The sequence below is a fragment of the Rousettus aegyptiacus genome, unplaced genomic scaffold (assembly GCF_014176215.1).
Source record: "Rousettus aegyptiacus isolate mRouAeg1 unplaced genomic scaffold, mRouAeg1.p scaffold_m13_p_2, whole genome shotgun sequence".
In the NCBI taxonomy this organism is placed as follows: Eukaryota; Metazoa; Chordata; class Mammalia; order Chiroptera; family Pteropodidae; genus Rousettus; species Rousettus aegyptiacus.
Window position 1 is genome coordinate 64173575 of NW_023416295.1, and position 216475 is coordinate 64390049.

General features: G+C 38.5%; 1 protein-coding gene and 1 pseudogene across 5 annotated transcripts; both read right to left on the reverse strand.

The window, feature by feature from the left end:
• Positions 1–57187: 57187 nt before the first annotated feature.
• Positions 57188–207701, reverse strand: LYPD6B (LY6/PLAUR domain containing 6B). 5 transcript variants are annotated; one of them, XM_016151131.2, is made up of 8 exons: positions 195319–195366; positions 190752–190904; positions 138472–138636; positions 109415–109491; positions 67570–67721; positions 64576–64674; positions 59516–59646; positions 57188–57929 (listed from the first exon to the last, which is right to left on the reverse strand). In XM_016151131.2, exons 5-8 carry the CDS (start codon positions 67715–67717, stop codon positions 57765–57767), a joined length of 543 nt encoding a protein of 180 aa, XP_016006617.2. In that variant the 5' UTR covers positions 67718–67721; positions 109415–109491; positions 138472–138636; positions 190752–190904; positions 195319–195366; the 3' UTR covers positions 57188–57764. The 5 variants fall into 5 exon arrangements, with proteins under 5 accessions (XP_016006617.2, XP_036092973.1, XP_016006616.2 ...); XM_036237080.1 differs by lacking the exons at positions 190752–190904; positions 195319–195366 and adding an exon at positions 207621–207701; XM_016151130.2 differs by lacking the exons at positions 190752–190904; positions 195319–195366 and adding an exon at positions 143875–143954.
• On the reverse strand, positions 85190–85308 carry LOC118614291 (annotated as a pseudogene).
• Positions 207702–216475: the final 8774 nt, after the last annotated feature.

Here is a 216475-nt window from a genome sequence, read left to right on the forward strand (position 1 = left end):
CTGCCATTGTTTCCTATTCTTTGGAAGCTATGTATATAAAACCTCACTAAAGTGGACAGTGGAGGCTACCATTATCAAAAACTTACTACTAGTCAGGTACTGGGTTAAGAACTGATACATACTGTCTCAGTTAATCTTTCAGCCTGTGAGGTAAGTACTATCTTTGCCTCCATTCTACATTTGAAGAAAATGGTAGCTCATAGTGTTTAAGTTACTTTTGAAATATGATACAGCCACCTACCGGTGGAGTCAGAATTTGACCTTAATTCTAGGCCATGTTAGCAGGTGTATTTTTATAAGGCAGCCTTAAGTGGAATGGTATATGTTAAGGGGTGAGCTTCACTTCTTGCTGGGGAAAAGGCACTAGACGAAGCAATTCAGTAGGACTGGATGGGACAGGTGCTGTCCCACGTATGGCATCACCGAAGGCTGAGTCCTGCCGAGTCCTTATCCCACTAGGGCTGGTGAGCAAGACCATACTCTTGTGGGTGGGATAGGCTTTCCCTACATGGAGAAGACATTCCTACTGTCAACTTTCAAGGAAATACATTGATTTTGGAATAGGAAATAAGGTTTGGAGAGGTGGGCCTTAGACCAGGGGAACTAGAATGTGCATCCTTTCCCTGGGCCTTGGCTCTGATCGCTGCACACACTTGGGGAACTTGAAGTGGCCTCGGCCTCTACATTCAAGCTGGGAGCCAACTGGTGACACCCAGGCCTATGGGCTGTGAGTATAGTCGATCTAAACACCGTTGTTAAGTTATGCTCTGCTGGCAGCTATGGTGTCCAGATTAAGAAAAAAGGTCTTCTCTCAGGTTTGAGAAGGAATGACAAAAAGAAGAGCAGCTCCGTACTTCACAAGGCCAAGTGTTTGATGCAGTGACCTGAGGGAAACAGACTCCTGGGCTTTAAAAAAGTATTAGAAGCTGTGGTGAGGCAGCATGACAAGGGACAAAGTATGCTAAGAACTTCTTTGAGGGACCCATTTCTGAGCACTGGTGAGAACACTCTGCAGGACCTGATCTAACTGGGAACATTTTAGCTTCTTATTCTCACCTTCTGGTTGACAAGAATCCAACCACTCTCATTCATAATGTATTACTTAATATATGTGAAATTATATTTTTAGTTATAAGCTAGTGAGACCTTTTCTCGTTTAAGGTGATATTCCTTATATGTCACCTTACATAAATGACATAACTGGCATTTTGTATCCGTATTTTAGGCAGAAATATTTCAGATGATATGACAGAAACGCAACTCAAACTAGCTTATGCAGAAAAGAAAACTTATTGGCCCATATACCTGAAAAGTGGTGGCTATAGGAGTCCAGAGCTCAACCATGTTTTAAGGACTCCATGCAGCCCTCTCTCTCCTGGCTTTGCTTTTCTCTGTGCTGGCTTCATTTTTAGGTACTCTCCTCCATTTTGTGGCAAAGATAGTCCTTGCCTGTCTTAAATTTCACTCACCTTACAGCTAGCAATCCCAAAGAAAATAAAAGAAAGGGACACTTTCCTGAAAAGTCTCACAAAAGTTTTAGAGAGAACTAATATTGGCTTGGCTTAGGTCACATGGCCACACCTGAACCAATCAAGTTCAGTTGAAAGGACTGGGGTATTTTATGTTTATTTTATTTATTTATTTTTTTACTCAGCAAGCGTTTATTTATTGTGCACTGTCGAGGTGACCACAACTTAATATCAGCCAAATTGGGGATCCCCTCTATTTTTTCTAGTTTCTCATTTAGTTCTGAGTGTTATAGTAGACTAGATGTCTACCTAGCTCTGAAAGCCATTTACTCAAATTAGAGTCTTCTGAGGCCTCCTTTGGCTTATTTGGAACTCAGCCATCAGTCCTCAGATGTTACTAATAAGATGTCATTCATTCTCGGTATAATGGTCCTTTAAAGCTGACTTCTGCTTTCCTTATTCCTCCTCCACCATCACTGAGAGCAGAGAGATCCTTCTGCAGCTCTTGGGGCCCAAGAAAATTCTGTGAACTTGTCTGAGATTCCATTATTACTAGATACCTACATAACTTACAATCATTTCCTCTTTATCTTCTTACCCTTTTTTCTTGATGTCTACTTTAGAAGAAATGCACAGATTCCTTTTGCTCTAATCCCACAAAATTACTAAGGATTTTTACTAAAAAGCTATCTTAGAATGTTGTTTGCATTCAACGAAAGGACTAGGGTATTTTAGCTAGCCAGGGCTGGATAACAGAGGAGGCGAGACCATGTTATCTGACAGTTTTACCAAATACGGGAAAGACAGCTAGCTCCTGAAAGAAAATGATGCTGAAACAATGAAAAGCAACTTATCACCCTTTCAGTGAAGAGCTCGTAATCAGTTGATAATTTAACCAAAGGCCTTTACCAGTAGAAAATGGAAATTATCTACAGATATGCAGACATAAGGGGGTACAGAGAAATGACTAGAAAGAAGGAAAAATCTTAGGGGTAAAGAAGAAAAAGGATGACAAAAAAGAAAAAAGTGGGGGATAAAAATATGTTGATTCCAAAGTAACCAAAGAGCCAAGCGCATAGTTGAAAATGTACCACAGGTAAGGTAGGTACCAATGGTTTCTGAAAGGTACAGAAATGATTCCCAAGTCTGAGGCCCTGGAAGACGTCACCCCTTCAGCACGAAGGGAGAAATGAAGTCTTTTCACAGAATGAAATTCGAGATAAAAAAGAGAAAAAGTATACATTGGAATATCACAAATTTACATTTTTCTTCTATTATTTTCTAAAAATTCAATTTTTATGCAATATATCCATATTTTAAAATATTCATAGGCTTTCTGGGAAAGGGCTATAGGTCAACAGTGGCCACTACCCCAAAAAGCAGGCTACCAGTGGAATGTATAAATTATCAAACTGATATAGTGATTTTGCCCAGGTGGCCAAAGACATAAGAAAAAAAAGTTGTATGTTGGTGATGATCTTGAGACACAGTCTGGTGAAATCTTACTAAAAGGTTTCAATTAGGCCTAAAACTGCTATCTCACCAGTCAATCTCTGGAACAACAGCCTAGCTGTGGAATCCTGTTACAGATAAAGATCTGGAATTGAGGTAGATTTTGTAGACCAGAAACTATCCGGTAGCAAGCATGTAAGTGTCTTCACCTCAGAAACTCTTAAAAATAAAAATAAAAATAAAAATAAAAATAAAAAGAATAAAATAAGAGGGACATACAGAGAACAAGAGAACAAGAAAAAGATTTTAGAGTATATTGCAATTGATACCTTATTTTGATAAAGAAACCTGAAGAATTTAATATAGCAACATGTATTGAATTCTTTAAGGCACACAGTAGCCATAGGACTCTGTTGGCATATAATCACATAACAGATAGGTGTTTACCATGGCTTTAGCTGAAAGACCAACAGAAAGATGTATATTATTTTCAATATTTCCATTCATCATCTTTTCTCCTCAATCCCCCAGTCCTTCATATATAGTCATTTTCTATAGCATCTACAGTGCTGGATTCTTCCTGGTCAGCAACTCTTTCAGCTGACACAACATCTAGCAATGTGAAAGAGTATAAAAATATATATATATCTAGAATAGGTGAGGAGCATCCATGGAGCTAGGTGTAAAATGGAAAAGAAAACAAGGAGAGTACAGGTACCTCTCTCTCTCTCTCCATCTTTCTCGGCTAGCCCCTCAGGGAACTAATAAGTTCCATAAGAAATCATCCAAACAACTATTTTATTGAAACTTAAACACCAGCTGTCATCACTGTTATATCATTTTCTAGGCGCCACTCATCTTTCAACATTAAGAGCTAGGACATTATATCATTTGGTTCTAAAAACAAAATACTAATAAATACCACACCTTGCAGATTCATTTTAATCAACCCTGTCTTGAAATAGCTGTTTACTAATTTTGCATAATATAATTAAATACCCAAACACTATATTTAAGAAACATTAAAAGTATCATTTATCCTGATGGGAGTTGGGAAATTCCAAATTTAGAAAGTCTCCAATCCCTGGTGTTGTGATATAAGATTCTCCATGAGGATGGCAAATTGGAATAGGAATTAGAAAGTACAGTTCTTCTTCTATTAAATATTATGTTACATGAAGAATACAAAAGCCAGGGGCTCAGGGAGGCTTAGAATCTGGTTGAACACTTCCTCCCTTAGTGAATCCAGTCCACAAAAACTGAATTTGGTATTAGTTTTCAGAAGTTCCTCGGATCAGGCTTTGCAGAAAAAGGAACGGGGAGGGGAATAAAGCAAATTAATCAGTTCTTTCATTTTCCAGACTACCTGTTCCTTCTTTGTTATTTGATATCTCTTCACCCCTCCATCATCAGGTAGGAAACCCTGGGGTCATCCTTGATCTTTCTCTCTTCCCTAATGCATACCTATCTTGAGATACCTATCCATTGCACATGACCTCAATCCTAGTGAGGCCCATGCCATGTCATGCCTTATCTAGCCTATAGCAAGGGTCTGATCTTCTCTTCGATATCATTTTACTTTAAGTCTTTGCTATGTATCAAGTCTATACTATCTAATTAGCTTCTAAAATGTTGTATTTCACTCTCAAAGCCCACCAACTACCTCAAACTGTTGTTGGAATCAAACTTTCAGTCCTATTCTTAATACATTTCAAATGCTCCTCTGCTCAAATACTCTGTCTCAGTCAAACTGATCTACTTCTTCTTCCCTAATAGCGTAGGTAATTAACCTAGCACATAGTGTTTGGTACATATAAGAGAGAATAAAAAATATTAGCTCAGACTTTGGGGAATATACTTGTGGGAGACAGTAAGAATGGGAAAAAAAAGCTATTACACCCCTAGACTTTGGCTATGTCATTCCTCCTACTTAATGCCTTCCCTCCTCTTTGCCACTTGTCAAAATCTGATCTTTCTTTTAGTAGGTCAAGTTCCACCTCTTCCATAAAGACTTTTCAATCCAGCCCATTATGGTTATTCTCTCTAAACTTGTGTAGCACTTTCCTGTCAAAAGCAATATATGGTTTCCTTCTGAGGGAGAGGAAGCTGGGGTATTTATCCACCAACTGATGCTCTAGGCATTTTGGCCTGTCCCGTGCATGGATCAAGAATGTTTTCAGCCAGGAAAAAAGCCTCATACAGAAAGCAACAGATCCTGCAGTAGCAAACTTCAGGGTTTTATGTAAGTACCCAGGAACATGGGAGGGAACATTCGTTCATGGTGTCAGGTGCAGGAAAGCTTCCCCAGTGAATCTCTTGTGTGTCAGAAACACTCCTCCCTGCCCCATGTTGCAGCAGTTCCCCTCTGCCCTCAATATGTCAGTGTCAGTGAGTAACTCTAGTAACTCCTTTCGCTACCTGCTAGACTGCTGGCATGCAGAGCCCTGAATAACCAGGCGGCAGTGAATTTATATGATGTTCTGTGGAATATCAGCCCTGAGGCAGCTGCCCCATCCCAGGTGAATGGAAACTACAGTTGAACCTTAAACAATGCAGGGGTTAGGGGTGATGACACCCTCGTCGTCAAAAATCTGCATGTAACTTTTGATTCCTCAAACATGTAGTTGTCTGACGGTATTTGTGGGGCATTGGTTCCAGGACATGCTGCAGATAACAAAATGTGCAGATACGGAAGTCCCCTGTATAAAATGGCATTGGTTGATGCATAGTCAGCCCTTCACATCCATGAACTCCAGGCTGCAGAGTGAAGACAGTACAGGTCTTTATTGAAACAAAAATCCATGTATAAGTGGACCCACAAAGTTCAAACTCATGTTGTTCAGGGGTCAACCGTACCTTTGATTCCTACTTCTTAAAGTGGCCTGAAATGTTTATGTGCTAGTAAACGGTCACATACCAACTGTAGGAGGCTAAGCTATTATGTTCTAGTAATGATACTACGTTCAGCACAGTTGCTGTCATTGAGGCTACTATTTGATTAAGTTTATAGTGTTCCTCCATAATTTGTCATGATCTACCTGGAGTTTTCAAGGACCGTTTGGTTTCTTAAATGCAGAAACCAGCATGGGAAACATCAGAACAACTTGGGTTTATGCTCTGTCTGAAGCTTACCTACAAAAATTTTAAAATCTTAATGGAGATAGTAAGAATGAAAAACAAAGCTTCTTTCATCAGGGTAAAATTGGAGACTTAGATCCAATCTGCAGCATTCTATTGTTTTGCTCTGGAAAAACCACCAGAATTGACCACTGATTCATGCAAATCGTAGGTACCATTACTACAAATAAGGATTTTGAGATTCTCTGGCTGTATGTTGCTAAACTGTTAAAAAAAAAAAAAAAAGTTACCTATGTTAGAAGCAAAGAACACTGAAGAGATGTGGGGCTGGGACCTAAATGTGTGAAGTGAGAATGGGGCAAGCCTAGATCCTAATCGCTCAGGAAGAGTAAGGGTGGTCACCTCTGGACCAGGCCAGGTAAAGCTTGACCTTGAATGTTGATGTCCTACACACGGTGTTACGACTGAATAACTCAGACTTTGGGGAATATACTTGTGGGTTCTGATATCATTTTTCTGGTGGAGATAAAAAGCCAGGGTTAGGGCTTTCCCTGGTGGGGCTTGTCATTTCCACTCTCAGTCATCCTGGGAAGAGTCAGCAACTAGGACAAGATAAAGACTAAAGAGACAGGCTTTCAAGGAACTAATACTTTGAGAAGGAGATAAACATATAAGCGAGTGATTATTATAATAAATAATTATAAGCCAAACAGGAAAACTGAATTATCATTATTTTTATCACAAGTTTAGCCGCCCAAACAGGTTTAGCCTAAAATCCTATGAACCAGTTCCACAGAAGGGAAACACACAACCCATATCAAGGACTCACACAACTAGAAAGCAGCAATTTTATCCTGAAAAATAATGTTTAAAGTGATAGAAATTATGCCAAGAAGAAATGGGCTAAGGTCTAGGATAAAGAAATGAGCAAAAGAGATCAAAACGGGAACAGTGGTTATATTAGGTTTACTCCTCAAAGAAAATCCTTGCTGGAAAAGACCAACTCTCATTGACAGTCACGTATTTATATCAATGCTGCTGGAGGCTTTCTGAGGTGTTAAATAAGTACCCAGGTATTCTGTTTGTTTCTAGGGTATTCTGGTGGTTTCTGCATTTAATATACCAATGAAGTTCTTGTAAACTCCAGGTAAATAATGGCAAATTATGAAGGACCACCATAAACCTAATCAAATAGTAACCTCAATGACGGCAGCTATACTGGATACAGTGTCTTTGCTCAATAATACCAGGCACTTGTTGGGAGGGACAAGTCTATGCCTGGTGCTTCCTAGTCATAATCCTCTCTTCCTGCTCCTGAGATGCAGTGGGGGCCCCCACAAGACATTGGATTTCTATAGCCCAGTCATCAGAATGGGAAATTTTCTCTCCACACATTTTAGTAAACTTTATTTTGCAACATTATTAGATTTGCTTTATCCTATGTCCATTGATTTCTAAGGTGAATATCCCTACTATAGCTAGTTAGACAGTGACACAATCACCCCCATCTATAGAGTATATGCTCTTAAGCCCAAAGGACGCTTATTATTCTACCACCACTGGACAGATCCTAATCGCCACCAAGTCTTTTGTAATAAAAACTAAGTATATTAGTCCCATCTTAATATCACATAAAAAGATGCTAAACATTACACCTGGGGATTTGCTACCTTCTTTTCACAAATGTGCCCCCTCTCTCCCTTTGTTCACAGTGCTGCCAAATGTTATCCTTTAGTCTGAAGCTAATGGATAATACCTCCACTTTGTCTACCCTCAGCAGCTGTGGCTATCATCTAAATGAATATATGAATTAAATTAAGGTGTAATGAGTGTCTATATTAAAAGTGAGAAGTGATGGCTCTGAGGATAAGTTCCTATTTCCTTTGAAGTTCAGAATCTGTGTGAGGCATAGATTAAAACCATCTAGTACATCGCTCATCTACCAACTGTGAACTAGAAAGATAGATAACTTATAAGAGTACTTTCCTTTGGTTCTGGGATTTATTTTTGTACTACCTTGTACACGTATGGATGAAATTCTGAGAATTCATAAAACTTTATTTAAACACACACACACACACACACACACACACACACACACACACACACACACACAATGCAAAGCTCTGACTCTGCCAGGAAGGTGTTCAGTTGCCTCTTGGCAGTCCATTCCAGGCTGAGGAGGCCATCAGTAGCCAGAGGCCCCCAGAAAACAGAAGGCATGCTCTGGAGGGATTCTGGAGAGACTGCGATGAAAGGACTCTTCAGACAGAGGCGTGGGTATGACTAAGGAAACTTGTAGGCAAAGTTGAAAATCCCAAGGATAGCACCAGGGAAAGTCATTAACACCCTGAGAACTGACAGGAGGAGGGAGGGAATATGTCATTGAAGCCTGGATGAGCTGAAAGTATCAACCAGAGTCCAGTGTGGGGGAGCAATTGTCATGGAGGGATGCAGCCACTGACAGACCTGCAGGGCAAAGCAGACAGAGAGGGGAAGAAATACTCTAAATCTCTCTTCCTGCTCTTTGATCTCTTTAATTGCCTCACATTGGCCCAATCCAACCAGAAGTCAGAGGTCAATGAAGCTTAGATGATGTAGCCTGTGCAGTCAGGATAGAGGAAGGTGGAGAATTGATTTGGGGAAGGGTAAAAGTGAATGACCAGCACAAGCTCCATCTAGACCAAAACCAAATGCCAACATCTATTGAATTGCCTTTTCTTGGGTTAAGATAGTATTTCCTAAAATATATTTCAGATGGGAGCTGTATGTATATGGGAGTTGGGAAGTCTGTGCATAACTTCATTTGGGAAGCATAGGATTAACACATTTAAACAGGCTTCACGACTCCAGGAATTTTCAAAGCTGCAATATGCTACATTTCACTTTTTTCAATAATTATTGAGAACGCTGTTGAGCCAGGCACTGAGCTGGATGTTGGGGATACAATGATGACTAGGATGGACAACTACACTTGTGGTACTTACAATCACATGAAGGGTAAATAGTAAACAAACAAACAAACAAAACTAATTACAAAGTGTTTATTACAACATTCTCAAATGAGGATAAAACATGCAGCATATCCCAAATGAAAATTATTTAGCTTCAGAAATTTTTGTTTCTTGAAATTTTTTACAGAGTGAAGGACTCTCTTTGAGAAACACTACTTTAAGGTGTTTTTGTTACATAATTTGGCCTGAAATGTCCATAATTAAATACTGAATACCTAGTTTTCGATAACAGCTTTTCATTCTGTCGGTCATCCACAGTCAGAGAGTAAATCTGATATTTGTGGAAAATGGGTAATCAGAAGGTAACATGAAAAAGAGGAGCAATATCTTAATTGTCAAAGTCATTTAAATCAACTCAGCATTTTTCTTGCACTATAGATTTTTTCTCTTGGAATCTACCCTGTTAGGCAAGGTGATATTGTTAGTGAAATGGGCACGGGGTGGATGTTTGCGAGGAAAATAAACCCACCAGGTTTTAAGGCAAAGTCTACAGCAGCTTGACAAAGATAAGACAAAAAGCATAAAGTAACTTTCAGGAAAACTTTGTTCATAATACACATTTACCTGCATTTCTGTTAGAGAAAAAGGTTTTGGTAAGAAAATGTGTAGGCAGTCGTCATAGATGCTGTTTGGTGTCCCACCTCGATGCCCTTTCCTGGGCTGCTGCACCCACCAGGGCTGCTGTGAGTGTGGCCTGCTAAGGGCTCACAGCTGCCCCTCTCATGCCTCCCTTAGCCCCACCACCAAGAGGCAGTAGTTTATGCCAGAGACGTGAGCTCCAAGGCTCAACTTTACCATAGGCCACATCCTGGTTGATTTTCTCCCGCTTCATTCCCACCCTAATAAATTTTTTCCAAAAAGTACTTCCATAGCTGTGATCCTGTCTTCACTGAGCTTCACAGCAAACTGGGAACCATAAGAGATTTTTTAAAAATCACACCACAAGTTGATAACAGAGCAGGAAAGACATCCTTTGCTTCTTTACTCCTCTGTGCACTGGTCTTCCCATTGTGTACCTCGTTGAGATCTAGCTATATTAGCTAATTTAATAATTTCCCATTTTGATTCATTTTCAAAAAGAATATATATACATAGAGAGAGAAAAGCTTACTATATGATTTAACTCTGTTATCCACATCTATTTAGATGATTAGTCGTCATTATCCTATTGGGACCATTGATCCAAATTAGGTATCAATATCTGTGAAGATCATTAAAAATATAAGCTTGCAAGACAAGTGCTCTAGTGACCTCTTTAAAGAGTTAAGAAAGATTGTAATCCTGAAAGAGCTCTTTCCACATATTAACTGTTGTTAGAATAACATTTACATTGCACATTATGGTTGATAATACACTGTCATCAAAATTTCATTTATCTTCACAGTAACCTCGTGACCTGAGTAAAGTATTGGTGTCCCTGTTTTCTAAATGAAGAAACTGAAATTGAGGGATTTTAAGGGCCTTCCTAAATGTCTAATAGTTGCATTGTGAAGATTTGACAAAGAGTTGTGGGTTTTTTTATTAGCAAATTTGGAGCCTTTCTATTCTATTGGCTGTTTCATCCGCTTTATCACGTTTTGTCATTTCTTAAATTATTGGAGAGCATAATATCAGTTTATGGGAGGTTAGTCATCATCAAATTCCATGGTGTTATTTATATTTTAGACCACAAGATCTTGTAGAAATTCTACAAGGTAACTGAACAGGCTGCATAATTGAACATTTACCCGATTTCTATGAAGTGGAGAGGTCAAGATTTTTCTCTCCACTTCTTATAAATTTGACTTGTGGTTCTGTACAATTAATGTCCATTGATTTCTCAGAAAACTGTTCACTCACTACATAGAGGGTTTGGTTTTTAGAAAAACCAAACTGTACATCATTATTGATTATGTATTGCCTTTCCTTAAGAGCTGCTGAAAATGTGAATACTCTTCTAAATGGGTACTCAGACATAACACTTTAATTCATTTCCCAAACCCAGCAGTCTCCTAGCCAACTACAGCATAGTTTACTTTACTAATCAATGTTTTTTCAACCAAAAAAAAAATTGTCAAACAAGAAATATTGCCCCAAGCATTAGCTTTTATACTTGGAGAAAATACATGGTTTCAGATTAGTGGGAAAGAATAGAAACCATCTCTTTTCTGTGGCTTAGGAGACTATACCCTCCATTTACCTTATCTCCTTGAGTTTATGCAGTTAAAAGTGGCAACAGGAATACCGATGAGCCAAAGAGGGAACACAGAGCTATTGAGGGGCTCAGGCATATCTTGGAAATTATCATTCCAAATGCCTTCTGCACTTATTTCTAACTCTGGGCATGCATGAAAGAGCCAAGCAAAGTCATATAATTGCTGTACTCTATGGGTTCCAGAGGGAAATTAGCGATCACAATTATTTACTTAAATACAAATGGGAAACTCCAGAAACCTCGGAGTCACAAAGAAACAGCTCTGGACTTGGGTTAAAATTTCCAAATTAATGGGAAAGAGCAAGCAGTAAGGCCATCGGGGTACATTAAGTAGTCTCACCATAATTAAAGACTCACTTGTAGCCAAATGACATTTTCCATGACTCTGAGAAAGGAGCGGATTTATCCAGTCTAGCAAATCTAAAGATCAGGTTCCAGGTTCCTGACACACAGTTCTATGCCTTTAAGGATACAGGCTTCCTTTGGTATTGTTGATGAAACTAATCGTCATAGGTAGTCATTTTAATTACTTTTTAATATCCAATAGTCATGCTATCAGAAGGTTTGAATATCATCCCATGCCTGGCATGGTGCTTCAAGTATCACAGAGAAGGTATCTGTGTACAGTTAGTTCTAATGAGCAGAGAGAGCTTAACTCTACAAGCTGCAAACAAACATGCCTTGCAAGTCAATCAAGTCACTCAGAGTTGGAGATCTGTTAGATTCTGGGAAGGTACAACTCTCTTTGGAAAGTTATTATAATAACAAGATGAAGAAAGTTTTGGAACGGAGCAAGAAACAAACGTGGATCCCAGTCAACAAAGGAATGATTTAACCCGATGGATGGGCTAAGATCATGACTCTTGTCTAACTATTTCATTATTGCTGGTTTGGGTCACTGTGTTGGCTAAGACTTTCCCCAGAGTTGTGTCTTCACACAAGGAAATAGATGGCTCTGCTCACTGGCCTCCATGAAACTAGACTTAGGCTACTAGTCCTCAAATATGGAAACACCAGAGAGCTTATCTTCATGAAAAGTGTAAAAATAAGTAAAGCAGAGAACTGAAGTGATATGGAGGAAAAGTTTTAAAAATATTTTAAGACATCTAATGAAATTAGCTGGCAGAAATGAAGTGTGTTTTTGTTTTTTGTTTTTTTAAGACTTTTTATTTTTTTCACTTTACCTGTATAATTGCTTCTGAGTCTATCTGCCAGGTCTTGGTGGTGACAAATTGGATATCCAGACCCCTCCTCAGTGTCCAGAGGGTTCTCATTACAACCCAAGGTTGATATAGCTGGCAGTAGCTCATTTGACCATGACCAAGGGCACACATTCCCTCAGCCATTCTGGCTTAGAAGAAACAATAGCAGCACCACAGAGCCGTAAGAACAAGAGATTTTATTTTCACTGCATCTTTCCACATGACATTTAAAAGGCATAACTGCACTAAGAAGTTGGACAATGGGAAAACTGAGGAAGAGCTGAAGAATTATTGGCCCCAAATCAGAGAACTAATAGAGTGAACTGTTCCAGGTGCAGTGGCACATTCTTGTCAGCAGAAGTGTTTGGGACTAGTCACCCACAAAGATGCTCACTGTTCAATTAAACTGATTCTTAGCAAACACCTGAAAATAGCAATGAATGTGAATCTCTCTCTGACTTACCAGTGCCTCATTTATCATGGATTTCTACTTCATACTTTTTATTTATACATTATCCAATTGATTACAAATACTGAGAGAATTAGGAATATCTGAAAGATTTGAATTTTTAAAGTTTCTTATTCCCAAGCATTGTTAAATCTATCATCCCAGTATAACTCAATCAGACTAATCAATAAGACTAGGATCCAAATACTCATATTATTGGTACACCAGAAAGACCTATTTTTTCTGCTATAACAAAATATTTTGTATTTTATTAATATTTTGTATTGCATTATTTTTTAAAAAACTAGAAATATTTAAAATCTAAGTGGATTGTTGAACATGCTAGCCTTTTCGCTGCTGAGGAGAAAGATGACGTTAACCAATCATTTTGGTTGGTTAAGCCTTTCATTCACCAGACAGCGCATGACATACATTTCTGATACATTGCCTCAAGCTCAAGCTCTGTGACCACCTCCCTAAGAAGATAAGATCAGAAGCCTCTAACTCCTTTCCAAATCTTCTGTGGCTCTTTATATCAAAGCTTTAAAGAGTATACAAATTAAGCTACATGCATAGGAACACTTTTAAGAAAAGAAATTGAGGTTCTACGCTAATATTATTCCAGCACTCTTATTCTAAAGAAACCCATCATATCCTTTAATAGGTTAAAAAGAAAAAGAAAAAAGGAAACTACTTATTTCAGCAAAGTAAAGTTGGGTCATTTGTATTTGTCTTCATGAATTCAATGACTGATAGGCAGATATTTTTTCCCCCAAATGAATGTTCTTTTTGTTTTCTGAAATGAATTCATCTGTTCTAAATGTACTGCTTTATTTTCAATTATACAAAGACCTGAGAGCATTAATTATCCCAGCAGCAAGTCAAACTAAAACACCAGTTACAGGCATTTAAACTGTGACCCTAAGTAGTAGTTGCCCTTCATGATTCATTTTATTTTTTTCCCTCTAGAGGTCTCATCTTTCAACCCTTCTCAGACAACCTATAATTCTGCTCCTTTGCCCTCTCTAAAATTGCCTGAGTGCTGTCTGCCTTCAAGGGAGATTTACTGCTCTAATGGCAGAAGTAGTGAAGGTCAGCCGAAAACTTGGGGTCTATCTGCCTGGGGACAGGGGATTCCTAAATAATTTCAACAGTCCCCGAAAATAATGATTGGTTTCAGTAACCTGATGACAGGCAAAACTACCACTCCATTACAGCAAGGAAGTTTGTTTCTTCACTGGGAAATATTTATTTGCTGAATTTCTGTGTATAATAACAACTGTGGGGCAGAGTGAACATGACTGGTATGTAACACTATAACAAGCCAGTAAAAACGGTAACAATTGAGGCATTTGTGGGGTGTCTTTACTGTTTAAGTGTACCTTGTGTTTGGTTCTCATTCCACATCTTTCACTTGCTTTCCTCAGGGCCATGCAATGCAGACACCTATATTTTGTTGTTCATTGTGAAACCTCTTCAGACCCAGCTTCCTAATTTATCTTAAAAGATTTATGAGATGATTCCGGCTAAGTTCTTTTGAGGGTTTGATCTCAAAGTAGGTTAATATCCATAAACTTTGTGAGCTAGAAATTGAGTTTTATTGTTAAAGTCATTCTCCATGACCTGAGCTGGTTTACCTGTGGCCATTCAGTACTTGCTACTTGCCTGTGAGTCAGCCCATCAAACATCAGATGGAAGTGAGGTGTGGGGTAAAGGTACCAGAGGTTGAGGTTGTGTGCCTGTAACTCAGTGCTCTTCCAATGGCATTACTAAGGTAGATGTTGACAGGCATTCATTTAATAGTTACAAAGTTCATATATGATTAACTTCTTAGTATTTTCAAGAGCATTCCTCCTACTAATTGAACATTTAAATTCTGAAAATAAAACTTATCAAAGATATGAGACTATATTTGTGGACTGTATTTGTCTACAAAGTGGTCCTCTTAATTAATTTTCAATCTCAAGTGGATAAAAAGTAGGAAGAAAAATATACCAATAGAATAGTGCAAAGCTTTGGAATATCAAAGAGTTGCATTTCTAAGACTTGGCTTACTTTTTTTTTGTAGTTGGCATCATGAAGAGGATTATTCAAATAATAGGCAGCTGGAATTTCTTCACATTAGTACCATCTCCTTTCAGGTTTCAATTTCTGGAATTAGGATCATTCATAAAACACCAATGAGTAACCCGAATGCATGGCTGATGCATATTCAAGAGACATGATCTCCACCCTCAGGGATCACATAATTAAACTATCAAAAATCATTCTCTTCCATTCTTTGGCCCACATTTGCCATTTTCAGAGTGATAATGGCTTCTTCCCTTGATCTGCAGAAAGTCAGAGATTCTCATCTTAGTCTTAAAATGTCTTCAAAGAAGTGATTCCTCTTCCTCTTAAATTTCTTTCTCATCTTCACCATTCCTTATATGTGCTGCTCCTTTCATTTTTCACGAACTATTCACAGTCTTTTAGTATTGTTCCTTCCTTTTTCATAAGCTGGGTTTATGAACGAGTTAAATAATACAATGTGTGTGTGCATGTGTGTGTGTGTGTGTGTGTGTGTGTGTGTGTATTTGGCTTGTGTTTCTCCTCGTTTTAATGTAAAACTCTTTCCATTTTAAAAACTAATAATTTTATATCATTGTGCTGGTATGTCTACACCCATAATACACACAGAAGAAAAGTTATTGGTTTTCTAAATACCAGGCCATTACCTCACTAATTGATATTCTTTTTGGAGCTACTTATGCAAGCTTGAAGGACATAATTTAGCCTGGCTTCTTTAAATAAGTTTCTGTCTCATTTTTCTTCCTTTATTCAAACTTGCTTTGTCCCTTTTTCATTTTTCAGTTTCATTATTAATCACTTGTTCTTGTTTTTTCCAAATTTAGATTAAATTTCTTAATAAAATCTTCCAAATACTAAATCAGCATTTCCTATGCAGCAAAAGAGACAATCATTCACATTGTGCCAAAGAGTTGCCATCTATCCACAATAACATCTGCTTCCAAAAACAAAGTCAGATGTATTACTTTTGTTGATTTTTTTATATTTTAGTCTTTGGCTTCCTCAGAAGTGCTGAATTTATTGCCCCATTACTATGATCTGGTCCCATGTTCAGCTTTATGTTATTGACCCTTCCATCTATTCACTGATTCAATTACTTAGCTTCAAAAACAGAAATAAATCTGCCCAAACTTGAGATGAAATTATAATGTACTCCTTTGGTCCACTTCCTTGATTAGTTTCTCACTTTTCTTTAGGAGTAGGGGATGACTTTACACACCATCTCTTTGTCCTTGCTTGTCTACTAGAGTCAACACCCTCGAGCAATTTCATAGGAGTCAGGTAGCACTGGTTATACATACGTTTTTCCATCCCGCAATAAGCTCTGCACTAGTTCCCTAAAGTTTAATAAAGACACTCTGTCTAGTTCTTGGGTAAAGTAAGCAAATGAGCCTTTCTTGAAGTTTTTCAAGGACAGGAACTAACAATTCCTGAGTGTCTTCCATACAGTCATCATTAATACCATGTTAGCTAAGTGTTACAAACAGCCTCATGAATCACATAGTGTTATCCCTATTTTGCAATAAAAAATAGACTGCCTCACAGGTGAAGTGAGTTTGCTCAAATTACATAGCTGCTAAATAGCAAAGATGGAATTAGTGCCCAAGTTGGCTGGACTTTCAAAATAGTTATCTTGTCTACAATCCAGTTCATCATTCTGTCTCTAAACAAATCCTACCCTTTCAAGAAATAGAAGACCAAGACCTACCATCCCCTCTCTCTCCAAGTCAGAATAATAATAAAATTCACATTTTTGTTAATGGTTCACCATATATTTATTATTCACAGGCAGGTGTGGGCAAGCAAGTCATTCCATAAGTGTTCATGATAAAAAGGCTTTAAAAAATCATTTTCTATCTTTAATTCCTAAAGTTCATTTAGACCTCTATCCAAACTATCCTAACAATTTAGTATTACCACTAACTTACTCCCAAATCTAGTCAAAATTGATTAGCTTGTTTTTGAACATTGTTGACCCTGAGTATACATAGCATTTTTGTGTCTACACAACAGCCATCAACCATCAGAAAGCAAAAAAACATTTTAAAAATTTGGATGAATGGCTTATCTAACGTTAAAGAATTGAATATGTATTTGAGAACATCTGGATTTTCAAATCCACATCTTTATTTTCCCCCAGCTGTTTAGCATTGTGAAGATAAGTGCTGTCTGTCACCATCTCTCATTTGTTTTTCCTTCAAAGAATTTCTTGGGTTTGCCTCTTTCTGTTCATTATCATAAATGTGGTCTACGGCTTTTCATTCTTTTGTTCCTCTAAAATCTTCCTAAATGCAGTCTCTCTGCCTCCAATTCATCTGACATACCATAACAGCCAGGCTAATCTTTTTAAAGCTTTGCTTTTATCCTTTTACCTCCTTGCACAAGCATTTCTAATGGTTCCGCCTATTTCGTCAAATATGAAATTCTTCAGTGTAACTGCAGAGGCTCTCTTAGGCCAAGCCCTGCCCTGCACCTGTACTTTCTCACTATTCCCCAACACAAAACCATCCTCTGATCAGACCAGTGATTTCTCCAGACACTACATGAGCCTGTACTGCATATCTTTAGTCCCACTTTTGTGGCATGGCTGTGCAGTAGCCTTAATCTGGAGCCTTCTCTAGATCCTACTCATGTTCCTAACTAAATGTGTGTGTGAAGAAATGACCTTCTGACAGACAGCCAAAAACTAAGTACCAAACAGACACAAGGTGGCTGGATGAATGTCCAAGAAAGGTGGTGGGAACTGTGCTGCCACAGAAACTGCATTTCAGCAACAAACCTAGGAGGTAAGAGGAGTGGAAAGAAAAGGGAAGGAAGGGCAAAACTGATGGGAGAAGGTTTAAATCAATGTTATAGATACTGAAATAAGGGTGAGAGAGAAACTGGTCAGATTCTGAAAGTATTTTCAAAGTAGATGCGCACTTTAAAAGTATATGGCGTAGGAGAGAGTATCCACAATAACTCACAGATTTGGGGCCTGAATGATTAGAAGAATGGAATTGTGATAAACTTAGATGGAGACAGTTACACATAGAACAGGTTTGAAGGGGAAGAAGGAGCTCAGTTTGGGACTCCATTGAGCTCAACATGTCTATTATACATGAGGCAATGTTGAATAAGGAATTTGAATATCTGAATCTGGTGTTCTGGAGAAAGACCCAGAAACAGCCACTCACATTAACAATTTTTACAAAGGCACTGAGACAATTCAATAGGGAAATTAAAATCTTTTCAATAAATGCCGATGGAAGTGGATATCTATGTGGAAAAAAGTAAACCTGAATCCTTAACTATTACCATATCTATACATTAATCTGAGATGGATCATACATCTAATTGTAAAAAATAAAACTAAAAGCTTTTAAAGAAACATGTGAGAATATCTGCACTACCTTGAAGTACACAACTATTTCTTAGGCTAGACACACACATACAAAAACACTAATTGTTGGGGGGAGGGATTGATAATTTAAATTACATCCAAATTTTAAAGTTGTTCTCTGAAAATAAGCATTAAGAAAATTTAAAACAAGTTTCAGAATGGGAGAAAATATTTGCAAATATCAGGTAAATGACATGTGACCAGGACATATAAAGATCTTCTATAAATCAATCATGAAATTGACAAACCCAATTTTTAAAATAAGCAAAAGTCTTGAATGGTCACTTCATAAAAGAAGACATAAAGATAACCAATAAATACCTGAAAGTGTGTTCAACAGTATCACTCATGAGGAAAATGCAATTATAACACCCACAAGATATAATCCATTAGAATGGCTAAAATTGAATTAAATTTGATAATGCCAAATATTGGGAAAGATGTGCAATAACCTGAATTCGCATACATTCTTGTTCAGGCATTAAGATAGCACAACCGCTACGGGAAATTAGGAAGGCAGTTTATTAAGTTACACATGCATCTGCCCTTTGACCTAGAAATTCCACTCGCAGATATTTACTCAAGAAAAGTGAAAACATATGTCCATAAAAACACATGTATAAAAACATTCATAGCAGCTTGATTAACAATAGCCCAAATCTAGAAACCACCCAAATGTGCACCGACATGTGAATGAATGAAACAATGGTGGTATAGTCATACAATGAGATAGTACTCAGCATTAAACAAATTGGCTCACTCAACCATGTGGATGCATATCACAAATATTTTACTCACCGAGATATGCCAGACTGCCCTCCAAAATGCATGCCGAAATATGATTCCATTTACATGAATTATAAAAATAGGCAAAACTGAACTCTGCTGTGAGAAAATCAGAAGAGTGCTTGCCTCTCTAGTGAAGTAGGGTTCACTGAATATGACATGGGAGAATTCTCTGAGGTGACAGAACTGTTCTATTAATTGATTTGGGTGTTGGTTACATGGGTACATATTTGTCAAAATTCATCAAACTCTTCACTTACGATCTATATGTTTTATGAAATGAAGACTAGTCTTCAATTTTAAATTAGAACTGTAAAACTAGCTATGGTTGGCCACTTCTTCTTCCACATAAATCGATAGCTCACTGTCCTCTCAGCACTATCACAAGATTCTCCTCAGAGCAATCGAAAAGAACGCAAGCTGAGCATGACGCTCTCAAGTCCTAGCAGGTGTTGCTACTTGCTCTTAGACCCTGCATTGATGGGGAAAAAGAAGGGAAGAATTTCTAAAAAAAAAAAAAAAAAGGTAGAATTTGTTGTTATGGACAGGTCAAAGCTGACCTACAACTGTCCCAGTTGTAGCCAAGGTTAATATAACCTGATTTAGGTAGTTATGCATTTTGTGGAGTAATCTTTACAACATTTGCATGTTCCCACAAGCAATTTTCCAAAGAGAAAAATCCATGCCAAATAATTGATTCAATTATTTTGAGAGCTGATTTAAATTTTAATTCCAGTTTATGTCTTCTATATTTTGTGCAGATCATAAGTAGGGATGGAAATCTGTTACATAGCATGCAGTTGACAGAGCAGGATCTGAGTTTTCTCCATACTTCACTGTGACCCAGTTCAGTCCAAGAAATTGGCTCTGAGTCTATGAATATGTGAATATTCATTTTTTATAACCTGAGTTCTTTATGAATATCACTTAGTGAAAATCTCAGAGGTTTTTAACTTATGCTAAGTATTCCCAAATAAATTTGAATGAAGTTTTAAGAATACTTTGTAATGTTTTTTATTTCTAAACTTTTAGTCTGACTAATCATGGTCATTTCTTGATGTGCTCATGCTCCCTTTAAGAGCCTTGAGGTTGCTTCTTGTAATTTGCTAAGAACTAGGAAACTAGAAAACCAGTCCAGAATTGAATAAATAAGTGTAAGTTAAGTGCATATCAAACAATAATTAAAACTGGTATAATACTGATGCAAAATGTATTGATGAAACACTACAGAATTGCAGAAGGAATTGTATATATCAATTTATTAGATATTAGACTCACATAAATGGAAAAGGGATGGATTTTCCCTAAATGAGTGGGTTAAAAGACCAAAAATTGGGGAAAAATAAGAAAGTCTACCTATTTATACAAAACACCAAAAGTAACTCCAATTTTATTAAATTTTAAAAGTACATTAAAACAATAGAAGAAATATAACTGAATATTAGTATATTATTGGGATGGGGTGTGCAAGAAAAAAATAATAAAGAAAAGGATTGATTGACTTTACTACATAAAACTATAACAATTTTACCTGTAAAGAAAGAATAAAATTATACAGCAATGAATAGAAAAATAGCTGTACATTTATGACAGCTCAAGAATTGATAGGCTTAGTATGTAAAGAGTTCCTGCAAAGCAATTTACAATCACACAAATGAAAAATGGACAAAGAACATGCAAAAGCAATTCGTAAAGAAAATGTGTCTGCCAAGAATAAAGTATTAGAGAGACTCTCCTAAATAAAGAGATACATGGATTATAGGTTTTATGACTGCTATTTGGGTCATTTTACTGGTTCTTGGTTAAATTTGCCAGTTAAATGCAAATGAGTAGAGAAGGCTTTTCACTGATGAGGCCACGTTTTCAGTGGGCTTCCATTAGGCCAAAACTACACTTACAAGACAAATTGTCTGGGCTAAGAACGCAGACTATGAACATGGGAGATAAAAGCTCTTTGGCTTTTCTAGCCTGAATCATGGCTTTGTCTTCACTTACATAGTTGTCCTAAGTTTCTGAGCTAAGCAGCCATAGACACCAAACGTTGTCTTCCACCTCTCTGGTGCAGGGATCACATGCATGGAGGGAGGTCAGTGGAGTGGTAAAGAGGATGACCTGGACTACTCTAGAGTTATGGCTACCGCATTTGGAATCCTGGCTCACAGTTTACAACTTGAGTTCTTAACCTCTCTGAGCCTTACTTCCCCAGATAAGGATAACAATAGTATCTATCTTATAAAGTTACTATGAATATTTAATGAATATACCTGTAAAGTACTTAGCATAGTAACCGACACTTAGGAACTATTGGTAATTGTTATCTATTATCTTCATTATGAACCAAAAAAAACCCTTAATTATCTTCCTTCTGAATAAAAATGTGCTCAGACAGCAAAGAATGATTCAGTTTTCCTTTACGCGGTCATTCACAGAGTCATTAGAAAAAGTACAGTACTTGACATTAGGAGATCTGATCCTAGTCTCAACTCTGCTCTGACATGAGAAGTCCTGTGACATGCTGGGCCTCGTTTTCCTTGTCTGTTAAATAAACTAACTGCTATACTTTTTCTAACATTCTATACTAAAGAAATATAAAATAGCAAATAAATCAGGGTCTTTAAATGTAGTTGCATGTATAGTAAGTAATAATGAGGGCCTTTGAGCTAATATGTGATAGTTTTTAAGACCTAAAGGAAAGTATATATTAATTTGCTGAGCAGCTAGAACTATATAAATCCACCATAGCACTGAATATGTCACGTCAATCAGAAACTCCAAGTGTCAGTTAAGCCGCTTTGATTAATTATTAAAAATTATTTAACAAAAAATGTTTATTTAGTTTATTACAAAGTATGGAGAGATCACTAGTGATGAAAAGTTTGCAAACCACTAGCCTGTGTGCTTAGTATCAATAAAGATATTCTAACCACTAATGGTTTTATTGGACAGCCAAAGTTGATGTTAATTTACTCTACAGAGCATGTAACAAGAGTAATAATAAAGATGTCCAATTGTTTTGGACATTTACAGTAAGCCAAGAACTGTCTAAATCTTTTTATGTGGATTATTTTCTTTAATCCTCACGACTTGTTTATTTCCATTTTACAATTAAGAAAACTGAAACTTAAGAATGAGACCTATTGTTATCTCCAGAATTACAGTGTTTCAAAAATAAAAAATCTATACGAAACAATTAGAAAACACTTGAAATTAAACCCCTCCCTTTTTCAGGCAAAGCACTGACAATGTGGAAGAGATACACATAGCTTCTTCCACTGAAGTCCAAATATTTAGGAGGTCGCAGAAGTCGGTGAAATACATAGGTAACATATGCTGGCATTTAAGAAAAATTAAGCGAATTACCCACTTAAGAATTATCACTGGAACATTTTTAGTTTACTCTTGATGTCTCCTTGCTTCTCAGCACCCTTGAGGCATTTAAATTTGTATAATTAGTGCGAACACTAAAAACATGAAATTTAGTATTAATCCAAGCAAAATGTAATTAAGGAAGTAAATCTATAACAGAAAAAAAAATCATGTAATGTTTTGCAATGTCAAGAGAATGGCTTTTGGATTATCTGCTATTAGGAAGCATTTCATTTATATTCTCTTCTACTCATTCATTTATTCCCTCCATAATTATCGGGAACCTGCTCGATACACAGGAATTAGGCCCTGAATGAGCCAGAGCATGGAAAACTGATGATGCTGAATTGATGTTGAACATCTGTTAGCACCATTAACCTAGGGTCTCCTTCCAGAGGTGTCCTCTGATCTTTAAGTACGGCTGCAAAAAGTGAAGAAAAAAAAAGAGAGAGAGAAAAGTCAACATGGGTCACACTAAGGGCTTTGTCCTTTGAACAGAGAGTTCAAGGTGGATTTACAGATAAATCTTTCACAACCGGATGCCAAATGTACATCTGAGTCTCACCCGTCATGGGTATTGTCCTAATCTTCCCCCAAATACAGAAGTCACTTTGAAAGTGCCTCAAACGAACTCTAAATTACCAAGATTACTTGCTGTTTCTTTGAAAATGACTTTCATGTGAAAATGCTTCAGACATAAAAGTTAATCACTCCCAATCATTACTTGCATCTAGTAGGAGAGTAAAGAGGAAATGAAATTCTTCATTCTTTTCTACAAAATGAATTAGAACCTCATTCAATCTTCTCCACATTACATGTAGTAATGGAGTACAACCCAATGTCTCTCTCTCCCTCTTTTTCAAAAAGAAACAGGTAAAACACATACTGCTCTAAAACTTTTAAATGTAGAGAGGATTTCCAGGGAGAGTTATATTTCTTCTAGAGCTATATTGTGAAGGTCTGGAAATATAAGTTCCTGGGAGGTTAGGTCTCTAGCAAAGGAGATACGCCTTATTGTACATATTCAACAGAATCATTGAAGGCTTCATATTTTATTGTCAGCAAATCCATTATGTTCATTTCTGATGAAGATGCCCAATCCCCAGATTCTCCCTCTATTCCACACTTTTTCACAGGCCGGCCTGAGAGTAAAATGGAAGCGCTGTGTTTTACTAACTCCGGGGTGCTCAGCTTGAGCTCCATGCATAAAACATGACTATGATCATTAAAATGTAATAAAAACTAGCACTTTGAAAACTTAACCTAAACAAGCTTGTGCTCTGATCTTGAGGGCAGACCTCAGCTGTTCTCTCGGCGGGGCTTCCTCTGCAGAAAGCCAAGGCCTTGCAGAAACCACTGAAACCTGCTAACCTGAGACATGTGCAGCTAAGTACACAGTCAGAGCCATTTCCACCGTAGAGATCTCCTGATGACTCTCAGTGCTTTGTCATTTTCAGGCTGCCAGAGTTTTCCTACCCTCACTCTCCTCCCAGAAAGTATAATGCAATCGACAGGAGTCAAGCTTGGGTTGTACAGAGGTTAAATTTGTGGTTGAGAGTCCCTCAGCATGTCTCTCCAGAAATCTCCTTGCAGGAGGACAGAACAAGGTGTCTTTTCAATCAGCTCATTCTATAAAGAAAGGTGGGGCTAATGTTCACAAATGAGGGTAATGGGATTGAGAGAGAAGGCCTTCAAGTAAATAGCATGGAAATGGCCACACCTGCTGTCAATTGTGTTCTTGGAATTTCTTTGTTCTGGTGCAAATGTAACACACACAATAGTGGGTGGGAAATAGCCCTGAACTGCTAGTCCCACCAGGATCCCCCATAAAGGGTGTTTAACACCATAGAGAACGGGCTATGGTATGGTCTGTGTTTCCATGCTGGGGTGAAAAAGCCAATTTCAGCTCACACCCAATATAGAAGTCACTTTTTCTCTTCAAGAGAATGTAATTCAAGATTTCTCTCTTATTACCACAGCATAAATAGAAAATAGAACTGCCTGGCCAGAGTTAATGATGTCATATTGGAGAAAAAGGAAGTAGTAAAAAAAAATTTAAATCTAGTAATATGTAACTAATGACAGATTTTTTTTTTTGCAGTTAATTTAATATTTAAAGTGAATATTTAAAGTAAAAAGAATAACTTCCTTGGGGAAAGAAAAGGACTAAATGTCTAAATCTAAGATCCCAACCATCTTAATGCTAGGTGGTATCACTATATCAAAATGGGTTTTGAATCTACTGAGATGCTGATTGCTATAAGTTTTTACTCATAATACACAGCTAGCAGCAGAGGGAAAAGGGTGACTGGTCAAAATAAAAGCACACATATCAAGGAATGTCTAAATTTGGTCAAGGTTTTGAAGCATAGAGCCAACATATGCTCTAACTATTTATATTCGCTTTTCTTAGATCTGGAACTCTGCTGAGTAAACTTCTGTTTGAGACATTTGATCAATAGCTTGAATTCTTTAAAGAGAACAAATCATCAGATAAAGGTGGCATCAGGGTGCTGTTTAGATGTAACACTGTCCACATTCCATCCTCACTTGAAGTATTTGTCTTAACCTCAGGTCTCTAGTAGGCAGAATGTCCCCAAGGAGCCTATCAGTCTAACACCAAAGTTAAGCTAATATCTGGGAATTATCTGTAGTGTCGGCTGAATTGTGCTCCTTCACTTAGGCCAGAGTCAGGAATGGCTGCCTTCAGGCCACATCTATTCCTTCTTCTAGTTTCCTCCTGCCCACGGAACAACAAGATTTTAATTACAACAGCTGAAACCTAGAGAGTAATCCTTCTTTGCTGAGTGCGGCGATAATCCCAATAAAATAAGGTGATATTCAAAATGTTTGCCAACCAGTCCGCCTGGAACCCTGGAGCAGGGATCTGAGGATTGTTGGTTGTTGGATGGTGGAGTTCAGCGTGCCTCCTGAAGAAGGGGCTGAGGCCTCAGGGAGCGAGTGGAGGGGTGGGGGAGGGGTGCCTCAGAGCTGAGATCATTTGCTAAATCAATAGTTTAATTGCTGCTACCACTGTACCAGTTCATCCTGGCTGGATGTAAGAAGTGGCTCACAGATTCCAGGTTAGAGGGACTAGAGTTTTCGTGGAAATTGAAGATGTGGAGAATCAAAGTTTTAAGTGCCTAGTTTAACACACCTAACAGCTGACCTCAGCTAAAGCTCCCTTCAAAATTCCTCTGCTTTTAACTCCCTTTCTTCTTTCTCTTAACTATCTCTCATTTTTCTATCATTTACCTTCTACTTAATGCCTCGACTCTCTCATTACTTCTTCCCCTTTCTCTTAAAATTACCTTTCTCTCTCCCCTTGCTCTTTCTTTGCCTTGCTGTTTTCCCTTTCCCCTTTCTCCACTCCCCCTCTTATCACTTCTGTCCACCCCCTATAATGTCCTAGGAGCATAATGTTGATTTTTTAGATGTTTTTCTGTAAGTCATTACAGCTCATTCTAAGGGCTATATATAAGGAAATATACATATAAAGACTTGAAGTGAAAAATAAACCTCGTTTTCATCGAATGCAGAAGAAGAAACTCATTTCAAAATGACTAACATTGAAATCCTCCACCTGCCTTCCTCAGATGCACTGTCAGAAGGCACCCTGTTCTTGACCTTCTCAAACCAACAAGCCAAGCTTGTTTCCATGAATTACCTGACTTAATTGTTCAGTCAAGGTCATGAGGTTGGCTTTGGGCTCCTCACTTGTCCCTTGTCTTTCATCTGCACTATCTTCCCTAGTCCCAGATTTTCACAGCATTGGACAAACCTTAAGATAAGTCATATCCTGTGCAACCGATAATGTCCTAATCCATGAAGTTTAGTCAGCAGATTTCAAGGGGCACTGCCAAGTTCACCAAATGACATGTATAAAAGTAGCTGAAATCCTCTGAACAAAGCAGAAGGAGATTGTTAGTATTCCATACAGCACAGTTGCCCCAAGTACACCTTGCCTTCCTGGGAATATTTGTCTTAGATTTATTCCCTGCCCTTCCCCGACTCTACTCTCTTTTCCAGGACCCAAGTTAGTAGCTTCTGCCTGGATTCAGCCTTTGGAAGACACTGGCTGGAGGAAGGAAGAAGCCAGTGTGTTTCTTCCCTTTTCTTTTTGCTTTGGACTATTTCCCCCCTACTTTTCTGCTTCACACAGGACTCTGGGTTGACAATCTGTTTCCTGGTTGGTTTTCAGTCTCTTCCATCTGCTGTGAAACCAATTCCCTGAATCACATTCCCTCTGTTTTAAATGCTCACAATGGTTTTCATTTTTCTAGCTGGAACTTAACTAATACATCTCCTTAAGAACAGCCATTTTTCTAAAAGACAACACTGCTCCTGCTTGTCCCCTCTCCTAAATCCCCGCTCCACACCCATACACACATTTTGGCCACCATCTATACAAATCTACGCTTTTCTTTTTACCATTCTAGTTAAATTGCTGTCACTGCCAAGAACTGCTGATCTAATTTTCCTCTACTAGAAGAAATACAAGAGCTAAAGACTAGTAAGTGGAGATTCAGATCACCGAAGGATCAGAGAGATATCTCCCCAGCACCTAACATCTGTTGCTAGTCCCAGCTATGTCATCATAAACTGAGCAGTCAAAAAATAAACATGTCCCTGGAGTTCTCCAGATAGATGCCATGGAATCAGAAAACTTTATGTGATGGCAGGTGAGATTTTTACCTGAATGCATGTATGTTTTCATTTTTCTTGGGAGGTGGTCTGTTTGATTTCTCAAAGGGAACACAAGCCAAATTGGTTAAGAGAAGGTGACTACATCAAAACTGGAAACTTTTGTGCATCAAAGGACACAATCAATATAGTGAAAAAGGCAACCCATGGAATGGGAGAAAATGTTTGAAAATCATATATCTGATAAAGGGTTAATATCTAGAATATATTTTTAAAAACTCCTATAACTCAATAACAATAATAACAACAAATAAATAACCCAATTAAAAATGGGCAAAGGCCTTGAGTAGACATTTCTCCAAAGGAGATATACAAAGGCCAACACACATACGAAAAGATGCTCAATGTCACTAATGATTGGGGAAAAGCAATCAAATCACAATGAAATACCACTTCACCCCTATTAGGATGACTGCTATTAAGAAAAAAGAAACAAAAAACAAATATTGGTAAGAATGTAGAGAAATTGAAACACTTGTGCACTGTTAGTGGGAATACAAAATTATACAGCTGCTATAGAAAAGTACATGGTGGTTTCTCAAGATATTGAATATAGAATTACTATAGGATCCAACAATTCCACTTCTGGGTATATAGCCCAAAAAACTGAAAGCAGGGTTTCAGAGAGATATTTGTACACCCATGTTCATAGCAGCATTATTCACAATAGCCAAATGTTCATCAATATATGAATATATAAGAAAAATGTGGTATACATATATAATAGAATACTATTCAGCCTTAAAAGGCAAGGAAATTCTGACACATGTTACAATGGATGAACTTTGAGGATACTATTTTAAGTAAAATAATCAAAAAAGACAAACACTGTGTGATACCACTTATATGAGGTACCTAGAGTAGCAAATTTATATAGACAGAAAATACAATGGTAGTTGCCACAGGCTGGAGGAGGGGAGAATGAGGGGTTACTGTTTAATGTGTATTGAGTTTCATTTTTGCAAATGAAAGAGTTCTGGAGATTAATTGAATGACAATGGGAATATACTTAACACTGCTGAACTGTATACTTAAAAATTGTTAAGATGGTAAATGCTATGTTGTGTGTACTTTATCACAATTAAAAATCTAAAAAACAATTTTAAAAAAAAGTGAAACATATCATACCCTCAAGAACCTATTTTACAGCCCAAAAAGATGGATTAAGAAAAATTGGATTCAGGTCACATTACATCTTTATTTTCTCTACAATTTTAGTAATTCATTGCTTTGGGATTTTGTTTACTTAGTTTAGAGGAGTGTAACTGACTAGAATTTTTTAGGTGGAGATGGCTTTGGAGATGTGGTTTAGAAACATTGATTTGGTTTTAGATTTTAGTGGACATCACATGGCAAGTGGGCTTATTACTGTGTGGCAAAGGCTAGTAGCTCTGCTCTCTTATGAAAGGAAAACAATGTGGTATCATGAGAGGACCATTAAATCTGGAGTCAAGGAAAGGGGTGTGAATCTTTCTTAAGGCAAGTCAAACAACTTCTCTGGGCCTTACAGTCTTCATTTATAAAATGGGGCAGATAATACCTATTCCCTATTTCCTTGTGTTGCTACGAATCTCAAATAAGAAAATACATGCAAACGTACTTTATAAACTATAAACTGTGATCCAAAAGGTATTTAGTGTATCTCTTACTTAAGATCCTTGGTTTACGTTTTCCTTTAATTTACTTAAATCATTTTTCCAAGTCAATCGGTTATCTATTAACTTAAGCAACTTAGCACAACAAAGGCTAAAATAAACAATACCAACCTTGTGCAAATTATCTTCCAATCATTATTAATGAGCAGGCGCACAACTCTATATTGGAAGTAGCTGTTGCATACCACTTTACTTCCCCCCTCCCTTAACATCATATACTGCATATGCCATGTAAAATATTCCGTTATTACAAACCATTAACATGCTGTAGTGTGTGGCCTCATTCCTGAATAGGCCCTAGTCTTAAAATATTGACAAATAAACAGAAACCTTTAGAGATGAACCTATGTGCTACATATGGCCTTGCACAAAAGTCCCAGGCTATAATCTGATGGAATTGGGCAAAGAGACAGCCTCAACCTTCTTGACTGAGAGAATTCTGAGGCAATATCCTAAGGAAGACAGAAATGATGAATGTGGTAAATGACAGTCCTACAGGAGAGATCTAAATGCTGCCAAGCTATTAACTAAGAAACAAAACTAAATTAAGCATGAGCAAAAGACCAAAACAATAGAGCAGGGAACCAAGAGCAGGGAGAGAGTATATGTACAAAGTATTTCACGATTTCAGTAGCAGTCTGTGAAACTTGGGTTTGAGTTCTGATTCTGCCACCAAATGGTACCACTTACTTATCATTGAAAAGGATACTTAACCTCTACAAGTCTCCATTGTCCCCCTCTATAAGAGGAGATAATAATAGTATCTAAATCATAGGGTTGCTTAGAAAGTAGAATGAAATAATACATGTAAAGCACTTAGCATGTGTTCAAAAATCAGAATTGAATTTGATAACATGTTTCAACATCTTAAATTCAATGTTGAGGCAAAGTGAGCTCTTTGCAGTGTTCAAGACACACTAAATCTTGTGGAAGTCAGACATCCCCAACTAGGAAGTGCCAACTCAATCTCTTTTTAAGAATGTTAACTGTTTTCTTAAAAACAACACTTCAGTTGTATTCAATCAGTAACATACCTCCTACTCTAAACCCTGCTGCCTCCTGGGTGCAGTAAAAAGTATGTACTATTTCCGAAAGTCTGATCATCTAGCATTAATAAAGCAGCGTAGCAGCCAACCCTACCTCAAGTCTCAGATATTTGAAATTCATTCTTCATTAGATTATAATATCTATCGTCAAAGGAATATATTGAAGTTCATTTCTAGACATAACAAATTCCAGGCAAATGGAAAATATTTCCAAAGCTGCTAATGAGAAATAGGTTTATCCAAGTATAAAAGCAAATCTTATGGTCTGAGGAAAGCAAGTAGCATGAAAGCATCAAGAGATGCACAAAGTTACTAAATTCTAAGACACTGAAACAGCTTAACAAGTCACAATACCAAACAGCTTCAAAACAGTATTCTCTTCTTGGTGTTGAACCAGGAGCAGCAGTTGGCACCTTGTTTCATTTGGCAGAAAAGTTACTGTTTCCATCACATAGGTATAACCTATGGCCCAGCAATTCTATTCCTATATACATGCTCAACAGTCATTTATATGTGTAACAAAAACATGTACAAGATAACGATAGCAGTTTCATTCATAGCAACCACAAAGTGGATTCAATTCAAATGCCCATAATTTGAATAAATAAATTACAGTGTGTATTCATATAAGAGAATAAAATTCAGCAATGAAAATGCATAAACTACCACAGCATGCAACGGTGTGAATGAATCTCACAAACATACTTTTAAGTCGAGAAGCCAGACAGAAAAGAATATATACCATATGATTGTTTTTATTAAAATCTCAAAAACAGACAAGCCTAATCAATGATATTGGAGGTTATGAGAGTGGTCTCCTTTCCATGGTGGGGAAGAGCATATTGATTGGGAAAGTGCCTACTGGGGCTTCTGGGATGCTATTTAGGTTCTATATCTTGACCTAGTGAGTGTGTTAACTTTGCACTGAATCGTTGAATGGTCACTTTGATTTGTGCATTTTCTATATGCATATTGTACTTCAATGAAAAATATATTACAATATTTTTACCAAATTGACTAATATTAAAAAAAATGGAGAAATTGCCTTACTGGATCAGACTGGACAATTCAAACTAACTTTCTTATAATAAAAACAAGAGATGTGGGTTAGAGTTGCTAACTACAGTGTAATCATTAAGTTAAACTCCCTTCTATATAGATAACCTATTCTGAAGCGCTAATCTAGTAATCCATTATTACCTTCTTAAAGTTACATTATTTTTATTTATTTGACTTAATAATTTCTATATATTCATTATTGCTATGAAAAATATTTTCTTCTATGTATTAAATGATCTCTTTTAAGCCTCAATGGGTATCCCGCCCATCCTAGTGGACCAAAATTTCATCAATAAATCCACATTTATAGTTCATAATTTTTCACTGTGTTTGGTAGATTCCTTCCACATTCATATTTCCAGATTGAACAACTCTAAGGGTTTAGTCTCTGTTGATAAACCTCAGATTTGAAGTTTCTTTTTATACATGTCCATCTGGCTGCTGGAGTAATTCAGTTGTTCTCTTTGGACCTGGCCTGCATTCATTATGTCTTTCTTAAGGTTTCAATGTATAGTAGGAGAAGTAGGTGAGTTCTGCATTGCCTGAGCATCCCTCTCTCTGATGCCCAGCTTCTTGGGCCTTTTGGGCAGCTTTGAAAAAAGATAACTGCCAGCCTGGCTAGCCTGGATCAAAGCTGCTAGGTCACCTTTAATATGTTATTGAGAAATGCATTATTTTATTTACCACATTGAAATAGGTCTATCTACCTCAATTTTGGAACGCTCACAGAATCTTCTATTAGCTTTCTAAAATAAATGGTACTAGAGATTCCTAGAGTTTCTTGATTCTCTTTGCAAAGTTGACAACATCAAAGTGTATTCCTGTCTTCAAAACAATTATAAAACACATAAAAATTCATGTGTCTAGTATCAACTCCTATGTGACCCTACATTTATCCTTGCTGATTGGGAGAACTACATATATAATTCTTAGTTTATGTTTCCTGGCATTAGTCTGGTTTCTCATCCTTGATAACATATTTTCAAATGTCTATAATAATATATTTTAAAAAAGATTTTGACATGAAACCTAGTCTCTGACCTTTTGAAAATCCAATACATACATCCAATAGTTGATACTCAAAAAGTGATAACAATAACTTAATTGGGAGCTTACTATCTACTGTGGCCCATGCTAAGTGATTACTTGCTTTTATTTCTTTTAATTCTTTCAAATATCCTGTGAGGTAAGTCCTATTGCCACTCCAAGTTTCATAGCTGGCTGAGGTCACGGACCTCTCCAATGGCAGAGCCTCGATGTGAATTCAGGTGCGCTTGATGCTGTCCAAACTCTTTAACACATTACTACATGCCTTCAGCTTATTTAACTTCCTTCGATAATAGATCTAGATACATCGTGTTGTGTGAAATAGTATGAATCTTAATTATCCCACTAAAATTAAACACCAAAATATATTTTAAAGCTAAATTTATTTTTGGATTGGAAGCTCTCTTAAAGTATCTGCCACCATGAGCACTGGTAATCAAGGTTTGAATATAAGTTTTAACAACTTAACCTAATTCCCGTTTGCCCTGAGAATACTCGTTGGCAGTGCTTGAGGCTGCAGGGTCTACCTCCAGAGTTTGCCATCAAATATCTCACTTTTATTATAGTTTTCGCATCACTCTAGCATATTAATAGTCTTTGGAAATAAATGACATTATTCTATTTATAGCATTCTGTTTTTAGTAGTGTTAATTCCATTTACAAAATATAGTACTTCTTGATCACTGAAAATGTCATCTCCTAGAAAATGTAGCATTCCTATGCATGATGTTAATATTGTTCTCAAACAGTTGTCAGCCAAAGATTCATTTGATGAATCTAATTTATGTATACATTGCTTTTCATTAGGACTAGAGACAAGTTCTGTTTAGAAATAACTCCAAGAATAGTTTTTATATTTTATTTTCCCAATGAAAACCAGTCAGATTTGTTTCAGCCTCAAAGAGCGTGTTTATGTAAAATTAAATTAACACTAAATAGAAAATGGGTTAAAGAGTCATTGGGAAAAATACTTGGCTCAAAAGTCTAGTACAAAGAAAAGACCAGAAAAGAGTTTCCCTTTTGGTCTGACTTCACTGCTGCAGGCTAACATTACTCTGGAGGCACTGCTAGTAAACAAATATGTAGACAGGAGTATTAGGTATTTTTAATTATGTTTGCCACTTAATTTTTTTCCAATTATCCACTATACTCAAGTAAGACGGTAACAAGATTAGTGTGCCAGGCACATTTTTAATGTTGGTAGTATGAATTGTACTTTAATTTTAAAGGGCTATGATAAATGCCCAGATACCACTTTGTAGTCATCTCAAGAAAGCAGTCCTTAAATTTTCAGGGAAAAAGTTGTAAAATTAATAAACAGAAACCTCCTTTAAAATGGAATTGGGAGGCCAAAAGAAAAAACTCTCGCACACTTGTCACTCAATACACGCTACAACCCCAATAGGAAGAGACATACTTGCATCTCTAACAGGAAATGACATAACTTTACTACCTCAGTAGGAGAGAGAAAAGATTGCTCCTTGCCCAGTAACAGCTCAGCCAATGAGAAGTCACTATACTTTGAACTTTCAGTCCCTTCCAATAGACTCGTTTTTTACAACAGCCCCTCCCAAGTCCATGAAAAAGTGGTCCTCTCCTTTGTTTCTCTGTACCTACATGTGGTTCCTCTTGGACCACATGTCCAGGATTGCAATTCTCCTTTGTCCATTTTGCTGGAGAAATATCTGGCTGTCTATTTGTTTAAGCTCAACAAAGTTAAGGGCCAAGGAGTCACTGAGAACAATATGCTAATGAATATAAATACATATAAACAGAGTCCACTAAATTGGAAGCTTTAAACTTAACAAGTAAATAAGTTAGGGTCACTATTAAAGTGTGCCTCTAAAAGCACTCTTTTAAAACAGGCTCAAATGAGGACAGGGATATTTTAAACAGCTGAGTTTGAAATGAGCTGCAAGAAGTCTGATAGTGAAGTGAACTGGCATGAATTTCATCTTAGAAGAAATATTTCCATCCTCAACATCATTACCTCTATGACTGAATCAAGAAGAATACTTGGAAATTAACTCTATCTCTATTGAAAAATGGAGATGAGCCAATGTACACAGGCCAAGAAAAGTCTCGTAAGCTGAGTTTGTTGATACAAAAGCTGTGAGGTCATGTAATACTCTGTGCAAACCTCAGTCACCTTTGGGAATTGGGCAACGAAGAACGAGGGCTAATGGGACCTGAAAGATATTTATTCATTGCAAGTATAAGCCAGTTTCGCCAAGGTTGAACTATCTCCTTGGAAGCGATAAAATACTCAGCAGGAAGAAGCTTCTCCAAGAAGAAAAAGAAAATAATAACCCTAGATTTTCCCACTGAGTCTGCCTTATCTGTACTAACCGCAGTAGCAAAAAGAAGAGAGAAGGAAGGAAGGCACAAAGGAAGAAAGGAGGAAGAGAGGAAAGGAAGGGGCAAAGGAATGACAGCTCTTCTTTCTTTGTCCAAAGGGCAGTACAATATTTATGGTGAGGCTGAGAGTGCGGGACCTAAAATACTCCTATCACCGTCACATTTTATCCTTTCAGCCCGCTATATTTTTCTTCATAGTGCTTATTAATAGTGGAAATTAGCATGTGTCATTTACCTTTTTGCTGGTTGTCATATATTTTCTCCACTGCAACGTAAGCTCCAGGCAAGCAGGGGCATCACCTTACTGCAGCTGTACCTCCAGCTCCTGGAATGATGCTAGAACAGTAGGCACTCAAAATATATTTGTGAAATAACAAATGAGTAAATTGATTGATTAGATAATTGACTAGCTGGGGTATCAGAATATTTCACTTCTTCAAAATATTATTATCTGGGCTTCCTTTTCCCTGTCAAGCATAGAGGTGAGCGATGCTGACATCATTCCCTGAAGCCTAAGCCCAATTTAGGACCACTGTTTTAGTTTTACTAAACGTAACTCAGAAATCTTACCCAAAATGTTTCAAAATCCCTTCCATGGCAAGACCTTATCTTTGTTTCTCCTTTCCTCTGTACTCTTCTTCGCGAGTAACAGACTGTTCACCTAAATATCTTAAGTAAGAAAAACAAACCTTCACTTTCACTATCAAATCCAGAGACATGGCAGGTCCAGAGTCAGTTGGTTCTGGATCTGAATCTCTGATTCTCTCTTGGTTCTTATCCTCATAGGCATAAAATGGCTGCCTCAGCTCCAAGCATCATGCCCTCGCTTTACATTGCCAGAGACAAAAAGAAGGTAGAGCAGTAATTTATTTCATATTCACAGGAGAACTACTGATGTTGATGGTAGTTCAACATCATTTGAACTACAATTTCTTTTTAAAATGCGAAAGAGAGCACTATGAATAATTTTACCAGGACAATATACATAAACCAGCACTATCTCTGGAAGACTGAAATATATGCCGGCTCTACTTATTAGAGATGAAAATCTTCCCATAAGCCCTGGAGGTTTAGAAGGGGCTCCCCTCCCCGAGCATGTTGCCACTCACGCAGGCTTCTGTTAGCAAGAAAGAAGGTGGGTTAGCTGCTGAGTAAGCAACACACTGCATCTGCCATAATCGCAGCCCTCAATCCGGTCTGTGACAATAACTGAATTTCCTCTGCAGGTCTTAGAAATAGAGTAGGGGGCCTGCTTTTCTGAGAACAGAACTGCAGCAAGAGGTCGAGCTGTGATGATGGTAACCATCCTTCTTCAAAACTTAAATCCTCACAAATCCCATTATTAGACACAAAATTCTCCACTGTTCCATTGAGTTAATATTCTCAAAGTGCATTGAGCAGGGCCCTATACTTGACACAAGCCTAAAATTGGTTTTTCAATGAGTGGGCATTCCTTAGCCCAAAGCAAAATCATCTACATTCAGGCGATGATGCTCATACTGGGAGATGTATTTCAACCTGAGTGTCAGGCTGAATGGCATTTATATTCTCAAAGTTGAGAATTACAGAATAAATACCTTGAGACTTTATTCTAGTTTCACTCTTCAAGTCGTAAGAATGAAGTATTGCCTCTTGTTTAATCTCTAACCATCCATTCCATTTTTCAAATCATTTGATGCACCTTTAAACCAAGTGCCTCAAAGTCCTGAGGTTATTCAGAAAGCTGGCAAGAAGTCAAACATATGCAATTAAAATCTTTGTTATCCTTTTTTGACACATCTGAAAACATAAAATCTCCATTCTGTTCCAAGACTTTGTTTTTTATAGTGGGAACACATATGTTACATGCCTTAAAACTAAATATTGGGGGCACTGACCTAGTTCAAGTTCAGTATGTTCACAACCAAAGGAGAAATATTCGCTTTAAGATTTCAACTTCTCTTTATGTTTTTACAGTGTGATAGTTAAGTTCCAAAAAACACTTTTAAGCTCTAATTGTATTTCCAGTATTAAATCCTCATTTCTATCTGAAATAACTGACAATGAAGAGGAGAGATGAAGGGAAATTTTTATATTCACTTGAGTCTGATGGCTCACTTAAACTGCTGGGGCCAATGGTCTTGTGGAGACTAATGTAGGAAGCGTGTGCTTACACGTGCAGATATTGGGGGATGACGCTGGGCACTCAGAAGGAATTAGACCTAATCCACCCACCTCCAAGAGCATCATTTATGAAATGCCTGAGGACAGGAAATTAACCTATCTGTCAACTATTGGCTCTCTCAGCTTGTGAAATATTGAAAATCCCTAATTAAGTAGAAGGTAATAGAAATCAGACAAGTTTCTTGGCTTTTTGCATAACTATAATCTCATTATTCTAACGTCATGACTTCTACTCTGTTTTTAGTGTATGTGAGAGAAGCACCTACTTTTCCATGAATATATTACATGCCCAAGCAATAGAGAGACCTTACTGCATTTTAGATTTTGACTCTCGTGACTATTTACCAAAGAGGATTGGTGCTCTCATAAATGTCCTTCCCAAATCATAGTGTATGTCCTCTAATCAATCTAACCTATTTTAACCAAATCTTTAGTATTTCATTATTATTTTGATCTACATCGCATTGTTCAAAAACAACAAAAAATGAACTCGAACATTAAACAACATTCTATTCCTTGTGTAATGAGGCAGCACTGATTTTATAATGGTCCCTTTTATGGCTGACTTTTTTCATGCAACAACAAAGAAATGATGTCATAGGGAAAGATATTAATTAGGAGAATGTTTTCCAAGAACGGTGATTTTCTGGACTTAAATCATTGTCATTGTGGGGCAGAGGAAGCAGCTTTGTACCTGTCAGATAAAAAGATTTTCATTTTGGCACGTTATAAAGTAACTTTGTTACAGTCTCTAGCTAAGGGCTCAGATTGAAACTTAATGTCACCACGTAAAGTTCACTTTCCACCTTGGAAAACTGCTGATTTCTATGTCTGCTGTTCCCCATGCAAAGATCACATATCAAACATGTTATCCCAGGAAATACAAAAGAGTAAATAGCAGTCTTAAGATCCTGTCCAAGCATATTAGAGGATTGACAAACAGTCAAACATACTTCTAGGTAAAGTCTTTTTTCAATCATGATCTCCAAAAGCCATAGGAACATGTTCTGCATGTGTGCATTTAACATGCCCTATTTATCTAGCCTAAAATGACATATAAGCAGGTCCTTGACGTCTTTTTGTTCAATGTTGTTTCATTGTAACTTTGATGAGAAAAACATTTTTCAACCGGAGGCACTATCTGTGTGGAGTTTACATGTTCTCTCCATCTTTGTATGGGTTTTCTCTGGGTACACTGGTTTCCTCTCACATCCCACAGCTGTGCGCATGTGGTAACTGGTGTGTCTAAACTGCCTCAGTCTAAGTGAGTGTGAGTGCAGGTAAGTGTACTCTGCGATGGAAGGGTGTCATGCCCAGGGTGGGTCCTTCCTTGTGCCCCGGGCAGCCAGGACAGGCTCTGGCCGCCCATGCCCCTGGACTGGAATAAGTAAATTGGAAAATTATTATCTTACTTGTTTTCATTAATCTTTCTTAAATGTATATACAGCTCACATTTATTTCAATGTTAAATATTAAACGCGTTTGAGGTCTTAGAAGTTTGGTGATGTTTTAGTTTGTCATAAGAACTTAACCTCTTGTTTATGTCAATTAACCTTTGGTAAAATTGATTTTGTCATACAGTGCCTCACTTAAAGTCACAGTTTTCAAGAACCTACCTACGATGTTAAATGAGGACTTACTGTATTGCTTGGCAAATGGGCATATTATTTTAGTCTGAGGACAAATTACAACAGACCATGGAGGGTTTGCTGTAAGCTTGCCCAGCAGTAGTTAATCTAATAGGGTTCTCCATAAAGGCATGCCTGACTCAGCAGGGCACTAGGGCAGGAAGTGATTAGAAGATAAAACAACTCCAATAACAGGATTTTTGTTCCCTAGCTGCCTCCACACTCTTATAATGAAAACTAAAATCCGTAAGTTCAGTAGTTCTCCGTACATAAGTTTGCTCTGTCCTTTTCTGGATATAAATTGAGTCTCTCCTATAATGCTAAAGGCTAAACATAGATTGGGGTGCCTCAAGGTAGTGATGCCAAAATTTAAGATCTTCACAGGTAAGTCACCCTTGAAACTCAGAGGTATCAAAATAAAACCTCTCTGCTGCTATGTGACTCTTTCATTCTAGAATTTGAGTTCCCCTTTCATCTCTGTATTACATAGTGACATAAAAAGATGTTAGATTTTTAAAAAATTCAATAAAAAATATGATACATAGGAATAAGACTGTAAGACAAGAGTAGTTATTCTTGGTTGTAAAACTCTGGGTGATATTTATATTTCTGTTTTTCAAATATTCCTAGAATTCTTCAATGAGTATGTTATTTGCATAAAGAAAAATAAATGCATAGAAAATGAATAGTCATAAGAATTATATTGTTGAAATGCTCTCTTCCTAAAATAAAGCTCCTGGAGTTTTCTAAATGCAAATTTTATGTAGTTCCTTTCAGTATGTTTATTTTCTATTTGACTTCTAATTTGAATTTCACTTCTTTAGAATCTTCCGACTTATTTTAGATTGGAAAGGGCTGTCTCCTTAGTTCTCTTTAACAGAACTTTCAGACATTAGTTGAATACAGATAGATTACATATACTGTACTATAACATATAAATATCTTCCAAGCATCTATGTGTTGTTCATTTATAGAGAAATGTCTCACACGTAGGAAATTATTTATCTATGCATGTGTAGCTGTAACTATGAGGGCTTAAGTGGAGAAATAATACAGGACCTATTCTCTTACCTGAAAGAAAGTTTTATTTATTCATTATCTGTTCAAATGTTCCAAAAACTAATCAGCTGAAGCTCCAAAGTCCTAAACAATAAAGTATAGAAGAACTGTTCAAGATCTAGGAGATTCTGAGTGCAGGGTCTATCAACTTTCTGCCTCTTCCAAAACATAATCTTAATAGTGTTCCAGTAGAACACTTGATTTTGAGGAAGGCTGCATTGCAATGAGCCTGACAGGTCAGTTATCTACAAAACGTACTTGTGGGTAAGGCATTTAACCATGCCTTCCAATGCACTCCAAGATCTCCTTTTAAATACAATTTCCACCTCGAATTGAAATTATTCACATTCACGTCTATCACTCCAGATGGACATGAGGCCTCCATGAGGGCAGAACACTTGCTTCTCTTTCCCACTCAGTCTCTCTCAGAGCACTTAGTACACAGCTGATATTTATTAAACATGTATTCCATGACTCACTTAACAGTGTATTGGTCATTTTTCCTTTTGGATGAACAAGCCCTAACAAGAAAATACTTTTAAGAAGGCTTTGTGGTAGGCACAGGTTAGCCAAAGATGACACTCAAAATCTCCCTTTGCCCAAATATGTTTCCCCTCCCTTCTTTCATAGGTGTTGATCATAATCAACAGCATGCACCCCAAAGTCTGAATCAGCATCTGCTTCCAGAGAATCCAACCCAGGACTGCCTGGAAATAAAATATAAAACAAATCGGGCTTCCAGGTAAAACACCGTAATGGCCTCTGTGCAAATGTCACTCCTCAGAAACATTTTTGCTGACCCACTATCCCTAAAATAGTTACCCTCCATCAACACATCCTCTCACTGCTCTTCATTTCTTTTATGTTGCTTTAGTTTTCTTCTTAGAAATATCTCTTCCTGGATTGTTTGCTTGTTTACTCTCTCCCTGTACTAGAAGATAAATTCCATAAAGCAAAGACTTTGACTTGTTCATTGCTGTATGCCCAGCACCTGAGAGCACTGCCTGGAATATAGTAGGCATTTAATAAATATTTATTGAATGAATAAACCATTACTAGATTTATAATTTTAGAAACGTAAAGGGAAAACCTAGAAACCGGGTTCTATATATTGAAATTTTAATAGGAGTTTCTTTCTACGGGTTAAATTTTTAAAAAATCATTGAATGTACCAAATAGTCTCAGCAGTTAATTGGATTCAATGGTTATAACTATAAGCCTTTGTGCAGTCATGGAAATAATTACTAATTCATAAATCCTGAACAAATAAAAATCTGAGGCAGACCTAAGAGGATCATCATCCGCCTCTGCCTTTTGTTGTAAGTTGGTTTGGTATCCGTGCAAACTTTTTTTTGTGTTTTGTTTTGTCTTTAGAGAAAACTCCAAGGGTATTTGTTTCAGAAAGATCTCATTCTCTCATAGGCTAGAGAGTGAGATCATAATGGAGAGGAAAATCAATGGCCAGGAAGAGAAGGGTAGAAAATTAATCTATTTGGGCTCAGTCTATTCATTAATTCACTTTAAAATTAAGTATGTATTTAAAAGTATGTATTGAATGGCTCCTATTAACTAAGCATAATGCTAGACTCCTTACCTCCTATGGAGTATATGTTAGTGGGGGAGAGAAATATTAGACAGCTAAACCAAATAATTATAGCTTGGGAAAGCCCCTTTTAAGGAAAAAAATAGAGAGTGCTATTTATGAGTGCTATCTATCTAGGAGTAAACAGGATAGGGGGGATTAGTGTTAAGATAGGATGATCAGCTTCCCTCAGGAGAAGTCAGCTAGGCTGAAACCTGAAGGATAGGAAGGAACCACCCATGCAGTGATCTGGTAGAAGGCAGATTCCAGGCAGAGGAAAAAGAATGAGAAAAGATCGTCAAGCAAGAATGAACTTGGTTGTTTGAGCAGGGCTGGGACTTGGGTGAGGTACCCACCTCACTGTGGTTGCAAAATTCAAGGCGAGTGGCAAAAAACCTCAGTAATCAAGATAATATTTTCAAAATCAAATTTAATGCAAAAAAATCCATGGTGAACAAAATATCAATATTTTCAATAAGGATAGATTCAGTATTACTGAGTTTTTCTTTTGCCTTAGCTCCAATGCAGCTGGTACTGATCCTAACTTTAATTTTTTATGTTGTGAGCCATTCACCTCACACTAGTCCCAACCCTGGGAGTGAGAACAGAAGCAAGGCAGGGAGGCTGGAGTGCAGTAAGTGAGAAGAGAAGGGTAGGAGAGGGAATCAGAGACTGAATCATTCAGGCCACTGTAGAAGTATTGACTTTATTCCTGGAGCCATGGGAGTCATTGAGATGATTTGAGCAATGGTACTTCAAGTTTCTGTTGGCATTTTAGAAAGATCATTCACACTATGGGTGCAAGAGCAGAAGCAGGATGACTAGGGAGGAACTTAAATAGGGATTACCCTAGATATGTGCGGTAAAAATATATTTTGGAGTTAAAAACAAAGCTTAGTGATGTAATAGATTGGAAATGGTGAAGGAAACAGAGAAAATCACAATGACTTCTCATTTCTGGTGTGAGCTGGGGTGGATGGTGGTGTGACTTACTGAGATAGAAAAGCCTGAAGGAGTGGATTGGAACAAAGGGTGTAAATCAAGAATTTTATTTTGGTTTGTTCATGTTTGAAATGCCATTGAGCCATATACTTTATCATGCCGACAGCTGGAAAAATGAGTTTAGATTTTAGAAGAGAGATCCGAAGTAGAGTTAGAGATTTGAGATATAGCAACATAGAGATGATTTTCAAAGCTTTGCAAATAGATCAAACCATCGAGGAGAAACTTTAGAACAGTGATTTTCAACTTTAACTGCTCATTAGAGTTAATGTTGTATCAGTTCACATTTCACTTCTGACACATCACACCTTTTCTTCATATTTCCTACTTCGCACTTCCGATTTCACACACAAATGTATAACTTTATAATGGTATAATTCTATTTCCCGCCCCCTTATCTTTTATGCCACTTCTACATTAATCATAAACTCTACCTTAAAATGTTATTATTTTTGCTTTGAAAGGTCGACTGTCTTTTTTAAAAAAATTAGAAGGGAAAAATCATATTCTTTAATATTTATACATTTATCATTTTCTGTGCTTCTCATTTCTTTCTGTAGATCCAAGTTTTTATATGTTTCATCCCTCTTCAACCTGAAGCATTTAGCTTTTCTTATGGTACAATTTTGCTGGCTACTTATTCTCTCAGCTTTCATTGATCTGAAATTGTGTTTTTTTTCACTCAGAATTTAAAAAAAATGTATCCACTAGATACAGAATACAGAGTAGAACACTTTTTTTTTTCTCACTTTCAGCACTTTCTTGATGCCATTTCATTGTCTTTTGGTCTCCAGTGCTTTAGATTGAGAGGGCAACCGTCACTAACCTCATTGTTGTCCTCTGTGACACTTTTCTCTGGCTGCTTTCATCTTTGGACTTCAGCAGTTAGACCATGTTGTACCTAAGTGTGATTTTCTTTGTATTGTCTGCTTAGAGATCACTGGGTTTCATGAATATATAAAATGATGTTTTTCATCCAAAAAATTTCTTCAAATTTTTTTCTACCACGTAGTATCTCATTTCTTGGACTCCAATTATACCTATATTAGACCACTTGATATGTTCTTTTGGCCCCCAAGGCTGTGTGCATTTTTATTCAATCTTTTTTCTCTGTGTTCTCCAGATTAAATACTTTTCATTGGTCTGTCTTCACTTCTAATGACTCTCTATTCTGCCATCTTCAATTTGTTATTAAGTCCACCTAGTGATTTTTGATTTCAGTTATTGCAATCTTTCTTTCTAGATCTTCAAAAATTATATAATATAGGAGAGATGAAAGGTGCAGAAGGGAAATAAGATCTAGTAAAAAAAAAAAAAGAAGAGTCACTTTTAGCAATTCCATAGTGAAAAGGAGGAAGAAGAGAAGACAGGTGTAGATGAAGATCAACTTTTAGATTCTATAATAAGGAGATTTCAGAACTCTGTTCAACAGCTTCTGATTTCTCAGTGAAATATGAAGTATGTTGTCAACACAAAAGTAAAGGAGAGGCTTAAGGAGATATAAGATGGTAATGAATTGTCATCTTCAAAAGTAGGAAAGTTTCTTTACTAGGGAAATAAGCAAGGTATACTGTTTTCCTGATTTTCTCATAATGTTGGGCTACATGGATGGAGATAATTGGAAGTTTTGCAGACAGGTGTGACAGAAGTAGATAGTAGCAAAAGGGCATGAATGCACTTGATATCCACTGTAGGGATAAACTAAAAGATGCATAGAGAGCAAAGTGGAGACATAAAAGAACTGACTACTTGGGAGAAGTGTTGAGATCACTGAAGTGAAGGTCATGATGAGTTTGAAGACCTGTGGCAGTGAGGGTGGAGGCACCAGTAAACCTTGTGTAAGTTGAGAGCGATCAAAGGATAGAATGTTCAAAATTGAGACTATAAATGTGATGCAGTTTCGAATGAAGAAACATTTAGGCTGTGAATATGAGAGGAGTTTGTTGTTGAGGAGGTCAAGGAACTGAGATACTAGGATGTCAGATGGATAATGGAGCTTGGGAAGGTGAGAAAGCTATGAGCCCAAAAGTAAACTGGGTAAGAGGAAGGACTTTGGAGGGAGGAGAGAAATTAGATGTACCACAAAGTACATAGAAAAGACTCCTTGTGATAATGGATACTTGGGAAAGTGAGTGGGATTTTTGGAAGGAACTGAAATAAACAATAATAAAACATGATGAAACAAGTTTTGAAGGCCTTTTAGAGGGTGAGAGCTTACTTCTAGAGTTATGCACCTGAATATATAGCTCTTTCTAGCTTGAAAGCATTCTAGCTGCAAAATGATTTTTGAAAACTAATAACAATTCTTCTGAAGGTCCCTGACATAAGCTTGTATGGGCTGATGATAAACCCTGCCCCAATGGCAATACGAAACCTGTCAAAAGATTTTTTTTAAACTCATGTCATATATCTAGCTTTGAAGGTCCCCAAATATCCCTAAATAAGGTCAACATAATAACTTCAATAAATGTACAGATAAAGATATTTTTCAATTTAAAGGAGAAAATCGTCTTAGAACTATTTTTATCAATCAGCATGCATCTGAGTTTGTTCAGGAACAAAGCAGCAGCATGTGCCCAGAGGCTTTTGCAATGGGATTATCACACTCAAATGGGATTTACAAATATAGTTTACAGAAACTTTCTGTACTCTTGATATTTTGGACTAAATGAAGTAATATTGAAGAGGCACATACCTATTAGAACTTGAACTCAACATGTCCAGCATAGCTCCTTAAGCAAACAGCCCAGCCTCCTTCATGTTTGCAAGCTAAACGAGCAAACTACAGTGTAGTTTTAAAGAAAAATCTCTTCATTACACAAAGGTAGCACACTAAAACAATCACCTCATATATATTCATTCAAAAAGAACTTCTGAACTTGAAGCCAGTCACATTTATAATATGGCAGGTGTCCCTTCCATGTACTCTTTTTGACAATTTGTATTTTGATATCTGCATTCTTTTTATTCTTCCCCACTGCTCTTAGGGTAGGACCTGCTGTCACAAAGACCAATAAAACCTTGTTTTGCCCTCCGTGTCTGTCATATAGCAAATATGCAAATGAATTTGTTGAGTGAATGGATTTAGGCAGGTAAAGAAGATAATTAATGTAATCTGGTAAGGAAATTAAAGCTGTAACTTCTTGAATATAGAATAACAGTTCATCTTCTCCACCTGTTTCCCACGAAAAGTAAGAGTTAAAATAATGAAGAAAAATAATCGGACTCACTCTTAAAACTATGTTTTGAATAGCATTGCCCTGAAAAGAAGAGTCTTAATGCTTCCCGGACAAAGAAAATGAAAAGGATTTACAGGCTCACCAAAATGTGCTAAGGAGTTGACTAGATCATAAGGTTGTAAAAGTTCTTGAAGCATTTGTAGAAACATGAAGGTATTCAATAGTTTGTCTCTATCTTAGTCAGTTTGGACTGTTATAACAAAATATCAAATACTGGGTGGCTTATAAAAAATAGAAATGTATTTCTTATGGTTCTGGAGGCTGGAGGTTGGAGAGCAGGGTGCCACAGTGGCCAAGAACTGGTGATGACCCTCTTATGGGTTGCAGATTGCCAACTTATTGTATCTCACATGGCAGAACAAGAGTAAGTTTTCTGAGGTCCTTTTTACAAGGGCACTAATCTCATTTACAAGGATTCCACTCGCATGACCTCATTATTTCCCAAGGCCACATCTCCTATTTTCATCACGTTGGAGGTTGGGATTTTAACATATGAATAGCAGAGGGGGGCACCATCATTCAGTCCACTTCAGCCTCTAATGACACTAAACCGAGCATAGCAAGTTTGGCATATTGTAGAGAATAACTCTAGGGTGACTAATAAAACAGGGGCATCACAGTTGGTGCACCATTAGGAGTTTCTGGTACAATCCTTTCTTCATGGCTGCTATTTGGTATGGTCATATGAATGAACAGCTTTTCCAGTTACTTCAATAGAAAACAAAATAGAATAAATGGTATCTCAGTTCAAAGAGGAGAAATTTGGCATATAGGTATATACTTTAAAAAGAAAAAATGCGAATTGGAAATATATTTGATATATATAAATCACGGTAGCAAAAATCTTAAAGGACAACATGCAGATTTTGCCTCCAGAAATATTCAGCTAGGCTGAGCAATTTCATGTATGTCTCGGGTACATCCATTTGCCCTAAATGGTGATGTGGGCATCATGGTACCCAAAAGAATCTCTGTTTAGCAGGCCAGCTAAAAGTAACTACTCTCTCTCTCTTGAATATCCATTGCAAGTATTGTCCAGACATTTATCTCCCAACCGTTTGGCCAGAAAGAACAAATACCATTTATTGATTATAATGCTGGTTCACCGCAAGGACCAACGTTAATGATTTATTCCTTTTAACTAATATGATGTATTTATATTAATTGTTAGGGTCCAGGAGCAAATAATAAGGAATTTGAATTTTCAGACACCTAGTTGAATTTCTCCTTGACCTTGGCATTTAAACATGTAATTCATCAATCTGTGAATTCTTAACTGCCATTTGGAGACATTAGCTTGTTGGACTTCACCTTTTTAATGCAAACCTGTTAGGGTTAATCAATGGGTATTAAATTCTAATTCCCCACATCAATTTCTAGAGCCCCTTTCTCTGCACTGAGCAAAATAAAACCCACACGTAGACTATTGAAATGCCTTGAGATTTGAATATTGAGTGAGGCTATGTTTCTGAAATTCTGATCTTGGAGTACTTTTCTGAAAAATCTCTTATACACTGATGGTCCAAATCTCTTGACCTTCAGGGAGCAGGAGAGACAATCTTCTAGCCAGCCTTTGGCCTAATTCAGTTGCATTCCAGAGCTGACATTATTTATGGAAACATAAGCAGTTGGTTGGATGAATGCCCAGGGGCCTTGGCATTGTAGGTACTTAAATAAATCAAATGATCCAGAAAACTGGAATTATGTGAGACCTCCACTTGAACTGCCACCTCTCCCATAACCACTGGCAAATTCAAAGGGCAAGGAGGACCCTCATCCGTAACAAGGGGGAGGAGGGCCCACAGAACAAGGGAGAGAACCATCCGGGCATGCTCAGTGTTTAGTGACACAGAGACCTTGCAATGTCATGGTGGGGGTAGAAAGAGACCATGTCCCCCAAAATGAGAAATGCTGCTGAGATAGTTCCTGATGCAAATTTGGCTTCTAGAATCCAGGCTGATCCTCAGGACTTTGCCCTGAAGCTTTACTGAAGCATAAGCCATAGCTTCAGGCACAGGCAAGAATTTACATTTTCAATCAGGTTTTTGTTTTCATTATTTCTATCATTTTACTAAACACCTTTATCCCTACGGCTTGCTTTTAAAAAATCTGGTTATCTTTCAATGTCAGATATTTCTCAGAAATTTTCCACAGGAAAGCAAAATCTTACCTGAGCATAAGAAAGGCAACTCTACCACCTAAGAATTCAGAATAAAGATAAAAAGGCCTAATTGAATATTGACCAAAGAAAGCTATCTTGTTTATTTCTTACTTTAATATTCTTTCTGAAAGCACACCTTATCAGTCTCACCTCTGTTCTATTAGGCCTACCAGCAAGATCAGCAGGAAATTGGAAATGCTACATTAAGATATTTAGATTATAAATTTCTAAAAGTAGAACCACATCTGTGTCCTGGTTTAGTATGGAGACTTGGAGAGACTGATGAATGTTATATTACTTATCACAACAGCAAACATGCAATGAGTTGCAGCTTGAACACATTCAAGATGGACTTCACCTCTGTGAGATTTAATTAAATGCTCCACATATAAATAATCTCACACGTTCTAATTCCCTGTTCCAGTTAGAGTAATCCTGGACTTGCAGCCTCTTGCTCTACTGCATGATAAGGTGTTGATTTGAAAACTAAACGCAACTAATAAAAGCGTCAGGCCCAAAGCAAAAATAAAGCATTCGGGGCTGTCACCTCTGTCACTTTCTTTGTGTCTCTGTGGATTTTATCCTTTTATGAACATAGCCCTCACTGCCCAGAACATTGGTATATAGAATGTTTCCCACACTACTTATCTTCAAAATTTTAAGCCACTGAAAATGTGATAGCTGGAAAGTTATGGTATTATTGATTCAAATTCAAATGCTGATGGAATAAATTTGACATGAGGGAAGGTTGGGATGCAGAAGTGAGAAGAGAGACCAAGAGAAAAAGATGTCTCTATATTGTCACCATAACCTTAAAAAGACCTTCAAAGGTGAGTCTTCACATATCATTTGGGGTCCTGACCAATCATAGCACCTAGTCCACCCATCACCACTTAGAAGGGAGAATGCCAGGTTTGGGGAGTATCAGGTCCTATGCTTCCTCATCTGTGAGCCGTACTCCCCATCCCCACATTGGACCACAGTCCCCTTGACCAGCGGTAACTAAACTCTAAGCTGAACAGGGGCCTATGTGGGAGCCTGGTGTGGAAATGTCCTTCAAAGCAAAAAAGTGCTGAGCAACTCAGATTGTACAGTAGGAGTAAATGCAGGGAAATCATGAAGCAGAAAAGGAACAAGGGCTCGCACGGCCAGCGTCACGAAGGATTCTGACATGAGTAAGCAGAAGCTACACAACAGAGTGGACAGGGAGCCAGTTCTCAGGAAGAGGGATAAAATGAGAAGACACCAAAAAGAGGTGTAACTAAGAAGTCGCTTTAAAGATATTGCAGTAGAGAGAAGATCCAAACTTTTTTGCTTTCTAAGGGTCTCGAGTCTCAGTGGGCCGTAGTTTCAGTCTCAGAGAGAACTGACCAAGTAAGTTTGTGTTCTTCCCAGCGACCTGCTTCCTGTACTGACTTGCAGCTGAGAGACCCGCTATGTTTCTCCATATATGAAAACTAAGACGTAGATAAGCTAGGCTAATGCTTTTCTAGTGGGCATAAGTCTCCTTATGTGACAAGCATCAAGGGCAGTGTAGGAACACACGAGATGAATTTACTTTTAACTGTCAAGTGCAAGAGAATTGTTAGCATCAGCCTTTTGAGATGTAGGCAAAAAAAGGATAATTAAACCCAGCCTTCTCGAATAAGCATGGTTGCAAAGGTTACAAAACACTTCAATATTGCCAAACCTGGTGAAATCAATTTCCATTTTGTTGCAGTATGTGTCATGCAGAGATTGCTGAAGCCAACAAAATGTAAAGCATTAATAATTGGTATTAATAGCTTGTATAAATTAGTTTGCTTATTTGCCTAAGAAAAAAAAAAAACAACAAAAAAAACCCCCAGCTGAACAATGTATTAATGGAAGCCCTGCACATTTCACAGCATAAAGCTTACACTTCCTTGGTTTCAAAAACGAGGCATTTGAAGTTTGAAGAAATCTGACCAGTTAATGAAAACAAAATGAGACTCCTTCTGTTAGTCAATAAAACGAAGCAGAAGAGGCATCTTAATGACTTCGAAGCTACAGAAAATAGAAAGGGTAGTACATAAAATATAACAGATTGTCAAAATGAAATAGAGATAATATAAGCTCTTATTTGTTCGCAGCACTTGCTAACTGCGATACTTATTAAATGAGTCATTACTTGATTCTTCCTCAATGCCTAGGAAGTAGATGGGGAATAAATAATAGGCACAAATGGGACATCAAGTACTGGTGAGGTTAAAGATTTAGTGAAAAGTGTATTAGGATTCATTTCAGCAGGTACTTATTGTTGAGTGAAGCTATGGTTTGCCTGCCACTGGCTCTGTTGGTAAGAATCAACCTTGGGTGTGGTGGGAGATGATGGGGACAGGGACTTGAGGACCCTTTGTGCTATTTTGGGGAGTTGTTTTTTTTGTTTTTGTTTATAGTTTTGGTTTTATAATCATATCTCTTTTGTCACATGCCCAGGACATAATCAGTTCGTCAAGGGCTAAATTGTACACTTTGAGGACTGTAAGGCTGTAGGCTTATTTCTCTATTCTTCCTCCCTTCTTGACTATTTATTTTTATTAAAGATTCTACCAGAGGTTGGTCTCTAATTGCTACCTACAATAGATAACTACTTCAAAATTTGGCTACAATTTCAGTCTTGGAAACGTAAAAATCAAGAGTTTAGTTACATGAATCAAAACAGGAGGTGAGAAGAACGAGAATCTCAAACAGGATAATATATTAGATTGCAAAGCCGTTTCCTACTTCTATCTTATAAATATTTCACCTTCAGATCTACTAGCCTTACAACATCATCCATGCATCTTCCATCCACGGACTAAAAGCCACAGAAGTGGCTTTTACTTCCACCACAGGAGTAAAAGCCGTCCTCATACAATAATCCGGTGCTAAGTGTGTTTAGGATGTTAGGGCATATGTCATTCAAACTCTGGCTGCTTCTAAAGCTAAACTGTCAGAACAGAGCTGCCATGGCTGAAGCTCCCTAAAGGTAATCTATTAGACCAGGTTCGACCCCTCGATTTAAGGTAGTACTGCCGAACCCAGCAGAGATTCAAGGAGAGCAAGCACTGTGAAGCCCCTTCACACATGTGGGTTTCTACTTGTCTGTGCAAATCTCAGATTACACATGCCCTCCAGGGACTGCAGGCTTCTCTGAGTAAAATAATTAAATAGTTATTAGGATTCTGCATGCACGTCCTGAGAACTAACTGCACCCCACATACCTTGGTACTGTCCTTGCATTGTTAGCACAAACACTTATTCACATCTGACAAGGGACTTCAAACCCCTTCAGGTAATTACATTTCCAGAGCATTTGATACTGAAATGGGGAAGATTTGGCTTTGCCTCTTGCCTTGCTCAAAAGTAGAGAAGATCTAGCATTCTTGCTTCTTTTTAATCATCAAGTTTTGCCTCAAACTGCTTAACTGTTTTTACCCTAACCATAAACTCTAAGCTTTTACCATGTTCCTTTGTCTGCAATATGTGCTTCATTATCTTATTTAATCATGGATTATCTTTCTACTTAATTAAACTCACTTTTCACTGTGAAACACTGCATTAAAAAGAAAAATACAGATATCATGTAGAATTATTTCACTAATCTATTATATCAGTCAAATAATTGCTCCCTGCCCCTAGGCAGTTAAAGATGAGACTTTGTTGAAACTATAATCAAAAATCTTCTGCTTGTCTTTCTTCAAATTCCAGAATTTTTAAGCCCTGGTAAGTATAAAAGAGAGATCCTGAATATTGCCAAGAAAATATCTTCCAAAATCAATGTTAGACATTTAAATTTCTGATTAGCAACAAGAAAAGATCCACCAAAAGAAATGTGGGTTGACCTAAGATAGGTAAAATATTATGTTGTTCTTTTATTTTTCAACTTAGTTATATCTTCATTTTCCTTTTTGAATGAACTATCATTGAGGGACTTCCCTCGAGAATCTTTCCACATCTCTGGCAAAAAGACACTTTCAGTGCATTAATGAATTCTGACCTAAATTTATTAGTTAAAATGAAGATAAATACTTAATAGTCAGGGGCCATCTCTGACTCTAGATTGAATTTATGATAAATGTAAAAATATTTAGAAGTAACAAGTGACTGACAACTTCAGGTAATTCTTCAGAGGGCATATCGAAAGAGAGAAAACATGTTGAGAAAACACAGCTTTCCTCATTGTTTCATAGTTGAATCCTAAGGAGTGATGAGCCTTTCAGACCTAAAGGAAAATGCCATGACTGGGATTAAAATCAGTTCAGGACACTGAATATGTCAACAAATATACGAACAACAACGAAAAGCATTTGAAGCTGTCCTCTTCTAAGGCAGTTGCTCATTTTTCTGCCTCTGTTTACCTAAGAATAATGAAAACAGGTCTGTACAAGACAGAGCTCAAGATTTTGGAGAACTGTGCATTTCTGAAGGGTTTAAGGTTCACGTACTCGTGTACATTCATCAAGTACCCAGGGTATACTACTTATTTCTGGGGTCAGTATCTTCCCCATGCCTGTGTTCTGTAGCTTTTCCCTTCATATTTCTCCACATTTGCAAAGTGGTGTTGGCTAAACACATTGTGTTCTGTGGAACCCAGATGCTTAACGCGCTCTCATGGAACAGTTAGAGAACTACTGCATACTCTCTCCACTCCTTGTGGGTTTACAATGCACACTAAACAAAAGAAAGTGTGGTAGAAATTGCAGAAGGCAGGGGAGCTTTTCTGACTGAGTCTGCTTCTAGCTAGCTGTGAGGTTAGAACAAGTTTGTACAGCTCCAGAGGGTTTGGCTTGCTTCTCTCGAACACGATAGCATTTTCCCAGCTACCTTAACAACTGCCTCCCAATACAGCCTCAAAATGTGGGAAACTGGAGCAGACATTTCTGGCTGCCCACCCAGATTCATTTCTTCCTTCATCCTTTTTTTAATTGCTATTTTGTTCAGATGTCTAACTGCTACCACGCTCCGCAATTGCCTCTGGGGACACTGAGGTCCCTTTATCTGTACTAAGCCGAGGGCAACCATATCTCGCTTGTGGTTCTCTGGGAGCTTGCATAGAGATCTTCATCTCTTCTTGGTGAGTGTCCAGTGGTACCTTCCATTCATTCTCCTGAACACTGAGTGGGCAGTATAGAACAGCTGTGGCCATCTCTTTACCAGAGGGCACAGAGGATTTGATTGCCGAAAGAATAGTGGAAAATGGAGCTAAAACCACTGGATTAAGTCCACCCTGGAACATGCTCTCCCTCAGGGCTTCCAGTTATGTGAACCAATAAATTTATATACAAACCAATTTGGTGCTGCCATTTGTAGTTGAAGTCACCTTGATGGATACTGTACCAAATTAAAGGTGCCCTCTCTGGGGACACTCAACAACCTTATCAGAATCTATCTCCAGAACTGTTTGCCCCAGGTTTCTTATCCTCCTTCGAAGAATATTTGCATTGAATCTCGTTTTTAGTCTCTGCTCAGCCCCTTGGATGGGCTCACCTTGCTCTTTGCTTTGCTCCTTACTGCCTCACTCAACCATGACCCTCAGATAGTCCAGCTGATGAACATCCTGCTTACCTGGAAGAGCACCCAGGTTTCCCGAAGATCCCACATGTTACAGGCCTCTCGGGACCATTCCCAACACTGCAGCTCTGACAAGCGACAGTGTCTTTCAGGTACTCCAAGCCCCTTCACTGTGACCAATTTTCGAAGACTAAAAGAATGCACACGTGGAGGTTCAGGAATTGTGTGATACGCTCAGCTTAAACATCCACAGCCTTATGCTGAGACCTTGTTATAGTTTCTGAAATGATGCCCTGTGACTGTCAGTATCAGAATTACTGGTATTGTGCTCAAATGTTAAAAATGTAGATTCCCAGACCTGCTACAGAATACCTGAGATCGAATGAAAGCTGTACTTTTCACAGCCTCAAGCATGAGTTATCTCAAACTCTGGATTACTCCGGAGACAGCTCAGCTTCCAGCCTCTGCATCTGATAAAACAGAGGCCAAGACCATGAGGGAGGGGGACTGGGAAGAAGACAGAATTATGAGGGCCAAGTGAAAAGTGGACAGTGTGATAAAAAGATGTTGGACTGTTTCAGGTGCTCGGAAGTGGAACTATGCCCACAGGCAGACTCAAATTACGACAGCCATTTGTTTTCCAGTTTCTACAACTTTCACCTTTGTGCATCCTCTACTAACCTTTGTCTTCTGGAATAATTTGTTCCCAGACATATCCAGCATCACAGTGGAACCATCCACAAATCACAGTGTCATTGGCAAAGAACTAGGTGAAAAATAAAATATCCAAGATCTAAAAGTCAGGGCAAAGTTTTATAAGATGGCAATCTACTGTTACGAGAAAATTTTGCATAAGAGCTAGCAATTTCATGAATATATATTCCACACCTGATTCCATACCTCACCTCCCAAGTCCTGCCAGTTCACATTGCTCAGTTCACGCTTTACAGGGTTTTATAAATCCTTTGCCAGTGAAAAAGAGAAACCTACCAATCTCCTTCCCTCTTCTCATGAAATATATTTTACACGGTGACTGACACAACAGAATGCAGATTGTATGGAAAATGATGCCTATAATTTCTGACTGCTAACTTCACTCAGAGTTGGATTTAGAGAGTTTAGACAGCCAGGAAAAAAAAAAAAATGTTAGGTACCATTTTTTTCTTTTTCAGAAAATGACTGATGAATGAGAATTTAAAGTTTATTTTAGAATGCAGATCTATTCAACATGGACTTTTGACAGGCCATCCTCTCAGACCCTCCTATTCACAGCTAATCTCTTTGTCTCTTTTATAACAACAAATCTACACATTCCCCTCCTCTCCTGCCCCCACTACCCTAGTTCTCATTGGACATTGTGGCGACAAAGTATCTTTCATTTTCTTGCTTGCTAGGAGCAAATTAAATTAGTCTGTGATCTGGGATACTTGGCCATTCCAGGTCTCTATGCAATGGATGAAAAATATCCATGTAATGGACTCTAATGGGATTTGTTTTTGTATTCTAGTTTTTAAATTAGAGACACTAGAGTCCACTTATTATGCATAGGACATTCATGATAGAACTCAAAGGTCAAGTGTTGAAGTCTGGGACTTCTGATCACCAATATTACCCCCCATCTTATGATCTCTATTTAGTGGCTCCCAAAGTGGCTATGTAACTGAACCAATTGAGGAATTTATTAAAAATACAGATTTTCTGATGCAACTCAAACATAATGAATCTGACTTTCTAGAGTCTGATTTCTTCTTCTTCATTTTTTTTTTTTTTTACACGCTCCCTGAGTGAGTCTCCTGCAGACACCAGGGACTCATTTACTGAAGACATTTGGGAAGCACTTCTCTGGTCCAGTGGTTCTTGAGCTTATGTGAGCATCAGAAGCACCTGGAGGCCTTATTAAAACACAGATTGCACCCACAGAGTTTCTAATTCAATATGTCTAAAATGAAGAATTTGCATTTCTAACAAGTTTCTAAGCGATATTGATGCTGTTGGTCTGGGGACTACACTTTTGAGAACCACTGGCTCTAACCAGGTTACTTGTGTGCATGTTTGTTATTCATTAACATTTCTATTATACAAGGACTAGGCTTCAGAGGGAGGAATAATCCTCTCACTTCAAGGGTAACACACCTGGCTGAGCATCACAATCACCTGAGAGCTTTTTAAATTTTTTAATTTAACATTCAGTTACTGGGGTTAGGCTTGTACTTCATCCCAGATCTACTGAATCAACAGCTCCAGGATGCCCTGGGAATTTTATTGTTCTGAAGAACCCAGATTTATTACAAGGATTTGAAAATATTTTCTTAGATGAGCCAGACTTCATGAAGAACTTATGCTCAAATATTATTTGTTGTTTCTCTGAAATTCAGATTTATTGGGGCATCCCATATTTTATTTGGAAATCTGGCACCCATATTCACTAGGCTGTCTTTGCCAGAAGTTTTCTTTCCCCTGTTTGCTCCTTTGTTTCCTCTTTTGCTCAACATAGCCCAATTTCAAATGCTTAAGGGAGTGATAGTAAAGAGTGAAATGCATGTAAACATGACGTGTGGGGTAAAGAGAAAATTGTGTTTCCTCAGGAAAGAAAACATACACATATGTATACACACACAGGAAAATTCATTAATCTAGACTCCAGAAACAAAACCAGAAAAACTGTCTGCTAATGGGTTTTTTTTAAATCAATTTGTCAATTACACAGTAAAAAAAAAAAACAAAAAAAACAAACAAACAAACAAAAAAAAAACCAACAACCCTGAGGAATAAAAAGACACCAAAGATGCTATTAAAACGTTTCAAGTGAAACCATATGCAATTAATTTCAAACAGCATAGTTATGGAAACTCAAATACTTCAAGGTGCTGAGTGAAGGTAAGATAAATCTACATCAGCCTTCAAAACTGAGGCTTCCAGGGTGAGTCTATGGTTCAACCAGAAACAGGGACATAATGATGTCTGCCCTTTCCCTGTTTTATTGGAAACTATAGAGCCTTAAATTAAAATGCTCCCAGTGTGTTAAAGACGAAAAGAAAAAAACACATAGCTCAGCACCTGACATCAGCACATAACTACTAAGAGACTGAACGGAATAAGTGGAACAAATAAAACAGAGGAGAAAAATTCACTGATGCAGAAGACAAAGAAACAAGGGAAGAGATCTGGCAAACCATCGTACAAGCTGAGCAACCACCCTTAGCACCTTGGTCCCTGCAAAGCAAGCATCTTTCTCCTGATGCAATTTTACTATTTCCTAGGTTAGGGGTCAGCACTTTTACTGTAAAGGACAAGATAGTAAATCTTTTAGGTGTTGTAAGCCATGTGCTCTCTGTTGTATCTACTTACCCTTGCTGATATGGCTTGAAAGCAGCCATAGACAATATGTAAACAAATAGACATGGCTGTTTTCCAAAAACTTTATTCACAAAAATAGGTAGTTGCTATTGACTGAATATTTATGCCCCCCCCTTCGAATTCATATGTTGAAGTATAAATTCCTAATGTGATGATATTTGGATGTGGGGCCTTTGGGAGGTAATTAGGTCATGAAGGTAGAGCCCTCACTAATGAGATTTGTGTCCTTATAAGAGAACGAAGGGAAGGGAGCTCTCTCTCTCTCTCTCTGCTCCACCCTGTGAAGATACAAACAGAAGGTGTTCTGCAAACCATGATGAGAGCCCTCACCAGACACCAATCTGCCAGCATCTTGATCTTGAACTTCCCAACACACAGAATGCTGAGGATTAAAGGTTTTAGTTTAAGCCACTCAATCAATAGTATATCTGTTACAGCAGTCTAGCAGGCTAAGAACAGTTGGGACACATTTGGCCCCTGAGTCATAATTTGCTAACCCCCATCACAGGTGACTGTGGCAAGCATAGATAGCATCATTAATGGATTCTATGGAGTACTCAGTGTCTGGTGGATGCTCAATTAAAAAAAAAAAAAAGACTCCATTAACTCATCACTATATATACAAGGATAGAGTGTTTAAAGATCACTTCAAAGTGTAAAGGCAGAAAATTAGGATTCTAGAAACAGAAAAAAGTGGCTCATTAGAAATTCTGAGACTGCTATGAAAGGGATAAAGAAGGAGATAAGGAAACCAAATGTTTTAGGATGTTTTTAAAGAAGTTCTCTTGGTGGCCCTGACATTCAGAGAGAAGTTGACTGTATGGGGGAGAGAAACACTCTTGCCAATTTCTTTGACTTTAATCTGCTACTGTGGAGGGTACATCATATGATAAGGTGTTATATTCCTTGATCAGGGAGGTTTCCTGACTGTCTCAATTCCCTAATTTTTGAACTTAGCACCCTCAGTGTCCTTCCCTCAAAAGGAAAAAAAAAAAAAAAAAACTAAGTCACTTTAGCATAAAACTTTATACTTTAAGCCAGAGAAATGTCACTCATGTAGCATGAAAACATAACTTCAGTGATCTCCTTTATGACACTGGTAAATGTGTTCCATCTGAAGTCACATGTCAGGCAAAAACACACAAGCATGCATTTTATATTATATAATTTAAAAATTTTATTTCCCCCCACAAGTAGCAAATGGGTTTCATATTAGTTCAAATGGAAGTTTTCCTCCTATAGTTACCTTTGTCATTGACTATACGGTTGTCAGGGAAATTACTTTCTCGTCAGGGTGAAGAGTTAGATTTCATAGAGATGCTCTGAGCTAGTCACAGAAATGAGAGGGTCTGACTCAGCAGCCTCTGAAAGAGCCAATGAGATTGACAAGTCCTTTCAGCTAAAGGCCCGGTTAGGCATGGACAATACAGGCTACTACAACCTGCCTGTTGTAGATGCTGGCAGGATCCTCCCTGTAGAAGTGACAAAATGCAGCCTTTTTGATCAGGAAGCCTGGAAGCCAGATAATATCCTCAGTCCCGGCCAAATCCCCTTCATCAAACACATGGCCACATGCAGGAGCATTTTAGCTAAAAAACAATTGCCTCTTCCTTTGGGGTCCAATGTGCACTCTTTGCAAGATTGGTCTTCTTTCAAAAGTTCACTGCTTACACAGTTTTTAGCTGGTGCTTCAGAGGGTGTGTCTCTGCCTCTCGTAGGAATGATGGCATCATATCAACGAAAGCATGAAGACCCAGGCAAGCACTGGCAGGTACAGCATGGGGGCAGCGCTGCCAGATGTTCTCTGAGCGTGCATTATGGCGAAGACTGCGTTGGTGTGGTTGGTGGGTAATTCTACATTGCAGATCATTCCTTCACAGCAAGACCTACACTCCTGTCACAGAATGAAGAGGAGAGGGGAAATAGCAAGTGAATAATAGGAAGAAGAGGGAAGAGTGAAACAGAGAAAATAAAGGTTTCTTGAGCTCTATGAGGACATACAGAATTAGAGATGGTTATCTAGTCTATGAGTCACTCAGACCCTTGGGTACCCTCCCCCACACTGACCTGAAAGTCAGTACTATCTGGAGAGTCTTTTCATTTTAACTATGATTTATCTCTATTAATCCAAGCACAAGCAAGGAAAAGAAGAAAGGAAACTGAATATGACTGTTTGATTGAGTCAACAAATCTTCTAAAGACTTCTAAGGAAAAACACTGAAACAAAAATGAAAACTAGGAACATGTTGGATTGGTCATTGATTTTCTTTCTCAGTACTGCTAGTTGGGGGATAATAATGACTCTCTATTGTCTATACTAACACCCGATTCCTGTCATTACGGCAGCAATGGCTTGCTCATATGGCTGATGAGAAACACTTGCTCCTTCACAGCACAAGATATTTTCAGGGGAAACCATCTCCTATCATAATTTCTGGTACAATGGCTCAACTTGATAATCCTAGCCATTCATAGAGGCTTCCAGGATGACCTGGTAAGATAAAGGCAGTGATTCTTAAGGTTTTTTATCAGCGGTTCTCGACCCAGACTGCACATCAGAATCTCTTTGGGGAACTTAAAAAAATCCTATGCCCAAGAGCCCAACCTTAAGTTGTTCCAGTTGGTCAGGGATGCCCTCTGCCACCACACACACAGTTTATAAAAACTCCCTAGGAGATTCTCTTGTGTAGCGGGAGCTAAAAGCCATGATGTCAGAACACTTTTCCGTACATCTAGGCTAAATCAGATTCTAAAACCTCATGAAATTAACAGATTCAAGGAATTTTTTTCTCAAACATTTCAGGATTCCAGGCATATAAGAGTAAAATGCTCATTTAGAATGACAGAATGAGAAAATTAAAAAGATCCATTGATCTAAAATATATCCATAGGTCATCATATTAAACCTTGGTTAGTCTTTCAGACCCTTACTTCCTCATCCAAGCTCAGGTAGTGGGTGAGACAGGGTTTTCTTAGTAAAAGGTGCCACCATTTTTCTCTTTCCACCTTCCAGCTCCACTGTGCAGTGTTCTTGGTGATTTCTGGCCACAAACAAAATAGGTGAGCCGGGCTCTGTAGTATTTGACATTATTTGACATTCTCTCATAGATGGTTTGCTCTTGGGCTTCCAGAGGTGACTTCAGACAATTTGCCCAAAGTCCAAGGTCTAGGATCTAGCTCTGGAGTCTGGGAACTATCATTTGTTTTTAGCAACATTTTGTTGAAGAATGGAAAGTCTTCAACTTTTCTTTGGTCTTCATTGCGTCACTGTAAAGGAGTTTTTCCTCCAAGTATAAATATGTTCAACTTATTATTTATCCTTCTTGCCTCTCCATGATGTATAACTAACCATCACCAGCAAGAAATCTTAGGATAGTAACTTTACACACACACACGCACACACACACATGCACGTGTTCGCTCGCGCTCTCTCTCTCTCTCTCTCTCTCTCTCTCTCTCTCTCTCTCTCTCTCTCCTTACTGTATGTTCAGAATCTCGGCTGTGGTGGCAGCCAACAAAATGACATTCACTTCTAGAGGCACACTTTTTGGTGATTGATGTACTTCTTCCATGACTGGTAAAGTGATGAACTGTCAAACAGTACTGTGTATCTAGGTAGGAAGACAAAAAAAAAAAAAAAAAGGCAACTTCATTTTTTTTACATTGCAAAAGAAAAGCTCTCAATGATTACTTCAGAAATAACTAAAATTCAGGATGATCCTTAGGATTCTAGGCAACAAATATGGCAGAGAACGCTAGAGTTTCTAGGTGGTATTTTTAAAAAAGGCATTAGCTTCTGAAGCACATGTGTATTTTGAAAAGGAATATAACTGGACAACTACCTTTAGGTGTCAGTTAAAGCAGAGGAAAAAATTGGACAAGGTTTTTATCAAAACCATAGGTTTGCCCCTTTCATGTGAAAATGTCAGTATCTCTGTCTCTGTCTCATCTCTCTCCCTCTGAAGTATGTATTCTATAACCATAAACAAAATGAAAATTGTTAATGTAAAATGCAACGGGTCAGGACATTTCTTGTTGCATTATTCAACATGTGTTTCTTATATATTAATAGGCTATGTGGTGAACTGGAATGAAAAGCAGGTGCTTCAAAGTACACACCGAGAGCACCTTCCTCACTCATCCAGCTCACGCTCTAATCCTCCCAGTGTGTTTGACTTTTCCTTGAAGTATTTCTATTTTTCTCATCTTCTTTAATTAACTCTTTCTCTGTCCGTTCCCTCCGCCCTCTGTATAGCTAGCTCATTTCTACATGGTGTTATCCTTACAGCTTTAACAACTCACATTTTATTACTTAGGACTCTTTAAAGAAAGTATTTTCATTCAATGCCTAGAAACTTCCACTTTGGTTCTATATCTGTATTATAGTTATCTCGGGCTGAGTTTATTGAGAAGGAGCTACAGCAGCTGTGTCATGGGATGGGAAAAAAAAATTCAACTAAAGCTGAGAATACTGGACTTATAAAATTGCCTTTGTCACAAGTAAGCCAGCCACATTATATCCTTTACGGACATTTTAAATTTGTTTTTACTGTTATTTTAAAACGTGTATTGTGGTAACATTGGTTAATAACGCTGCATAAATTTCAGGTGTACGGCATTATAATTTGATGTCTGAATACTCTACTGGGTGCTCACCATCAAAAGTCTAGTTCCCTCCATTACCATATATTTGACCCCCTTTACCAATTCAACCTCCCCCCTCCTCCTTCTCCTCTGGTAACCACCAGTCTGTTGTATCTATGACTTTATCTTTGTTTTGTTTTGTTAGTTCATTTGTTAATTTTTGGTTTTTTTCTATCCCATATATGAATGGAATCACATAGTTTTTGTCTTTTTCCATCTGCTTTATTTCACTTAGCATAATACCCTCAAGAGCCATCCATGTTGTCACAAATAGCAATATTTCATCTTTTTTACAGCTGAGTAGTATTCATGCACGTGTGCATGTGTGTGTGTACCACATCATCTTTTCCTTTCATCTGTCAGTGGAAATTTAGGTTGTTTTCATATCTTGGCTACTAGAAATATGCTGTAATTAATACAGGAGGACATATATCTTCACAAATTAGTGTTTTCATATTCAGATAAATATCCAGAAGAGGAATTGATGGATCATACAGCAGTTCTATTCCTAATTTCTTAAGAAACCTCTATACTGTTTTCTCTAGTGGCTGCACCAATGTACAATCCCACCAACAGTGTACAAAGGTTTCCTTTTCTCCACATCCTCACCAACACTTGTTATGCCTTGTCTTTTTGATAATTACCATTTTGACAGGTGTGAAGTGATATTGTGGTTTTGATTTGTATTTTCCCCCTAAAATGACCATCTTTTTCATATGTCTGTTGACCATCTGCAAGTCTTCCTCAGAAAAATGTCTATTCAGATCCTCTGACCATTTTTTGATTGGTTCGTTTTATTGTTGTTGAGTTCCTTATATATTTTGGATATGAACCCCTTATCAGAAGTGTCATTTGCAAATACCTTCTCCCACTTGGTTTGTTGGCTTTTTGTTTTGTTGATGGTTTCTTTTGTTGTGTAAAAGCTTTTAAAGTTTGATGTAGTCCTATTTATTTATTTTTGCTTTTGTTTTCTTTACCTTTGGAATCAAATTCACAAAAACACCAATGAGACCAATGTCCAGAAGCTTAGTGTCTATGTTTTCTTCCACGTATTTTGTTTCAGGTCATGTATTCAAGTCTTTAATCCATTTTAATTTTTATATGTGATGTAAGATAGGGTTCAGTTTCATTCTTTTGCATATGGTTGTCCAGTTCTCCCAACACCATTTACCGAAGACACTTTCCTTTCTATATTGTATATCCTTGGCTCCTCTGTTATAAATTAGTTGCCTATATATGTGTGATTTACTTCTGGGCTCTCAATCTTGTTCCACTGCTCTGTGTGTCTGTTTTTCTATCAATACCATATCATTTTGATTGGTATAATGTCATAGTATAGTTTGGGGAGTTGATACCTCCGGCTTTGTCTTTCTCAGGAATGCTTTGACTGTTCAAAGTCTTTTGTGGTTTCATATAAATCTGAGGATTCTTTTCTTCTATTTCTGTGAAAATGTCATTAGGATTTAATAGGGATTGCACTGAATATATAGATTGCTTTAGGTTGAATTTCTTTTTAGTAAAATGATGATAATAAATGCCCTGGCATTTTAATAGGGTTGTTGTAGGCTTTAACTAACAATAGTTAACACATATTGATTGAGTGGGTACCACCAGCCATGTAACCATCTAACATGTATTTGCTCATTCAATCCTTATTGCATGCCTTAAGACAAGTCATATTAATATTCCCACGTTACAGAAAAAGAAACTGAGGTCACATAAGTAGAAAGTGGTAGAAGGTAGAATTCTAACCTAGGCTGTTTTCCAGAGTTTGTGTTCTTGATCAGAACACTATTCTGCCTCTCAGTATATTTAATATTAAACTAGATGGTATTGCAACATGCTCTACAAGAGCAACTGATGTCTGGATTCAGAAGAAAAACATTAAACATTTGGAAAGGCATTTCAATTTATACTCTGAACAAAGAAGAATTGAAAACTGTTGGCTGCATGTGTTCATATATAATATCACACATGCTAAAGCAGTCCTAGAAAGTCAGAATAAAAGCCAGGGTAAATAAAATAAGAAATGTCATTCTTGTCATATCCTGTTACACAGAGAACCTCTTTTAGCACCACCAATAGGCTACAGAAGTAAAGCTAAAGATGAAAAGGAAACCTGAGATGACAAAGAACAAATAACTGCAGGTCTGTTGGCCCCAAGAAATGGTTGACTATCACTTCCCTAAATGATGACAAACTGAAAATTAAGAAATTATACCTTGAGTAAGAATTCCAGATGGTTAGTATCTTGGGGGCTTGACTGGTGTATAGTCAAGAATGTACTGTCGTGCGTGTTGGAATGTAGGGTCATTCCATGTCAATCTCTTTAAGAGTTAGGTTTGCAAGGCGGACGTGGAAGAGCTGATTTTCCTCACCCTCCTATCGCTGATGTTTTCTTGGTGGTGAAAAGCTACAGCCTCTTCTCTCTTTTGTTCCCACATTTCAACAGATGAAATTCTAAAACCCAGAAATACACGTGCACGTTCCCACTAAAAATGGCTTCGATTAATGAATGACAAATTGGAGCGTTATGCAAGACTGAGCAGGAACAGTGTTTTGCTACAATCCAAAAGAATAGCATGGCCCATGGAGATAAAGTGCAAGAGAATGGACATCAATGCCCAAATTTACTACTATTCTAACCCTTACTGTCCAGTTTTCTGGGGAATTTAAAGCAAATATTTAAAGAATGATACCCACTCTCTCAAATAAGTTAGTAAAAAGAGGCATCAGTTAACCTTAAAAACTGTGAAAAAAACTAAGATAAATTTCTGTGGAAATGTGGAAACAAATCTCAAAATGTATACACTCACATGCCCTCACAAAATTTAAGGTTGATTACTCTACAGAAATATAAAAGAACACCAAGAAAATTATCTTGGTAATTAATTATCCTTGAAAAGAAATAATGAAAAATACTGTCTGAGTAGATGTCAAAACCATTTGTGCTAATTTATGGCATGAGATTCACAGCCTGTAAAGATCTCCAGTGTGGACTATTTACTGGCTACACACATTGCCTTTATCTCAAATATGTAAGGTTCCTTCATCTTGTACTCCCTAGTTTAAAACACCCTTACTGTCTTCCCATCATAGTTACAATAAAATTCAAACTCCTTACTAGAAAAAGAAGATCCTGTGTGTCCTGGTCCTTACCTCTATGATATTCTTTTTCCCTCTCCCAACAAGCCTCACCCGCCAGCCTTCTCCCTGTTCACTCATGTAGCTTTTGCATTTACTGCCTCTTCTTGGCATGCTGTTTCTAGAGCTCTCTACCTAGATGGCTTATTTTGGTCATTCAGATCTTATTTCAAATGTATATTCGCCAGAGAAGATTTCCCTGACTACCTAATCAAAGGAATCCATTCATACTGTCAACAAATACGTACCGAATGCCTAATATGGGCCAGGCACTGGATGAAACACTGGAGATATATCAGTGAACTAAACCATCTAAAAATATACCCAAATATTTGTCAATGAATGAATGAGTTTCCCAAGAATCAATGTCTCTCGAGAGTACAGAATTCTTCCTTTGCTTTAGTCAGTAAGTACTTTTCTAGAGATATCATCGAGCATTTCTGAAATTCTTAGAATGCCTTAATCAACATTGTGATCTATTTCTTCTCCCTAGTATACACCATTTAGGAAACTTTTCTTAAAGGCACACGCAATTACAAATTGAGGCTATGCCATCAGTTTCCGAGTACTCTCAGAGAAGTCTGATGTCTGAATATTCTCTTAAAAGAAATCTCTGATTAATACAGAACATGATCAGCCTGTTGGTTTGCTAATCCCATTAAGTAAGATGCCTCTGCTAAGGGCCAGTCAAGAGACATGAGGTATAAATGAGGTGTGATCCCGAAGGAGTCTTCGAAACTCAACACACTTACTTTGTGGACACCATTTGTCTTCTGCCCATCTATTGCAGTTATAATTATCCCCTGCATTTTCACAGGTAAAACACTTGAAGCTGTTTGGAAATGGTGTGGCTTTAAAGAAAAATGCACAGTGAAATAGGTTAAAAAAGACAAAAATTTTAAACATCAAATATGGCACAAAATTAGCAATGTTTATTAGGTCAAATAAAATTTACAAGTCATCATCCTTAGAATTCCTGTTTCTAAGGAGCTGAACTTAACTACTAGACTTTGGAGGTATTTTCTTTATTCCTTTCTCTTTAAATACTTCATCTGTGAATATCTATCTACTCTAGAGCAATGAAATAAATATCTCAAGCCACTTTGAAATATCTGTGGTATTATTATAATTTATAACTTGGGAATAAGTGGGGGTTGAGGGGATAGGTAAGGGTAGTGGCATCATTGGAACCAATAATTTGATATGGTATCACCCCCCAAAAGAGCTGGAGTCAGATTAACCTGAACTTGAATTCTGCCCTTCCCACTAATTAGTGGTGTCATTTCGAACATCAAAGAAATACTGGTATGTATAGCAATAGTAACCACGAGGAGCCTCATGACTTGCAGAGGCATGGCAAAGGTTAAATAGGAGGTTACAATAAAAACATCTGATAGAGTCCCTGGCACATCAAATCAGGCTGGTTTCCATCCCTATGCACTTATATTATGGCTATATTTAACCTCGAGCAAGTAATCTTATTTGATGTATGTCAATTAGACCTCAACCAGGAATGTAACATTAATATAAGGGTGATGGTAATTCTCAGGCCCTTACACTCAGGACAGTGTTATGGAAAAAGAGGAATTAGGAGCTGCTGGCAGTTTGGACTGAGAGCAACTAATATGTTTTTTTTTTGTCCTTATGCTTTGTTTCCTACCTTATATCTTGTTTTAATTCTAAAAAAAAGTAAAAAATACAATAGATTTTATATTTTTCTAAAGGCCAGAGTATAAAGCCCTGTATAAAGCTTTCAATTCTTCCATTTTTGGAGAATGAAGCAGGCAAAGATCAAGGTGAACTCCAAACCTTCGTGGTAACCTGACCACAAATTGTGACAACAATTTGAAAGCATTCAATATTTCAGATACAAGGAAGGATACATATTAATGCATAAAAAGAGAACAAAATATCAAAAGATCAGAGGACATAAAACTAAGTATTGCAAATACAGTTCAGTTTTGCCTAAGTGAATTAGGCAGATAAATAAATAAATAAATAAATAAGGGAAAAATCCATTTTTACCTATTAAATCAGTACAGTTTAGAAAATAATAATACTCAATGCTGGTAGGTAAATAGTTAAAGTATAAATTGACACAACCCTTTTGATTTAATAATCTAATTTCAAGACTATTGTCAGGTCATTAGCCAATTGAAGAGGAAAATGAATTTAAAAAGATTTTCAGTGAAGCATTAATGTTTAGCTTGCTTGTGATTGTGTATGTGCATGTGTGTATTATATAAAGTATGGGGAATTGGTTAAATATGCTATCAACTAGAAATATGATTTTTTAAAATTTGAATGTAAAGGGCATTAAAATACTTTCAAAGACATGAAAAAGTATTTAAAATATAATGGGAGAAAAATAGCTGCAAATCTAAATTTGTGTAATCTCATTATGTCGCATATTTAAATACCCATATATAGGTAAAACAGTGGAAGGAAATATCCCAAAATGTAAAAAAGAGCTCACTCTGAATCCTGGGATTATGAAAAAATTTAATTTTCTTCTATACATTTCCTATATCTTTGGAGCTTTCTACAATAAACAAATATTAGTTTTTTCTATTTAAAAAAAGTGTTTTTCTCATCATAAAATTGTATTAGGCTTAAAAAGTTCAAAATTTGTCAATAATTTAGATTTTATGAAAAGTATATCAGTGCCATGTCATTTAGCTATCCGTATACAATTCTTACCAATTAAGAAATGTATAATAAATGACAGTTCAAGGCATGTATGTGTGGTCTACATACATATACATATGTGTGTATAGTATACATATGTACACAAACTGATGACTGAATATCCCAAATAGTAAAGCAAGTACAGTGAAGAACAATGGTGACACAGACCTCATTTAGGAGCAGTAGAAAGACAACAGTTCCCAGACCTGGCTGTGTACCAGTAGGATCAGGAGAGCTTTTTTACAAAGTGAGGGCAGAAAGAAAAAAAGAATCTGTATATCACCCTCCTGACTACTGAATCTCTAGAAAATGGACCTGGGAATATGTAGCTTTAAAGGCTTTTATTATGATTCTCATACTGTTCCACATGTGAGAACCACAGGCATTCACATTTCTATTGAACAGGTTTTACCTATAACAACCTCTCTCTAATAAAGTATATCAAAGGAGCTTTACTTGTCTGAAGAGAGATCAAGGAGAGGAGGTGCTAAATGCATACAAGCATATATACACACATATATGCATGTGTATGTATATACACACATACATATATGCATAATCCCATAGGTAATATATTCTATTTGCTTATTTTTAAATTATTAATGGAAGGCTGAGTTTTATAAAGCCTTTTCTAACTGTGCATAATATTAATGAAAATCCAAGTAGTAGTTCCTTCCAAATTTCACATGTAATAATCTGTTTTCAAAATTGTTAACGGCCATTTGAAAGAATGCATCATTGATGCAGAAACGTACTACAGCCAATATTCTTCTCCAATGAAGGGATGAACAAAGAACAGTGTATTTCCTCTGCTAAGCCATTCTTAGGGACAGTGTTCAAAGATTATTTTAAATAAGAACACTTTTGAGACTTTAACAGAAAGTCAAGCCATTTTTTAAAAAATGAAGAAAATTTCAGAAGTAGTGTAGACTTTCTGATTTATTCTAGGTATAAATCAAATGTGCAAGAAAAGACAGAGTTACTAAAGGCAAAAACAGGGACTTCAAATGGATACCCCCACCCCACAGTCATAAACTATAAGGACAACCTCTACTTACGGTCGAGAAGAGGCCTCACATTATAGAAGTTGATATTCTTGGCAAATGCCCGGTTTTCTGAGAAGATAAAGATCTGGACCACGGTTACAGCTAGAGCATGACAGAGGGGCAGCATTCTGACCTTCGGCATGGGAAAGTCCAAACTCATTTACCTACGATGAAAAGAGAGACTGGTCGAGTTTATTTGCATTGCACAAGTCAATAGGTATACATTTTGCTTCCACTTGGAAAGCTTGATTATTCAAATATATCCAACCGTCTACTAGTTCTGTAGGGCCAGTACCTGTGAATAAACTACATTCTTTTTGATCAGATGAAAGTTAAGCAATTACTGCCTTCTACCGGTCAGGCCTCTGCACCAGCCAGCTAAGTTTGAACAGGATACCAGTGGCCTTTCAGATCCCAGAACGAGCAGCCAGTAGTAGCCTGGCTGCACCCCATTCCATAGCTGCCTCAAGCTAGTGACTTTTCTTTGTGCTGAATCACCTGATCTCTTTGACAACCATGGTTCAGAGGTATGTTCAACTGAAGTTACTGAACCACCTATCTGTCCATTTCCTGAGTAAACACTTATGTTCGATACCTTTTGCAACTCTTTCAAAACCCGGAGGAAACAATAAAAGTTGGAGCAGTAGGAAGGACTGTGAGTTTGAGAAATAAAGTTTCCACGGGATCCCAGAGTACATAGACACTGAGAAGAGAAACAAGAGTCACTGTGAAATGCCATCTCTGCCTATTTCTGTCACATTAGGTGCACAGAGAAGTTGTCAGAATATTCTAGAGGAAACAGAATAAAAGTTGCTTGAAAAGCTGAAAACCATATAATGTTAGTCCTGGCCCACAAATATTGCTCACTGTTTTCACAGACTTAAAGTATGTGGGGCTAAAACTCAATGAAACAACAGACATGCACAAAGCCCTGAGGAAAAGAAATCTTAAGCCCCACAGTTTCTACCCTCTAGAAGCAGACCTGGTAGTAAGAAAATCTTGAAGAAAGATGCTGAGATGCTAGAATCCCACCACCAACAGATTCTCTTTGATGAGGGGGAGGCATGGACAACAGAAATCTATGTAACTTGGAGTTTAAAGACTTTGGTACAGGTGCTGGATCTGCTATTTATTAGCTGCCTGACTTTGGACAAGCTCTTTAAACTCTATTAACCTCAACTTCCTCATCTGTAAAATGGCTTAATAATACCCACCCTGCCCAAACATTTGGGTAATTGTGGGCATCAAATGCAGGCTCAGGTAGAATAATACTGGCTTGGACATTGCAAGAGCATTTGTAGTACAAGTTCTGTAAAAATGTTGGAATCTTTAAGAGTTCAACAATATTGACTGAACTCATTTTCTTCTTGTTGAATCAACTAGCCTCAGTGGGTTTAGAGAGTTTGTCAAAGGAAAAAGTTTGACCTCCACATATATGAGCATAACCCTTCACAGGGCAAGAATGCGTGAGTTCTTGGGTTTTACTCCCCCTTTCTTGTGTTGTGAGGATGTCGGTTTTGCACGTGTGGCTAATAATGCCTACCTGTGGAGATGGAACTGAATATTAGATGAAATGTAGCCATGACATCATCTCATGGCTATAGATGGCTTTTGTCACTGACAGAACTGTGTCCCTCAGGAAGTATTCAGTGTAAAAAAAAAACCCTGGTATAACACACAAAAAAGAAAACTCCAGACCACTATCTCATGAACACAGACACAAAGATTCTAAATGAGATATTAGCGAACTGAATACAACAACATATTAAAAAGATTATACACTATGATCAAGTGGGCTTCATCCCAGGGGCTCAAGGATGGTTCAACATATGCAAATAGATTAATGTGATACACCACATAAACAAATTAAAAAATAAAAATCATATGATCATATTAATAGATGTAGAATAAGCCTTTGACAAGATACAGTACCCATTTATTATCAAAACACTTAACAAAGTCGGTATAGAAGGAAAATACCTTAATATAATAAAGGCCATATATGACAAACCCTCAGCCAACATTATACTGAATGGTGAAAAACTAAAAACCTTTCCTCTAAGATCAGAGACAAGGCATGGCTGTCCACTATCGCCACTGTTATTCAATGTAACATTGGAGGTCCTAGTGAGTGCTATCAGACAAGAGAAAGATATAAAAGGCATCTAAATAGGAAGCGAAGAAGTCACACTGTCACCATTTGCAGATGACGTGGTTCTCTATATAGAAAACCCTAATGACTCCACAAGAACACTACTAGAAACAATAAGCTAATAAATTTCTGGATACAAAATCAACGTTCAAAAATCAATAGCATTCCTATACTCTAATAATGAAGCATCAGAAAGAGTAATGGAAAAAATAATTCCTTTTGCAATCGCAGCAAAGAGAATAAAATGCCTAGGAATAAATTTAATAAAATAAGTGAAGAACTTATATAATGAAAACTATAAGACCCTATTAAAGAAATCAAAGAAGATACAAAAAAAAGGAAAGATATTCCGTGTTCTTGGATTGGAAGAATGAACATAGTTAAAATGACCTTATTATCTAAAGCATTATATAAATTTAATGCAATCCCCACCAAAATCCCACTGGCATATTTTAAAGAAATTGAACAAAAATCATCAGATTTGTATGAAAGCAAAAAAGACCCTGAATTGCCAAAGCCATCCTGAGAAAAAAGAATGAGGCTGGAGGCATCACTCTGCCTGACTTCAAATTATACTACAAAGTGACAGTGATCAAAACGGCATGGTATTGGCAGCAAAACAGACACATGGACCAGTGGAACAGAATTGAGAGTCTAGAAGCAAACTCATAATTATATGGGCAAATAGTTTTTGACAAAAAAGCCAAAAGCATACAGTGGAGAAAGGAAAGCCTCTTCAATAAATAGTGCTGGGAAAACTGAAAGGCCACCTGCAAAAGAATGAAACTAGACTGTTATCTATCACTACACACCAAAATTAACTCAAAATGGATTAAGGACTTAAATATAAGACCTGAAACAATAAAATGCATAGAAGAAAACACAGGAACAAAAATCCAGTACCTTGGACTTAAAGAGGATTTTATGAATTTGGTCTCAAAGACAAGGGAAGTAAAATCTAAAATAAATGAAGGGGCTTCATCAAAATAAAAAGCTTCTGCTCAGCAAAAGAAATAGTCAACAAGGTAAAGAGAGAACCATCCGAATGGGAAAATATATTTGCAAGCAAAGCCTCCGATAAGGGCCTAATAGCCAAAATATACAAATAACTCACATGACTCAATAACAACAAACAAAAGATCCAATCGAAAAATAGGCAGAGGACCTGAATAGACACTTCTCCCTAGAGGACATACAAATGGTCAACAAATATATGAAAAGATGCTGAACATCGCTAGCTATTAGGGAAATGCAAATTAAAACCACAATGAGATACCATCTGATATCTGTTAGAATAGCTATAATCAACAGGACAAGTAATAACAAATATTGGAGAGGATGCGGAGAAAAAGTAACCCTCATGTAATGCTGGTAGGACTGCACATTAGTACAGTCACTATGGAAAACAAAACAGAGGTTCCTCAAAAAACTAGGAATTAATCTACCGTATATGATCCAGCAATCTCTCTACTGTGTATTTACCCCAAACACTTGAAAACCCATATCCGAAAAGATATTTGCACACCGATGTTCATAGCAGCATTATTCACAGTGGCCAGGAATAGAAGCGCCCAAAGTGTCCTATGATAGATGATTGGCTAAAGAAGCTGTGGTACACATATACAATGGAATGTTATGCAGCCATAGAAAGAAATGAAATACTGTCATTTGCAACAACATGGAAGGACCTCGAGGTAATCATGCTAAGTGAAATAAGCCAGACAGAAAAAAATTTGAAATCACATAATATCACTGATATGTGAGATATAAACCTAAAAGCAACAAATGAGCAGGACAAACAAACAGACTCATGGACATGGACTATAGACTAGTGGTTACCAGAGGGGATGGGGGAGGGAGGATGTAGACGGGATAAAGGGGGTCAAATATGTGGTGACGGAAAGAAATCTAACTATTGGAGGTGAACACACAGTGTAAATATATATATACCTTACTGTTAAAGTGTACAGCTGAAACTTATTGAATTTTGTTAACCACTTTCACCATTAAAAAGTAAATAAATAAATTAAAAAAAAAAACCTGGTAAGTTTTACAAAATGATAGTGCTAAACTTTACACACTGCATTTCAAATCAGTACGGACTCAGACCTAGTATATTTAAATATATATATAATTCTGCCTTGGTTCATTTTAGAAACCAAAACTGACCTTTCACAGTTATCAGATTTCTAAATCCTGTTCTTATGCTCTTTCTGAAGAAATAGACATTTAGCCAACTGCATTATACCTTACAGGCAAGTGGTTATACTGATAGAAATTCTACTTCTCATATTCCTTTTCCTGAGTTGGATTGTCCCAAATTCATTCTGAACCTGTGGCTAAGTAATGGGTACCTTTTCTTCACACCATTGAACACCACGAATTGAGGGAGGGGGACTAATTCCTCCTTCACAGACCTTAAAATGGCTGTGTTCCAAGACCAATTCAAAGCATTCGTAAAACATGGAGATGATGCCTAAGAGCACGGATTGCATACTGTTTACATTCAAGTCCCTTTTGCAGCACAAAGCAACTATGGGACTTTGGATAAATCGTTTAAGCTTTCGAAACCTCAGCTTTCCCATCCGTAGAACAGGCATAAGGACAGTATGTACCTCAGTGCAGAAGTGAGGCCTGAATGACACCATGTGCACAAAGCACTCGGCTGGGTGCTGGGCACGTGGTTAAAAGCTATATTTATAGAGAACTTTCTATTGGGTAGTAAAGAGCACTGGCTCAGATACCTGCTTCCAAGCCTACTATCTGTGTAGCCTCAGGCAAGTTCCTTAACCTCCCTGTACCATAATTTCTGAATCTATAAAGCGGAAATAATAATAATAATAATAATAATACCTCATAGAGTTGTAGGAATTAAATTAGTTAATATATGTAAAGCCTATGAACTATCCAATTAGCTGTGTGCTAAGCATTTGCTGTTCCTTACTAAGTAAGCGTTTACTAGTAATGAACAAATACCCAAACTGCTTGGAATCACAAGTCAGAGCCCGTGGTTCTCCTCATATAATCTGAATGTGAGACAAAAGCCCATTCATTCATTCATTCATTTATTCAACATGATGTTATTGACACCTCGTGTATAACTGACATTTTCATCACTGGATTGCCAATAAGGTCTTTGCTCTTATACAGTATGTATTTTAGAGGGAAAAGACAGAAATAAATATGGAAGAAAATAATTTCACAGTCATAAATTCTATGAATGAAACACAATAAGGAGATATGTTAGTGAACAAAATAAGCTATTTTACATACTTGGTGGGCCCAGTACATCTCTGCATAGGTGACATTTGAACAGGCGAATTAAATGATGAAAAGAAACTGTCCAAGCAAAGAATTAAGGGTAAAGAAACCAAGGTTCTAAGATGGGAAGAAGTGTGCCTTTTTGGGGGGAGGGGAGAGCAATTTGGAAGGCAGCCAGAGTGACTGGAGCGTGCAGAGGTGGGAGATATTTAAAGTCAGAGAGTGGTGGGGCCAGGCCACACAGGCACTTATGAGCCATGGCAAGGATTTCAGATCTGGAGATGTCAAGAAATTGATTAATTTTAGATTATCTAGTTCTCAAAAATACCAAGAATGCTTTGTCTCTGTAGACTAATTAGTCCCAAACTTCTGGCCTTATTTCTAGCTCCTGGAATAAAGAAAGACAAAAAATACTGAATATAGAAGAATATAGGATTGAAATACACCACAAAATTTTCTGTGAATGCATAAGTGGAGGATAGACGACTTGAAAACAAACTGAATAATGAACAAACCCAAGGATTAAATTTGTTTTTGGTTCCTCTATTCCTCAAACCAGCACTGGAAGGAATAGAGTATCATTACCACTGTACAACTGAGCAAAGTAAAATTCAGGGACAATAAGTGCAAAGGTCCTAGCACACTGCCTGAAACATAGCAGGCCCTCAAAACATTTCTACTTAGCTCATTCTGGCCTACTAGACTTGAAAACTAGTTAACGGTAAATCAAAAGACTATTGCTTCTGTAGGGAATAAGTATATTTTCATTTCCATTTCTAACTAAAATGGCATAACTTTAGTCTATGAAAATTCTCCAGAACTGCAAAGGTTTTACCAGTCAAATGAAAAAAGCATTAAATAAAAATGTCTCATATTTTCCAGAGCATGCTTTATAGTCTGTTACCATATCCTGCTTTCCCCAAGTACCTATATCTATCGCTATCTATTTTTCAGTGTGTAGGCTTGTGTTAACATGACTGTGTTATTTTCACAACCAAAAGACATTAGGGTCATGAAAAAGCAAATGACTAACTCTAGTATCTGAAAGTTGTTTTACATTTAGAATCATTTCACGAAGACTCTGAACTGAAAATTATCTGCTGAGACTGCTGAGTAGGCTCTCACTGCGGTCTTTGCTGCACAGCAAGGTTACAATACAGCTTTCATTTTGCTCTAGAAGGAAAAAAATCTTTAATACAAGTTAAACTAAAGCATTCTGGTACTTTCTCCTGGATCAACATAGAGCAGAGTTCTTCATGTGGGGGAGAGGCAGCCTGTGAGCTTCTTAAGGTTATTTGCAAAATTTTGTGGTCATACCTATTTTCCCCCTGGGTTGAGTATCTCAAAGGAATCTGAGCCCTACATATTAGTTAAGAACAGTTGCTTACTGGTTCATAATACAAACGTCATGATTCAACTTCCTGTAACTTAGATGTTTTCCTATTTTAAGACTAAATATCAAGTCCTCATATTCAAAGGTATCTCAAAACATTTCTTCCCTGACAGAGCTCATTACTGTCATTCACCTTTCTCAGAAAGTAGGCCTGGTCTACAGTGCCTGGCCTTCCCTTTATTTTGAGACCTCGCTTTAGAAAGTATATTCATTCTTGTTCCAGAATGTGGTGTGCTTCTTTGACACGAAGGGAAAGGGATTTCTGCAAGGCACATTTGTAGGGGTACGACAAGAATGGGCAACTCTCAAGCACTCCAGGTAATGGTAGTAGCCAATTTTGTAAATTTAGCAAACCCCACCTGAGACCTTGGCCCACTACTGCCCTGAATAAAAGACCTGTGTGGCACTTGGTCCAGAAGCATGGCTATTTCCCAGGTTTGAGCCACGATAATCATCTCATCCTATGTGTGGCACTTTACATTTCCATGGAAAATATTGATGGGGGCCTCGGGAAGTGGCACATCCTTGATGTCATTAATTCTTTTGGGGCACGAAAATGACCTGCGTTATTTTTATATCCCCTAGGCCCACACACAGTGTATGGTAGATAATAAATACTTTTTGGAATACGAACAACATCATTAGCTATGTCTTATAAGGAATGCCTTTCTTAGCAAGTGAGACAAAGGCTATGTACAGTAAGGAGCCAGCAGGGTGTCCAGTGATGATAAAGAAATGGACTCAAAAGGAGATGTGAGAAAGAAGAAACCAAACAAAGGTGGTAAATACTGGCAATTCTTGCACATTGCTAAAAATAAATCAGCAAGCACAAGGCCAACTTCGACTGCCAATAAAACAAATGAAATAGGTAATTTAAAGGAAGCAGCTCTGCTAAGTCTAATACGCCTATCAACACTCGCATTCGCACCTTCCTGCGAGCATCACTTATCCCACACTAAGGCACTTTAATGACAAACTTTAATAGGTCTGGTTTCCCTTGTAAAAAGAATAGAAGGCAAAGAGGAAATTCAAACTAAGTACTGAGATTTTACTCAGAAAATTTTAAGAGATGAAAATATTCCTCTCTAAAGGAGAGATCTGCCAAAAAATTTTACTTTCTGCGCCAAGGGTAGTACTACTTGCTGCTGGCTGTTTGGAGAGGTTGGCCAGGGGCATATTCTGGTTCCCATTAAGTTCAGGAAGACTGTTCTAGCTCCTTTACTTGCAGAGGTACTGAGATCTCAGTTGCTAATCTTGCCTGGGAAATGAGGGCCCATCTCCTAAAGCTTCAGCTGCCACCTGAAGGGTCTCACAGATTCTCTATTTCTGGTACATGAAAAATCATTTTTCCTCTATAAGTTCAAGTATAAATTTCTTTAAAATATTTAATCTAGCATTTATATGGCCTGAAGCAAAATACAAGACAGTTTAGTTTATGCTCAATCTATCATTTTCATCTGAAAATACAAAATTTCCAGAGTATCATGTATTTTACTTTTGAATAGAAAATTCAGTAGGGAAAACAGAATCACAATACAATCTCTCATTAGAGATTGTCCAAATCTTGCAAGGAGCATAATTATAAGTCATGCATTTATAGCAGGCACCATGCTAAGCACTTTGTAAACAATAGTGTATAAGAGAAACACAGTCCCTTGTGCTCTCATACATTATTGGAGCCAAGTCAATGTGAGCCACTGGTGACATGTGACGGCCAAGAGTTAATATAATCATCTTTGAGGAGAGGAAGAACAAAAGTCTTTAGATTCAGGAAGACTTAGAATAAAATTCTGGTTCTATGTTTACTAATCAGGTGATCACATAGTTAAGAAGTATGTCCCCATTTGCCAATAACAAAATGAGGCTTAAAGCCATATAATTAAATTTTCTAGGTTGTTGTGTGGATTGAGTGCAATTAAATATTTAAAGTACTTTTTACTTTGATGGTGTTCAAGAGATGTTAGTTGCCTCCTTCCTTTATCCTTCCCTCCCTCCTGCTTCCTCAGACAGCATTAGCAGGAGAATAGAGATTAGATCAAGTAATATAATTGTCCAACTCCATTCCTTACTAGTTGGACTAAATCTCATAAACAGTGTTGAGTTCTACACACTCATTTCTTAAAAGGATTCAGAAATTCTATTGCGACCAAGTGGAAAGTTGGAATGGATGACTATCAAGGTTCCTTCCACTTTTAATATTTTATGATTTTTATGGAAGGATAGCAATGAAGAATTCTAGTTATGCCATAAAAGTCATACATTTAATATAGTATCCTCATATTTCATATTCCTGCCATACTGTTTTAAAGAATACAAACTTTAAAAAAGCACAGGACCAAAACCTCACAGAAATGAGTATCTCATTTCTAAACATAAAGCTGTTCATTTTGCAGTGCTAAAGACAGAAGTTTTTTCTACTTCTGTCTGATAAAAGATATGTGCCTAAAACAGTGCTAATATTAAAATAATTTCATTATGCAAATTGATTTGAAATCTAATCATAAATAATATAGGGCCCATAAGTGTGTAATTTGAGTGGAAAAATAGTCTAATCAATTTTAAAGACATCTTTTTAAATGTGATTCAATTTTTAAGAAGCTAAAAGACACTTTGAAAGTAATAGCTTTTCAGCTGCATTTTTGTCAAATATATGACTTTTCATCTTTTTGAGAAGGCTTCCATGATACCAAAGGAGTAACATAGTAAGAACTCCATGTGAACAAAATTTAAAAGCTTAGATGTTTAAGAATTGGGAATTGTACTCCTTTTAAAAAGAATCAAGATTGGCTTGTCAAGTTTCATTGAACTATTTGGATAAATGGTAGGAACCTGATAAAAATGCTGATTAATTAAATTTGAGGGTATCCTTCAGACAAGTGGAATAATTTCTACCTAGTTTGTATCCATAAATGATTTTTAGGAGGCTTATGCCAAGTAACATATGCATTAAGGCTCTCAAAACATGGAGTAAAAGCCACATTAAATGAAAGAATAAAATTTCTAATCCCTTCTGTGAATGGTGTTCCTATGCTATGTGCTACCCTTTGCTCAGTACTTCCTAGCAGCCAAGGGAGACACATATAGGACACATATTATTATTTACTAAAAGGAAACTTCTTGACACTTGATTCTCAAATTAATGGGCCCAATGCCTTATCATACAGAGAGCACCAAAAACGGCATTTAGATTAATGCCTGAAATTTGTTTTGAAGAGTTCCAGACGCACCTTTCATTTGGTCATTTCTTTAAAAAAAAAAAGCGCAGAGCATAATTTTAAAAGGTAATTAAAAGGAGATATTCCTGCTGTCAGGTAGGCAAATGAGATATTATTTTCTTTTCCATGGGAGATGGGTGTTTTAAATTTGAGAGAAAGAAACAATAACTGGACAGACGTTCTGCAGGAGAGCTGCCGGCACACAGGTGCAGTGTGCTGTTAGCGAGTGATTCCAGGGGCAGAACCGCATGGATATAGACCAAGTAGCATCAGAGGCTGGCCATGGAAGACATTGTTTTTATGTTCCATATCCTTGCCTGCGTTATCAAACTCATTTCTTTTAATAATCAATCAAAGCTCTCATAATAGAAATCTAGGCTGAGTCTGACAGCTGGCTAAGGACCTGTTATTCGACATTTGTTGAGCGGAGGAGTGTATGTATCACCCCAGGATGCATTCTCTAGCACACTGCACACAGAACTCAACTGAGAAAATATAGCTTTCAGAGTTACAAGATGTGTAGGTGATGGCTAGCACTTCTGACCTCATCTGGTCTCAGCTGACAGAGAAATGACTGTAAAAACAAAGTGTATACACAGATGTGTTTCTCATGTGAATCTCTCTGTATGTGCTCCAATATGAGAGAATGTTTGTACCAAAGCAGAAGTCTTATGCAATAAGTTCATTTGGATATATGTGTGTATATGTGTATGTGTACATATATGCACACCCACAGACATATATGTGCACATCTGCATATATACACATCTATATTTTAATGAATAAATTACTTAAATGCTATGCGCCAAAGTTATGTCACTAGAACTCTGTTTAGGAGACTGTGTTACTAATCACATCAGCTGCTTTTAGCACCCACATGGTTATCTTTCTATGGGGAGGGGTTTAGATGGCAGAATTGTTCTTATGCATTTGTCCTGTCATCTTCCTGTCATCTTAGGATTTTGTGTCACTGACCATTGTTTATAGAGTCTTTACTAGCTCAACTTTATTCTTGATTCTGAACCAAAAAAATACATTACATAAGTAAAAAACAAATTTGTGGGTATCATTCTGAAAGAGAAGGGCATTTTAAAGCCAACATCAAACTGCATGCTATGGCAAAAGAATATCATACTGACTTTTGCATTGTCACAAAATCCAGAACAGATTACTCAAAGAACTCTCTGGAAGCTGACAAACTTATAAAAGCAATCCTAAAAAAAAAGAAAAATCTCTGCATTCGGCACATACAACAAAGTTACAGTGTGCCACTTGCTCTATAAATGTCACTATTACTACTTGGAGCAGAAGGAAATATACATAAAGATATATATGTGCATCATTTCATATTCCCAGAGGAAACTGTAAAATTATATGCATTAAGTTGTTAATTGCAACATAAGAAATGACACTTAAGCAATGGTTCATGATTCTACGAAGTTAAAGTCAAGTGTAAACGCTGCCTGGTGTAATGGGGGAGGAATATCTTTAGGAGGCTCCCAGGCCTGGGTGTGAATTCTGACTGTCACTTGTTGTGTCTACTACCTCTGCTCGATCCCTCTATTACTCTGAGACTCAGTTTCCCTATCAGCAAAATAGAGATATTAAATATCTATTTTGCAAAGAGTCATTGTGGAAATAAAGGGAAAACGAATACTAAGTCCCTACCCACTGCTGTTTTTATTGTCAAATTATCAAATCAATTAGAAAGTTAAATATAGAGATTTATGATTCATCTATGGATTACATATCTACAAACATCATTAAGATCATGCAATATCTGACTAGATTTAAGATTGAAATTCAATATACATACTTTTTATTTTTAAAATTTTTATTTTCAATTACAGTTGGCATTCAATATTTCTTTATATTAGTTTCAGGTGTACAGCATAGTGGTTAGACATTTATATAATTTACAAAATGATCCCCCTCACCCCCCTCCGCAATTAACCTAGTACCCATCTGGAACTATACATAGTTATTACAATATTATTGACTATATTCCTTATGCTATACTTCACATCCCCATGATTATTTTGTAACTATCAATTTGCACTTCTAAATCCTTTAACCTTTTTCAGCCAGTCCCCCAAACACTCTCCCATCTGGCAATCACCAGTTTGTTCTCTATGAGTCTGTTTTTATTTTGTTTGTTCATTTATTTCGTTCCTTAGATTCCACATATAAGTGAAATCATGTGGTATTTGCCTTTGTCTGACTTATCTCACTTAGCATGATACACTCTAGGTCCATCCATGTTGCTGCAAACGGTAAGATTTCATTTTTTATGGCTGAGTAATATTCCACTGTATGTATGTATGTGTATATGTATGTATGTGTATGCATGTATATGTGTGTGTGTGTGTCTTCTTTATCCAACTGTCTCTTGATGGGCACTTAGGTTACTTCCCTATCTTGTCTATTGTAAATAGTGCTGCAGTGAACATAGGGTTGCATATATCTTTTTGAATTAGTGTTTGGTTTTCTTTGGGTAAATACCCAGAAGTACAATTGCTGGGTCATAAGGTAGTTCGATTTTCAATTTTTTGAGGAACCTCTAAACTGTTTTCCATAGTGGCTGCACTGATTTAATATACATATTTTCAGCTCTCAAAGTCTATGATTATCTGAGTATACATGAGAGAAAGATATAAAACTCCTCCGAAGATCAATTTTAGGTAAACTATTTTAGAATATATGTGGGAACAAAATTTAGTCCTCAGCAAAGCATTCTCATTTACTTGCTTCCTGATAAATCTACATTCTGTGCCTATAATCATAAATATTATGCAGTAGTCCTTATAAAGTTTGCCTTAAAAACAACAGGCTCTGTGCTCTCACATGTGTCATTATCTTGTATTTTCCACTCTTCTTTGAAGGGGCCCAGCTCCAATATTTCTCATATATTAAATCTTTTGGTATCTACTCCAGCCCATGGGCTGGTCTCTACCGTGAAAAAAACTTGGGGGTTGTTTGGGGACCTAAGACTGTCCTTACTTGCTTAGCACTGGTTTGGGCTCAGCAAGTTCAAGCTCTTGGTTAGGGGTGAGCTAAAAGTCTCTAAAGGTCTCACACACTTGCAGGCATTACCAATAAAATATTTAGGAAAAAAAAAGTTTTTCAGCTTTTCTACCAACAGAATTTCCACTTCCATTTTGATTGTTCATTTAGGCTTTAGGTTAACTGTATGGAGATTGTGAGAACTCGGTTTTCAGAAGCCTGCCTGATGATGGCCTAATGCATTCACATGTTCTTCAACACATGCTACATTGAGTTTTAATATACTACAACCACATGATCTTCCCAAACTATCCTAGTGAGGCAAGTGGGAAGTGTGCCCTCTTGTACTTTCACCTTTTGACCCTCAAGTTTCACCCCATCGTCCTTCTACACCCTGCTCTGTGCCCTCGGAAGCTGGGCTCTGAAGACCACTGACACGGCTCCCTTTTCCCCTGGCTTCTGGTTTGGGTTGGCAATTGGCAGGAACTGGCAGATCTGAGGGTGGGTAGAGAGTGAGACCATGGTACTTATTCTCTGACTCAGTCCCTGACAGGTTGCCATCACATCTCTCAGCTCCTGAAAGGTGGCTGACTCCATAGCTACTGTCTCCTGGGTTCTGGTTATCATTTTTTCCCCTTGTCCTTTAGGCCTACAGGACAGAAATGGCTCTTTTCTGCTGCTAACTGGGGGTCCGGTACTCTCCCTTATTGGTTCCCTAAGCCTCGCCCACACCATTTTAAACAGCTCCTTACTAATTCTCACAAATAATACCAGTCTGAAGATGCTATCTGGTTCCTGCCAGGACACTGACTGAGCCTTGAATCCAGTCTCAGAAAGAGCTACCATGAAAAGAGCAACTCTGGACTCAAGTGTCACAGCTTGTTGTTACAGCAGGCCATTGTAGGAAGAGCTGGAGTGAATAAGCAGTACCTCTTTACTAGAAAAGAGTAAGAGCAAGTGTCACTTTTAGGTTCGTAGGAAACCAATGATTGGATCTATGCTACAAACTAATCAGGGTAAGAATGAAGGCTTTAGAAAGAAAATAAGAATATTAACCAGAAGATAAATTTAGCTAAAGAATATTTTATAATCAAATGCAAACATCACAAGGCCACCACAATTCAGCTTGTTCTGCTCCTACTGTCATTAAAGAACATCATTAAGTAGAGATAGGCAAGATTCTTGAACTTCTATAAAAGTGCTGAGAACAAAAGAACATATATTGTTAGGAACACAGCACTGAAGCCCACTGAAGCTTTCGTGTAGTCAAGACTGTACCTCCTTATTGCATTATAGTATCTATAAATATCTGCACATAGACATAAGTTTATTTTAATGTAATAAATTTACCGAAAACTGAATATTAACCATTAATATGAATATCATTAATATGGAATCCCATAATGCAATGGTGCTTTGCCCTATAATCTCCTTCCTAAAATCTTGTATTCCAAGAAACCACACTAGATTTTTACATGACATTTCTGAACTACCTTCTAGTTATTCTCTAGGTACCTCTCATCTTCTGCAGTGCTGGACCTTCCTATCGGGATACTGTTCTTAGTAGCCTCATTTACCCAGAGAAGTCCTTTACTTCACGTTGTAAGTTTACTTTGGCCCATCTCTGTTAATCAATTTTCTTTCCTCCTCCTTTCCTTACAAATCCCTGCTACTGTCACTCAAGGACACCTGAAAAAGAAAAGTTCAGCTTGAAATGTACCTTGAGATCTCATCCATATTCTGTACCAATTTCCAGACCATAAAATTTTTTATTGGCAGAGAAAGTGTTCTGTAATAATGCCTAAAATAGTCCCCTTTACCTTGTACTTAACATAAAGCACACCTTGAATGTACTTTTTAAAACACTGGCATGTGACAGAAGTCAAAGAGGCCAAAAGAGAAATTCTTCTCTTTCCTATTCCCTTTTTGTTAATGGACTGAACGATTCTCTTTACTGAAAGCACTTGAGAGAGAGAAGATTAGCCTAGGAATTTGGTGAAGGTGGCTCTGGAAAGTAAGGAGACTAAGGAAGCACCAATGACTCTACTTATTAGTCAGAATATGCCAAAATATGGAGTCCACCATAACTGATGCTCAGCTCACATCATCGAGGGCAAAGATAAATTCTGGTCCATGGAGTCACAATTCTGGGCTGTTTTCCACTGTGGATAATAATGACTTCAGCAGTTAGGAGGATCTGTACTCCAGGGCTTATTCCTGCTTGTTAACTCCCTGTTACCTTCTGCACAGCACAGACACTTGGTAAGTAATCATTGAATAAATGTTTAATTAAGGTTGACTTCACCCATTCATTCAATTCATAAAGTCCATTCCCTGGCTTGGAGACAGATCAATTTCCATTCACTCTTTGGTGTCTGGGTTTGGGCAGCAGGTGGTTACCCCAGCTTATGGCTTTGCAGCCTCATAGTAGCAGACTCACACTATACCACATGACTCATCTTCAAAGAACTTTCCCATCTGAAATTAATAAATCTTCCCCAGATCCCTGTGAGGTAAGTATGGTGTGCTCATCTGCAGGTTACAAGGAGGAAATTGGAAATGAGGAGGTTACAGGCTGTGCCAGAGGTTATTAAGGGTGTTTGTCAGGGAATGAGGTCATAATGCAGTAACCCAGGTTCAGCCTCTCCACCTACACTGGAGTCCAGGCCGTTCCCCATGCTCCCACCACCTTATCATTCTCTGGGCTTCTGTGAAGGGGTAGACAGAGTCCAGCAAATATGTGCATCTCAAAGAAAAAAAATTATTATGATTTGCCCCTGCTAAGCACCTTAATATGTCTTCCCCACAATAACCCATATTAGAAGTTGTCTCTCCCCGATTTTTTCCAGTAAAGATATCTTGTTAGATAGATTTACTACTGTCTCCTGGGAAAGAAGCTGAGAGTAATACATCTTCATCCATCTTTCTGGGAAATGCATAGTAAGTTTCACTCTCACATCTTCAGAGGCATAAGCCAGTGCATAGGTGGCCTTGGAGTTCAAGGTTACTGCCTGTCCAGGCCTGCAGACTGCCCAAAGTGGAATAACACACAGACTACTCAACACATTTCACAAACTTCACCTCATATCTCTGATGGATCCCCATGGCATGCATACAGCAAATATTTTAACCTTCTGACTTTGTCAAACAGAACCAGGATTGGCTATTTCCAAGGGAAAAGCAAGCTTCACCCACCACGACCATATCCTTTTTCTTTTTCTGGTTCCTACTCTAACCTCCTAGATAAGACCTGCCCCAGGTTCCAGGGTTCTATGTTATTACCACTTACTTTCCTATAGTGTGTTATTACTATTACTTCCCTTCGGGACTTGATTCACTTTCACACTTACAACTAACTTCCATTCCTGGTCAATTTCTAATTCACTAGGCCTACCTCTGACCTGGGGTGGCTGGATTGTAAACTCTAATTTTCTACCATTTCCATATCATATGAGTTCAATTAGATGATTTTACTATTTCATTTGGGGAATAACTAATCCTGAAAGACATTAAAATATTTCCTAATGCTCCAATAATTAAAACAATATAATATTAGCATGAGTAGACAGAAAAATGGAACAGAATAGAAAGTCCAGAAATAGACTCAAATATACATGGTAATTTGTTATATGGTAAAGGTGGCTTCTCAAACCAGTAAGGTAAGAATACACTTTCAGAATTTGGGTTGGTACAACTAGTTGGCCAGGAAAAAAACAAGGTTGGATACATACCTCATACTGTTCATACAACAAAGCCAAAAGTCCCAGAAAAGAAAATATGAACTTAGAATAGTATTCATCTTAAGAAATTATTGGTATAACAATGATATAGAGGCTCTGTTCTAAAAAATCCTTACATGTTATTGATATATATTGATGTACTTAAAAAATACTATGATGTCTTGGGTTTGCTTCAAATAGTCTCAGAATGGTTGGGAAAATAGGTAAAACAAGACTGGCAAAAATTCCTAATTATTGATGATGGATGATGGGTATTTGGGGTTTCTCATACTATTTTCTCTAGTTTGTGTATTCTTAAAATTTTCCATAATAAAATGTGTTTTTTAAAAAAGTACCAAGAGAAAATATGAGTGTTTTTCTTGGAGTTGGGAAAGGCCTTTCTAACTATGATTCAAAACCCAGAAAGTATAAAATTAATGTTTGATAAATTCAATAACTTTAAATGACAATAATTTCTGTATGATCAAAAAAAAAGCCATAAGCAAAGTTAAAAACAAATAATCTGGGGAAAACATTTTCAATTTACGGCACAGAACAATGAATAATCTCACTAATATGGAAAGAGTTACTAGAAATCAAGAAAATTAATCACAACCCAACAGAAAAATTAGCAAAAAACATTAATAGACATTTCATAGAAAATTAAATAAAATAGCCTTTAAACATCATGAGAAAAGTGAGCATCTTTTGAAATAGGAGAAATGCAAATTAAAAATGTACTTTATAAATTCCAGATTTTGATTGGTCTGTAGGTTAAAATATTTTCTATTATTATTATTATTTTTTTTTTTAGGCGAGGCAACCATTGGTTGACCTCACAGATTGCAATGACCTTGTCAGCGTACAATCCTTTATTGTTTATTTTTTACACCTATAGTACCTGGTCTTCCTAGGTGGTCTCCCATCCAAGTAGTAACCAGGCCCAATCTTGTTTAGCTTCTCAGATCAGACGGGATCGGGCTTGTTCAGGGTGGCATGGCCACAGACTAAAATGTTTTCTAACACTCTCTTTTGAGGAGACATGTGAAATCAGTCATTTTTATATATTGTTAATGTGAATGTGACCCCTAAGGAGCAATTTGGTAATATTATTAAAATATTAATGCATTTACCTTTGACTCTCTACAGAGAGCTTGGACACATGCACAATGATATATTGCCATGATAGTCACTGCAGCGCTTTTTATAAGAGCAAATGATTAGAAGTTCAAATGTCCATCAAAAAACATATGCATGTATATAAATATATCAACATATATCCACGTATATACATATACATAATGGAATATGATAGAGCCATTAAAAATGAGGATGTTCCCTATATGCTGCTGTGAAAAAGTTCATATATATATATATATATGAATGTCATAGGTCTTTTTTGTGTGTTAGAGAGGGAATGAAATTAAAAATACTATAAGTATTTACTTATATATGCATAAATACACAATATACAGGGAACTAATGAAAATGATGACCTAGAGGTAGAGGGGCAGGCACAAAAAATACAGCATGAAAGGACAGAGGGGGAAGGAGGCTTCTCAGAATATACCTCATTTCATTGTTTTGATTTTTGACACACATGAATGCATAACGTTCAAAAATTAAAACAAAGCATTCAATTGTTTCTATAGTTTATTGTTAATTGACTTACTATATAGTTAAAACTCAATAGTTCCCTCTACTAGATCAAGGGCTTAGACAATCCAAAGAGCAGATGATACAAAATAGCATTTTTATTTCTCTTTGTAATGCATCATTTTGTGGTAGGAATGAGGATACGAGACAATTCACTGTCCTAATTATGTTTTGCAAATCCAACTGGTAAAGTTCCTTGAGATATTAGTAAGCACACAGTTACAGCCATCTGAAACAACAGCAGATTCAGAATGTAGGTAAGGTAGGTAAACAGCCAGGAAGCACTGCCTTCTTGCAGAGTAGAAGCATCATATTCATCAAGTATATTATAATCATTGACCATTAGCAACACATCTCTCTTACACCATAGACCAACAGATGCTAAGTTTTTCATCCACAAGGTCCATTTCTATCTTGCTCCCACTTGAGACCCAGACTCCATGTTTAGAAGGATTTATCTAAACTGTATGTAGAGGATAATTACCTATTTTTATGATTAAAAATGTATAGTTGCCATGAAGTGTCTGATCCACATGAAATAACTTACATTATTATTATAACATTATTATTACATTACATTATTATACATTATTATTATTACATTAATTATTACATTAACATGATCTATACAATTTTGACCAATGCAAAAAAAAGTTTTTATATACTCATTAGCCACAGTTTTATTAACCCTAAATAAACAGTTTCTGTTAGGCTCTTTGAAATATGAGAAGTAGCTCAACATCTCCTGTGCCTCCACTTGAGGTTCTGAGATCCCAGATTTCAGTTTTTTAAGTTGACAAGGGGCAGTGGCCTGGGAAGCCTCTCCCTTAGCCCTTAGCATGAAGGCTTCATCTGTAAGAAGGGGCTACAACCCCTAGGAAATGATGCAATGGTTACTTGTGCACATATAGTGAGGGGGAAAATTCTGCTAGTTACCTGAGCAAACAAGCTAAATATTTTGCCATCCTGGACTATTTCTCAGCATTTCAGTTTCCTTACATGTAGAACTACTGAGTTAAAAGTTAGGGCCAATAATGAGCAACTTACTTAACCTCCTTGTAACTCAGTTCCCTCATTGCAGAAAAAAGATAAAAAAAAATAATAATAACTTCAAGTGAGTGAGTTAAAATGTCTCAAATATTTAGAATAATGTCACAAAGAGTACAAGCTCAAGAAATATTAGCTACCTGCATGTAACACCTCAGAGGTATGTTTAAAACTCCTGTTGGAGCCAGCCTTCCAGGCCTACCTCCTGAGAAGTTACGGAATACATCCTGTCACCATTTTCCTTAGACTAACTGTGGTACAAATGGAAATTATTTATTTTCATAACTTTGACTTCACTAGTGTAGAATGATTTACATAATCCTGTAGGAAGCGAGGAGGTCCCCAAACTTCATTCCTTTCCTCAGCAAATTTGTACATCTTCCTCCAAAGGCAGTGTTTTGTTCCATGTCTGAGAAATGACTTCAGCCTAGGGTTAGGCAGAGAACATCAACCCCTTTCCTCCTCTATGCCAGGACTTGAAACACTGGGGAACAGAGGAAGACACTGCACATAGCCGAGGATGCAACCGAGCAGCCCATGGTTTGATAAGATGGTTTAGAAGAGACCCTGGGCAGGGCCTATTTACAAATAAGAGAACAAACAAGGGATGCAGTGAAATTCCAGGAGCTAGAACATCTGAGTCTCTATTTTTCATCATAAGGGGAATATTAAACTGGCATGATCTGGATGTAAATGGGAGAAAACAATGTTTTATAATCAGTAGTTTAAATGTGTGCTAGTCTCTCTTCTACAACGTGTCTTCTTAACACTATGCAAAGAGGAGAGCAAAGGAAATGAGAATACTGCACCCAGGAGGAGACCATCTAGAACATTACAAAAATATCCTCCAAATTATTTGATCTTAGAGAAGCAAATGGAATCAAACTCTGTGTCCTTAATGGGAAATAAGAGGACAAACATTTTCCTGGCTAATTATTTGAAAAATACACCTTTGCCGCACTCAAAATTTTCATCCAGTATTTCTTCCCTTATATTTCCCTCATTTAAAATGTACATTTAAAATTCATTTCAAAAAATTACCCAATTTATATATTCTAAATGGTCTAAACACATTTATTCAGTTTCCAATCAATATTTATAGAGTACCTATGTGCCAGGCATCTCTTTGCTCACAGCCATAGCCTCAGTCTCTAAAAAAAAAAATGTTCTTTCTCTTTCCAATGATTTGCTACTGATTTCCTCCACATGCCCTGATGCACAATAACCTCCTTTTTAAGCTAACATTTTATTGAGGGCTTATTGGTGTTAGGCACCTGGTATCATTAATTCATTTAATTCTCACGACATGCCTATGAGATGGGTACTATTATTATCCCCATTTTACAGATAAAGAATTGAAGTTTAAAGAGAGGATAAGTAATTTATCCAAGGCTACAAGGTTAGTAAATAATACATAGAATTTAAATTCACTCAATTCCAAACTCCTTCATCTTAATCTTATACAATAGTGCCTTCAAAACTTCCTAAATATAGTTTGCTATAATGGACATATTTTCTTTATAATAGTCTCTTCTTCATTTTCTTTGTTTGATTTGTCATGATTCTCATCTGCTTCTGTAGGATGCCTTTCTAGCATTTAGAAAATGATCATTTAAAAGCATTTATGTCAAGTCATGGGACCATGGCAGAGCAGGCTAAGAAATGACAACTATTTGTACATAAATATTTAAATATATGCACTACACTCATTTTAGTGCCTTATTCAAATTCTGGGCTAACACAAAAAGGTTTCCGGAACTTACCAGCTGCTTCCTTTTGTGATCTCAATGATTCTCACCCAAATAAGACTCAAAGGACCCATGTTCCAAATCAGCTTCTTTATATTTACACCTGGTGACAGATATCATTTGCCTTCTTTTCTGCCAACAGCAAACTAATCAGTGAAGAGCATCCATCTGAATTCTGTCTGTCCGTCTGTCTGTCTGTCTCTGTATCCATCTGAATTCTCTCTCGCTCTCATTGCTGCCTTTCCTTTCACCAAACTTCGCATTTTTTTTTTCTCTAAAAGCCCTCACTGAACCAAAACTATAGTTCAGTGAAATGAGTATGATTAAACAAATTATGAACTGGCTCAGGGAGTAAGTCTAATTGCTCTAATCAAGGATATTTTCCAGCTCTGCTGGTGGGAGGGCAGGCTGGCCTAAAACACTCCTCCCTTGTCCCAGGACAGTGTGTCAGCAGATTGTAATCACTGCTGCTATGTTTCCAGGTTCAAGTCTGAGACTTTGGACCCTTATGATTCTCCTCGAAGATTTCTTTAACTGGTCCACTGAAAAAACCTTGTCTGTAATCCCTGAGTGCCCCAGGAGCCTGTGCTACCATTCAGACCAAGACATCAGATTATTCAATGGAAAGAGGAACATGTGTGCAAAGGGAGGATCTGTCTCCATCTCTCTCCCAAGCTCCCTGAAGGCAGGAGTAGTCTTTCATCTCTGGCAATGGGCTTGGCACAGAGCAGGGGCCCAAGTGTTTGCTGAATACCATAGAATGAAGAAAGGAAGTACCAACGTAAAGTCACGTTTTCTTTTAACCAGCACTTTATGGGACAATGGATTTAATAATAAGAAAAAAATACTTGTATAGGAGATGGGCATATCTCATACTATGCTTAAATGAGAACACTCAAAAGACATATCCAGTGCTAGCACATATTTTACAGCAAAGTTTATCTGATTTCTCACCATTAACTTAAAACAGTTAAAGGTTGCAAGTCTGTATGAGAAAGCGAGAGAGATAGAAGTTGAAATACAGAAGTGTCAAAGTGACATTGAATCAAGAGTTTCCACCAGGAAAACACAGTAGCAGCAGCAATAATCAATATTCTAACAAGCTTGATTTGATTACAAAATCCTTCAAGGAAAATTCCAGAACCTTGGGAATTTAATGCCTTAATGTGGCCTACTAGGTGGTTGTGTATTAAAACTGCCACCTCTGCTTAGGCTTTAGTTAACTATCTATATTCTTTGGCAATTGTAGCTCGTGAAGGTGAGTTGGGAGAGCTGTCACAAGAATCCATTTGGGTCTGGGTTCACCGGACCCTGCAGGGACATGTCCAAGAAAACTTGGCAACACCCTGCAGCTACGGCATGGCCACACGATGCAGTCCATGTATTTGGCTTGCTTTTGTGTGGGTAATTATGCTGAGCTTTGCATTACAAGTGTCACGTTTTGGCATCATCAATCTAACTTTATCTTTGGGGTTTTTCTTAGCTGAGAAAATACTAAATAAACTTTTTAAATGAAATATACATATGTATTTTATTCATTTAATAAGCATCCTTGAACACTTACTATGCATTATATGAAAAACTGGAAAGAAAAACTTAAGACATGATCCATGCCCGAAAGTGATTTGAATAGAGCAATGAAGGCAGTCCAAGTATAATGGCAAGTGCATGGCACTTGCTATAGGGACAATGGGCTATGGAATGTTACTAATTCTGCTACATTTACTTTTCTAAAAATGCTAGTGATTCCTGTGGCTGGTAGTTGTAGGGAAACAGTATTGACCACTGAAACCATGCAGGGAGGGTCCCAGAAATAAGCAAATCTGCAAAGAACAAATCTACAAACCTTTAGTTTGGCCAAGTAGAGGAAATGCCTCAGGAAAAAAAAGTGTTTGTTTTTTTTTTTTCTTTAAAAAAAAAAGGAAGCATGCTGGCTGAGACTTTCCAGAATAAATTAGCAGGTGCAGACAATTTGATTTAGATTTGCAGCACTGATTAGCTCTCATGTTGATGCTTTGTTTCCATATCCTAAACTAGGACCTGAGCATGCTGGTACTTGGAGAATTTTCAGCAAACTCCATAGCTCCCAAGTCCCCAATTTTTGGTTCAGAACTTTCACCTTTCCAACAAAGTTCAGTTGTTATTACCGAAGCATAAGATACAGTAGAAGTATGAAGCTTCAAGGAGTGGAGGCGACCAGTTTTACTGATCACCAGCTTAACCATTGCAAATTAAATCTCCAGTGTAGTAAGACGTACTCAACATGACCTTGCCCGCCTCATGAGAGTTTATTGCAACATACCTTTCTTTCCTGAAGGTGTTCTAGTTATCAAAAAAAAAAAAAAAAAAAAAAAGTTATATTTCCCTGTGATTGAAAATGAAATAATGTTCACATACATGAAGAAGCATTTGCCATTCACGTACTGAAGTGCTAAGAGCATTCACTCTTACAATGGACATAACTTAATACAAGAACCTATTTTCTATGACTAGGAAAAAGTTGAATGCAAAGTCATGTGGACTGTTAAAATATGTAATCTACTGAAGCCAGTAAAGGGCTCTTTTGCTATTTTGAACTGAAGTAGCTACCTCGGTGAATTCCAGTATAGCTCTGATTGTCTGGGTGGCATCCTCACCCACTGGGACTTTCTTCCTGTTCATGGAATCACCCGCAGGGTTTTTAAAGGCTGTGCTGACAGAGAACTGACTGCCAAACTCATCACAACTGGTCCTAGATCTGAGTTTCACTTTGGGTTAATTTCCAAGAGTATCTCACTCAACTTATTTTCCCTGCTTCCAAGGTCTTCCACGTCCATTGAAAATTTCGATCTTGCTTCAGGAGGATGGGAGAATTTCGAGTATCCTCCTTAATTAAATGACTTCTACTTCCAACACACTAAAAATAGTAGGTTATTGGGAAATACCAGAGATCAAAATTCTGTTAAACAAATCCATGTGAAGTAGCTACTATGGTCAGCACTGTGATAACAACAGTGGAGTTCTACTGAAGTTATATTTTAAATATAAGAAGAATCTCTGATCTAAAGATCTGGTGAGACTACATATAATGCATGAGATGACCACAGTGAGTACCGGGCAGAGTACAATTAATCATTAAAATGAGTGCTATAGTTTGTAATACATGATAATAACTCATAATGATATCTTACTATCTAAGAACAAAACCTGAAAAATGAAGAATGCTTAAATTAAATAAAGTACGTACAATACTTCTTTTGATTCTTATAACCACACAGGCAAGGGAGATATTGTATTATTAATCCCACTTTACAGATAAGGAAACTGTGACCCAAAGAAGTAAAAGGGCTTGGCCAAGGACACCTTGAAAATAAGTAGAATTCCAAGATAGTAGTCCTAGAATTGTCTCCCCATCCTTTAATTTTGCTGCCACATCATGCTGCCTCCTGGCTAAGTACCAGGGAAGGGAGAAGCAGGAGTGTGGAAGAACTTGAAGGGTGAGCTATAAAGGAGGTAAGGTCTTCATGAGGAAAGGAAAATAGAGACATGGGCGAAGAGCATGATCACGGGCTTGGAAGCAGCACATTGAGAGATAATGACTTACTGAAATGGAATGAATATTAGAAGGTAGTGGGAAATGGAATTTAATAAAAAAAAATTAAATAATCAAGGAACTTTCTGAAAGTCGGAGTCCAGAGTTGAGTTTTGGTCTTTCAAACAATAAGACTATTTTTTGAAGGATACTGACATGATCAATGCAGAGATTAAGAAAATTTATATGGTGTTCATGTAGTAGAGGGGTTAGAAGGGTGAGAAGTGGGGGACAAAGAGTCTGGGTTTCTGAAATCCAGGAGGGGATAGTGGAGGGTCTGGAATAACTCTGAGATATTAAGGTGGTTATGCTTTACATAACTTTACATATCACTCACATTCATTTGCCCATCACTGAACAGCAGCAAAACTGAAAATACTCTGGTTACAAGGAACGGGGTGTATAAGAGATTGGTGCTCACAAATTTATTATGAATTAAGCCATTTTAGGTTGGTTGACTTAAAATTTGTGAGATATGCTATCTCCAGAATTCGAGATTGACAAAGGTAATGTTACCTTCATTTTTAGGCCTTGGTTTAGGATAACTTCTGCCTCAGGCAGTCTGTTACCAGGCTGAGGCAGGAAGTGGCCCCACAGGCCTGTTGGAGTTTGAACAGATGAAGAAGATTTGAGTAGGGTCAGAGTCCTTTATCCACACTTAAATGGGAATAGATCTAATTTTGTAAAATTGTTTTTATTGAGGTAATTTACAAAATTTCACTTGGGTAAAGGGTTCCATAGTTTAAAACATATGAAAAGCCACTGATCTTGTCCAATCCCAGGCAAAGACAAATGAGGAAGCAAGAGAGACAGAGGTGTAGTGCCTGGTTCAAGGTCACGGGGGGGGGGGGGGGGGTGAGGCCACTTGAGATACATTTTCAATTGCTTTAAATTGGGAACTGGAAAAGGTTTTGCACAGCAAAAATAATCAACAAAATGAAAAGGCAACCTATGGAATGGGAGAAAATATCTGCAAATCAATATCTAATAAGTTAATATCCAAAGTATATAAGGAACTCATACGACTCAATAGCAAAGGACTTAAATAAACATTTTCCCAAAGAAGACATACAGATGGCCAACAGGTACACAAAAAAGTCCTCTATGTCACGAATCATCAGGAAAATTCAAATCAAAACCACAATGAGTTATCACTACAAACTTTCAGAATGATTGTCATCAAAAACACAAAAGATGTATGGTAGTGAGGATATGGAGAAAAAGGAACCCTTTTAAACTGTTGGTGGGAATGTAAATTGGTGCAACCACTATGTAATAATGTAGTATAGAGGTTCCTCAAAAAAAAAAAAAAAATAATAATAATAGAATTCCCATATGATCCAGCAGCTTTACTTCTGGGTATAAATTTTAAGGAAATGAAATCATTATCCCCCATGTTCATTGTAGCATCATTCACAATAGCCAAGATATGGAAATGACCTAAGTGTCCATGAATGGATGAATGAATTTTTAAAATGTGGTATATAATTTCTTGATAGATACATGTAGAATATTATTCAGCCATAAAAAAAAAAACCAGAAACCTTGCCATTTGTGACACAGACAGATCTTGAGGATATTATGCTAAGTGAAATAACCCAGACAGAGAAAGGCAAATATAGGATGATCTCGCTTATATATGGAATCTAAAAAAGTCAAAATCATAGAACCAGAAAGTAGCATGGCGGTTGCCAGGGATTGGGGAGTAGGGAGAATGAATGATGTGATGCTGGTTAAAGGACACAAATTTTCGGTTGTAAGTTCTGAGGATCTGATGTACAGCATGGTAACTATAGTCAAAAATACTGTATTACAGACTTGAAATTTGCTTAAAAACAAACAAACAGATTTTAAGAGTTCTCATCGTAAGAAAAAGGTAAGTACGTGAGGTGATAGAGATGTTAATTAACTTGATCGTGGTAATCATTTTACAATATATACATACATCAAATCATTACATTGTACACATTCATACGATTTTGTCAACTTTTAAATCAATTTTACCTCGATAAAGTTGGGGGGAGTGAAATCTGGGCCAATGTGATCTAAAAAACAAAAATCATTTAATGTCCTTTGAAGCCCCCAGGCCAGGATTCCCTCTAGGCCCTTTATTGTGCCTGAGGCAGAGCCGGTCCTGGTGCCCTAAGCAGATCAGCACAGGCGGCAGCACAGGCGGCAGGGACGGGCTGGGGATCCAGGCCCCACACACACGCAGCCTGGCTGGGCCTCAGAGCAGCAGGAGCAGTACACGCCCAGGCAGCCAAGTTTCAGTGTTAAGCCACCTGCCAACAAATGAAACTTACAGTGCTTCTAATAAGAAAAAGACCTAGTTAATACTTTTCTCTAACTTGCTCATATTTTGACACATTTCTTTTTTTCCCTCACTTTAGTCTCATTTTGGAGACTAAGGCCAAAAGAAAACCAAAAACAAAAAACCACCAACTCACCACCACAACAAAACAAACAAACAAACAAAAAACATCGTAAGAAAAGGATGTATGTGGTGCCTTGAGGAAGATAAAGAAGTGCTGCAGCTTTGGAATTCTTACTGTTACCAAAGAATTATGATCCAGAAGCAGAGAATCATTAAATCTGCTGTTTTCACTTATATAACAGCATATAACATTGTTCCTGCTCCTGCATTGCCTGCTGAATCTTAGTGGGGGAAAGTTTAGTGGGGGAAAGCCCAGTAGAGCACCTAGTAAATCTATCTTTTTGTATTCCAATCATAAAAAAAGTATTCCCTTCACTTTTTCACACAGGGCCTACCATCACCTTAACCGTGTTTATCGAACAAAGTGTCTTTCTCGAAGCTAGAGCATTTTTCTTCTTTGACAGCAAAACTGATTAAATCTTCCTAGAGAAAAGTTAGGCAGACCAGAATCCACCTTCCTGCTAGTTACAAAGGGACAGACTTTCCAATTCTAATATTTCCTTTCTATTTCTTATGGTTAAGAAAAACAAACAAACAAAAGTGATAGAATTTTGTAGAAAACTTCTACTGAAGATAACAGCTATTTCCATTTTAACTGAGGTTGAGAGATTTCTTACCAGTTTTGGGAATTATCCAATTTAACTATAAAAACTCCTAAACTAAGTATGCTACTGGTTATAAATTTAGGAAAACTGGAGTGAATACAGACGATATAAAAACAAACAGTACAAGATGAGCTTTCCCTGCAGGACTGCATGTGACCATTTCAAGATGGAGAATTCTAAGAAGATTGTGACTTTACTTATGGTGACATTAGTGGCAAGAGACCTTTCCATAAGAGGCTATAAGTTATGAATTATCAACAGCTCTCTGTGAACTGATTAACTCCTCCATCTTCGGAATGTCCAGTTTAAAAAATAACAAACCAGAATGACCTTTCCAGCATTCACCAACACTGCAGACAGTAATATATCCCAGTTAGAAATCTGGGAGAAAAAATTATGTCTGTGGCATATGTGCTGATCCGAGCAATAGAGCCTTTTTTCCCCCTCTAAATCACCCCTGTCAGAAATATAAAAATCTCCTTATAGTAAGTTATGCAGCTTTCTGTGCTTCGTGAGCAATTCACCAATAGGAAAGCTCTAGATTTTACAAATAGTTATTGGCACTGTCAGCTAGCTGCTCAGAGTTACTGAGATTGGTTTGAGAGGTAAAATATCTCGTGTTGCCTTTGAAAGTCATCTGTGTAATTGCAGCACTCTCTAATCCCCATTGAAGACCCATAATTATACCAGGAAAAATTGAGGTTCTCTGGTCCCTGGCCTGGTAACTAGATGCACAAACTGCCCCTTCGATTCTTCAGGAACAGCAGCCCTTAAGCATCACTGTGGGAAAGAAAAGCAGGCCTCCCAGCATGCACTGCCCTCTAGACCGCCACTAGTCAGTGATTCTGAAATCACTGGGTGTAGCTGGAACTTTCTTTCCTACCCCCAAACATGGATATTTACAAAGGGGCTAATGAAGAAAGAACAAGTAATCTCCTGACCACTGTAGTAGCCAGACAAGAATAAAATCCAATAGATGTGCACTTTTATCCTTGAGCTGGATAAGAAAAGTAATTTCCATCCCACCAAGCTCTAAAGGGCTGCCTTTCATTTCACTGGGGGAGGTGTAAAGTGTGCTTTGTGCAGACTGGCCTCGCCTTTGATGGATTTATTGACAAGACCTACTGGCTAGCTTAAGTGCAGGGATACACTATTTGTTAAGAAAGAAAATAATGTATACCACCAGGTTGGGAATTCTCACTGTTACCAAAGAATTATGACCCAGAAGCAGAGAACCATGAAATCCACTGGTTTCACTTGTATAACAGCATATAATGTCGGTACCTGCTCCTGCATTGCCCGATGAATCAGGACCTCATAAAACAGAGGTTTGGCTTAGAAGACCATGGCTGCAATGCATTAGTATCAGGAGGAAAGTATTAAAGGCATTTCTCAAGTTTAAAGGAAAATAAAATTTCAAAAGCAAGGGAAGTTAGCTGCCAGTGTCTCACTGAAGTTGCTGAAAATTCAGAGTTCTTTAAATATGACAGACTCTGCTCAAATTTTACTCACTTTAGTTGTCTGTCATGTACTAAAAGGACAGGGCATACCAGTAGCACTGTTTAGTCTCCTTTGGGAGGGGCAGGAGAGGGTAAAATGGTAGAAAACTGACTCTGAATTAATTTTGCACTGACTTCTAGATCCCAATGATGACAAGATGCTGTCTTTATAATATTTTACAATTTCAATACAGCTCTGACATTATTTGATGGCAATAAAGGAAAGAACAATGAACCATTGTCTGTCTACATGTTGCATTCCACATAAAAAGGCTGTGCTGCAAGAAGCCTGATTGCTTCTCAGCCTGAGTAGTTAAAGCTCCAGCTCCCAGTGGAACACAGGTTATTCTCAAAGTTTAGTGTATCCTGGATCTAACTGGAGTCAGGAAAACCTTGTTCAGATCCTGAACTTAAGCTCTGATCATCCCTGTTAGAAACTGGTTAACCTAAGTTGCTTAACTTCTTAGAGTCTCGGTTTCCTCATCAATAAATCAGAACAGGAAAATTTAAAGATCAAGGCTGTAGTAAGAAGTGAATGAAAAGAAACAGTGAGGATTAAATGAATTAAGTATAAACTATGTTCCATAACCCCTAGCTTACAGGAAGCACTCGATAAACGTTAGCTCCCTTCCAGTTTTTTCAATTATGGCAAAGAAACTTATGGAGGAAGGAGACAGGGCCATGTAGTATAAAAAGCTGACACTGAGCTTTCTTGTTCAGGGGAGCAGGAGGTGGGGGAAGATTTAGCTAAATCGCTATCAGCCCTATGAACAGGCTCTCTGTACAGCTTGCTGAAGCTGCTCATTGCAGGAAATGAACAATGAAGTGCCCAGCAGGTATGAGGTTTGTTCACAGAGCATCAGCTATTTCCCCGACTCCCTTGCAAAGCCTCCTACTGATGACTCCCCAAAAGTCCACCCTCTAAACCAAAAAGCAATGCATGAGCTCTTTTGTCACCCTTGGTCATTACATCCACTTTCTAAATAAAAAGCAATATTACTGCCCCCCCCCCCAAAGAAACAAGGTGAAGGGAAATAAGGGATAGGAGGAAATGGCCAGATGGAAGAACAGCGAAGTTACCAATTATAACAAACCTCTCTTTCCTGCCAGAACACTAAAAACAGAATCCTGGCCAGCTTTGTGTTACTCTCTTAGCCAACTGGCTACACATTAGATGGAAAGAGAGGTCCAACAGTGGAAAAATAAAGTTTTTCCACCAAATGAGTGGTTGGAAATGCATTTGAAGAAATCTGCCGTTGTGGTGTTCCAGATTTATACTGTCCATGTGACACGGATCAAATTGACTCGGCTCACATGCTTGGAGGCCGTTTCTCTGGCTACTGATGCTGCCAGTTCCACCTGCAATCTAAAAATCCGGGCTGTACATCTGGTTCCTCATCTCTCCACATGTAATAACTGAAACATCATTTTTCATGCTCTAGAAAATGCAAACACAGCTGAACTGATCTACTTCGAATATTCCCAAACAATTCAACTAAGGATGAAAGCAGATGACACATTTCAAAGTAAGAATGCTTGGACATCTTAGGGCATGGGGATAGTGGGCATGTGCATGGGGACAGTCTCTTTTTAGTAGAGTTGCTATTGGTTGAAAGCATAGGTGCTACCCTAATTTTAAAGTCTGTCAGATATCCATCCTATGTGGATGCATGTGACATCTTTCAGGGTCATAGTGCCACTGCCTTCTTTCTGTAGAATCTATGTGGTAGCTGTCATGCTAGGATATAGGTGGTTAACAGACAGGTCCTGCTAACTGCTGATAGCTACCTGATTAGCCTGAATGCCCCCACCAAAGCCAAAATGTAGACATAGTTTGGCAGCCTGTGAGTCAATGGTTAAGGTGAGAGCAAAAATGTCAGTAGTTGGCCCTCTAGTAACACGGGTTTGAAAGGCATGGATCCACTTATACACAAATTTTTTTCAAGGAATACTGTTAATATATTTTATCTTCCTTATGATTTTAAAAATGTTTTCTCTAGCTTGCTTTATTGTAAAATACAATATATAATACAGATAATATGCAAAATATGTGTTGATTGACATTTATGTTATTGCTAAGATTTATGGTCAAAATAGGCTATTACCAAGTTGTTTGGAGGAAATCCAAAGTTATACACAGAGTCTCAACTGCACAGGGAGTCACCATCCCCAACCCTTGCTTTGTTTGAGGGTCAACTGTGGTTAACATGACCAAGTGCAAGCCACAGGTCTGCTGTTTAAAGAAGCTAATGCACAACAGAGCCTCATCTTTAGATTATAACATCCGGATCAAACAAAACTCTTCATAAATCTGATCACTGTTGAAATTTAACATTCACTTATAATTAGGAAGCATACAGAACCATCTCTCAAGGATAGTGAGAGGTTTAAAAACTTGTCCTTAATTATAATATTTATGAGACCTCTACTTATTTTCCCAGAGAAATGAAAACCTGTGGAAAAAGGGAGAAAACTGAGAGTTAAACTTTGAGTGATAACTTTTCAAATAGTTGGAGAGGAGAAAGTTACTTTAGAAGAGACTTCACAAAAGTTGCAGAGTGATCCATGTGGGGTCATTCTGAAATGCCTAACCAGAGAATGGGCTGACTGAGAGTGATAGAATTAGTTAAGTAGAGGATGGGTGAGCAACCACCAATGCGGATGTGTCAAATGAATTTCTACACTTGGAGACCAGGATCCTTGAAGGAAAGGACCCCAAAGCCCCTTTCAATTCTATGCTCTTCATTGGAGTTGATGGTGGAGGGACCAGAGGGGCAGGAAGTAGACATCTCAAATCATTCAGTTGCACCACTGAACTTGACACAGTTGCATGTTGCATCAATTCAGACTTGAAGTCGTCTATCTCGTAAGAGTTTTGCCCTGACAAAGCCATACATGTGGTGAGGAGCTTTTGTGGCTCATGATGACATGTCTGAATTAATGTCATGCTGTTGACACCTCAATATAAGCAGGCATATTGAAAATGAAGCAATTATAAGCAAAAAGAGCAAGAAGTAGAGGGGAAATGAGCCTGTGAGCTATAAAGCAAGGAGGTTGGGGCAAAGACATACAAGTCAGAATGGAGAGGGGTAATCACAACGCTGTGGGTTCTCACACAGGCCATTGGTTTTTAGTGCAGATCCCGGGAAAGGAAACTATGGAGCAAATTTCAATACAGAGTACAGCACAACCACTTCTTCTTCACCCTCAGTGGCTCTGATGTTCTCATAGCTCTAAATAGTGGAAACAGCATTGAAAAAATATTTTTATTTAAAACCTTTCCCTATGATTGGTGTTACTGCAAACATGTGGCCTTTCTTGAATCCCCTTTTCCCTTTCCCACTGCCCCGCCCCCACCATCACCACAACAAAAATAGGCTGGGATACAGGACAAAAAAAAATCAGACTAAAAACAAAAAAAAACTTTACATAAGGAATGAGAAAAACAGAATTCCTATCTTTGAGTTATAAACACTGAAAGGTAAGGGGAATTTTATAGACCCAGAAAGTGATGAAATGAAGAGAAAGACATTGAGTCTACCCAAAAGGTGATAAAATATTTTATTTGTTTTGGGTTGTGAAAAAGAAAATAAATCATTAAAATGACTGTCAGAATGCCTCAAGGATAAGGGCATTGAGTAGGACCTGGCTATAAATGTTGTAGACAGTAATAAAAGAGTTGGTTTTGTTTCCTTAGCATTTGTCTGGGCTGAGCCTTCCTATTTCAACACAGGAATCATGGGCAATGGTAAAGTCAGCCATCCACAGGGCACACAGTATTACCTGCCCAGGCAGTCCCCGTCCAGCCCACCAGAGCAGTTCTCCCGTTGATACCCAGGTTTCCATCTAGCACGGGCCCTCCAGGACGAGCCATCGAAGTGCCCGGGCTTCAGGATCAGAACTTGTTTTATTTCATGGTTACTGGTTATTCATACATACCTGCCTAAAAAATAGATTTTATGTGTGTGTGTTTTTGTTCTTATTTTTCTTAGTCCTCTGAATTCAAGATGAAGAAAGCCAGTTTCCTGCCCCAAGGAGCTCAGTCTACAGTCTAAAGGGCCTTGGATTAATGCTGATGTTGTTTAATGATGTATTTCAAGTACCTGAAGACAGAGAAAGGTGATAGAGTAGCTGTTATAAAAGCAACTGTTTATTCTATTTAAACCCAGGAAGGATTAGTTAAGAATTTGTAAAAGAGGTAGGATTTTCAACTAACCCACAAACTTGCATCCAACATTTTGCTTTGAATATTTTCTTTTTATTTTCTACATGTCATAGTCTCCCATGAAGATGTGATGGCTCAACTAAATCTTAAAAGACAGCTCCCATACAAATCTAAGTTTCTCTAAAACTGAAAAAAATAAAAACATAAAGAATATGGAAATAAATTGAGCTTCGGGATGAACTAGAACTAAACACACGTGCCAGTCAACACTGATTTCTACCGCTACTCATACATTCAAATTTGATCCAGGACAATTCGGTCTCATATTTGTCATCCAAATCACATGCAATAAGACCCAAGAATCCTACCGAGGACAGTGACATGATAGAGGACAAGTAGTATTTGTAATTGAAAGCAACTCTAGCTGCCTTTCTATAGTAACCACCTATGACCAGTATATGTTTTAAGTGTCAAGGCTCTTTCTGCACCATCACAAGAACAGGGCATTAAAGGGGCTTTACAAAGGTCCCCACTGAAAACACATGGCTGAAAATCTGGACCTATGAAATCTCTTTCCAGGATGAGCCATGGCTCCGTGTCCAAGACATGTTTATATAATTCACTTTACTAAACAGGAACCTTGGCCCTAGAGTCCATTGCCTATTCAGTTGAAACCCATATGAGCTAGCCTGGATGACTCAGGAGAAACGGTAATGACAGGATGAGTAATTATTCTCTTGAAGTCACTAGTTAGGATAAAAGCAGTTGTTCATTACCTGACAGGACAGGTTCCTCAGGTGGGCCAAGAACAAAACAAATAAATCAATGTCACTTTCTCCCCTAAGATCTTAAAACTCTATATTTAAAATCTTCATTTCGGCTCACAATTCAAGGAAAGTTAAAGACACAACTATCCATTCAGCCTCTGGTGATAACAGGGATCGACGAGATAAAGGAGAAGTGGCTGAAAGGGGACATTTGTTAATTTAGTGGAGAGAAATCCTATAGGAACATTGCCTGGTTCTCCGCTCTTGGCCTCTGCCTAGGTTATTTTAGAAATTCTATAAAACTAATACAATGACTTATTCTAAAAGGGTAAGCACACACGTCAACAACTGAAAGTTAAAGACTATGGCAGTTCATTTTAAAGACTTGAAAATTGAAAATCTTTCTCTTTCAGAGTCATAACCAGTCTCTCTCTTTCAGAATCATGTGAATGCATTAGGGATTCTCATTCCCTAATTAATATGAATCTCCCACTATTTTACATCATTCTAATTTAAACTTTTGGGGGAAATATATTAAAATAATGTTTCCCTGCAACTAGCAGACAAATAAGTTCTGGAGATCTAGAGCAGTATAATGAATATAGATGACACTACTGTATTATCATCATCAAATTTGTTGAGAGACTAGATCTTTATTCCCACCACAAAAAAGAAATGATAATTATATAATGTGATAGAGGTGCTAACTATCTCTAAAATGACAATCAAATTACAATACATAAATGTATCAAATCAACACATTGCATACCTCAAATTTATGCAATGGTACATGTCAAATATATATTTCAATAAAAAAATTAAAAATACTATTTAATTACAAATGCAGTGCTACTAAAAATATAGAAAACAAACTGATTTAATATATAGCAAAGAACCATCCTATATTGTTGCCTCATATTACAGTTCTGTTAGATGACAGCTAAATGGGTTTACACCATGTACGATTTTGGCAATAATCTGATTGAACAGATTGCTGAGGCTCCAAAGTAAACATGAGTAAAAATTCTTGCCGCACACCTGATCAAAGTATGCCTAAAATTTAAAAAGAGAAGATAGACCCCTATGATCAGTGTGTATGCTGCAGGTGATAGTACTGTCCAAGCACATTTATTCGTTGTTCATCTGGTGGTGTCGCAGTGCGTGGCTGACACAGATCTAACATCCTAGAGTAACCACCTTTGCCCTTTTTATCCTAACACAGACCCACGTTTAGAGAACAGGGCGGAAACACAGCTAATAAGTAGACGGGACCCAATGTGCATAGGTTAAATGTGGAAAGTGATCGTTGTGAGAACAGTTGAATTGCGCATGGGCTTGTTGTGTTTTGACACAGAAGTTTTCATCTCTATTTTAGGAAGACTTCCTAAAGATGAGATTTCAAGAGCCATCTAAGGTTAAATTTGAAATGCTGTGCTTTAGTTGGATTGCTTAAAACAACCTTTCAAGGAAGAGCCACTGAGGATTATAAGAAAGTTACAAAATTACCCATTGCTGGGGGATTAAAAACTGATGGCTGCATGTGCAGATGTGTAAATACGCATTCTAATCATTTAATATGCCTTCTCCAGCTCAACCAACAGCCAGCCTAGAGCAGAATTCTCTCTTTTTTTTTTTTTTAACTCCCTTTCTGTGTTTATTGTTAAGCAATCATCTTCAATGCTAGAAAAAATAAAGGAGGAGCTTACATAAACTTTTGGGTATTGTCTTCCTACAACACTGGTCATAAAACCAGCAAGAAAGGGAAACAGTGAAACCCAACAACCATAGAGTGAGTCAGAACTGCAGCAAAATTCAAGGAAATAACCATTTTTGAACCATCTTCTATGAGGATAATGTAAACAAACATCCTCTTCAGGAGTCATGAGGGCCATTGCGTGTGCTCAAGGATGGCCTGTTGACCAGACCCATCACAGGAAGCAATTACATTTATTACCAGGCAAGAACAGCCCCAAGTCCTCAGAAACAAAAGCAGCTTCCTGCCTGTGTTCTCTTCTTTCATTCTTTTGCAAAGGCAGGTTGAGTTATTCCATAAAGCACTATTTAGAGAATCTCTGCTATAAAGATCTCCCCGTCAGGTTTTCACGTCTATGCTAGGGAATAAATTGTAGCAGCTGGTTTGAATAAGAAGAAAAGAAAGCAAGCATCCAAAAAGAAAAAGTACTTAATGCAGGTAGGACAAGATTATAAACTCTTCAAGATTAGCCGAAGGAAAACAGTTTCCACTAGTTTGAGGAAAGCATCTCTAGGAATTCTTGCTTGATCATCAAGAAATCTGGCCTTCTGGAGAAGTTCCTGGTGTGGGAGGGTGAGAAGTGATGGAATGGCAGGGGCAGCCAGCAGCACGGGTCTCTCTAACCGCATGTTCTGCCCTTGCTGGTAGGGCCCATGCCCTTCCAGATTGACACCACAACTAGCCAACTAACATCCTCCTGACATCCTCGACCTCCTACATTTAAACTTTCAGCTCTTCCTAACTGGAGACCACATTAGGGTGAACATGCAGGTTCTTATGGATGCAGAAGTTGTGGCAAAACCTCTCAGCAGAGAGAACTTTGCTAAGAGTCAGGAAGATATTCTTTCCATTAACTTAAGAGGCATTTGAGGTTAATGCACAAACTGTGGAGTCAGTCTGCCTGGGTAAAATCCCAACTCTGGCACTTAGTACCATTATGGCATTGGGGGAAGTTACTTAACCACTCTGTGCCTTGGTTTTCTCATCTATAAAATGGGGATAAAATATTACCTGCTCGTCAGATTTTGTAATAACCAAATGCATTCAGATATGTAAAGGACTTAAAACAGTGTTGGCATATAGTCAGAACAATATTAATATTTGCTATTACTTTTACTATCTTTATTAGAATACTCCTGGGTATGTTATGGAAGACCTCTGTTTTCCAGACTTCTCTCAGATGAGCTGACAACACCATTCCTATGCCAGGATGGTTTAAAGGCAAAATAAAATAATTTTAAAATAAAGTAATTTCAAATTGCTTTCATATCAAAGTTTAGAGCCTATGATAAAATTTCAATGGCCATGAATTCTCTGCAGCAATTCCATTAACGGATGGAGTCTATTTTCAAACCCCCCCTACCCCACCCCATGTGCTAGCCGTATGACTTTTTTGACCAATGGACTGTGCGGCTTCCACTCTTACACTCTTGCTGGACAGCTCTGTCTTGTCAAAAAGGCTGGGCTAGCCTATTAGAGGATGAGACCACATAATAGAGATGAGTTATCTCTGCTGAGGTCCTTTAGATCAACCACCTTCCAGGCTGAGTACTATAGAATGAGTGACCCCAGGCGAGACTAGCAGAGTCCAGTCCAATTGCTGATCCACAGATTCAGGAGCAAATAACATGGTTGCTGTTTTAAGCCACTAAGTTTGGGGTGGTTTATTATTATGCAATAGATAACTCATATAGAGCCCTAAACAAATGAGGCTATTGTCAATAGCATTTCAAACACACACACACACATGAAACCAGGCCACCTGTCTCTTTGCCAGCAGGTTTACCACTCACCTCATGGTGCTTCCAAGCTCTCATCTCACCCACCTAGTGGCCACCCAGTGAGGCCACCACAGTCAGCATGTTAACTTTGGAAAAGCTAAGACCAATTAATGATCAAATCTAGAGAGGTCAAGGCAAGCTTTCTATGCCAAAATAGGTACCAAATTAGGTCTTTGCAGAGGGCGTTAGTGTGGGAACTCAGGATTTTATTCCTTTCAGTCTGTGATAGACTATATATGGGCCAGAAATGGCACAATTTCGCCTCCTTGGAAGTAGCTTCATATCATGGTCTTGGAAGAATGAACACATAATGAAGCAGATAGACACCTTCAAGACATGAGCAAATCGATTCAAGGTCAGCATCACCAGGTGAGAATCAGAGGAGCCAGTCAGAACAAACCATGTAATCTCTAAGGTCCCGATATGTGGCTCCAAGAATGCAGAAAATCCCAAACACTTTCATTTTTTCTGCTGGTCGCAGCAAGAGAATGATTACATCGAAAGCTTTGATTTTGCTGTGACCGAAGCAAAACCCCATACTACACACAATACAAAGGGAAAAAATACCAAGTTCCACAGATCAGTGTTCTTTCATCTGTAATATGCTGGAAGAATTGGTAAACAATTGGGAGAATTGATAGGAAAATCACTCTGAAATATATTATGAAAGATTTTGGAGGCCTAAGTCCTTGTCTGTGGTGGCCACGTCTAAATGAAACAATCTTATTAATTTGATAAGTTGGATCAGCTAAAGGTTCTTACAGAAGCCAGTAGCATTTCCCATGCATATATTTGTTCATTTCTTATTTATTGAGCACATACATTGAACTGTCTATTCTGTGGGTAAGCATGGGGAGAAAGTTGGTGGGGTGCACAGAGTGGAGATGACAAAAGTTATACAAAAGTAGTTGACACATTTCACCTTCTAAGAGTTTACAGGTCTGGTCATCTTGAAAGACAATATTTTCTGCTTGAAGCAACCCAGAGTAACCCAACTGAGCCCTGCCAAAGTTGTTGCATCAATTGGAACTGATAAGGTTATAAATCAAGAAAGTTCAGAAAACTCCTGGAATTACAGAGCTGACTAGATCTAAGTGGTCCACAGATTAAGATACTAAAATTAAGCAATTTATCCAAAGACTTGCAGCTAGTTTCAGTGCAGAGCCAAATTTGGGTCTCCTTGGCTCCAAGCCAGCAGAACTGCCAAACCCCACTCAAGATACAAGGTGTTTACAATGAAAGAGGGCAGAGAGACTCTACAATTCCAATCTGTCAGCCGACAGAAATTAGCTATTCAATACGGTGAGCAGAAGCTCTGCACTTGTCACATGGGAGCAACTCAAGGATACACCCTCTGTGGACTAAACTTAAGAGCCCTCTAACCATATACAGCAGCCATTAAAACTGGCTTATGACAACAAAGGAACAAGAAAGTACTTGTTAAATTTAAAATTCAAAACATAGATACATGGTAACTATGTGAACAAACTATACACAAGGGAACAGGCAATCGCAAAACATACTTGTGTGTTCGTGACTGTAGGGTTGGCATGTTTTAAAACTAAGTGATTTTCAGTCTTCATTATTTTCTCTATATTCTCTATAAGCCAAACATGCTTTCATGATCTTGAACTACTTATATATTTTTTAATGTTCTGAGTACATCAGTGCAGAAAAGACGAAATGTCAATGGTAGGTGATCAGAGGGCAAATGGCATGTGAGCAGGGTCAAGTGTGAAAGTCAAGTGGAATGCCAGCCATCAATGCCTGCATGTGGGTTGAAACTGCAGCACGGTCAAATCCTGGTCCGTGCTGCTCAGTCAGTTATAACCCCATTCTGCGACTTTTTAGCTTGGCCATCTAATTATAGGCAACTTACCCAATCTCTTTAAACCTCAGTTTTCTCAACTGTAAAAGGTGGATATTAATAGGACCTTCCTCATTAATAAGAGAGAATAATGCAAATAAAATGCTTAGTCTAGTGCCTGGCAGAAAATAGGAGCCAATACATGTTAGCTGTCACGATGGTAGCGACAGAGATGGTAAGTACTAGTTATTATTTTTCATTACCATTGTTATCATTATTATGATTATCATTATTATGACGATGATGTTCCTAATGCTATGGTTAAAACTATAACTAAAAAGGCATTAAGTTTCCTTGCTCTGGAAGATCACCTACTGTTCTCTATGTGTCTCATTGCTGGACTATTGCTTCTCTAATGTCCATATTCTTAGAGTTTATTAATAGCAGACTCTTAAGTTGAAGTAACAGCTTGCACACCACCCAATATCATCTGAGGGAGAACAGTGATGATAATAGACAGATTCCAACCTGTTTTCTTGGGCCTAATTAGGATAATATGATATCATCCTTTAAAAAAGGTAAAGTTTTGCAATGACATAAATGGACCTAGAGGTTATTATGCTGAGTGAAATAAGTCAGAGGGAGAAAGATAAATACCATATGATTTCACTTATACGTGGAATCTAAGGAACAAAAAGAACAAACGAATCAAAAGTAGACTCACGAATATAGTGGACAATTTGGTAATGGACATAGAGGAGAGAGGATAAGGGGCTGGGAGAATGGGGTAAAGCATGGCATAGGGAAGGCAGTTAGCATTCATATATTGGCTAGGTGAAAAACCAGAGAAGAGAAGAGCAATTAGGGGGATTGTTTTATGAATCATATAAATGTCTAACCAATATACTGTATACTTGAAACCAATTAAAATAAATAAATTTTTTAAAAAATTAATTATATTAGATCCCACTGTTTAAAAAGTACTTATGAGAACACTGTGATGAAATGTTAATGATGGAAATGTATCTCTGAAATTTTTGTGTGTGTGTGTTAAATCACTGATGAGTCATTGTCTCTACTTTTGCTTAATTTCAAGATTAAATTCAGAGTTGTTAATAACTTAGATGTTACAATAGTAAATTAAATAACAGGATCCACAATTATGTACACATCTGGCCACAATGGTATCAAAACAAATATACCTAGAAAAATATCTGGAACAAACATACAGCATGTCAATTAAAAAAAAATGGTAAAGCATCTCAGTAGATAGTCTACAGAATTCTGCTTTGTACTTGAAAGATATAATTACCATTAATAAACATAAGGCTAATAATTCAATCTGCTCTTTGGACAAGAAACAGGAAGGTAAACATGGCCCTGGTCCCATCACCTCACAATCTCAGATGACTTCTTTTGGAGGCTGCCTCCCTTACCTGTCAGTTTCAAGGTGGGAGGTTTGTTTGCAAGGAAGAGGGCCTCAGGGCTGGAAGCTGAGAGCCCTTGCCAGGGAGATTACTCAGCAGACCAAGCTCAGGTCCCTGAAGCCTCAAAAAGACATTCGTGGCTTTGGCAGCCTGAACTCAGAAAACCAGACCTCAGATTCAGTTTTTTCCCTGGGAAAATGAAAAGGGGCCTAACAACTGAACCTAGTCATTGTGGGTATTAAGTACCACATCTAAACAAAAATAGCAAAATGAAGTAAAAAGCAGTCATTGGTAAAACACAACTTTAAAGAGGCCCAAACCGATGCTGTTGCCTTTTCTCTGTTAGAGTAACACTCTCATCCTATTTTGGATCAGGAAATATTTTCAAATCTTTAACACTTAAATGTCCTATCATTACAAATGTCAATAATCCATCACCTCCACTCACTAAGTCAAATTAGCGACGTATTTCAGTTGACATACGCACTTTTGAGCTTTGTTTCCCATTCCCCACATATCCCACCCCCATGACCGGACAGTTACTCCAGAAGGTTCTCTTTTAATTGGCTAAATTAGTGTATTATGTGGGAAGCAGAGAAGCATTCGATCCACTGATTACCCTCTGGGCATGGGGACTCCCTCCTGAATGCAATGGACACATAACTGAGGGAGGAGCCAGGCTTCGAAATGCCAGGACTGCGCTGAGCAGCAAAGGGTTAGGATGGGATAGAAAACCTAGCATACCACCAAGAAGATGGACTAAAGATAGAGTCGCAAGATGTTAGAGAGTGATGACCTAACCCAGAGCTTCCAAATGGAAAGCTGAGGGCTGTGTGTAATTGCTTGATTCTTACCTTGAGAAAGAGAGAGTGCAGTTGTCAGGCTTCTCTCTCCAACAGCAAAGAGGTCTGCATCCAAAGTAACTGCCGGCCTACCAAAGATAAAAAGATAAGGTAAGAGCCACTGGTGACGATGAGTTGCATTTGTGAACAACTGGAGTGTTTCCTCAGAAAAGGCAGGTAGGTGTCTGAATGTTTGAAGACGTTTCAGGATAGAACGGCAGCAATATAACCAATTGAACAATATTAAATGCCTGAAATCCCTGGACTCAAGTCAGGTAGGGCTGTTAAGGTTACAGAGAGAGTGAGCTAATGTTTTATTAACATACACCTGGGCCCCGTCTAATTGGGAATGGTAATAATTGGTGAAATCATACATACCTCATCATGTTTGTCCACAAAAATGGCTGTTTACCAAGGCACTGGAAGAACTTTGTATAACACTGACATGTATCAGGGTATATTGGCAGGTCAGTGCATTCACACATTCAGCACATCCACACACAATGTAGACTCTATACCATTTAACCAACCCTGCTTTGGAAGACAGCCCTACCAGCTGACGAAATAATGACAACATGAGACTTGAACCTAGATGAGGATGTGGGAGGGAACTGGAAACTTTTTCCATGTGGACTCAAGCCACTAAAAAAGATAAAAACACTTATGCCCAATTTTTCAAAATTCTATTATATATTTTATCCCTATCTGTGATGGTTAATTTTATGAGTTTAATCAACTTGGCTGAGCATGATACCCAGTTGTTTGATTAAGCATATCTAGATATTGCTGTAAAGATATTGTTTAAATGTGATTAACACTTACATTGTAGAGTTCAAGTAAAGCAGATTACCCTCCATAATGTGGGTGGGCCTCATCCGATCAGTTGAGGCCATAAGAGAAAAGACTGGGGTTCCCCCCAGGTCTCTGGCCTGGTGGCCTGCCGTGACTATACCAGCCTCCATATTCATGTGAGTAAATTCCTTAAATATTCCCTCTCTCTCTTTCAGTACACACACACACACACACACACACACACACACCCCTTATTGGTCAGGATTCTCTGGAGAACTCTGACTAATACACCATCTAATGTCAAAAAAGGATGAGTTGACTTTTAAAATATGTATATTATGTAAAGAATACAACAGAAGAGGCTACAATAGCATGAGGAAAAGTTAGTCCACAGAAATGTATGTTGTAAAGTGTTAAGCTATCACTTGATGTGGTTCATAAACTGGGTTTTGAGCATTCTAGTGGCCAAAGCAAAGAAGAAAACAGACACAAGACAACTGCATTGACTCTAAGGTAATATAAAATGTGTATACCTCTCAAGAGTGTTAGCTTTTTCTTGTCGTTGAGAAATTGCTCTCAAGGTGTTAACCTTCCTTTCCTTGGGTAAATTCTTAAAGTATCTTTATAATCTGCATTGTGGGGGTCAGGAGGGAAAGTAATAATTAATAGTGTCTCTAAGTGTATGCAGTAGGGATCGCCCATAACACTTCCTACTGCTTCGCTCAATGTGAGATGAGAGGCCGAAGCACAACTCACTGAAGTGATTTAGCAAGGCAGAATGGTGCCCAAACATACAGTGGTCAGATCATCTGGCTTGAGCTGGGGATGCAAATTAGAATTCCTGGAAGAATTGATGGACTCCATATCCTTTGAGATATTTCCCAGAAATGTTATTACTTCTCCCAGCAGAAAGCTAAGTGGGTATTGGGCTTGTAACTGTCTGAGGCAGTGGGCTTGGGCAACAGCCTAGAGTAGAGATTTTCTCTACTGCCGATTAGGGGCAGATTGACTGAAAAATGCCCTCAGAAGATTTATAAGCTCGGGTAATATATATCTAAGAAATATAAGGTTTAACTTCATATTTTTGCATTTGTAAAAGTCTTATATACCATTCTGCATTGGAATCCATTTTTTAAATGGTAAAATATCCATAACATAAAATTTACCATTTAACATGTTAAGCGTAAGTTAAGTACATTCACAATGTTGTGTAACTATCACCACTATTTCCAGAACTTTTTCATCACCTCAAACAGAATCTCTGCACCTAATACCCAGTAAGCCGTCTTTCCCGCCCCTGGTAACCACTATACTACTTTGTCTCTATGACTCTGTCAACTCAAGATACCTCCTATAAATGGAGCCATGTAAAACCCTCTTGTATCTGTATTTTACTTAGCATAATGTATCAGAATTCCATTCCTTTCTTTGCCTGAATAATATTCCATTGCAAGTACATAATAAACACATTTTGTTTATTCTGGAATCATTTTTATATAATTAATTTGACAAGTAATTATCAAATATTTACAATGTGAAAGTTTAATTTTTAAAATGTTAACTTTATTCTAAGAACAGTGTATAAGAGGCAGAAGAGATGCTCCACAAGGAACCAATTAATTGTATAAATCCTTGTTTTAGAATAAGTAGCAGCGGCAAGAAAACAAGTCTATTAAATAGTTTTTCTCCCCTAAGGGTTAGGTAAATCTCCCCCACAATCTTAATTAATGTTCTTCATGTGTAAAGCCAAAGTGAGATTAGAATATCCACACTAAGTGGCCAGTGTACACTGGAACTCTGCATATGATAGTGCCTAAAGCTTATAATGTGTCATTCTTGACCTACAACCCAGTGATAATGGGCTTCTATCAAAACAGCGGATGTCAAGAAGTCAGAAACATGGGTCTTACGACAAACACAGCAACTCCCTATGCAGACATCTGAATAGCTGAAAGACAAAACCAAGAAGCTGCACTCCACTCTGGTTTTCATCTTCAGTGTATAAAAGAGCAGGTGGCACAAAGGGGAGATGCCACTGCACACCTGAAGTCACAAGCAGGGCCCAGTATGAGTCATCAAAATATGTCCCCAGGAAGCTATCTAAAAACAATCATTTTTGCTGCAAAGGAATTGCAAGCAAATTCAAGAGCCATAGAGGATTCAGGCCACTTTGTTCAGCATAAACTTCTCAGCTAGGAGGATCTACTGTCACTCAAGATTGTCGGCACACAGCTGAGTTGAAGTTCATTCACTACTTCAGTGTTCAATTAGCTGGGAACATGTCATTTAAACAACAAAATCTGTTATAGGAAATTATAGAGAATTTAGCTGTGCTTCCCTCCTACGTTTATTGAAGCCTGGCTTCAAGAGCAAGAGTATATTTTTTAGATTAAAAACAAAACAAATACTGTTAAAATTGTTCTTTTTAGTGTATAGGTAAAGAATCTATCACTTCTAAAAAGGGGACAATGTTATGGGTTGTAGAACCTGGACCCCAACAGGCTGAAACTAGGATGCTAATACAAAGGATTTCAAATTAGCCTACTCAGGAAACCCCCCCAATAAGAAGGCACTCAGTTCTCTGTCCCAAGCAATTACTCAGCCCCTCTTCTCAGGGCATCGGTCATACACTCTGGAAGTGGATAAAAAGCACAACTTAAGTACTCAAATTTTATCTGTGACAATCATTACGACCCTCCAAGTTGTGTTACATTCATTCAAGCATTTCTGATGCACACACACCCTCAAAAATATTTCCCACGGCCTGGATCCACTCTCAAAATAAGAACCCCAACAAGGCAATCGGGATTCATCAGTAGTTATAAAATTAAACCTGATCTTGGTAGAATGCCAGTTCCCTTCTCTTGTGGGCTGAATTGTGTCCTCCTCATTTCAAAATTCATGTGTTGAAGTCCTAACCCCCGGTGCCCCAGAGTGTGACTATATTTAGAAATAAAGTCTTTAAAGAAGTGATTCAATTAAAATGAGGTCCTTAGGGTGGGCTCTAATCCAATATGACTGCTGACCCTCTAAAAGAAAATTTGGACATAGACATGTACAGAAAGAACATTGTCTGAAGACACAGGGAGAAAACAGCCGTCTGCATGCCAAGCAGGGACAACTCAGAAGAAATGAAGACACTTGAGCTTTAGCTATGAAGAACACCAAAACCCTGCCAACATCTTGAGCTCAGGCTCCCAGCCTTCAGAACTGTGAGAAGAGACATTTCTGTTGTTTAAGCCACCCATTCTGTGGTACTTGTTAAGGCAGCCCTAAACAGCTAATATTCTCCCCTTTTCCTTTGTCCTTTGCATACCCAATTTCCCAGGAAGGAGTCTATAAAGGTTGCAGGGAGACTGTCTGCTATCCTTCTCCAAGGGCCTTGCTGCCATTCATTTCCTTATCCCCAACCAGGGCAATCTCTAAATCCAGAGAAAGTGACAGGTGGGGATACCTCACAAACACCCTGAAGACCTTTACTCCAAAACAGGGAACCACCACCCCAAGTCCCCTGCCCTCCATGTTATAGGAGCTTTCTCTGCCTTTCCCAAATGCTCTGTGCTAACTAGAAGTTACCCTGCAAGCAGCATCTTTGGGATTCTGTTCCCAGAAACTGTGTTCTCATTCTTCATGCCTCAATGCCCAGGGCTGGCTCAGATGCCTTAACCAACCTCAGTTCCTAATCTTCCTAAAAAGAAAAGGAAGAGTTGTGAGCCAAAGTGTCCCACACATTGCAGAAGAGTCTGGAACAAGAGATTACTGGGGACAAAAGGATTCCTGGTTGTTCTAAGACTTGAGTCACAAGTCATTACTTTCTGCTTCACTGGAAAAGTTTGCACTTTTTGTATGAGAGCTGTAATGAGAGCTGACTGACGTTAGTACTGAGAGACACAAACACCATGGTTTAATTTCCACACTTTCCGTAGACAATGTTTGGCCTATAGCACAGGTGGGCCTTAGGTCTGGCTCCAGAGGCTATGACTTAAAGGGGACCATGCTGGATTCAGAGGGAGACTATAACAAGATGGAGTGTTGGAGGTAAGTCACAAATGACAGTGGGAGCACAAGGGGTCACCTAGCCTGTCCTAGTGTCCCAGCTCCATTAGTCTCTTCAGTCTTGCTCAGGCCACCTCCCCAAAGCCAACACAAGCTTGGCACAGCTTTGCCTAGAAGTACCTAGAAACAAATGTGAAATCTCCTATTATGAGAAGTAATGCCCCCATGCAGTCTTGAAGCCAGCAAACAAGGCCCCTGGGTGCTCTCTAACCTGCGGTGATGGGCTGGGGGTTCCTGTCCAGGGCATATTCCAGCAGCAGGGGACAGCTAACACTCAAGCTAATAGCCACGCCTGCCAGGTCCCAGCCCATGGAATAAAAGAGAGAGCAGACTGATGTAATTAGCCAGGCAAATGGGAACTTGTCAAACCATTTAGATAACACTGTACTTGAATTTATTCAGTTCCCATTACCGAGGGTAATTGTACTTCCACCCCCTGCTGATTCTGGAGACTGCACAGAATTTTCCTAGCAAGCAAGTTAAAAAAAGAAAAAGAAAAACAAAAAGGATAATTTCTCAGCCTACAAATTCCAGGGCTCTGCTGTTAAATCAGCACACATCATACATCATGTCAAGGGGTAATCTGACTTTAGGAATCAAGAGACACACCCTGTTGAGAGCCTTTATCACAGAATCTGAAACTCAGTGATGGATTATGAAAAAATTGAAGTATCTAATTAATAAAAAAATTAAAATAAGATTCCTTATCCAATTCAAACTTCTTTATACCACTTAACAATTGATTACATATTACCCTTGCTAATTTGTTTCAAGTATCCGAGTTGCAAGCATCTCAAGATTCCATGTGGAATCTTATTCTTACCTCCCTTTAGGTGCCTAGCATAGTGTCGGACACAACATAGAAACTCAGTGAAGGCTCAATTACTGATTGCTTCTCGCTTTTGAAATAGTTTTACCTGTAGGGAAGCAAATCCACTCTATCTGCTTCATTTAACCAACACAACTCCCTCCTCACTCTCAGCCCCATCCCCTCAGCAAGCTAACACCCACAATGGGTCCTTAAAATGAATGGCCATTGTGGGTGAGTCCAGTGAATCATGCAAAACAACGTTACAGATGTAGTTTCAAGGCTGGCAAATTCTCGCCCTCTGTTTTAAAATCTGAGCATATCTGTACATTTCCTAAAACTGCCATAACAAACTACCACATATTTAGTGGCTTAAAATAACAGAAGCTCATTCTCTCACAGTTCTGAAGGCCAGACATCCAAAATCAAGGGTCAGCACGGGTGATGCCTTCTGGAGGCTCTGAGGAAGAATCTATTCCATGTCACCGCCTTGTTTCTGGTGGCTGCTGGCAATTCTTGGCATTCTTTGGCTTGTAGCTACACAACTCCAATCTCTGCCTTTGTCTTTACATGCCCTTCCCCCATGTCTCTGCGTCAAATTGCCCTCTCCTTTTTCGTATAAGGACACTAGTCATCAGATCTAGGGGCCACCCTAAATCCAAGAGGCGCTCATCCTGAGATCCTTAATTTAACATCTGCAAAGACTCTATTTCCAAATCAGGTCACATTCACAGGTACTGAGGGTTAGGACTTACATATACCTAGGTTAGGGCATACTATTTCATTACAATATCCAACACCAGAACACATCATCTTTACCACAAAAACACCTTCTCTTCCCAATGCTCTCATTCATATTAACAGACTCATTTCCTAGTCAGGACCCAGGCTCAACTCTTTAACTTAACATCAAGGGCTCTCGCTCCCTTGCTTTCCAATTCCAATCAGCTCCATAATCCACAGTAATGAAGTACAGGTGGATCAGTTCTACCACACAAAAACTGCTCATGCCAGTCCCCTCTCTTCCATGCATGCTGCCTGACGCCCTAGCCCCATGGATCATCTGTCTTGGACCAAGTCATGACTTCTTTCTACCTGCTCTCCCAATATCCTTTACTGACCATACTACCTGTTGCTGCCTTCAACAGAGCCCAATCGTGTCATAAGCCTGTCCACAAACTTTCCAGTCATTTTATAGTGTAGTGTTTGGGTCCACAGACCTCTCTCCCAGCCTTATTTTCCACTGCTTCCCTCCATTTGGTGCAGGAGTTAGTCAAAATAAATTACTGACTGTTCTTAAATAGCTTCTCACATGCCTCCAAGACTTTGAGATCCCTCTGTCTCGGATTTATTCATTAATTCAACAAGTTTATATCTTGACTATGTCTCCTTGTCACTATCTCACAAAGAACAGCTCAGCTCAAAAGACAACTCATTTGTAAGTCTTTGTCCAGTTTCATCAACCACATTGAATTCCTTCCTCTTTTAAAATTTAACAGCCTGCCAGATAGGTAAAGGCATTCTTTTTCTCTCCTCTCCATAAAGACTTGAGCACTTGTTGTCAACCTTATGACAGAAGTCTGCTTTACTCATGTACCTGTCCTCATAATCTAGCACAGTGCCTTGCATATAACATATACTCTAAAATAGCTGATTCAATAAAAGATACGGCAAGTAAATGAAGAATACAGTCCTTGCCTGCACACAGCTTACATTTGGGGTCAGGGAAGATAAAATAAGCACAGAGGTGAATAACGATGACCCATACCATAATACTCTAAGTATCTCAAGAGAAATGTAAGTGGAATTTTGTGGGAAGCACAGAAAAGGAAGTTTTGAAAAGGGAGAAAGTTTCCTAGCGGAGATACAACTTTAGATCTTGAGAGATAAACAATATTTTAATGAGTAAAAGGTGAGGAGTCAGGAAAGAGAATTAAATACAGAGGAAACAGCATCTGCAAAAGACACAGAGCCAAGTGAAAGCAAATAGCATTTTCCATGTTTCACAAAGAACAGAGTTTTCTAGCCCACTGACTGAGTGAATAGCAAGTAATTGAAGGCAAGGCTAAAACGGTAGGTCAGAATCGCAAATGCTATGCCAAGGAATTCGAAAATGACTCTGTAGGAGATGGGAGTCATGGAAGGCTTTCAAACAGGTGTGAAGTAGTCGCATCTGCATTTTCAGATGATCCCTTCTATGGTATCACAGAACCTAAACCTGGATATGAATCAGAATCTGGAGTCAAACTTGCTAAACGTGGAGAGAAAAGTACAAGTAACAGAACAACAATTCTCCATTCATAATAAAATCATGTTGATGTTCTACCATTTTGGCTTCAGATTTTTTTAAGAGATATAAACCATACCTGTCCTTGACTTCTCCTTTGTTCTCTTCCCCAGAAATAAACACTTCCCTTTGATGAGTAACCTTCCAATTTATGTTTATATAGAAAAAGGAACATATAGGTATATGTATAGATCCATAACTATGTAGCATTACTTTTTTGTGTTAAAATTATATAAATGATACACTTAGTAAATGTTGTTCTAAATTTGCTTTACGGACTGTGAAGCATCTTTAAAAACTCAGATTCCTATATCCACCCAGATTTAATTAATCACAATCAGTGTGTGTAGGTGTCTAGAAATCTGCGTTTTGAAAAAATCCTAGTTCATTTTGATATCACTAGATAGGCATTTGGGAGTCACAGGTGTAGAAGATGGACTGGAAAGAAGAAAAATAGAGGTAGGAAGAGTAGCAGGAAGAACTTTTTTTTAATGATAAGCAAGAGGCGATGCAGTCCTAGCGAGGGCAGTGGTAATGGAAATAGAAGATGGGCAACAGATTCTGTCCAAGGACAAAAGCAATAGGGCTTTGTAACTACTTAGATTCTGGAGTGAGAAAAAGTAATAGCTAAGAGATGGCCCTAAAGATGTTAACTTGAGTGAATTGGAGGACAGTGACACCATTAACAAAAATAGTAAACACAAGAGGAAGAACAGGCCCTGAGAGATAAAACTGATTTGGTTTTAGGTGTGTAAATTTGCAGTTTCATCAGGACCTTTGTGTAAGTAGCTCCAACAGGCATTTATACAGGCTGGACTAGATCAAGGGAGAAGGTCACGCACGGTTCATGATGCAGATACAGGATTCCATACGTAAAGGGAACAGCCGCGTACATGGAAATGGGTGTTGGTTTCAGAAGAGATTGAAGAGCGCTACGGCCGTTCCTTGGGGGTTGGATATATGCAGATGAAGGGCAAGTTCAGGAGACTGAGGAGTGGCCAGAAGTAGAAGGGCTTCTGGGATCACAAAGCCACCAAAAGGATCGAGGGTCGGGAGTCTGCAGTGACTCACCAGTAAGAATGAAGAGGAGGACTGAGAGGGATTGTTAAACTGGAGATTTGGTGACCCTTCTAAGAGAACCAGCAATTGTGGGGGAGAAGTTAAAGCGTGACAGGGGTTAAAAATACCAGAAGCAGCAACACTAAGCTACTCTTTAGTGTTAAAACTTAAAGTCCAAAAGAATAATTGAAGAATAATTATTTTAGGGTTTAGAACATAAGATTTGAATATGGAGAATGTAAGAAAGGAACCGGCAGTAGAGAGACTGGGAAAAGATGAGAAAAGAAAAATAAATGAATTAAGGTCCTGAAGAAATAAGAGAAAATTGGATTAGGAAATAGGAAGATATCCTGTTAAAAATGGCAGACCAATAATACAGTTCTCTGTCCTTCCCGTCCCAAATCCCCACTAAAAAGACTGTTACAACTATAAAATAGCTAAAACTATAACATTTTTCTTTACTATGATGAAGAGAACTAGCAGGAGATAACTACAGAAGAGAGGTTTTGAAAAATAGAAAGCAGGAAAAATGGTAACTTAGCTTATGATACTCTTTGCCCTACCCAGCAGCTTGCAGAGTTGGATCCCAAAAAGAAAGAAGCAAGGTAACCAGTTCTGTAGCAGCCCTGAGGGGCTGAGCACCTGAAGGCACCAGGCAGCAAGAGGTCAGGGGTGGATCTTGACAACAAAGAGATTATTTAAAAGCAAATAGAGCAATTTAGACTCAGAGCCTCTCCCTACCCCTGCATAGCAAAGCATCTAACTCTGCAAAAGACTAGGGCCTTCATTCTTTGGAAAAATTTAACAAGAGGATTCTCTGGATTCAGAGGCCTCCAGCACTGGGGTAAATTGTTAAATTTAATACAGGCAGACTAGCAATAATCTGCACACTGAACTGCCCTATCCCTAACAGCAGCACCCAGCTATGGAACCACATACCTTTTCCATCCTCTATCCTCCTTCACACCCACCTCACTCCTCCCTCCCCTGGGAAAGTAAGCAATTCTCTAGAAAAACTAGGTGTCCCAGAGAAACACCCATCAGGCGAGCCCCACCTATTTACACTGAATCTGCAGTCTAGTACACCAAGGGTCAGGCATTTGAAGAAAGCTTCCCACATAAAAAAAGTGGAGCCAAACCAAACAGATAAAGAACTAAAGGAGGCAATAAGATGAAGATTTCGTGGCAATCTAGGGGCTACTATGGCCCAGAGAGATAATTTGCCTAGCATGGTTTAATTTTAAAAATTACATTAAAATCTGTGTTTTTAACTTGTCTTGAAAAAAAATAAAAAGATCTGGCAATTCCAGACTCATATAGTAATCATGTCTGGAGCAGGAGCAGGAGCAGGAAAGAGATGAGCCAAGAGTGTGTGAGGAGATGGTTCAGAGTTTTTACTGAATCCACACAACGGCTCATGACCCAAAAAGGGGTTAAGAGCCTCGAAACAGCCCCTCTTCCTGTCCCAACATCTTATCATCCTCTAAGTGTTTTGCCCTCTGCTCCTCCCACATCTGTAATTTGGCCAAGATCCGCAATTTACTCCCGTAATCTCTTTTCAGTCACTCCCTCCAGCCTTTAATCACCTTTATGACTCTTCTAAATCCTCCAATTTGTCCAAATCTAACTGTGAAGTCTTGCATTTCTCTGTCCTGGGAAGATTAACACGCTTTAGAATTACAAAGCAAGAGTGCACGTGAAAGCTTTTAGAAGGAATAGCCATGATTTGATGTGTTAAATCAACTTCTCATACTCAGCTGCCCAGTTCAGAAAGGAAAAATGCAGAGCACCCAGGGAATGTGTGGAACTGAAATCTTGCAAATGGTATTCCCTATTATTTCTTGTGCATGGATCAGTGGGTCAAGGAAGGTCTGCTCTTGGAACCATCTCGAAATATCCTGAAGAAAAAAGAAGCAAAACTATTCATAGCTCTGAACGCATGACTACTACCATCTCTGCCTTGATTAGAAAAAAATAAACACACACACACACACACACACACACACGCACACACACGCACGCACACACATGCAAACACCCTGGTTCTATGCATAAATTTATAATCAGCCAAGCCTGCTCTCCCCAATCCAAAGGCTTCTTGCAGTCATGCTAAATCATCAAACAATTTGCCCTGACTGGAGGTAATCACAATACATAAATAAATTCCTGCCAAATGAGAATAAATTTAAACTCCTCTCAAAGGTTTTCAAGAGACAGGAAAGCCAGCCCTTCAGAGATACTTTCTGGGTTAATGAGCTAGGTTATTCCATTTATCAAACAAGCCAATGGTAACTTAGTAGTTGGACTGATACAAGTTCTTTCTTGAACTGCTTCACTGTGGGGTTTTTCCTTTGTGATGTATTTCATTTTAAACATGCCGTTTTTGGTCATACAACTACCTCCAAAGCTCTTGAAAGCAAAGTAAGGATTGCTACTTTAGACAGAGTAAGGCTCAAAGAAAATTTGAGTCAGTGGTCACCAGAAACACTGAGAACTTGTGATTGGTATCCTCCGGTGTAGCGACAGACCCTGGCCTAGGACTGTGTGGGAGAAGCCCTTCATCTGACGGTCTCCCAGCATTGCCATTTGTGGGATGGGACCTCAGAAGGAGGCTTGTAGTCTAGATTCAGTTCTAGAACTTTCCATGTGGGCACCCTGAGTTTCTTGCCCTACCTGACAAATTTGCTAGGAAATCTTAAGAGCTAATAGTCTAGAAAAAGATCTGCAGCATTTGAAAAATGTCCTGAGGGCCAGCAGGGGAGGGTCTCCCATGATTACCAGCCCCAAAGCCTTAATGCTTATTGTAGCTACTTCAGGCATTTTCCTGGAGTTGCTTTTCCTTCACATACACTTGTTGTTATTAATATTCGGGGTTTCCCAGGAATGGTTCCTACAAGCATAGTTCTGGCATGACAGTCTGAAGCTGAGAGCGTCTTCAATATTTGGGAGTCCTCTTACCTAGGCCTTCTAAACTACCTCTAACAATATTATAACACTTCTGTTCCACCTCAAAGAAAGGTGAAACTCCTTCAACAGTCTAGCATGGCCTGGCCCCATTTCCCCATCTCCCCTCCCACAAACTCTATCTGTTCAGGTCACATTGGCCTTTTTCCTGGCATTCATACTTGTCATACCTACCACAGAGGCTTTGGACACGGTGTCCCCAAGCAGAAAGCCCTCCCGTCCCTTTCTCTTGCGCTTACCTCTTCACTGTCCTTTCTATCTCAGTTCATGGAGCCACTTTGCCTCTAAAGCCTTTTCTAACCTGTCTCACTAGTTTAACACCAACTAATAAAGACCCTCAGAGAAGTCTACTTTTCGTTCTCCTAGGAGTGCTGAACATAGTTGCAACTATATGTTTGCTAGTATGATTATGTAATTAATATGTATCTCCCATACTGGGTTTTAAGCTCTGTGAGAAAAAAGACCATGTCTGTATTTGTTCAAACACACTATCACCTTTGGCACAGACCAGAGCGGTGGTCCCCAACTTTTCTGGTACCAGGGACTGGTACTCCTATGAGAATCTAATGCCTGATGATCTGAGTTGGAGCTGAGGTGGTGATGCCAGCGCTGGGGAGAGGCTGCAAATACTGATGAAGCTTTGCTCGCTTGCTCGCCGCTCACCTCTTGCTGTGAGGTCTGGTCCCTAACAGGTCACAGACTGGTACCAGTACACGACCTGGGGGTTGGAGATCCCCGGACTAGAGGCTTAATAAATATCTGGTGGATGTGTAGATAAAAAAAAATGAACACCCAATCTCAGGAGGAACATGTTCTTCCTCACTCTGCTCTCTCTCATTTTCACCTACGGTCACATGTCTCCTCCGACAAGCAGGTCCTCTGTCTGAAGCATGGGGCCAAGCTTCCTGAGCAGTTCCTCAGGGCTGGAAGATGTCAGCTTGAAATGAGGTAGAGTTTGGCACCTCATGATATATAGTTTTCCCAAGGTAAAAAGGATATGGGAGTGAGGTCAGTAGATAAATCCAGCCTCCTTTCCTTTCTCCTAGAAACTGTTCCAAGATGTGGCCCCTCCTTGGCTCCTGGAGAAGTACTGAGCCAAGTGAATAAGCTGCTGAGACAGATGTGATTCCTCACAGCTTGAGAAAGGCATCGGCCAGGACAGCAATGCAGAATATCTTCCCTTGTCCCACTTCTCTTCCTCGCCCTCACTGTCCTGGGCTTGCACCTTCCAAATAGATTACTGGCACCTTAACCCTTCTCTCAGACCCCACTGTCTTGAGCATCCAGGTTGACATCTTGTGCTATCACCTGAAGCAAGAAACTGCACCTACAGCCCAAACAGTATTTTGAGGAGCTTCTCACTAAATGTCAAATGAGTAAATGAACCTATCGGAATATCTTGGCCTGGACTAACAGAAGGGAATTCATAATCCTTCTACTTAATTCTGCGTTGTTCAGACTCCACCACCAGCAATACTAATTTTAGTTTTTGAGATACCCACTTTAAAACTGTGTTTCTCAAAAGTCCTGAATGATGGACCTCTTAAAGAATCCCTGAACCCTCCCAGAAAAATGTGTGTCAGTTTGCTCTTAGTTCAGGGGTTCTCAGAACTCTGAAGCCCTATCCATTGATTTTCCATTAAGAAACCTGACTTTAGAGAAACAGTGACAAAGAGGAACACAATCAATGGACAGTGACAAGTAGAGCAATGGGTGCCATGTTTTATAAGGAACAGGTGTATTTGAAGATATATCAAGTGGGAAAGGAGCTAGATGTTTGTTCACCCCCTCCTGGGGGTGATTTCTCTGATCTCCCTGGGCAGATTTAACTGTCTCTCCTTTGTGTCCCTCCTGTGTTCCCCATGAGTAGGCTGCTACTTCAACCCATAAAATATCTTTATCTAAAGGGTCAGAAAGGGCCCCCAATATGGCTTGAAATGCCACAAAAAAAAAAGCATTGGTGGGAGACCCCACACCCATCCCTCCTTGCTTTGTAAAAATCCTTCTCAGCTCATGAGCCGTATAAAAACAGGTGGTTGTCTGGATTTGAACCAGAAGCCATCGTTTGCCATCCCTTGCACTGGATTGCAACAACTGATTAGTCCATTTCCCTCACTATAGTGTGAGCTCAAGTCCCAGTTCTAACACAGAGCTGGGTACACAGTCAAAGCTGTGCATAAATGAATATGCATAAATGAATCCTGCTCATCTTCCAGGACTGCACTCAGGTGACATCTTTAAAAAGACTTCCCCCATTCTGAACTGATCTCAACTCATCTTGTGATGGCCACTGACTACCCTTAAGTATCAAATTATGCCATGTGTTGTGGTTGTCCACCAGCCAAGGAGACCTACAATGAGAAACTTAGTCAGTAAATCTAGAGAATTCATTTCTTGCCAATTTTCTGGTTGGTTTTTCACTTTCTCAGAACCATTCAGCATAGATTTTCATAAGCTACCCTTTTAAAAGTCCTATCAAGAGTAGGGATGGCTCCAAGAAATCCGTTAAATATTCTCATGCAGCTGTTCATATCTTAATATTTAATTAGTTATAATTGCAATTGAAAAAAAAACAATTAAACTCTGTGGGTGTTATTTACTGCATCTTGTGATAATTCTTCCTTTATGCTCCTCCGAAGACAGACAATTGAATGGAGGTATCTGGGTTTAGAAACTACTGAGATTGAAGCAAGTTTTTGTCACCCACAGTTGATTTCCCTTGCTGTCCTTTTAGGGTAAAAACGGGGTGACTTAAGAAAACATCATTTGCAACTTCAGAAGATGTATTTCTAAAATTATTAAATGATATAGCCAAAACTTGATAGTATAGATGTGGTTTTCTTTCATGTTCTCAGCACAGGAAAAGCAAGAGAACAGCCATTTCCCATTGAATGTTCTTGCCCAGATCATAAACTCCTTGGCATTTATATTTCTCAAAGTCAGTTGGAATAAAAATTTACATACCAGTAGCCAAGAAATTGGCATAGGGAAAAAAAAGGAATTAAAGTGTGTTAATCTTCTTGTCTCATACAGGAAAGAGCTATCAATTGCTGGAAAATAAGTGCATTTATGATTTTTTTTAAAAAAGGGTAGCCCATAAATGTAATATGGTATCCTAGGTAGGATCCTGAGACACATAAAAAACAATAGGCAAAAACTAAGAAAATCTGAATAAATACAGAGTTCAGTTAACGGCAATATATCACTGGCTAATTGTGACATATGTTGCATATTGATGTAAGATGTTAATACTGGAAACTGAGTACAGGGTGTATAGGAATCCTCTATACTATCTCTGCAACTTTTTCTAAACATCTAGAATTAAAGTAAAAAGTTTATTAATTTTTAAAAATAGGGGTAGTTCCTAAAGAATTTTAAGATATGTAGCTTATAATCAGGTGGAGAAGAAGGTAAATTTTTTAAAATTTTAGTTCAAAAGAATGCAGGAAATCAGAAGAGTGCCTGTAGGGAGCAGGGACTGGTAATTGCAGTACATAACAAGCATAAAATTGGCAAAAATGAGAGTTGAGTTTTAAGGATGCAGTAACTCTTGTTTCCCTAATTAAATATTGGGCTGCCACCCTCCAATTCCCTTCACTCCTAACTTTTTTTACTCTCTCAGGCAGCTTATCAGTGATCTGTGATTCAATCAACCAATTAAAGAACTATTAACTGAGCCTAATAGAAAGACCCTCAGTAAATATTATGGGACCACATTCCCAGAAAATGCAAAGACCTTTCTCACTATGCCTCCCCAGATGTCACATAGGACCTGCAGACTGCAGGTGCTTAATAAACATTTGTGGAGATCATCTGGGCAAAGCCCTGGCCAGGCAGTGAGCACACCTGGGGAGCTCTTAGCAAAGACCAACGCTCAGAGCCACGTCAATGGAGATTCTAATTTAATTCATTTTGGGTAGGAGCCAAAAAATCAGTATTTAAAAAAAATAAAAATAAAAAAGCTTCCCAGGAGGTTTTAACATATAGCAGAGTTGAGAATATAGGATGAGTCTATAAAAGGAACTGGAGCAGACCAAGACTTGTTATTAGGGAATCAATTAACTATTACAGTACAGGTGTGGGAAATTTCAAATCATTACTATTTTCTCTCCAGCAACTACTAATTCACTCTGCTTATCTCCAGCTAGAATGTGTATAGTCTGCTTTTAAGAGTTAAGAATGTAAGGAGAGGACAGTGAAGTTTTATAATCACCATGATCTATTACATGGTAAATAAGAAATGCTCCTTATGAGTTTAGAGAATATTTTAGGCCTCAGAGTAGGATGTATTCTGAGGACAAAGAAATTTTAAAAATCTGTGGACTTTCCCTCTCAATAATTTATAGAACTAGACAGAATATCAGCAAAAATATAGAAGAATATAAAAGAACAATAACATCAATCAATAAAGTCTAACAGGCATTTATAGAACGCTCCACCTCAAAACAGCAGAATACAAATTCTTTTTGATTGCTCATGAAGCAAAGACCAAGAGAGCCCATACCATGGGCTATAAAACAAACCTCTACAAATTTATAAGAATTTGTATCAGCCAGAGTACATTCTCCAACCACAACAAATCAAACTAGAAATCAGTAACATAAAGATAACAGAAAGTTTTCCAAACATTTGGAAACTAAACGATACATTTCTAAATAATCTATGGGTCAAAGACAAAGTTTTACAGAAAATCTTAAAATATGTTTAACTAAAGGAAAATGAAAGTACAATATATCATATATGTAGAGCACGGATACAGCAGTGCTGAGTGAAATTTATAGCACTAAATGCAAACATTAGAAAGGAAGAAAAGTCTCAAATCAATAATCTAAGCTCCTACCTCAAGATTTTAGAAAAAGATGAATGTAAATCGAAAGCAAGCAAAAGGAATAAGATAATAAAGCTAAGAGCAGACACACAGAAACCCACGGGAGAACATCACGTGACCACAAAGGCAGGGATTGGAGTGATGCAGCTCCAAACTAAGTAAGGCCGAAGCTTGCCAGCAAACCCCCAGAAGCTCAGACGCAAGATAGGATTCCCCTACAGATTGCAGAGAAAGCTTTGTCCTGCCAACACCTCGATTTTAGACTCTAGAACAGTGAGGCTATAAATTTCTATCATCTTGAGTCACCCGGTTGATCATACTTTATTATGGCAGTACTAGAAAACAAACTCAGCTTTCAATTAGGGAGAGGGGGAAAAGAAGAAAAAGAAAAAACTGATTAATCCAGCAGAAGGAAGAAATTTTTTTAAATAGAAAAAAAGTTTTACTTAACAAATATAAAATTACAAAATGACATGGTGGAAATAAATTCAAATATAGCAGTAATTCAAAAACTATAGACATATTAAACTCAGTTATTAAAATAAAAAATGTTGAATGGGTTTACAATTCTGATTTTAGTTACATAGTTTCCAAATAAAATTTCTAGACTAGAATAAAGTGATAATATATATAAAAATATAAATATAAATATAAATATAAATATATATATATATAGAGAGAGAGAGAGAGAGAGAGAGAGAGAGAGATGGAATAAAGAAAATGAAAAAGATAAACCAAAAACCACTTGAAAAAAGAAAAAACTGGTGTGGCAATATTAATATCAGAGAAAAAAGAACCATCCATGCTTACAATGCACCAAGAGAAATAACTAGAATATTTCTAAACAACACAGTCTACAAAATGTCAAATGAAAGCTGACAATGATAAGGACAAACGGAAAAACCGACGGAGTGACAGATGTTCTCTTCTGAAAGAAGTGGTCTGAGAAAATACGCAGATACAAACCAGTAGGACTACAGATAATGTGAACAACCTGACCAGCAAGACTAATCTAAAAATATGTGTGACACCCTACTCCCAACACACAGAATTCATATATATTTTTTTAAGCACACAGGAGCCTTTATAAAATTATCGATATACTAGGTTTCAAGAAGTCTCAACGAGTTTCAAAAAATCACAGTCATACAAACAGCATTCCTCAACCAAAATACAATATTGTTTATCTCTGAATCCAACTTCACTCTAAGGGAAATTCAAATAAAACAATGACAAACAGAATTTTTTCACTTATCCTGCAAATATCTTTGTTGTGCAAACAAAAGTCACACAAAATACTGGTTAAGATGTGAGAAAACAGGGACTCTCAGGCATAGTGGGGGTGTAAATTGATATAATTTAGTAATATCTATCAAAAATTTAAAATACATATTTCCACTTTGTCCGCCAATGAAAAATTCATTGCTAGGAACTTTCCCTATAGATACATGTATGAATGTGTAAAATAAGGGTACAAGAATGTTACAGCGAAAGATTCAAAAATCTTAATGTTTACCAAGGTAAGAATGACTAAAATGTGGCCTTCTCAGATAACTGAGTATTAACAAGAATGAGGCAACATTATATTTACTGATATGGAAGAGCATGAAGATCTGCAAGATATATCGCTTCTCGGCCTTTTGGCTAAGATCAAATGAAGATCTGCAAGATATAAAACAATGTGCATAGTCACAATATTTATTTTTTTTATTGAAGAGAAGTATGTACATCCAGAAACATACATACCCAAGAATTCACTAACAGTAGTTACATCTGGGAAGAAGAACTGGGAGATGAGGAAGATTTGCTTTCAGTAAATATCTTTTTGTAATATATTTGTATTTTTACCATGTTCATGTATTACTATTCAAATAATAGGCAACAAGCCTCTATAATAAAAAAAAAATCATTTTATTTGTTCATTTAAAATGCAGTATCTAAATAAAATAAAATCTCTAGTGATAATAAGCCTAACAAACTGCAGAAATTCCAAATTCCGTTGCACATTCCCTTTAAATTCCTTTATTGATGAACCGTCAGGGCTAACATGTCTGTGCAATTAAACCAGCAAACATGCTCAACAAGATTTTCAAGAGGTTCATTACCTGACTGGTGCATGTAATGGTGATCAGTCAAAAACCGCAGGCAGAACAAAAACCAAAGGATGACTGCTTCCTTTCATGGCAAATCAACTTGATGAATTTTGGTTACTTCTCTGATCCCTCTCCCCTCTCTATTCCCAAAGGACACACTAAGCACATTCTAGTCCCGCCTCAGGGCCTTTGCGTGTGCTCTTATCGTTTCCTAGAATGCTCCTACCTCCACCACCCCAGTATCCTTCCTGTACGTCCCCCATGACATGGCTTCTTCCCTGGATTCACTTGGACATCTGCGTAAATGTCACTTATTCAGAAAGGCCTCCCCTGATCAGCTTATCTAAAACACTATTACCCTCCCAGTGTCTCTCTATCTCCTTACCCTGGTTTATTATTTTTCTATCACTTGCCACTACCTGGCATGATTTTTCTTGCTTATTTGTTTGCTTCTCACATTAGAAGGTAAGCCCCACCAGTACCTAGTAGCTCACAGCAGGCACTAAATAATGTCACATAAATAAAATTTACAAATGGGACATCTAGAGCATAGTTCTCTTTATTTCTTGTCCAAACCCTTCCTAACATAAGTTTATTTTTGTGAATGGAGAAAAGCTCTCTTTGGAGAAAGCAGACTCAAGAATGGAGAAAAAATTTGCACACCATGATGCTGGATTTCTTGAAATACACCAGGCTAACATGTTATATATGCAGAATCAGCATTTAATTTCTTGGTCAGCCAATCTAAAAGTTAAGGAAAACCTTATTTTCATACAGTATGAAGAATAAAAACCCAGTGCGTACACAAGTGCTCTAAAAGCAAGATGAGCTTACAGGAGCTAATTGAATCTATGTGTATGGTAGAGACTTTGGCCCTCAAGGCCCAGCAGGTGTAATTGGATCTACTTAAGTCCCTGTGGGTCAAGAATTCAGCTGCCCATCCCTTGGAGAGACACTCCTGATCCCTAACAAATGAAGCTTTCCATCAGAATCCTCCCACTTACCTTCTTGGGGACTTACTTATGAGAAAATGCTGCTAACGTACATCAGAGAAATCACAGGGGTAGAGAGAAGTCCCTCCACCAGGCCGACCCCAGACAGTTCTGCTCTGAAGGCACCCTGGCTTGGCTTCTTTAAGGGAGCCCTACATCCTGTTAAGCTCTGAGTCACAAGCTCGCCCATCACCCTAGCTCTGACTCAAAAAGAGAAGACGATGTTAGTTAGCTCTATGGCACTGAGCCAAATGCTACACTGTCTTCACCCCGCCCCCTGACCTCCAGGAGCCCCATAATCCACTTAATATAAAACAACCTGTCTGATTCCTGCCACATCCACATGGTTCCCTGAGGGCAGGTTATGTACTTGTGTGGATTAGCACATAGCCTCGTATCAGCCCAATAAACAGCTTCTGAAATCCAATTCTGGTAAAGAAAATAACCACTCACTATTAAAATATTAATGTATATTTGTGCACACATGGTACATATATGAGCCTATTCCACTCCCACCCATTAGCTTTTTCAGTATCTAGTCTGAAAGTTCTTCTTGTAGTCTAACCTAATTCCTCCTGCAATCAATATGACGTATTTCGCCTCCTTCCACTGGAAAAGGAGAAAAATTCATAAATACTGTCCATCTTACATATCTTCAAATACTTACGAGCCCCTCTCTACCTTCTCTTCTCCAGAATAAGTGAGCCCTCTTCTGTAAGTCCTCTGCAATCATCAAATTTATTTCATTATCGCTTTGATCTTTAAAAACTTCAAGTTCAAATCAGAGATGAAAATATCTAAATTGCTGTACGTTCTGCTCCTCTAATATTTAAACCTGCACAGTTATTATACCTCTTTGCTTCTTGTATTTTAAGCAGAGGAGACAATGAGAAAACAATTGCTTGTTCGAGCATCTGTCGCTGCTGATCCTGGGTTACCTCTGTAGAGCATGCATACAGCATTTACCTAAGATTATTAAGTGCTCCAATGACATTATTACAAGAGGGGGCAGGAACAGTGTCAACCTAATGAGGCAGCAGATTACATCTGATGGTTTTCATCTGAAAATCAGGGCAGGCCAGGCTGTCTGGTAATCAAGGCACCCAAGGCCCTTCACCCTGGGACAACAGAAGCCTTTGTCTATACCTGAGAGGAAAATGAGCTGCCTCCTTTCTAGTGCAAATAAGTTAAGTGGTGACGGGTAATGTTCCATGGGAAAGGCTGGGCTCTCCTTTTCTGGGGCAAGCATCCAAAGCGAGCAAGGGGTTCATGGAGGCCAGAAACCATTCCTTCTCGAGTTGGAACTCCAGCTACTTTGCTGGAAGGCTGACACAGTGTCCTGGAGCTCAGAATCACCATGCTTTTCAGTGCTTCACATTTGATAGGGGCTCCATGTATGTTTACTGAATAAGTGAATGAATGAGCTAAGATTTACACTTGGTTCTGAACTTCTTGGTAACCAAACCAAAAAGAGGAATATACTGGTTTACACGATGTTCATGTGTGAATAAGAAAGAACACTACTTCAGAAGATATAGTACTGCTTCTAATATTGTTTTAGAGAATGTTTAACACCTGCTTCTGTGAGTTTTTAAAATCCTCTGCTAAAAACCCACACAAAAGGCCATCAATAGGCAGTGCTCTTTATGATATGGACTAGGTGGAAAGATCTGTAGATTTTCTTATCCACGCCTGTTTATGGGGCAAAGATCAAGGTCAGTCGCTTCTTCTCTGCATCCTTAGCAGCCAACATGAACACACTATGCAGTCTCATTCATTCACACTGGTTGCTGGGCCTGGAACAAGAGACCATGGAATCTCATTGTAGATCATTCCCACAGCAGTTAAATGTGGTTTAGAAACACATCCAAGGTTTCAAAGCAAATAGTCAGATTCTACTTGCTAATGATGCACAATTCTAGACATATTTTCCTCTCTAGGCACATAGTTACCCATGGCAAGAGAAAGAAGTGCAGAGAGTAGCAAAGAGAATACAATATGGGTTTTAAAAAAAACTAATTTCTTTAAATAATATTATACATACTCTCTTAACCCAGCTAAGAAGCCATGCTATATTGTCCTAGCTTCTAAGCAGAATAACTAGAAACTAAAGAAAGCAATAAATTTTACAAATTTTGTAATTTAATGATACTTTAAAAGTACAAAAAGTCTGTTAACTCCTATGTCAGCCAGGTTGATACGAAAAAGATAATCTTCCCTGCTACTAGAGGCACTGTCATTGATATATGTGCCAAAGTACCCACAGAAAAGTTGCATAAAAATCTAAAATATGTATTCCTTTGACCCAGCAATTCCACTTCCAGGAATCTGTTATAATTAAATAATAGAACGTTCTTTTATAAAGTTCAAAGATATATGTATAAGATCTTACCTGTATCATTACCTGTATTATTTACGAAAGAAAAAAGTAGAAACAATCTAAACTGTCAATTAATAGAAAGTTGATTAAGTAAAGCATGGCATACTTAAAGAACTATAATGATTATTTCACTCCTGCACGTACAAATATTTATTGTCTGTTATGATGAGCTTGGTTTTAGCTGCTTGAGTTACATCATACAAATTATATAAAAATTCCCTGGTCTTGTTCAGTTTATATTCTATATATAACACTTCTAAATAAATTATTAATAGGAAAATCCCAAAATGGTTACATATTTTTGAAATATAAACATACATCTATGTGTAAGACATATTTTTGTATATACAGATAATGCTAGATGTGCTCTTAAAGCTCCAGAGGACCCCTTACGTGCAAATGAGAAGTCACTGAAATTCTTTTAAAATAAAAAAAAAAAAACAACCTTGAGCTTTGGAACATACTTACTGGCTTTGAAATATACACTCACTGCATGATCTCAACAATTTACTTAACTTCGCTAACCCAGTTTCCCTTTTATCACTCACAGAATTACCTTAAGAGTTCACAGGAAAAGAAAAATATCTAAATCTCTTTACAAGATGCCTAGAAGTAGCAGATGCTCAATAAATGTTTCCTTCCCTTTCTCCTTAGACTGCCCTGGAATTCAAATGCAACCACGCAATGCCTTTCTCTACTAATTGATCAATCAACTTAAAACAAAATACATCCTTTAGATACATTTCAATAATAATTATTGTTGCTGGATCAAAGAATTTTTAATTGTCCTCTTTCAGCTCTTACATAGACAGCAAAAATCAATCTTCTTTCTTTCAGTAACTACATCTTTGTACTTCTTAGCACTGTTCCCTCTTCATAGAAGAAGCTAGTTTAAAAATATTTTTAATTAAGCAGATATCCATTAGCTTATTCTCACCTGTATTCTTATATCCACGTTTGTTTCCACAAATAATTCTTTTCTCATAAAGCCTTCACATGCTGAAATGCTGAAGTCCTAAATTGACGGCAGCGTCCTCACAAGTTGTTTTCTATCAGATGTTTTCCCTTAATTCACACACTTTACTTAATGCCTCCGCCTAAGAGCATAGTAAAGTCTTTCAGCAGAATGTCTACTAGATAGTTGCAATCATGAAAATAAAATCCAGTGGCAGAAAATAAGCTGCCGCATGGACCCGTGCCATCTGGAAAAGCGATGTTCTAACAGCAAATCTGCTAAGCTAACGAGAACCCAGGTTCTCCAGGTGCTGGCGTTGCCTCCAGCTACAAGGCGCTACCAAACGCTACATTAGTTCTTTCATTTAAGCCAGGGCAAGAAGAGCTTATTAAGTAGTGGAAACATTTCTTAAAACTCAGTCTTTATATCATGTTTCATCAGATACTTTAAAAAACTTAGCACCAAGGGAAAAAAACTGGATCTTCTAAAGTAATGCTCTGTTTAATCTTATATTCATATGAGAACTGTGTAATATATATATTTGCTTTGGTTTCCAAGAACTTCAGAACCAGATATAAACCTTAATAACTCATCCATTCATCTATTCCATAGACATACATGGAGCCTCTATTATATGTCAGGCACTATGAAAAGTGCTGGTGATTCTGAGCTCAAGGACAGAGTCGGCATTCCAAAAAGCCATGGACAATACTGAATTAACAAGGGGTCATTACTATGACTAAGGTTTGCACAAGATATTCTGAGAGCTCAGAAGAAGGATATCTCACTCAGCCTGGGTGAGGGGAAGGAAAGGTGATGGGAGATGGCAGGGAGAACCAAGGATTCCTCTAAAAATGCTATGATAGCAGCTCTGGATACTGGTAAATTAGCTCACATTTGATTTCTGATGTTTGTGATTCTTTCTGTAAATATGTTTCAGACTTTCATAGAAATAGATAGAAAAAAATACATGCATATGTATTCATATATGTGCACATTTAAATACACACAAAAGTAACTAATCAATATACTTTTAGCCCAAAGGAATCCTCAAAATTTACAAAATATAGGGACCCTGTGAAAATCAGACATAACTAGAACTAAACTGCTTTGAAGAGATGATTTTTGCCATGAATACTTTCTGCGATTCCAAAATAACTTTGGTTTAAAAACATTAAGGTATCCTGTTATTAATTTAGCATATTTTTAATCTTTTTCTGCTTCACTACTGTTTATTCCAGCATGCCAGTCTGAGGATCTTGATCCAGTAGCTCTGGACTGGTAGGTAGTGATTAACCACACAGATCAACTACATGGTTTCTTGATGGATCCTGGCTTACTTCCAGACTTGGCTAATGCAAAGCCAGTGCACTCCTTTGCCTCCTCCTATACCAATTTTACCCTCCACCACATCATACATTGTGAGAGAATGGGGTTGCTGGCACCATTTCAAGTTATATCATTGATTCCAATCTATCCCCAAGCAAACCTGCTTTTACTTCAGAAGAACACTCTCCAGTGATCTGAACTGCAGGGGCAGTAAAACAATTCTACATTTATGGAGCATTTTCAACCCCAAAGGAATAGTTTTCTATGCCCACAAATACCTTAAAAGCAATAAGAGTTCAGTGGATTAGTCTTTTCTGTGGCTTTCTAAAAAATCAGAATTCTATGCAGTAGAAATATGATGAATTTGATGTTTAATAATGACAACTACTGTAATAAAGGACATTATATGAATAATTCTCATTTAATAGTAACTCCTTCATAAACTTATGATAAAAATAATAATATACAGATTATAAGTCAGAATCATCAAGGAAAGTAAGTTTTTGTGCCTGCAGGGAAGAGCTGTGAGGAGAGGGGGACTCCATTCTCATGGTTCCCTCTGCTCAGATCATTCTCTAGCTGAAATCCACATGGCTTTCTCCCTCCCTCCCTCCCTTTCTTCAGCTCTCTGCTCAATGCCCCTTTGTCAGAAAGGCCTTTCCTGACCACGCTTCCTTAAAACAGCACCCCCAGAATTCCCTAGTCCCCTTCCCTCCTTGCTTGCTTCCCTTTGGTTCTGTCCATCTGTCTGTCTGCTTGGCTACCTACCTATTGTTGCATAGCACTTATCGCCACAGAAACATTTTTGTTTTCCCTCTTCCCTCAATATAACATATGCCCTAGCGATCAGGGGCTGTGGTTTGTTCGTTGCTATATTTCCAACATCTGCACTAAGTAGGCATTCAATAAGTATTTGTGTGTGTATATATATATATATATATATATATATATATATGTATATATATATAAATATATATATATATATTATTTTACCCTTTTAACTCATTCATATTCTGAAATCCATGCGTCTCGATACTGAAACCAAGGCACAGTGAAGGCGGAATGGACATTTGCCCAGCCTCCACTTCTCCCTTATCCTCACAAAATGCAGTACCCTACAAAAAGCTGAAGATGATCGGAACAAATGCCCCCAGAAGTTTTGTTCCTGCTGCAGCAGTACATCTAGAACTATACAGTGTAGACCAACAACTGAATACATTTTGACGTAGTGGTTCTGACATTCTTGAAATCTGCCTGCTCTGTGTGGTTCCAAAAAAAATGTTCCCTGATTGCTTATCGAAGGGTGGAAAAATCAAGCAGAATGTCTAGTTATGACTTTGAAATGAAATAGATTTATATTGGTTATATGGACTCACTTTCCAGCATCTAAAGTTAAAAGTGGGGGCGGAGGGGACAGGTGGAGGCACTAAAACCAGTGATTCTCGATGATACTGGGCATTCATAAACCTCAATAAATTAACTACACAGCCCCAGTTTACCAAGGTTACTTTGCATTCAATATCTCTCTATCTAAAAACATTCACCTTCCTGAATACGAGTCTGTAAAACCCTTTAGATCTTATTAAGTTTAGCTAAAGAGGAAGCAACCCAGATATGCAAAGATATGACTGGCCATGAGTCACTTAAATCATAAGAGATCTAGAACCCAGTAAAACGAGAACCATAAACTATAATTAAATAAGGAGTAAAGTGTCTGATCCATAAATGCTCTTGCTTCTGTGACTACAAGGGGGCGTATCTTAGAGAAAAACCTTTAAGAATGAGTAAATAAATAAAGGTACCAGGCCACAGAAGCTAAGGGGCTTTGAGCAAACCATAATTCTAAGTCTCAGAATACTGTCTTGATGTTGGCAACCAAAGTGTTCTACTAAACTGCCTGCCAAGGAACAATGAGACAGAGTCCTAGCAAATCTTTCAACAAGCTACCAAAAGTGGAAGGCTAATTGAATGAGGCAGGGCCAAGGACACTTAACAGACTGCACATCTGTAAGATGGATATAAGTTGTCCTCATCTTTAGCAGTAACTCTCCTCACTAAGTAGCTCTAAAAGAGTTTTGAAGCCTTTCTCCTTCTGTCAATAAGTTAATTTCTATGCACAGAAAACACGAGGCTGTCAAAAATGTGGAGCTTTGTCCAGCATCCGCTGGAGCTGCCATGGATGGAGAGACTTGAGCTGCATCTGACCCCTTCCCTAGAGAAAGAACACATGGAATCATGTTCTACTGGTTATTAACCTAAGGACCTAGTCTAAGGCCCTTTCCCCTTCCCCAAATGGAAATCAAATCATGATACATGGAAAGTAAGTCCATTTCCACACCAACCTTTGAGTGTTCTATACCAGGCAGCCTGGGCTCCATCTAGAATGCTTCAGTCTGATGCGCACAGGGATTCTGGCTTAGCCAGGGAAAAGATAAGTGTTCAAGACCACAAAAAGGTTGAACTTCATTCTAGGCATTACTCTTCTTTTGAAGTAATGAGTCAACCTCTTGTCTGCTCTGTTTTATTTTATTCTATGCAACACAGCTCTGGCTTGCCTAGGATTCCATTTCTAGAAAAGGCAGCCTAACAGTATGGAAAGGACACATGATACACAGCTTTGCTCAGCCACTTACTGCATGGCTTTAGGCACATCGCTTCCCTTCTCTTGGTCTTGCTTTCCTCATCTATAAACCACAAAGATGAGCCTAAAATGTTATCTGTCTACACTAAAAGCCTCTGGTTCTGTGGATTTTCCTGAAATGTATCTCTCTTTGAAAGAAGTATTTCCATCATCAATTCTTTCTGGCCTCTTATTTGTTTTTAGTTCTTATTTATCCCCAGATCCTCTGTCAGAGAATTTTCTGTGTGACTCTTCAAATCACTTTAGAGATTAACTTAAGGCTCAGAAATTTCCTTCTCTCCCTTGACAACTCTCACATCCTTTTCATCATCGAACAGGGAGGAGAGAAGTGGCACAGACTGGCTTCACAGGTCCACATTCGTCCCTTCTTTGGGGGCCGCAGATGGACCCTTTCTAACTGTCAGCTTATAAATTATCATGCAGGAGACTTGCAGCCCTTGAAGGAATTAGTGGCTTATATCACCCTCCCAAAATGCTTCTCATTTTCTTTTCTCCCTTTCCTTTATCTTTCTCATACTTTCTTGTTTTGCCTTTTCCCCCACCTCTTTTTGCATCTCTTCTAAGTTGGTCCTGTCAGCACACACAGGGGGTTATTTAAACCCATTGGTAACCCATAGGAAAATAAAATAAAATAAGAAATTGCTGCTTATCTCCAGTGAACAGAACCCACAAGATTAAGACTGAGAGCTATTTCAAGCACATTCATGTTGACAGCATTAAGAAAGCTGTAACATAAAAAAAGTATACGAGATGAAATGAATTCACAATCGCAAATTAAGATCAATAACTTTATGTTGAAACAGTCTAAGACACAGCTGTGCGTCAAAAGTTTTTCATAAAAAGTCAATATGATTAGGGGAAGATATGGAAACCACAGTATTTAACCGATGTGCAAGCAGCATAATCCCTGAGATTAAGGAAACTTCAGATCACAACTATTTAATACATTTTTGCTAAGCATGAGTAGCCCGTGCGGTGAGGATTTGTAATTCAATCAAAATATCTTCTCTGCATCCACTTGTGAACATAATACACTCCACATCCATGTGATTAACAAAAGCAGCCTCATCCAGGAGGGTTGCCAACAGTACACAGAAGTGTGGCATATCTAAACAAATGAACGTGGAAAGGTATCATTATGACTGAGGTAGTAGACATTCAGGATAAAAGGCTTTGAAAGTAAGTAGGATGTTTTAGGCAGGGGACAAGTCTTAAAGAGATCCTTAGGCTCAATAGCCTTTCCCAGGCACACACCAGATACAAGAAAGACCAAGACTTCACACAGTGTCCTCTTGTCCCCAGGTAAAAAGATCTGGCAGGCAGAGGTAGATGGGGGCGAGGGGGAATACAAATTTTCAGTGGCATCAGGAATAGGGTCAATGCTCCTCTCCCCAGTCATGACAATCACTTAATCCTGCCCTGCTATAACTCAGTGGTACTAGGCCCACCTTCCTCTTTCAGAGGTAAAAGCTCTGATGTTTGAGCAAGCACCTTGAACTTTCCCTCCAGGTGTAAAACACAATTTGCCAGGTACCTAAGATGGATGGCTAACTTTTGTCCCTCCTTGATTAATCACTCCATGGATGTGTGCCTAAATAAAGACTCATTATGAAATGGCTGCAGGACACAAGCCAAACCACTCTGGCGACCAAATTAAAATGGTTAATTTTCCCCCCTTCTCCTCCCCTTCAAAAGGCATTTAAAGTTTTTTTCCTAAAACAATACAAATGCAGTACATCTGGAAATGTGCCATTTTCATAGCAGGGGCTGGAGGACAGATCAACAGAGTGGCACAAACTATGTCCTTAGCAAGAGCTCCATGGGTGGAACACAAGCTCCTGGCTGTGTCTTGGATAAATCTAAAGCAGAGGAAGGCAAGGCTTACCGTAAAATGTGGAGGGAGAAGAGCTGCTGTACAGAGTCCTGGCCCAACAGGCCTCTCAAGGGCACACAGGGAAGAGGAGAATGCAGTCACTAGAGCACAGGCCTGCAGTAGTACCCAGGATCCTGGACCAAAGGTCGAGGTCTGGGATGGAGCAGAAGCAGAAATCTGGAAAGCAAGTAGAAACAGAAAGCCACTTTTTCACAAAAGGAAAAACAGTAGCAGGAAGGACCAGGACCATAGTAAGAAAAAAAATGAGACAATGTTGGTGTTGAGCCCTTCGTGTGGGCACCTGTCTGTCTGCCTCTTTCTTTCTCATTCCCAGATACCTTAGCCCCATTAGCAGGTCCTGAGCTGACATCCATTCAGCAGCCATTATTTATAGAGCTCCTGCCTTGCATTAGGTATTGAGTTAGAAATGAAGGAGGCAGAGATGAATTCTATAGAGTCTCTGCTCTGAAGATACAAAGCCCCATCAGGAAAGCTGGATAAAGTCCACTATGAGTCACGTCTATTTCATCATGAGCACCACCAGCTGTGGAGACTGCCCACATCACAGAAAATGCTTTGTGGCTCTAAAAAGTACTTAGCACTCCCCGCCCTTTTCTTCAAAAGGTAACTTCCCCTACCCAGCGCATATACTCACTATTACACAACTGGAGCTGCATTTCCTTGACTGAAAGATTATCTCCAGTTAAAAAACAGAAGGATGAAGTCCATGAAGCTCATTAGTAATTTATAGCTCTATATGAAGGAGTTAACAACATCCTTCCCAAAGAGAAGATTTTCATACAGAGAGCTAGAAGACTGGTTCCTTAAGAGCAGTACAGAGTAGGAAGTATATGCAGAAGGCAGCCCCGGCCTGGCATTTGCCCTAATTATTTAGGCCACAATGCCAAGAAACATCCCGCCTGCTTGCTATATTTTGTATATTTTCAAACTTGGAAATCATTCATGCTCTAAGTAACCTCACATGCTATAACTCTTAGATATTTTTTCTTCTTTTATTAGGGTCTTGGAGGAGATAGCCCTTTCATGAACCTTCCTAAACATACAGATTTTGATTCTTGTCTTTCATTCCCAATCAGATAACCAGTACAGGACCTTCTTGTGTTTGAAGGACATCCCCTATATGCTGAGTTTTGGGAAGCATGCAATGGACCCCAAAACCTCACATGTCCTTTGCTAGCACATTTCAACCAATCAAGAATTATTCATCATTTTTCATCAGGTAAGAGTTGAGATTCCCCAGGTGAGTTCTTCCTTCCTCTCATCTGTGAAGTTAAAGCAGATGGTGTACAATCAAGGGGATGAGAACACTAGGCAAGATTAAAAATAGAGCAGTCTCTCAAGAGAGAATAAAAGGCAAGGTGATATGTTCTTCACTGGCATACCCTTAAGCACCTGAGCCATGAACATAATCATCTACGGCACATCCTGTTGCTATTTTGTTGATACAAATGGCTCTATAATTGCCCTAAGAAATTCTGGCTTGTTTTGAAAGGTTATTTTTGAAAAGAGAAAATTTAAGAAATGTTCCACATTCAAAGACACTCTTCCCTGTATTCATTGGGAGCTTTTAGTACCTTGCACATTGCTTTCAATAGTCTCTACTATTGATGAGGCGACAACACTAAACACGCCTTGATTAACACCAAAAAAAAAAACAAACAAAAAAACAGTTCTATCTCCACTTTCCATCCTTGTAAGACCCTCTCTCTCGTACTTCCAGCAGCTGCTCATAAGGAATGGGAAAGGAGATGCAGTACGAATGATTAGAACCAAGACAAGGAATTCATTTTCAGAAAATACCCCTGATTTGGATTTCTAACCTGAACCACTACTTACTCTACTAATTAAGATTGGCCTATCAGGAGATTTCAAATGCTATCCGAATGGACATCCCCAAATGCCATCTGGAAAAACATAATTTGAATCCAGAAAAATTTATCACATAGTAGGTGATAAAAAGAAAAATAAGACACAAATCTGATTTTCCAGAAACAAATGATGGCAATATTACATCCAAGTGGAAAGAGCCACTTGAATACGAGTTATGGTTTTTTTAAGTAAAGAAATCGCTTAACTGACATATGTTAGCTGAAAATATATCTGATTAACTTCATTCACCATGGGGAATAATGGTATCATGACCCTAGTCCCCCTGGACTACACTGAGATTCACCACTTCACCTCCCACCATAGGCCTGCCCCTCCCCAGTTGTAATCCAGGCCAGAAGGAGTCGGGGGAGACCACAGATTCCTGGGTAGGTTCCATGATCCCTGGAGACCAAGTGGCTTCCATAAGGGAGGATGAGCTCTGAGCAAAGCAAAATCCTGGAGGAGGAAGGCACCATTCTGGCAGCCTAACTTTCAGCTGCATCTAGAAAGTAGTCTACTTATCCTAACTCACAGGTCAGGCATAGCTTTGTTTGTGGAGGGCTTTGCTGAGGCTGGCATTGTTTGACTTCAGTAAAAAGACTTGGAGATTAGTGATTTGTAAAGTCACTGCATGAACTGGTAAATAAAGGTGTGTCTGAGTTCCTGGGTTTTGCCAATTGAGAGGTCTGGGGTGGAGAAGAAGGATGTAAAAGGCTTGTGTTTGACTGGGGAAGCCCAATTTCCTCCTGGAATTTTTCTGTTAGAGGAAACCTCACCTCACCAACCTGAATCAACTTTCTTCTTAGGAAAGTAAAAATCACAGCCAAGACTTTCCTTCTTCAAAGATTTTGTTTCAACGTGGTTACTGAGTCTGGGTCTTCTTGATTATTGGGGTTGGCCACCAGGAAAATTACCCAAAGAAGCTTCCTGTGAATACTGATTCTCATAACTTGGGCAGTGGGGTAGGTATGGGGAGAAGGAGGTAGGAAGAGAGCTGAGGAGGAGCTGCACTGTAAACGGAAGGCTAACCTGTGGAATGCAGGCTCCTTTACACATAATCCTAAAGCAAACAGCAGAAAGGTCAGTTGGCAAGGGAGAAACTGTAAGACACATTTCAAAGCCAGTGACAAATTATTTATGAGCGGTCTATTATTTGGATTCTCTATCCCTGTGAAGAACTCAATTAGAAGAATTAGTGAGCAGCAACAATAGTTAATAACTGCACTGTTCCCGCAACTTCAGAAGCATTAGAAGTGGTTCTACTCTTGAGAGTTGCTAAGGACAAAAGGTGTTGCCTAGATGATAATAATGGGTTACTGTGGCATGCACACCTGTTCACTGTATCATATGATCCCTCAGCTACATAACATGTTTTATAACTCCTGCCTAAAGAATAGACCCATGCGTTTAATACCAAACACATCATTACTTGGCTTTCCCACATGCATGTAGTTGCCTTGAGTGTTGATATAAATTATCTGCTATATGCACAGGAAAGACAATACCCAATGGATAAACTGTCACTGATGATTACAAGGTAGCTTTTCCCAGTTCCAGAGAGGACTATCTATTGATATGCCCCCAGAAGTTGCATTCAAAAGCCACATTATTAGAGGGGCAGCGCAGTGAAGAATTAAAAATAAGACACATTTTTAATTATTTTCATCCAATGAAATGAATACTTCAGAAAATCAGTCAGCAAATATGGAAGAGATTTCATGATGATACTTGGTTAATGATACTTGGTTATGGCAGAAATAGGAAGCACCACACTTGGATTTCATAGGAAAGAGTCCCAAACTAGAAAAGCAAGGAGCAAAGGAGCTATTACCACGAGTATTTCTAAATATGTGCTACTAAATCATCCAAAAACCTCAAGAAGATTCATAGTCTTTTTAGAGCTAAAAAATGTTTTTAAACATTCCTCCCTTTCTCCTTTCTTCCCTCTTCCCTCCCTAATCAGTTCACAGAGGCCAAGATTACCGGCCTAGTGTTCTTAACTCCACACAATAACAGTTCAACTCGAATTATAGAAACTTCTTTAAAGAAATGTTCCCTCAGTATTAACTTTATTGTTTTTAGTGTGTTTCTTAGAAAACCAACATAAAACCAGGTACAAAATCCTTAGATGTAGAGCCCTTAATTTACACAAACCACAGCATATGTAGAAATAAATACAACTCAAACTATAAAACCAATAGCATTCAAATCAATAACATTAATATAACATGCTGGATGATGTTCTGCTAAAACCATGTTGTTGCCCAAATGAGGATGTATGTGGTACCAGACACTATTTTCCGTGGTCTGGGTCCTTTTGAGCTCAGCAAGCATTTACTTCCACATTCTGTGTGATGACGGGAATCTCTCACTACTTTCTCTACTGGAACTACTGTGAATCCTGTCTTCATGAGCCTGCTTTGTGGGCATTTAGTCTTTAAATATAAATAGCGTTTGGCATCAAATTAATCTTACCCTGATTTTTCTTAAGCACCCTCCACATTTAAACTGGTTCTCCCTGACACTCCCTTGAACACAAATCTAAATGCAGGTACAGACACTAAAACCATGTTACAGTGCTTGGTTATAAGACAGTTACCCAACAGTCTTCTAACCGAATATGTCCAGATTAAATTTTTATTGCCATTCAGTGAAAGCAACAAAATATCCTATAGAAGACTCACAAACCCCCGAAGTCCACAAATGCTCAGAGGCCCTCAGCCCCCAATGTGATAAAATGTCCTATGGAATGCTGTCTGTGACCAGGTTCTTACAGATAAACTGCCCTTTGTGTGTCCTGAAAACTAGAAACATACTTGGATCAAAACCTTGAGAGGTGAGTTCAGGAACTGGAGGGGATGTAGAACAACTAGTATTAGCAGTAAAATCAGAGCTGACGGAAGATAACTGCGAAGACTGCCCAGAAGCAAATGCGGAGCCCAGCAGACATGCGACTTGTTCTGTCAGTGCTGAGTGCTCTTCCTGAGTCCCCTGCTCTCTCTCTGTGATCTGCTTTCCCGTTTTTCATAATAAAGAATACTTAATTTCGGAGGCCTTTCTCAGAGACTACAGTCCAGAGAAAGATGAACTATGATCCAAACTTGAGATTATACAAAATAGGCCTGTACTGCCCTTGAAACAAACTTACCATCATGGTGCTAGTCTTTTTGTCATTTTGAAGACAACCTAGATGTCCACGAGTAAGGGAATAATTATGACACATCAACTTGATGGACTATGATGCCTCCATGAAATATTAGTAAGATTTTGTAGCAGCAAAAAATATTTATAATAATAAAGGTAAATAAAATGGATATTTGAACAGATGTTTTAAACATATAGTTGAACATATATTAGAATTTTAATTATGTAAAAATAAATACACCGGCACCTAAACGTTAGATAAAATGTTTCAAAAGTAAAAACTAAGTTGAAGGACTCAAATTCTAAGTATATGTCTTTCCTCAAATATGTTTTAAAATAAAACAAAAGAAATAAAACAAAGGGTGTAATATGTCCTCCTACCTGCCATTCAACAAGCTTCTCTCAGCAGGACATTAAGCTTCAGGCTCCATTTTCTTCCTCTGCAGTAGAATGGTACTGACCTACTTATAAAAATGTAAAGTAAGTGAAATCTAACAAGACTGTAATTTTTTTTTTTTTTTTTTTTTTTTTGCTTTTATACGCCTCCTTCACTGTATATACTGACTGAATATGCAGACTCTAGCTGGGACAATGTAAAACGAAAGCACTTTCTTAGACGAATTTTGTGATGCAGTGTTTGTGCGCTCTTACAGAGACTGAGCACTTTCATTAGAAGTGGTGAGATGAACATTGTCATTTGGGAGCCTTCACTGGAGATTTTAAAATGTTTCTTGCTCCTCCTTAAAGAGATTCTGCCCTGCAGAGGGATAAGAGATTGATGGCCATGACCTTCTGCACATTCTTCTAACTCCTAAAATGAAATCAAGGCTCTTGCTGCTGGTGTCTGTGGGCCGGGTGCCAAGGCGCTGTAATGAGGATTACATATCATCCCCCACCCTCAAGACCATCATCTCCGCTCACCGTTAATGTGCTAATGCCACCAACAATCATGTCAAAAGAGAAAGAATCCAAGAGAAAAAAGCCTTCTCCATCCCTAAGGCTTATTTTCTGTAAACAGGAGTTGTCAAAAAGACAATGTCTTCGTACCGAAGACAAATATGACACTGTATCAACATTATGACAAAATGCTTTTCTAGACATAAAGCTCTTTATGCTTTAATTTTAAACCGATGATTTGCTATCTTCCTAAATTATACATTTTAGCAGAGTTTCCTAATCTAAAACATGTACTGGTCTAGAATATATATTAACTTGAAATATCGCCATCCCTATTTCATAGTCGAATGGATGATCATTTTCTTTAATTACACATTAACTTCAATATATTACCTGGATAAGCACTTTATGTTTTAACAGGGGAAGGATTAATGGGCAGGTGTTCTGCTATAATCTGACTAAAGAAGAAATAGAGGGATTATCATGATTCATTCATTACTTCTCTGAGCTGAATAATATTAATAACACTGCCACCTTACATTCATAAAGCACTTTTCGTTTTCAAAGTGCTTTTGTATCTGGGATTATATTTCCTGGATCTTTTACCTTTGACAGAGCCTTCCAGATGACTCGGAACTCTATAGTTTTCAACTTTATGATGCCCAAGTATTTTATGTGCATATGTTTTATATCAATAGGATATGGTCAGAGGTAGCAGAATAACCATGGTCTTTGGAGATTGACCTGGATTCAAGTTTCAGCTCAACCATTTACTGCAAGACCTTGGATGAATCTCTATGACCATGCTGCCATATTTAAAATGGGGATAATATCACCTTCCATCAATGGCTATAGAAGGACTAAATAAGACGTAACTTATGAAAAGGGTCTGTTACATATCTGGCACATAGCAGAAGCTCAATAAATAAAAGTTACTGTTATTATTAGCAGCTATTTTACTCTTAGACATTTTCTTGCCCCTGATTTATTTTCTTCAAAATATTTGGATTCAGAGAGGTAGAGAGAAACAGAAAATCAAAAATTACAACAACGGCCCCAGAAAAAGTACCAGTGGTACAACATCAATGCAATCCCAGACATTTCCTGTTCTTAAGGCCAAAATTCATCCATCTCTTTCTTACTTGAGTAGCGTATAAGGGTAACAGTGCTTTGGATAAACTCCAGTACCCATCAGTAGGTATTCCTGTATTCTAAGTTGAAAAATATATATCAAACCCCAAAAATGTCTCAAACAAATAATGCTCTTGGTTACTATGGTAGCCAGCCTCCACGATAGCCCCTGGTGATCTCATTTCCTGGTAGTCACACCCTTGGTAGTGCCCTCCCCCACCCCAACACAAACACTGAAGCAGGGCTAGTCCATAACATAATCAACAGAATTAGGTGGAAATGTGTGACTTCTGAGGCTGTCATAAAACACACTGGAGTTTCTGCCTTGGTTTCTGGGATCACTTGCTCTGGGGAAAGCCAAGCATCATGTCATGAGGACACTCAAGCAGTCCCATGAAGAGGCCCATAAAAAGAGGGACCAACTTGCCAGCACCACCTTAGTCATAAATCCTCCGGCCCCACACAAGCCTTCAGATGACCATAGCCCTGACCAACATCTGACTACAACCCTGATCCACAATCATCTAGCCAAGCCACTTCTGAATTCCCGTCCCAAAGAAAGCATGAGACATTATAAACGATTACTAATGCTTTAAGCAAAAAATTTTGGAATGCTTTGTTATATATCAATAGATTTTTATTACAGTGACAAAGGTAATTTGGCAAGAATGTAGATTGGAATGACATGACCTTTCACCTTACAGCTACATAACCCAAAGGAGATATCCAAACAATAAAGCTGAAGAACATGTCTCTGCTCTACAGAGCAAAATGGCTTTAATATAGAGATCACTTTCATATTTTAAGCATCATCACATCACACATTAACTGATCCCCCAAATCCTCCACTAATTCCAAAAGCCTTTAAAAAATGACATACTTGATTATATAAGAATGTAAAACATCTATATGGAAAAACTATAAAGTAAAAATCTAATCATAAATGAGGAAAACTGTCAGCAATGTAGAACAGTGTTAATATTCTCTATATAAAAAAAGTATAAATTAAAAAGAAATCATTCAATAGTAAAACAAAAAGCAGATATGACTGAGAGATTCAAATTAAAGAGGTGCAAATAAAGACAGCTCTAGGCGCTCTAGCATTTGGGTATCAGAAAGAAGAGGTTTCAGCAAAGGAGATCAAGGAGTGGCCACTAGGACAGAAGGAAAACTAGAAGATTCTGATGTCCAGGAAACCAAACATCAAAAGAGGGTTTCAAGAAAGAAGGAATGATAAAATGTGCCATACCCTGCTTGAGAGGTCAAGTAAGATGAGAACTGAAAGTTGACTACTAGGTTTTGCCACATGGAATCACTGGTAACAGCCACATCATCCAATTGCTCTTCCTACTGTCAATAAATGTTTGTTGAGTACCTATAATATGCCAAATACAGTACTTCTTCACCTTTGCTCCTTTTATGTTTTAACTGCCAGCACGTCATGACTGCCAACACAGTTTGTTCTTTCAGTTCACATCTACAAGGACATTATAGATCCTTGAGAGTAGAAGGATGGGAAGAAAGTCAAAATAATCAGATCCAAATCCATTGGGTGTCAGAAAACGGCATACCAGCAAATAAGTGGTAAATATTAGGAGGGATTTGGAAGACTATTAATCACAGCAATAATTTTATGACTTCTTTACACCTAGAACAGTCTGAGCAGGCTAGGTTATGCTGCCAAAACAAACAACCCCCGAATCTCAGTGATCTGACACAGTAAAGTCTATTTCTTGCTAACTTAAAGCCCATGTCGGTTCCAAGCACCTCTCCTCAATAACTGTCTTCCATGTTTTAGCATTCCAGACAACGTTAAATGTGGAAACACATTTTCACAATCACCACAGGAGGGGAAGAGAGCCCTAAAGGGCTGCAACACCAGCAATTAAATAATCTGGCCCAGAAGTGACTCATATTCGACCACACCCATTGGGCAAAGTCACATGACCTGTCTAATTGCAAGGGGAGCCGAGAAGAGAAATTTACCCATAAAGATGAACTAGATATTGCTGAACACCATAAGTCCCTACCACAATCAGGTTCTATTTTTCTCATAGGATCTGACACCTGCCTAATCATCTGTTTGACCATAAAAACATCCCAATGAGGTAAGTAGAGAAGTTATCAGAATCTCCATTCACAAATATGAAAATTGAAGCAACTTATCTAATTAGTGGTAATATCCAATTTAAATCATTATAGTAAGAATTGCCTCCCAGGTCTATGAGCTTTTTTTTTTTTTTCCCCATAGTCCATGCTGTCATTAACTTGGAAAAAATCATTAGGATCACTACTATTTGTGGTCATTATGGTATAAAATACACCAGAGTAGAATACTGCATGATTCTCCACGTATTTCACACAAAAGAAAGCCCTTTGAAAAAGATAGGATCAGCCCCTTCAGACATATTCCTGATAATGATGCTAAAAATGAAAGCCAAAAGGGCTTCAAATGGAAAGATTGAGTTTTCCTCCCTGTATGTTACTAAGGATCAGCTCTAGAATAACATGTGTGAACCCCCTTCATGCTAAAGATGAGCTTGAAGTTTCAAAACTCCCCACAGTTCTGTAAGCTGCTGACAGTACAGCTTTAATGAAAACCAGCCTGTATGACTTCTGTATTAACCCTTAAGGTACAATTTCCTTCCCTCAGATATGTGGGGTCTTGAAATGGTTTTAGGACATCAGGGAAGAGCTGTATTAAGGTTTTTATTTATCAGGAGTTACTTACTTTAGCAGTGCAAAACACTAACATTTTTCAAAAAGAAATATATACCCAAACCCTGGATTCCTAGATCAAAATGAAGTATCACCTGGCATTGAGATAAAAGCATTACTTACAGTGATAAGACTTTTCTCCAAAGACTGTGTATTCAGAAAGTTAAAAGAGCAATTAGCTATAAGCTCTTATTTTTTTCTTTCAATCTTTAAATTCCATATAGTACCCCTTAATTTAGAAGTTGGTATGTGAGCAAATTACTAAGTAAAAGCCTCAAATGGTATCAGGTCAACCTCTTGAAGTTTTTAACTATTCTGTCCACAGCTTTACTTCCTTTTGCTTTACTAGGCTTTCAGAAAGAAAAAGAAAAGAATGAAATTTTCAATGTTGAGATCAATGGTACATATCCACATCTGACAGGAGCCAACCAGCTAATATTCTACCTTGGAAGTGGACAAGGATTTTTCAGTCCAAAACTCTATAACTTCTCAACACCTTATGTAGTAATGGCACTTTATACAATGATGATACTTGGTCTCCTGAAAAAGTAACCATGCAGTTTACTCCAAGAAGCCCCTTCAAAACTCACTTTTTGTCCCAGTCAGAAAAAGCCCTACCCAGAGAGTATGGAAAAGTATGTGTGATAATGGAAAGAGCATGAGGATATATGGATTTTATTCCCAGACCAATCAATTATCAGCTATTCCCATATCTATTACAAAAACAAAAACAAAAACAAAAACAAAAAACTAGAAGATATGGTGAGTCTCGAACGGAATGATACACATGAAAGCACTTTACGTTTGAATAGAGAGAGCCTTATGGTTTGTAACATATTTTACTTAATATTGCTCCCCCTGGCCTATATTAAGAATCCATACTTACAATGCCCAACTTGCAAGGACAGAAAATGTCACTGTAGAGTCTATCTTCCCATCCAGAATGTTATTTATCTTTCTCAACTTCATCACAGAATTTAAATGTGGTAGCTGACGTTGATACTCTTTTAATGTCATTGGCCCATGAGGCTAAATCCTATTCTCCACCCTAATATAGAAATCTTTGAACGAAATTATCCAAGGGTGTTACTAAATCCTGTGAAAACTTTGAAGGGCTCTCTACATTCCTTAAGTAGGGGGATCACATAAAATATCCTCTAAAATTGGGACGCTTCTGAAAGTGAAAAGGAACTCTTTAAATAATAATGCCAGGATAACAGTTAAACTGGAACTGTCCTTACAAGTCACTCTCTTTGTGTAAAGAAGAAGTAGACCTCAAGTTAGCCAAGAGATTTAAGCCTTGAAGGCTATCTATAAATGAAATCACATTTTTATTAACCTATTTTTCTGATGCACTAAGTTTTCTCCAGTTGATTTTTCAGGTGGTGGATACCACCTGAGCTTTCAGTTCCTCTACCACCACCCTTTCCTATACACCCTCCTTTTGTTCAATAAATGAGTCAGTGGTCTAGACAGGAAAAAACAGATCACTTGATGTTTCTATTTAAAAGAAACCTGTCTATTTGTTTGTTTTAAAAACACAGAAACTATACTGCATGGAAAATTGCCTAGAACCAAATGCTAACATTTCGGAAACTGTTGTTCCAGTCTGTTTCAACGTTCCTAACTTTTAATTACACTAGTAATGTATGAACACATATGAATATTTTGTCCCTTTAAAACATTGGAAAATATGAAAAATTAGAAGGAATAATAATAATAATGGCTCAAAACCTATTAATTTCCAGGTACTTTACATATATTATTCCATTTAAGTTTCATACAGACCCTTGGTAGTATTTTCACATGCATATTACGAATAAGGAAAGTTAGGCTAAGGGACATTAAATGATTTGTATGGGAGCCATATTTCAGGCCTAAGTACTTACAGATTCCAAAGTTCATTCAATTTATACCACACAATATTATTTTTAATACTTTATGTATTTTCTTATCTTTTCTCTGCGTAGTTTTGTTTAACCTAATCATATTACATATATCATATTCTATCTTTATATGTGTTTTCACATATTCATATAAACCTTGTAAGGATTACTTCTCAAGATGAGCAATGCAAACTCAATGGGAAAAATAAATCTTCCTCAATCTCCTCTATATCCAAGTCCACTTAATCTCTTTCAGAGGTAACCCTTTCTTTGTGTCTCCTTGACGACATCTAAGCATGTCAGGTGTATGTATCTGCTTACACTCTTCTCCCATGTTCGCCTTTACAACACAATTTGAAACCATCCATGCTCATTGTCATCACTTCTTCCTCTATATCCTATCTTAAGCTCACTCGGATCAGACTTTCTTTCCTACCACTTCAGCAAGACTGCATTTGTCAAGGTCACCAATGTCCTCCACATTGCTAAATCCCAAAGTCAATTCCAAGACCTCATTTTCCTCAACTTTAAAGAGCAACTCAAATTGTATATTGCACCTTCTTTCCTGAAACACTTTCTTCTCTTAGCTCCTAGGATAGCACTCTCTGAATATCATCCTACCTCTTTGGCCATTTCTTGGTCTCCTTTGATGGCTCTTCCTCATCTGCCTGACCTCTAACTGTTGGGCAATCCCAAACCTCAGCCTTCTTTCATTCTCAATCTATGCTTACTCCCTTGGGTGATCTAATCCAGATCTAGCTTTAAATGCTTCTATATGTTGATGACTCTTGGCCCAACGGCCTCGTTTGTCCAACTGCCTCCTTGACAGCTTCTAGGGATGCTAACTCGACAGGTCAAAACTTAACTCTGGATTCTCCTCCCCCAGACTTCTCCATCCCAGTAAATAGAAACTATTTTTCTTGTTGTTGGGGGAGGGAGCAGAAACTAACAAAAAAATAAAACCTTCTTAATTTCATTCTCCCTACTCCCTCCCTTTCATTATTATAAATGAAAAAAAAATTTGATAAATTTTATCTCATTAAAATTAAAGCTTCAGTTCTTTGAAAGACACTGTTAGAATACAAAATTAAACCACAGACTAGGAGACAATATTTGCAAAGTATATGTATGATAAAGGACCTGCACCCAGAATATATAAGAATGCTCAAAAATGAATGAGAAAACAGTCTGATTTTTTAAATGGGTAGACACCTCATCAAAGAAGATATACAAATAGTAAATAGCATATACAAGATGTTCAACATCATTACTCAGGAAGTACTAATTTAAACTGCAATGAGATAAAATAACTTACATACCAAGTATTGGTAAGGATGTGGAGGAAATGAAATTCCCATACACTGCTAGTGGCGACATGAAATGGTACAACTTTTTGGAAAACAGTGTGATGGTTTATTAGTTAAACACACAACTACCATATGATCCAGCCATTGCACTCCTAGGTGTTTAACCAAGAGAAGAGAAAATATACATCCATACTATACAAAGATTAGTATACAAATGTAGCTTTATTATTAATAGCCCAGAGCTGCAAATAACCCAAATGCCCATCAATAGGTGAATGGAAACACAGATTGTGGCATAAACACATAGTGGAATGTTATTCAGCATTAAAATGGAAATGAACTAATGGTACACACAACAGTAAACAATCTCAAAATAATTATGCTGAATGAAAAAAAAAATCCAGACAAAACGAGTATGTACCGTTCTCTTAACATAAAACTCTAGAAAGTGCAAAGTAATCTACAGTGACAGAAGGCATTTCCCTGCCTGGGGCAGGGGGTTCACAGAGAGGGGTGGGAGGTAGAGATTACCCAGAGGTGATGAATGTGTTCATTATCTTGATTATGGTGATAGTTTCACAGATATATAACACATCAAACTTAACAAATTATACACTTTAAATATGTGGTTTATTTTAGGTCAATTATATATCAAAAAAAAGCTATTTAAAAATAATAAGATGAGCTTGCCTATTTGACGTTGCCCTTTGCCAACCTAAATTTTGGCCTCATTGCAAAAATTTTCTTGAAGGAACATTTAGGAACAGACTGACATTGTTAAGCTTAATGCTCTGTGAAATAGTCTTAATTGTTTCAAAAGTCTGTGGCAGCAATTTCTGAGATTATATCGAAGGACACTTTTTTCTTTATGTAAACATAAACTAATGTTGCCACTGGGTACCAAACAACCCTTTTACAGCAGTAATCTCAATGATGTTCATAACAACAGCTAAATGTGTGATTTCACCTGAAGAGATCTGAGAACGATGCCCTTAGTTCTCTGTGCTATACTGGTTATTTTACATGGTGGCTTCTGCAGAGAATTCTCCTACGAAGAAGACAGCAGATTTGAATCATTGGTGAATTAGGAGATGTGGAGTGTGTGTGTGTGTGTGTGTGTGTGTGTGTACACACATGTGTAAGAAAGAGTAAGAGATAAAGCATGAAGGAGACACAGAGGGACATGAAGGGAAACCCTGAATCAAGTATGTATTAATAGATGTGTTCTCCTTCTGGAACTTTCTGGCATTAATCCAGACATTTCTCACCTACAGAAAAATGTGGGGTCAATTGCTTGACTTCTAAATAGCTCCAATCTCTCTTACATCTTCTAGTCCCACCCTCAGGAATTCAGAGTACATAATTTCTCAGCTTTTGTTTACGGAACAAGTACACACAAACATAGAGACACATGCGCATACTTGCACATTCGAACCCAAATCCCTCCAACAACAGTGCAACTGTTTCCTTTTGTTCTCTTCTTAGCAGAAGTTATCAAAGACCTATATTACTGTAAAGGCATCTCCTCCTCAAATAATTCCATAATTCCATCTCACATTTGGTCCTTTTATACTAAATCAGTGTTTCTGGAATGTAGTCCAAGTGACATGTTGGATTTGACTGAAATGATGAAGAAATGAATTCATCTATTTTATATATTTTGTTATATTTTAAATGTTAATTCACATCTTCGAACAGAAAACCAGTATCCCTTGGCAAAGACAGAAGATAATTCTAAACATAAATATACTGAACATGAAATATGTCAGTAAATGCCTACAAGCGTTTCCTGCAGAAGCCTCTGGTCTAAGTTAAGCTTTCTTTGGGGCTTGTATGGCTAAAAGGCATCTTTAGTACTTGCTGACATCTCTTTTAAACAAGCTGATACTTTCTTCTTGACTAATGAGTAGGACAGAAAGAAGAGAGTTGAAAGGGAATAACTTCTTACATGTGTTGTTATAGGTGCCCAGAAATCATCTCTTGCCATGTGAGTCCCTGCCCTCCGGGGTCTCTGTGAGCCTGTCTCCTCAGCCATCAGGCTAAGATAGATTCTAAGTCCACATAAAAGACTTACCTGCTCTGGGGACATGGGAGAAGCCTTAGGACCCTACTAGCCCACAAATTTACCTTTGTGAAAATTAGAAAGAGGCGCCCCTTATGGGCAAATTAGCAGGGTTATGTAAGTGTGTGGCTTGGTGAGAGGAGGGTGTCTGTGTGAGCATTTGAAAAAGGCCTCCCTTTCTCCAGGCCAATGTAGCCTTCTGCCAGACAGAGCACAGGTTGGATTTTGGCCCCACTCAACCCTTTGGCTTGATGCCCTTATGCAACAAGCAGTAGGCACAACTGTACTTGATGGTTTGCCAAGCATTACCCAAGCCTCACCACACGTACTAGTTACTGCTAAATTCGTAATTCAATGGCTGACTTTCTAGGGCTATCTGCTGTGTCTCTCCGCCCAATCCCGGTTCCTTTTAACTTCTAGCCTTTGGGATGTGCAGTGGCTCACGAGTGCTTCCATGGGGACACATACTAGAGAAAAGGGAAGCACTAGCAGTTCCTTTGAATGGTCCAGATTTCCCCTGGTTTTGGTTCATCACTGCTAGCCCTGTCGCTGTCACGGCTACATTAGAGGCAGGGTCTGGCAGAGAAGCAGCCCTTTGCGGAGATGGCTAGTTTCCTGTCAGTCTTGCTGATACTGAATAGCTGAGTGATTAGCCAGGTTTGGAGGTACGCCTCTTTTGCCAAACGCATACACCGATGAACATCAAGTCAAGGTAACCCGCTGAAAGCAGCAGAACTGACAGCAAGAGGGCCTATGGTTTAAGTAACTGAGTTCTGTCTGAAGACACGGCTCTGTCCTGCACAATCAGAACTCTGACAAGGGGTGGTTCAAGCAACAAGTGTGTCAATGAAAAGTGCCACAAACGGCTGGGCGGCAGCAGAGGCCTCAGTTAGTATTAGCACAGATAAGACACAAATTTTTATTTATTTTGCTTTTGGTACTCCAAATTCCACGTAACTCACAGCCTGCATGGTAATTTTGAAAGGAGGATTCTAAAATGTTAGTAAGTTCAAATATACATTCATTCTACACAAAACCACCATTTTAAAAGTCAAGAGAAATAAGACAGATTTGGTTCATAAATCTGTGGGAAAGAGTATCGAGGAGGAACTAAACTTGTCCGAGAAGATATGTTGGCCAGTTAGCTCTCTTTGAAGGTAAGCAAGCCTCTACAAGGTCCTCTAGTCCAGCCCAAGGACCCACTGCCCATGGGTTACAGGGCAGGGGTCCCAGAGGAAGACCCACAGAGCTTCTTTTGAATACAGATTTCTCAAGAAAGAAGCACAGAAAATAATCCATCCAAACTAGAAGTGGCAAGTTGGCATCAGCCCACATGTCAACGCCAACTGATTAGCAACGATTGCTCGAAACACTGAGCTGGAAAGCATTCTGGGGTCATATTTGGACCAAAAGGAAAAGGGACTATAACTTTATAATGGCTTTAAGATAAAGTATAATACAGTTTAAACTATTACATACTCTGCCACACTCTCTTCCTCCCAGCAGGCCATGGCAGACATCAATCATCAGTCTTTTCCTAACAGAAAATAATAAGTTGGTATAAATGAGTATCTTTAGAACAGTTTTAGAGAAACTGACCATAATGAGGAAAAACTGTTCATTCTGAACAAGAGCACTGAAACAAGGGAGAAACCACTCCTGCTGACACCAGGCCTATGCAGCCTGCATGAATCTAGAAAATAAGTTCTGACTAAAGCCCATGGCTACCCATTTATTAAATATCATGCTGTTGTCCCAACAGACTTAAAGTGGTCTGACCCTAAGGCTGGGCTATCAGGGGTAGTCTCATCCCAAGGGCTAGCTCTCCTTTCAGTCTTTAGGGAAATACAGTTTTAAAAGTTCCTTGGTTTAAGACTTGCATTCCTGAAGATCAGCCACCATAAAAGGAAGCACTCAATCCTGGACTAGGCATCACCCCTACCACACACACAGCTTTGGAGAACTCTGGAAGCCTGAGACTGGCCTAGCTACATCCTGGTTACCAGGAATCACTTCATTGTTCAGAGCTATGGAATTCAACACTCTTCAAATTCTACTCAGTTCCAATGTTGGGGGCTGAGGAGGATCTTGGAACATGGATTGCCTCCTGCTGGCACTCATATGATCCCTCCATGAGAGAGTCATCAGGCAACTCAGAGACCCATTCTGCTCTCTGAAGAAGTAGATATAAGAAAAGTGCTTCTGTCCCTCTGATGAGCTTTACCTGCCCTCCCTAGTCCAGTGGACCACAATAGCATAGCTTTTTTTTTTTTTTTTTACAGATTTCCCTAAAGCATAGGCAGTACACCTTCAAAATCTCAGCTTGTAACCAGTTATACATGCGGGACATTAATAGTTGTTGAACATCAGGAAACATTTACTTAAGCGATTGTTTTGGCAGCTGGTCAGAAATTCAGGAGGCGTTCTCAGCCACTGATCATTGCTGTGACAGTTCAATGCATAAAGGTATTTGGGAGCCATGTAAAAGTGCAGGATATGGCAGTGCCTCAAAGTCCTGTTATCTAACAGTTGTCTTAAACTTTCCGCTATTAAAGCAATATGGTAAAAAGGATGCATAGATAGATAGATAGATAGATAGATAGATAGATAGATAGATAGATAGAATCTCAAAATTCCAATGTACTCATATAGTAGATAAGCTTAACTTAAGCAATGCAAGAAATCAAACTCATTTTTAAGTCTCCTCGGTCCTGTCCTCTAAACTGGGTTGCCAGTTTAGCAAACAAAAACACAGGATGCTCAGTGCAATCACACAGGGAGAACAGATTTTCACCACAAGGATCCAAATCAGTTTGAACACAGAGAAGTTAAAGTAGCCCAAGAAAACTTAAGTCTCAGGACTTCACAATGAAACTCATAATGTACCCACATTTGTACCCATTCACAAAGGAAATAATTTGGAGAGAGCACTGGGGCTGGGTCTCTGAACTCCTAGGACTTTTTTCCACCACTCTATGATAACTCCTTCAATAAGCAAACAAAAGGCAACATTATAACAAAGAAGTAATCATTTACAATTTTTATTTGCAAGAACTTTAAAAGATACTGCCTCAAAGTAATAAAAATGCAGTATTTGACTAAATGACTTTTAAAAATTATACTCCCTTCTATTACCTCATTATATAAACTTGTGTCTGTGCATTAAAAGTCATGTAGGGTACATGATGGAATGACCAAATAGCCTAAGAAAACTGCTGATGTTTAGATTCAAGCACATTTGTATTTCTCACTGATGGATCAACAGCCATTGCGTTTTTCCAAAGTCAGTAAAACAACCTAATTTATTTAAGAGGCATGTTTTATTGCCTACTTTAACTTGCATAAATCTCTAACGATAGCAAATCTAAAAACTCTGCCTTCTTCCTTTTTACAATTATTCCCAGTTACATCGACACTATCTTCTGGAAAAAGGTACAAGGAACCCAGAACAGATGGACACATCACAACCCTGGGAATGACAGGTTCAATCACTGCCCAGCTGAGATTGTTAGAGTCTGGCACTCCCCAGCGGAGGTGATGCAAACTGGGTTGTCAGTTTAGCAAACAAAAACACAGGATGCTCAGTTCAATCTGCATTTCAGATAAACAACAAATAAGGTTTTATTCATCGTTTAACTGAAATGCAAGTGTGACTGGGTGTCCTACATTTCATCTCGCAACCCCACCTCCCTCCACAGTGAGTTCCTGTGTATGGTGTACACAAAAGGAGACTGTTTTTCCTAACATCCTGTTGGGACTACAACTTTTGCAGATATAAAGTTGAAGAAAAGTGCCCTACATCTACACCATGTTCTCGAAGTCTTCATACTTTTAAGGACTTCCGAAGTGGCTTTCCCTTGCTCTTCTAGTAGAAGAGGCTCCCTTTTGGCAGGGAGGCGGTGGGGAGCAGAAGGAGAATGGTGCATGGAGCACCGGAGCAGTATGCCTACAAGCCTTTCAGGCTCTACTTCCTTAGTAATGCATAGCTTCCATGCGCTTTATATGTGAGGATAATTATTATTATGTGTTGCTATTTTTGAGCACTTGTTTACTAATTGCCAGAAACTGAAATTGGCAAGTATGTTTGGCTGGCTCCCACTGAGAATGAAGATTTAGCTCTACAGTTTGAGGTCTGGCTCAAAAATATCCCTATGAAAATAACTGGAGTTGTAAAGTTTCTACTCACACTTAGAAATACAATAATTCTTTGCTTTGGACCACAAAGAAAAAACAACTGATCTTTTTGTCTTCAGTTCTAAACATTCAGTTCACTCCCTTTTCTCTCATTGGAACCTTACCTACCTCAACTAATGAATCCCTCAGCTAGCAGTAACTTTCCATCTTTTCTCACCTGCAGAAAGTAACTTCAGGAAAATAAACAACTTAAGAAGAAAAAAATCAACCACTCAAGAGATGGCTGAGAGGTTTAATTATTGCCTGGAAAGCAACACTCTTTCACAGCATCTTTAAGACTAATTTTCATAATTACTCACTGATTGAAACTGGGACTTGCAACAGGGTAAACTCATTTCCATATTAATATTAAGTAATGATTAACACAGCTCAGGACCCAAGTTCAGGATCTGAAAGCGTGGACTAAGCAGAAATAAAGAAATTTAACTTATAGTAGTAAATTTGCTACTTGTCTCTCAAATGATTTTCCAGTCATTAACCAGCATACAATAAACTTACATTTGCTCCATGATAACTCACCAAGAGGGAATTCAGGCAGTTACCAAGGGGCTCTAACAAACACAAGCCCTCTGCAGACTACTGACTCCCTGCCTTCCATTTTTCTCTCCCTGTCCTCCCTCCTCTGCTTGTGTTTATTTTTGCATATTCTTTCTCCCTCTTCCTCCCTCCCCCCTTCTCTCTCCACCTGTCTTTCTCTCTCTGATTCTCTCTCCTTCTGACACCCTCTATCCATCACTTTGTCACCCTCTCATTGTCACACTGGCCCTCTCTCCCTTTCACTTCCTTGACATCAAAGAGCAATAATTAACCAGATTAGCTAAAAGTAAATAATTTTTATTGTTCAACCCAAGTGCATACAAATCACTAAGCACCACTATGCTTAACCAAACTCCCATTGTATGTGTGTGTGGAGGGGGAGGGGGTGTGCTAGACATACATACTAATTTTCACTTTGAGAATTTTCACTTCAACTGGGAGTATCATATCACAAGGGACGGCGTACCCGCCTTTTAAAAAGAGAAATGTCCTTTCAACTTTTGTTTTTATCTTACTACATCAACTATGGTGTCCATGCTATAATCTTTTAAAATAAAAATTCTTAAACATTAAAAGTCATACAAGCCAGAATAGTGACATAAGATGTTAATAATTTTTTATTGTTTTGATAGCTATTTTTGGAGTTACTACTTGATACATGCCCATCCTCCTTAAAAACCCTTTAATAAGAAACTAAGCGATACCAAGCAAACCAAGCAGCAATATGGTGGTTTGAAGTCCCTCATCATGACTAACAAGTTAGCTGTTATCTATTGATAAGGATCAAACATAAAAACAGGGATTGCAAATGATGCTTATATTCTTATTGTCTACAAATGTTGTTTTGTTTTAAATAATTAATTTAAAGTAAAATCTAATTTTCTCATTCTTATTTACAAAAAAAGAATCCATCTAAGAATGAATACTCTCAAGAATTCCAGCCTTACAAGAAATGCATAATTATTCTCCTGCCCTAATAAGGCACCATATCCAAAACTTAACCCCCAAGTGGTTAACCTCAGGGTAACAGTGTTTTAAACATTCACTTCCACCTGCAGGGTTCAGTAGCATTTTCCAGACAATCCTTTGAATATTTGGTTCAGAAAATCTAATTATGATCTTCACGTGCAAAATACATGTCCAAGATTATATCACGTCCCTGAAATTCTGGAAGTGAAGGCTTTATTCAACTTTCTTTATGGGAGCCAAAGTCCAATCATTTCTATGTCAAAAGTTCATTCACATTTATTTAGTGAAATTGCATACTGATATTCAAATCATTGCTTGAATATTTAAAAAGGGGAAAAAAGATTTTTACTCTCTGTACTATTTATTATGTCTATTCGTCCACACACAGGAACCCAAAATAATTAAATCAGTACCAAAAATCAAGTAGATAATTATTTTCTTATTTGCAAGAAGAAATCTTCTCATTCATTATACATGTTTATTTTACCCATTTATTGCTCCACCATTTATATCAACTCCACAACACCAAAGTAATATTCCATTACAATATATCAGAAACAAAAAAGTCAAGAAAACACTTGTTCTAATGTTATTAGAAAGACAAAGGTGATGTAGAAGAGTCTCAAAGTGATTGAGAAGAATCACAGATGAAAGAGAAAAGGCAAAAGTAGTAGAGCTGGAAGTGTGAGGAAATAAAGTGACTAACATAAATCATGAAAAAACAAATTATTCACTGCCAAGAGCTGAAGAAGGAAAACAAAAGGCATAATTCCTATTATATGCAAGAAATGTTAAAGAAAATAATTGGGGAAAGAGAAGATTACAAATTGTAAAATTCATGGGATGAAGAAAATGTGATGTTAGAACACACATGTGGAAAGAGAGAACAAAGACATCCAGTCCTGTCTAGATAATGAACAGTGAACCATGTACACCTCAAAATGTCAGATCCAAGGGAAAATTCCTGAACTCGATCTTTAAAGAGCCATGAGCACTTAAAGAGTTGACATCATCAGGAACCACCAGGGACTGTCCTAGAATAACAGACAATAGACTACTCTTACTTCCTTTCAAATACTGTTCTCAGTCTTATTGATAGAAATGTTGATAGGGCATCATGACAGTCTATGCTGAGATCCCATTAGATCAGTGACCCAGGCCTCAGCATCAACAGACCTTATACCACATTGTTATGTTCATCAGGCCTCCTACCTGTTTGGGTTGGTTGCATCTGGACTAACCTGTTATATGTGGACCAATACCAACGACATCAAACATCTGCTGGAATCTTAGAGGTCAACTTCTATGACTATGCCTCATATCTCTGATTTCTTTGATCTCCGCTAAAATGTAAATTCCTACCTAGGCATTCCCAAACTCTCTTCCCCATCCTTGCTCTCTCCTTGTCAGACAGCTCCCTCTGCTTCCTGACCATCAAAGCCTTCCACTGTACCTTCTGGCAACTTTGTTTCCTTCAGCTCTTCTCAATACTATTTCCACCTTCTGACTTAAATTGAAATGAGGCTCTAAGAGATAGTGCTTCTTTCCCTGACAACAACTTTCTCCTACCAATCCTGGACTATGAGGAGGATTCACTTGGCTATAAGTGACAGAACCCCAAGAAAGCAATGGCTTTAGATGATAACACATTATAGTCCCTCACACATAAGAAATACCTAGAGGTGAACTTCACAAAGTCAGGAAAAACCAAGGTTATTTCTTATCTTACTACACCATCACCCTCAGCAGTATCTTTTGCCTCATAGTATAAGAAGGCTGTCATTTGTCATTTCACTAGAGAGTGCATGCAGACTGTAGTTAGACAGGGGAGAGAAGCCTTTTTCCTAAGGAAGCTTAGTGTCAGTTTTAAGCAACACTTCCACTTATACGCTATTGGTCAGACCTTGGTCATATGGCTATACTTCACTGCAAGGTAGGCTGGGAAATGTAGTCTTACTCTCCATGTCCATGAGTTTAGATAAAAATCTTGATTACATTGTCAAGAAAGAACAAATATGGAGGTCAACTCACAATCTCTACTTCAGATATGAATTTCTGATTCCACGGTCACTTCCAGAACTGTATGCCTGTCCTGGTTTATAGAGATTGTCTAGCCATTTCCATATTCTCAGTAACACCTGTCTCATGGCCTTCATGACATCTCAAGTTCTACTGTCATGTAAGATAACTTTTATGTGGATGCAGATTGCCTACTCAGCACCCTACTATTATTTGACTTCCTCAGTGCCAACACTTTTTACCTTCTCTCCAACTCTACTAGACCCTCTCTTATCCACATATTAGATCCTGTGGTTATCTTGGACATCTAAAAGCTCAACCCCTCACCAACCCCAACTTCCTATCCTTCCAGCTTTCTTATTTTTCTACTTTGTCATACATTAAGACTGCTAGTCCCTTAAGAGTTGCATTTTCCCCAGTCTGTCAGGCTTTCTCTAGCTCTCTCATTCAATCTCTCTCTCTCACCCCCTCACCACCTTCTTCCCTCCGAATCGTACTTCCCTTCTCTCCCTTAACCAATCTGGACACCACAGTTGCTCATATAAACTATAAGCCTACCTTCCCGGAAAACCTCTACACTAAACCAATCGTTTCTAAACCAGTGATACTCAAAATTGGCTTGAAATTGTCCTTTTATACCATTTTCTCCTCTACTAGATTACAGCCTGTCTTATCTATATTTTAATTGCAGAAGTGGCACAGTATGTGATCCACAGGGGTCACGAAGTAAATGGTAATTGGTTTATGGGTAGAATGACGGACAGATAAATAATTTGATGACAATAAGAACATATACTGGACTGCAGTAAACAGGTAGATTTGTAGATTTGTAGCTACTTAAAGAAACAAAGAATGCCAATTATGATGAATATAAGCCCAAGAGAAGCACATGAAAGGCACAGATCAAAACTGTATCCTTGAACTTGTTCTGCTCAATGTCAATGAGGACATAGTTGGCATGATTATTAAAAACACCAAAGACTTGAAACCAAAAGAGTAAAATAAATGTAGTATGCCAGAAACAAGATCCAAAAGCTCTTGACAGGCTAAGAATGATGGGTCAAATCAATCTATTTATTATACACACACACACGTTATATATCTGTTGTTTAAATAAGGACTAATGTAAGTCCTTCATTTCATTTAGGTCCTTTATTTACATCCAAAACCCCAACTTCACAGATACAGAGATAATAATAGAACAGACAAAACTGTAAAAATAAATATATACATAAGGCTTTAGTCTATTTCATAGCTCAGTTTGAATAAAGAGCTTTCCCAAAGCTAATGCTGCTTCATTCTACCTTATAGACATAAGGCATCAAGAACTGAGTCCCAATTTATTGTGTGTAATCTCACTTCAAGCTTTGTATTAATGCAAGGCACCCAGATATTTTCAGATTAATTTGCACCAACCAGAACAAATTCAACGAAAAGTAACCTCACAAAACTCATGGGAAAGGTCTGCATCTTAGTATCATGTATCTGCTCCCAGGCTTAGCACACTGATGTTGCCCAATGCTATAGTATTACAGCCTATAGTATTTCAAAATAATCAATGCTGTTATCTAATAAGCACTTAGTAAAAATCAGTTAAATAATTAAATGAATAAAGACAAATTCTTAATGTTTTTGTATCAAGTTTTGTAGATTCAAGAGCCCTTCATTTGCTTTATGTAACCAATGTCATTAGGTCCTCTAACTGTGTTATCTCCTCTAATGGTTTGAGATTAGTTTTTTAGCAAATAGGGTATTCTCTCAAAATAACTAAAAGGTTTTTATAGTATGTCCATTTATGTCTTATACATAGAATTTTGTTAAAGTCTGGTTTAATATGAACAATCCTGATTGAAGAAGCTAAGAGTACTGACAATATCAATAAAGATCACTTCCACGCCTAACTTTCTGTGAATACCTCTGATCTCTGGCTTGAGCCAAAAGAAAACAGTCTAAAATTGAAATGAATCATCCAGAAAGACTGATTTATTAGTATTACTTAAGTACATGTTGATTTCATTTTTCTACGTAAGTCATTCTAATCCACTCACTAGTCAATTGAAAATCATATCTGAACCATTCTAAGAAGATAAGTGCATTTCCTAAAAAGCCTATATAATTACATGTGAGTCTGTGTTATGTTAATGCCTTAGGCTGGATTTATGCTCTTCGATAGGTGAACTCATATCTCTGAAATATAAAGTCTTTTTTTCGGGATATCACCTGTTATCATTAATTTAACATCTTGCGATGACACAAAATCCTCATCACACTGGAACGATGGGAATGCATGCAGAGAGAACCACCAAATTCCCTGATCCCTCTAATACACAAATCGATACAAAGTCACAGATTTGGAGTTCCCACAAATAGGTCATCTCCATTTCCATCACACACTATTAGGTGTACATAATATAGGAAGAAAGTGAGGTAGGATATGAGCACGAAGGGCCAAGATTTTCTACCACAGCTAGAAAAATAAACATGGTTGTTTGGCTGCAGCAACAGTGTTCTAAACACTCACATATCCAGCCTCTGCACAATTAAGCAACTTTGATTTTTAAAATGGATTTATTCTTTTATCGCTTTTTTCTGAAACACTTAAATATCTTGAAATACATATTTTAAAAGTCTCACAAGCTGCAGGATGAGCAAGATTGCACATTAACAATTAAAACAAAAACAAAACGGGAGTTGTTAATAGACAGCAGGAGTCAGTAATTTACTTCTCTATCTATTCAAAATGATGCTTTCCTTAAATTTTCTAGCATATTCATTGAAGCATAATATACCTAAACTACAAATACATACAGTATGGATGATCATCGAGGAAAAAATTAACATCAGATTTAAGTATTTTAACTATTTTATAGAATGATTTGTTCATATTAAGTATAAAAAAATGGAAGACAACATTGCTGGATCAAAGAGCTTAGCTATGAGTTAGACTAAAGGACTGGCAAATGTGTGGCATTCACGTCACCAATATCTCCTCTAGAACCTATACAGATACATTTAATCCTAGCAGTTCTCATGCTATCCAGACACAACCTCACCATCCCAGCCCAGCTTGACAATCAGCCCCCTTCAATCTGAAATTAAATGTATTAACCAACTCCGAGGTCAATTCATCGTGGATTTATATACAACTGAGGGTGAGCTAATTACCTAGAATACTCTCTATCCACGTTCCTTATGCTACATGCCAAATAACTATCTCAATATTAAAAAATAATAATAATAATAACATTCATAGAATCTTGAACATACACACGAATGCACTTATAATATGCCAGGCACTATCCTACATGCTTTACATATATCTTTTGATCCTCATTATGTTAGGTACTGTTACCACCCACTATAAGGGGAGGAAACTGAGCCTTTGGGAGGTTAAACAGCTTCTCTAAAGATAACCAGAAAGTAAGTGACAGGTCTCCATTCAGTTCTTATTCCTAAAACAGTGCTCTTAGCCAGCATGCTGTACTATGTTCCCTTTTCTTCTCGAAGATTCAAATTGTCTATTTGATACAACTACTAATTTTAACAGGAGAATTTCACACTCTTTGTCCTAGGGTCTTGGCCCTAACAAAGTGGAAATCCCCTAGACTCCTGACTCAATGGTACATGATCCTAATGCTAAATGTTGAATGTTTCTTTTAAATTTTATTAATATTATTGTGCATTCTACCCCAATTGAAATACTGCTAAGAATTCCTCCACCCAGCAGATAAACTTTTAAGAGAGATGTCGATGTGGTAGAGCTGTACACAGCATCATATTCTTAGGCTGTTAACAGTGAGATGCGGACTACCACTGAGATGTAGGAGGGAAGACTAGGAATCTCAGATTTGCTCCTCAACATCCAAAATTTCCAAGTAATTAATGGTCCAAAAAAGAAACTGCCAAACCAAAAAGACAACAAGCTCACATAATTAAATTTTGAAACTCAAAGATCAAATTTAGACAAAAGAACATTTATTAGTTCATATTTTACTCCCTTGCCAAGATAACCATACTCTTGGATGTTATCGTGTAGCCTACACTGAACATAGACCACAAGTAATTAGAAAAATGTCTCAAATAACCTTGGTCCTATGTGTTTCAAAGAAAACCTCTGAAAGATGTATGATTAGTCTGTCTTAGAAGGTTCTAGAAGCTACCCACCATCCCAGAGAAGCATGAACCCAGGAGACACTGGATACCCACAAAAATACAACAGTTCCAAAGACAGAGTGTGGGAGATATGACAGCAAGATGATAGCAACCCTGTTCTAATGAAGGCCAAATGTGGAGTGGATGTCAGAGGGACCAGAAATCAAAGCATTAAGTTAATTACCTACAAACAGTGATTTATAAGATGTGAGATGACTGTCACCACCTCATGGTGGTGCAGAATTCTAGTCCCAACAATAGTTCAGTAGTTCCCAAATTCTCCTTGCCTAAGAACCTCCTGATACACATGTTTAAAATTAACATTCTTGAGTCCTATTTCCAAAGATACTGATCCAGTAGATATGGCGTAATGTTCATGGGTGAGTATTTTAAAAATCACCATATGTGATTCTGATGCAGGTGGTACTAGATTGAGAGGCTACAGAATTTCCTTTGGGCATTACATCCCAATTCTGACAGCTGCCACCAAAAAACTGAGTACCTCTGCGTGGGTGAGCAAGACCCTGGCAAGGCTCTCTGTGGGTATGAAGGATTACACAACAAATCCACGAACTGTTTGTCAGAGAAACATAACTACCAAAGAAAAGTATATATCATAACTGATTTATTTTTTTATATACCCAAAAATCAAATATGAAAAAAAAAGAAAGCATAACTTAAGTATCTTTTCTGACTAAACTCAATTATTATAGATGATGCCTTAACTGTGCTCTTGTCCTTGTTTCTGGTATTTTTTGTCAGGAGATGGGAGAAGGGTAAATCACACACTGGAGCAGCATTCAGGAAGCTTGCTTTTAAGAGACTAAGTTACAAATATATTAATGATTTTTAATATTAAAATCAAATACTAGGATATATTTCCATACCCCCTTTACAGGATATAAAATTCATATACATATTTGTGTGCTGAAGTCCAAATCCCCAATACCTCAGAATGTGACTGTATTTGGAAATAGGGTCTCTAAAGAGGTAATGAAATTAAAATGAAGTCAGTATGGTAAACCTTAATCCAGTATGACTGCTGTCCTTATATGAAGAGGAAATTTGGACACAGGAAAGATGATGTGAAAACAGGGAGAAAGTGGCTTCTCTAAGCCAAGGACAGAGGCCTCAGATAAAAACAACCCTGATATCACCTTAATCATAGACTTCTAGCCTCCAAAACAGTGAGAAAATAAATTTCTGTCATTTAATCTACCCAGTCTGTGGTACTTTGTTATGATGGCCTTGGCAAACTAATGCATGTCCCCATATAAAAAGCAAAGCAATCCTATTTCATCCAATGCCTTCCTAAGACAGTGTGCCTTGTCCTAGTTCTGAAAGGTCAGCCTTATTCCAGGATAAGACTGATAAAAACGAAGGAGAGAACAAAGCACCAGATTTTCAACTTATCACCTTGTGATACCATGAAGCTCATGGAACCACTACCGCTCCATCCTGTGGCTCTCTTTCCCCTCCTGGGTCCAGGAGCTGAGTGGGGACTGGGGACTGGGGATGGGAGGGCTGTGAAGGATGAAGTCCAATATTCGTAAATCTAAAACCTACTGGCTTTCTCCCTGCCTTTCTCATCAAGGAGAGAACGGATGGCTCCTTAGTATTTTCTAGATGTAGCCTCTTTCGGTTTTTTATTATTATTAAATGTATGCAAATATGGGTAGGCTATTTTACATTGGGGGAGTATTTATCCATATGGGGGTAGCCAGTGTATTCTGCAAACATTTTATTTTGGAAGGGAGAAAAAAAATGGGCTACCTTCCACTCTGGTCAAAATACTTCACATAAGGTGTATCCATGCATCAGAAAGAATTCAAAAATCTCCATTTTGCAATTCCAATATAATACCTGGTTCAGGCAAGGATCAAAGAAGCCAAAAACCTGGTTGAATAGTTGTCAGGAAACAGGATATGTGTACTTTGCCAAAAATCACCCCACAAATTCTTAGTAACTGTAACGGACAACTGTACTTTTACAGTGGGAAGATCTGGCAGTCATCAGCTCTGCATCAGTAAGACTGAGACAGCAGGATACTATGCAATATGAAATTCACAGCATAGTCTATGAAGTAAGCTGAACAAAAATGTTTGCTATGGTTTGAATGTTTGTGTCCCCTCAAAATTCATATATGGAAATCCTAACCCCCAAGGTATTAGGCATTAGGAGGTGAGGCCTTCGGGTGGTGACTAGGTCATGAGAGTGGAGCCCGCATGAAGGGGACCAGTGACTTTATAAGAGACTCTGCACAGCTCCCTAGCCCCTTCTGTATTTGAAGCTACAAGGAGAAGTCTGCAGCCCAGAAAGGGTGCTCATCCAACCGTGCTGGCACCCTGATCTCTGACTTCCAGCCTCCAGAACTGTGAGAAATAAGTTTCTGTTGTTTATAAGCCACTTAGTCTATGGTACTTTGTTACAGCAGCCTGAACAGACCAAGATAATGTTCAACCTGAAACCACTCACACTTCTAAACCTAACTCCCGGTTTACAGGAAACACACATGGAGGAGAAAAAGTAAATGACTCATGAGAAAATCATCAAGAAACCGATAGTATGAGACATTTTCCAAGACAACTAGCCCAGGCTCTACAAAATGATAAAGAAGGAGGTTTGGAGGATAAGTTAAAAGAAACTAAGGAGATGTAACCAAATGTGATGCATGAATCCTGATTAGACTTTAATGATAAAGTCTAATGTTAATTTTTGATTAAGCAGGAAAATTGGAAAATACTGGATATTAGCTGATAAAATAATTATTGTTAATTTTCTTATGTGCAATATTATAGTAATGAAGGAACAATGTCATTCTTAGCAGATGCACTCTAAAGTATTTAGAGGTGAAAGCTCTGATGTCTGAAACTTATGAGAAAGAGAGAGAAGAGCAAATACAGCAAAATGCTGTTTGCTGGTGCAGTGTACATGAAGCTCTTTCCTTTTGTAATCACTGCTCCACAGTTGTGCCCTACTGTGCCACTTTATTCCCATTCAACAGTACTTTGTCCAGCACCTCCAGGCTCTAACCTGGAGAGAGGGGTTTCTGCACTGGCTTTGTTACCAGCAGCAGGAGTATCTGTTCCGAGTGTTAGTGGTGGGTTTCCTTTACAGAGGCATACCCCAGGAGCACCCAGGCAAGCAGAGAAAGCTGTTCCATCCCCTGAATTCCTTATTTCCTATAGGCAATGAGGTAGAAAGGGAGGCCTGAATTATGGCTGTGCCCAGTCCTGTTCAGCTGACAAAGTTCTTCAGCTACCTAACTAAGTGGTAATTATTAACCATGCACTGGAGTCCAGCCGTCTGGACCCTCTGCTGGCACAAGGAAAATCCCAAATAATTTCACATAATAACAGTGACAACCCCAGTTCTTGAGTACTTACTATGTGTCAGACACCACTCTAAGTGCCTTACATGTATCGTAATTTATGGATTGTCAGATGCAGTCAATCTTTATCACATTAAGAACTACGCTCAAGTACTGACTGAAACACTCATTGTAGGTAAAGACTAAAAAAGTAATTTGTAATATTATTCACATTCAGAAGGCTAAGTCATCATTGCTTTAAAAAATGGGAATTGGTACTGGGGGCGGGAAGAGGTTCACTGTTTCTCTCCCAAAAACCATTAATGCAAAACTTCAAATTTTTGCATGTCTAGGCATCTATAACCATTTATCATAAGAAAGAATGTATCGCAATCAAAATCACAGCTTGCTGCCAGCAGTCTACTATGGCAATCAAGGCAAGGGAAACAAAGATATATTACCTTGTCCAGTTGTCCTTCCTGTGCCATGTCAATCAGCCACTGCTGTTGCTCACAGCTCTTTCCACACATTAGGGTTAGAAGAGACAAAAGACTAAAGCAGTTTCCCTCCTCAAAGTTCCTGCAGACAGTTATCAAGGGGGCAAATTAAGCTTCAAATATCCCATGGGGATAGAATAAAAGAGAAAAAGGACCTTCGAGCATCCAGGAAGTTAGGCAGGCATTAGAATCTTAGAGACCAACAGCCAAATTACATGAACATGTACAAAAAAGAAGTGTGGCAAACCATTTTGCAAGTGACTCCAGTTTTTCACTACACAGTAATTATATCAAAGAGAATAATTTTGATTAGTAAAATAGGAAGGCTACATTGGAATACCATACAGTAATTAGAATTGAAGGGGAGCAGAATATGCCACACCAAAATATGACTGTAAGAGTTAGGACATACCATCCCAAAATATGCCACTTAGGCACACTGATTATTTTGAGCTGTAGGCATTTGAAAAACAGCAAATGCAGGGATTCTTCTGCTTAAAGACAGAGCCTCCAAAAGGAACGCAAATGTCATAAATCCCCACCCTGCGAGTTTTGCCAACCAGGGAAGACTAACTTGTCACAAGATAGGAGACTAGAAGTCAATACCACACTCAGACAAACTTTGTCACCAACTATCATATTTCCTATCTATTCTTGAAGGGTCCATCCAGATTTCCTAAAAATCATTTACTCTCCCCCAAGAGGCCTGCATCCCTTCTCCCCTTTCCCTGTTAAGATGGCTTTTAAGCCTGAATTCTAAGCTACCTTGGGTAGTTTTTCCTTGGATATGTCCCATGTATATATGAGGTATGTATGTTAATAAACTTCTGTTTGTTTTTTATTGTTAATCTGTTCATCGATTTTAAACGTCTTAGCCAAGAACTCAGAAAGCTAGGGGGAAAATTATTTCTCCTCCTGCAGAATGAGTGGACATCACTACAGGCAAGAACATGGATGCGATCTCATATAATGTTGACCAAAAGAAGCCAGACACTAAAACATACATGCTATGACTACATAAAATTTATTTAGTCATGAATAATTTATTTAAAATTTTTTAATTAAAAAAGTTTTAAATATATTTAAAAATATGTATATAAAATTCAAACCAAGCAAAAATAATTAATTCTCTTAGAATTCAGAATAATAGTTACTTTTGCAGAGAGAGGCAGGAACTAGGAAGAGGCGCGATGGGCGGGACCGCCTCTGGGTGCCCATAAGCTTCTGTTTCTTGACGTGGGTGCTGGTTATACAGCTATATTCCATGTGTGAAGATTCACTGAACTGTATTCTTCCACAGGCACTTCTTCATATGTATGTTACGCTTCTATACAAAGTTTCATTTAAAAGATGAAGATAATTTAACTCCTACACCAAGAGATCTCTGACTTCTGCTTTTGAAACCACCTCGGAAATATGAAATCAGCCATTTAAGGAAAGTAAGAGCTGGAGGCAATTAGGAGCCAACATCTAAGTCTATATGTAAAGGGAAATTAGACACAGTCCCTGCAATAGCGTACAAATAACTGCAGGCCTTAGCAAGAATTACAGGGAGGAAGTAATTACAAAGGCCTTTGATGTCCTATTATATCTTCTACCTGGGATCTCAAAGAGGCCAGTAAAAAACTGAAGCCCAGTAGTGCTCTGACAGGGGCACTGCAGTGTTTCTTCATCTGTTCACAGAATCGGGCCCAGATCCTGCATCCTTGCATGTGTACAGCTGAACTCAGAACCTAGGATGTAGTTACTAACGTCCCGAAAAAAACGTCGTGATTAAATCAGGACTCCACATAAGTTAACTTCCATCTGGTCTTTGTAAGCAGAATCACAGTTAGATAACAAATCTACCTGTCCCAGCTTGGCATTTTTCCTAATATATTAGATTCTTAAAGACCCTTAAAAAGGAAGAACAGAGAACTTGAGAGAAATAACACAGCCTGCTACTTCAGACTGCCCAACTCTATCTGACCTTCTTGCCTACTGTTATGGGTTGAATTGTGTCCCCCAAAATTCATATGTTGAAGTTCTAGGCCCCGGTACCTCAGAATGTGACCTTATTTAGCAATAACGTCATTGTAGGTGCAATTAGTGCAGATGAGGTCATAGTGAAGTTGGGTAGGCCCTAATCCCATGTGACTGAGGTCCTTATAAAAATGGGAAATTTGCACACACAGACACAGGGAGAACACCACATGAAGATGAGAGCTATGCCGCCATAAACCAAGGAAGCACCAGAAGCTGAGAGAGAAGCCAAGGAAAAGATCCTTCCTTAGTGCCTTCAAAGACAGCATGACCTGCTAACACCTCAGTCTCAGAATTCTAGCCTCCGGGACTATAAGAAAATACATTGTTGTCATTTAAGCCGCTCAGTTTGTGTTACTCTGTCATAGCAGCTCCAGCACACCAGAACCTCTCCATAGCCCGGGTCTGGCAATGTTGGCTAACAAGGCAGTTCTGTCCTTATCTTGGAGGTTAAAAAAGAAATACAGAGAAATAAAGCAGACTGCTTTAAGTCAAAAAGCCCACATCAACCAAGATTAGAATTCAGAAATTGAGAACTGTGCTGCAAAACGTGAGAAGTAAAAGCATGAAAAAAATAAACTCTTCTTCCCTAGAGGCCTGTTAACTCCCTTGTCTGGGATGGCTTTGGATAGTTCTGTCTAAAGAGAAAGGTGGCTAAAGTATGTCCCCCAAAGCCAATTCCAACACACCTTCCCCCTAGACTGGTAACTCCCACTGCAGGAATAAATTGCTCCTAAAAGACCTGAATCTGCTAAAAAGAATGTAGTTACTGAAAATAAGGCAAGAAAAAAAGAGAATATGAATAGAAATGACATTTTAATAAGTAATAAGACTTCAAGAGAGGCTAGTAGTTCAGACTCACTTCTGAACTTCAATATAGAATCAATCCACATTGTCTTCCAAAAATGTCAGTCCAGCAAAAACCTGGCACGAAGGTGTCTATTTCAAATGCAGCCACAGAAGAAAAAAAAAAAAACTTCTGAGAGCCATCAGTGCTAGGATGGGTTTTATGAATTGATCTTGTATGTGCCAGCTGTGGCTAAAGTACAAATTATAGCAAACATCAGTAATATCTAGATTAAATTTAATATTAGCTGGAAAAAGATGACTAGAGTTAAATTTTATGAAATGGAAGCTCACTCTTTTAAGAATATTACTTGAGCACGTGCTACATGCTGGATATCAGTCCACACACTGAAAGTCAGATCCAGCAATAAACAAAATAGATACTAGCCCCACCCTTATGAAGTTTAGAGTTCAGAAGTAACTCACACGATTTAATATTTGTTGGTCTTTAAAAGAGAAAATTTTGTGACAACAATCTTAAAAATTTCTATTTGTTCTTCTGAGTCTGAAAATTAGCAAGACCTCCAAGACTACTGTTGTAATTAGTACCAGAGGCTGGGCTCACGGCTCCTCACAGGTACAATGTATGAGAGGAAGGAGTATTAACACTTAAGTGTGTGCACCAACCTCAGAAGCAGACTAATATATAGCTTGAGAAAGCCCTCGATTTCACCCCAAAGGACCAGGTGGCTTTAAGATCCTGCACTTATCCTGGCTGACAACTCCACATTTCACAAAGAATTTTGCCCTCCAATATTCAGATGTGAAAGGGGCAAAGCATTCCTTGAACATAGAGGGAAGCAAAGGCCAATTCAAATGAAGATCAGTTATGGCAGGAAACAGTCAAATCTCTGTCCAGGGATCATGGCACTTCCCCAGGGGGGAGGCAAGGGTGCAAGGTGAGGGCAGCATTCCCTCCACTCCACATATGGGGTCCCTCAGTCTTTTAAGGAACATCCTCTGGCCTGACACTGTAGCACTGTGACCTGCCACTGTCAGATCAGCCTACTAGGCAAACCAATAGTGTTGACTGTCACATTCCCCATGTGAATTCTGCAATTTCCCTTTGCTACTGAGGACAGAGTAGTTCAGAAGCCTCTTCGAGAAAGTCTGCCCCTCGTGAAGCAGCATCATTTGCTTTAAGGAGCAAGCAAGCAACTGAATTTTAGCCCAAAGCACACCAATGGGACTTGATATCATTCCAATTCCCCTCCCTTCTTAATGACATCGGCTCACTTTCAGCTAAATGACACATTGAAAGTTAGACGCCAGCATGATTGACTGCAGTTTTTACATAACTAAATTCACAATTTAACCACTAAAAAGATGCCCAGCACTTTGAGCATACATAGGGTATCGTGCACTGTTGTTAAAGGTGTTGATTTGTCACTGTGGCACAGGTGAGCTCCAAAATGGAGCCATCACAATTCACGTGTTCATGTGGATGTGTGCAGCTCAACAACTATAAAAAGAAAGAACGAAAATCCTAAAAGCCACTCCCTTCAAATCAATCTAAAAACAGCCCTTTGAAGAGCTTGCCGCTCCAGGGGAGTCCTAGGGAAATTTTTTGAAACTGTAGCCTCCACTTCTTACTACATTGCACATAGTCTTTAAGAAAAATCAAAATGTATAGGAATACAAGGCTTTCCAAATACAAAGGGAACATATTTTTCAGTTAATCCATTAAATGGCTATTGAGCCATTCCGAAACTGAAATCTCCAGCCCTTGGGCTGATGGAAAGCTAGTAAATTTCACATACTCCTGCACTTTCTGCAGATGTAACGAGGGGCTGCATATGATGGATGCACCCCCAATTGAACTTTTTGCCTTATTTTTTTCAAAGTGGCAACAGATGTCCTAGGAATTAAAAATAAGCTATCAGGGCATTCTGTGGCATTTAACAGACACAGGTCTCTAAGTTTCTGTGGCCCTCCATTCCAGCCGGCCAGCCAGCAGTTTGGCTACAGCCGGAGACACAGATTGCCATCTCCACAAATTACAAATGTCTCAAGTACAAAAAGAGGAGCAGAGTGAACCTGCAGACTATGCATATCCTAGGTTAGGAATGTTTTCACTTCTCCCTATTTAAGAGTCTCTTCCTCCTCTCTTTCCTCTACATAACCAAATCTAACCTCAGCATATCTTAATCTTGACACCGTACTGCTAAAGAATTTACAAAAATGCTTTGAACACCTCAGTTTTAAAATATTCATGATTATTGAATCAACCTAAGTGTCTATCCACAGACAAATGGAAAAAGATGTGATGCGTGTGTGTGTGTGTGTGTGTGTGTGTGTGTGATGGAATATTACTCAGCCACAAAAAAATAATAAAATTTTACCATTTAGAACAATATAGATGGACCTAGAGTATATTATGCTAAATGAAATAAGTCAGACAGATAAAGACAAATACCATATGATTTCACTTATATATGGAATCTAAAAACCAAAGTAAACGAACAAAACAGAAACAAACCCATAGATATAGAAAAACTGAGGGCTACTAGGCGGGAGGGGTTTGGGAAGAAGGGTGAAAGGTGAAAGGATTAGAAATTGCAAGTTATATAGTCATGAGGATGTAAAGTACAGCATTGGGAATATAGCCAATAATACTGTAATAACAATATACAGTGTCATACGGGCTCTAGACTTACAGGGGTAATCACTATGTAAGGTATATAAATGTCTAATCACTATGTTATACACCCGAAATGATATAATACTGTACATCAACCATAATTAAAAAATAAAAAATTAAAACTAAAAAAATACATTAGTGATAATACCCTCCAATGAATAAAGGCAACCAAGTTTCCTGTCCATTTTCAGCTCCTGCACCTTTTTTTAAATTGAATTTTTCCTTTACTTTTTAAGGTAATAAATATCTTCACTATAGTCCACTTATTATTAGATTCCATCAAATATATACAACCACCATAGACATTTCCTTCCTGTCTTTTTTCCAAACAATTTTCAACCTGCTTCATACCTAATATAGAACATATCATAAATATTATTTTAGCTGCAAAACATCCCATTCTATGGAATACTACCATTCACTTATCCATTCTCATCTTGTTAAATAATTAATTCACTTTCAATTCTTTATTATAAATTACACTTTTTTATAAGACAAAAATGATTTTTTTTAATTGAAGAAATTATTAAAATTTTTCCCATCTATATCTCCCCTCTCCCCTCCCCCCTACCCTCTTATAACCACTAGTCCATTGTCCATGTCCATGAGTCTCTGTTTGTCCTGTTCATTTGTCGCTTTTAGGTTTATATCCCATATATAAGTGATATCATGTGATTTTCAACTTTTTCTGTCTGGGTTATTTTGCTTAGCATGATTATCTCGAAGTTCATTCATGTTGCAAATGGTAGTATTTCATCTCTCCTTATGACTGAGTAATATTCCATTGTATATATGTACTGCAGCTTCTTAAGCTAGTCATCTATCATAGGACACTTCGGCTGCTTTTATATCCTGGCCACTGTGAATAATGCTGCTATGAACATCGATGTGCAAATATCTTTTCGGATATGAGTTTTCGTCTTTGGGGTAAATACCCAGTAGAAGGATTACTGGACCATATTGTAGATCAATTCTTAAGTAGTCTCACTGTTGTTGGTAGAATTTTGTTATGTATTTGCTTTTGTTTCTGCCAATTTTCACTCATCCTCCAACCCTGCCACCACACACTCAAAAGGCGTTCTATTAACATTGCTGTTTTTTTAATTATGTGGATTAGATATTTGTTTATGCCACCTGCTTTTTAGGCTGTGAAACCTGAGTGATTAGAAATATTTAAGCATCTACCACAAAAAAAAAATATTTGATATAGTCTTATGACCTACTTTTTAACTTCCTTTTTGTAAAATTTTCCACAAGTTCCTAGTCAAACTCAGTCAAATTCAAAAGTCATATTTAAACTCTGTGGCTTTTTTTTACAGATTCATCCAACACAGGGCTTTCAATAATTTCTGCTCTTAGTCTCCATTTACACAAAACAAGCAAGTTTCCTTCTTTCTTTTCTCCACTAGAAGTATAACTATTAAACAGTTTAAATCTTAGGAAGTTATTTTAGAATCCCATGAACTATTTAATTCCATTATACTGAGATTTAGCACAAACATATATTAAGTCTAAATTTCTCAGAAATGTGAAATTAATAAAATGTACATACGCACTGAAAAATACAACATAAAACCACAACCATAAACATGTGTATCCATCAAAATAGTTGTTGCTGATCTAAATCTGATTGGCTGTTCACATATTTTTCTATTAGTCTGTTTCCTACTCATTTGCTTAGGACCAGCACAGCCCCATTAGGACTCAACAGCAAGTGGGAAAGGTTTAAGAACAATTTATGAGAATGGAGGGGAAGAGAGGGAGAAAGATTTCCAAACTTCAAAATCAAAATCACAAAAGTTTATAGATGACCTTAATCTGTGGTTGCAAATTAATAGATCACCTTATTTAACTTTAGCAAAAAAACAGAACCCCTGGAAAGATAATGAGGAGCACAGCTCTAATTCCAAGACCATCTCTCCCTTTCTTTGTTCCATAGGAATCTCAGGTCATTCTGCCGCCTGAGGCCAATACCATGAAAATGATCCATTGCAGTGGCTTCTCAAACTTTCAGAGGCCTCTGACCCGCCTGTGAATATGCAAAATGCTGATTCTTGTTTAGGAGGTACCTGAGACTCTGCATTCTAACAAGCTCCCAGGGGCTATTACTGCTGCCAGTCTGAGAACCAAACTCTGAGTTAGCAAATATATAGGTTTTGGCATCTAAGAATTTTGTAATGATTGGATTTATAACAAAAGTTTCCAAAATACAGTTACAAATGGTTGACTGGCTTAGATTGTTTTATTATTTTACTGTTTTATTAAAGACAAGGCCTTTAAAGGGAAAAAAGACACCTTGTTTTTTCATATAATTAACACCGATTGGGCAATTACATCATCTATTAATAAAAGATATCAGAAACTGGTAACATGAGTTGCTTGAAGAAGGAACTGACCAGCGGAAGAGAAAGGATGGAAAGGAGAATTGTCACTGCACGTTCTTCAGCAGCTTTTAAATGTTGAACCCTGTGAGTGAATTACCTATTCAGAAAATAAATTGTATTTTAAAATTTTAAAGCATTATATAGGATATTGTGGAAGGTCAATAAATGTTAACTCTAATTAATCCATTTCCCAGGAAAGTAAGTGGTTGGCCCAGAGAGATCACTCGCCTTTAAATAAGTTAGGATTTTTCTTAGAGAGGGAATAGCTCTTAATCACCGTCTAGTCTCATGCCAAAATTATATTTTATAACAATATTTTTCAACCCAATTACTCTTCTCCAGCACTGGAAATGCCCAACAGCATATCTTGATCCATAGTAGCTTTGAAAAAGCTTCTACGTGCACCCCTAATAAGTCAGGTTCCTGCTGCTGGAAACAGGAGAAAACTGCAGAGAACTTTTTATTACCTCGCAGCCTCTGGCCTTTATTGGAGAACTGGGTCTATTTGTGTTATCACTGTTCCCATTAATGGCATTCCAGCTGGTATCTTAGGTCTACATATAGAGAAGTAACTACAACTGAAAACAGAAACCATAGGGGGATTCGAGTGAGAGCGTGAGTGTATATGTCTGTACATGGGTGTGTCATCACTAAGGGGACCCTATTGCTGACCCTTAGAGTAAACAAACATTAATGTGACCCTCCGATCTGCTCTTAACCCATACTGAACCAGTCCCACCTGGAACCTCACAGGGTCTCCATAGCAAACACATTCTGCTTTCCATAACTTGGTCACGACTCAGCTATAAGACCCTGAAAGTACTAGTTGCATTTGAAACTTCTGAATTAACACTTACCTGTAAACTCTTAAACACTTTTTTTGGTTCTGCTTTTTATTGCGTCACCATAGAGCAGACTATACCATGTTCTGTAAAGGCTTCCTTTCCCAGATCTCTCATTTCTACCCTCTTTTCTCAGTTCACACTGCTCTGGGTCTTCTTCTCCCCACCCAGGTCTCCATTCTCTCCTCTGGCATAACCTGTGCTTATAACTGAGTGGATCAGCTGCATGAGCTAAAGGATCAGAGACAGACAAACCCAAGCTTGTCTGTCTTGGAGGTCAAGCAACATAGTGCCTCCTCCCACCTCTCCATTCAGCACAGAGCCCCAAACAGCTGCAAATACAGCCCAGAACCGGCACTGACACCCAGCACCACAGGGGTGGGCATGGCAGGAAGGGTGGCAAGAATCAAGTAGATCCAAGGGCCCAGCCAAGAGGTCTGCGGTCCCATCGGGAATGTCAATGCCAAGCAGGAAATCGAAGAAACTCAGAATTATGGGCCAAGGGTGTCATTCAGTTCACATGCGTGCTCTCACCCAAAACTTGAACTGTATCATGAGTTTCCCACCTGTCAAGTGATGGGTGTGAAACTGCCAAGGAGCCTCTGCCCACATCAGCAATGGACCAAGAACTGGGAGCTACTGAGCTGGGTTTGCCAGTGGAAGGTGAGAGAAGCTACGGCTGCTCAGGGAGAGAGCAGTTTCAGCTGCCAAACGACCATTCCACTCACTCAAAAATGCTAAATAGCTCCTTGTACATTGCTACCACCACCATCATCATCAAGACAATAGCTGAGCATGCATTACTTCTGTAGACCTCGCCTGCAACCATTCTCCTCCCTGCTCACTATTCTCCAGCCTCTCTGGTCTCTTTGATATTCCTTGAATAAACTAGGTAAGTGGCCACCCCAAGGCCTTTGCACTTGCTTTTCCCACTGCCTAGAAGACTCTTCCCATAGGTACCTCCACAGCTCTTTTTCCCCCTTCGATCTTCACTTGGGTGTCTCAGTTAGCCTTCCCTGACCACAAATCCTCTTCTCCACCACTGTAACATTCTTTCTTTTCTTGTGTTTATTTTTCTTCAAAGCACTTATCACACTGACATTCTGCATGTTTTACTTACATATTTATTGTCCGCTTCACCAGAAGCACGTGTGCTGAGAGTCTAGGAAGGATAGAACCACCTTCCAGCGAGATAAAAAGGATATCACAGGCAAAAGCAGCAAATGCCCACTAGGCCCTTTTCCTTCTTCCCGTTACACAGCCATTTGCTTCTTGATCTTTAAAATCTAGAGTGAGAGTCCTCAAAGTTTTCCTACATGTCTCTCTGCTTCCCTGGTCTCCCCTTTCCCCAAACTCCCAGAGCATTGTCTACTCCATGCAAACTTGACACTAACCAGTAGCACCTGTCTCACGGGGCTACTGGGAGGATTAAATGAGTTGGTTCATGCTTAGAAAAGCACTAGGACAGTGCTTACTTCTGTTAAGTATCACTAAATTGTAGCCATTATTATTTAGTATATGTATGTTGGATCATATATACTGATTAAAATCTTATTTCTACAGCTAAATGATAAGCAAATGGAAAGCAAAGACTTTGGAATCCCCCAGAGTACGTAACAGAGGTTTTTAATAATTATTTGTCAAGTGATTGAAACAAAGGATTTCTACTTTTAAAGATTCATTCGAACCCTCTTAGGACCTCTATTTAAGCAGCAATTCCAATTCTTTACCTCTTCTTCCAGGACTGACCTGGTGTGCAAATACAGCAAATCCCTGAAAATGGTATTTATAATAGGAACTTTGCCATGGCATGAATAGCAGACAAAAAATACTACATAAAAAGAGATCAAACAAATATTGACTCAAAAGAATTTTCCCCAAGGCAACTGTTATAGTCTTATCTTGAATAGAATGTTTGCACAGTTAATTAAATATTGCTGTGGACTCAGCAAAATCCCAGGCAGACCCTGCCAAAACGAGTTTTACATTCCCACCATCTTATCACTATGTACAAGTCCGTCTCTTCACACCCCTCACCTATCACTCCTGCTAATGCTGCATGTGGGATTCAATGATAAGAAAGTCACACACCTTTTAGCCATGGACAAAAGGTAATAGAATCTCAGCGCCAAAGATTCCATTCACCTATCCCACAGCAAATATGATCTGTATTTACCCTCCCAGAAATCGATCAGACTGCATCTGTTACTACCTCTTGACTTCTTGGAAATATATGAAATGGTAGAACTATGTAGAAAGAGAGAGGCATTTACCAGTTTCACAGACATGCTGCTTGCTATACGCCAAATGCTAACAAGAGTTTACTTCCTAGGATTACCAACCATAAAGCTTGCCAGAACCCAAGAGCCTCAAAATTCACCTCGAAATCACAGACTGTTCTGGGCAGGGAGTGGGCTAATTGCTAGCTTTCACTGGGTTGTCTAGAATGTGGAAGAGGTCAATTATGACTGGTAGAAGCCAATAAGAGGCATTTACAACCTTTCTTCCTTACCTCTAGCCATTACCTATTGAGCACTTTATATGATGATACAGACACTATTCTAGGCACTAGAAATACAAGAGGGAATAAACACTACCAGGAAGGTTGTAGGTGACTGACAGACAGACAGACAGACAGAGATACCAGCAAGATATTAGGTAAAAATTATACTCTGTTAGATATTGATAAGTGTTAAGGAGAAGAGAAAAACAAAACAAACAAACAAAAAAAAAACGATATGAAAGCAGAATATGAAATTTCAAAGGGCTAAAAAGAGAAAGTGAAATTACAGATGGTTAGTCAAAGACATCCTTTGTGAGAAGCCCATATTTGAATCTCAAGGGAGTAAGAAAGCCAGCCTTGCAGATAGATGGGAAAAAGCATCCCAGGCAAGGGAGACTTCTGTGCAAATGTCCTGTGGTAGAGCATGTTGGGGAACATAAAGGAGGCCAGTGTAGCTGGAACCTAACATTCACAGGAAGAAAGATACAAAAACAAGGCCCGAGAGGAGCAGGGAGCAAGACCAGACAGAATCTTGCTTCCAAAACACATGTGTTTTTATCAATCACAGAAAGACCACTCTCTCACCAAATTTTCATTTACTCAAAACTCTCCAGTGGTTATTTTTCTAAGACTTAATATCTCCATATTTCATCCTGCTCCCAATAAAAAAAAAAAAAAAATTATGCGGGGGAATGTTATATATCAAGCCAATATATTTGCCTGGGAGAAAACCCTACACTTCTATTAATAAAAATGAAAACTCTTAGTCACTTTGAGTATAAGCTTCCATACATAGGACTGGGACTAGGTGTCACAAGAAAAGAACACAGCTCAGCACTGAGGGCAACTGGACATGCAATGATGCTATAAAAAGATATCATGCTGGTTAAAAGAATAGCACACAGAATTATGGGATACTGGAGCATTGAAATTTATCACAGGGACATTTTTTAAATGTTTAATGCCTTAAAATTGGTGGAAAACTTAAGTGCCAAGCCGGCTAATGTAATATTCCTGCCCGACCAGCTTCTCAACCTGAATAAGATGCTATCGGCCAAGATCTTGGACACAGCAGGATTTGGCGCTGGTACCTGAAGACCTGCTATCTTCCAATTCAATTCAATCCTGACCAAGCCAGTTTCACGTATCACATGAAGTTTTCCAACTAACAAACACTCATAACGAATTCTAAACAACTCACTGCAGCGACTCCACCTTTCTTAAGAACACACAGTCTGTGTCACCAAGACAACAAGCACAGACTACAGGACATACCCTGAAGCCTGTGCTACAAAAAAGCTATTATTATTAATGACTAAGGAGTCACAGTCTTTCACCATCAGGTTCTACCGAGGCCACGCCCACCACCCCACCCACAAAAATAGACAACTTCTTGGCTCTCTGGGTTGAAAGCTATGAGAAAGAAAAGTAAAAGAAGTCAATGGGGCTAAAGTGACTTACACATCAAGAACCGGCAGGGGGAAGAAGCAGCTGGAACTACAGAAAGGTATGGATTGGGGGAGTAAAAATAAGTTTTGAGGAGAGGCGATCCAGAACAGTGTGAAGCAGGCGAGAATGGAGAGAACTTTTAGAGGTGTTGCTTAGAACTTTTAGAAATATACAGGGAGTCCCTTTTAATGATCCCTAAAAGAAGCAAGTAAAGTTTGAAACTTTGGAAATACTCATTAGTTACTTTGGATTCTGAACTGAAAACTTCATTAGTTACTCTTGGAACAACTAGAGCTGGGGAAAGAATCCAGTCTGTGGACATAGAAATGGACAGAACTTTACACTTGACAGGACACATTCTGCATTATCGAGAGAAATAATGTATTCCAAAACAAAGCCTGGCAAAGATATTACAGGGCAAATCACAACCAGACATCCCCTGTCCTGCCTCAAACATCGAAGCCAGTTATTCCACAGATGTTAAAAACCACATGCTAATTTCCCCCCAACTACCTAAAAACACAGAGATTTCGGCAAAGGTTTATTTTTATCTTGCATTTTTCCAGTCTCAGCACAGTACTCAAGAAATAAAAACTGGCTTCCTTGCAGTGGTATGCTCCAGTCTTCAGAAGTTTCTAAGCAGTTGCCCTAAGCAAAAAAGGACTTTCTCTAGGGATGGTCATCTAACCAGTCCCTCCCCTTCCTTTCCAGAAAACAACCTACCAGGCAAGTTAAAAGGAAGGTAGTTATGCCTCCTTCAAAAGCAAAGGCTTTTCTACCCTCCAGGAAGTTTCTGGTCAAAGAGAATTAATATAAAGAATATGCCCCACTAGTGAGCAGTCAATTTTTCAGTTGCACAAAGAAGTTAATAAATCCATTCTGACTATAAAAAGGACTATTTGAGACTCTGATGATTATACCGGGAATCTTTTAAAATTATATAAAATAATAGAGGAAGAGGGCCCATATGTAGCATAAGAACTAAAGGCAAAGGTTATTTGAGAGGATCCTCTACACCCGAAGATAAGAAGCAAAGACTGTGAGGTACCGCTTTACGACACTGTAAAATCCTCAAACCTAAATATATAGGGTGGTTTCAATTCTTTGTTTACACTTTTGCCTATTTTCCTGATTTTTCTATAAGAATCATATGTAATTTCTACAAATCGGGGGGAAAAATAAGTTTTTCTAATGATGCACAGAAAAAAATAGAAAGAAAATGTGCCTTTAAAATGTCATCCAACAAGTATACTTGAGGGGTAAATTGCTCTTTTCACTTTTACGTATTTTCTGATGTTTTTATAATGATACTATAGTAATTTATACTGCAAAACAACTTTTTAAAAGACATTTATACTATTAAAATGTCAAAGGATTAAAATTTTTGTTAAGGGTCATAAATGTACAAATACAGAACATGATCAGGAAGAGGCATTCACCACTCATCAAACTACCTTCACAGTTAAAGAATGTAATGTTCTCTACCAGTGCTTCTCAAACTTGCGCAGGCATAAGAACCCCCTGGAGGGTGTGCTGGAAAGCAGGTGATGGGACCAGCAAAGCAGCTGTTCTAATGAGCTCTGAGGTGATACTGATGCTGCCAAGCGATGGACCTCACTTTGAATCTCCAAGTTTTGTGCCATAGGAAGTGAGCAGAGTTCAGTTTGAGTTCCCCCAGGAAGCACATCAAGCATGTATTAGACTCGGCAGAAGAGAAAGTGAGCTCAGAATGCCATCTTCTTTCAAAGTTCTAAAGGAGGGGCACAGATTCCTCTCCCTTTAGTCAACCCTTGGTGATTAAAGATTTAGTCTTGTTCTTAAAAGGGGGTTGATGAAATTAAGATAATCCTGATTCCAGGACCCAATGAGTTTCTTAGCACATCCGATGGAATTACCCTTTGGCTACAGCTTGGCAGAGACTGCCTCTGGACTCCCTAAAATTTTCTATAAACATATCAAATCTCTCAGTGGTAGTTTTCAAAGACCATATTGTTTCTTACAATGATTTTGTTAGATGCCTAAGAATAGGAGGCAGTCCACGAATTCAGTAGCTATCACTCAAAAGAAGACAAAAGAAAAAGTTCCCCCTGGGCTGACCAAGTGTTTAGCAGGTGACTGGCGCCCAGAGAAGGAGAGAAAACTTGTAAACAGTCAAAACAGTTTCTGCCCTTACTCCCAAAGTCACACTCCCAGCCACACTGAGGTTCATTTCATCAGGAGCTAATGACAAAAACCGCAATGGACAGAAACTCCATAAAGCCTCAGTAAGAGACTGCAATGCCAAAGAAATGATTCAGGCCCACGCCCAACCTCCTCCACCTTGACAGCCCATCAACGCGCTAGAAGTAACCATGTGTTTCTTTTCACCCTAAGGAAGAAGGTACCTGGCTGAGAGGCCTCCAAGTTCCATGTAGTAAGAACCTTCTGAAACTAAGTTAATTAACCATTCAGAAAAGCACAGATAATTCCCACCAGCCTCCAGGTCCCCAAATACCACATTTGCCATTTATCCCCAGTGCTGTCATTTCCTGCCTGCAGTGAACTAATTACACACAGTGGGAATTCTGGAGCTGCCAGTTCTAATGTTTATCTGCTGTTAACTTGTTGTGTGACCTCAAAGATACTTCTCTAGTGCCTTTATTTCCTCTGCTATAAAAAGCAAGATAAGGGAATGACACACTTGACAAAGTGCCCTAATATAATACTACAGTCATCGTTACCCTAGAGATGCTCACAGGGATGGTAATTAACATGTCTCTTTTACTAAGGCCTTTTAAGATAACTGATGACATGTTGTGAAAAGCATGGGACCTCAAATGCTATTTCCTCTTTTGCTAAAACAGGTTTCAGTGGCAAATGCTACCTATAAAATTGTTGATAAAAACAGTATCGAATATGCTTCTTTGTAAATCACTCGGTTTCATTCAGCGGGATGTATTTTTCCATATCCATAGCTCTAACAACAGACCATGGCTTCATAAGTAGAAGAGATAGTAGAAAAAATCACTTTAAATTAGATTTCCATAACCTTAACATCTAGCACTGAAAACTTAGTTAAGTAAATTTGAGCTGTACTTCCTTACCAATGAAATACTTTGCAACCACTGAAAACCATATTTTAGAAGACTAGTTAGTAACATAGTCTGGGCATGTGAGGAAAAACCGGTTATAAAACATTCTGTATATAAAACAATCGATATAATCTGATTTTGTAAATCTATGTTGGCACAGAAAAATATTCAATAAATAGGAGATATTATATTTTATATCTATTAGGGCCCAAGTCCTTACACTTTTGAGCAAGCTATATGGTAAAGTTATAACACATATTAATAATTTGTGTGTCACAAATTTAATGCAAATTTTCCCAGTCTGTTGTCTCTTCATTTGTATGGAAGTTTTAAATTTTAATATATTCAAATCTGTTCATTTTTTCTTCTCTGGTTGCTTCTTTTGATTTAAAGCCATAAAAATTGTCATTCCTACACAGACTAATAAATATTTTATGCTAGTTCTTCTATAATTTCATTTGCAATATTCAACTCTCTGGGATTTGTTTTTGGGATATGGTATGTTTGGTAGGGTCCAATATAGGACAAATTGATATTATGTCCAAACCATTTATTAAAGAATCTATTAAATAATTCTTCCTCATTGCCTTATTTTAAAAACTTTAGCACCTTTGTGTTATATATAGTTAGGAAATTATTCCGATTCACTTTTTAATACAAGGTACAAGAACCTCAAAGTATAACTCAAATATACATAATAGTTTTGTAAGAAACCTCAGTAAGAGATTATGAACAAATCAAATCAGCATTTCATCTTCAGAGGGGCATCAGGCAGCTAAGTGATAATTCCTGTTTAAAATCAGTCTTCCTATTCAGTAGAAGGCTTTGAAAATGTAATTGCAGGGTATATAAGTATATGGTAGCTGAGTCAACTGCTGTTTGAATTCTCTGCTTATTTATGGGAAGGGCTACTTCTTGGGTGGCAATGTTATTCTAACTTTGACACACCTGGAAATAACACCCCTGAAAAGAAAAAAAGGCCTGAAAAGAAAGAATGGCCTGAAAAGAAAAAAAGAAACAAGAAATTGAAGAACTTATTGTTTAACTTAGTCACGACTTAGAACCATCGTACTCTATCAATTTTTCCTCCAGGAATATTAAAAACCTACCACCACACACTGTATGTACTATATAAATTTGCACTTGTTTTTTTGATTTCTAATGTCTGCATCTTGCCATCCCCATTAAGATTTAAGCTCCTGGAAAGCAAAGGCTGTGTTTATTGAAGGAAGGAAGGAAGAAATGAAGGAAGGCAGAGAGAGAGAGAGACAAGAACGGGAAAGACCAACTCCTTGGCAATTCTTATAGCCAACTCTTTGCTAAGTATTGCCGCAGTGAATACTCAGGAAAGGCTGTCAATGGATGGACTATTTTAGCATTTCAGCCATAAACAATGCTTAAGGAAAAAGAAAAAAAAAAAAACATATGTCACTGAAAGCTTTCATCTGAATTTATCTTCCCTACTAAATAATATGGACAGGTTTTTGCCATCAACTCACACCCTGAAGCACAAGATGCAATGATCTTTCTCTGCATTTGCATAGCTATGACTCGTCGTTTATCATGTCCTATTTTTTCACTAAACAAAATAGAATTGCACCATTAGGATTTCAGCATGTCTATTCTTGCACTGACTGTTTTGAATTGTACCTTTTAGAAGTAACTACTCCAAGAAAAAAAAATGTAACTTCTAAGGTGTATACTTGGTTTTAGAATCTGAGCTTTTCTGGGTTCATTTTCCTGTTCCTTCCTTGTAGAGAGGCAATAAGAGAAGAAGGTTCCTGTGAAGCAAGGCAGTTGATGGAGTCTTCAGCCTTGTAATCCCTGTGTTTAATCTCCTCCACCAATAAATGCACTAGAGAAAGCACTATCATCATCATCGTCATCATCAGCACTGCTATAATTTATTGAGCACCTATACATGCCAATCCTTATGTTTTACTTGTTGTTTCCAGTGCTGTTTTTGTTACCAAAAAAATTCTAGAACGCATCCCCTCCCCATCTCTGAAAAAACTGTTCATTTTAATACTATACTTAATTAGCGCTCTCGCTTCATTTTTAAATCTAATCTAATAAATGACTACTAACATGTTAAGAAACTTGATATTTAATTTCATGATATATTTATATTCTCATACATAAAACAGAAAAAGTCTAACCGATAAGAATGCCTTCCCTGGCCCTGCTTTCTCTTTTCTGTTGGAGAAGAATGGATACATTTGGCATGCAGCATAAGGAGGCCAAGGAAGAGGAGAGATTATCTTACATGCTGGCAAAGCAATCATATTTGACCCCTCCCATCACTGTCCCCATCCTACTTCCAAGCCTCCAGAAGTTTGGGAGAACCAGAGTTAGAGTTACATAGTAATAAATACTGAGCAGGCTGCCCCTCCCTCATCTCTCTCCCAGCATTCGCCTAGAGGTATCCACTGGAGAGGCAGGCACGCCTCACAGGAGGTTCCCAGAGAGTAGAAAGCAAATTCCAGGGAGCCCAGAAAAAATGCAACGCCTTCCTCTGTACTGGGAAAGAGACATCTAAATACATACATGAACACATATTTTATTCTTGGATTTAAACAGTAAGTTTTATTATAGCAGTTCAGCTCTGCTATAAACCATGTTCAAGAATGTCATGCGGTCTGGTAAGTCTGAGGGAGAAGCTACAGAGTGAACCTGCAGAAACACCTCTGCTCCTCTGTAATCTTTCCCGTAAGGGTACTACCCCATTTCATTCCGCAGAGTCTAGATTTAAACCCACACATTTTCCCCTAAAATGTGCAGTCTCCACCGAAGACTCTAAGAAGCAAGAGAAAGAAGGTTAACACTGGGACAAGTGCAGGAAGTTTACTAATCGAAACCAGGCCCCTGGGGTTCAGGCTTGCCCAAGCTGAATGTTGACTTTGCCCTTCATAGAAGCTTTCTCTTAGAAGCTGCAAAGTTGCAGTTGTTGGAGATACCACTGTAGCCTGTGGTACTTCACATTGTTGGCCACCATCCTTCAACCCTCCCTGTGTTCATGTTTCACCAAGTGACTTTGCAGCTCCTCCCACTAATGGGGACCTCTATAATCCCCTGTCCCTTGATTCTGGGTTTGCTTGTGACTTGCCAAAGCTGGAGGAAGCTTAGGCCTTAAGAAGTCTTGCATATTGGGAAAATCCAAAGGGAAAAAAAAGACGTCTTACAGGTTTCTTCTTACACCTTCCAGCTCTGCCACTGCCTTGTGAAGAGATCCCCAGGGTGGATGCCACAGAGAGCAGACACGAACCCAAATGCATGCCCAGCCAGGTCATAGCTTGAAGCACAGCTGCTTGGTCAAGTTCAGTCAGATCAGCTAAGCCCCAGCCAACCCACAACTGCAAAATCCATAATAAATTACTGTTGTTCTAAGCTATTGTGTTTTAGAGTATCTTTTACAGGGCATGATTATGGCCATAGTTAAGCGAACTGATACACAGTCTAAGGAGACTGCTCATGAAAAATATATGCCCCTTCCCAAAAAATGATAACTAAATTTTAGTAAGAGCTTACTATGGACCCAGTTTTCTAAGAGCCTTAGGTGAATTTATTCCTCACGAGAATGCCCAAAGACACATAGGGTTTTTATTCCTATTTTAAAGATGAGGCAACACAGGTAAGTAACTTGCCCACAGTTGGAATGTGATAAAGGCAAGATTCAAATGCCAGTCACCTGGATTCGGAGCCCTTGCTTATAACTTCTATGCTAAACAGCCTGGCAAACCTCCTACCTCGCCAAATCTGCCTAAAATTTTGCTGTGGGTTCCCATACCCTCAGGGTAAAATCCAAACTGACAGCCCATCAGTAAACTGTCCAAGGCTCTTCACAGTCCTATCCCTGTCAAGACTCCTGCTCCCGCCTCCTCACCCCTCCCTCAGTCAGCCCCAGCAACACTGAGCTCCTACACTTTACCAAAGCCATCAACTCCCTCATGTCCTGAACCCACTGCTCCCTCTCCCCAGAATGCCCCCCTCCTTTTGGGGCCACCTCTAGGTCATCCTCTAGGACACAGGCCCTGGGGTACCTCCTACAGGAACTATTTTTCGCACCCAGTCAAGTGCACGTGGCTGCTCATCCCAGGTGTTCCCTAGCTTCCAGGACTTTCTCCAAAAAGCACTGACCACTTGGGACTATTACCATCTGCCTAGGTTTTTCCTGAGCCTGACCACCAGCCCCTTGAGGGCAAGGCCCGGGTTTTATTCATGTTTGTCAGCCCAGTATTTATCAAGATGTCCTTCCCGTCGTGGGAAAGCAATAAAAGTTTGTTAAATTAAAAAGTGGGTGAAAGAAACAATGACATGATGAAAAGATGGATATGAAGACAGATTTAAATTTTCATTTTTAAATAGCAAGTCTTCATTTCTAATAAACATTAATTAAATTGCTCAACACCCCTGGGTCTCCAGCTATATATTCTTCAATTAAAATAGTTCTTTCATGACGGATTCCTCTGCCAAACCTTTCCTCGCAGGCTGACGTGTTCACCAGAGTACCTTGGGACAAGCAACATAAGACAATATGTTTGCTTTTAACAGCAGGAGGATTGACGGCCTACTCTCTAAATATTCACTCCTGACAACACAAAAGTACATGTACTATGATCTCAAAAGAGATCGAGGAAAGTTTGTGGCAGAGGGAAGCACATCATCAAGGAGTGAAAGAAAAAGAGTCCCGGGACAGGGTGCAGACAGGTGATAACTTCACACCAGGGAGCGTTTTATTTAATAGGAACTAGCATGGGAGAGGCCCAGTTCTCAGAATCCCAGTTTGCACATGACGAGTGGTTATCATCACCTTAACCTCAAGAGACAGAGCAGAGGAAGGTTCAGGGCTCAGCAACCAGACAGCACCTATGGAGAGCTGACGAGGGCCACGAAATGGAGGCTACGGTTGTCCTCAAAATCACATGGCTCCCAGGCCACCGACAATAGCCAGGTACTAATCTTGGAGCCAAGGGGGAAATGTTCCTGGAAACAGAGGCTGGAACCCTATAAACATTGACAGACCCCTGTCCCCACTGCAGCTTCGAATTCATGAGTAAACGACGTCTCTGATGCTGAAGACACACGTCTCTGGTGTTTCCTGAGAAAGACGGGAAAGGCCAAAAGGGTACCCCTTGATCCCTCTCCCATTCAGCTTAGATTGGAGGTCAGTGCTGTAGACAACTAGAATGTAAGAGACAGAGTTCTGCTCTCTGAGACCAGGTCTTCTTATAGTTTTCAAACACTTTCTAGTGACTGCTTTGTTCCAACAACAGCTTGTAGAAGCATAAATATAGGAGAGGAAACAGGTTGCCCCTTTTAGGAGACAGGGGACAGGAGCCCGAACATTGGTGCAGGGACAACCTCCGAGATGGCTCAATGGAGGCTTGGGAATCTGGTCTGGAAATCAGATTCAATCCCAACCTGCATTTGCAGTATGTTACCCACAGTTCAGAGAGGTAAGGTGACTTATCCAAGGCCATATGCTCTGAAGAAAGACCAAGAACAGAGCTCCTGACTGCCAGTCTCAATGCTGTTTCTTCTACACAGTGCCACCCCCTTTTCTAGGAAGGCCCTCCACACCCTCACCTCCCTTTCCCTTCCCCACTAGCAAGTCCCAGGGCCACCCTAGAGCTTAGTCTGAGGTAAAAAGTAACCTAGTGGTGATATGTTGCATTTACCACACATAATAGGGTAAACTCTGCTATAAACACCAATCCATTCTCTCCTCTCCTCACCCCAACTGACCCCCAACATAGGCAAATCATCAGAGGCTTCTCAATGACCTGGGACTTTCTCAGGATCCACATTCCCCCACCCTCACCTTCCTTTTCTGTCATGTTCTTATCAGCACTGAATCAAGTGACCGCCTTCAATGCTGTGATTCTTCCTTCAATTTGCTGGGTTGTTCCCACACAATATTTGTGTTTGGTTTGAAAATGCTGTTTGCTCCACTTTTTAATTTCATTTCAGAAGTCTGCAAGGAGAGAAGCCAACATTTAATCGTAGAGACTGAAGGGGACTTTACAAACTGCTTACAAGGCACAAATAGTTATGTTTCTATTTCTCTTTGAATTGGCTGCTGTATCACATGCAGTAAACAGTGTGAATCAGAAGCAGTTCTGCATCCTTATCTCACTCCTCACATAATCAAAAGAAAAAATGCAGTGTAATAAAAAAGAAAAAAAAAGAACTTCATATTTGTTTAAAAGTTAATTAAACTTGAAAGGTTTGTGGAGACAATTAATTTTCTTTTGTAGCCGAAGACCATGTTTCATTTTACCAATGAAATGATGAAAAGTAACTTGATGTTATTTTAATCATAATAATAAATTATAGTAAAGCCAGAATCAAGAGTTTCTTTTTAAATAACAAAGTAAAAATAGAAACACATGTACCATACAATTCTGAATTAACACATATATATAAAAAACTCCATAAACTTTTCCAAGATGTATACCAATTTAATTGCTTTTGTTAATAGCATTTTCATTCTTTTCTTTTCTAGAAAGGTGACTTTAAAATAAGCACACAGGTATGACTTTATATGCATCTTAGTTAATCCTCTGAACTGACAAGATTAAAATGGATGGAGTATGCTCTATACAAACACAGTTGAATGTATAATAAAACAGAACAAGAAGCCTTCTACAGGCTTTCTGGGTAACTCAGATTTGAAATCAGATAATGTCCAGCCCTTGTCAGTTCCATGTCAAAAAGCACCTATCGGAAGGACATGCTGAGTAGTCTTCACAGGCAAGGTAAAGCAAGAATCCTAGATGAGTCATACTGAAGATGCACATGAGGGCTGGTATTATATTACCCCAACCAGACACAACAAATGGAGCCAAGAAGTAGGCTAAACATGAAGTGTCTCCCTATAGAAAAGGCCGTGTGTGTGTGTGTGTGTGTGTGTGTGTGTGTGTGTGTGTGAGAGAGAGAGAGAGAGAGAGAGAGATGTCATTTCAGAGAAAGAAGAGTTGCTCTTGAGACAGAAGAATGGTTACATAAGAGGCTCCTCCTATCAAAAAGTATGAGTACGGATAAGGAATTTCCAAGTCTCCAGTTCTAAAATTCTTTGACTCCATGTGGTAGAAACCGAATGTTCCGTTAGCAAACTGAAACCCCAAAACTCCAAAAGTAAAGCCCACATCTGATGCTAGTTTCCGTTTGACGGGAACCACTTGCCAGAATATAAACTTCCTGTTTCCTGTCTATCTTCCCAAAAGACTTCTCCACAAGCACCCTGAGGGCATGGCTTGTGTTTAGTCTTTGTGATCCCAGCACAGTACCTGAAGAGTATAATGGGCAATCAAAAATGTGGAAAGGCAGAATGGAAGAACTAGTAGGGAAAATTAAAGTTTTATTTTTAAATAATGAATGCTTATATCTCAGAAATGTAAACCAAACTCCTTGGCTCTTAGAAAATGTAAACCAAAGTAGATATCTCATGAATAGATTCTTCCTTTCTAGTAACTACTGTGCCAAGCCTCCTAATGCACAGGATGAAGGGAAGTTTTTTGATAGTCCCTTCCTTAGGAACCAGTCATCAGCTCCTGCTCCATCACTCAGATTCTTAGAGTATAAAAACGGTCATTAAAAATAGCATAAATTATAGTGGCTATCTCATTAATCAGGAACATCAGAGAGGAACAAGACAAGGATGTATTGTCCTCACCACTTCTAGTCAACATTGTATTGTCAAATCAATTAGGCAAGAAAAAAATTCACCCATGTTGGAAAGAAAGAAGTAAAACTAACTCCACATGTACACGACATAATCTTGTATATAGAAAATCCTACTGAGTTCACTAAAAAAACTACAGAAGGCTAACCAAGTTCAGAAAGGTTTCAGGATACATGGTCAAAACACAAGAATCAATTATACTTCTAGGTACTATTAATGGAAAATTCAAAAATGAAATTAATACAATTTTACTTATATTGCATCAGAAATAATAAAATGCTCAGTAATAAATTTAACTTAAAAAATTAACTTTAAACTTTTTCTTTAGTAAAAGAAGTATAACACTGGAACAATGAAAATTATCAAACATCATTGAAAGAAATTTAAAAAGACCTAAATAACTGGAGAAACAACCCATGTTCATGATTGGAAGACTTAATATTGTTAAAATGGCAATAATTCTCAAACTGATCTACAGATTCAATGTATTTATTCCCTGTCAAAATCCCAGCTGGCTTTTTGGCATAAATTAATAAACTAATCTCAAATTTTGTATGGAAATACAAGGAACCCGGAATAGCCAAAACAATCTTGAAAAAGAATAACAAAGTTGGAAGACTTATACTTCCCAATTTCAAAACTACTACAAAATAACAATAATCAAAAATGTGTGGCACTGGCATAAGAACAGACATACAGATCAATGAATAAAATTGAGAATACGACAGTAAACTATATATTTATGGTCAATTGATTTCGACAAGGATGCTGTGACAATCAATGGGGGAAAGAATATTTTTTTCAACAAATGGTACCGGTACAACTGTATAGTTACATTCAAGAGAATAAATTTAGATCCCTAAATCACACCATATACAAAAATTAACCCAAAATAAATCAAATACATAAATGGAAGAGCTAAAACTATAAAACTCTTGGGGGAAAAAATAGGTAAAAATGTTTTGACCTTAGATTAGGTAATGGTTTCTTAGATATAACACCAAAAGCACAAGTGAAAAAAAAGAAATAGGTTAATAAGATAGTTTCAAAATTAAAACTTTGTGTTTTAAAGGATGGTAACAAGAGAGTGAAAAGCCTTAAGAATAAGAGAAAATATTTGTAAATCATATATCTGATAGGAATCTAGTATCCAGAATACATAAAGAACTCTTATAACTCCACAAAAAGGCAAATAACCCAATTAAAAATTGGCAAAGGATTTGAATAGACATTTCTCCAAAGAAGATATACAAATGGCCAATGAGTGCATGAAAGATGCTCAACATCATTAATTAGGAAAATGCAAGCCAAAACTACAAAGAGATACTATGTCATACCCACTAGGATGGCTATAAGCAAAAAGATGTACAATAAAAAGTGTTGGTGAGGATGAGGAGAAGCCACAACCCTCAGATATGGCTGGTGGAAATTTAAAGCGGCACAGCTGCTTTGGAAACAGTTGTGCAGTGCCTCAAAAAGTGAAACAGAGCCACCATGTGATTGAGCAATTCCACTCTTAGGTATTATCCAAGAGAAGTGAAAACATGTCCACAAAAAATTTGTACATGAATGTTCATAGAAGCATTATCCATCATAGCTCAAAAATGGAGACAACCCAAATCTCCATCAAGGTAAATGGATACACAGCATATGGCATATCGATACAATAGAACATTTTTCAGGGTAAAAAGGAATGAAGTACTGGTTTATGCTATACCTTGAAACCATTATGAAACTTAAATCTTGAAAACATTATGTTAAATGAAAGAAGCTAGATACAAAAGGCTACATGTGGAATGAGTCCATTCATATGAAACGTCCAGAATAGGCAAATCCATAGAGATAGAAAGTAGATTAGTGGTTGCCGGGGGAAGGGGGTGGGGGGGTTGCTGAGGAAAGGAGGGAACGGGAAGTGATTGCTATTGCTAATTAGTACAAAATTAATTTATAGAGTCAAGAAACCATTCTAGAATTATGGCTCTAGAAGATGGCTGCTTGACTTTATGAATATACGAAAAACCACTGAATTATTTACTTTAAAAAGATAATACTTCTTCTGGCATGTGTATTTATCTCAATTTTAAAATAACAACAATAATGGTGAGGAACTTTCATATACCACTGGTGACAATATTCACTGGTAGAAATCAGAAGAGAGGTTTGGAAATGAGTATCAAATTTGACCCGCTCGCTCAAATTTTAAGAATTGATCCTCTGTAAATAATTATGAATGTCACACCTTTAGCTATAAAGATTATCTACACTGTTGTTTATAATATCAAAATATTAGAAATACCCTGAAGGCACAAGAGATTTTGTTAAATAAATCATGGTACATTCGTTAAATGGAAAATGAGTAAGCTATTACGATTATGTTTATGATATACTGTTAACCATAAAAAGAAGGAAATAAAATACGATAAGCAATATGATCATATTTTTGGTTTTTTTAAATTACATAAGTATGTATCCATGCCTCTATGTTATAGAAATAATAGATCTAGGCTGTCTAACACTATAGCCACTAAACCACGTGTGGATATTTAAATTAATGAGAATAAAAATTTAAAATTTAGTTATACTAGCCACATTGCTGCACTCAATAAACACATGAGGATACAGTGGCTACTAATTAACAATACGAAACATTTCCATATAACACAGAAAGTTCTATTCAAATGAACTGATACAGAAGAATACATACCAAGTGGGCTTATAGGTGCTTTTAATTTTCTTCCTCTCAGTTTAAGTCTGCTTTCCCCTTTTCCTATAATAAATATAAATGTTTATAATAAAAGAATATTTTTTTTATTTTTTAAAAGATTCAAAGTAAACTGAAACAGGGGAGAAAGGATCTGGATAACCACGCCCAGGGGTCAGGCTTCACCCACCACTGCAAATGGAGTGAGTCCCTTTGATCTCAGGCGCAGAGGGGCTGGCTGAGATAGCCTCCTTTGCTGAGACCACACCTCTGCACCCTCTGAGCTGGGAGTGGTGAGGAGATGGGAGCAGCCCCAGGCGAGTGTGCAGCAGACTCCCACTGTTCCTACCCGAAGTTCGGCGGTTTTTCAAAAATAATGCTTCTCTAATTGCTGGGTGCCTTTGATGGATTGTCAGTGATAAAATGGCTGTTTCTGTTCATTTTGTCCAAATTTATAGTTGTTTTCTCGGGGAGAGGATCTGCAACCTCCTCGCTTGACCACAGCCAGAAGTCTGGCCTCCTAATATAGATTTTAAAAATTCATAATCTTGGTACTGCAGGCTTGGATAGGAGACACTCTTAAGCTCTAGGTGATAAAATAGATTAGTTCATGCTTTCCGGAGGACAACATGGAAATATATATCTAGAACCTTAAAAATATTAGAACCCTTTACTCATTATGTCACTTCAAGAAAATCTGTTCTAAGGAAATAATCATGGATGGGCTCCAAAGTTTTACCATATACATGACAGAGGTTTTTATGATAGCGAAAACCGAATTCAAGCTAAAAGTACACAATATAGCCTCATGATGAAATATCATACCAACCATTAAAGATAATGCTGTACAAGAATATTTAATAACCTAGAAAATGTTCATAAAGGTTAAGTTAAAAGTTTTAGTGTGAAAAGTATTGTTTCACTTTTGTAAATATATATATATATATATATATCACACCTATATGTATGCTGCGTAGAAGAAACGAGAATAATTAAAATGTAAACAGTGACTATTTCTGTGTAATGGAAAAATGTCTAATTGGAAAAGTAATCTATTATTGTCCACATTTTCTATAATGAACATGTATCACTGTGATAAAAAAAATAAAAGTTATTGTTTTTAAAAGATGAAATCACATGACTTACGAAAGGAAATCTTTGCACTTAGAACTTAAAATTATCATTAAAGTTTAATATTTTTACATTTTGCTCTGGGCTTCCTGGCTTCCAAGGCACAAAGAGAAATGTAAAGAATTATATAGGTCTCCCAGGAGATAAACAACCATTCAGGCAGTAGAGCCTAAGAGAGATATATAATGCACATTTTTCAGTAACCCTAATATCTACCCTGCAGTGTGGCACAGCCCTCATCTTTGTTCTAATTATTCTTGTAGTTGCTGAAGAATTATGGTCCCCTTACCTTACTAAGGGACAAATAACACACACGCAGTACCTATTTTTTTCATAAAGTATTTCTACCCCTATTTTTTACCATAGCAAAACAGTTCCAAAATGAATGAAATGTTTTCAATAAGACACAATGATGCAATATCTGGCTTTTATGAAATATTTTGATGGTGTCACTGGTTCACTATGAACAAAAACACTCAGAAGATTGTCTCACATATAAGTGGATCATAAAGAGTAGCAGATGAAGTATACTGTGACAATATAGGTTTCTTAAAAATACGTCTGATTAAGTGCTCCCTGAGAAGAGAAAGTAGGAAAAAAATTAGGACAGTGGCTATGAATGCTTGTTCTAAAACTTGATGGAACTCACAAGGAAGTAGAGCCAGAGCTGCCAGCCCTGAAATGGCCCTGGCAAGTTGACCCTCACTATGACAATTAGTAGCTTCCAGAAAAACACAGAAACTACCTCTGTCAGAGTCAGAGTCTCTGAAGGCTCAGCCGTGGGGTATGGGGTGAGAGGAGTGGAGCCCATAGCCTTCTGTGCACATCTATTCTGCTATAGAAACAGTTTAGATTCCTTCTGTATCTTACCTATATTTTCTCTCAGATCCTATGGATTCAAGTCACTCCTAGAGATAGCAGAGATTTCCTAGAACTTCTCCTTTCAAATCCTGCCTGCCTCCAAATATACTTACTTTCAAGGCCCAAATCTGATACTTACCTTCAAAGCCAAAATCAAGTCTTACCTGACTACCTGTATGACCTTTCTTTCATATGTGACCTCTAAGAGTACACACCCACTACACAACTCATTGACACTCATCTCGTATGTCATGTGTCTGCAAACAGGCCAGAAGCTGTGAAATACTAGGCATCTTACCCACAACCTGCCACAGTGTCTCATGCATGAGAGTACTAAGGTGACAAGTTCATCTAGATTACCCAGTTTGTCCACTGCCCAAAATAAATAGAGGGCTCTCAAGCCATTGTGTTGGTAAGTTATAGATAACATTGGTAGGACAATCATTCGCAAAGCAATGGTGCTAAGAGGCCAAAGTTTCTTGACTGTGAACACAGATTTTTTAAGACTACTTCAACAAATTAACATTTTTATACTGATCACTATGGAGAAAAAGAATGAAATAGTCTTCTTGAGATTTAAGGCTTTCATAGTCTTTTGGAAAATAAAGATGTATATGTAGCTAATTAAGATATGTTGTTATTAATATGAAAAAAAGTGGGACACATAAAACATACAAAGAAAAGCAATCAACACTGTTCCTCAAGAGATGGCTTCAATTTACATCTCATTGAACTTGAGCCAGTGACCAGAAGTGGCAGCTAGAGAAAGACAAGGAACCTTCCTCAACTCTGAATGGATCTGCCCTGCCTACCTGCAGTGCCCCGGCCTCTGAACTAGGCCATTCATCTGCATAGGACATCCCACACTGAAGCCCATTTAACACATGACACTGGCCAGGGTGAGGAAGCTGAAACAGCTGAAAGAATCGGTACTATACCAGTCACAAGAAAACTCTGGGGTGCCAAAAGAGCCATCTTGAAACTTTTGAAAGCTTGTCTAGTGGAATATGGACTGGAGAAGTATTTTTCACACTGCAAAAAACTACCTATTGGTGGGTCATGAAATCAATGTAGAAGTACAAGATTTATCATATAAGCGCTGTTACATAAAATGCTTGCCATAGGTATGAGTGTGTGTGTGCACACATGCACATGCATGCACGCATATGTGCACTGGGTCATGCAAACAGATTTCTTTCAAAACAGTTTACAAGGCTGTTAATTAGACAAATTACTTGGTAGATTATAGAAGGACACATTTCAATTCAATAAAAGAAAACACCTTTAACAAGTAAAACTATTTCACAATGGGGTGTCTTATGCTGAATGGCAGAGAGTGTCCAGCACCTAAAAGACTGCGAGCAGCACCAAAGCCATAGTTTGTCATCAAAGGCATTAACGTAAGTAGTAGAAAATTAAATGAGAAGAACTCTAAGCTTCCTCCCCATTCTATGAGACTCTCAGTAGATCTCAGGCAATTAACTACCACTGAAGGCATAACTAAGAAGGAAACAATTCCACAAAGTCCCAAGGTGAATGTATGCAGCCTGAAATTTCATTTAGTAGTTTACACTGAACAGTACCTTGTGAAAAGAAAAGTTATAAGTGACACTCAGACCAGGGGTTCTCAGCCTAGATGTACATCAGAATCACCTAGGGAGCCTTTAAAAGATACCCATGTCTGGATCCCAATATATATCAATTAAAACAGTGGAGCCCAAGATTTTTATTGTTTTCATGTTCCCCAGGTAAGAGTCGAGAATCGCTGATTTATACGTATAAAATATATAAATAATATTGTACAAAGCATAGAAGGAAAGAAAACAGCACCAAGGTTTTATAAGAAGATCATAAAAAGAAAAATCTAAAAAACATCAAATCAAGGCTTTTAAATTCTGCTCAGGGCTGAAAAGAGCCTCCTACGCTTACAACAAATAAGAAGCCAGATAAACTGCAAGTTCATAACTTTGTTGAATCCGTTAGACAGCTGAGGTCACAGGGGAACAAACTTGCCCAAAATCTAAGGCAAACCAGGCACCTGCATAAAGATTCAAGACATGATGAGATCTTGTTTACCTGAGGCAAATGTACCTAGACACTGGCTAACAAGCATCAAGGAACAAATAATAATGGAATGCTGCTGGAAGAGTTGGAAGAGCTCTGAGGCACAGTGCAAAAGGAAGACCTAAGACTGACTGAGAAGAGCCCGTCCGCAAACCAGCCCCAACTTTAAACTCAAGGTAGCTCAAGAGGAATTTGAAGTCTGTGGTGCAAAGAGGATAACCATAGCATTTTCAAATCCAGTTCAACTCCTGACTAGATTGATTTCTACTGCCTAGTAGAAACAGAAAAGCATATCCATTTCCAGGCAATAAAATCTATTTATCTCAGTCTCTAATGTCCTACATAAGATGTCCAGTTCTCAACAAAATATTACAGAGTATTGGGGGAAAATAAAAAGTTACACTGCCAAGACACATAGCAATTAACAGAACCAGACTCAGTTGTGACTCAAATGTTGATGGCATTAGACACAGATTTAAAATAACTGTAATTAATTATAAAAGATCTCAATAGAAAAAGTGGACAACATGAAAGATTAAATGTATAATTTTAACAGAGAGGTAGAAACTGTAAGAATCAAATGGAAATGCTTTAATGGCTAAACACAGTAATAGAAATTTAAAATGTTTTCAACAGATATTCAATCATTAAAAATGCTCAAGAAATAGGGGGAAAAAAAACAAACAAAAAAAGAACAAATGGAACAAACAGAAAATAGCATGGCAAAATGATAGATTTTTAATTAAGCCTCATTAATTTCATACTATGTGTGAATGATCTAACATACCAATTAAAAGAGAGAGATTGTCAGATTGGTTAAAAAAGTAAGCCCCAACTATGTGAGGTCTACAAGAAATCCACCTGAAATATTCAGACATTGGCTAAAAGTAAAAGAACAGGAAAAGGAATAGGATGAAAATGCTAACCAAAAGCTGGAGTAGCTATACTATTAACACCCAAAGTAAACTTCAGAACAAACGATATTAATAAGGATAAAGAGAAATATTATACAAAAAGAAAGAGATCGATTCTCCAAGACGATGTAACAGTCCTAAATGGATATGTACTTAAGAACAGGTAATCAAAATACATAAAGCAAAAAGTGATAGAACTGAAGGGAAAAACAGAAAAATCTGTAATTTTAGCTACAGACTCCACCATTCCTCTCTGTCATTGATAAAACAAGTAAACAGAAAATAACTAAAGACACAGAAGACCTGGACAATTCTATCAAGCAACTGGACCTAATATTTCTGGAATGTAATACTAAAAAACAACAAAATATACATCCTTTTCAATGTACATCGAACATTTACCAAGATAAATCATATTCTGGGCCATAAAACAAACATGAACAAATTTTTTAAAAACAGAAAGTATGCAAATTATATTATGAGATAATAATAGAACTGAACTAGAAATCAATAACAGAAAGACTTCTGGAAAACTCCCAAATATGTGAAAATTAAATGACATATTTTCAAATAACACATGGGTCAAGAAGTCTCAAGACCAAATTTTAAATGTTTTAATTCTAAATATGTAAATGAAAATACACATATCAAAATTGTGGAATGCAGCCAAAGCAGATTTTAGAGGGAAATTTATAGCATCAAATGCTTATATTAAAACAGAAGAAACTTAAACAAAGAGTATCTATTTTATGATCACATTTATATTAATTTCTAGAACTGCGCTGTTCAACATGGTAGTTACTAGCTACATATAGCTCCTAAGCACTTTATATATGATTAATCCAAATTGAGATATACTGTAAGTATAAATTGCACACTGGATTTCAAAGACATCATATAAAAAAAGAATGTAAATATCTCATGCATAATTTTTATACTGATTACATGTTGAAAATGATAATATTTTGGATACACTGGATTAAATAAAATACATTATTTAAGTTAAAAATAAAAATAAAAAATAAAACAGAAGAAAAATCTCAAATTAGTAATATAAGCTTACTCCTTAAGAAAACAGAGTAAATTGAACCCAAAGCAGAAGAAAGGAAATAAGGAAATCAATTGTTAAAAACAGAAAAATGAAAGACAAAGTTAATGAAACCAAAATTGAGATCTTTGAAAAGATCAATACAATTGATAAACTTCTAGACAGTGTAAGGAAAAGATTGAAGACACAAGTTACCAACACCAGGAACAAAAGGGGAACATGGCTATTGGTCCCAAAGACATTAAATGGAAAATATAACGCTATCACAAACAATTCTCTATATCCATAAATTTGACAACTTGAGTGAAGTAAACCAATTCCTTGAAAGACATAAAAGTACCAAAACTTATCAAGAAACGATAGGTAACCTGGATTGTCCTATATCTATTAAAGAAATTAAATTTATAGTTAAAAATATTCCATCAAAGAAAACTTTAGGCCTTAATAGCTTCACTAATTAATTCCACCAACCACTGAAGGAAGAAAATATACTAATCCTATACAGTCTCTTCCAAAAATACATCACCACCAAGTGGAGTTTATCCCAGGGATACATGGCTGGTTCAATATTAAAAATCAATCAGTTTAATTCACCATATTAAACATAAAGAAAAATTACATGATCCTGTCAAAATATGGAGAAAAAGCACTCAAAAAAATTCCAAATCCACTCATAATAAAAGCCCCCAGTAAATCAGGAATACAACAGGTATTCCTTAATCTCATAGGGCATCTACAAATAAAAAACCCCAGCCATAATTAATTAATTAATCATCATAATTAATTAATTAATCATTATAATTAATAGTGAAAGACTGTTTTCCCCCTAGATAAGAAACAAGGCAAGATCTTCATTCTCACCACTCCTATTCAACCCTGTACAGGAATTATTAGCACAATAAGGCAAGAAAAGAAATAAAAGGCATCCAGATTGGAAAGAAAGAAAGAAAACTGTCTTTCTTCACAGATGATATCATTGTCTACGTAGAAAATCCCAAAGAACCTATAAATAAACCTCTTAGAACAAATAAGTGACTTTAGAAAAGTAACAGAATATAATGTCAACATACAAAAATCAATTGTATGTTTAAATACTAGCAATAATAGCAACCCCCAAAAAGAAATACTTCAGTATAAACCTAACAAAACATGTGCAAAACCTATATCCTGAAATCTATAGAATACTAATAGAAAAATAAGAAACTTAAATAGAGACATAAGATATATCATGTTCATGGATTAGAAGACTCAATATTGTAAAGATATCTATTCTTCCTAAATCAATCTATAGATTCAGTGCACTTCCATTAAAAAAACCCAGCAGGAGGCTTTTTTAGCTATTGACAAGCTGATTCTACAATTTATATGGAAAGGCAAAAGAACTTGAAGAACCACAACAATTGTGAAAAATAACAAAGTTGGAGAACAACTTATATAATCTGCTTTTAAAACTTATTATAAAGTCACGATAATCAAGACCATGTAGTGTTGGCACATAGAGGCATATAGATCAATGGAATGAAATTTAGAGCCCAGAAATAAACATTTATATTTATGGCCAATTTATTTTCAACAAAAGTGTACAGACAATTCAATAAGGAAAGGATGATCTTTTCAACAAATCTTTTCAACTAGAACAATTGAACCTCCACACGCCAAAAATAAAAATTCCTTGTCTCGTACACCTTACACCTTACTACCTTACATAACAATTAGCCCAAGATGAATTATAGACTTAAGTGTAAAACATAAAACTATGAAACTTCTAGAAGGTAGAAATTTTTCAACACTTTTGGTTAAGCAAAGAATTCTTAGATACTACAACAAAAGTTTGATCCATAAAAAGATTGATAAATTGGTTGATTAAAGTTTAAAAACTCTGACCCCAGAAAGATTGTTATGGGAATAAAAAGATAAGCGCAACTGGGAGAAATTACTTGCAAGTCACATTTCTGACAATGGATGTATATCCAGGTAAGAACTCTCAAAACCTGACGCTAAGAAAATAACTCTGGAAAAAGAGGTAATTGAAATTACCTCTGCATAACACTTTTATGCTGTAAATTTTTATTTGAATTTGTATATTTTTCCAGTCAGTTATGGCTCCAAACTTCTCATCAATTTTTATTTTTATCATATATTGACACTGAAATTAGGCATTTGATCTCTATTAACCTTTGATACACTTTATATTGATTTTTAAAAATCAGGTTTTTTTTAACTCAGGAGATAAATCATATAAGGCCTTACTTAGTAAAGAGACTACTGTTCCTATTAAATAACATTGGTTCTTTAAAAAATAACAAAAAAAAGTTATAACTTTCTGAGTCATCAAAACTTTTCTTACATTTTAAATAATGAATCCTGAGTATGAATTACCACATTTTTAATCACTATACTTCCTCATTCCCATATATCAAAACTAAACAATTCTGAAACACAATGATGAAAGAAATGACCCATATTTTCCCTTTGCTCATATTTCTTCACTTATTTCTCATCACCTGGTACCATGTTTTGTAAGTCATTATAACTTATGTTTAGGAACAATGTTGAGGTATAACAAAGAGATTCTGCATGAAAGAAATCCTGTGAGATCAAGTTATTCAATATGCAACCCTCTTCTTCCAAGTGAACATCTGTCTTATTGTTTTTGCCCAATACCATACCTGCTCAGAGCATATTTCTCTGCTAGAAACCAGAGAGAGAATAAACCTTGAAGGTTTTCAGCACTATACCCAGCTTGTTCCCAACTATTGCACTGTTATCTTAACCTATTTTTTCATTACAGTACTTTTTACCACTTGACAAAAGGTGGAATGGGGGGGGGGGACATAAATAAATGTCTCTTTCCAGTTAAGTGTAAGCTCCATGAGAACAGAGACTTTGTCTTTCTCGTGTACTTCTTCTTTCTTTTCTTTTTTTTTTTTTTTTTTATCACCAACATCAAAAAACAGTGTCTGGCACAAAATAGATGCTCAGTAAGTATTTATGGAATGAATGGCTGCCCAAAGATATTTCTCTACTTCACTCCCTCATATCCTTCCAGTGATCCTGGCCAGCCCATGGCAGTATTACTGATAGAAACAATGAAATATGCCGCCCTCCACCCCCTCCTTTATGCCAGCATTAGAGACCTGGTCTTTTTGCCAATTTCTGTGCTAACTAGATATTGAAGATGGAGGATCATAAAAAGTAGCATCCCAAGATGACCAATTTAACTCCAAACGTCCACCAATGTTCACCACATCAAATGGAAACAAAAAGCAGCACTCACTTCATATTTCAAAAAAAAAAAACCTAAATGTTTAAAAGCAGTAGACAGATGCTGGTTTCCTACTAAACACAACAACTGAGTATTCACTCGCTGAACTTATTGTATGCAGAACTGTTTTCTGGTCCAGAGTTTACCGCTAACTGCATCTTCACCAAGTCCCTGTCTATTAGTTCGAAGACAGGTAACAATACTGAAATGAAGACATGATTCAGAGAGCATGGGGGAGGGTGAAAGGGAGGTACTGGAGAAGGCTGGGGAGTGGGAAGCACAGCAGAATCACCTGTGAAGCTTTTTCAGACTACACATGACCTCTCCTAAAGTCCTCCACCCTAATTCATCCCTTGAAAATTACCACCACAGAGTGAGCCACCGCCGCTGTTACTGATGGGAGTATGAAAAACTCAGGAAAACTTTTCTGAGCATAAGTTTTTCAGGGAGCGGTACCAAGACACATGCTTCTTAGTGATATCTGGAGTGGTATCTAACATAGGGTACTCCTATCTCTACCTGAGTCTGCAACTTCAGCTCTTTTCTCACCTCAGCTACACCTTATACTTCCCTTATTACACTGAACTTCTCCTAATTGCCCCTATAGGCCATGCCTGTCATCATCTGTCACCACCTATGGGAGACACAGTTGACTACCTACCTAATAACCTGACTGGCAGTCTCACTTTCTTCCTTGCGAACAGAATACCGATTTTGTTCAGATGTGGAGCATCGATGTGCTTAGGGAAGGTGAGCCCCTCCCCCAGCTCCTGAAGATTGCTTGGCCAAAACATTCATGCCACTCTCTTCTCCTTTGCTAGTGGCTGGTTTAGGGTGGGTATGTGACCATTTTGGCCAATGGCACCTGCAATGGCATAGGAAACTTCTGCAAAATTTTGTCCTTTGTTATCTAGAGAAACACTAAGAAGTAAGCCCTGTCCCTCCCTTTCTGCTGTGGATGTTATCACGTGAAGGCATAATGGAGCGCCAGTCACCCTATGGCACAGCAGAGAAAACTAAGAGAATCTTCAAGAACCCAACCTAGAGCTGTGACCACTTTGAACCACCTACCTCCAGACTTCTTACACAAAATAGTAAAGCGAGCTAAATAATGTTGCTTACAACAAGAAATGCCCTGATACCCTACCACATGGCCTGGGAAGTCCCTCCAACTTTTTCTGCTAGAGGAGCCCTACTCACCTCCAATTTAGAGATCAACTTTTTTCTCTGGGAAGTCTTCGCTATATCTCCAGTTAAACAGTCCCAGACACTGTTATCTGCATATCCACCTTTCCAGTTTGACTGTGAGCTTCTCAAAAGCAAACATTTTAACCTTTGGCAGAGGCCTTGGCATATGTTTAGCATTTATTAAATATTGAGTGAATGAATGAACAACAAAACAATGAATGAAAAGAAGAAACTGCAGGATGCCTTTAAACCTTGGATAAAGCCTTAAAGACTGACAGACAGAATACAGAATCCAGGCTGCCTGCACTCTGCTATAGACTTCCTTGAGATGGTGGTGAGCAATGGCAGAGATAGTGCAGGGGGCATGTTCTGTTTTTATCTGTCCGGAATGCAGCCTTCTCATTGGGACTTCCCTCACCCTACGCCTAATCCGAAGGAGCTGATGAGCCTGAAGGTGCCAGTGCTATTTATCACTCAGTATCAGTCAATGCAGAGGGGGAAAGAATCAACATATATATGAGAGAAAGAGGCCTACAACCTTACAGGAGCTCTTGGATCTAACGATGCCTGAAGCTAAAACCCTCAGCCCTTTAATTCATGCGACCCAATCAATTTCTATAGTGCATTAGGCAAGTTTCAAGTAAAGAAACCCCAGCTCAAACTAAAGAATTCTGACAAATACAGTCAGCAATGAAGAAAGCAGGCTGATAACACTCTTTCTACCTGCATGGCCTGCATGGCACCAGCACCTCTCAATTTTGACTCCCCTCTAGGATGGTGTCAGGAAGTAAGACAGCCCAGAGCAGGCCTACCTAACTATGAATAACTCGGAATGGTTAAAAAAAAGAAAAAAAGAAAAAAAAGCCCCCCCCCCAGCCCCAAAATGCACACACCCACCAGCACCACAACCACTAACCAGATCTCTCCTAAAAGATAGTAATCTAAGCCTCCTGGGTCTCCCTTCTGTTCGGAAATGTGTGGGGACTTCTGGAAGCCATAAAGTGTTACATTAACACCTAAATAAAATGGAGAGAACTTTCTCACCAAGTACTGCACTATGTACTTCATGAACATCACATAACTCAAGGCTGTTCTAATGATTATAACCCACTTTACCTTCGAGGGAAACTGAGGACCAGCAACGTTAAGTAACTTGCTCAAGGTATAACACAGCTAGTAACTAGAATCTAAACACCATTCTAGACTTCGTCCATGTCATCACCCTGATTACAGGCCCTGGGAGATGGAGAGCACCCCTCCACCTCCTCCTACAACCTAAGGCCCCTAGAATCAAAGCAGCTTCGCACACTCAGCTTTTCGGAAGCCCCAGGTAACCCATATGTAAGTCGGTTATTCACCACCAACACCAAAAGTAAAGAGACGGGCAGAGGGGCCAGCAGCACCCGCGCGGGCCCCTGCGAAGCGCCACAAACGGAGAGGCGGGAGCTCTCGCTCCCGGCTCCTGCGCGGGCCTGAACCCCAGCCGCAGCTCCGCGCTCTGCTCAGCAGTCCGGCCCCCCAGCCTCCCTTCTCCTCACCAGCGCCACGGAAATAACGCCCCGGCGGCACCCCGGCCACTTAGAGAGCCACGCAGCCCCCGCTCGCGCCCCCAGCTCCTGCCCGGTCCGGATGTTCGCAGCTGTTCTCCCCAAACCAGCGACCGGACCCCGACTCTCCTCTGTGCGGCTGCCTCGCGCGCCTCGCTCCCCGCGCGCGCAGGGCGGAGGCGCCCCGCATCGCCCGCCGCAGCCACGCGGCCCCTCAGGGCGTCCGCGCGAGCTCCGCAAGCCCCCGGCCCGGCGCCGTGCCGAGCCGCTGCGCCCGCCGCGCTCACCTGCACGGTCCGCGCCTGCCGGGCCCCTCGCCCTGCGCGCGGCTCCCGGCGCCCGGCGCCCGGCTCCCGGCTCCCGGCCTCCGCTCCGAGCGCTCCCGCCGGGGACCGGCGCTGGCTGCGGCCGCGCGGGGCGGGGCGCGGCTCCTCCCCGCCCTGAGCCACCTGGGGCACCAGGAGTGGGCCGAGGCCGGACAGGCGGGCCCCGCCCGCCAGGAGCAGCTCCGGGCTCTGGTTCTGCTGGAAAACCTCACGGATTCTCCGCGGGGTGGAAGGAAGGCCCGGGCGACCGCGTGTTAGGTGACACCTGGGACGCCTAGAAAGCGGCAGGGAACGAGGGCCAGGCTTTTTTCCACCCGACATGGCCAGCTCAGGAAATGGAAAACAGTATGACTGAGCTAGATTCCACCGAGCTCAAAGAGGGGGAGGTCAGCCCCTTAACTTTGTAGACTATAGAAACTGAGAACCGAAACCCTCAAGATGAAAATGATCGGGCCAGGGGCACGAGCGAGTTAGTTTAGAACTGGAAGAACTCAAAAGGCCTTTTACGATCATTCGACCCTACCCCAGTCCCAACGCAGCCACCCTTCAAACGACATCCCCCTTTCTTGATAATGGAATTAGGATATAAATAAGACCATTTCTGGTAGTGATATTCTCCCCGCCCTTAGCCCGTGAGCCCAGGCAGGGCAGGAACCTCGCCTAACCACTGTTGAATCATCAGAGCCATGAACAAACTCAGGACAGAGCAGGTGTTCGATTAATACCTAATAAATGAGGTGTGGTCCAGTCTTTTGAGTCCAGCATCACGCTGGGTCACGTCAGGCCGGAGTGGCTCCAGCATCACTACCACTTTATCAGCGACAGCCCAGAGTCAAGCTGCCTTGTCTCCAGGCCACTGGTTCTCTCTGTACTGCTTACCTCCCTTCTGACTGACAGCCAAAAGGCTTGTGGGAGTTCTATACTCCCAGGGCAACTTTGTAAGTTGACAAGCAAATCGTTAACTTCTGAAGATGTCACCAGCAGGGGAACTGAAATATAATACAGTCCTGCCACTCTTACACTGTAGAAACACAGCCCAGAGTTTGGTCGACTGACCCCAAATCCCACAGGTGGTAGCAGAGCAGGGCCTGGAGCTCTCAAGGTGCTGGTAGGACCTGTGGCTGAGAAGTCTTGGCTGAGGACAGAACTTCTGCAGAAATAAGGCTTGGGTTAGGTCCTCTAATGAGATCTCTAATCTGTGGTCTTTCCAGGCCTCTCAGAGGTCAAGTATGACCTGAGCCACTTCCATTTACCGAGGCCGTGACAGTTTCAAAAAACAAAGATATGTCAAAATAGGATACAAAGAGTATGGCGTATTTTTGTGTGTGTGTGTTCCACTGAACAAATGAATGGGCTTAACACACACATACACATGAGGTGATATGTGATGCTAATTTCAAGACTCATTAAAGAAATCCATTTCAAGAGCAGTACAGGGAATGCTGTACAACTTTAAAGTTGCAATGGAGAATGTTCCTCATAACTATTTCAGTACACTTCTAAGACTATATATAGTAAACCACAAAGGCCCTAAACAGAGACTATCTGCCAAGGTGAGGTTAGCATCAAGTGGCCCCCTTCCCCCCAACAATAGGCTCAACACTCTCAGGCCTGGACCCCCAACCCCCTTCATCAGTGAGTCCTGCACAGATAAGTTTTATAGTCTAGTGTTGCCTGGGCACATCATATGGGGCATGGCCAACCCAGAAAAAAAGTTGCAGTGGATGCCCCACCGAGGTGTGCCCTACTCCAGCTGTCCTCTATGGCAGGTGGGGAGGCCGGTGTCCCAGGGTGGAGCTGTGGTGGGCCCTGCCCATTGGGACAGCTACTTGTACCAGCAGATGAGGCTGAGCTCAGGAACCCCTCTGGGTCTCACCCACGTGAAGTGGGCCCAGCCCTTGTTGTGTGTTGGTTTCAGTCAGTGGAGCATGTGATCCCCTGTGATTTAGGATCCTTCCACTGTGTGCAATCTTGGCTTCACCAGGTTGGTAATTGATGCCACCCAGACTGGCCTGGGAATCATCAGGAAGGCACAAGTTCTGCTCTGGCTCTGACAGGCAGCACAAAAAGAGCCAGCTAATAGACATTGGAGTGCTGAAAATAGGGACAAAATCATTGCTAGACTTCTTAGGAATCTAGAACGAATTAATTAATCATTGCAAATAACTATTACTAGTCTCTGCTGGTCCCAAAGAAAATGATATTTGAATTAGGAAATCTTCTGCTTCTTCTCTATCTCTAGTATTCTGATAGTATTATGAAAGAGAAACTGTCTGAAAAGGAAATAATCCAAAAACTTTCCAGGCCTCAAGAAATATTCCCCTTCCTAATTTTTTCTACTTTTACTTAGGACTCAGTGTGCACTTTAATGATGTATTTCACTTTCTGAATACATTTTTCAATGAAGCAATGCATATAAAGTTCCTAGTTTCTGGCACATAGTAGCTGCTTGGCTAATTATAACTCATATAGGAAAGGCGTAGGGAAGTGGCCAGAAATATTAGAGTCAGAAAGAGCTATGTTTAGGTAGACGAATCTGATAACCAAATGATTAGGTTACCCAGAATTTTAAGTTCACTGGCTCTGCAATCAGATCGTTTGGGTTCAAATCCAGCCACCACTTAACATGTACATTCATCTTTACATGTTCCACTTTCCTCTTCTATAAAATGAAAATACTAGTATGTCACAGGAAAGCTGGGAGACACACATAGAATAACTATCAGTGAGCAGCTACTTGTGACAGTCAGGGTTACAAATTCTTAGATTCTCTTTTGGGAGCTGACTTTAGAGTAGGAATTCTTAATCAAGGGCCAGAGACCCTGCAACTGGATTCAATATTTTGCTTCTATAGACAGTTTTCCTAAAGAGAGCATCCGAAGCTATCCTTAGATTTTCAAAGATGTTTGTGTCTTAAAAATAATTAGAAATCATTGCCTTTCAGACTTAGCCAAGGTTTAGAGCCGGAAAACTTAGAGATCATGCAGACCACCATCCTCCAGACATCCTTGAGGAGAAAGATCACCTGGAATGCCAGCTCAAGACCCAGATCTCTGCTCCTGAGGATTTGGATTCAGGAGAGCAAGGTGATTTTTGAATAAGAGCTCCAGATGCCACTCGCCTACAGGCAGCCTGGAAACTGGTTTCATCTAACCTTCTCATTTTTCAGGTGAGGAAACTGGCCCAGGGATCAGTTTAATTTGAAACAGCTTCCACCCCACATCTGCCAGTGGCCTCCCTTCCCTCTAGGTGAAGCCCTCGCCCCACAAAGTGAGAGAAATGTTTCTCCCTCCACAATCCAAGTTTACACTAGGAGCACTCTAAAAATAAAATCAGGCTTTTTTAAAGAGAAAAATAAAATGTGCAGCCAACTCTGTGTTAGCCCTTTAAGCCAAAGAAGCCTAAACATTTTTTTTGCCAGGACTGATACCTCATGCCATCATCCGCTCCCCTCAGCCCAGCCCTCCCCCTCCACATACCCACCTATCTAGCTCGCTTTACTATTTGAACAGCTGAGGCTATTCACCTAACACTTTCAAGTGACATCCTACAAAAATGTAGAGGTTTGGTTCCACTTCCTAAAGCCACAGGCTAATTAGATACTGAACAGGCTACTTCAGTCTGGTGACATTTAGTTATGTGAAGACCACAGTGGAGAACACCTTTTTTCTGGCAGATCTTGGCAAGAACTGAGTCTGAAGCAAGAACGGGCAGGCGGCAGCTGCAGCAAGAGTAGTTTTCAAAGTTTTGTGTCTGGGTTGCCCACAAGTATCAGTTCAAAAATTACCGGATAAAATCCAGAATCTTCTCTGAGTGGTGAAATTTTCTCCAAGGGCAGCCAAACACACATGTGTTTTGGGGGTTTATTGATGTTCACCAATCACAGGGTCCTGATATAGCAAAAAGTTGAAATAACCTTCCCAAAGTATGTTGGGCATACCTCTCACGTACTAGGCCAGCAAGCAAAGTTTCCAAGGTGGCACCCTGGTGCAGTTCCATTCCCCTGAGAAGAGGACTATAAAAAGATGCAGGTGGCTGCCTCAGGCCTGTGCTTGACCTGAGGCTGGACAGCAAATCAGCTTTTCCATATTTATCTCTCAGTATTCTCCTTCGCATTGTTGAGGACTGTGTATCAGTGTGAATTTGCTTGGCTGCATAAAACACATCACTGGGGATGTGCTTGCCCTCTTTCACTTGGGTTTCAGAGCAAGCACTGAAGCATGGACTGAAATATATGTGTCTGCTTACAAAATCTCTGCTACAAAAATGTCCAAATGGCTTCATTGTTGTATTTCTAACCCCAGGAAAGAAGTTCTTGATTCTTCCAAATTTACTTCTTACTTTTGAAGGCAACACAAATATACTTATCATCTTTTTAATTTGCAAGGTCAGGAAGGAACTGAAATAACCAGCGTGGAGAAAATTCTTTGTGTAAAATCAGAGTTTCATAACCACGAACACACCAAGCAAAATTCAGGACCTTTGCAACTTCCTGCGCCTTCTGCTTGAAACTGTCTCCAGACCTTTGCATGGCTGGCTGCTTCAGTCATTCACAAAGGCCTTCCCTGATCACCAAGCTGAAAATAGACCTGAAACACTTGCTATCAACAGTGCCCTGTTTTATTTTCTTCATAGAACTTGAATGTACTGAGTCATTTTAGAAAGTGGCTGGTTTATAACTTGTCTCCAGGAAGATAAAGACTTTGTCTTGTCTTGTTTACCACTTCTCTCCAGCTCTGAAAACAATACTGAGAACAAAGCAGGTACTTAACTATTTGTGGAAAGAATGAATTAATGCTAACGTTTTTGCAGAAAGCTTCGACTTCATCACATGACATTTCAGCTACAGAGGTTAACTTGTTGGAGCCACTCGGTTAACACAGGGAGGAGGGGGTACTACTGGAACTCAAGTCTATAAACTGCCAAAGTCCGCTCTTGATCACCAGGTCCCTGACACGTAGTGCCCTTTAACAAATGACTGTGGCAAAACATTTTCACCTAACTAACCTCAAGCAGTGCTTGATCTAATGTCAGAGAGGCTTCCATTGCCATCACAGGTACTGTCACTAGCTTCGATCTTTGCAGGCCACGGGTTGGTGCAGTAGAGTGAACTCTGTCTTCAGCAAAATATTCTGGGCTTGGTCTCTCCATACGGGACAAGGAGAGTCATTTAACCTCTCCAGATAGATCTAGATAATTCCCAAAGGCTCTTATACCTTTCTCTCTTACTCCAAGTATTGGTGACATGCACTTTATTTCTTCCAAGAACTCTCTAATTCACTGGCTCAGTAAAGTGAAAACCATTTTTTAAAGGCCTTATTTATTTACAACAAGCCATTAGGGAACTTGGGAATGGCAAAAAATGAGATGGGCTAGCTGAGAGCTGTAATAGAAGGAATCTGAGCTCTACAGCCAAAACTACCAGGTGACCTTAGACAAGTTACTTCACCTCCTTGGATTTCAGTTTTTTTCCTGGGCTTAAGGTCTGAAAGGTGATGAGTACATAGCAGGGGCTACAATCCTAGTCATCTCTGGTTTACAAGTGACAGGCCAACGTTGAGGACAGACCCAGCCTGCGCTGTGCAACAAGTACCTGCTTCTATGTGTGGTGCCAGGAGGGGATTTTCAGGTACAGCTCTCTCTACTGGAGAGAGCAAATAGCTTGTTTTCAGATGCTGGCAGAAACCGAGTGTGCTTTTGTGTACCTGCTTGGTTAAGTGACTCCATGAGTGCCTCTAATCTTGCTGTGGGGAACTTGTAAGCTCTTACAAAGATGCAGCTGGGATAAAGGCTCTGCACCAGCTGAGGTGACTGGGAAATGAATGGACCTGACTCATGATATAGCTTCAGGACATTGAGTGCAGAGCACTTGCAAGAGCCTTTAGTTTGTAACAGCCACCAGGCAGAGGGTATGGGCACTAGCCCGAAACCCTGCTCACTGCAGTAATAGAAGAGTAGGGTGTATTCTATTTCACGTGTCTTCCCGTGAAATAGCCTAAGAGCAGCTCTTGCGTCTTCCCGTGAAATAGCCTAAGAGCAGCTCTTCGCCAAAAGGAAAGAGGGTGGAGGAGTGGAAAAAGGAAGAATCCTGAATGGAGAGCTGCAATGAGATTCGACCTCGCTGGGCAGAAGCAGATTCTTCTGTCCCCTCACAGTCTCTCCTACTCTATGATGACAAGTGAAGGCATAGCTGGGGTCCAAGACGAAAATACATTCTCCTGGGAAGTTTTTGATAATAGCAATCCCTTATACTTGAGTAGTATTTTTATAAAATACTTGCAAGCAATTTCTCATGTGCTCCTCACAACAAACTGTGAAGAGCGAATGGCAAAATTTGGATGAGGTCATTGAGATGCTGTGCAGTTACACGACTTTACCAGGATCCCACAGCTAGTCAATGTGAATTAGGAATCAGATCACGGCTCCCAGTTAGGCACAGGACCATGAGGGTAAACACCACCCTACAGTGTACTGATGCTAGTGGGTTTTGTTTTTGTTTTTGTTGTTGTTGTTTTTGGATATTGTGTACCAAACATGTTCAAGTTACTGTTCAGTAGCTTATATGTATTAAGTGTATTTTGGGCTAAGGATATCTTCAACTTAGGGTGTGTTTATTGGGACATAACCCCCTTGAAATTAAATTGAAGAGCATCTGTACTCGGTGTCATTGTCTGACAGCCGGTGCTCCAAGGGTATATTGCTGTTACATACATGTCCCAGAAGGGGCCTTTGCAGGGCAACAAAGACACCTGGGCTAAGGGGTTGGTGTCTGTTGGCACTGGCTGACGAGTCAGCATCCTTTGGCCTAGAAAAACATGCCATAAGGTTGTCCTTCCCAACCCTGCATCAAAAGCACCCTCAGACAGAGGGGTGCAGGTAAAGGGAGGAAGTGGTAAAGGGAGAGGCTCCTAGGAGAACCTCACGTGTGGTGTTTCTACCTCTTTCTGCAGTTGGACTTGCATGTGCATGTGTGATACAATTAGCATGTTTATTTGTCCTAAAACCTAAAGCACTAAAATAAGATCCTATTAATCGTTGCGACAGGGTGGGGGTGAGTAGGGGACAGCTATTATCAGGACTCCTAGAGCAGCCTCTCCATAGCCTCACACGGACCTGGGATGATGGAAACCTACCCAGCACCCCCTCAGACCTTCTGGTAGAGCCAGCTGAGATGGCGCAAGAGGACCCTGCTTTATTTTTAGCTTAAGAAGCTGAGGAATAGGTTATATATTTTAGAGATGCAGCCAGAGATAATGCATGTTCTAAATTGGGAGGGGGGGTCAACATGAATAATTTAAGTTAAATTCTTACTACGGAGTTTGAAAACTGCGACAGAAGACATTGCTTCACTGGTGTCTGCTACTTAGGAAAAGGATTCCGACGACTGACGACTGCGCGGCTGCCCAGCCTCCCTTTAGGAGTCACCCCCAGGTCTGGTTACCAGCCCCGCCCCTTGCCCGCAGGCATCTTCTCTCAGTATTATTTCGTTGGTTCTTTCCTAGGTACTTTTGGTGGCCTAAAGTAGTTCAAACAATGTCTCAGATTCCTATGAAAGGAGGAAATACAGAAAAGCTGTATAGTTAAAAATCTTTGTATAAATTCTTTACAAATGGATATTTTGAGCCTTGTTATCACTATAAACACACACATACACACACACTGAGCATTGCTCTGAGGGGGTGTTACTAGCTGCCAGAGAGCACAAACCTTGGACAAGACCACCTGGGTTTCAATCTTGGCTCCTCCTTTTCCTCCCTATGAGACCCTGGGTGGGTTAACCTTTCTGTGCCTGTTTCTTCTTGGAGAAAGTGGAGATAATGGTGCCTACCTCATGGGGTTATTAGGAGGATTAGATGGATTAATACATGTAAAGCACTTAAAACGGTGTCTGGCAGACAGCCAGAATAGTTTCTCCCATTAATTGGCGGCTGACTGCAGCTTTTGGAGCCTAGTAAGGTTCTGGTGCTGCTGCATGTCATCTGGAGCAAGTTCGCCAATTGCTCCAATTTCATTTAAATACTCTAGAGTAAAATACATAGTAAAAAATTTTTAAAGCTATTCTATGAGAATCATTTGCAATCTGGTCATGGGGAGGAGGAAGGAAAAGGGTTTGCAGGGTGCTGGATAGGGAGGAGCTACCAAAAAGGGAACTCCTTTCGGAAGTGGACCAGATGGAGAATTCCGGCCTCTGCCATCCATGGAGCATCAAGTGGAAAGATCCACAGAGGATCTCTTCTTGTCTTTTGCTGAGCCCTACTAAGCACACAGAAATTAGTGTTTTCTTTGCAGACTGGACAAAGAACCATGAAATGCCAAAGGGAAAGTAAAAATCTCATGACTCAGTGTGCCTTTTGTCAAGTGAGCCTACATCTTCATCTGATGTGTCACTCGAGATGCCTCCCACTTCTGTTATTTTATTATATACATAAGACAAATCACAAGACATAACCTGTCACAAGTGCTAGAATTCAATCTGCCAATATACACGTCACCGGTAATTGCCTTTGCAGACTACAGCTTCAGGTCCACATTCGCCCAGATGCTCCAGCCCAGTAGTTCCAAGACATAGCCCATTCAGAGCACCACGGAACAGGAAACCTTGAGAAAGACTGTGCGAAAACCCTGGGAACAGGGGGTATCAGAGGGTTCTACTGAGCTGCAGAAACACTAAGTTAAAAACAGTGGGGTCATTTCCCATTGATAGTGAAATTTGCTTTGTTATCAGGTTCCTTCAGAGGACTGCTTTCTCATTTTAAATGAATGGGCTTCAGCCTAAATAGTTATCCACCATGTTTGAAGTTTTACTACTTGTCACC

What these genes read in the sequence shown, in the direction of transcription:
- LYPD6B (XM_036237080.1), bottom strand. Translation starts at nt 67,717, where the DNA reads ATGAGTTTGGACTTTCCCATGCCGAAGGTCAGAATGCTGCCCCTCTGT. An exon ending in TGTGAGGCCTCTTCTCGACC is followed by an intron (nt 64,675 to 67,569) that starts GTAAGTAGAGGT and finishes TTTTCTTTAAAG; the next exon opens with CCACACCATTTCCAAACAGC. An exon ending in AGACAAATGGTGTCCACAAA is followed by an intron (nt 59,647 to 64,575) that starts GTAAGTGTGTTG and finishes CTTCCTACCTAG; the next exon opens with ATACACAGTACTGTTTGACA.